Raw genomic sequence first — 278,110 nt, 5'->3', positions numbered from 1 at the left:
AGACGTTACAGTGCAATTTTGATGTCAATGTTAATAGCTGCGATTTTATGTGTTTGTAGTTGGCCCTAGTAATTTTGTTTTAGTTAAATATATTGACAAACGATTACAGGTTTTATTACCGTACCCTTTTCTTTAATAAAATATAAATATTGTTGGCTTGGTAACCTGATGTGACGTAATTTTAATTGAAGTGGTGACGTTTCGACGAAGAAGAAGAAAAGAGAATTTTAATACATTTTAGCTATAAAGTATGTAAGTACAATATTTTTAATACATCAAATAATCTAAACGACCGACCTATCGAATGAAATGATATGACTGCAATGACATTTTTACTCAACCCCAAAGACATATATAACTCCTTATAAACAGATAAAGTCTAAGAAAAAAACGTACCTCAGTACCATACAGAAAAAGGTACTGTGGCCTAGATGGCATTACACCTTTGGGATACGCTCAGCTAGATGGCACTAATATTAATATTTGACATTTTAACACATATGAGCCAAATTGTCAAAACTGAGGTTCAAAAGTTTTAAGCCTGTGTCAAGAGATGGCAGTCTATGCACTGTGATTACACATTTTACTTCGACAATAACTCTATAATACTCGATCCTCTTTGCTCAACCCACTAACAGGGTGGTCGCTTACGTTATTACGTCGAAGATTCAGCAAACGTGACCTTTAATCCCTGACGAGGGAGTATATTTTTTAAATCTAATAAATTGAAGAGCACGCACTTATTATTATTAGTAAGATATGTATACGTAAGGATGAGCCGTGGCAAATGCCGGGATAACGCAAAGAGGAAGAGGATGTATACGTAAGGATAAAAGCTCGGCTCGTTGGGTAGACGACATTCGAAAAACTGCGGGACACTTCTGGATGAGATAAGCCCAGGACCGGGATAAGTGGCGTACACGAAGGGAGGCCTATGCTCAGCAGTGGGCGATTAATGGCTGAAATGATGATGATGATGATGACGCAAGAACATTTATTATTTTTCCTCTTAAATACACTCCTTACGGGGGCCTTGTATAGCTTCTAGAAAATGGGTTCAAAGTTGATGTTGACAAGTTTAACGAAGCCGACATTCCATTTTGGTGGGAGTAGAATTAATTAAAGGTGCCCTGAAGGTACGCGGGCGTGCCCGCGCATAGTCGCCGATAAGGCTGTGGCTGAGAGCAAGCGGGCGCGATATGGCCTGTCTGCCAACGTCGTGCCACAAGACTACGACAGATGGCGTTAGTGACGCATTGAAATATTGCAAACTTTTATTGCGCGCCATACATCGTGCTGATAAACTTTAATTTTACTAATAACCTACTTACAACTTATAGTCATCGGTCCCTAGACACAATATTTGCCTGTAGACAATTGTACTCTGTTGCCGTCTATTGACCGCAAGGATGAGCCAGGATTGTCATGCTAATATGCGGGCTCCCCTAGTTGTGAAACTTGGTGCTATAATCCCTTTGGCTTAAAGCGCCAAGTGTAAGTTATCATTTACACGTTTCGTAAGAGTTAATTTTGTTTATAACTGCTAAGTAGAATTTACCCAAGATATACCCTAATCTCTTGGCTTGGCAAATGACGGGAACAAGGATGGAAGAAGGAGAAAAACTGATAGGGATAAATCCACCGGTGAACCGATTATATACTTACTTGGCTGGTGTGATAACACAAAATATATAATAGTACAAGTACAAAAGGCCCACTGCTTTGATTTTCACGACATGCCGCCTTTTTAAATGCCTACAAAATTCTTACAAAGAAACGAGCCGCACGTGCGCGGCGTCCGGTGATAGGGTTGCCTATGGATTAAAACGAATTAATACTCAGATAAAATTTTATACTATTATATTCAGCTTTTGGGTACTTTCTAGGTATATATATAGTATTTATACATTTTTGTTTAAGTTCCAACATCACAAGCCTTATTGAACCTTTCCGGGAGACTTAATCAATAGTAGATCTGTGTAAAAATGTCCTATGGTATTTATTTTATTCATGATATTTATTTAACTAAGCATTATTAGCCATTCCACACGCGGACAACGCATATGTACCTTTAAAAAAACTCGCGACGTAAAGTAACAAAAGAAAGTGCGAACGTGCGTTCTGTGAGAATGCGCGCCACCCCTGATTAGGCCGCGAAGTCGCGGCCGCCAGCATGTACTTGTAGCGCGGCGATAGAATCGCGGAGTGAGCCGCCCCTGGTGATAATCCAAAATTAGTTTGAATTGGCCTCCAAGACGTGCTCTTTATTGTATACCACTTTGCTCGGTTTAGATAAATTAAATAAATAAATAGGTGTTATAGGACATTCTCACACAGATTGTCTGTCCCGAGGTAAGCTCAAGAAGGCTTGTGTTGTGAGTACTCAGATAACGATATACATTATATAGAAAACATCCATGATTAGGGAACAAATATCTGTGCTCATTACTCAAATAAATGCCCTTACCGGCTTACGCGGCTTAGCAGGCAGGGTTACTATGAGCTAGGCCAGACCGGTCGTTAACCATGCCACGCCACGCCACGCCACGCCACGCCACGCCACGCCACGCCACGCCACGCCACGCCACGCCACGCCACGCCACGCCACGCCACGCCACGCCACGCCACGCCACGCCACGCCACGCCACGCCACGTGATCGGTATCACGCCAGTTTACGACGACGCCGAGCTCACGGAGGTCTACCTCCCCCAACCTTACTCCCAACCTTATACCGCCCAACAATATTTTGGGTTACCAGGCAGGACGACGTCCATTCGGTCTCTCCAAGTAGGCCCTCTTGACTGCCTGATTCGTGAATGACGGGTGAATATATAAGTCCCTTCAACAACTTTCTAGCGTTCCTAGCCACAGCCTTACTCAAAAGCTTTCTCGACCGCGCTACGCGTAGGGCATGTTTCACATTTTTAGGGTCCCCAAGTTTATGGGAACCCTGCATTCCCTGATTAAACGGGCCAAGATGCAAACATTTGTGGAAGGGAGCAAAAAGATGTTACATCTGACCTACGAGGAAAAACCTACGCAATATTATACATATTGGCTTTTTTGCAGGAAGGTCGCATTTAACTTCTGTGAAATGTGGCTCATAACTTCTGGAGCATGCATGTTATTTCCCGCGGATATTACTGCAAATTAATGGCATATCTGACTAAAGTTTTCAGAAACATTTTGTTTGTATATTTTACTTTGAATATTGGTTAAAGCTATATAAATAGCTGTAATACGTATGTAGTCTGTATCATGAACCAAATATCAGCTTTCAAGAATGCCACAGTGGCATTGAGGAACTATTGCAGGTAAACTAACGGGTCATTTTACCTTTAAAATAAATCTTTATATGATATTGATTTGACATTGCAGTTCCGGTGACCCAGGGAAACCATGGGCGAAGACGGGAAAAGAGATGTGCCGTTCCCGAGAACGTTCTCCCATTTGTATGGGAAATGACGACGACATCAATGACAATGAGCTAACGAATTTTCGACTTCATAGCCTGGAGCATCGTCGGCAGGTTGCCAGCCTATCGGTATTTTACAGGATACATTTCGGAGAGTGCGCTGAGGAACTGTACATTAGTGTACAACCTTGTTCCTCCGTCTCCATTTCACCAAAGGACCACCACAATCGTCAATGCGGCATCGCTTCACGGTTAGTATTCCGAAAATACGCATTAAGCGTTTCGCTTCAACATTTCTTTTGCGAACCACCAAGGAGTGGAATGCTCTGCCTGAGTCTGTGTTTCCGCATGAGTACAATCCAGGTGTCTTTAAATCAATCAGCAGGTATCTCAAAGGCAAGCGTGCTCCACCGTAGACCGCATCATCACTTACCATCAGGTGTGATCGTGGTCAAACGTCTACCTATTAAAACTAAAAAAAAACCGGCCAAGAGCGTGTCGGGCCACGCTCAGTGTAGGGTTCCGTAGTTTTCCGTATTTTTCTCAAAAACTGCTGAACCTATTAAGTTCAAAACAATTTTCCTAGAAAGTATTTATAAAGTTCTACTTTTGTGATTTTTTTCATATTTTTTAAACATATGGTTCAAAAGTTAGAGGGGGGGGACGCACTTTTTTTTCTTTTAGGAGCGATTATTTCCGAAAGTAATAATATTATCGAAAAACGATCTTAGTAAACCCTTATTCATTTTTTAATACCTATCCAACAATATATCACACGTTGGGGTTGGAATGAAAAAAAATATCAGCCCCCACTTTACATGTAGGGGGGTACCCTAATAAAACATTTTTTTCCATTTTTTATTTTTGCACTTTGTTAGCGTGACTGATATACATATTGGTACCAAATTTCAGCTTTCTAGTGCTAACGGTTACTGAGATTATCCGCGGACGGACGGACGGACGGACGGACGGACGGACGGACGGACGGACGGACGGACAGACAGACATGGCGAAACTATAAGGGTTCCTAGTTGACTACGGAACCCTAAAAAGTTCTCTCACGAGAATATTATCCATAGTAAAATGAGACCGTTCTCAAGAATAGACCCTAAGCCATGAAGGAAAATCCATGGTGTATCAAATCAGTGTTAAAATCAAGAGAAAATTGTTAAAGGTCGAATGCCACTCGTAGCATAGTTAACAAAACGTTGATTCATCGCTTCAGATTGTTGCTTCGGACTAGTCTAGGGTGGATATGAGTTTATTTATTTAAGGATATGTATATGAGAAATCTAAGACTTTTATTTAATGAATAACTGAATTACTGTGAATATATTTTAGAAGCTAAGTATCCAGGGTGTTTTTTATGTAAATTATCGTTAGGTATCAACCTATTGCTAATGTCCCGTCTTAATGACTTTCCCTAACAAAATCGGCTAAGCATTTCAACATAATTTCTCTTTGTAATAGAAGACTTTTTATAGACACAATGTTTTTATTTAAAATCTTAAAAAATGAAATTAATAGCCCAAATCTACTACAAAATATTATGTTTAATGTACCGCATCGTTCCTTACGTCCTCGAAATTTGTTTTATGTGAGTTTCGCACGTACTAATTATTCTAGGCATACTTTTTTCAAACGTGTATCTAAAAATTACAATGAGTATTTCTATGACATCGATCCATTTATGCATTCACTTCCAGCTTTAAAAGGACTTATTAGATCTAAACTTTTGTTGTTAAAGTAAATTTATCATATGTTTTTCTCCTCGCAAAGACGCATTTGCATGTTTTTGATGTATACCCTACTTTTTAAAACATTTATGAACCTCCAGGTCTTTTATCCCTTATACATGTTTGCTACCTATGTTATTTGATATATGACTGTATGTGTTCTGAACAATAAATAAAAAAAAAAAAAATAATAAATATACTAGTTACTTCCTATAAATCTTAAATATTATTATGAGTTTGTTTATAACCTTCATTGTGTGTCAATTATTTTGATTGTGCAATTCTAAAGTTTGTAAATAACCATAATTCTCAATTATCACTTCCATTTCTAAGTATTTAAGCAGTCAATTTGAAACAGAAACTCAAATGCATCAAGTTACATACTTACATTGTTGCTTTTGTAGACAATGCGTCTTTCTTAATTTTTTTTAATATTTTGATATAAAATAACAACTTTTTGAAATACTGTATTTTAGCGTAGCGTCAGTAGCGTGTCTTATTATCATCTCTTTATATTAAATATTAGTGATTCTTTGTTATTATTCTATATATAAGAAAAATACTACATTTATTGAACTTACATGATTTATTATGAGACCAATGCTGAAATATACAATTAGTACATTACGATACATTAAATAATTTGAAATTAGAAAAAAGTTCCGGAAAAAGTGTTAGCCAACGTGGGGGAGGGCAGCACCATCGTCGAAACCAAGCCATCTGGCAGCGGGCTTGAAGCGGTGGCGAGTGCCTCGAATGCACATACTTGTAGCGCGTATTACTGCGACATTAATTCTCGCTCGAAGCCAGAAATATAAACAAAAATAAGAAAAATACTACATAAATAACTACAATAAAAAAATTAAAATTTTGAAAAAAGGCCGACATAGTGGACCGATTTTCATCAAACATGGCTAAGAATACTTTTACAAAAGCTACAATGCCATAGACAGACAAACAGACACGTTAAACTTAAAACACACCGTCGTTTTTGCGACGGGGGTTACAAACACGTCATGCAAATGAAAGTCTCCTATTCAACTACATCGCTGGTCACCCCACGGGCATCAGAGCTATCCACATTCCTGAGCTAATCGAATGAGTTCAGCGCAAATTGCTCTCGAAACTGTTGAGTTTTTCCTCAGAAGGGTTAGTTTTTACAAGAGATTAGAAAAACTGGGGCACAGAACTTTACCACTTGTTGCGGTGAGGATAATATAACAAATAATATCAGGCTCATTCTACCTTACTCTGATATCATTAGAGCAGCGCGGGCAAAACGCAAGTTGACTTGAATGTAATCTTTCAGATTGTTACAATACATACATATATTCACGCCTGTATTCCCAAACGGGGTAGGCAAAGCACATGAAACTGTAAATTTTGCACGGTTTCGGAGCAATTTTTATCAAATTAAGGTTTTTTTTTATGGACTGATCGGCGATTGACCCTAGTCACACCTGATGGGAAGTGAAGACAGAGTCTAAGATGGAGCTCACCGATTCAGTAATAGCCTATTCACTCTTCGTTTAAAGAGACCGAGGTCGTATTTTTCTGGGAACACCGATGCTGGGAGCGCATTCCAATGGGGTTAAAAGAAAACAAAAATTGTATACTATTACGCATCAATCGCCTAGTGTAAAGCACGAACTCTGCAACTCCAACATTTAAGCGGTTTCAGGTGATGAGAGTATGGCCATAGAAGCCGTTTAGATCATTTGTGACTTAAGGTCCTGAAATAGCGGGCGAAATTATTTATTATTATTTATTTATTTAATATTTATATTTATTTATTTAATATTTATTATAATATTTATTATATATAAGAAGATCATACCATCCCATACATTAAAATGCGACCGCCTAAAAACGCGCATACACTACACCACACATAGATGGAGTCACAAAAAATGCCTTGTCGCCATTGATTATGAGCCATAAATATATGTCAAAAGTGACACTTAACGCCATGCAATTGACAGAGCCAGTGCGCAACAGATTCGCGAACAGTCACCATCGCCTTAGCCAGTCTCACTATTTCTCGCAGTAAATTATTTGAAAGCACCATCACCCGTAGTTTAACATCATTTCAATCAGTGTTGTGTATCGGAGAGCGCCAGGATCATCCGTGGAGAGAACGTCGAAGGTCTAAGTTGAAAGCTCGAAGGTAACGGTTTTACGCTTCCTCTAGCTTGCGACAAGGAGCTGAAACCACCGCCAGCGGGCCTACAGCGCGACTAACGACTCAGTCCTCACATTCCCGGACTGTAAGGTAAACTTCGCTTACACTCATTTCACACTAGTCGTCTAACATCACATTTATCATCTTCACTCCATACCAACTTCCTTGCTGACTCGGCCCTAAATTCCACTCTATCGTTTTCCCCTTTTCGCCCCCATACAGTCCATTAATTGTCGAACATTTTAACTGTTCACTTTTATTGAATAAATAATTTAAATTTTTTTTTTTTTTTTTATCTACAAGTATAATCGAAAGCTACAAGACATTTTTTTTGTGGCGCCATCTATGTGTGGTGTAGTGTATGCGCGTTCTTAGCCGGTTGCATTTTAATGTAGGTATGGGATAGTATGATCTTCTTATATTTAATCTATAATTCTACATAATCTGTGTGAGGCAGAAAATCTTAAGTAATCCTAATAAAATATGAACCAACATATTTGTTAATGTTATTGGTATCAAGTTCAAACCTAATCCATGTTTTCTTAGGGATTAATCACACGGACGGACAGGCCCTTTGCCGAGATTAAATTAATACGAATATTGTTGGCACACGGCCAAGGAATAAATTGGTTTTGGCACAAGCGGAGGATTATAGAGCAATTTCATTCCAATGTTTTTTTTCGTTGAAGTCATTTGTTTCAATATTTGAACGGCAAATACCTACAACACTTAAACACACGTGTTGCAATCTACAAGTTGTTGAACATTCTCAAAATTTCTGGAAATTATTTTAAAGAAAATTCTCCCGGAAGTTTCCTAACAGAAAGTTTAGGCTTAGAATAAATTTGAAAGCGAAAATTACTGCCTTGGGTGTGAGACTTGAACTCAATGCCTCTGGAGATTTCTGCTTGTCAAAAGTTTAATTCTGAAAGTTCACGTTTAGATTACTAAATAAAATAATTGAGCATTTCTTTTTTTTTTGCCACTTTTATGAAGTGTGATATTTTTGAAAAAAAAAATGCTATTTCTACTCAGCATCACTAGCTTTTTCAATCCTAGTAGTTAAAAAAACTGTCCCATACGATTTTTTCTTATTTTGTTACCATTTTCCGTACATGTTGTATGGGGTAACAAAAGAGGAAAGTAACAAAAATGTATGGAAAATCTGGGGCACTTTTTGTCTCCCAGTGCGATTGAAAGTACTCGTGATTCTGAGTACAATTGACCTAAAATTCCCTAAAACAATCAAAATTTTTTATTGGCAAAAAAAAAGAAATGCTCAATTATCTTTACCTTGAACTTTCACATGACTAGAACACTAGATTTTTTTAATGATATAGGTATGCAGCAAACGAGCAGATTAGCCGCCTGATGGAAAACAGTCATCGCTGCTTAGGGACATAAGCAACTACAGGAGAGCCACTTATGCGTTGCCGACCTTTGAGAACCCTATTTTAGTCGTACTTTTGATAGGTAATAGACAAACTACCATAAATCTCTGTAACAAATTACACCCATCCGAAAGTTATTTGTTAATTTTAGATTAAGGAATTAAAAACAAACAACAGTCTATCAAACAATTTGGCAGACATAATAGTAATTGGTGGGCATTCTTGTAATACCACCCACGCTTTCTTATTCATCAAACAATCCGAACTCCGATCCAAGTTCAGAAAGAAATCATTTGAATAATTCCAACTACAAAGGAACAAAGAGAATGAAAGTATACATAAACGAAAACGTTTACAGAGAAACGATAGAAATTTACTTATACTTGCCTAAAACCTATACCTACTGCGATACTTACATCAAATCTACATCTTACATCAAATCGAAGGACGAATAGAAAAAAATGACCGACAATGACATGGGAAGACCGAAGCGTGCGTTTTTGGACCAAGTTAAAGAGAAAATTAATGTAGTGACGTATCAGGAACTCAAAACAGCGGCAGAGACAAGAACGGAATGGTGATTACTCCACAGACAAGAGCCTGGCAGTTAAGAAAATGATGATGATGATGATAGACGTTTACTGTGTTTATGTCACAGTATATCATGAGTCATTTATTAACTTTAACATTGAAAGGGAAAAATGGCAACTATACAGTGCATGGGTTAAGGGACATATGCAAATCCGTCACAGTTGCAATGACAGGTACATAAGGCTTCAATTTTGCACATTTGGAAAGGTCTCTATACCTGCTCGAAGACTCCGGCGTGGCCATTGAGCAGACGAGACATGCCACCAAATCTCAAAGCATTGGATCCAGTGAATAAGGGCATAATCCAAATTGACTCGGTTTTCACTGGACACAGTGCTATACTGATAAATACATTTTATGCTTACATAATAGTTTTGAACAAAGTAACGCCTGATTTTTCTTAATAGCAATAACAAATTACAGATCTGTTATTTGTAAATCTGGGAGTAGGATGTTAAAATAATAACCCAGCTAATCCGTAGTTCACAAAATTTTAGATACCCCCGATATATTCATTATTCACGTCATAAACTGAATCGTTATTCATATTTAATACAGCGCATATGCGAAGTTTATTCCCAACAACCCGACGAAACTCTTTAATGTGAAATAATTGCCGCATGAAGCTTACGAACCGAAATCCATACTGTGGAAACGGAGTAAACGGCCCCACGTTGGGCGCCAATTACCTCCCTTGAGTTTGTATGTATAGACAACAACCAAATCTTGTCACATCATGCCTATAATAATCAACCCCAAGTTGTCACTAAAAAAGGCGGCAAATTTTAAAACTCGCGGGCTAGCAACCACTCGGTTTTAAATTGTTCGAAATCCACGTGTCATTTAGTATCTTTATTATCTGTGGAAGTCTTGGTTTACATTTAGCAGTGACCTATAATAATTTATAAAGTAATTTACTTACAAATTTGTGACATTTTGATTTTGCTTGAAAGTTTGGAATTGTGATTTTGACAGAGGTTGTGTTTCTTTGTTTAGTCAAGTTTCATTAAAAATTAATACCGTGGCAGGCAAATAATGTTTAAGCGGTGTTTAAATTTGAGGTTATAATTATTGCGTCAGCGGCTGTTCGATTTACATTGCTGCTTTTTGTATGTTTCATAGGGATACCATATTTTAAGTTTGTTGTACATAGCTATTGTCATAATCCTGTTGACAGGCTATTGGCTACGTGCACGACAATTACGCCCACTACCATGTGAACTTGAAGTGGAAAATGTCAAAAAATGACATGTAAACAAACATATATTTTAACGATTTTTCGTTAATTTTAAATAAATTGAATAACAAGAGCTACTTTTTCAAGTGTAATTTATGTAGATAGATTGTTAAGACATGGATATAATTATAAAAATCAGTTTCCAAAGCATTACTCACGGTATAAACTTCCAACCCCAGACCACAGAAAGAGGTAATAAATTGGTGCTGGCAGGGCATATAAGGAATCTTGAAGAACATAGGAGTAATGGTAGAAGTTCTACGAGTGAGTGATATGGTATTCGCTAAACCTCCATCCCGTTAATGTCATATAAAACAAAATCTAAACGTAAGTACCTAGTCATGTCCGCGGCCGCAGAAATATTCGACATGGGCCTATTCCCAGGCTAGGCCTGAATCTTTAATTAAGCATAATCTTTTACGGTAGGAAAAATACTAAGAGCGTATTGAACAATATTAGGTAAACAAAGCTTAAATATAATTTATTATAATGTTTTGTTTTGACATGTCACTTATGTTTTCTTTTCACGGTAGCTATCCATTTAGTTCTTTGATTCAATTTCCAGTGTGCTCTAAGAAACGCATAGAACGTGCAACGACTATTTATGCCATTATTTTTACAATTAACAACGAAACAACATTGGTGCCCCATATCAAACATTACAAATTGTATTATATTTTATGAGTTTTGATAGATGACAACCACAATCAGTGTCGATTTTGACCACCGCAAGCACTGCGATCGCTTTGCTTACCCCCTCCATGCACTTCGCACGAAGCCAATAGTAGTTACCTGAATACAATACATACCTCACTATTTTAATTACTAAATACTTATTTATTCTAAGAATCCCTCCCTCCCCTCTAACATTACACACCTACTAAGATATTGTAAAAAATCAGAAAGCAATTTCCAGCATCCTTTGCATAGCATTTGTACACATCGTAAAGTGCCATAAGTACATCCAACGCTTCATACAATTGTATCGCTTACTATCCTAACAATATGATACATTGTTTTATGAGGTTTTATGTGTGATTAATACTTTTATGGCAAGTAGAAAGGCGTAATATTACCTCAAATAGCCTGCGGATTATATTTATGTGCACAATAAAGTCGGCGTTCGTAAAATTGTCGCCCCTCGCTAAAACCACAGAGGAATAAGTAATGGAAGAGTTGTAACTCCATACAAATCAGTAAATGCGAGTTATTTGTATAGGCATGGTTAAGTGACATCTAACGACAATCACGCGTCAATCACGCGTCAAATAGCGTGAATTATCAGTACCACTACTCGATACTAGGTGGTAAAAATTGTCTCTTCTGCCAAAAATGTAATATTAGAACAGTTTACAACTTATATTACAAGCAGAAAGAATTGAAAACATAATACTGATTAATACTATTGTAACATTAGCTAAAAATTTGTGAGTATTAAACTCTCCGTTCGTCGCGACATCTATTGACAAGTAGCAGTACAGGGTGGCTAGCCGAATGGCACAATCGTTCACGAAACGCTCACGAAACGAAGCGCTAGTAGATATCTATCTCTATCGCGCTTGCGTATTGGCGCGACAGAGCCAGCGGCGTATCGCTTTCGTTTGGCGTCGGAGAAATGCCATTCGGCTACGGGGCCTGGTAATTTACGCTAGTTGACGCGTGATTGTCGCTAGATGTCACTTAACTATGCCTATAAAAATAACTCGCATTTACTGATCTATGGAGTTACCACTCTTTCCTTTTTTATTACTCTATCCTAAAACTCACATAACATATTTGGGACAGCCTTAATATCGACGGTATACTTTTGAAACCTCGTATCACTATTGGTATCTTCAATAGGTGAGGTTGAAGGGAATTACAGTTTAAGTTCAGTCATTATCCTCCTTGCCCTATCCCGGTATTTGCCACGGGTCATGGGAGCCTGGGGTCCGCTTTGACAACTAATCCCAAGATTTGGCGTAGGCACTAGTTTTACGAAAGCGACTGCCATCTGATCTTCCAACCCGAAGGGTAACTAGGCCTTATTGGGATTGTTCCGGTTTTCTCACGATGTTTTCCTTCACCGAAAAGCGACTGGCAAATATCAAATGACATTTCGCACATAAGTTCCGAAAAACTCATTGGTACGAGCCGGGGTTCGAACCTGCGACCTCCGGATTGAAAGTCGCAGGGTCTTACTGCTAGGCCACCAGCGCTCAAGTTCAGTTATATATAACGAGATATTTTAACTTGGCTTGTCGTACAAGACTTGACCCTTTTTCAAAGTATGTCTTATATTATTAATTACTGACTAATTAAACGAAAAAAAATAGTACCATATTTTATTACGACTTAAAAACCTGCAAAAAAATTATTTAAAGTTTACTTTTACGTGATCAGGCAAAAACAACATCAGCCATATTAATCTATAGAATATCTATGACATGACGTCAGTATATTTAGAAAAAATATTTGACACTGTCACAGCTGAGCAACGACTATGAATTTTAATACAATAGAGGTTGCTTCTATGGAGATTAGATTAGTACCTCTAATTTCCATAGTTGATTTGAATTATGTGACGTCGCTCCAATGGCCAACACCGTTTTCGGAGTCCATAATTTAAAAAAAAAACATACACTCATCTTTAATTAAAAATACGAAGTATTTAGCATTTTGTATATATAATGAAACGTTTTTATTTTTAGGTTTGTATGAAATATTAAAGATTTAATTATGCGACCGAGTATGTTAAAGGGGTATAATAAACAGCCTTTTTTTGTTCAAAATAATAATCAAGGTTTTTGACTTCAAGAAAGGTAACTAACTTCCAAGGAACAAATTACGTTTAGTCAAATGACATATGACCTGAAGTGACTACTAATATGACGAAATAACTAACTTCCAAAGAACAAATTATCTTTACTCAAATGTCATATCCCTTTACGACCGAGAAAATTATTTTCTAAAATCTCATAAAAAATGCATGTGAACAGTTTTCAATGGTCGTCAAATACTCGTAAAAAATAATATAAAAATTTTTATTGCCTTTAATCAATAAAAAAATCGCATGCAGGAAAGTGACGTTCAGGACCTATATGTAAATGCACAAAAGTGCAAATTCGGAAGGACACGTAAAAAGTGACTAAATATCTTATTTTAGATAATAAAACTTTTTTTTATAATCATCTATTATTCGTTTTTACATAATACAAGGATTAAAAAATTATAAAAAAAACAATTGACGAAAAAAATCTCATTCCAACTATCACTTACTTCGTATGTAAATCTTTCAAACATTTATTTTTGCGTGTAATGCAAAGGTACACGTTGTTGCAACGTTGATGCAACGTGTATTAGTTCGATTGAATCAGGATTCGAATGGGGAATGCAGGTTTTGGGGGATTTCATATCGTCAAATTTAGGCAAATGATTAATAACTATCAAATATGATAGATGCAAGGGGTTGGCGAGCTCTGACTCTTTCTGGGCCTCACAGGTGTTTTACCATGTGAAACGTCATTCGAACATGCTTCTCTATTCATTACGCCGTTTTCTTGGTGCTTTAATGAGCATTGCAAAGATTTCCAAGCGGAAATCTAGTATAAGTACTTTGCGTCTAGGGAGGCCCATGGCGTCGCAAACAATTTTGTACGTATGCCCTCCATGCATTCACCAAAGCTAAATCATTATCATTGCGTCTCAGAAACAATTGACAGATCGTGTATTTTTAAATCAGACGAAGGTTCAAAAAACAGCTGGTCAACCTCCAAACTTTCGTTGTCACGCCATTCAAAAAGGTAATAAGTTGATTCTTCAAGGCCCTCGTCAAAATTTTCAGTATCTGATATTTCACCATTGCACAAAATTTCAAGGATTTGTTCATCACTTAATGGACGCCCTATAGAATATAAATATTGAATTACAAACCGAAATTTGTAATAAACCGCGAAAATATTTGATTATTTGTCCGAAATTCATTTTACTCCCAAAGGCCGAATACACATAAACGTGCAGATATTTATGGCAAACGGATTACGGGCTACGACCGAACCTACAAATTCGTGCACTTCTTTTTTACGATCTTATTAATAACACGAAATCACTTAATTTTAGTCTTAATTCATAATTAATAAAACCACTAGCTATTTAACAGTAAAAATCATGCATTAAATAAAAGGTTTGTCACCAAAAATATACGAAATTATGAACTTACGTGGGTCACTACTCTCACCAAAATACCGCGCCATCTTCAAACATGTCTTGCGACCGACTGACCCGGCCAACCTAAGGTATTTACTATTATTACGTGTTGCTAGTGTCTGCAGATTCGATCGGTATAGGTTTGAGCCCGAAAATACAATTTACTTTCTGTCCAGATTTTTTTTAAATAATTTGCAGGATTATATCAAACCGGTCGGAAAGGGATATGACCTGAAGTGACTAATATGATAAAATAATTATAAACATATATTTGTTTTACAGTTTGGGCAATTCGCTGTTTAAGCAATCCTGATTTGTTTTTTTGGAATAAATTTAAATATGTAATTCAATTGGCAAATATGGGACATAATAAAACTGCGTTGGTTATAAAGCAATGACACAAATATATTTACTTGTTGGAAACACATCAAATATTCGACAAGGGAGTAAAATCATAAACAGGGTTACTATTAAGTTACGTATAATGAAATAGTAAAACATATCTACTAATTTTTAATTACAATTTCATTAGTCAATTTCATCAATTTATTCAGGTAGTTTTCATTGATTAATTTCATAGTTAAATTCAAATTATTATTATGAAATAATCAGACATAAACAGTGTTGTTGTCGAGTTATTACGAAACACTAAAACATATTAACTTTTTAAATACATTTTTATTAATCCATTTCATAAATTAATTCAGATAATTTTCATTGAATAATTTCGTAAATTATTTCAGGTATTTATATTTATTGAATAATCAGATTAAGGCACTTAAAATAATTACATAAATTAATTCAGGCAATTATTATTATTATATAATCAGATCAAGGTACTTATCTCTGTTCGTGGCGCTGGTAGAACTAAAAGTGACTGCTCGCCGACGAGCAGTCCCTTTTATAACCAGTCCAGGTAAACTTGCCAGACCGACCCGGTTTCTTTGTCTACCGACATTATTGCCATAAATTTAAATGTTTGAGAGAAACGTACCTTAAAATGTTACAATTATTAAACATTATAATGGCAAATCCAACACGGCCATACTGACAAGTACTTCGATCTCGAAGTACAAAAGTATTTACATATAGTTATACATCTTAATCTTACTCTTATACTAAGTAGCCACAAGCCTTGTCATGTAAGCCCCATCACCTGCTGCCCGTGAAGCCAGGCAAACATCAGACTTGTGACCGACCAGCATTTTTTTGTAGCTGTGGGCCCTGGCATGAAAGCTCCGTCACCTGTTGCGACATGACGTCGAGCAATCATCAGACACACAACCGACCAACAGTATTTTTGTAGCTGTGGGCCCTGGCATGAAAGCTCCGTCACCTGTTGCGACATGACGTCGAGCAATCATCAGACACACAACCGACCAACAGTATTTTTGTAGCTATGGGCCCTGGCATGAAAGCTCCGTCACCTGTTGCGACATGACGTCGAGCAATCATCAGACACACAACCGACCAACAGTATTTTTGTAGCTATGGGCCCTGGCATGAAAGCTCCGTCACCTGTTGCGACATGACGTCGAGCAATCATCAGACACACAACCGACCAACAGTATTTTTGTAGCTGTGGGCCTTGGCATGAAAGCTCCGTCACCTGTTGCGACATGACGTCGAGCAATCATCAGACACACAACCGACCAACAGTATTTTTGTAGCTGTGGGCCCTGGCATGAAAGCTCCGTCACCTGTTGCGACATGACGTCGAGCAATCATCAGACACACAACCGACCAACAGTATTTTTGTAGCTGTGGGCCCTGGCATGAAAGCTCCGTCACCTGTTGCGACATGACGTCGAGCAATCATCAGACACACAACCGACCAACAGTATATATACAATTGACAACATTTCATATTTTTGAGTACTACTTTTTATTGTTTGGTTTGAAAGAACTCAATACTAAAAGATACACGTATTTTTTTATTTTTCCAAAAACTGCTATTTTAATGAGAAAGTCCCTTATTACTACTTCGAGTAGAAAGAGCTTAAGAAGACACAGCTTTATGACTTCACATGTGTTGATTCATACACTTAAGAAAACGACAAAATAATTTCCAAAAAAAAAGTTTTAACATTCAGCTTAAACAGTCCGGTATGTCTGACTGTCAAGTGTCACTGTCAAACTCAAGTGACTTCCTAACTGGAAGTTTCTTTTGTTACAGTGACAGCTCTAAATCAGCTATTGAGGTCACATCCCCATTAAACTATTTTTTAAGATTTTTTTGTTATCATAAAAATACGGGAAAAAAAATTATATTAATATTATATCTCGAAATGGTTTTCGACTTAGGGACACTGAAAATTTTGAAACGTTGTCAATTATACATAGTATATAATATATATTACACATTTTATTACATATGTATATATCCAACACGGCTAATCCGGACTTAAAGCAATCGGCAAAAAAGCTACCTTTTTTTTTCAGTTATTTATTGTAACCTTAAATTAATGTAACAGTATAGCAAGTACACAATAAATATAGCCAGTTTTTTTTTTGCGGAATGCTTTAAGATAATCAGCACTTAATATGGCCATTTACCATTTTGTATACTATTTTACATTTTCTTTACAGATATAGCATCATCGATAGGTATATCTTTCATCAAGTTTTATCACAAAATGTTTTTATCTTTGTACTGTACTGTAAAAAGATACAATATCCTAGGACTTCAATTAATCGAGCTATATATTTATTTCTGATTACTTCACGATCAATCAACAAGTGTGAATATTATTATATCTTCCAAACAGCTCGGCCAGTCTGACCTAACGACATAATATTTTATGAAGGGCATGTCATGTAAGATGCAAATGCCGTACAAACTGAAAACTCATCTTCCCTTATTCGTAGCTTATTACATGGTAAATAACGCTTTATCAGCAATAGTTTTCAGTAAATAGTATACCTAATATATTTATTAAACATTACAGTATCACATATTAACTATGTAATGAGCTATCTTGAGAAGTAAAGCATAAACGTGACGAATAATCAGGAAAAGAAGCATATAGAATCGCCCACTTATTTATACAGTTATATTTTGAAAATGGTCCCTTTTCCCAAAGAATCTTATTTATTTGAATCTATTCACACTATTTTCCGTAGGTACTCTACTCAGCATGAAAGATGAATACCTACCTAGTGACCCTTTTTTTTTTTGCAGAATCTTGTTCTGTGAGATTTGTATTATTGTTCATAATTTAATTTATTAATCTTATTTTTTTTGCTTTCCTTTTTTTAATAATGACTTTCTTGTTGGGAGACCAAATTAATAATTGGTTCGTATAAACGAACCCGCTGATATGGAAACACTTTTTTTTTTGTTAAATTTGACAGTCGCCAGGATCCCTATCAGGAACTACCCGGCAAATTACTTATTAAATTCGAAAAAATTTTTTTTTTTCTTTATCGTTTTCATACATTATAAATTTGTCAATCATGTGAGATACCCGTAGAAATAGTGAAGTCAGTCTCAAGTAAATGACGTCACATGTCATAATAAATAATAATAAGGAATTACCAAAACGGCCTTTATTACTACGCTTACTGAGCCACTAAATTCATTCCCTGAATAACTCGATAACAGTAAGAGAAAAGACAACATTTTCTTACAGAAATCAATTGTAATTTACCTAAATAACCGTCCCCTAATATTAACGGAAATCAATAAAAATACGTAGTAGATTAATCTACCAAAACTCGAAAACCAGGCAAGCTCAGAGTAAACTCTCTTTTTTAAGCAAGCTGCGTAAGCAATTATTTGCAAAACATTCTAGATTAAATGTTTTATGAGTCTCGCACTAGGTCCATTTATTTATCTATGTATATGTTAATATGTATGTAGGTTCATTTATTGTATCTATTTATGTTTATTTTACAATAGAATCGACTTGTATTTAATCATTAAAATCTCATACTGGCTTTATAATGACGTCCACCAAACAATTGTTCTGCCCAATCGTTGACTGATAGAATCTGGCTTAAGGCGTTAAGTCCACCATTTGTACTTGTTATTGTTAATTTGTGCAATAAAAGTTTAAATAAATAAATCTTTATTCGTTTTGAGCCTAAGACATGCGATAACAGACGCGTAAACGTGGAAGTAAAATTAAAATCTCAGACACGTCCTTAATCGTTACTTCTCAACGAAAAGAAAAAAAAAATAATTAAACGTACTCGCAATGATGATAAATATGTAATGTAAAAAAATTAGGTATGTAAAGTCTACCAAATTTACTAAATAATTTGGTTTAAATTTCAATGCCTCAAACTGTACCTATATGGTGGGCAGGACGAGGTTAAAGTAAGCACAGCATTTTTAGCAGCAAGTTTTGAATCTATTTTTGTTTAATGATGTAGGTAAATATGTAACTAAACTACTGTATTTAACTTTCACTTTGAAGCCATGCCATTATATGAAGAAAACACTATAATATACTACTATTAAATTTATATTTTTGCGGGTAGGCAGGGTTAATTACTAATTTGTTTGTTTCTGGTACAGCATAGTTAAATAAACAACGAAAACCACCTTCTAAAGTAAATCACATATCGATTGCCAATTTTTTTGTATCGCATTATAATGGCAATCGCCTTAACGTTTAACGCGAAGTAATTTATAGCATAATTAGTCAGAGTCAATTCCTTGAACTGAGCTTTCAGTTTTAAACCATTTTGTAGGAAGAAGTGTTTTTAGAGGACCATAAAGAAAAACAATGGTCTCATTCTGGTCAATGTTGAGGAAAACCATTATAAAATGTAAGCGAAAACAAATACTGGATAATTGAAAAGCGAGTGTAAAAAAAATGAAAGCGATTTTTGAAATGTACATATTTGCTTGAAAACACCGATCTTGACACACTTATTAGTATCAAATTTTACTTATTATTTACTGTTACTAGCGACAAGAAAATCGATGAACGCTGACACGCTTAGATACCCGAAATATTTCATACGTTATTAAATACTGGCTAGTACCCATTAAGTGAACACTACCTCTTTGCTGAATACACAAACAAAAAATATATTAGTGATTTATAAATTATCTCAGTCTGTAAGAATTTCTCAAATGAAATACGTTGGTCAATACATAGATTTAGACCCCATACCAATACGAAAATCGAAATATTGTTTCGCAGTTATAGGATCCCTCGGGCTCAGTCGTGTCCTAATACAATCTTTACAGCAAGAACTTATTTACCGAATTATGTCATTAACCAAGTATAATTTATTCCCAAAGGAAGAAACTAAACCAGTGTTGATCTAAACCTGTATTGTTCAATTCTGACTTTTATACCCTAACTTCAGGATTTAACTTTTTTTTTTAAACAACTTGATCTAAGATGAGGTAATTTCTTTATTCAAGATGTCATAACACTGGCTCTTTCAATAACTAGCCCGATCAACTGCAGTTCCGTAATAAGTGAACAAAATACTTACAATAACTTAAATACTTCTTTAAATGTATAACATCACTTTTTTGTGTAAATAACTTTACTGTTGCTAACCAATGAAAAAAAAAAAAAATATATATATGTACAATAAAATCAGTTTAAAACACAGTGGGTACAAAAATATTTCTTCAAACAAAAATTTTCACATGATAATGCAGAGCCCTCAGGGCCTTACCGACTTAAATGATCATAACAACGCCAGTCCATTCAGGTTTGCAGAAGGTCCCTAAATCGGTGCACCATGCCTCGTCCGTGCAGTCCCATTATCGCTTCCTGTAGGACCAAATGTAGGAAGCACAATGTTGTGGTATCGGCAGCCCGAAGAAACTGCTCTTCGAATGGTGGTATGAAAGTTGGTCAGCAGACTTCAATCCATTCTCTCTGAAATATTTAATTCACAGCGTTAAAAGATGGCTAGGTAAAACGTATCCCACTTCTGAATTTAGCATTTTGTATATATAATGAAACGTTTTTATTTTTAGGTTTGTATGAAATATTAAAGATTTAATTATGCGACCGAGTATGTTAAAGGGGTATAATAAACAGCCTTTTTTTGTTCAAAATAATAAAGGTTTTTGACTTCAAGAAAGGTAACTAACTTCCAAGGAACAAATTACGTTTAGTCAAATGACATATGACCTGAAGTGACTACTAATATGACGAAATAACTAACTTCCAAAGAACAAATTATCTTTACTCAAATGTCATATGACCTGAAGTGACTAATATGATAAAATAATTATAAACATATATTTGTTTTACAGTTTGGGCAATTCGCTGTTTAAGCAATCCTGATTTGTTTTTTTGGAATAAATTTAAATATGTAATTCAATTGGCAAATATGGGACATAATAAAACTGCGTTGGTTATAAAGCAATGACACAAATATATTTACTTGTTGGAAACACATCAAATATTCGACAAGGGAGTAAAATCATAAACAGGGTTACTATTAAGTTACGTATAATGAAATAGTAAAACATATCTACTAATTTTTAATTACAATTTCATTAGTCAATTTCATCAATTTATTCAGGTAGTTTTCATTGATTAATTTCATAGTTAAATTCAAATTATTATTATGAAATAATCAGACATAAACAGTGTTGTTGTCGAGTTATTACGAAACACTAAAACATATTAACTTTTTAAATACATTTTTATTAATCCATTTCATAAATTAATTCAGATAATTTTCATTGAATAATTTCGTAAATTATTTCAGGTATTTATATTTATTGAATAATCAGATTAAGGCACTTAAAATAATTACATAAATTAATTCAGGCAATTATTATTATTATATAATCAGATCAAGGTACTTATCTCTGTTCGTGGCGCTGGTAGAACTAAAAGTGACTGCTCGCCGACGAGCAGTCCCTTTTATAACCAGTCCAGGTAAACTTGCCAGACCGACCCGGTTTCTTTGTCTACCGACATTATTGCCATAAATTTAAATGTTTGAGAGAAACGTACCTTAAAATGTTACAATTATTAAACATTATAATGGCAAATCCAACAAAGTCATCACGCACTTTTAATCCCCGCAAGCTATAAATATTTATTTCTTAATTCAAATACTACAGAAAACAATAACTTGATGTGCTAAATTCGATACGAGTCTAGTAGCCTATACTAGGGGAAGTACCTATAAGTGATTTTCATCTTTTAACAATCAATCGACTATTGCCACTCTGGTTAATTTAACGTTCCAGCCAGACTACGTGCTTGTTTTTGTAGTTGTCATTATTTTATATTTCATTTTATTCTTCATTAAAATTTTGCATGATAATTTCGGGGAAGTACCTATCTCTACTGCTAGTACCTATATCAGGCAGTGGTGAGGGTGAGTGAGGTTAACAACATACCACCGTGTAAAATTAATGACCTTTTAATTGTTTATGAGACTTGTGTGGTAAGAATTGATAACATAACACCCTATTATTTTTGTAGTTGATGAGGTAGAATGGAAATTAAACACATTTTGAACATAACATTTGTTTACATTGTCCGAACTCCTATTGACCCGACCGCTCCGACTTCCGAATGATTTCGCTATGCATAATGATCACTTGCACGTCTCCAATAATGAGTACTGTTATGACTGTTTTAATTTTATACTTCTTGTCTCTAACATAAAGACCAAACTAGAATGAAGTATTGTTTTCAACAAAGTGAAAATTATCGGCAATGCCATGTGAATCAATGATAAGATTGGATAATAGATTCGTTATCATATAAACAGTGGACATGAGCTGTTATCATTTTTAACGAAGCATTTTGCAAATAAAACGTAATGTTTACTTCAATAATTGTGAATCCATAAACTACATAATGATTATTACATTATTATTTTGTGTTCTGTTAATCGTTCTTTTGTGGTCACTGTGTCAAGAAAAATATAAATATTGGGCGAAATTGGGTATAAAGTACGAAGAAGGCGTCCTTGTTTTTGGCAGCATTGGGTATGTCTACTCCAAGAAAATATGTTTTTCCGAATACGTCAAGGAGTTATATCAGAAGTATCCTAATGAAAAATTTGTCGGGTTTTACCTCAGTCCCGGGACTAATGCTCTGGTAGTGAGAGACCCCGAGCTTGTTAAACATGTTCTTGGGGCCGATTTTCAGTACTTTCACTCAAGGGCTTTATACGCCGAGAGTACGGAGATCGAGGTGTTGATGAAGAATCTGTTTTTGGCAGACGGCGACTTATGGAAGTTTCTGCGACAGAGATTGACGCCCGCTTTCACGCTGGATAAGCTAAAAGCGATGTTTCCTTTGATCGTGGAGAGAACTCAGTGCCTGCAATGAGCCGCAGTTAACTTTGCAGAACGCGACTTGGAAGTGGACGTTCATGGACTGATGGCGCGCTACAGTACTGACGTCATCGGCGTCTCCGGTTTTGGAGTCGACTGCGATCACCTCAAGGATCCATCTTCCCAGTACATACAGCTGGCTAAACGCATGCTGTCTTCAACTGCAAGAGATGGTCTGGTTGCGTTTATGAAATGGACGTCTCCAATGCTTTATAATAGCACGAATTATTGGCACATAGAAGTCGAAAGAGAAATTGTTTCTTTAGTGAAAAGCTGCATGCAAGAAAGATGTTACAAACCCTCAAGCAGGAGAGACTTTATAGATTTACTTCTGGAGTTAAAAGAAGATGTTATGGCAGAAGCCGCAGATGAGTTACTAAAAGAGGAAAATGTAAATGAGATAACAGAAAGGGTGGAGTTAAAAATGGATGAGCTACTGATGGTAGCGCAGGCGTTCATGTTCTTTGCAGCGGGATTTGAGACGACAGCGTCGGTGACAGGGTTCGTTTTGTACCAGCTTGCACTACACCCCGAAAAGCAGACCAGGTGTCAGCAAGAAATTGACGAAGTGCTGGCTCGACATCAAGGACAACTTAGCTACAAGGCTGTCAAAGAGATGAAATATCTGCAAATGTGCTTTAAGTATGTTTTGCCACTTAGTTTATTTTAGAATACATATACCTACCTACCTAAAGTTTTAACATGTTTTTTACGCATAAATACATACATAGGTACTCACGCCTATATTTCCAAAATGTTTAGGTAGAGCACAAATGGATGCTGATAAGCAACAATGTGTCAACCCACACGCCAACCATTTTGAGAAAATGGCGTCTAAAGATTTTTTCTCATTTTTTTGTGTTTCTCTTAAAAAAAAATATTTTTATATATATTGTTTTGTTTTTCAGCTATAATACGTTCAGTAGTAGTGATTATTGTAGCTTAATTTCAAAACAAACTTCAATTTGACGAAATAATGCCCTTTTCTTTTATTGCGAATTGTTCGACGACGTCAAACTTTTTCAAGACTGTGTTATGATACTTAACCCACTTTTGCTAATTGTTTAAAAATATCTATGAGTCTTAAATAAACATGTTAAAGCACATAAATTGTTGTTGTAAAATACTCTACCTGTGCATATTTTTAACTTTATAAGTGTTAAGTAACATATCAGTCATGGTCACTTATGTTATTAGGTATGTAGGAATCAATACATTATTTATTAATCAAACCTTTTAATGATTTTTCTACTCCCGAACTGTTATTCGTCATTTACAGGATTGTGCGTATCGAAAAAACTGAAAACGCATTGTTTGGTTCTGTAATCATGGCAACGCATTGCATTAACGATACTCGTGTGTGCGCGGGAAGGCTTTGGGCAGCTGAGCTGACAGTGCAAACCTTTGCAATACAGGAAACAGTGTGAATTTCGCGAGAATTATTAAAAAAACTATTAAAAACTAAATGCATGGTCGTTGTAAAAGTATTGTATGCAATGGTGTTTAACTGACTCCAAAATACTCGTGGAAAGTACGCCACTGATATTTCTTGACCTCCTTTAAACGCCTGTTGAATAAAATACTATAAATTAACTATTAGAGTAATGATCATTTCTAGACACATATTTAAATTATCTGTGCTTTTTCAACAAAAAATCGTTACAAAAACCAAATAATCATCTTTAAAAAAAATAAACTACTTATCTTAAATATACAACAAAATATTTTTTTACGCTAAGAAATAGACTAAGTCATTTAAATTATGAATAACTCATGACTTGTACAAGAACAAAACATAAAATATCTTTAACAAAATAATAAACTACCATTCAGTAAGTATTCAAAAATCAAACAATATTTTTATGCATACATTAACACGTCTTAATGTAATTAGTAATTATAAAAAAATAGTAGCTTATATTAGATTTTTATATAAAAACATACTTGTAAAAAATGTTTGCAAATTATAATAACGAATATGTATATTCATGACTTAAAATGTTCAATTTCGTACTGAATTTACCATTCATGTGCAAAAATATACTAATGGACTAAGTCATAACTTATTCAAACATAAATTAATATGAACAGTTATATTTTACAATATAGTGTCATGGTACTTACACCAAAAACGAACAATTTATGACCCGAATATAATTTAACAATAATGACTTATGTTTTATAACACGGGTCGTAGCATAAAACAACGAATAAAATATCATTTTACAATAATCATTCAAGTCTCATAGTGGGTAACTATGTCATTTTTTGCGTTTTGCAAGAATGAGTCAAGTGTAAAAAAATCGTTGAGTCAACCCTCTTAACACATTATTGTAATTTAAATATGTCTTCTGCCAATTACTATAATAAGTTAAGGTTCTTGACACATTAATGCAAAACAGGCAACACACGATAAAGGATTTGTGTTAACCTATTTTTTTACTTTTGGGATAGTGAAAATTTTCAAAATGAAAAGGTCATTTTTGCAAATAGAAGTTTAAAAATCCAGCTATAACATGGCATTAAAATCTCATGTTTTTAGTTTTTGTGGGTTGACACATTATTGCTTATCAGCATCCAAATGAAACTGCTCGTGTCAATGCATCTCTTATCAAGTTCGAAAAAATTGGGTTTCAAAATTTCTTAAAGGACTTTTCTTTTCAGAGAAAGTTTACGATTACTCCCACCCACCGGTTTTCTAATCCGAAAATGCGTGAAGCCATACAAGTTTCCGGGGACCGAGGTGAGTATTCACCCTGGTGTGTATGTGTTGATCTCCGTACAAGGGATGCACAACGATGAACTGTATTTTGAGGCGCCGCGGCAATTTCGTCCAGAGAGGTTTGATGAAGGATGCCACATACCGAATGTGTAGGTACATTCCCTACGGCGACGGGCCTCGAGTTTGTATAGGTATTCATACAAATATTATAAATATGTAGCTTAGTCAATTCGATTTTAGAATAAAGACTTGTAGTAGGCAAAAATCGAACTCCTGGTCATCCTTCTACTTACTGACGTTATTTATTATGGAATGCCCCTTCTACTTAGATTGTTTTTCTTTAAGTAGGTATGCAATTATTTTACCTAGGCAGTGAAAGATAAGTAAACTTTAAACAGAAGCATAAAAGAACATATCAGTTATGTTATATATCACCTTTGTAAATAAAATACAATCACATTCCTAAACTCATATGCCTGTATTTAAAAAGAACTATAGAATCATTTCATTTGCAGGACAGCAGTTGGGACAGATGCAGTATTTAGCTGGCCTGGCGGCATTGCTCAGCCGGTGCTCCGTAGCGCCCGGCCCAAACACCCGCACGCCGGTCATCGATCCATCATCTTTCATTGCCCAGAAATTCCAAGGCGGACTCCCACTAGTACTGACACTTCGGACAATAAACCTTAGACACGTGTCTTAATGGAGAGAAAAAGGAAGAAAGAAAGGAACATTTACCTGAACAATCGGGTCTAAAGGGGGTGAACAAGAAGTCCGGCGTAAATCGTATCAGTCAACTATTCAGAAGAAAAAGTAGTCTAGAAAAAATACCTACTACACTTGGCAGTAAAAAATCTTCATAAAATAGTACTTTTTAATAGGAAGGCACACCTATAACAAGATTTGTGTTTGAGCGGGAAAACTTGAATTGTGAATGCTTGAAACACGCAAATACTCAAAGTTAACCAAAAATATTTAATACCGAAAAGTTCTAGCACTTACACTGTATGAGAATTTATCTGTAATTTTCGGTTGTACTGGCGTTTTTTCTGCCAGAAAAGCAATGCTCTGACGTTCTGTATGATCTCTATATCAAAAATACGGTCATTTACATTTAGAAGCATAATTACCCCATTGTTCTGTCCTCTGCTTGTTTATTCGTATTATACTAACAGACGTCACGATATTGTAATAACATTTTTTAATTAAAATAATTTCAATTATAAGAAAAATATTTTATTTATCGAATGATAGCATATGGTAAACTAGTTTTATAAGCACTTCTATTATAAATATTGTGTATGTGAACACGAACTATGCAGTCGTAATTTGGTGTTCAAGAATATTTCATCGATTAAATCATCGATAAAGGCATCTAAGCTTAACACCCTATTTTCTGTAAAAAAAAAACTGTAATACTGGGTTAATAATGACACTGGTGATTTTAATAACTGAGTGACTTTCTACCCTAGCACAAAAACACTTGCCTCGGGTTCTGAGAGTGGAGTTTTTGAAAAGTCAGAGCTTTTTGTAAAAAAAAAAAAAATCGCATAGGTAGTTCTGATTTTTTTCTCGAGGGACCATTTGTTTGAATTTCAGGCCCCGTATCCGAATGGCGTTTCTATTCTACGACGCGAAACGAAAACGAAACGCCGCGAAAGGTAGTCTGGCTCTGTCGCGCCAATAATCAAGAGCGATAGAGATATATTACGAGCGTTTCGTTTCGTGAGCGTTTCGTGAGAGTTTGTGCATTCGGCTACGCCCGCAGATTTTTAACTTTCTGATCATAAGAAAGTTTCAAACAAAACTCTAAAATGCACTTTAAATAATAATAACAAAATTCTACATACGTACCGACTAAGAATAAAGGCCCATTTAGACGGTTCGAGAACTCGCATACGAGTTTTATTACATTGCGGTATTTGATGGCTGTGCAAAATTGTATGTAACCTTAACAGCCCGCAATGTAACTAAAATCGCATGCGAGTTGGCACGCCGTCTAAACCAAGCCTTAGTGGAGGCCTTAAATAAATAATTATAAGGCTTGCGATTTATGATCTTTAGACAGGCAATTTAATAAGACCATCGTAACAGATAATTTAATTACAGTTGCATAATGGATGTTGCATTAGCCGTCCTTAGAATCAGAAAAATCCAAGCAGCCTTGAAGGTTCTGACCATCCTGGGACTCACCGCCATACATTGGCCTCAACAAAAAATATTAGGTGAGTATTTTTTCTTTCTACTTTTGCATTATATCAATATTTTTACAGCTTTTTTTTATGAGGCTGTACGTCTTTTTTATTAATTTTATTTAAGAATGTTTAAAACGCTGAACAACGCTCTTGGGCGTACATAAGATCAAAGAGGAAATGTTGGTAGTCACGCTCCTCAAAATTTAGGTAGGTACATCAAACATTTTGGTGGCCCCTTTTTGAATGCATTATTAAGGATGAACCCCGCCTAAAGAAATCTCTTGTGCATGTCACGCGTCATTTTTGTACCTACACAAGCCTTATTATAGTCAATTATAATAGTACATTACGATACAAGTGCGTAAAAAAGGAAGTTCGAAACGAGTGGCGATAAATTAAAACACGACCGAAGGAAGTGTTTCAAATCGACACGAGTTACGAATTTCCTTTTCGCACGAGTATCGCACGACGTTTTTCAGTACAGATGGCCATCCGAAGTTCTCGACCTGGCATATAATGAACCACTTCTCGCACTAGTGCGTAAAAAAAACACCATCTGTACTGAAAATACTTTTTTGCATAAGATAATAGTTTTTTACTTGCACCTTCAGGTGCCGGTCGCTACAGTTTCATTATAGTGGGCGGTGGCACAGCCGGTTGCGTGCTTGCTAATCGGCTGACGGAGCGATACCGTTTCAAAGTGCTTCTCATAGAAGCTGGAGACGATCCGCCTTTGGAGTCCATGGTAAAGTAACACAAACATAAATTAATCCTAATAAATATCATTAATAAATACGACTTTTAATTTTCTAAAACTTATTTAGGTAATTAATCACATATGAAGTTACATACAAAAATAAATCCACAGCGCAGGCTTCGTCATAGTATACAAATGTCAAGTGGGTCATTAATACAATATAATAAAAATAAATAAATAAATAATACAAAACACAACCAAACCTTAAAAAGCCCCCCCTGGATCGTAGCTGGCTCAAAAGTCCCCATTATTCCCGCTGCGTTTCCCTCGCAGCCCCCAAAATAATTGAGTAAATTAATTGAGTTTCAAGATATAAGTTGTGTTGTGCAAGAACAAAGGATAGTAAAGAACTTACTTTGATTATCAATACAATCATGAACTATTTATTGACTTAACTGTGCACGGTAAAATAAAAAAGACCGTTCAAACTTTGCATAGTGACTTTTGAGGGCATAATGAACTAAATTTACTATGGGACTAATAACATACTTTTCAACGCATGATACATACAGGTCAGCTCATTTCTATGGAACAGCCAATTTTTTTTTCGTGATTTCAGCAACGGTCTCATAATAAAAGTTGTTCATTATGACCTCAAAAGTCACTATGCAAACGTTGAACGGTCGTCTTTGTTTCATTCTGTATATAAAAAAACCGGCCAAGAGCGTGTCGGGCCACGCTCAGTGTAGGGTTCCGTAGTTTTCCGTATTTTTCTCAAAAACTACTGAACCTATCAAGTTCAAAACAATTTTCCTAGAAAGTCTTTGTAAAGTTCTACTTTTGTGATTTTTTTCATTTTTTTTAAACATATGGTTCAAAAGCTAGAGGGGGGGGGACGCACTTTTTTTTCCTTTAGGAGCGATTATTTCCGAAAATATTAATATTATCAAAAAACGATCTTAGTAAACCCTTATTCATTTTTAAATACCTATCCAACAATATATCACACGTTGGGGTTGGAATGAAAAAAAATATCAGCCCCCACTTTACATGTAGGGGGGGGTACCCTAATAAAACATTTTTTCCATTTTTTATTTTTGCACTTTGTTGGCGTGATTGATATACATATTGGTACCAAATTTCAGCTTACTAGTGCTAACGGTTACTGAGATTATCCGCGGACGGACGGACGGACAGACAGACATGGCGAAACTATAAGGGTTCCTAGTTGACTACGGAACCCTAAAAATAGACTCGGCTGCACATGTACATTTACTATCAGATATATCGGGGCGCCGTAGGTGCTCATAAATATTTGGATGCAATTGTATTGTGTAGTCGCTAGAGTGCTTGCTCTTGAGCACCAGGCGCTATTATTTATGCCTGATGGTGACTACAAAAATAATTTGTCATAGGAAATGTATTCATTTTATATACATAATGTATTATTTTGTTTACAGTTTCCAGGGTTAGTTGGTTACCTGCCTAAAACATCATTAGACTGGAACTACACGGAGCAATATGACAAACATAGAGATGATTACCAAAACAACATTGAATTACCATTAACGCAAGGCAAAATGCTGGGCGGATCCAGTAGCAATAACTTCATGATCTACTCAAGAGGACATCCCCACGACTATAACTCTTGGGCAAAAATAGTCGGGGACCAGTCCTGGAACTACGATAATGTATTACCATACTTTAAGAAGAGTGAGCGTTTAGATGATCCCGAAATCCTCTATTCAAAATACGCTAATTTTCACGGCACTTCGGGTTACATGCATATCATGAAAGAACCTCATCTTGAAACTAAACCTTATCTCAATATGTTTAAGGAGCTAAGACACAAAATTCGTATAGATTTTAACGGAGATGAATACTTAGGATATGGTGAGCCTACTTTTACTATAAGTCAAGGAGTAAGGCAGAGTACAGCGTTTAGCTTCTTGAGACCAGTGAAATACCGACATAATCTTCATGTTCTTAAAAATACCCTTGTTACAAGAATTTTATTCGACGACTTTAAGACTGCTATAGGAGTAGAAGCTTTAACTGAAGATCGAAAATTAATAAAAATAATGGCTGAAGAGGAAGTTATAGTAACAGCCGGCGCATTTAACTCCGCTAAATTACTAATGCTTTCTGGAATTGGACGTAAAATAGATTTACAATCATTAGGAATACAATTAGTTTCCGATCTGCCAGTTGGCCAGAATTTAAAAGATCACCCGGCAGCTTTAGTTGCGTATAAAATGAAAAGGTCAAATGATCCACCGAAACCTCCGAACTATGCAGAATTTCCAATGCCTTGTATAACCGGTTACATAGCATTAAATAAAACTCATACGTATCCAGATTCAGAAACTATATGTTATATTCTTCCCAGCGATTCGAAAACGGCATTGTCAGTGTGCTCCTTTAATTTGGGTCTTAATTATAATACATGTCAAGCTATTTATCTAGCTGGAAAAGGTAGGGAGGTACTCTTTTGTTTACAAGCTCTGTTACATCCCAAATCCAGCGGCATAGTTCAACTAGCTAGTGCAAATTCTGAGGAAGAACCACTGGTCTACCTAAATGCTTACTCAGAGGAGGAAGATTTAGAAGCAATGGTAAATGCCTGTGAAGAGTTAGATAAAATTAGAAGTACAAGTTACTTTAATAACGTTCAAGGAGAAGCTATAAATTTGAGATTGCCTAAATGTGAAGGGTTGCTGTATGGAACAAAGGAATATTGGAGGTGCCATGTTTTGAGTACGAGGATGACGCTGTGGCACTACACTGGAGCTTGTAGTATGGGTCGGGTGGTCGACTCAAGGTTGCGTGTGTTCGGTGTTCGAGGCCTTCGAGTCAGTGACAGCTGTGCTATCCCACACATCCCGCGTGCGCATATAGGAGCGGCCGTCATCATGGTCGCTGAAAAAGGAGCTGATATGATTAAAGCTGACCATGGCGGTTAACATTTTATTAGTGAGAGATTTGAATGATTTATTTATTAGTGATTATTATTAGTTATTTTCATTAGACTTATATTGACAGGGATATAGACCGTGATTACCTGAATATATCGCGCGTTGCCATCCACGCAACTTTGACATCCACCCGCCTTCGTCAGTTTTCCGTGATCATGATGTATGCAACTGCGTCGAAATATCGGGAGCTCGACAAAAATCAAAAAGGTCACGGTCTATATCCCGGTCAATATAAGACTAATTTTATTATTTTACTATTTAGTTCTACGGAATCGTATGGACGATGTTTAGTTATCTAGTATTAATTATTAACAACATTTTAAATGCAAATGAATTATTTATCTTTGAGTGTATGATTTTATTTACGTTCCTTATACCCTGTCGTACATGGTCCCACACTGTGCAGTTCAAGAGGAATTTCCTGCTTAATAAAACGGTATCCAATTCTATTTAATAATCTTGATATTCAATACAATTACCAGACCAGATACTCAGTATGAGTATTCTATTGCCCACACAAATAACCATTTCCTTATATGCTTTTGATCAAAAACCTAGTCTCCGTGTTCAAATCAGCCCCTCTCTTAAGCTTCATCTACAACATAACGTATTGTCCATATTGGTTATTTTTAGTGAATTTTAGATCAGTTCGATTCAAAATCAAGAACGCTTTTTATATCAAGAGGACAAAAAAGTGTCTTACAATTTATATACATTTTGTTACTTTCCTATTTTGTTTATTTATTTTATTTATTATTTATTTATTATTGTTCGGAGAACCAACAGCTATTAATACAGAAAGGTTAACTTAATTAGGTTACAAAAAGCCAATTACAGGTTCCCACCAATAGTAATTGTTACCACATAAAAACTGTAATATGAAATATGGTAACACAATAGGAAAAATCGTATGGGACACTTTATTACCTATTAGAATTGAATAAAACACTAATTTTTAATAGAAATAACATAAAAATTATCAAAAGGATGACGCGCTATGCGCGATTTCTGAAGAAAACGCCTGTATCTATGGCATTCAAAGCTTAAAGACCTTTTCACCACACCAACTGGTAATGGCTTACTTTATATTCGACAACAGATAGCAAAATTGCCTTTATTCACAAGAGTGCAAAGTAATTTCATACAAATATTAACTTGATGTCTTAAACGGGCTAGCGGAATTTATCTATGAACGATGATTTTGAATCATAAATATTGAATAAATTAATCTATTTGATTTAGTTTGATGTTTTACAGTCAGTATTTTGTTCGTGTTGGTGCGGTAAAAAAATGTGTTTCAGTGGCAAAGTTTGTTTAACCTTCGTGCCTTGAAACCCTCGCAGCGCTCAAGATTCCACTTTTTTTTTAATATTGGAAACTTTCGCTGCTCGGGTGTCAATATTGGCACGTGCGGTTAAACAACTTTGCCCCCTTGTAAAACAAATGACTATTCATTAATTAAAAGCCACAAAATACTTATAAAAAGCTCTTTCATTTGATATGTAACACAATATAGTTCTAGAAACTTTGATTTTTAATTTTCACTTTTACCCCCCAAAAGTGGCCCCTATAATTAAATTTTCTTAATTTAATTTACATGTCCGTCTTTGGGTCACAGGTTTACATATGTGTGCCAAATTTCAAGTTAATCGGTTTAGGAGTTTCGGAGAAAATTGGCTGTGACAGACGGACAGACAGACGCACGAAGTGATCCTGTAAGGGTTCCGTTTTTCGTTTTTGAGGTACGGAACCCTAAAAACAACCATCTTCGTTTAGTTTTACAATAGCAACAGGTGTTATTGTATTGACTACTTACTATGCCTTAAACAATATGAAAACATTTATTGTTGCAGTATTACATGAATTAAACGCTGATTGTGTCTCATCCATTTGGTATGGTTTTGATATTATTTTTTAATAGATCATGAATATACACAGAAAAGATATTTCCAAAATTGCGAACGGTTCTTGGTTTAATTCCAAGCTCAATTTCTACAGTATTTGATGACTTGATGAGATGACAAAAAACATCATTGTGTAACTTAAATATCCCATCAAAAACATAAATGTGAAATGAGAGCCAAGTTCAATAATATGATATAATATATGCCTTGGTTGTTCTCTTCAAAAAAAATTTGGCTGTTTCATAGAACTTGCGGTCGTGTCACCAATAGGCATAAATCACACAGATAAACGCAAGCAACATGCCTTCTGGACATTTTTTTTTTTTTAATACTACGTCGGTGGCAAACAAGTATACGGCCCGCCTGATGTAAAGCGGTCACCGTAACCTATGGACGCCTGCAACTCAAACAGTGTTACATGCGCGTTGCCACCCTATTAGAAACTTGTACATTCCCTTTTGCTGCGTTAAGTACACAGCAAAAAGGAGTGTACAAGCTCTAAGGAGGGTTCGGGTTGCCGACGACTCAAAGGACAATAAACGGAACAAGTTAGTTCCGTAAGTCCTCCCGTCATCAGCACACCGCACCCTCGTTGAGCTCTGGCAGCCTTACTCACCGACAGGAACACAACACTATGAGTAGGGTCTAGTGCTATTTGGCTGCGGTCTTCTGTAAGGCGGAGGTACTACCCCAGTTGGGCTCTGCTCTAGATTCGAGCGAGACGATATCCGCTGTGGTGTGCCCTACCACACAAAGCGGAATATCATTCGCTATGCCCTACCTCCTATAAATATATATCGCGATTGCAGTTTAGGTTTACATAATAATCATTCTGTGTATTACTTTGTATAAAGTAAATGACTACCAAACGTTACGAACGAAGTGTTAAAATTGTATTTTTCTACTCGTTGACTTTAATCTGTCAATTAGGACACCACAGACTAAACTATAAGTGCTGACTTTTCAGTGTTAGATAGTCTTTGACATTTAGTCAACTATAATATTTCATTACAATTCACTTTTAGTTAACTGTAATAATTTCAAAAATAGAACTCCATGCAAGTTCTTTATTAATTTGCGATAACTGGCAAATTTTTCTGCATCTCAAACACATTTTTTTTATCTATCGCGTTATCGACCAATCAGAGACGGTTATTGCAAACAATTGGTTGCCAGCCTGCCAGGTAATTCGATGTTGATACAACGGTGAACGACGCTATTAACATTAATTTTAACTTGAATGATGATATTTTTCGTCCATTGATGATGAAGATGATGACTCATAGAAAAAGTATTGTATACAATAGTGATATAATTAAGCTTTTCACTCTCGTACCGTACTTTTAGGCCACTCAGCAAGCTTCGTGGCCTAAACATGGTACTCAACTGAAAAGCTTTGTATTATATCACGATTGTATAAAATACTATTTTGACGTGACAACGTCTAATAACTCGTCACTACGGGCTGCATGCACGAAAAAGTTGACGTCATTGTCCCGTTCCGCAAGCGAGAGCGCGGCACGGTTGACGTTGTCAGGTTGTCACGTCAAACTACCGTCCGTAAACCGACTTTACAGACAACCGATTTTTTTTTACTTTAATGTAAATCATTCTCATTCCAAAAAGAGATACACATCAACAACATCACAAAGTATTTTTTCACCTCCAATAATTATAAGCTGCTTACATTGTTTGGTGCTCACGGTTAAAATCGTATCAAAATCTGATAAAACCACATCAAATTGTTAAAACACAATTGGCATCTAAATTACATCATTAATAAGGTATTTATGGACAAATAAAAGGTAAATGTAAGGTAATAAAGTTATCATTCTACTTGCACCTTTTAAGTATACATACGAGTTTGTGTTTGAAATTGCGAGGTAATTTTTCAGTCATTTGTATTATTCAGTGAACATACTTATGTTTGACTCGGTCCAGAGACGCGCTATGCGAATTGTCGACGATCCCAAACTTACAGGCGGTATTGAACCTTTAAGTCTAAGGAGAAACTTCGCCTCCTTATGTGTGTTCTATCGCCTGTACAATGGGTTGTGTTATGAGGATCTACTGTTTGACATGATGACAACGTCCACTTTTCATCATCGCATCGCTCGCCATTAACAGGACGCTCATCCACACGCCTTGCAACCTAAATGGTTGCGTACCGTGAGGTTTCAGAGGAATTTCCTCCCACGGACGCTCCGGCTGTGGAATGAGCTCCCTGCCGAGGTATTTCCGATGAACTTACAGTATGGGGTTCTTCAAAAAGGAGTGTACAAGTTTCTAATGGGTGGGCAACGCGCATGTGACACCCCTTGAGTTGCATGCGTGACCGCGTACGGTGACCGCTTTCCATCAGGCGGAACATATACCTGTTTGTCACCGACGTGGTATAAAAAATCTGTTTTTGCCCTGTTAACTATTATTTGAACTTCACACGCTATGAGACCCTTTAATTTAAGTCCCTACTCTTTTTTATTTCAAAGCAAAATAATTGAACAATCTTCATTCACGTTAAAGTAGCTTAGGTAAATAAGATTCTATGAAAAATAAGTTAAAACTTAGCTCTAAAGAGTAATTTTGAATTTATTGCTAAAAAACGGCTTTGCTCGTAACTATAGCTACTAGAATAATAATATATGTTCCTATCTTCTAGGTAATTGTAGTAACAAATTGAGGTATCAGTTACAACAATATGGATGGTTCGGCAGCCCAACTGGCAGTAGCGAAGATAAAAAGAATTCAAGCCGCTTTCCAAGTGCTGCTTGTCTTGCATCTAACTGCCATACATTTTCCCGATCAAGCTACTGTGTCAGGTAAGATTTTTACTCACAGCTTTGCACCATTACGTTGAGAAATAACTACGTACCAATATTCTGTTAAGATAGAAACTTATTTTCTTAATGCAGGCTTGATTCACACACACAGAAAATAGTGTGATACTTTTATAAAACCATTTTCAAAATTCTGACTTTTGTATTTTGCAAGAAAACACGTAAATACATAATAGGTCTTATAACTAGGGGAGTGTCAGTGTATTCGAACGAAAGGCATGCAAAAGATACTTAAACAGATTAATAGACCCAGAGCCCAGGCCCGCCAGACCTTCCTCAAATTCTCAAGGATGAAACTTTGGGACAATGTAGAGTTCATATCGGCGGTTAATGTGTGCATATTTTCTAGTTCGGCCCATCGGCCAATTTTTTGCTATCAAGTGATGAAGGTGAAAAAAAAAGTGCTTACTTTCCTTAAATTCTCAAGGCTGATTTTTATATATGTGTTAGAGCACGTTGTTAGAAATTGGTTATCATCAATGCCAGACCGTTTCCGCCGGCCATAACTTTTACCAGACGCGACAAAGTTGGCAAAAAACGACTCTAACTTACCTCATTTTCTCAAGTCTGATTTTGATATATGATACGCAGGGACCTGTAACTAGACCGTTTGTAAGCAGCCAGACCAATCGGATGGACTCAACCATCCGCCAGACCGACTTAAAGTTTCGATATGAGCATTAGTAGAATTGAAATATTCCGGGTCTATAAAAGCTAAAAACTTGAATTTTCTACATTAAGCTACGTGTATATTGTATACTTGACGTAATAAGCGACTTTCAAAAATTTTACTTCTAAGGAAATAAAAAAATGAAAGTTTATATATAGTGCAAGATTAATTTTAAGCTATGAATTTTATTTACACTTCGTAAGTACATGTGTATTTTATTATAAATATAACTTTTACCAGACGCGTCAAAGTTGGCAAAAAACGACTCTAACTTACCTCATTTTCTCAAGCCTGATTTTGGTATATGATACGCAGGGACCTGTAACCAGACCGTTTGTAAGCAGCCAGACCAATCGGATGGACCCAACCATCCGCTAGACCAATAATGTCAAATCCCTCGCATACTACAAAAGTTATTTAAGCATTTATATAAGTTCAGTTAAAATGAGGTGGAAAGTATAAGTGTAGGTATATGTTGTGTACACACGTAAAGTATTCTAAACTTTAAGTTAAGTTAAACTAAGTTATATTTATAATAAAATACACATGTACTTACGCAGTGTAAATAAAATTCATAGCTTAAAATTAATCTTGCACCACATATAAACTTTCATTTTTTTATTTCCTTAGAAGTAAAATTTTTGAAAGTCGCTTATTACGTCAAGTATACAATATACACGTAGCTTAATGTAGAAAATTCAAGTTTTTAGCTTTTATAGACCCGGAATATTTCAATTCTACTAATGCTCATATCGAAACTTTAAGTCGGTCTGGCGGATGGTTGGGTCCATCCGATTGGTCTGGCTGCTTACAAACGGTCTAGTTACAGGTCCCTGCGTATCATATATCAAAATCAGGCTTCAGAAAATGAGGTAAGTTAGAGTCGTTTTTTGCCAACTTTGTCGCGTCTGGTAAAAGTTATGGCCGGCGGAAACGGTCTGGCATTGATGATAACCAATTTCTAACAACGTGCCTAACACATATATAAAAATCAGCCTTGAGAATTTAAGGAAAGTAAGCACTTTTTTTTTCACCTTCATCACTTGATAGCAAAAAATTGGCCGATGGGCCGAACTAGAAAATATGCACACATTAAACGCCGATGTGAACTCTACATTGTCCCAAAGTTTCATCCTTGAGAATTTGAGGAAGGTCTGGCGGGCCTGGGCTCTTGATCTATAAGGGCCGGTTGCATCAAACCGTCTGTCACCGTCAAAGCGTTCATTAAATTTTATTGTATGGGAAGTTCCATAGACGTCTGCTGCGTGACAATGATGTGTCTGTCAAATGTGGTTGATGCTACTGGCTCTTACCTTCGGAAATGACAAAAACAATAAATTTTTAAATCATGTCAAAAAATAGGGTAGGTCAACATGGTGATAAAGATAAGCAGGACGGAACGGTTATACATTCAATGACAAAAATAAAACATACACAAAAACAATATGTAAATCAACATTTGAATTGAACACATGTGAAAAAAAAAACTAAATAGGGAAGTCAAATTTAAAATCTAATAATTAGATTTTAAATTTGACTTCCCTATTTAGTTTTTTTTTTATTATTGTCTGTGGTCACAACATAAATGCAGCTACATCCATTTATTAATATTACATCATAAGATGAGTAATTTCATTTCAGTGTGTAAAGTTAAGAAAATCTGTTACTGAGTAGAAACAGTGCTCATTTAAAAACTTAGTCAGTTTTTTTTAAACAACTTTGTTATCCTGTCTATCGTTCGATTCATAAATTTCACATTCATAATCTAATTGATTATGTACAGCTTCATTTCTAATTTCAGATGAAGACAGCTTTACTTATATAATAGTTGGGGGAGGGACTGCAGGATGTGTGATTGCTAACCGACTGTCAGAGTACAGTCAATTCAACGTGTTGCTCATCGAGGCTGGTGGTGACCCACCTTTGGAGTCCATGGTAAAAATAGACATCAACAAAGTATTTAAAAAATTATACTTACAATATTATACGAGTCTTGAAATATTGTTACTGTTAAAAACTTCAAATTATTCCGTAAGATTAAATTAATTTTTTAAATATTTTTAGTTTCCAGGATTATCGGGTCTACTGCTGGATACACAAAGTGACTGGAATTACACAGAGCAGTATGACTGTAATCGAAAACAATATCAAAATGATTATGCTTTGCCACTGACTCAAGGAAAAATGCTGGGTGGCTCCAGCGCCAACAATTATATGTCCTATGTCAGAGGTCATCCTCACGACTACAATTCTTGGGCAAAGAAACTCAAAGATCCTTGCTGGCGTTACGAAAATGTACTATCATACTTCAAGAAAAGTGAAAATTTAAAAGATCCCGGAATACTTGCGTCTAAAACTGGAAAATTCCATGGAACTGCAGGATATCTACATATAGCTAGATCTATGTATCCTGAAACTGAAGATTATGCATGCATGTTCTCTGAGCTAGGACATAATATACGAATAGATATTAATGGAAATGAAACATTAGGATTTGGTGAATGCACATTTGCTATATACAAACAAACTCGAGAGAGTACAGCATATAGTTTTCTTAAACCAGTCAAACATCGAAAGAACTTACATGTCCTCAAAAATACATTTGTTACTAAAATACTGTTTGATGATTTTAAAAATGCCATAGGAGTGGAAGCGTTGACTCAGGACCGAAAGCTGATTAAAATATTAGCAGATAAAGAGGTAATAGTAACTGCTGGAGTATTCAATTCGCCCAAGCTGCTAATGCTGTCTGGTATCGGTCCTAAAGAGGACTTAAGACGTTTAGGGATCAGAGCTATTGCGGATTTGCCCGTTGGTCAAAACTTTAAGGAACAACCAGCTGGTATAGTTGCATACAAGTTTAAAAAACTGACCAAGCCGTTTGTAAAAAAACCTGATTGCGGGAAATATCCCTTTCCTGCTTTAGTTGGTTTCATAGCTCTTAACAAGACTCAAAGCTATCCAGATACTGAGTCAATATGTTTAATATTTTCTGGTGATTCAAGTAAGGCTTTAGAAACATGTTCCTTCAGCTTTGGATTAAGTTACCAAACATGCCAAGCTATATACGAAGCTAGTAAAGAGAGAGAAATATTATTATGTATTCAAATACTGTTGCACCCTAAATCAAGCGGCACAATTAGGCTAAAAAGTAGAAAGCCTGAGGATAGTCCGATAATCTCTTTAAAGAGTTACTCAGAAGAAGATGATTTGGAAATAATGGTAGATAGTTATAGAGAAGTGGATAGAATTAGAAATTCCTCTTACTATAAGAGTGTTGGCGGAGAACCACTTGATCTTAAGCTTCCTAAATGTGCAGGGTTGCAGTATGGGAGTAGAGAATACTGGCGTTGTCAGACGTTTGGGACTAGGTGGTCGGTTTGGCATTTCGTCGGCTCATGCGGCATGGGGCGAGTGGTGGACCCTAGGCTCCGTGTGTACGGTGTGGGACGATTGCGTGTGGCGGACAGCTCCTCTTTGCCCGACCTCCCAAGTTCGAATATTATGGCACCCGTCATCATGGTTGCTGAAAAAGCTGCTGACATGATTAAAGAGGATAATTACGTCAAACCTCCATTAAAAGAGCATACTCATACCTTAAAAGCCAGCAACCCACTTTTAAAGCCTCTTAAAGTGTCCAGTAGCGGCAGCAACAGCTTACTATTACTTGATCTATCTCATTTACCAAATATATATTATAAAAAAGATAATGCACAGTAAATAAAGATAATAATAAACTGTTTTTTATAATATGTTTATATGTTTTTATATTGTTTTGTAAGTGTTTTTTTTTTATTTTACTTTTATACTCATATTGTAAAAAACCTAGCATAAGAGAAAAGATAAATAAAGGAAATAATAACTGTTAATAATTAAGTATATTTTTTTTGTATTAAGTTTAAGTAACTACTTATTTATTGGGTACTTAAATACTAAGGATTAAAAATAAAATATAAACAACATAATTTGGCAATGATTTTCAAATGATATTTTTTACTTTATTTTTATTAATTATGAATGACTGAACTATTACTTAGGGACTTACTTTCTAATATAAAGTACCTAATAGGCTACTTGACCCTTTTTAAAAGTTTGTCTTATACAGGGTGTAAACCTAATACGGGCGAACCTCTTAACGGTGGTGAGTATTATACTTTTAAGTAAAAGTTATCTAATTCCATTTTTTATGTCCTATAATAGGACATAAAAAATGGAATTAGATAACTTTTACTTAAAATTGATTTTTTTTTTATCCATAGAATTTAATTCGGCCTGCAACGTAATGCAAACACACTCGCGTTTAACGCTCGTTGACAGTTGTCATTGATTGTCATCGCAATCACGTTTACAGTACATTGCTGCTGGGAAATTTTTCAAAAATTCATTATGGGGTAAAAATTAAGAGTAAGTCAAAAACACCTATTAAATAATGATAACAACATTGAATTATATGCCTGGTTTCATTTATCGCCCTTATTACGTTTACGCGCTGTATTATTACTTACTGTCCAATTAACCGAAAAAAAATTCACTATATTTTATTAAGAATCGGGCAAAAACAACATCAGCCATGTATTGTCTATAGATTTTCTGTGAATGAAGTCATTCAGTGCAAAAACAAAATTTTCTGACACTTTAAGTACGAGGCATAAAGTGTCAGTGTCATTATTGATTTGACATGAACCCTATGACGTCACTACATGGCCGACAGCGTTTTCGGTCGCTAAAATTAAAAAAAAATATTACTCACATTTTTGAATTAAAAATACGTCGTCATCGTACACATTTAATACCCAAAATCATTAAATATTGGTTTCTTATGTCAAATATTACAGAAGATATAAATAGCCTCATGCGAAAGTATTTTTCTAGAATGGTGTTGAATCTCTATAAAAAAAAAACATTTGAAAGAAATTAATACTTAGTAGATTTAAAAAATAGTAACGAGTTTTTGTATCACTCTGATAAAAAAAAGCTTAAAATGCCGTTTTTTAAACATTCTGCAGTTTAAATTATGGCAGCTAAATAGTGATCCTAACGAGTGCTACCAAATTTTAAAAAGTTCTATGGAATGTGTGAGATGATATGCAATGAGAGCGTCAATGTTGAGAATGATGAGATTACGTCTGATAGAACCACATGGAAGAATTAACCTAACCACATAATTAAAATTTTGAAAAAAACCTTGACATAGTCGACTGCAATCGAATATCTGCAGTCTGACTTTTTAAACATTTAAAAGTAGAGAAACGATATATGCCATACGATAAATAAATATATAGTGGACCGATTTTCATGAAACATGGCCAAGTTTCCGACGAATTCAGCTTTCAAACAAAAAAAAACTAAATCTAAATCGGTTCATCCGTTCAGGAGCTACGATGCCACAGACAGACACACACACACACAGAGACAGACAAACAGATAGACAGACAGACAGATACACACGTCAAACAAACAGCCAGTCGTTTCTGTGTCGGGGGTTAAAAAAGACGTGCTGCTCCGACCGACCCCAACAAGTAAGTTTGGGGTAAGCAAATGACGTGGGTGGGTGGACGACATTCGAAAAACAGAACTGCGGGGCACTTCTGGATGAGATTAGCCCAGGACCGGGATAAGTGGCGTACACAAAGAAAGGCCTATGCTCAGCAGTGGGCGATTAATGGCTAGCGACCGGTCTGGCGTAGTTGGTAGTGACCCTGCCTGCTAAGCCGCGGTCCCGGGTTCGAATCCCGGTAAGGGCATTTATTTGTGTGATGAACACAGATATTTATTCCTGAGTCATGGATGTTTACTATGAATTTTACAAGCTTTGCTTAGTTTGGGGCTAGGTTGATCTGTGTAAGGTGTCCCCCAATATAAAAAAAAATAGCTGAAATGATGATGATGATGAAGCAAATGACAATGAATTCCGTTTAATTAACCTAGTGCACCGAAATAAATAATTATCCGCTTTTTTACCAAAACAACCTTTTTCCAATGTTTGTTATTAGTTTGCTCTCAAAACAATTGTAATAATGGGTAACGTAATATCAATGAAACGTTTGACAATAAAAGAAAATATTTTGCAAATCTAGCATAACAAAGAGAATTGAAAATTACAATAGCTGGTACTATTCATAATCATATGAATAAAGGAACTGTGCGTGAAGGTCTTTCTTATTCACCTGGTGGTATTTGATAAACCTACTTGAATCGGACACAAATTCAAAGGTAATTTTAATAATATTTTCTTTATTTACTTTACAGATTAATTAAGTTATAATTTTAGAACAAAACGGGACTTAATCGCTAAACACCCAAATATAAATGTAATGTCTCGGGCCAAATATAAATGTAAGTGTTTACGCAATTTAGTCCCGTTTTGTTCTAAAATTATGAGTGCAAATCGTGTTAGTTTAAATCAATAAATTAATTTAGTTATTTATAATACTTATGACTATAAAAGTTTATTACAAATCAATATAAAAAACAATAAATTATAAAAAAACCGGCCAAGAGCGTGTCGGGCCACGCTCAGTGTAGGGTTCCGTAGTTTTCCGTATTTTTCTCAAAAACTACTGAACCTATCAAGTTCAAAACAATTTTCCTAGAAAGTCTTTATAAAGTTCTACTTTTGTGATTTTTTTTATATTTTTTAAACATACGGTTCAAAAGTTAGAGGGGGGGGACGCACTTTTTTTTCCTTTAGGAGCGATTATTTCCGAAAATACTAATATTATCAAAAAACCATCTTAGTAAACCCTTATTCATTTTTAAATACCTATCGAACAATATATCACACGTTGGGGTTGGAATGAAAAAAAATATCAGCCCCCACTTTACATGTAGGGGGGGTACCCTAATAAAACATTTTTTTCCATTTTTTATTTTTGCACTTTTGTCGGCGTGATTGAAATACATATTGGTACCAAATTTCAGTTTTCTAGTGCTAACGGTTACTGAGATTATCCGCGGACGGACGGACGGACGGACGGACGGACAGATAGACATGGCGAAACTATAAGGGTTCTTAGTTGACTACGGAACCCTAAAAAGGTACAACTATTATTATAAATATTGGGCGCGGTGAATGATGTTGACTGAATTAAATAAAAAAGTTACATTTAATCCTATTACATAATAAATCAATGTGATTGTCTTATCTATTTATATTCTTGAGTACACAAGATAAGGTCAACATTATTGTGACTACTATTGTGTATTATTGTGTCAATATTAGTGTGTATTATAGTATAAAGCCGGGAATACACATGCCTTTGACTTGCACACTTGCATAACAGCTACTCGTGCGTGCCAGCTATTGTATTGTGTATACACTAACTGGCATGCCTGTATCTGGCAAACAAGTAGATCGCAAGCAATTTGATTTACTAGCATGCAATATGAGGGAGGGGCGCGGGGGGCTGCGAAACTGGCATGAGTGAACGCTTGCGATAACTACAGGCATGCCAGTAGCAAAATAGTACATTTCGTTATAAGTGCAAGAAGTATGTCATTACTTCACGAGTCCCAAGTCCCAAGACATTTTGCTACGAGCGGCACGCGAGTGAAAAAACTCGAGACGAGTGAAGAATGACATTCTCGCACGTGTGACGAACGACGTTTTTTAATACAGTTGCGAAAAAACACTACTACAACGAAATAAAACAATAAACAATCCGAACTCCCAGTTTTCGCATTGACATTGACGCATTTTTTGACGATTCAAGCTTTGAAGCTTTTAAACTTGCGTTCATATTTACGGGCACTTTTTGAGCAACTGTTAAAAAATTGTTTATGTGGTCCGCGTTTTTTTTTTCGGGCAGTTTAGTGTTCGTGTCAAGGTTGTATTATATAAAAGTTATTTTTCTTTCGTTTTCTTTTGAATTATTTTGTATTCAACATGTCACGATGGGGAGATGAGAAAACGAAACAGTTTATTCACTTGTATAGAGAATACGAATGTCTCTGGAACCCGAGTAGTTCTCTTTATAAAAATAAAATTACCTACACCAAAATTGAAGAGGAATTTAAAGTAACTGTAAAAACAATTTAATTAAAAATAAAATAAAAAGTTATTTAAGTACCTCTACCTACCATCAAGAATTGAATAAAGTGCAAAAAATCAAAAACATCCGGAGCCCGACTGGGTGACGTGCATAAACCCAGTTTAACATGGTTTATGGAGATGGAACATCAAACTAAATCAAATCAGTTCAATTTATTCAATATTTATGATTCAAAATCATCATTTATAGGTAAAATTTATCAGCCAGCTTAAGACATCTAGTTAAAATTTGTATGAAATTACTTTGCACTCTTGTGGATAAAATGCAATTTTGCCTTCTGTTTTGAATAAGGGTTTAGAAAAATGGTGAACTATTGGGTTGGTAAGAAAGTAATGAGCGATCGATTGAATTCCACATAAAATTTTTGAGAGAGTTCTAGAATCTTCTATGGTCGAAAGTATATAAAGGGCGAGTCGCACAGTTTCTCGTCAGTCATGCACTAGCTGTCGCCGAGCTAATATAAGGAAGAAAATGGACGAATTAAAAGTGCATGTAAGGCATTGCTTACTATATGAATTTCAGTCTGGCCATTCAGCCGCCGAAGCAGTGCGTAATATATGTCAGCGTGTTGCTCCTGAAGTTGTGTCTGAGGCCACGGCGAAACGATGGTTCCAGCGGTTTCGTAGTGGCGACTTTTCATTATCAGATCAACCTAAGTCTGGTCGACCGGTGAAGATTGATGTAGCCAAATTAAAAACCTTAATTGAAGGAGATCCGAGGCTAACGAGTCGTACTCTTGCTACCGAGTTAGGCTGCTCTCATGTCACCATAGAAACACATTTACACGAGTTGGGAAAAAACTACAAATACAGTGTTTGGATACCGCACGAACTTGATAGAGATCAACTAAACCGCCGTGCCGATATCTGCATACAACTTCTGTCTTTTCGCCGCACATTCAACTGGTTGGACCATCTTATCACTGGAGATGAAAAATGGGTCTTATATATTATAAATAACACACGCAAACGTCAGTGGCTAGCTCCAAACGAAAAAGGAATAGAGGCACCAAAAACAGAGCCTCACCCGAAAAAAGTTATGCTGTCCGTTTGGTGGGATATTCATGGTACTATTCACTGGGAACTCCTACCAAGTGGAATGACTGTTACCGCATCAGTATACTGTAATCAGCTCGAAAATTTAAACCAAAAAATCTCTCAGAATCGTCCACAGCATGCTAAAGTTTTTTTCTTACACGACAATGCTCGCCCACACATTGCAAAAGTGACTCGGCTAAAGCTATTGGAGCTAGGTTGGAAAGTGATACCTCATCCACCGTACTCTCCAGACTTGGCACCTACGGATTACGCATTGTTCAGATCGCTAAGCAATGCCTTGAATGAAAAAAAGTTCGATGATCAAGCCCATCTACGACAGTACATAGCTGAGTTTTTTGAATCTAAACCTAAGAACTTCTTCGCCGATGCTATTCATTCTTTACCAGAACGATGGAGACAAGTAGTAGATAACGAAGGCCGTTATATTTTTGATAAATGATTAAAATAATAAATTAAATAAAAATTACAATATTGGTTATGATTCGCTCATTACTTTCTTACCAACCCAATAGAATGCAAGTGTACTAGCTAGAGTCATGTGTATACAGATTAGTAATACAGACATGCAAAGACGCCAATTGCATGCAAGTTTAACTTGCCAATGTATGCACTGTGTGCCAGTTACTTCTACATGCCATTAACTAATATGCAGCCTACTGATCCGTTTTACAGGCATGTGTATTCCCGGCTTTATTGTCTGAGTGGCTGTACCTATTGGACAAGGAAATTGTAGCACATCGTTACTTAAACCATCTTACCTAACTAACATTTACACAAAAGAACAACAAGGTAAAATTAATAAAATAAACACTTGAATTTTTATTTTACTTCAGTTACATCATGGATGTTGTACTAACTTGGAAATTAATAAGAACAATTCAAGCGGCATTCTATGTCCTTCAAGGGTTACGACTTACCGCTGTACATTTTCCAGAATCAGCGATTGTGTCAGGTAAAGTCTTGCTATTCTCTTACAAAAGTCGGTTTTTGCTGGATTTTCTTACAATTGGTCACTACATTCTTACAATTGGATATTACATTGATCGGAATTGACGCGAAATATTGTATAGAAAAGTTTTAATATGATATTGTACAATATAAGAAACTATAACTTCACACCTTTAATTATTTACGAAGAAAGCGGCAAATAAATATTAAAAATTCGACACACAAGCTAATTTCAGTTAATTTTAAATAGCTTGTTCGACTCCTACATTTATCTTATATAATATTATTTGCAGATCTCGACCGCTTTAGTTTTATAATAGTCGGAGGAGGGACTGCAGGTTGCGTGCTTGCTAATAGACTGTCAGAGTTGCCGCGGGTCACCGTGCTACTCATCGAAGCCGGTGACGACCCTCCTTACGAGTCCATGGTAATTAAAAATCTAACCACAAATTTAAAATTTTGAAAAAAAAAAACCCAATGAATTGGAACAATTTCCATGAAAGAACACACCCGACAAATTCAGCTTTCAAAAATAAAAAAATCTAAATCTAAATCGGTCCATCCGTCCGGGAGCTACGGTGCCACAGACAGACAGACACGTCAAACTTATAACACCCCGTCGTTTTTGCGTCGGGGGTTTAAATTTTTTAAGTTAAATTAATATCTTACTTTATTTTCTAAATCATAAACTTGATTGTTAACAGCTTCCAGGATTAGTGGGCTACCTTCCAAAAACGTCATTTGACTGGAACTACACCGACCAATACAACAGTAACCGAGAAATGTTCCAAAACAGTTCAGAGCTACCACTTACACAAGGCAAAATGTTGGGTGGATCCAGTAGCAACAGTTTCATGTGTTATGCTAAAGGACATCCTACCGACTACGACTCTTGGGCGGAAGAACTCGGAGATCCAGTCTGGAACTACGATAATGTATTACCGTACTTCAAGAAAAGTGAACGTTTGATTGATCCTGTAATTCCTGTGACTAAATATGGAAAGTTCCATGGAACTGAGGGCTTCCTCCATGTTACCAGACTAAAGGATTCTAGAACTGCTGAATATGCTGAAATGTTTCACGAACTAGGCCATACAAGTCGTTTTGATTTCAATGGCAATGAAACTCTTGGTTTTGGTGAAGGCACTTTTGCTATTTATAATGGAGTTCGAGAGAGTACAGCATATAGTTTCCTTAGGCCAGTTAAACATCGGGAGAATTTGAAGGTGCTCAAGAATACACTAGTTACCAGAATCATATTTGATGACTTTAAACATGCTGTGGCAGTCGAAGCTGTAAATAAAGACGGAAATTTCATTAGAATAATGGCGGATAAGGAAATAATAATAACTGCTGGGGCATTTAACTCACCTAAGCTACTTATGCTCTCTGGCATCGGCCCCAAAAAAGACTTAAGATATTTAGATATAAAGCTAGTTTCTAATCTACCAGTTGGACAGTATTTGAAAGAACAACCAGCAGTTTTAGTTGCATATAAAATGAAAATGTCTAGTAAACCACAAACACCACACAATTACAGAAAGTTCCCCTTTCCCACTTTAATTGGTTATATAGCTCTGAACAAATCTCAAACTTATCCAGATACTGAGTCTATATGTTATATAATTCCTAATGATTCTGATGCTGCGTTATCATTATGCACTTTTAATTTTGGCCTTAATGATGAGACTTGCCAAGCACTTTACGAAGCTGGTAAAGGAAGAGAGATATTACTTTGTATTCAAGTTCTTCTGTATCCAAAATCAAGTGGTTTTGTTAAGCTCCGAAGTACAAGTCCTGGAGATTATCCCTTTATCTCTCTAGGAAGTTACTCAGAGAATGAAGACTTAGAAATGATGGTAGATGCTCTTAAAGAGTTGGATAGAATTAGGATTTCCAGTTATTTTAAGAGGGTTGATGGCGAGCCGGTTGACCTTAGACTGCCTAAATGTTCTGTGTACAGGTACGGGACTAGGTCACACTGGCGTTGCCAGGCCTTGAGCACGAGGATGTCTGTGTGGCACTACAGCGGTACATGCGGAATGGGGCGAGTCGTGGACTCGAGGCTGAACGTGTTTGGCGTGCGGCGCCTGCGCGTGGCAGACAGCTCTGTTATGCCAAGCATTCCCCGTTCCAATATTATGGGGCCCGTCATCATGGTCGCAGAGAAGGCTGCTGACATGATCAAAGATGATAATTGCTGTTGAATAGAAGAAAAATTAGCATTTGTGTAAATAAATAATTATTAAATAGAGTCAAACTAAGCTAATGCCCACTTGCACCAACTACTTAACTCAGGGTTAACCCTCCATTTTCGTCGGTGCAAGTGGTCCTAAGTTAGCTAAATCTCTATTTTGATATTGATCTTTTACGTGTTAACGTAACTTAAAAGAAGTTTGGCATTTGAAATGTCTAAAACTTTTGCAGTGAGATCAAAATCGTTTAAACTTAACTTTCATTGCCTTCATTCACCGCTGTAGTTACACAGGAAATAAAACAATGGAAACGGACTCTATTATATCGCATAGATTTATAAATACAGTCATCCTTACATTGTGGAAGGTGTTTTAGATGTGGAGAATGTTAGGACGTAATTATCAAAACAAAAAAAAAATCAAAGAAAATCGTCACTACTTTTAAAAAAACTTGTATCTTCGTCTGTCAATGAAAAAAAAATTGTATTAAATATGTATGGAATGCATATAGACTTACTGCGTTTTAACTTTGAGGAGAAGCACGAGATACGAGATTTTTTCAAAGTAGTGACGAAATTGGTGATGTAAAAACTATTACAAAGATAGGTACAATTTTAAATAAGTAAATATTTTTAAGTATCTAATTAAGACTGTAAACTTTATCCAAGTTTTGAACTATTGTATATTTTTTTAATAAAACGGATATTTTCTTTTTTTAATTTTTTTTCAGTCCATTCAGCTCCTTAATTCAAGTTTATGAAACTGTCATAATCCTATGCTTATTGCCAAATGAATACATCAAGCAATATTCTGCCTCACAGCAATACGTGCTGACATGTGTCAGCCATATTTCAACAGATATATGTACACAGAAGACGTGTCGTAGCTTGCATGCACAAACTTTCCTCGTAGGGTCGTTAACGTTGAGATCAACATTTTGTAACTATTATTAAAACAATGAGGAGGCACACTGACATTTCATATCGCCAGGCGGCGCATGTTCATGTGCCTAGGCATGTCACTGTCATTTATATGTGTGTGAGAGAAAAAATATATCAGCTTCTCGCTCTCACGTATGACATTTTTTATCTGTGCAATGTACTTATAAGGTGACGCCATCTGTCATAACCTTTGAGTGTGCCTCCTCATTATATTTGACCAATACTTTGACACTATCACTGACATCGTCATGATATGCCTAAACGCTTTTTGCAAGCAGAATTAATTAGATAAATTAAATCATATTTTTGATATTTATTTATTTATTTTTTATTGTAAACTGGCCAGTGATTGACCTGAATCGCACCCGATGGAAGGTTCCGACAATGCGGAAATTGTAGCTCTCTGGTTCAGTAATAGCCTCTTGACTTGAATACACCCAGATTGTATTCGGTCGGGAATACAGTTGAGGGGAGCACGTCCCATTCCTTAGCAGTTCGCATTAAGAAAGAAGAGGCAAACATCTTCGTGCGAATGAAAGGTAGATCGACAACGTAGGCCGTTTTCACATTATCCGATCCGATATCGGGTGTCGGACCGACATCCTACACCCGATAAACGCTTCCGATAGTGTCGGATGTCGGTCCGATAAAACGCATTGTTCCAAATCAATGAAGTATGATTTTGTATCAAAAAATATTTTTAAAAAGTTTTATATTTAATAATTATAAGCACTATATTTCAAATATTTTATTGTAAAATTAAAATAACGAGCATAAAAATACTCAAGTGTGTGCAGGTAAAATAAATAATTGTACATTTAACTATATCTACTAAAACTTGAAAAAATTAGTATCCGCAATTCGGACCGATGAATTACAATCTTTTTTTTCAACAGAAATTCATCATTAACAGCTGTTTAATAGACGCCATTTTTGTCACGCACACTACTACAAACGTATACCTACATTATATACAAATATTATCGGCCGACAGCTGGCGGAGGGTCCGGCATGCCAAAAATGTCGGAAGCGTCCTGTCGATATCGGCAGTTCGATGGTGCCTCGGACAAAAACTGTTGTAGGAAAGTGCCATCTGCATTAAATCCGCAATTTTTGCGTTTTATATCGTTTTTTAGTAATAATGATCTATCATATACATAAATAAAGACCTGGAAGCGCATAAATCTTACATTTTACATCCTTCCTACATCCGATATCGGATCGGATAATGTGAAAACGGCCTAAGGGTGAAACTGCTCCCCGCGCCTGGTTGTCCGGTGGAAAAGGGAAGGAGGAACCAGGTCGTACAGTTCCTGTTCACACTTTCCAGAATGTATTTGGTAGAAGACGGACAAGGACGAAACTCGACGGCGATGCTCCTGCATTGCCTGCCGGAACGTCGCCAATGAGTCTTATCTTTATTTGTATACTTACTATATGCTAAAATGTAAAAAAGTGTCTCATACGTTGTTTTCTTATTGTTTTACCACTCAAGACAGAACAACTCAGTTGAAAGATATTACGATTTTTTTTAAATCGATGTTCCGCTCTCGACTGTTTTCTCCTTCAAAACTTAATCAATCATAACGACATTTTGAGAATCTGAACAACAATGAAATAATCTGCGTCGGACCGTTTAGTTTTTTTGGCTAATTGTTACCAATCTTGAGTATCACACCTTTTTTGCGCCATAATGAAAAAGGCCGTTTTTGGACATTTTTGATTTGCTCTAGCGTCAATAAAAAAAAAATTAAAACGGTCCGAAAAAAATCACTGCTCTATCTTCAAAAACCAGGAAGGAAATAGTCGAGAGCGTTTGTATGGAGAATTGACCCCTCGTGTATCGTCTTAAAATAAATATCTAATGGACAAAAAACGAAACGCTCTCAAAATCTGCATTTAATTTTTGCCGTCGGTAGCCCTATTCATAGTAAAATTGGTTTTGCGCTGCTGTAAGTGGATCAGCCAAGTTTCCTTTTTTGTATTCCGCTGTCGTGTGCCAAGTGTTATTTTATTTTCTAACGATCAAACAGAAGATTATCGCGTCGATTGAAGTTCTGGCTGAATATTAAGTTTTGATCTTTGACCGAGAAAAAGTAAAAAAAAATTTAACAGGGTATAATGTTCGGTACGAAAAATGTGGTCTCATAGCATTACCCATATTTTATAGGGTTCAATTATGTAAAATATATACCTTGTTTATTCTCTGGTCGGAAAGCGACTTTCAGGCCACTGCGCTAAACGAAGTTACCGCTTCTTGATAGTAAATAAGAAAGCCTCAGATCATGTTTTCTGACCTCGGCTTCGCCTCGGCCGACAATTACATGTGACAATACATATGTTTTTCTGGTATCGTTACTTACAAATTCATTACCCACCTATGGTTATGTTATAGCCGTTTCGTATGAGAGGAAATGATAAAGACAAACAACGTGTCGTGAATAAAGCTGAAAGGGTTAGCAATGTCTGAAGAGTGTAGCAAGCCGGCAATTTATACATTACATCAATCAGCGGGGCCAGTCCGCAGAAACAGGGCGCTGGCGGCCGGCCAAGCCTTGCTTTACCTCACTTCGGCTGTAATAAACTTGCGGGAATACCTCTTCACTTCGCATTCAGTACTAAATAAGTTAAGGACGTCTGTCGTCTAAGCTCTGCCCAGACTTGAAAAAAAGTGACATGGCCGTCACAGTTTCCTGCCAGATTGTAAATTATAACGATTTATCTAAATGAACGAAATAAATACAAAACACTGAAATAATTGTAAAACATAAATAATATGCATTTTTCATATCGTAATAATATTTTTTTATAGCCTAATAGTCCAATTTTTGTTGTGCAACAAAAATCCTTGGCTGATTGAAACATCCTTTACCTGAAGTATTCTACGGATTGTATTAATTTTTAAAACTAAATCTATTACTCCCTTGGGAACAAAATAGTACATTATTCTTCAGTACACGTAGACGCAATGAGACCTTTAAATAGCAAATGTGATGAAAAATATATTTTTAGGTCAGGCAAATTGTGATAGATAGCGCTGATGGCAGTCCCAGTGGTATATTTGTACGGTATCAATCTGGAGGTCGCTGGTTCACTCCTCTACTTCTAACGCCGTGTCTTCCGTGAGCGACGTCGTGCGACCGTCGCCGTCGCGTCTCATCGCATCGTCTACTTCCATATCGATAAGGTTTGATTTCGTATGCGTCGCATCGCCGTCGCGCGACCGTCGCCCACGCAAGCCACGGCGTAACAATCCGGTTTTTTGAACTTTGTTCGTCATTTCCTTCGATAGGTAGGTACTTACTCTTATTTGCCAGTCGCTTTTTGATGCAGGCCAAGTTTATCCACGAACAAACTTTTTTTTGAAAAATCATCTTCGTAACACTTAAGACAGATCAATAGAAGATAAAAGCACAACGTTCTATACCAGGTGCTCTTCTTAATCCTGCCTTACAATGGAAAGCAGGATTTGTTTCAAGCCCGGATTATCGTTTATACTGAAGGATTAGGTGGGAATTATAAAATGGAATATGGTGTGAATTTAATACTTAATGCAATATGCTACTTGCAAGTTATACCCCCTTATTCATAAATGTACTCTTAAGTTATCAAGCCGGTAAAGATCGTTTGTCCCTTTCCGACGTATTGGTGTGATAGAAAAAGGACAAACGAACTTTGTTGGCTTGATAACTTTAGAGTACGTTTATGAAGAAGAGGGATAGACTGTAAGTAGACATGTAATATATAATACAGTACCTAAAAAAAATTATAAATCATTTATTCTACTGAGCAAGTTTTACTAGGGGATCAACTCTCAAATCACCAAAATAAGCTTATTTTGGTGATTTGAGAGAAGAAGAAGAAAGAAGTAGCTACTTCTGACAGTTTCATACGTAGAAAGGTTGATGTTTTCTATGGGAGAGTAAATTTTTATTCCGCGCATTTTATTGGGGGTTGGTACACTTGGTACATGTTTACTTTTACTATATTAAAAGTTGCTCAGTGTGACCTAAATATTAACCAATTTACAAACTGCTAGGAGCAAAATAATACATCTCCGGAGACTGAAAACGCCGACTAGGTAATAAAATAATGAAATAAGTATAAGTACTAGGTATTTAAGTCGTTGTCAAATACATATTATATTTTCTGGTGTTTTTATTGGCGCTCTTTTTCTCTCATTTGTTATTATTTATTTATATAGCATAAGGGTAATCATCACTGGCCACAGCATCTATAGTAGGGTAGACCGAGGCGAATCGGATCACTGGGTAAATCGGATCAAGTTAAGCATTTCTTGATAGTGGCTTGCCACGGGCAGCTAATGAACGTCCCGCGTTGGATTTGACCTTTCCGCAGGCCGCGGCAGAGGCCGCCACTAGCGGGCGCCATTAGTTAAGTCTCAGGGATGCTTCGCGTTACAATATTTGTGATAAAATCCAAGTAAGTTGGCTAAGGTCTAATGTTTATTATTAAATGTTGTTAGCAATGTGTTTTGTATTCGTTATTGGTGTGATTGATACTGTACTTTAAAGAATATTTACGCTAGGTAAACATATTGTAAACATATGATTTGAGGCTATTCGGATCACCTCTTTGGGGGCGAAGTGGATCACTACTTTGGATCAGTTTTATTATGTTTCTTCTAATTATTATTATTATTTGCACGTTTCAGATGGTTCGTACGTACAAAAGAAATACACATTAGGAAGAATGGAGTGTAGAAAATATGTCAGAAGCAGCTGACAAGGTGCTGAGTAAAGAGCTGATGATACGTCGGGCGGCCGAAATCTATAATGTGCCATTTACTTCCTTGTAAAGAAGAGTTTCACATTAGCTTTGTACATTGAATATTATTTTACATTTATAACGAATTGCTTTTGTTGAGGGGAGGTTGAAGAGAAGTCGAAATCTTACAAAAATACAACTTTAGCCATGGTACCTAATAGTAATTAATCTTAATAATAATTTATGATATTGTTTGTTCCAAATTTTATTCTAGCATGTGTTATTGAATAAAAACAATTATTTTATGAAGCATTTTATTTTGATCCGTTTCGCCTCGAAAGATGGGGCGAATCGGATATTTTTAATGCTTTTGTATTTTAATTGTTAAAATTTAATTAAAGGTCTGATATTTGTTTTGACTACTTGATTCAATAAATCGATAACCGTTGTATCTAAAAAACATTAATAAACGACATATCGCTTTGATATCTCGTTTTTATTTGACATTAACCTAAAATTGATCCGATTCGCCTCGGTCTACCCTAGATGTTTGTTGCGGCGCTTGTAGGTTTACGGGGTCCTGCATCTCTGTTGATGGCTATAGAAACCTACCTGGCACAACGGCCACACTCAAAGTGTGAGTCTGCAGGGGGTAGCGCTCGACGAGAGTAATATGTATCTCGGTACTTTACTTTTTTTTAAATAATCGATTGAAATGGAACTAGTTTAACCTTGTAAAAGTAAGCTCTAGCTAGATTCCCTAAGTAGTTCAAAACTTGAATTAAGAGAACACTTGATATTAAATAACTTTCAATAATTGAAATAAAATAATTTAGATTTCTGTAAGGCACAGACTTTCTGAAATTTGATTACGATCAAGTTCACTAATAACTGATTAGATCAGAGTGATTACAGTGCAAAATATACCAAGTTATTAGATTTCATTCATAGGTACAAAATTAGTAAAACTTAAGAAAAAAAAAATATATTTCAGATAAATTACCGACGTTTGATTTGATAGTTTGTTTGACAGTTTACGTAAACACTTTTTAAATTCTTACTTTGACCCAAACAACTAAAAAAGCTATCCAAGACCATATTCATAAGCAGGATAATAACAAAAATCCCACTCATTTCACTGAGTCAGTGGCTCAGTAGAAAAATGAAATAAATGCGGTTATAACGCTCTAAACCCGGGACATTACTCAGGCACACCCCGGGATTTACCGGGGCCGGGGAATCCCTTAACATCCCCGCAGAATTGTTTTTTATGAGAAAAAAAGTATGGACCGACGTCCGATCGCGCAGGGTTCTGCTTTTAATTAAATTTATTTTTAGAAGCTATTGGAGAATGGGTTTGATTTTAGACTGTTTGTTGATGAATACGGTTTAGTCGAAAATCGTGGAGCACGTTGAAAGTTAAAACTATGTTATAACAGAAAGTTATTTTATGAATCTAAAAGGCTTCCCAGGGGATCGATTTTTGGATTTCGAACGCACGAATTTGCCGTTTGAAAGTTCTATTTTTGAAAAAGGACGGTTAGTAATTTTGAAACTAGTGGTAATGACCACTTGTTTTCGATTCTGTTTGTAGAATTTAAATCACTAGTAGTGGAGATATTATTGAATTTCACGAAATTAAATGGCCGAGATTCCAAAATCGGCCCCCAGTATCCAAAATAGTGAGTCATATATTTTATGTATTTATACATAAATAGGTAAGAAGTAAGGTATTATCGTTTGTGATTCAACATTATTCAAATCTCTTGAAAAGTGGCCTGTCTTAAACCCTTTTTAGGGTTCCGTAGTCAACTAGGAACCCTTATAGTTTCGCCATGTCTGTCTGTCCGTCCGTCCGTCCGTCCGCGGATAATCTCAGTGACCGTTAGCACTAGAACGCTGAAATTTGGTACCAATATGTAGGTATATCAATCACGCCGACAAAGTGGTAAAATAAAAATTGGAAAAAAATGTTTTTTTTAGGTTCCCCCCTACATGTAAAGTGGGGACTGATTTTTTTTTTCATTCCAACCCCAACGTGTGATATATTGTTGGATAGGTATTTAAAAATTAATAACGGTTTACTACAACCGTTTTTTGGTAATATTAATATTTTCGGAAATAAAATGCCACATGAAAACCACATGAAAACCACATGAAAAAAATCACAAAAGTAGAACTTTTTAAATACTTTCTAGGAAAATTATTTTTAACTTGGTAGGTTCAGTAGTTTTTGATTAAAATACGGAAAACTACGGAACCCTACACTGAGCGTGGCCCGACGCGCTCTTGGCCGGTTTTTTTTTTACGTTGGGTAAAAAATGGTTTGACGCACATTTCAAACTAAACTTTTTGTTTTTTACACACAGCATTCAGCATAAACAATATTCAAGGCCTTATCAGACCAAACCTATAATCAACTTTTTAAAATTCGACTCAAGCTCTTATCTCAATCGTCGTGTAATTGCCTGACCTACCACCTTTTCTAATAAACGTTGAAACTTCGAAGGAACTCCAAAAACTGCATCATATTTATTCGGCGGTCACGCACGGAGCCGCTTTGTTCTGGTTTCAGTATGATCTGTGTGATTTGTTTTACTAGATGATCGTTTAGTTTGTTTTGGTGAGTTACCTTCATGTCAACAGTATTTGTGCTTTATCTATAAGTATAAACCTCTGTGCCTTATCTGTATACGTATGTATATAGGTTTATTTAGTCACTTGAAATTAGTTACAAAAAAAAAATATGTTGGGAATTGTGGGCGTACGGGCCTCTCTCTCTCTCTTTCTCTCTCTGACTCTCACCCTGAGCATCATTTACTATGGGGATAACCAAAATAACAAAAAAAGCTGCTTATCTACAAATAATTATATTCGACCTGATGGAAAAATCAGCCATACTCGCCAAATGTTTACCTATCTCATATATTTGTCTCGTTCTATTATTATCAGCGAATTAGACAAATCAGGTTCGAAAATAACATTGAAAAGGATCGTGAATAATCCAGGACTTTGTTTTCGAAACCTTATTAAAGTCGGTAAAAAAAACTTCAACTTGATAAAAATAACCAGAAATTTAATAACCTTGTGAATTCAGTCTAAATAAAAGTAGAAGACGCATATACCTACTTTGACCAAACCAGCAGTTGAAGCACGTAAGCTTGAAATTGCAATCAGCATCAAAGCTCGGACCCTGGCCGCCGTCCAAAAGACTCTGCCAATTCTAAAAGCTCACCTTTACTTTAAAAGTCTATGTAATTACTTAATGATAAAGCTTTGCTGGCCTAAAATTAACTAGGTCTGGGGTTTTGAGGTCGTGTTTGTTTATTTCACCAATTAGCTTTTAAAAGTGTGTGAAGAGAATACACATTTTATTTGAACTAAAAGTACAAACACGGACGGAAAAAACGACACGGATGAGCCAAAAATAAAAAACCGGCCAAGAGCGTGTCGGGCCACGTTCAGTGTAAGGGTTCCGTAGTTTTCCGTATTTTTCTCAAAAACTACTGAACCTATCAAGATCAAAACAATTTTCCTAGAAAGTATTTATAAAGTTCTATTTTTGTGATTTTTTTCATATTTTTGAAACATATGGTTCAGAAGTTAGAGGGGGGGGGACACATTTTTTTCCTTTAGGAGCGATTATTTCCGAAAATATTAATCCTCACTTTAGGTTTAGGGGGGTCTAACAAAACATTTTTTTCCACTTTTTATTTTACCGCTTTGTCGGCGTGATTGATATACATATTAGTACCAAATTTCAGCTTTCTGGTGCTGACGGTTACTGATATTATCCGCGGACGGACGGACACCTGGCAGGCAATTATGGTCGCGCGATAAATGATAAAACAGCAGGCCGTCCCTATCGCTATGATTTAATTTTAACTGACACAATTTTCATTCGTCATTTTAAATTTTAAACGTCGTTTAAATTTAAAAATACAACCGGTTTAATAAAAAAAAAACATTTAAATTCGATTTCTTTTGTTATTTCTTAAGTTTATACTTATCATTGTTTTACTTCATAAGACCTCGTACATCTTGACAGATGATTTAAACAACGTATGAATGCGAGAGACATTTTACTTAGGTTACTTTTATTTATAAGTAGGTAGGTATTATAACTTTTAGTATTTTGTTACTTAACCATTATATGTATGATGCATAATTTTCAGGATATTTCAAGCTACGGATTTTGTGTTTTCATAGTTTTAAATGGCTTTATTTGCCGTCGTTCAAAGTTGCCAACAAACTAAAACTCAACAAAATCCGGTGAAGAATCTCATGTAACGCTACCTCTGTTTTAAATTGCCATAATCATTGTCTTAAAAAGATGATAGATGTTCAATGGTCTTGGCACTTATTATCTTTATGTTTTTAGCGGCTGAATTCATCATAAGCATTCGTTGAAAAGGTCTTATATCTATCAGAGATTCTTGGCGTTTATGACCTTTGTCTTATAGAAGTTTGCACGTTGTGCTCACAATTTACGTCTCCCTTGGGATGTGTATTGCAGCTTTAGAGCTACATGGCACTTTCTTCTAAACGACTAATATAGTTACGGAATTTATATTTTTCATATATTTCATGTAAAATTGTCTAGACAAAATGACAGTGTATCATACTAAAATTATAATAAGAATAGGGAGCTTATTTAGCGACAGCTATTTAAGGCTGCTTTCAAAAAAAACGTCAAAATAATGTAAAATTGATAGTTTTAGTCGGTGAAATACTACACTTTCCGTTATCCAATAGATTTATTTAATTCAAGTTCCAGTTAGAGCATCTTATTATCTTGATTTTTATAAGACTGGATTTTTGAAAACTATCTCACTAAATTAATTATGAATTTTTCTCTAATGCACGTTTAGAAAAACGCACGTATAGAGCTGAATCAGTCGATCTTATTTGTAAAATTTGGACCATTTTGAATATTAAAACGGGTAAATTTATAATTCGTATATCCTGTACCACAATCATTTCAGACTAGATTTTTATTTTAGGTTTTTGAAAAAGAGTAAACTAGCCTAAGGCGAATTGAATTTTTTTCAGAAATTACCTAAAATTAAGTGACAATTTCTTTGAAAATCTACATCACATCGAAGTAAGTTTTGTACTAAATTAATCTGCAACGTTTACTTAAATTGCTGTTATGCCTTAGTGATTATAAATTGCTATTATTGATTTTTGGCAATTTTTTGAAAACGAGCCTTCACCGGTACAATTATTACCACTTTTGGACATTTTCTCATATTTTGTTAGACCAAGTAGAAACAGTCCTACAATGTGATATATATTTATAAACTACTCGCAAAGCCCTTTAATTTGATACCACACACGGTATGATCGAGCGCTCGGTTGCGATTTCACTATTTTTAACACGAAAGCCCTCTTAATACTGGTATAGTGCAGCTAAGTAAGTTGATGTCCAAATACTGCTTATCTTAAACATGAGCATGTCTTGTCTAGCCACAAATAAAATATTCTTATCGCCTGTACAATGGGTTGTGTTCTGAAGAACTGTTTGACATGATGCCAACGGCCACTTTTCATCATCGCACCGCTCGCCATCGACAGGACGCTCATCCACACACCTTACAACCTAAATGGTCGCGCACCGTACGGTTTCAGAGGAATTTCCTCCCACGAACGCTCCGGCTGTGGAATGAGCTCCCTGTCGAGGTATTCCCGATGAACTACAGTATGGGGTCCTTCAAAAAAGGAGTGTACAAGTTTCTAATGGTTCGGCAACGCGCACGTGACACCCCTTGAGTTGCGGGCGTCCATAGGTTGCGGTGACCGCTTTCCATCAGGCGGGCCGTATACCTGTTTGCCATCGACGTGGTATAAAAAAAATCTTATAAGGCACAGCCGAGCGGGTCCAATCTCGACGTGGGGGGGGGGGATGTAACTGGTCCATTTTTGCCATGTTTTACAATGTTTACATTATTAAATAGAGTGTCCACCGTGCACCGGTTATATACCTATGGTGGATACATGTATATAGAACTCAACATCGTATTTATCATAATTATTGCAATAATGGAAAAAATGGATCAGTGATAATTGACCCCCAGTCGAGACTTGCCCCGCTGTAATGTAAACAGTTTTTGTCATTTTCATTATTTTTCATAACTTTCCTTCAGGACAGGCGATTTTATTATGCGCTGGGCATCGTCAATTTACAGTTATTTCATCACGTACTCCATATGTACAGTCGAGTTCATAAATATGTGTACATTTTTCACCTTATCGCAATGAGTTACGGTGAAGAAATGTACAATTGTGCAGAAATTACATACAGAGTGGGGCCTGTAACAAAGGCGAAGAATTGAACTCTAGGCTATTCTCCTTATACTGATCAACATTTGTTCGGCGACTTTTAAAAATAACTTGTATTTTGATTTTTATCACCCTTGAAAGTTTTTTCTAAGAGGTAATGTATTGCGAATTTTGTTAAGTCTAAAGTGTGACAGACAACGTCAATGACAACAATAATGGCGTACATTGAAGCTAATATTTATTTTGTATGAAAAATTTAAAATTTAAAGACTTCATAATTTTTAAAAGTCACTGAACAAATGTTGATCAGTATAAGGAGAATAGCCTACAGTTCAATTCTTCGCCTTTGTTACAGGTGGGGCCTGTATATTTATACGACAAGGTAAACAGAAAATGGATCTCGTTTGCAAAAAAAATAGTTTATCTACTGGATTTCATCCATCATCCTCCTTGCGTTATCCCGGCATTTGCCTTGGCTCATGGGAACCTGGGGGACCCCAGACAACTAATCCCAAGATTTGGCGTAGGCACTAGTTTTTACAAAAGCGACTGCCATCTGACCTTCCAACCCGAAGGGTAAACTAGACCTTATTGGAATTAATCCGGTTTCCTCACGATGTTTTCCTTCACTGAAAAGCGACTGGCAAATATCAAATGACATCTCGCACAAAAACTCCGAAAAACTCATTGGTGCGAGCCGGGGTTCGAACCCGCGACTTCCTGAACGAAAGTCGCACGTACTTTCCGCTACACTACCAGCGCTTTTTATCTACTGGATTTATGAAAGTAAATAAAAACAATAAAAGAAGTTAGAGGAACGCTCTCTACTGACATATCAATTGTTAAAACTCAGTCCGTAAAAACTAGTGCCAATTTTTTTTCGTACTTTTGTATGTAAGTGAATACGACAGATTATGACTCTGAAAATATTACAGCATAAGAATAAAATTACAATGAATAAACTTTACATTCTTTTCAAATGAATTACCGAGATGGTAATCCATACTGATATTAATAGTGTATGTGTCTGTTTGTTTGTCCATCTTTCCCGGCAAAACGGAGCGACGAACTGACGTGTTTTTTTAATGGAGATAGTTGAAGGGATGGAGAGTGACATAGGCTGCTTTTTGTCTCTTTCTAACGCGAGCGAAGCCGCGGGCAAAAGCTAGTACAATATATTAATCCAAAGGTAAAGTATTCAAGTCAAGCAGATAGAAATATCTATGCATGCAATTTCTCGTTGTAATTAGTGTCGTTTTTACAGTTCCAGGATAATGTTGATAAATCTCTCTACTCTGGATTTGTAGCTTTATTTATACCTGAATTTGCATTTTCCTTTTTAAATATAACTCCACGTTACTTTAAAACTGAAACAAAGCGAACTGTAAAAGTACACGTATTAGATATGGACTATTATTAAATTTATTGAATCAAAGTAGCTCAGTTGCTCTGATTGGCTATTTAATATGTGATTTCTACACATTTTAAACTAGATGCGACTTGAACTCACATGGATCGCAATTCCAGCTCTTTGCCATCAATGCCACCAAGATCTCATACCGTAAGAAAAGGACAACACGATTCGACTTTGAACCACTGTCAAGGTTTGTAGGAAGCTTCTGTTTTGTACGGTAGCGTAATAGTATTTATTTTGTACTTTGGGCGCCCAACGTGGGGCGGCAGTCGAAGTAGCTTTAGGGTACACTTTCATTAACGATTTTAGTTACATTGCGGGTTGTTGAGGTTATATACAAGGGTCATTCTACGAGACAGCGATTTTTGTCTTATTCCTCTGTCCTTTTTTATTTTTGAAATTTGACCAATAAGGACATACTCTTGTGAAAATAGATTTATTTTTAGACATAACTATGGTTTTGGCCCATATTTTTGTGAACTCATTCATAAAATAAATTCATTTTAACTTTTTGGTCCAGAGGAATAAGAAATTTAGGCCCAGAGGAATAAGATAAGTCAGGATAGGTTAACAAAAATGTTAAAAAACCGTATATTTATAAATTATATATTGTACTTTTGTTCACAAAACTATCAAAAAAGTATTCTAGAATATTTTTATATTTATTTTTATTAATAACATTCAGACTGTAAATGCACTAGGTGCTAAAAAGATCTAAATTTTTTTTATTAATATTTTTAAAAAGATCTAAGTTTTTTTTATTAAGGTACTTTAAAATATAGGAAATCACTTGATAACTACTCTTCTTTTTGAAAGTCAGTTAAGAAAAACAAGAAAAATTTAGAAAATTCTTATTCCATTGTCCAAAATCCATAGGAATAAGGGACAGAGGAATAAGAAATTATCGAAAAAAAAACCAATGATTCATAATGTGTATATACAACGCGGCTGTCGTTAATAATATGAATAGATAGTACGTAAAGCAATTAATTAAGCAAAAAGTACATTTTTAAAAGTTACACAAATCCCAAAAAATCGAACAGAGTAATAAGAATGATACCTGAACCACGGACAGAGGAATAAGATATTTACCTTCGTAATTCCGGAGCCACGTGCAACAGCCGACACTTCCACCTCGTACCACGTTCCGAGCGCGACTGATTATTCCCCGCGGGGGGAAGTTTGTCTACAATCTTCAATACGTTTACGATACAGGCGAATAAAACCCGCACCAGAGAAATAAGAATTTTGTCGCGGACATCTCTTATTTCCTAAATTTTAAATACAAAATTATAGATAAAAAAATACTTGTTAAATTTTAGTAATGTAGTAACTAATAATGTATCCATGTACTCAATCAAAATATTCGTTAAGTTGACTGAATTGAAGTTATCATCACATGTTTAGAGAAAAATGGAGAACGGACACGACAGAGTAGTAAGAATAACGGATATATTTTTTTAATATAAAAAATTACAATGACCTTATACTAAAGCTAATCGATGTCCCAGTCGACTAGAGATATAAAGTATCTCTGAAAAAAAAAACAGGATTTTAAACTAAAGTTTTCAGTGAAATAAGCCTCCGGACATTGAAAATTAGGGTCTCGGAGAATCACCCAATTATAATATTATTCAAGAATATAACAGTTTAAGATGAAAGACAATTTAAAATATTCTCCTTACTTTTTAAGAAGAAAAAAAAACATTTTTAATACAAAAAGTTTCTAAATAAGTATTCTGAAGCCGTCCCCATAATACACACCAGATTTAATAACTTACTGTAATCAAAGTATTTTTTTTTCATTGTCATATCCTCATTTGTTACACATAAATCTTTGCTAAAGAATCAGCCAATTGGAAATCTACGATTTTAAGAGTGATACTGTCACTTGAAGTTTGGCGGAGCGCCATATCGGTGAAGTTCAAAATAGAGCTCTGTCGATTGATTAGATAGCTGGATTGTTTTAAGAGCTATTGGCCTTTTTAGTATTACCTTGTTTGTCTACAAAAGCACTGTCTACATTGATAACGTAAAGACGGGATAAGGATAGAAGAGTAGAACCAAAAGTCCTCCATAAAACCACTGACTGGTACAAAACTATGTTTTTGCAATGAATATATATATTTCTATAATAGGACAGATTTTAAAGTCCTAAAGAGAATCACGCAAAATAATGTTCGGTTCCTGCTAAGCTAGTAAATATGGATTTGTAACTTCTTCTCAGTATTATCGCGTCCACTTCTGAACAGGGCGTAGCCGAATGGCATTTCTGCGACATGAAACGCCACCGAAACGCCGCAGAAATGTAGTCTGGCTCTGTCGCGCCAATACGCAAGAGCGATAGAGATAGGTAGCTACGAAAGAGATATTATCGTGAGCGTTTGTGCATTCGGCTACGCAAACTGATGCCTGTTTTAATTATTTATGTTTGTTACTAAGGTAGGCGTCTATTTACAAACCTTTGCTAAAGAAACCTATTGAAAGTCCATCCGTTCGTTTCAGTATAGCCGGCAGCACACGTCGTCGCTACGGACTACGATACAAAGAGTACGATACTGTCACTTGTAGTTTGGCGGCGCGCCAAGCGCTGCCTGCCGGCGGTGGGTCGCGGCGAATTTACACGAAAATACAGGCTTTTTGATAGAATACTGAGAATCTAAAGCTCAGCATGCAAGTTTGAATACTTCTAAAACTATTCTTTAAAATAATGTATGTCTATACAAAAGTTTAATTAGCACAATATCCAGTTCAAATGATCTAAGGATGTTTCAAGTGCAATAAGCTTTCGATCTAAAATTTCGAGAAAAAAAATCGGATGAAAAGGTCTTGTTTGCATCTAAATTATAAGGATAAGGACCCTTCTGTCATGGATGCTACAACTAGTTTTTTTTATCCTTCCTGATATTCATGTCAGATCTTCTGTGAAAAACACTTACTTATATTTCTGTAAGTATTCTTAATAATCATAATTTATTACCTGCTTATGACCACTTTAATAACCGTTGCAACGAATACTTTTAAACACGATCTTACCTAATGTATGACGCTCTCATGTTTTTAGATTTGGTTAGAAAATTAAGTATGTGCAAAATAAACCCTTTGGAAACTCTAGAAAAGAAGTCCCTATGTATCATCTTTATTATAAGTTATAAAAAAACAACTACACCAAAGTCACTTAGCTGTTCGCTGAAGTTTCGCAATAAAGAGACGTATGTTCTAGCTCAGTGTCTTAGCGAACGATAAATCGGACGAGAACAACCTCCTAAACATTAGATAACGTAAACATGTTGTCTGACGATGTTTTAGACAAAAACGAGAAACTAGAAAACTAACTTGGTCTTGATGTATCTTGGTCTTAGTCTTGATGTGTCTTGGAGCGAATTCAGCGAATCACATGTTGGCATTAACCGTTTCGCTCTGACGTTAAAATGTAAGCTCAATTTAAATTATTAGAGCTTATCGCAGTGACAGACGTTCAGCAATGACAGCAATGTTTATCACCTACTTGAACATAGGCCTCTATTCGAGAATAAATAAATAAATATAAATAAATATTATATTAGGACATCTTTACACAAATTGACTGAGCCCCACGGTAAGCTCAAAAAGACATGTGCGACATGAAACGCCACCGAAACGCCGCAGAAATGTAGTCTGGCTCTGTCGCGCCAATACGCAAGAGCGATAGAGATAGATAGCTACGAAAGAGATATTATCGTGAGCGTTTGTGCATTCGGCTACGCAAACTGATGCCTGTTTTAATTATTTATGTTTGTTACTAAGGTAGGCGTCTATTTACAAACCTTTGCTAAAGAAACCTATTGAAAGTCCATCCGTTCGTTTCAGTATAGCCGGCAGCACACGTCGTCGCTACGGACTACGATACAAAGAGTACGATACTGTCACTTGTAGTTTGGCGGCGCGCCAAGCGCTGCCTGCCGGCGGTGGGTCGCGGCGAGTTTACACGAAAATACAGGCTTTTTGATAGAATACTGAGAATCTAAAGCTCAGCATGCAAGTTTGAATACTTCTAAAACTATTCTTTAAAATAATGTATGTCTATACAAAAGTTTAATTAGCACAATATCCAGTTCAAATGATCTAAGGATGTTTCAAGTGCAATAAGCTTTCGATCTAAAATTTCAAGAAAAAAAATCGGATGAAAAGGTCTTGTTTGCATCTAAATTATAAGGATAAGGACCCTTCTGTCATGGATGCTACAACTAGTTTTTTTTTATCCTTCCTGATATTCATGTCAGATCTTCTGTGAAAAACACTTACTTTCGTCGGCCTAAATCGCAAACCTCGTAACTCAATCTGGACAAATTTTACAGGAGGCACAAAAAACTTGATTACCAAAAATTTTGCATGAAGACTTGCTTAGTATTTTTTTTACATAATGTTAAGTTAAATTTAGCCGTCAGATTGCTAAAACCTATTTTTTTGTAATCACCTGAACCTGAAAAATTTGGAGTTACGAGTTTTTCTTGAAAATTTTAGAAAGCTAATCGGGAGTTAAGAGCTTCGCTATAAAAATCCGTATAAATAGAGGATAGTCTTTTGATCTAAAAAAGGTAATTGTGGATAAAAAAAATAAAAAAAACTTGCAAATAAAAAAAATATTTATTAAACTTTAAACAGAAAAGCCTCTTCTGGCTTCTAAAATGTGGGTAGCAAAATTATAATTATACATTTTTTTCAACTCTAAATAGGGCTAAAAATATTATAGACTACAACATTTCTCAAACAACAAAACAACGCTTCTATAATAATCAGACTCATAGTTTTTGCTAACATAAAAATACTAACCGCCTTATTCATAAACGTACACTAAAGTTATCAAGCCGATAAAGTTCGTTTGTCCCTTTCCGACGTATTGGTGTGATAGAAAGGGACAAACGAACTTTATCGGCTTGATAACTTTAGTGTACGTTTATGAATAAGGGGGTAAGTATATTTTTCATCAGTATCTCTTCTAACTAAACGAAAATTGTATAAATATAAGTCTAATGAAAATAACCGTGAATCATTCAAAACTTTTATGTAGTTTATTTACTTGTGGACATTATTTTGGTTTATTTCTGACCTTTATTGTACTTCTGTAAGTTTGTCTATCTTGCCTACTTTAATGTTCCTCTCATCTAATCTAAGGTTAGCTGGAAGAGATCCCTTATAGGGATAAGTTCGCCTTTGTACCTCTGTTCCTGTAAACTGTATATAAATCTGTTGTACACAATAAAGTGATTACTACTACTACTACTAAAATTGGTAGCAAAATTATCACAATTGTTTACCTACTTTAATTAAACATTTTATGAAGTAAATTATAACTAAACAATAACTATATTGCTTGTAAGTAACAAAATATAATAGGTATTAAATTTAAATTAAATCACAGCCTCTTCTGGTGTAAAATCTTTAGTAGCAAAACTGACAATACTTTTCATAAACGTCGTTATACTTAAATTAATGTCGGATCGTGGGCGTATCATACCAGAACCGTTGTCAGGGCCCGTTATAGTTGTTTATGAGAGCTTTCAATGAAATACCATGTCCATTTCAAAGAATTTACTGCACAAAACCGATTACACATTTAATTACATCAAATAATAAATTCCGCCTATTATTTCGAGCAAACTGCCGGATTAGACCGATGAATCTCCAACAACGCCAGCACTCCTCAACCATTTCCACTGCAGATCGATTGGCAGCCTCCAATCATCTGTTCATCATCTGTTTTTCGATTCTGTCCTTTTAGACAGTAGCGTCCTCTCTGACGTTTTGGCAGAACTCAGTCGAATACCAGCCAGGTTGTACAAAGTTGTAAAACCCTTGTTTGTTCTATTTGTCAAATATAGCGTCATAAAACGTATCTTAAACATTTTGGTCATTCTCCGACACGGCCAACCTGACATATTCGCGTCCCTTGCGAATACAATGTCCCAGAAGAAAGTTCTTTGCAGTTTTCGCATGTGGACTCCATCAGTTGCTAAAAGACTAACAGGTTACGTAGCCAAATGCACAAACGCTCACGATAATATCTGTTTCGTAGCTATCTATCTCTCTCGCTCTTGCGTATTGGCACGACAGAGCTGCATTTCTGTCGGCATCTGGCGTCGACGATTGCCAGGTAACTTCTACTTCTCCGAGTTCTCCGACACAGCATCCTTTTCTCCAACATCGTGTACGTCAGTGCATCGTACATCTGAGGACAGAATACAACAATCTGAGGTATCAAAGCTCATCGCTCGGCCTCCCTGACCTGAAGAAAATTCTTTCTTTTTTTTTACTGCCAAGCAAATACTTAGTTAAAACCAAACATTTAATATTGCACTAACAATCACAATACCATTATTTAGCATCAAATAAAATATTTAAGCAGTAAAATACAATCAGGCTAATTTTCGCCGCACAAGGGGTACATTCCAAAGAAAACAGCGTGAAAATAATGTTCCCAACAATATGCAAAACAGTCTTTGCAAGAACCTTGCCATAGAGCTCTCATCTCAATTAAACCCTTCATTCATTTCCCATAGTTTACTTCTTTACTACTTCTACTTCTTACTCACTAGGTACCTTTGTTTATCTCGACGACGACGACCTAACTCCGACATATTTACATTACGGACATAACTTCGTATTAGTAACGTCGGGATTTATAAACTAATTATTTAAACACGAGATAAAGTCTCGACCAAAGTCACAGAAGGATTAAATAATTTGCGCAGAAAACCACGTAACTAATCTGCATGCGTAAAGATCCACGCGAAGCAAACCTCGTATGTCCACGGCACGCAACCAAACGATATTTTCAATAGTCTAATCTGTTTAAATATGATAAATATCTATCAAGAATACACAATCAGAAAACCGTAGAACCTTATTACACATACCTGTTATCCAGCACTCGTTTTCTTCCTAAATATTTACGCAAAACTGACGTGCAGTAACAACGCCATCGCAAGCTGTACTGAAGGAAGTGGCGGGGAGGGAGATACGAGGTATTTCTTTTACAAAATGGCGGCCGGGAGTTGCGAGGTTTTCTATTTTGCTTTTTAAACATAAACGGTTTATTTTTGGTATTTAAGAGTTTTGCCGTTAGATGCGTTCAGAATAGTACTATCTAAAAGTGTCAAAACATGATTTTCAAAAAAATTGGAGTTACGAGGTATGCGATTTAGGCCGACGTTATATTTCTGTAAGTATTCTTAATAATCATAATTTATTACCTGCTTATGACCACTTTAATAACCGTTGCAACGAATACTTTTAAACACGATCTTACCTAATGTATGACGCTCTCATGTTTTTAGATTTGCTTAGAAAATTAGGTATGTGCAAAATAAACCCTTTGGAAACTCTAGAAAAGAAGTCCCTATGTATCATCTTTATTATAAGACATAAAAAAACAACTACACCAAAGTCACTTAGCTGTTCGCTGAAGTTTCGCAATAAAGAGACGTATGTTCTAGCTCAGTGTCTTAGCGAACGATAAATCGGACGAGAACAACTCCTAAACATTAGATAACGTAAACATGTTGTCTGACGATGTTTTAGACAAAAAAGAGAAACGAGAAAACTAACTTGGTCTTGATGTATCATGGTCTTAATCTTGATGTGTCTTGGAGCGAATTCAGCGAATCACATTTTGCCATTAACCGTTTCGCTCAGACGTTAAAATGTAATCTCAGTTTAAATTATTAGAGCTTATTGCAGTAAGAGACGTTCAGCAATGACAGCAATGTTCATCACCTACTTGAACATAGGCCTCTATTCGAGAATAAATAAATAGAGGTACCTAAATATTATATTAGGACATCTTTACACAAATTGACTGAGCCCCACGGTAAGCTTAAAAATGTAAGTGGGTACTCATACAACGTTGTACATAATATACAAATACATATATACATAGAAAACATCCATGACTCAGGAGCAAATGTGCTCATCACACAAACAAATGCCCTTACCGGGATTCGAAACCAGGACCGCGGCGTAGCAGGCAGGGTCACTACCGACTAGGCCAAACCGGTCGTCAGAACGCCAATTGTAGCGTTCATCAGTCAATATCATCCAGAAGTGACCAGTGTGCGTAGCCGAATGCACAAACGCTCACGATAATATCTCTTTCGTAGCTGTTTATCTCTATCGCTCTTGCGTATTTGCGCGACAGAGCCAGACTACATTTCTGCGGCGTTTCGGTGGCGTTTCGCGTCGCAGAAATCCCATTCAGCTACGCCCCACTAATCTTTCGAATATCGTCCACCCAACGTGCCAACGGTCACCAAGCACTCCTTTCGTCCGAAAGCGGTCACCATTGCGTTAAGATTTTCACCCCCCTGCCTGGCAAAATGTCCCAGCTCCATTTAAGTTCGGAAATGTCGTATCCGATGCACCTTGAAAATTAATAGCTGCGCTTTATTGTATAACTTGGCGCAAACGGGCTGTGGTTACCACTGAATCATCCCGAGAACCCAACTCTTCACCGTCGGCTAATAAATAAGGGGAAATAAGGCTGCAGCGTTGGCCGACGGCCATCCGATCTGCGAGATTAGAATGATAATGCAAGCAGTTTGTCCGGTGCCGTCGCTTTACAGTCGCAGATGTTGTCTGCGAGATAGATTATACAATAATACCTGATATCATGATCATGTGTTTGTCGCTTATCATAATCATATGTCATTTTTACACTTATTTTTGTTAGAATGGGACAAATGATGACTGAAAACCAGCGAAATGGATTGCGGTTTACGTTGAGTTGACTTGTCCTAATGGAAACTTCAGATTTTTTTTATGTTATTATTGAGTCCAAAGTTTAAAAAAAAAAATTGTACCTACGCCTAAATGTGTTGTTGTTGGCAAGATAATTTTTTTTTATTAAAAACCGTAATTTTACATATTTTGTAATGTCGACACTGCAATGTTCTTAGCGTAGCAGATATCGTAGCGCAGGGTCTTGTTAATCAATTTAGAAATACATGACTTTTCATAAGTAGTACAAAATAAAGACATCTCATGGCAGGTGATCTGTGCTTTCAGCCATTTGTCATACGTATAATTGGCTCCCGGTTGTGGAAAGAACTCTGTGTTACATGAGCCATGTCTCCGTTGCCATTGGCGTACTGAGATAAACGAGGACGCTATTGAGCGAGGTCTTGCTTACCAAGGAGACAAAACAAATGAGAGTGCGATGCAATATAGTTAAGGTAGCTATAACGTAAATCATCAGTCATAAGTGACATATTGAATAAGGTACAGCAGGGCAAATCTCGACTGAGTTGCAATTGTAACTAATAAATTTTTTCCAGCTTTAATTAGGTAGTTTTTAGTGGGGATCGAAAACCAACGTCATGGATTTTTAGCGTCCAACATTTTTTATTTATTTATATATGTTGGTCTCTTCCCAAATGTAAATGCTTTTGGCGACAGATATTTTATTCGAAATCATAACTTATCGCATCGTTCCTACGATGATAGCTGTCAAAGCGTTTTTATAACAAGCGACAAAGTGCGACTTTTTGCTTGGAAACGACACATATATAAAAAAGGTTGAAAATCACACATACGTATACATACATCTTCCTTCCTTAGATAGATATTTAACTTGTCACTTGCAGCGTGCGTGTGTCTATAGACCGGACCGTACCGCCCTCTATTATGACACCCCTGACCTTGTCCAGTAATGTACTTGCTTTCGGGGTCGGTATCCACAGAGAGCGTTTATTTGACTCGTGATATCTACACTTTGTAAGTCGTTAGATGTAAGTTAATAATTGCCACATAGCCTATTATAGGTATAATTGATAGGTGGTAGGTATGGGCCGAATCCGCTGAATCCATCCTATTCATCCACTTTCCTATTTATTTTATTTTTTAAGAAAAAAAAAGAACATATCGCCTCGAGAGTCGAGCAAGACTATCCATGGTTCCCAAGAACGTTAGTAATCATCATAAATAGTTGATTGTGGCACAAGAGAGCAAAATGAAATCAGTCGTTTATTGAATCCTGCCCTAAGCGAAGGATTCGATAATTGAATCTCGAGCATAGAGAGATTGTCAAGTGAAAATTAGTAGGTATAATATGCATGGCAAACTAAAAGTTAGAGCGGGAAGCCATTACAATACGCACATTAATGTCTCGCTCAAACTCCGAAACGACTTTCGTATCCGATCCAATGTGCTATGAACCACAGGCGTGAAGTATCGACGTAATCATTGGCTTTTCCTGCTCACATGCGGAATTAATCCGAAGCAATCCAAAATAATAGCCACCGCACATAGGGGTATTTCACTAAAAAAGCTGGCCATTACTCGATGCAAATAAGATAAAATACAAATAAACTAAAATAGCACATTTGGATTGACACAATGGAACTACTTATAAAAATGTATATAAATAATTTTGGCCACCTTTTTAGTCAAATACCCATATGTGCACCGTTTCCTTTTATTCCCAGTCTCGCGTGAAACGAGACCTCACCCAAAAGGGTCAGGGGACTTTGTGACTGTGCAAAAAAACTCCCCTACTTTATTATGTCGGACCGGACATAATGCTGCGGAAAGGTTTATAAATTCCCGTTCAATTGGGCAGTGACGTCATTAGCGGCTTAGTATGCTGACCGTGCGTTCCGCAATTTTCAGGCAACCAAGGTAAAGTTACCTTGAGATGCCTAAATATGCGTTTCAAAGGTTTTGTTTACTTTTTGATCAATTACAAGCGATTCAAGTGACAAAAAAAAACGCTTTGCAGGGGCTCGAAGCTACAGCCTACAAGTTACAATTTACAAAGTGGTAGTCAATGTCCAATATGACAAGTTGGAAAGAGACTTCCGCTTGTAACTTGTAACTTTCTGTTTTGAGAAATAGGCCCCAGGAATCTGCGATCTTTGTAGGTTTACACTTACTCTCATTACTAACGTCTTCCTGATTCTCCTTGCATTTTGTACGGCTTGTACCTAAGTTATTAATTCTTAACCAATAGAACTGTGTTACGAAACTTACCGAAGCACGCGATTTCTTCCTATATTTCCTTTGTGTAAATGTAATTTTACACGCCTCAGGATGGTACGGTCAGCTAAGAAAGTGGTTTACCACTTTTCGATTCTATGTTAAACACTCAAGGTCGAAAAGTGGTAAACAACTTTTTTGACTGACTGTACCTAGCGACATCTACCGAGATACTGCTCTATCCTAACATTGTCTTACTGTAGAAGAATATGTAGGTACTCACCAATCTTGAGCTGTTTATTGTTTCTCTGTAAGCCAAGTGAATTATACCCCTGACCCGACATGTCAAAGTTACCCATAGAACAGGGATAATTGGCGACATGCCCATATAAAGAAAGAGGGGAAAACCCCGTGTAAATGCTTTTCTGCCGCTACAGAAAAATATGCCTTCTCCGTTGGTTCATTGTGCTGTAAGTTTTTATACATAACATAACTAAGCGGAACTATGCTGTACAAATACAAATAACGTATGCGGAATGAAATCTGGACAAAGTTTTGATATTGTACAGAGTAAGTAAATAAATAAACTAAAATTATGTATAAATGCCAGATTAAAGTTTACATATCTGTCATTTAAACTGGTAAGTTTCATGAGTATTGGATTCCTTTTCTCGAAATGATGGTCAATCGAGAAGGACGACCTAGCGAAACTGTTTGTAATTTCTACATACCAATTTTCTGTGACCGAATGCAAAGCCCGAGGAAAGTTTTGTAGGAAGGGTTAGAAGCTAACAGTCAATTTATAATATTTTTGCGTCCTTTTTCTTTACAAAAAACTACCGCAACAAAGCGTGGTCCAAGAAAACATTACAGCATTGGCAAGTTTTCTGGGAGAGATTTGATTAAAAGAAATGTCGGCCCCCTAAGGCACAAAATCTCACAGAGAGCTCGAGACAGCATTCGAATGGGGCAGCGAAAGTGGTAAAAATTATCTTGAAGACATGAGTATCGATACACATTCAAAAAAAGTTAGGCCTATAGTCTTCAAAAATAAAAAAACAACTTTGAAAATGCTGCTACGCCGTTAAGTCAAAAAATGTAAAAAACAGCTGTTTTTTGCATTTCTGGGTTTATGAATGACTAATAATATGTCGAGTAAATGGAATTTCACGACAAGAAAACTATTATTTTGAGAACACTAATGATCCTTCGGACAAGAATGTGAAAAATGTCGAGCATACGAAGCTTCTTTAAAAAGTTATCACATGGAAGATAAATTTGGACCTTAAAAAATGCTAACATTGGTTTTGTCGACACCGATGGACATAAAGTATCACAAGTTCTGTTAGAAGCCTCACATTGGCGAAAACTAACTCTTTTATTTATCGATATTCAATACATAATTAAAATCACGAAAGATATCAAAAATAAACTACGTTATATTAATTTTATAAGACATTGAATTTTGTCCAGATTTCATTCCGCATACGTTAGAACATAACAATGTCTATACCTTTTGTCATTTTATCTACGGGTATGTACCTAAGCAAAGTATTGTAGAGGGTGGACCAAAGGGGAGGACAATTGAGTGACTTCAAACGGAGCACTGAACTATGCCAGAAAATGAAATGGGGCTTGCATGGAAATTGAGCGTTTTCTATTCACAAACTATGCGTACGTGCGGTCTAAAACGTGTTATGGGATGCTTTTGTAAAACATGGGGCTTTTGGTAGTTGTGGATGTTTGGAAATGGGATTAGGGGAAACGTTTTAAATCTTATATTATTTTATTATCTAAAAAAAGCATTGCTACTACGGTGAAGTAATTTTGAATAACACAGGTTTATTTATTTTATAACCTGCAATAATTATGGAGTCTAGGCTCCGGTGTTGTGTGTCAGTATTGGCAAATAATTAAGTTAGGTATATTTTTTATAATTATGAGAATTTAGTCGTCACTATACTAAAAACATATTTTAATACAAAATACAATAAGAACACAATAAGAATACAATAAGAAGTATTGGGTTGGTAAGAAAGTAATGAGCGAATCATAACCAATATTGTAATTTTTATTTAATTTATTATTTTAATCATTTATCAAAAATATAACGGCCTTCGTTATCTACTACTTGTCTCCATAGTTCTGGTAAAGAATGAATAGCATCGGCGAAGAAGTTCTTAGGTTTAGATTAAAAAAACTCAGCTATGTACTGTCGTAGATGGGCTTGATCATCGAACTTTTTTTCATTCAAGGCATTGCTTAGCGATCTGAACAATGCGTAATCCGTAGGTGCCAAGTCTGGAGAGTATGGTGGATGAGGTATCACTTTCCAACCTAGCTCCAATAGCTTTAGCCGAGTCACTTTTGCAATGTGTGGGCGAGCATTGTCGTGTAAGAAAAAAACTTTAGCATGCTGTGGACGATTCTGACAGATTTTTTGGTTTAAATTTTCAAGCTGATTACAGTATACTGATGCGGTAACAGTCATTCCACTTGGTAGGAGTTCCCAGTGAATAATACCATGAATATCCCACCAAACGGACAGCATAACTTTTTTCGGGTGAGGCTCTGTTTTTGGTGCCTCTATTCCTTTTTCGTTTGGAGCTAGCCACTGACGTTTGCGTGTGTGATTTATATATAAGACCCATTTTTCATCTCCAGTGATAAGATGGTCCAACCAGTTGAATGTGCGGCGAAAAGACAGAAGTTGTATGCAGATATCGGCACGGCGGTTTAGTTGATCTCTATCAAGTTCGTGCGGTATCCAAACACTGTATTTGTAGTTTTTTCCCAACTCGTGTAAATGTGTTTCTATGGTGACATGAGAGCAGCCTAACTCGGTAGCAAGAGTACGACTCGTTAGCCTCGGATCTCCTTCAATTAAGGTTTTTAATTTGGCTACATCAATCTTCACCGGTCGATAATGAAAAGTCGCCACTACGAAACCGCTGGAACCATCGTTTCGCCGTGGCCTCAGACACAACTTCAGGAGCAACACGCTGACATATATTACGCACTGCTTCGGCGGCTGAATGGCCAGACTTAAATTCATATAGTAAGCAATGCCTTACATGCACTTTTAATTCGTCCATTTTCTTCCTTATATTAGCTCGGCGACAGCTAGTGAATGACTGACGAGAAACTGTGCGACTCGCCCTTTATATACTTTCGACCATAGAAGATTCTAGAACTCTCTCAAAAATTTTATGTGGAATTCAATCGATCGCTCATTACTTTCTTACCAACCCAATATTTCCGTTTTATTAAGTAAATATATGTAGGCTTCTATGATCTATCATTTAAGCGGCTTCTAATACTTTTGAACAACCCGGTCTTATTTAAACGTAAGTACAGACCCAGTGAAAATAATTAATTTATTAATTATTCATAACTTTGTTTCGAGTTTGTGAATATTAATTTATTTAAGACTTATTCACTAATTCAAACAATTAGTTCAAATATTCATATTTCTTTATATGTATTATGCTGTATATTGTGCTGCCCTTCATTTTTCACGTTCTTACCGTTTCCGTGGTTATCTTTGACGAAGATTTCACCATCTCATCATCTCTCCATTTTCGCCTGGGCCTGACACGTCGACGCTTATTTTGTGACCGGCCTGTGGGCTATTTCACCAAAGTGATATTGACAATAGTTCCTTGTTGAACACTTTGAACAGGCAGGCAATGTCACTGTCGGAATTCTTACTATATGTGAAACAGGCCACTGGCCTAAGTGTGAGCGTGCCTTTCCGAAGCCGATGGTCCTGAGTTCGAATCCCGGTAAGCGCGTTTAACTGTGTGATGTATGTATGTTTCTGGGTCCTGGATGATGTATTTATATGTACTTAAGCATTTTTTTTTTGTTGTATTATTGTGTTACTATTTTTTCTTTATACTAAATGAAATCCCTTTTATCCTTTACTTAAGTATTTATATGTATTTACATAGTTTGGCCACAACCTAGCCAACATAATATATCTTCTTGGCTTACAACTATTGACCTGTTCTTGGGCAACAAATTTGTAAATGACTTGTTCTTTTAAAGTAAAAAAAAAATCACGAATAATTTTCTGCCTATACGACACAACTCAAATATAAAAAATAAAAAAGCATTAAATAAACACCAAATTAGGTTTCACCTAATTTGTAATAAGTAAAAAATTCGTTAGATAACCATCAATCAATCATCTTTTACTTTCGGGCGCTTTATAAAAAAGTTGTTTGACATTTTTAGCCAATTTCGTTTAAAACGTGACGCAACTGAACCATGAAAATTTTGAAATATGTTTCACACAATCAGAAACGTCTGCAAGCGATGCTAGGCTTTGAATAAATTTAAAAGTGGGAAAATACTGCTTTATTTTCTATACGGAGTTACATTTATATGTGTCTTTACTATGTCCAAGTATTTTCTTTCTATCATCATGCGTATAAGGAAACTGTCTCGTAAGATACTCGACTCGCACAAGTATAGCCACTTGAGTTGAATGTTGGTAGACTGCTACTTGTAACTGGGAAGCGAAGAGCGGTTGCTCAGTTACTTTCTAAAATGGTTTACTGATTTTGAACACTGTTTGTTTATTTAGAATTTTATTGCATAAGTACCAAAAAGGTATGGCGGGTTTGGTAAATTATTGCATTCCCTACCGTGCGGTTAAATTGACTCTTATCTCGTCACGTTGTCAAAGCGGACCCCGGGCTCCCATAACCAGGATAACGCAAGGAGGACGATGATGATGATCTCGTCACGTCCCGGTTTAGTATGTTACCTGTCACCGGCATAAATAAGTAATGATTTCTGTACCTTGTCGCGTTAATCGTTTGACAATTTCGTATGACATTTCAAATACGACGTTAAAGTGACAAGGTACAGAAATCCATGAATGCAATCAAATTATGCCGGTGACTGTACATTATGTGAGGTTATTAAGTTGAGACAAATCACACATGATCACAAAGTCATCTATTACATGTATGAAATTAGAAATTAACATATGGGTTAGTCCCTTTCCATTATAGTTCATGTGATCTCCCAGCTATCCCCTATAGAAAATGGAAAAATAGGTATCGGTGACCCGTTTTAATATGAATCCTCCTTTATTATACAAATCATATCTGCGAGAAATCTGAAAAGTTATTAACATAAACTTATTTACGGCCAATCGGCCAATGGGTCCATTTAGCTAATGCAACTGAATGAAAAGCAAAACCGTGTTTTGTTCGTCCAACCCTGGATGCACTAATGCGTTATCTGTGTCATCGTTATTTTTCATTTTTATTATTTTTCAGTGTTCTGATATGTAGTTTTTCCGCGTATTTAGAAGGTACGAGTAAACACAGTATTTGTCTAACTTTTTATGATTTTTCCTGCAACTAGCAGCATATTCTCTCTCGAAGTGTCAGTGTCCAAGCATCGCATCCGTAGGATCGGGCGTATTACGGTCTTGTAGATTCGGATCTTTGTGCTTCTACTTAAAAGCTCAGGAAGATCCTACGAAAAATATTGGGCCCCAAACGAAGACCGGATGGAAGCTGGAGAATCGAAAGCCTAGTGGCTGAACCTAACATCATAGGAGAGCACACAGACGCCGTTGGTTGGGCCATCTCGAGAGGATGGATAAGGATCGAAATGTGAAAAGAGCATACCTGGGTGCCGGGTGCCCGGGTAGCCGAATGGCATAAACGCTCACGAAACGCTTACGAAACGAGACGCTCGTAGATATCTATCTCTATCACTCGCGTATTGAGGCGACAGAGCGAGACTACCTTTCGTGGCGTTTCGTGTTAGTTTCGCGTCGTAGAAATGCCATTCGGCTACGGCACCTGGGTCGCCAACCAGGAGGACGACCTGCCGGATGCCCCAGGTATCGCTAGAGAAAAGTGGCGCTATTTTGTATCGGAGGCTAAGTCTCATTTTGGGGCACTGACGCCGTGTCTTGCGTGGGCGACGGTCGCGCAACCGTCGCGCGACCGTCGCCGTCGCGTCTCATACTTCCATGGCGATAAGGTTTGATTTCGTATGCGTCGCATACCCGTCGCGCGACCATCGCGCGACCGTCGCCCACGCAAGCCACGGCGTGAGCCAACGGAGTAAGTAAGTAAACTTTTTATGAAATCAAAATCCCAATACTCAGCAATCGGAGGAGGTGGGTAACTTTTTAAGTATTTTACCGTCTACTATGAAAGGTTTCCAATTTATTGAGGTTAAATGTTGGTAGTCGTCAAATGAGCGTTTGTTCAAAACTTCTTATCTAGCACATTTAATTTGTGAAATAAACTTTCGTGGACTTAGAAAACAGTGTACTCTCATTTTAGTTTACGAAAAAAAAAAAAAAGATATTTATTTACCAACACAGCACAAAATGGACATGTAAGGACTAATAAAAACTTAGTAAGTAAAATTACAGATTTGATGTGTGTGCAGTAAAATGGATGAGACTCAGCGAGACCGCTGATTTTCAGTCCCCAACCAATAAACTTAAATCTAATACTTAACTAAATAAACTAGCTTACTAGCTAACCCGGCGAATAGATCGCTGCCAAGGCGAAGTACTTAATAATTACAGGGCGAAAGGGATACAGCGATTTTTTTTTTTATATTTTGAATTTGAATAAAAGGTTTAAAGAGCAAAACAGAATAAATTAGCACTAAGGAAATATACATCTTAAACGAAATTAGATTGAAAATAAGCCTTAGCAATCTAGCTCTTCTATTTATTATATCTCCTGTCGTTAAGTTACTTTAAAATTGTACACACACATACACACACACACACACACACATACACACAGACACACACACCCACACTCGCACACAGTCACACACAACTATCTTATTGTAAACGCATAATTTTAATATTACTAGAATACCAAAATGTTATGTTCACCTTATTTTGGCTGCCACGTGACAGGCTTAGCCTAGTGTGGGGCCACGGGACAAATAATGTACGATTGTATTAATTTCTTTTAACAATAAACTATTCTTATTCTTCTTATTCTTATTCTAATATAACAGAAAAAGCTCAATAGCCACGTGTTGGATGCACGTGATCTGCTATTTGCGCGGTATGATCAAAATGTATAGAATCGAATGGATCCGTTCTGAACGACAGCGACAGTCAGCCGCTTGCCGCTCAGCGTGCGGAGCCGAATGCACAAACGCTCACGAAACGAAACGCTCGTAGATATCTATCTTTATCGCTCTTGCGTATTGGCGCGACAGAGCCAAACTACCTTTCGCGGCGTTTCGTTTCCGTTTCGCGTCGCAGAAATGCCATTCCGCTACGGGGCAGCTCTCCGAACCGCTCACCGCTCAACGCGCCGCGTATACTTTCATTCTGCAGTTTCAAGAAAAAGAGGGACTAGAGTGAAGAGTAGCCAGCTTATCCGAAGTGACGAGGGTTGCAAAAAAACGGTTTTTTTTCTGGCTTAAAAAAAACATGAAAAAACCCGTTTTTTTTTCTGGAGTATGTTTTTTTTTTCTAAAGTACGAAATCTCAAAATTTGCAAAGTAGTTAATACTTTTATACGGTTTTTTAGACTTAATGTTAACTATTAAACGATTTTAATCAAATAACTTTAATTTCTGGTCTTATAAAAGTAACATTTACAAAATCTGTAGTTGGTAGTTATCACTATTTACTGTTGGCAACACCGCCGCCTCTCCACGCTATACGCAGCATCGGGGATTCCCCAATAAACGTTTGTATACTGAATGTTAATTGAATTAAAATGCACGTTATTGTTATTAAAATACGTTACAACTCACGAAAAACTGTAATTGTCGTATTATTTGTTCATTTGAAAAAAAAAAACATATTTAGAAAAACAAACCACCATGGTTTTTTTTCATGTTTTTTTTTCATAATTCTAAAAAAAAAACATTTGTTTTTTTCTATTTACAACTAGGGTGTACAAACCGGTTAACCGGTTAACCGAAAAACCGGTTAACCGAGACTTTTTGGCCTCTGTTGAAAACCGGTTTTTATAGTCACTAACCGGTTAATAACCGAAACTGTATTTATTTCTCAAAATTTGGAAAATTAGGCATTATAAGGTTCAAAAATACGCAATTATTTAATGTTTTGTAATAATAAAGATTTATTCATTACTTTTCATTGACAACATTATTATCTGTAATGATTTTATTTTTAAAATTAGTCTCGAGTCTACTCAATTATACATTTTATACAATACAGTAGAGTCCGGTTAGTATATTACGACTCCGCATAGACCTAACGTCCAACCTCTTACAACGACATAAGCACAGGTATTTATTTGGTTTTCGTATGTGATAGTATTAAAGTACATAAATAGATAGATAGATAGATAAGTCATTTATTTGGCAGACTGCAAACACACACAATACAATACACAATTTAAAACACACAAATTGGGCGCAACATAAAAAGAGACAGAGCAGTAAAATACAATTGAGACAGTAAAAAAAAGAAAAAAACAACAACAGTAACAAAAAAGAGAAAAGAAAATACAAACTGTGTGCGTTACATCCGTTTATTACGACTCCGATTTTAACGACCAGCCGCTTTTTACGACACATTTTACACAGAATCCGTCCGTCAAGTCCGGTCGCAATTGCAACGACGAGCGACAACGTTTTTAGTTTTACTAGTAAATTGAGGCAACAAAGCTACTTCCACCCAAGCACGGCCCCTTGTCTTGCCTACAACAAGTAGCAAGATTACATTGTGGCCAGGTAACTTTTTGGAGTATTGCTTTTAAAATTTTAACAATTTGTTCGCCTCGGGTCTAATCTTATAAGCTAAATAGAACCCAATTTGTATTTTTCGATTACGTATAAACTAGCTACAAATGATGAGCAAGCACACATACTAAAAAGGACTTTTCTAACTAAACAAGTCACAATAAAATACGGTATTAATAAATACTATGATGATAATAATACCCTGTAAATAAACCTATTGATTGAAATGTTTTAGTAATAGAGATGTAGATATTATACTTTTAATTAAAAGAAATGAAATTCGTTTTGCATGACATCCGGTTAGTACGTCAGCGGTCCCTTGAGCGTCGTTGTAACCGGAGTCTACCGTATATTTCAAACTATATTTTTTAAAAGAAAGGTAAAATGGAGATCTTGGTTTTCTTACATCAATTGCTTGTATTACTAGGGGCTCTGGGAGCTGTAGACCTTCGCGACATGCCTAGAAAACGCAACTGACGAATCACATTCAAACCACACACGCCTTTTTTAGCAATTTCCGCATTTACCAAATTTCCAAAAACTGGATAAAAATGATCTTCATCGTGCAAGTAATACCTGCTACGATATCATCAACATCAGAATTCTTAAAGCTAATGGTAATTATTGCGTAGTACGGCCATTTACTAAAAATCCTCAAAACTCGGTTAATAACCGGTTAACCGGTTTTGAAGTAAAAGTTTAGGTTATTAACCGGTTTTTGAAGTTAACCGGTTTTTGCATACCCTAGAACCCTGAAAAATAATATTAGAACAGTTTTCAAATTACAAGCAGAAGGAATTGAAAACAGAATAGTGATTAATACAATTGTAATATTAGCTAAAAATTGATGAGAATTAGACTCTTTGTTCGTCGTGACATCTATTGACAGGTAGCAGCACTGATAATTTACGCGTCAAATAGCGTCGCTAGATGTCACTACAAGTAACCCGCATTTAAATACTGATGTATGGACACATTAGTTACATTTCTTCCCTTACTTCCTCTATGATATTGCCTATCTTTTTTTTTTAACTTCTGATTAGCAGAAACGTCTGCCATCGATGCCACTAGGCTTAGAATAAATTTAAAAGTGGAAAATGTCTGCCTTGGGTGAGACTTGAACTCACGGCCTCTGGATCGATACTCCAGCGCTCTGCCAACTGAGCCACCAAGACTTAAACCAAGCCAGCGAAATTTTCCACTACTAAGGTCAATGGGACCCGTAGCGACATCTACCGTAAGAGTGTTAAACTTCTTAAATGGCAACCGGAGTTCCAAGTCATATTGGAAATTCACCAGTTACGATGCGCTAACCATGCTAAATTTTTAACTTCTGATTAGCAGAAACGTCTGCAATCGATGCCAATAGGCTTAGAATAATTGCCTATCTTGACAATAAGCCCTAAAACTTTTTTTCACCGCTGTCTCCTCCTACTTGTCCCATTTGTTACGTACTCCGCTCCCCATTAATTAGTATGATGCTGTGTAAATTTGCTCGACTGACTCCAGGAAATAATTATACTTAGATTAACTTTGTGGAGTTCTTCGAGAAAAAGTAGCACTTCAGTTACGTTCTAATGTAATATAAAAATAACGCATAAACTTATAAGTTAGTTTAGTCTGCTTTACTAAGACATTATTTTGAATTATTTTTAAATCGGGACTTAATCGCGTATGTCTACATATTAAACTGACCTCCCACGTTATTAAGTCCCGATTTAAAAATAATTATGTGTAATAATTGTAAAAGTTCAAATCGACATTCTTTTTAACCCCCCACGGAACAACGACGGGGTGTTATGTTATAAGTTTGACGTGTCTGTCTGTGTGTGTGTCTGTCTGTCTGTTTGTCTGTCTGTCTGTGTGTGTGTCTGTTTGTGGCATCGTAGCTCCCGAACGGATGAACCGATTTAGATTTAGTTTTTTTTTCTGAAAGCTGAGTTAGTCGGGAGTGTTCTTAGCCATGTTTCATGAAAATCGGTCTACTTTGCGGTCGGGGGTTTTTCAAAATTTTAATTTTGTGGTTAGGTTAGGTTATTGTTTTAATTTAAATTGGTTGTAAATAATGAAATAAAAAACGGATAAATAAGGATAAGCACCATAACACGTACATTATGAACGTGACTGGGACGAGGCTTAGGGGGGAGGGGAGGCTTGCAAATAGCCGTCATTCGTACAATGTGATTAATAGAAAGCGAACAGAATTATTCACAAACGAATATGTCCAGGCCTAGTTACCCTTTGGGTTGGAAGGTCAGATGGCAGTCGCTTTCGTAAAACTAGTGCCTACGCCAAATCTTGGGATTAGTTGTCACAGCGGACCCCAGGCTACATTTATTTTTGTACGCAAGGAGGATGGTGATGAATATGTCCAGAATTTTAAGGCAGCAGTTTGCTACAGCAATTAAACTGAAGCTGTACTGGCCTTACGCTGTAAAAATACAACTAACAAACAAAGGTATAAACAAAGGTATAAACAAAGGTATAAACAAAGGTATAAAGGTATAAGGGTGGCTAGCCGAATGGCACAATCGCTCACGAAACGCTCACGAAACGAAGCGCTAGTAGATATCTATCTCTATCGCGCTTGCGTATTGGCGCGACAGAGCCAGCGGCGTATCGCTTTCGTTTGGCGTCGGAGAAATGCCATTCGGCTACGGGGCCTGGTTTTATTGTCATAAGACAATAAAACTATGGAAACGGATTAAATCGCGTATAATGAATTTAAAATACATCCCGACGTTACGAACTTTTTACAGCGTTCGTGGTCAACGGGTGACTGAGGAAAAATTAAAATGTGCAAAAGCTACCCACATACAAGACATATTAACGAACCATGACCACAAATAATATAGATTTCTAAGGCAGGTTCACACACTATTATAGTTACAGTTTTATTTTCATGAGTAACTATCGCGGTAACCGAAGACGATATTAAACAAAGGTTTACTTAGTCTATGAATATTTCCATTATTCTATAGTTAAATTTGGCTTGGTGTGGGCTTTGTGAACATTCTAAATATCTGCATAGTTTTTGTAAACTTTTATATCCCAAAAAGCATAATCCACTAAAAATCTTCTAAAAACAAAATCCTAACGAACAGCCTGCAATTTGCCTCTATTCATAGAGGCTTTGGATCAATCACGGGTTTTTGGAAACATTCGTTTCAGCATGAATTTTAGGCTTAGGCCGTTGGCAATGTACAGAGCCTTAGACAATTGGCTATACTGGCCTCCTAGTCAAATCATCTTCTTTAACTGTCAAAACGAATTTGAACGACTTGCTAATATGGAATTTATATGAAATCGAGTCAGTTACTTTATACACTTCTACCTGGGTGGCTAGCCGAATGGCACAATCGCTCACGAAACGAAGCGCTAGTAGATATCTATCTCTATCGCGCTTGCGTATTGGCGCGACAGAGCCAGCGGCGTATCGCTTTCGTTTGGCGTCGGAGAAATGCCATTCGGCTACGGGGCCTGACTTATTAAATAGAAATTGGATTTAAAAAATAACTTCTGTCCATGTTTTTCTTATAAATTATCTGCTTATAATTATGTTGGTGCTTATTATCTTATAATTATGCTTTATTTCGTGCATGGTATATTAATATTATTCTATTTTAACTACAGTCAAGTTCCCTATATATTATGGCTTGCCATTTATAACTCTTTTGCTTTTAGACATAATGACTACGGCTTAAACAAAACTTGGCTTACAGTAATCATAATCGATGGTTAAATAAATGTTTTTATTAGGAAGTCCAGGGTTTAGGTCACAGTATATTATATATTGACCATCAAATATAAACCATATTGAAAGGGTGATAAGATTGATATTTCAATTACAGCTGAGGTGACGGCTTCCTTCCTTATTATACCAATAACAAAGTTACTGATAACTTTGGGGGTGTTTTACTGTGGTACAAGATGTATGTAAATAGCGAGTGATATGTACAAATCTTATATGTGGGCCTTTTCAGAATTTGGGACCGCCAATTCGCGTAAGTTGTTAACAAAAATTAACTCGCTGTCAGTTTTGCGACAACAATTAAGCATAATATCTATCAAAAACCGGCCAAGAGCGTGTCGGGCCACGCTCAGTGTAGGGTTCCGTAGTTTTCCGTATTTTTCTCAAAAGCTACTGAACCTATCAAGTTCAAAACAATTTTCCTAGAAAGTCTTTATAAAGTTCTACTTTTGTGATTTTTTTCATATTTTTTAAACATATGGTTCAAAAGTTAGAGGGGGGGGGACGCACTTTTTTTTTCCTTTAGGAGCGATTATTTCCGAAAATATTAATATTATCAAAAAACGATCTTAGTAAACCCTTGTTCATTTTTAAATACCTATCCAACAATATATCACACGTTGGGGTTGGAATGAAAAAAAATATCAGCCCCCACTTTACATGTAGGGGGGTACCCTAATAAAACATTTTTTTCCATTTTTTATTTTTGCACTTTGTTGGCGTGATTGATATACATATTGGTACCAAATTTCAGCTTTCTAGTGCTAACGGTTACTGAGATTATCCGCGGACGGACGGACGGACGGACAGACAGACATGGCGAAACTATAAGGGTTCCTAGTTGACTACGGAACCCTAAAAAAGATTATCGCTTAAAGTTTATGTAATTAACGCAACAGCTATATTTTTATAGAAATTTAATGCTTACCTATCGTCACAAAACGGACAGTGAAGTTCTTTTAGCTAACAACTTACGCTTATTGGGGGGTTCCAAATTCTGAAAATGCCCATGTTCGTAATAATGATTATATTAATTGAACTTCTTAAGATAAATTATCGAATCCTTGAAATAATTAAATTTTTTGTGAAAATTGATTTCGTACTATCCTCTAAACATCATTGCCGGCAAAAAATACTACTTAAATAGAAACTTCTGGCGTAGCAAAGGCGACGATCGTTTGCGATTCCTTATTATTTAGTACGATAGGGGCAGTCGTTTATTAACAATTAAGATGTGGGATTCGCGCCATATAGATTATATCAGCATCCTCTTTACGTGGTCCCAGCATTTGGCTCATGCGAGCCTTGGGTCTACTTTGACAACTAATAGAGAAACTATCTCAGTTGAAAAACCATCCCAGACTTTCATCTGTTGGGTATATCAGTACAGGTAGCAAATCTTATACTTTTAAACGAGCAATTCTTGTATATTTATTTATTTATTTATTTATATATTTATTTACACTGACGATCTCGGAAACCGCTCTAACGATTTCGCTGAAATTTGTTATGTGGGGGTTTTTGGGGGTGAAAAATCGGTCTAACTTATCCTTAGGTCCCGGAAAACGCAAATTTTCGAGTTTTCATGCGTTTTTCTTCGCGCGCCATCTCGTGTGCAGTAGTTGTACTGTTAAGACAGAATTCTTTCGGTCGATGTAAGTACTATTTATTGCAAACACTAGATGGCGACACAGATCAAGGCTAAAACGAATAGAAAAATACACTATGAGTTTTTGTGGCGAAATGCGCGCCATCTCGTGTGCAGTAGTTGTGTTGTTAAGGCTGAGAATTCTTTCGCTCGATGTAGGTACTATTCATTTTTGAACTAGATGGCGACACATGTCAAGGATACGAAACAGAACCGAGCGAAGCTCGGTCGCCCAGATATTATTTCTTAAAGCCACGGACTTGGTGTTGAGCGATGTGAGGGGTTCTCGCGGCATGATCAAAATGGGCACTGGACAGGCAGTAGTCCAGGCAGAATCAAAATCAAAATCAAAATCAAAATAATTTATTCAGCAAATAGGCCACAGGGGCACTTTTACACGTCACATGTACATAGGTATTTAAAAAAATATTTAAAATTGAGTTGAAATTACAATTGATACTATTATATACTAATTCTAAGTTCTAACTAAAGTTAACTCTATACAATTAATTAGAGATGTAGAAGGTCTCTAAATGTCGAATTACAACCAAGAACTACACTAAATTTTAATATAAAAAGTACAAATACAAAAAAAAAAAAGTCTAAAATTACTTTAGAGGTGCAAATGACTCTAAATGTCACAACTAAAAATAAAATGTATATCTACTTAATCTAATTCTCCTTAGAGATGTATATGGTCTCCATGAGTCAAAATCATATATTTAAAATATTCACTAAAAGAAAGGAAACAAACGACAACCGAACAAAGTGTCCTAATTTAATAAAAATTAGAATTAAAGTTACTAAGTTATAACAGCCCCAGTAAGCTTAAACAGACCGGTCTTTACAGACGGCACCCGTTCACGAGTATGACGCGTATCTCAGCCATCGCCTCCCTCAACCTTTATTCGGGAAGGTGGCGACCCGATCAACGACGCCACCGCAGCAAAGACTTTTAAGTGTGCATGACATGTTCAAGCTGCCAGGCTAAATTAAATATTCAAATAATAAAACATAGCTGTAAGACACTATATTCTGTGCTCGTATGTTACAAAGGAAGGAAATATAGATTTATACAATAAAATTAAAGTAAGATAAACATTAAACATTAAACACATAATCTTGGAGATGTATAAGGTCTCCAAGTGTCCACAACTAAACTTAAATAAAAACAATATAATCAGACGAGAATATGTTCTCATACGTCAATTGAACACTAGTATGCTTAATTACACAATGCAGAGAAAATGAAAAAATATATACGACTTCATTCATCTATTGACAAGCAACCACCTTAAAGGCATCCCTATCATCTATAAAATCCTTCACAGTGTAGTACGCCTTACATAACAACAAACGCTTAATGCGTGCCTTAAATTTGTCAAATGGCAAATCCACTATATCGGTTGGTACTTTGTTATAAAAACGTGTACAGTTCCCGACGAAAGACGTACCAACCTTACGGAGACGGTGGGCGGTCACAGCAAGTTTATGTTTGTTCCTTGTGTTATAGTTATGGATGAAAAAATGAAAATGAAAATGAAATATTTATTTTTCAAGTAGGCATATTACAATGCGCATATGAACGTCAAATAAAGCTACGCCGGCTCTAACCCTACGCCTCAGCCTCGAGAAGATTTCAGTCCCCCCTCAGTTGGGAGGGGGGTATCCACTATGGGACCGGCAAGAAACTCGGCGGGCAACTTCTTTTCAAAACATTACATCTTATAATTAACATGCATTAAATAACAACATACAATTTAACATGCAAAAGTATTCATCAAAGAATATGAACAGACTAGGTACTCTATGGAAATCAATTTCAATAAATTATATTATTGCTTAATAATACGTCGTTCTTCTTCAGAGAAAACATATCAAATTGTCATAGAAGAAAAAGATAATATGAATCTCAATATCATTAAATATGTAATTTACCTACACAACATAAAATATAAAATATTTGATGTGCTTTTTCTTATCTGAACTGTGTCCTCTATACATGTCACTGTTAAGCTTGAATTCGTGGATATTTTTCCGAACATACATAATATTTTCGTATATGTATTGAGAGGCAACGGTAAGAATGTTCACCTCTTTGAATTTTTCTCTTAAAGATGCTCGACCGCCCAATCCGTAGATTGAACGGACTGCTCGTTTTTGCAGCACAAAAATAGCCTGAATGTCTGCAGCTTTTCCCCATAACAGGATCCCATATGACATAACACTGTGGAAGTAGCTAAAGTATACCAGCCTGGCCGTCTCTACGTTTGTTAGTTGTCTGATTCGCCTTACTGCGTAAGCTGCAGAACTAAGTTTGCCAGCTAAAGTGGCTATATGTGCATGCCATTGCAGTTTTGAATCCAAAGTGACTCCAAGGAAAACCGTTCGATCTTCAAATTCCAGCGTTTCACCTTTCATTTGGATCTTACTGTTATTTACCTGCTTAACGTTCGGAAGCGCAAATCTGATGCACTTGGTTTTCTTGGCGTTTAGAAGTAAGTTATTCGCCGTAAACCAGTCTGTTATGCTAGACAGTGCATCGTTGATGTTATCGAAGCTGCTTTCCTTTCTGTCAACTTTGAATATAAGAGAAGTGTCGTCAGCAAATAACACTATATCATGTTTATCTTGCACTAGTTTCGGTAGATCATTAATGTATACTAAGAACAGGAAGGGACCGAGAATTGAACCTTGAGGCACTCCAAGTGCTACCGGTGAACCTGCTGATTGAGTCCCATTGATAACAACTCGCTGAGTTCTGTCGGAAAGGTACGATGAAACAAGGTCAAGGGCAGCAGCTTTAACCCCATAGTGGCTCAATTTTCTCTTTAAATTCTCGTGATCAACGCAATCAAAGGCCTTTGATAGATCACAGAAAATTCCAACAGCATCTTGAGCTCTTTCCCAGGCGTCAAAGATGTGTTTTAGAAGTACCACACCGGCATCAGTAGTTGAACGACCTCTGGTAAAACCAAATTGATTATTGTCAAGCAATTTATTTCTGTTAAAGTGAGACAACAGTTGATTAAGAATAAGCTTCTCAAAGACCTTACTTAGCGCTGGTAATATTGAAATAGGTCTAAAGTTGGTCGGGTCTGATTTCGTTCCTGATTTAAACAGCGGGATAATTTTGCTGTGTTTCATAATATCAGGAAAAATGCCAGTTTCAATACATCTGTTGAAAATCTCAGCTAAATAGGGTGCGATTGATTCTACTATTGAGTGTAATACTTTAACTGACAAGCCCCATAGATCTTCAGTTTTCTTTAAATTTAAAGATCTGAACGTTTTAATAACTATGGTCGGAGTAACATAAGAAAATGTGAATATTTCTGAACATTCTTCTACATTAGCTTGCAGCATTTCTTCAGCGACAATTGGCGATGAGTTAAGAGACTTTGTTGTCTCTGCCGGTATATTCGAGAAAAATCGCTCGAAGTGATCTGCCACTTCACGGTCGGAACTTACTAAAGTATCAGCAACTCGTAGGTTGTAGTGCCGTTCTTTTATTTTACGCTTTCCTGTTTCACTGCTGATCACTTGCCATGTAGTTTTAACTTTATCGCTGGAATTTAAGATCTTTTTGGATAAATAATCAGCTTTAGCGGCGACACACATCCTTTTAAAAGATTTCGAGAAATTCTTTACGTACTCTATAAATTCCGGCCTTTTATCAGTTGTTCGCAGATCATACAAATCATAGAGCCGGCGTCTCTTATCGTGAATATCCGGCGTAGCCCAGTCGCTAAATTTAACCTTGACCTTGCCCTGCATCTTCTTGGGGATGAAGCAGGCATCAAATTCCTTTTTTATACAGTTAAACAACTCAGAACTCAAGACAGTCAGGGTTCTCTCGGTTACATGAAAGAAAAGGTAAGTTGTTCCTAATATTACGATTGAATGACTGTAAGCGCCTTTCGGAAATCAGTCTGCACACAGTATCTTGTGGAATATCCTCTATCTTCCCGCCAAAAGAGGCTTTTAGTCCACAGTGGTCAGAACTCAAGGTGTTTATTACAGATTTACTAATCGCAATATCGTTACTGAAGATGTTGTCTATACATGTTGCACTGGTTGCCGTGATTCTAGTTGGTTCACAAAATAAATTTACTAAATTAAAAGATTTAAAGGTATTTAGTAACCTTCCACACAAAGACGAATTTTCTAGCAAATTAATATTAAAATCGCCACATACAACTATAGTTTTCTGACTTCTAAAAACACGACTAAGGACTTCATCTATAACCGATTCAAATACATTATAGTCCGCCGATGGGGGCCTGTACACGCATACAACAATAAATCGTTCCAACTCGACACAAGAAAGTTCTATAACGCGTTCTACAGACAAGTCAACAATGTCTCTACGCTCTTTACTTTTTATACTATGTTTAACCATTATCAATGACCCGCCGCGAATGCAGGATCTTCTGAAGAAATAACTAACTATACTATGATTATTGTAATTAAACATAAATTCATGCCCTTTAAGCCAGTGCTCGGTTATACAGAGAATGTCAATATTCGAGGACTGTAAAAACAAATCTATTTCGAGTTCCTTGCTGGCAAAGCCTTGAATATTCTGGTGAACTAAATTTAATAACTCGGTTTCACTAAGCATACTAGCATCAATACGAGCAGAGCCGGCCGGTGCAGACGTTGTCGTAGCGGTTAGTTTAAATACAAATCACCAGGCGACTCCGTCTCGGAACCCACGCTACCGAGACATAAAGAGCTACGCGAAGTAAAACTACTAGACGCCGCCCTAGATACGACGGAGTCCTCAATATTATATGCTAACAGGTTAGCACAATCCACTAGACATCTTTTCGGTAGGTAGGTTCTGTTACAGGGCATTACAAAATCATATATAAATTTATTCGTATCAAAATACGAAATCGTACTACTATATACTGAGAGATTGTACAACAAAGAATTATAATGGTAAACTCTCTTATTCACCTTTCTCGACCTTCTGTATGGGAGCGCACACATAATTATTTTCCCTACCTCTCCCCGATCGAGCGCCGACAGAGTAGCGGACAAATTTAAAATATCGCGTTTAGTACAGTCTAAACTGTTCCCTACAAAAACTATAAGCGTCGAATCGCGGTCAAACTCGCCTGCAGAGATGCACTCGACCAAACGAGCGACGGTGGCCCCCGGGTGACAGTGGTTGATGACGCGCCGGTGGAGGCGCTCCGCCAGCAGCGCGCCCAGCCCGGCGCCCGCCTCGTCGCTGTACAGCACGGCGCGGGCGCGGGCGGCGCGCGGCGGCGGCGGGGAGCACGCCGCGGCGGCGGCCGGGGGCGGCGGGGAGGATGGCGGCGCGAGGCGGGGCGACGGCGGCGAGACGAGGGGTGGCGGCGCCGGAGCGGGCGAGACATAGGTCAGCAGCGCCAGAGCCAGCGTAGCTAGGCTGGGCGGCGACGAGGCCGGCTCGACGAGGGCCGGCGGCGATGGAGCCGGCCCGGTGATGGACGGTCGCGATGGAACCCGCTCGACGACGCCCGGCGGTGACGATGGCGGTTGAGCCGGTACTGGCGCAGGATCCCCGAAGCTCGAGACGGGGTGAAGGTCTCTGCTGGGCTCGAGCGCGGGGCTCGGGCGCGACGCGAACAGCGCTCGCAGCGCGGGCGATCCCGGCGCGGCTAGGACGGCACGCAGCGCGGGCGAACTCGGCGCGGCGGGGCGCGTCGGTGGCCGTGGTGACTCGAAGCTCAGGTTGTAGCCGCTGCCCGGTTCTAGAACATTATTCATAAAGGCTATGTACTCCTGTAAAGCTTTACTTGACAATTCATCCCTATTAGTTAAGTCTATCAACTTTAATTCTAATTTTTTTAATTCATCGGAGCGGAGATTCAGCTCCTCAGTTGTCCTGTCTAGTTGATATTGACAGTTTAAAAGTTCCTCGCTGAGGGAAACACTTTTACATTTAGATTGCACTGTCTTAAACAGTGAAGTATGACGTTTCAGCAAAAGCTTTGATTTCTTAATGAATCTGTTCAATTTCAAGTATTTTTTAATTTTATTGTTACCTTTCAATGTAACTCTAACATCACTGTGGTCCTCAAATTGCACAGAATTTTTAATATCTAAAGTTTCTATTATTGGAGAGGACACTGTACTATCAAGAACTAAATCTACATCAAAACTATTTAATTCAGCAAAAATACTCATATTATTGTCAGCGGGCACGGGGTTGCCGGAGCAATACTTGCAAATATGTTTTGATTCCGACTCCTCCAGTTGCTGTTGCAAGTCCCGGACGCGTTGTAACGCCAGCTCGTGTATATCCTGGCATTGCTGGAACCGGTTGACAATGGCCTGCAGTTCATCGCGCTGCCCTTGCAAATCTTCATACTCAACGTCTTGGTTGGCGAGTTGATTTTTTAGTGTTGTGTTTGTTCTTACAACACGCTCAATCTCCTGTTCACTCTCTTCTTGTTCTTGAAGGAGCTTTTTGTTCAGCTCGTTGGCTGTTTTGAGCTCCTTCTGTAATTGTTGCATTTTGGCAATCAGGACGTCCCTCCTTGTAGTCATCTTGGTAGGTTGTTCTGAAGACATATTTGTAATTTGAGACAATATAGCCAATAAAATATATGTATAGGCAGTGAGAATTTGTAATTATTAACTTAATACTTGCACTTGATACACTATTCAATAATAACAATATGACTTTAATGAGGAAATCAAAATTTACTAATCTTAATTCCTAGTGTATGATAACATGTAGTAGGTTTTATAATTCACTTTATTGAAAGTTTAACTGGTTTCCACTGTGTGTAGTCTTATTGTTTTTGAAGAGATTTAACAATGAACTAAGAAACACGGTAAGTTAAAACACTAAACAAGTTGTCATCAAAACATGTACAAACATAACCAAATACCTAATGACTACTAGCAATTTGAAAGATTACATGAAAACTGTATGTAAAGATTATGAAAACAATACTCATCTGTAAATATCTTCGCAGAAACACTTGTAAAACGGTGTATTTTTTAAATTTCGGACGTTACTTCGTTGACAGTTGACTTATTTTTTGTCGTCGATTTTTGGCTTCTTACAATGCATGGACACTTGAGATAACATTTTATCACTCGAATTGCAGCATGATAGTCCCATTTATCACAATATCTTCTTATATTTTATGAAGTAACTAATTATATTACATATTTAAATACGCAGACCACATTTGACGTCTGTCACTGGCTAGTGTTGCCAGACCACGTCACAACCACAATGTTAAAATTGAACCAAACCGCCAAGATTGAATACGCTCAAAGCTTGCACCTTACCCACTACTCTAGAAGGCTCTCCGACGCAGACCGGCCCATAAATTTTTGTTCCTTCTGTCATGGCACGATTTATGTATTCGAAGATACATGGTCAATGGATATTGAGATGTTATTTGGCACTTCGGTAACGTATGAGTTTGGTGATCTTATCTTGGGATTGATCACTTCGGTCAGTTTAGCAGTGGCTATTTTTGGGATAAACCTTTTACATAAAAGACCTATTTATAATGGAATCTATTTATTATAAGTGTGGTGTTTTGTGCGGAGTAAAGTGGTTTTCGTAACAAATTTATAATAAGTAACAAATTTGAAAATAACGCAGGTATTTTATGTACATAAGTAGGCACCCAGAATTATTTACGGAGAAAATACATGGGTCATAACCAGAGATCGGACGGATTTGCGATATTCTTAGTGACTTACGTCATTTTAATGACTTTTAGTATGAGATGACGCACAAAACTCCGATCCCTGGTCATAACTCATAAAATGGACTATTTCATAAATTAATTTGTGATTATGTGACCTTAACATTTTCTAAGGATAAGTATTTTTTTGTACCCTTTTCGAACTTTAAGATACTTTATATTGACTCTCGTTACAATAGGGATCTAAAAATCAATGTAGAAAGGAAAAATTGATAGAAGAAACGTCATTTTTAACCGCCGCCTCAAATCTCTCAAGGAAGGTGGTTTACAATTCGTCTGTATACATACGTACATACAATCACGCCTGTATCCCATAAAGGGGTAGGCAGAACACATGAAACTACTAAAGCTTCAGTGCCACTCTTGGCAAATAAGGGGTTGAAAGAAAACGAAACTGTGACATTGCAGTGACAGGTTGCCAGCCTCTCGCCTACGCCACAATTTAACCCATATCCCACAGTCGCCTTCTACGATACCCACGGGAAGAAAGGGGGTGGTGAAATTCTTAACCCGTCACCACACAGTATAGTAGTAATTCGTCTGTATGTTTTTTTTAATGTTTGTTCCACGATATCTCCGTCATTATTGCACCGATTTTGATTTATTTTTGTTGAATGTATATGCATACATATTGGTCCCATTTTTCTCAGAACCCAGTTCTGATGATGGGATCCTGGAGAAATCGAGGGAACTCCTCAAATCTGAAAGGCACACATATGGTGACTTTTGTGTTTTTTGAAACAGCATGCATTTACGTACGGAACAGTGACATTTGTTGCAGTGGAACTGCTGATGATGGTCAGAACGGAACTCCTCAAATCTGAACGGCACGCTTATAGTGACTTTGGTATTTTTATAAGAACAACATGCACTTACGTCCAGAATAGTGACATTTGGTGCAGTGGAATTGCTGATGATGGTCAGAACCGAACTCCTCAAATCTGAACGGCACACTTATAGTGACTTTGGTATTTTTATAAGAACAGCATGCACTTACGTCCAGAACAGTGACATTTGGTGCAGTGGAACTGCTGATAAAGATCAGAACGGAACTCCTTAAATCTGAACGGGACACTTATATTGACTTTAGTATTTTTATAAGAATAGCATGCATTTAAGTTCAGAACAGTGACATTTATTTAGTTTATGTTTGTTAAGAATATTGAGTATTCAAGTCAAATTTTGTCAAGCTCCGATTTCTTATAATCGGATTTATGAGGAATTGAGGAAACTCCTCAAACCTTAATGGTATGGTGTGTTGCCATCAAATAATTAAAGCATTAGAAGCAGTTTTAAAAGATACCTACACATTTCTACATAATCCAACATTCGCAAGTAGCTTTCACCAGAACCCCAAAGCGGCGGTTTTTTTTTTCTTTAAAATTATTGACAACCATATCAAATCTATATCTAATATTTGACATGCCGTCATCATGAGCTATCAGCATCGCTGTTGGTCGGGTAAGCAAAGTTAATTTGATGATACCTATATCGTACAATACAACCCAAGCCTAAAATATGACATGATAATTATGTGAGCTGATGACTGAGTTTTAATTGACTTCAATATTAGCTATCCTACAAATCCTACAATCCCGTTTTGATGACAGTGACGAAAGTAGGGGAGACCTAGGTGAGTTGTGACAGAGGCGAGTTGTGAGAACGTCGATTCTTGGGAACTTAATTACCTTCTTATAAATAAACTAAAAGATTGCTAATCGATAAAAAGAGTTCGAGTTTATAAATGGGAAAGTGTCTGTGTCTGTTTGTTTGTCCATCTTTCACGGCAAAACGGCGGGACGAATTGACGTGATTTTTTAAGTGGAGATAGTTGAAGGGATGGAGCGTGACATAGATTACTTTTTGTCTCTTTCTAACGCGAGCGAAGCCGTGGGCAAAAGCTAGTAGTTAATAATCGACGTTGTCACAACTCTCCTCGGTTTCTCCTTATGTTTTAAAGAAACATTCTATGAAAGGGAAGTAAGTAAAGGTAGCGGACTTCATTTAATGAACGTATAGACCTAAGCCTAAACACGATATGACCTGCTCTAAAGCCCCAATGGAAACCTGCCCTAATCCCCCCGGCCGTCGACCCGGCACGTCGTCGCTACATTATCCGGGAGTGTGAACCGGGACCTAACGTAAAGGGACAGCCACATAAATTGTGATAATCCGATCCCTTAGCTGTGTACACTGCGTACTATGGAGCTGTCTGTAGTTCACTTTCTTAGGATATAGGAAGTAAGACATAATGACAATCGGTTAACATTCGGCTAATAATAGACAATATCAGTCAGACTTTCAGTAGTATCTAAATCTATAACTACATAATATGGACTTTTTGTTCGCGTCTGTCATCCGAATTCAGTTTTATCCTTTAATTGGTTGAAAAGCGATCTTATTAGTCTCTTCAGATCCTGACTGCTGTTTTTTAACCGCCGCCTCAAATCTCTCAAAAGAAGGTGGTTCTCTATTCGTCAGTATTTTTTTTAATGTTTGTTCCTCGATATCTCCGTCGTTACTGGACCGATTTTGAAAAATTTTTTTTGATACAGATTGGTCTCATTTTTCTCAGAACCCAGTTCTGATGATGGGATCCTGGAGAAATCGAGGGAACTCTTCAAATCTGAAAGGCATACATATGGCGATTTTTGTGTTTTTAAAGGAACAGCATGCATTTACGTACGGAACAGTGACATTTGGTGCAGTGGAACTGCTGATGATGGTCAGAACGGAACTCCTCAAATCTGAACGGCACGCTTATAGTGACTTTAGTATTTTTATAAGAACAGCATGCACTTACGTCCAGAACAGTGACATTTGGTGCAGTGGAACTCCTGATGATGGTCAGAACGGAACTCCTCAAATCTCAACGGCACGCTTATAGTGACTTTGGTATTTTTATAAGAACAGCATGCACTTACGTCCAGAATAGTGACATTTGGTGCAGTGGAACTGCAGATGATGGTCAGAACCGAACTCCTCAAATCTGAACGGCACACTTATAGTGACTTTGGTATTTTTATAAGAACAGCATGCACTTACGTCCAGAATAGTGACATTTGGTGCAGTGGAACTGCAGATGATGGTCAGAACCGAACTCCTCAAATCTGAACGGCACACTTATAGTGACTTTGGTATTTTTATAAGAACAGCATGCACTTACGTCCAGAATAGTGACATTTGGTGCAGTGGAACTGCAGATGATGGTCAGAACCGAACTCCTCAAATCTGAACGGCACACTTATAGTGACTTTGGTATTTTTATAAGAACAGCATGCATTTAAGTTTAGAACAGTAACCATAAATAAAATAAATAAATATTATAGGACATTCCTACACAGATTGACTGAGGCCCACGGTAAGCTCAAGAAGGCTTGTGTTGTGGGTACTCAGATAACGATGTATATAATATACAAATACTTATATACATAGAAAACATCCATGACTCAGGAACAAATATCTGTGCTCATCACACAAATAAATGCCCTTACCGGGATTCGAACCCGGGACCGCGGCGTAGCAGGCAGGGTCACTACCGACTGCGCCAGACCGGTCGTCAAACAAAAACACATAACATATCAGTATTTAGTTATATTTGTTAAGCATATTGACTTTTCAAGTCAAATTTTGTCAAGCTTCGATTTCTTATAATCGGATTCATGAGGAATTGAGGGAACTCCTCAAACCTTAACCATATACGTATATTGATTTTTGTTGCCATCAAATAATTAAAGCATTAAAAGCAATTAAAAAAAACCTACGCATTTCTACATAATCCAACATTCGCAAGTAGCTTTCACCAGAACCCCAAGGGCAGCGGTTTTTTTTCTTAAAAATGATTCTAATTGTTTTTACTTTTTTGTTGGTGACGACAGATATGAAGGTACATCTATTACTCGTATAAGGATTTTATCTCTGGAATCTTCTTTAACGAGCCCACTGATGATTATTCCACTGGACGGCAAGATTTTGTCCGAGAAAAAACAACGTTAATGAAATGACAGACTGGCTGGCTGATCATCTAGTAGGTATAAGCGCTTTAACTTGTCATATCTAGGCAATACACAAAATATACCGATGTTCCAGTTATTTCGATGGGGCCACAAAATAATAAGATAGCAGATTAGTAAGTAGACGTCAGCAGTGTACTCAAACTAGGTTTCAGTGACCGAAATACTGCAGTGAAGGATCGAACCCTGTGCCCAGTTACTGACACTTAGAGATTTAGACGTAACCCACTACACGTGTCTTAGGCTAGCTTAGTAGAGCAATGTATTTGGGACTTTTTGCACGTTTAATTCCTGGACGCAATAAAGTTACAGGCTTTATTCCGGTTCAAACGCATTACGCAAGAAGTCGGTTAAAAAGCTAAATGTGTTCTAGAAGCGTGTAAGTATTTAAGATGATAAAATAGGGTTTCTACCAGCAGTAAAATAGGTATGTCAAGTAGCCATATTGTATGGTTCTACTCTATATGCCACTAGCTGTCATTTTTTTGAGCGTTTAAACCACTTTCATTTCAGTGACAGCATTTTAAGCCGAATTAGAAGTCACTGATCCTCTCGACTGTCTTATGGAATTTTGGGTAAAAAAATGTTGCCATCGAAATCAAACCGGTTAAAACACCTGCATGTTAAGTAACAATATCAAGTCAAAATAAAATAAAATAAATAAATATAGGACATTCTTACACAGATTGACTGAGGCCCACGGTAAGCTCAAGAAGGCTTGTGTTGTGGGTACCTACTCAGACAACGATATATATAATATACAAATACTTATATACATAGAAAACAAACAAATATCTGTGCTCATCACACAAATAAATGCCCTTACCAGGATTCGAACCCGGGACCGCGGCGCAGCAGGCAGGGTCACTACCTACTCTGCCAGACCGGTCGTCAAAAATTAAAACCGGTCGTTAAAATTTCTGTGCTCCACCTTTACGATGAAACAGGAAAAGGCAAACATGAAAATTACAACCTCAGGTTAACAAATTAGTAAAAAAAGCACTGAAATTATTTATAGCCGTCTCTGTGGCCTTTACCCAGCTCCCGGCCACAGATCCTGTTTGTTTTCCCAATAAATTTGCATACTGATCTAAAGGTTTACGAGGGACCGCTCCTTAACTGAATTATTTATTTAAACTGGATGTATTTGGTGTTAGTAGGCAATACTAATTCCGTCATTGATTGGTTGAAAACTTTCCTGGATAGAGGCATCTGTTACAGTTGCTGATTCGAATATTTCTAAGGTTTTTTTAACTGCATGAGTTCATTAATTTTACGATATAAAGATACAGGCAATTAGTAAAGACATATATAACTCCGTATAGACACACTGATTCAAACTTTCACGATTTTTACACATATTTAAAATTGCAAACGGGACTTACTTAAATACGCGATTAAGTCCCGTTTGCAATTTTAAATATCCGTAATATAGACAGATAACGTTTAAGAAAAAAAACGTATCTTAGTACCATACAGAAAAAGATACGGTGGCCTAGGTGGCATTACACCTTTGAGGTACGCTCAGCTAGATGGCGCTAATATAAATATTTGACATTTTAAAACATATCAAGCTTGTAAAACATATCATGTTGTCAAAACTGAGGTTCAAAAGTTTTAAGCCTGTGTCAAGAGATGGCAGTCTATGCACTGTGATTACGCATTTTACTTCGACAGTAACTCTCTATAATACTCGATCCTCTTTGGTAGCGCCTAACTTAGTATTTGTCGTATAACAGATATGGATTAATCATACAGGTGGTTCCTGTAACACAAACAAACAGTGCAGTCATAATTATATTTTGCTACACAAATGTATCAACATTAATGTTCAGAAACTTTGATAAATTAAAACCGGGTACTTATACTTGTTCTATATGTATGAAGTAGATAATGTTCTATACAGCGTGTGGATTCCATACCGGCGAATAATGGATCCAGTTATAGTATCTGATGATACGAATCGTGTAGGATAATCATTTTTAGGGTTCCGTAGTCAACTAGGAACCCTTATAGTTTCGCCATGTATGTCTGTCTGTCCGTCCGTCCGTCCGTCCGTCCGTCCGTCCGTCCGTCCGCGGATAATCTCAGTAACCGTTAGCACTAGAAAGCTGAAATTTGGTAACAATATTTATGTATATCAATCACGCCAACAAAGTGCAAAAATAAAAAATGGAAAAATTGTTTTATTAGGGTACCCCCCTTACATGTAAAGTGGGGGCTGATATTTTTTTTTCATTCCAACCCCAACGTGTGATATATTGTTGGATAGGTAAATGAATAAGATCGTTTTTTCATAATATTAATATTTTCGGAAATAATCGTTCCTAAAGGAAAAAAAGTGCGCCCCCCCCCCTCTAACTTTTGAACCACATGTTTAAAAAATATGAAAAAATTCACAAAAGTAGAACTTTATAAAGACTTTCTAGGAAAATTGTTTTGAACTTGATAGGTTTAGTAGTTTTTGAGAAAAATACGGAAAACTACGGAACCCTACATTGAGCGTGGCCCGACACGCTCTTGGCCGGTTTTTTATTAACTGTCGCCTCATATCTCTCAAGAAGAACGGTTATCAAGTCGTCTGTATGTTTTTTTTTTTATGTTTGTTCCTCGATATCTCCGTCGCTACTGGACCGATTTTGAAAAATTTTTTTTTGATTGAATGTGCATACAGATTGGTCCCATTTTTCTCAGAATCCAGTTCTGATGATGGAATCCTGGAGAAATCGAGAGAACTCCTCGAATCTGAAAAGCATACATATGGTGATTTTTGTGTTTTTAAAGGAAAAGCATGCATATAGGTACGGAACAGTGACATTTGGTGCAGTGGAACTGCTGATGATGGCCAGAACGGAACTCTTCAAATTAATCTGAACGGCACGCTTATAGTGACTTTGGTATTTTTATAAGAACAGCATGAACTTTCGTCCAAAACAGTGACATTTGGTGCAGTGGAATTGCTGATGATGGTCAGAACCGAACTCCTCAAATCTGAACGGCACGCTTATAGTGACTTTGGTATTTTTATAAGAACAGCATGCACTTTCGTCCAGAATAGTGACATTTGGTGCAGTGGAACTGCTGATGATGGCCAGAACCAAACTCCTCAAATCTGAATGGCACGCTTATAGTGACTTTGCCATTTTTATAAGAACAGCATGCGCTTACGTCTAGAACAGTGACATTTGGTACAGTGGAACTGCTGATGATGGTCAGAACTGAACTTCTCAAATCTGAACGGCACGCTTATAGTGACTTTGGTATTTTTATAAGAACAGCATGCACTTACGTCCAAAACAGTGACATTTGGTGCAGTGGAACTGCTGACGATAGTCAGAACCGAACTCCTCAAATCTGAACGGCACACTCATAGTGACTTTGTTATTTTTGTAAGAAAAGCATGCATTTAAGTTCAGAACAGTGACATTTATTTAGTTATGTTTGTTAAGCATATTGAGTTTTCAAGTCAAAGTTTGTCAAGCTTCGATTTCTTATAATATAATCGGATTCATGAGGAATTGAGGAAACTCCTCAAACCTTAACGTTATACGTATATTCATTTGTGTTGCCATCTAATAATTAAAGCATTAAAAGCAGTTTTAAAAAATACTTACACATTTCTACATAATCCAACATTCGCAAGTAGCTTTCACCAGAACCCGAAAGGCGACGGTTTTTTTTTTAAATTATGTTAAGAATTGTTATTAGTGAAGAGTATTTTTTTTTTAATCTGACCAAGCAGCAATGTACGCCGCGCCGTCAAACTTAATTTTACATGACATAAACATCGTTCGCTATTTGATGTGGACATAATACATTGCGTGCTGAATTATTATGTATAAAATAAAAATATCTCATCTATTAAAAAAACCCGCGACTATGGGATATGGGTTAAATTGTGGCGTAGGCGAAAGGCTGGCAACCTGTCACTGCAATGTCACAGTTTCGTTTTCTTTCAACCCTTTATCCCTTATTTGCCAAGAGTGGCACTGAAGCTTTAGTAGTTTCATGTGTTCTGCCTACCCCTTTATGGGATACAGGCGCGATGTATGTATGTATGTATGTAAAAAAAACATGTAGTTAGGCTCCTTAGCTCCGGCCTCCCTCCGATACTAATCGTTATATAGATATTCGCCCGTATGGAATACACACGCTGTATAAGAACAAAACTTATACCTATTTCAAAAGAGCACTCGAACAATACCAGTATTTTCAGCAAGAAAATTCATTTGAAAAAGGATTTAAAACTATAATAGTGGAGCTAACGTCCTCTTTACACGCAGAAATCTTTCATTTTACAATGGCCGAGATAACAAAACAATTTTCTGAGAATAGCATCGTGTAATAGGATTAGAGAGCTTAACAGGACCAGGCTAGCCTGGAGATTGTGAAGGGGGAGAGAAGACCGGAAAGATGCACTTTCAATTAATGTCATCATCATCCTCCTTTCGTTATCCCGGCATTTTCCGCGGCTCATGGGAGCCTGGGGTCCGCTGTGACAACTAATCCCAAGATTTGGCATAGGTACTAGTTTCACGAAAGCGACTGCCATCTGACCTTCCAACCCGAAGGGTAACTAGGCCTTATTGGACTTAGTCCGGTTTCCTCACGATGTTTTCCTTTACCGAAAAGCGACTGGCAAATATCAAATGACATTTCGCACATAAGTTCCGAAAAACTCATTGGTACGAGCCGGGGTTCGAACCTGCGACCTCCGGATTGAAAGTCGCACGCTCTTACCGCTAGGCCACCAGCATTTTCAATTAATGTCTGACCAAATAATTAAGTAGGTACAATTATTTAAGTTTCATCCAATTAGAACCAAAAGCGGACCTTTGATTCTAGTTTCCGTCTAAAGTATAGTATACTTTATACTTACTTACTTCACTGGCTCAGCTACCCAAAAAGGATCTTGGCCTCCGACACAAGAGAATGACTTTATAAAAAATTTCTAAATATATCAATTATTATAATTATTAACCAATGGCCCATGTGAAACATTTATAATAAACACCAATAATGATTTCCAGAGTATTATGATTATTATGATTATAATACTTTTGACATTTATTTTATTTTAAAATCCGCTTTCTTTATTAGTACTTCCTTCCCGTGGTTGTATCTGGGCGTAAGGATTTGCAAAGGAGGTAAGCAGCGCTCAAGGACAGAGGCTGCTGATCTACTTCTTATGTGCTAGATAAAAGGGAGACTAACTTGTAAATTATGTATAGAATTCAAAATAAATTACTGAACTAAAAGTAATGACTAGTGCACGAAAAATGTGTACATTTCACTTAGGTACATAATATAATCTTTGCGGAAAGAAAAAAGTTGTAAAATGTATTAGAGTGCTTACATTTTCCGATTCTTAATCTTCAGTGGCGTACACCGGTCCATATCTCGGGTGACAGGCTCATTTTGGGGGTTGCAAATCAGGTATTTTACTTTGATTCCATAATTATACTTTAACCTCACTTTATGGCCAGAAAAGTTGCCAAATCTTTGAAATATCTAATTTTCTTTCCGCGCAAACCCTAGGTGCTTACGTTCGGGATTTCCCAAATTCAGTAAGTTCACTTGTAATATACATCGCATTTATTTATTTTTGCAACCAAGCACTTGACAACTTAACCCATTTTAACCCAGAGAATTCCATTTACAATTCTATTTAAGGGACTGTCGAGAATCTAAATAGCGTGAAAAAGCAGACAGCGCCATCTACCGTGTAATTAACTCTAACATTTAACGCAACGATGCATTTTACATTTTATTTATTTAATACATTTCTGCAGGCGTAGCCTAAGGCGTAACCCGCGTAACTTTATCGCGTCAGTGCGTCCCTAACTCCCTAATCCCTATCGCATTTACAAATATAATTATAGTGCGAAAAGGACGGCCTGACGTGATAAGCTTTATCACGCGACCATGCGTGCAAGCCGGATATTTGTCATTTGAAGGAGCCTACCGAAGCCTATCCGTAGACAACAATACTCACCGCCCTCTTTTTTACTTTTAACTCACAGGTCGAAATTTCCCGAGGAACTGATAGTCAGGAGGCTCCTTAACATTTACTTAGTAGTCCTTATAGGACGTTAGAAAAAAAAAAATTATAACTACAAAGTATCCTATAAACAGCGACCTCTATCGCGTATTTATAAAACTAAACATGAATACATTTAATACCATTTGCGCAGGGGTTGTATTTCATTTAAAATTCGACCCTTAAACGTACATTTAGGTTGGGGAACAATAAACTATGTGTATAGCTCATAATAAATGGAATCGGTTTTCTTAAATCCCCGTTAAGGTTGACAGCTACATGAGTCGGATGTATAAAGGTTGTGGCAAAGGATCACGTGTATTTGCTGTTAGCTAAGTTTAAGAGGATACGGTAGCGAAAATGCTAAAATGGAAAGGAGCCCCCTTTTCAACTTGGGAATTTTAGTTAAATAGACAAGTGTTATTAACTAGATTTATCGAAAAAAAAATTGTCCATTATGAACAACTCAGTCAAAAATATTTCAAAAAAATCTTTAAAATCGAGGTTCCGCTCTCGACTCTTTCTTCCTTCAAAACTTAATCAATCTGAACGAAATTTGAGAATCTGAATAACATTGAATTAATCTATGTCGGACCGTTTAGTTTTTTTGGTTAGTTGTTACCAATCTTGAGTATCACACCTTTTTTTGCGCCACAATGAAAAAGGCCGTTTTTGGAATTTCTTGATTGGCTCTAGGTGGGCTCTAGAATATTTATTTAAAAAGCAGAATATGAAAAAAATCAAAACAGTTCCACACAAATAAAAATAGTAACAATCTGTGTTGAAAAAATCATTGCTCTATCTTCAAAAACCAGGGAGGAAATAGTCTAGAGCGTTTGTATGGAGTTTGACCCCTACCGTATCGTCTTAATTTTTGCAACGATTTGTGGTTCATTTTTTTGTATATTCTTGATTCTATGCAGGTGCAATACAAGTCGTTTAGATACGTACATACCAATGCAAAACACTAAATTATTCGAGAAAGTGCGTTTTCATATTATCCGAACCGATATCGAATGTAGGACCAATATCCCATACATTACATTACATCTTGGATTTTTTCCATTGAAATCCTTCCGACAACCAATATGGGACCGGATAAGGTGAAAACGGACAGGCGTTTTTCTCTCATTTATTTTATACCAAGAGCATCTTCTATAATTTCTATTTTTAACCCCCGACGTAAAAACGACTAAGTTTGATGTGTCTGTCTGTCGTCGACAGAAAAGAGAGTCAAAGGTTTTTTCAGAATTTAAATTTTGTATAAATAGTTAGGTAATAAATATTAAATAAATGTCTTATACAAAGAAAAAATGAAAGCCAAGTGTTCCAAGCTGAATTCGAACCAGCGTTAACCGGACGGATGCCTCAACCACTCGGCCATCGGTACACGAAAGCAAGGCTCGAAATTTTCAAGCATATGACACAATTACCGAGATCTTGGCGCCCCTCGCCCAGTTAGGTAATAACTTGGTGGTTATATATTATTCTATTTAAAAATGGTTCATCATTTGAACCACAAACTTTACCGTTTGTGCCATTAACGCACGCCGTGAACTTCCTCAGCTGATAAACTGTGAAGATAAGCTGGATTTAAGTTGCGATCTACACGCTGAACTAGGTACTTACCCATTTTACCCAACTCAGTGCCTTCGAAGATTAAAGATTTTACTTTATCTGACAGAATCTTGCTGTATTTTAGTTTTATAGTTAAAAATAGAGCGAAGAAAAGATGTTTAAAATGTACGTACACTAGGTAAATACTTACATAATAATATTCATCCTTGGTTTGATAACTAATAATAATCACAAGATAAAAGCGGGCGCAGCGGCAGAAAGTGCCGAAATTTTGAAACGTAATAAATACAAAAGTCTTGGTAAAGAACACCTTTTTGTACCTTTTGGCGTAGAAACTCTAGGTCCATGGGGTCCCAGCGCGAACAAGTTGTTCACAGAAATCGCGAAGCGTCTGGTTGAGGTAACTGGTGACCGAAGAGCTGGCGACTTCCTTGCACAACGTATGTTGATACAGCGAGGAAATGTCGTCAGTATCCTTGGTACAATGCCGCAAGTGCCTATTTTTGACATTAGCTAGCTTTCATGTTTAGTATTAGTTTATTATATAATTAGGTATGTAAATAAAGTCTTTTCATCAATAATAATCATATCTGATCAAAAATAAAAGCTAATATTATAATAATCGTGCTGTGGTATTTCCGGACGTGTTCCAGACCAATACGACCTTCAAACCTTCAAGAAAAGAGCATACACCATACCCATCTTAAAGGCCGGCAACTCACAACCCTTCTGGTGTTTCGCGTGTCCATGGACAGCAGTGATCGCTCACCATCAGACGGACCTGTCTGATCGTTTGCCTCCTACCGCATACAAAAGCGAGACATTTCTAATCGAATAGGTAGCTAAAATCTCTTTTTTTCTAGGCGCTGTTGGGAATCCCATAGAAAATGTGTCTTAGGGTTTCCCCAAATATGTCGCACGCGAAATCGACTTTAGCCGACCAAAATCGCTTGTTAGTATGAATGAAGACGCTTACGCGTCGTCGTCGCTGAACGCAGCCGTACGAATGTTCTTACTAACGAGCGATTTGGCGTCGATTTGGCGTCGATGTGTTTGGGAAGACTCTAATGGAAACTTCCGTCGCGTCACGTTTTCAGATGAAATTTACACTGGATGTATAGAATAGATGTCCGAATCTTCTCCATTCTTAACAAATCAGCTCGAAAAACTGTATGAATAATACAGCAGCGAGAAAGCGCGTGAAGTCAGTGTTTCTCGCTACATCTTTTAAGAAGCAAATTTTGCGAATGTGAATTTTTAAACAAAAAACAGAATTTGTTTATTATTCATGAAACTAAATGTAATCAGGTGGAGAAAATGCGTGTTCTTTCTGAATTTCAAGAGAGTATTTTAAAGATAAAGGATCTTTTTCAATCTGAAAATTTTAAGCTTGTTTAAATTCAGATTTTGGAAGCTGTCCAATCAGTACGAATAAGTCTGTGCAATTTTAGGCACGCTACAGACAGTCTGAAAAATTCATAATCTTAAAAAAGATTTGTATGCAACCTGTCAGTTCAAACTGACAGAATTTTCAGATTGAACTGACCGGTTGCATACAAATCTTTTTTAAGATTATGAATTTGTTAGACTGTCTGTGGCGTGCCTTAGTTGCAAAAGTGTAATTGAGATTAAGAAACTTAATTATATTCGTCTCGAATAGGGTAACATACTAATTACTTAATAATAGTGTGATAAATCGTCACTACTTTGAAAAAAACTTGTATCTTCTTCTGTCAATGAAAATAAAAATGTAATAAGTATGTATGCAATGCATATAGACTTACTGCGTTTTAACTTTGAGGAGCAGTGTGAGATACGAGATTTTTCAAAGTAGTGACGAAATGTGCATGTGTCATTTCATTTTGAAATTTTATTACTAGTAATTATATGCATAATTTTTTTATTTATTTCGGTAACGACTATTCACCTACTTATACCAATTGAAAGACCAGGGGGGTTACCATGACGTGCTAAAGCCGTTCAGCCGGCGTATCATGCTTCTAATTTTATCACTTATCCACGTGGATAAGACGGCTGTCACGCTTTAGCAAGTATGTCAGTGTGAGAATGACAGATGTCTTATCCACGTGGATAAGTGATAAAATTGGAAGCATGGTAGGCCGGCTGTTTAGGTTGAGAGAGAGGGACGGAGCTATGTAACTGCTATAGCTGTGTCCCTTTCTCTCAACCTAAACTGAACGTCTTTAGTATTCATTGTAACCCCCCCTAGGTTTCTTCCCGTGATGCTCTCTGCTGGCAACACTTAGGCGTAATAACCCCAAGGTATTTCTGACTCATCAATTACTCCTGCGTTCGATGTATTAGTGTATAAAACAGGGACCGATTTCCCCAGCGACCACACGCGGCACGGAGCCTCGCAAGCGTAATTCCATGAAATTATGGGCTTTAGTGGATTGCCAATATCCGTGTGACGTGTTCAGGCCCCGTAGCCGAACAGCACAAACGCTCACGAAACGAAACGCTCGTAGATCTATCTCTATCGCTCTTGCGTATTGGCGTGACAAAGCCAGACTACCTTTCGCGGCGTTTTGTTTTCGTTTCGCGTCGCAGAAACGCCATTCGGCTACGGCACCTGTTGTGGTTAGGCCTGAAATAGATTCTTTGTTCCTAAGATGATTGTTACCTAGGTACCTACTAAGTTATTACGTACGCGTGCATGTAATCGTTGCGGCATATGAAGGACTCTGGTAAATAGGTCATTGCAAATATCTGTTACAAATAAGTAGATTCAGATTTTTGAATAATACAACCATAACTGTGCCAGTAATGTAATGAAGTGTTGGGGATATTACCATGTTGATGATGAAAACTATTACTTGTAACACTTTTACTTTATTCGTTTTTTACAAACATAATAACAACCAATTTACAATAAGTATTTCAAGACCTCTTCACTACAACTCGTCTGTACTCGAACTGGCCAACCGTCACCACATTCCCGCTGTTTTTATAACAATCCAAGATGGCGGTAACCAGTGACTATTATTATAGTATGAGCACGAGTCAATTGATAATTATTCATAAATACTTTCATCATAAATCAAAATATAAGGCATTAATGAACAATTACTCTTACAGTAGTAAGGTAAGTTGTGAAAAAATTGAACGGCTTTTCTTGAGGGATAAGATGAAATATGTTGCGTATAATGAAGCATCATGGACGGTTTTCCATCTTACCCCGTAAGAGAATCCCTTCAATCTTCTCCCACCTCACCTTACGTATAATGTAAGTACCTCACGGCAACTGCACATGATGTTTTTCTTGGCCACGAGGCCAAGGTATGGTATCTTGTGACAATAGATGATATTTTAGTTATTAAGACCTCCTCCATTGAAGTTTTCTTTATTTTAGACATACTTACGCCGTGTCTTGCGTGGGCGACGGTCGCGCGACCGTCGCGCGACCGTCGCCGTCGCGTCTCATACTTCCATATCGATAAGGTTTGATTTCGTATGCGTCGCATCGCCGTCGCGCGACCATCGCGCGACCGTCGCTCACGCAAGCCACGGCGTTACACACATTATTTGAATGTTGTATCATTATTTGAGAAAATTCTACCAAGATGAGTAATTGAGTTTATCTTTGTGTTTTAATTTCTTCCCATGCTCGATTCGCAAATACCAATAGGTCCCAATTTTCATTCTCCACAAATTCTAAGTCCTTTCAACTGAATGCATTGTTTCTACAAAACGCATCCAATACACATGACCCCTTTATTGCAAACAAAGGGAAACTTCTCAAAGTGGGAATGTCATTGCAAAGTTTAACTTTGCCTCTCAACGTCCAACTACGGGGAAAAATGGAGTAACCAACTTATAACTTTTAAGCTCAGTAAAATAGTTTAGCTTTGTAAATTGAAGTCAGTACCTATTGTATTGACGTACCTTCTTCAGGGTCGACGTCAAAGCTTCGCATCTACATAATACACGTATAGCAAGGATCGCTTAGCATAGGGCTGGGAACACACATTGACCACGTAGTATTGTATCTTATTCAGTAGTATTAATAGGCATTAATGAGTCACAGGATGCACTGTTACAAAACATTTCTGACCCTTTGTTTATACTTACTTGTCCCTTATCAAATTACCTAAACCAAGACGAATTTATTACCCGATTTCCTCTGATATATGATATTTCTTAGTTAATAGTTCGCCCTGAAAACTGTCTATTACCTTCTCCAGTAGCGTGATATCCAACCGTTTACCTAAAACCGATAAGCCAATAACATATCCTTGTCTAAGTTACTTTGAACCTTACTTATTTAGGATCACGGTTTAAATTGGCTAAGGAAGCAAGTTGATTTAATTAAGGATTATTTTAACAATACAGGTTAGCTAGCCAACATCACGAAAGTTACGCTGCGTAAAAGCGTATTCTCGAGGCTGAGGCGTAGGTTAGCTTTATTTGACGTTCATATGCGCATTGTAATATGCCTACTTGAAAAATAAATATTTCATTTTTTTTTATCGCACTTCTGCAGTGGCGCGACAGAGTCCGCGATTCCTTCGCCGAGCTACAAGTATAATATGCCGGCGGCCGCGAATGCACGGTTCATTCGGTCGTCACGGTGCGAACTCAATGTCGGCTGCTCGCGTGTAGTCCGTTTGTTAATGTAGGTAAGAATTTAGAATGGCGGCATTTTGTGAACATCAGAGGAGTGAGCCTTCTGTACTTGTACTATTATAAATATTCTGTGGTTTCGATCGCACCGTAGCGTCAACGATTGTCACTTCGGCTAGACAGGCAGGCAATGTTCTAACGGTAATGAATATTGGTGTTTCAGCGGCCTTAAGTGTATGTGGGGGCTACTTATTGGTTTTATGCTTCTACATATTTAGAAGTCAAAACTTGGGAAAGTAAGCCTTTAGAAAACATGGTAACAGTAGGGATGTACCGACTAGTGACTACCGACTAGTCGGCGCTTGGGTGGCCGATTAGTCGGCCGACTAGTCGGCTAGTCGGCCACAACATAATTTTCGACTAAATTCACCAGATTTTTTGTCATTTTTCTGTTCTGTTATCTTTTCATAATTTTTTTACAGGCTCAAGGGTCTATGAGAACATTTATATACATACATACATACCTACATACATACATACAATCACGCCTGTATCCCATAAAGGGGTAGGCAGAGCACATGAAACTACTAAAGCTTCAGTGCCACTCTTGGCAAGTAAGGGGTTACATACATTTATATACATTTTCCATTTTTTGGCTTAGTAGGCAGTGATCCTGCCTATGAAACCGATAGTATTAGGGTAGGACATTTATTTCGGTGTGATGAGCACAGATATTTGTTGTTTTGACAAACAAATCCATAACGGATACGCGCGTACATAATACAACCATAAATCATCCGTTAATTTATTTTTGTACTGTTTTCCTATCACTTATGAAGTGCCTAATCGGCCTTTTTTGCCGACTAGACGCCGACTAATCGCCGACTACAAATATGGCCGGATAGTCGGCTTTCCCGGCTAGTCAGCGACTAGTCGGTACATCCCTAGGTAACAGCACTTTTTTGAGTGAGTTTTAAGTTCGGTTCCAACTAGTAGATAAATATACAAATTCGGTTGTTTTTTTTACCACTTTTGTTTTGACTTATTTTTTATAATGAGTTTGTATATTTATTGTTGATATTATAAGTGGCCTAACGGAGCCGACATACTCCCATGGACCAAGGCTCCTAAATATAAAAAAAAACAGAAAAAAAAACTAGTAGGTACTTAATTATTTAGTTTTTTTTTTCCTGTTTTTTTTTATATTTAGGAGCCTTGGTCCATGGGACTATGTCGGCTCCGTTAGGCCACTTATAATATCAACAATAAATATACAAACTCATTATAAAAAAAAAAAAAATAAGTCAAAACAAAAGTGGTAAAAAAAAACAACCGAATTTGTATATTTATCTACTAGTTGAAACCGAACTTAAAACTCACTCAAAAAAAGTGCTGTTACCTAGGGATGTACCGACTAGTCGCCGACTAGCCGGGAAAGCCGACTATCCGACCATATTTGTAGTCGGCGATTAGTCGGCGTCTAGTCGGCAAAAAAAGGCCGATTAGGCACTTCATAAGTGATAGGAAAACAGTACAAAAATAAATTAACGGATGATTTATGGTTGTATTATGTACGCGCGTATCCGTTATGGATTTGTTTGTCAAAAGAACAAATATCTGTGCTCATCACACCGAAATAAATGTCCTACCTAATACTATCGGTTTCATAGGCAGGATCACTGCCTACTAAGCCAAAAAATGCCTGGAGGACTGCCTGGTCGAGGGGACCTTCCCGGGACTCTGGAAGGAGGGACGACTATGCCTCCTCCGGAAGCAAGGACGCTCGCCGGACTCCCCAGCCGGCTACCGCCCCATCGTCCTGCTGGATGAGACCGGGAAGCTCTTCGAGCGTATCCTGGCCTCCCGCATCCAGCGGCACCTCGAAGGGACGGGCCCGAACTTAAGCGGCAATCAGTTCGGGTTCCGTGGGGGGAGGTCCACGCTGGACGCCGTGGGAACCCTCAGAGCATTTAGCGAGCTGGCGGAAGAACAGGGACAGGGAGTCGTGGCGGTGTCTCTCGATATCGCTAACGCGTTCGGCTCCCTCCCCTATGCGGTGATCGCAGAGGCACTCCGCTACCACGGGGTGCCTCTGTACCTAAGGAGGATAGTAGAGCACTACCTGACGGGGCGGGTGGTGCTCTACGAACAGGGGGGTGTACGGAGGGCGAGGGTCATGACTTGCGGGGTTCCACAGGGGTCCGTCTTGGGGCTCCTCCTGTGGAACCTCGGTTATGACTGGGTCCTCCGCGGGGCACAACTCCCTTACATGGTCACGCTGTGTTATGCGGATGACACACTGGTGGCTGTGCGAGGGCGGGAGTTGGAGGAGGTTCTCAGGAGGGCGGCGGTGGCGACGGAGCTCTCCGTCCACCGCATCGGGCTCCTCGGGCTGCGGGTCGCCATCGCAAAGACCGAAGCCATGGTCCTGGGGGGCGTGAGGCGGTGGAGGCTACAGGAAAACACGGCGCTGAGGGTGGAGGGCCAGTCTGTCCAGGTCAAGGCCAACATAAAATACTTGGGCCTTGTCCTGGACAGAAAGTGGACTTTTGAGGAGCACTTCGCAAGACTCGCTCCTCGTCTCGTGGGTGCTGCCTCGGCGCTGGGCAATCTGCTGCCCAACTTGGGAGGGCCGAACGCCCCCTGCAGGCGGCTGTTCGCGGGGGTCGTCCGGAGTATGGCGCTCTACGGAGCGCCAATCTGGGCCGAAAGGCTGCGAGAACGCACCAAGGCCTTACTCCGTCGGCCTCAGAGGGTCGTAGCCCAAAGGGCAGTCAGGGCCTACCGCACCACTTCCCATGCCGCAGCCTGCCTCCTCGCTGGCACGCCCCCATGGGAGCTGGACGCGGTGGTCCTAGCCGAAAGGTACCAGCGGAAGGTGGCAGCGAGGAGCCGGGGAGAGCCGCCGGACCTCTATGGAACGCGAACCATAGGAGCCATCCTTCCTGTCATGGAGGACTGACTAGGAAGAAGGAGGGGGGTCCTCACGTACCGGTTGACTCAGGTGGTGACCGGGCACGGGTGCTTTGGACACTACCTGCACCGGATAGGGAGAGAGCCGAGCACCCAGTGCCTGGACTGCGGTGTGGAGGACGATACGGCCCAGCACACCCTTGAGGAGTGTAGTCGCTGGGCCGTGGAAAGGGCTGCGCTGGTCGCAGCCACAGGACTGGTGGACCTCTCGCTGCACAGCGTCATAGGGGCGATGCTGAGCAGCGAGAGAAGATGGGATGCGGTGGCCTCCTTCTGTGAAGACGTCATGTCACAGAAAGAGGCGGCGGAGAGAGAGCGCGAAGCTGCGGCTGACGCGCTGCCTCTCCGTCGAAGACGGCAGGGTCGAAGGCGACGAGCATTCTTGCGCCACGACCCTTAGTGGGGCTAGCGGGTACGGGACCCGCATTGCACCGGCCCCACTAACCCCGTCGAGGGAGGGATCAAGCGTTTCTGATCCCTCTCTCCCTAACCTGTGCGGATGCCCTGTGACAATTCGGGGCTGCCGGAGGGCGCCATGGTGGACAGAGGAGACCCGATGATCCCATGACGCCCTCGCGAACGGCACAGAGGGCGAAACGCCGGAGTGGGGTTTAGTGGGTAAACCTCTTTCCCTGCCTCTCGACAAGAGAGGGGGCCGAAGGAGGGAGTCCCACACACCCCCCCTTCAAGGCCTTCCCGCGGCTGGGGGACGGTGCGTAACGCATTCCCCACTCCGACAAAAAAAAAAAAAAAAAAGGTACTTAATTATTTTCATTAAAATTCTTAGAAACGATGCAGGCGACTATTTATACTCTGTCAAACAAGTCTGTCAGTAAATAAGAACAAAGAAAACTATATGCATTCTTTTCTTTAGGGTGCTAGAGAAAAGGATACCTATAGTTTTCTTTGTTCTTATTTACTGACACACTTGTTTGACAGAGTTTATTTACGACTGTCAATATCGGTAGCATCCCACAGGAACTTGTTGTATCGTGTAAAACGATAACTTGGCAACTTTATACACCATCTCTTTACGAATTTTACGATACTTCGGCGGCGACGCGCTATCAGCATTGCAACATCAGCTTTTCACCTTCGAGTCAAGGTCGGTAATAGTTTATAGGGGTGATAAAGTACTAGACAGGCATTAGGTATGCATAGTCACTGATAGAACATCTCAGGAAAGTCACGGCGGGCCCTTCGGTGACGTCATCAAGGGGTTAATGAACTTGAGGTGTATGGTGGGAAAAAAGGGGGAAAGGCTAGACGCTTCGACATGAGGCTAAGTGCGTTTTCACATTATCCTATCCGATGTCGGAAGAATTTCAAAGGCAAAAATCAAAGATGGCGGCTTAAATGTATGGGACATCGGTCCTACATCCGATATCTAATCGGATAATGTGAAAACGCACTAATAGTTTACGCTACGCATCATGTACGTACATTTTTAATGTACGTACATGATGCTAATGGTAAATGTCAAATTACATTTCGGACATAAGGTCCGAAAACCTCAAGCCAGGATTTGAACCCACGACCTCCGGGATAGAAAGTCGGGCCGGGCGTCATATCCACTCAGCCACCACCGCTTCCTTTAGCCTAACTATACACCGTGTTTTTATTGAATTCCGTTAACTTTAAGGGAAGATTCTTTAGTTCAAATAGGTACAATCAATTTCTCTAAGAAACTAGCTCTTAACTCTTACTGTTATTGAGTTATTAACAAAATAAAAATAATTACTGAACACGTGTGTGACAGCCTTTACCATTTCCTAATGTTATTTGTTTTGACATGTGCCGTCAAACAATTGACAATAACTTTAATGTTATGATTAAGCTCCTCTCACACTAATAAAATTAATCCATTTATTATGTAGGTATGGAAACAAAAAAAAAAATTTGTTTTTCGAATTTAACAAAAAGCGATACAAGATGGTTCCTGATGATGAACCTAACTGCGTGTCGAATTTAACGGAATGCAAAAAAAAAACACGTTGCATAATTATGTGTAATTATTTTTAAAATCGGGACTTCATCGCTTATGACTACATCCGAACCCACGGGGACAACGCCGTCCCTGAAACGTGTAGTCATGCGCAATTAAGTCCCGATTTTAAAAATAATTGTGTAATAATCGTGAAAGTTTAAATCAGTGTTATATTTATGTGCCTTCCCTGCAGAAATATACTTTCAAATGAAACCATGTCAGCATCATCACGTAATATATTAACCCTTTGTTACACATAACTTTAATATGACGGGCTCATACAAGCTGCGACTGATTATTCTGCCGACGCTCCGCCTGGCGTCAATAGTCGCGTTGTGTGCTCATTTCGTGTGGCGTGTGTGGTTTTCTACAGTTTCTTTAACACTGTGTTACGCGTGGTGCAAGAATATGCTAAAATATTGTCAAAATAATCACACTGTGCGCATAGCATTTGTCATTGTATTTGACACACAACAACCTACCTACCTACTCAAAGATGAGGCTGAAATAGTTATTTGTTATACAAGGGGGCAAAGTTGTATTTTAACGCCGAGTGTGGAATTGAAAAACGAGCAAGTGAAAGGATTCTGTAGTTGAACCACGAGCGAAGCGAGTGGTTCGAGAATAGAATCCAGAACTTGCGAGTTTTTTAACACACGAGAAGTAAAAGACATTTTGCACCCGAGTGTAACACAAAACTTTTCCCCTCACTGTAGCGAGGAAACTACAACGCAAAAAATGCGTTTATCACTGCTTCCAGTAGTTCCACAGGTGGTAAATCAACTTTATTACTAGATTCACCTACTTTTATCAATTTAAATCAGTTAATTTGACTTTATTCAAGGTCAAATTACTTTACCCATTAGCGGATAAAATGCGTTTTTACCCGCTGGTATTAAAGGACATAAACCTAACCACAAAATTAAAATTTTGAAAAAATCCCCGACTGCGACATAGTAGACCGATTTTCATGAAACATGGCAAGAACACTCCCTACTAGGGTTTCTGATTTCTCGACCTATTAGAATTCTCGAGTTTCGAGAAATCTCGAGCCCAAAGTCTCGAGTCTTCTCGAGTCTCGAGTCTTTTTTAGGGTTCCGTAGTCAACTAGGAACCCTTATAATTTCGCCATGTCTGTCTGTCCGTCCGTCCGTCCGTCCGTCCGTCCGTCCGTCCGTCCGTCCGTCCGTCCGTCCGCGGATAATCTCAGTAACCGTAAGCACTAGAAAGCTGAAATTTGGTACCAATATGTATATCAATCACGCCAACAAAGTGCAAAAATAAAAAATGGAAAAAAAATGTTTTATTAGGGTACCCCCCATACATATAAAGTGGGGGCTGATATTTTTTTTCATTCCAACCCCAACGTGTGATATATTGTTGGATAGGTATTTAAAAATGAATAAGGGTTTACTAAGATCGTTTTTTGATAATATTAATATTTTCGGAAATAATCGCTCCTAAAGGAAAAAAAAGTGCGTCCCCCCCCTCTAACTTTTGAACCATATGTTTCAAAAATATGAAAAAAATCACAAAAGTAGAACTTTATAAAGACTTTCTAGGAAAATTATTTTGAACTTGATAGGTTCAGTAGTTTTTGAGAAAAATACGAAAAACTACGGAACCCTACACTGAGCGTGGCCCGACACGCTCTTGGCCGGTTTTTTTATAAATGGTAAAATTTTGATAAAATAATAAACAACAATATGATTAGTAGTTTTTATTGCACCACACTATTATAAAAAATGCGTAAGAGCAATAAAAATCTTCTCTGAAATAAACATAAATCAAATTTTAACAAGAAAACTACAATTATAGTCTTGAAAATAATACCTAATCCTTTAACTTCCCCGCCTGTGCACGGGTTAAGTATAAATTAAAATGTCATGTATTAAATCATAATGTCATTGAAATTAAACGTTTAAAATAACTTCTTCTTCTTCCTCGTTTCCTCATTTCCGAGGATCGCGACGCGATCAATTAGCGTGTCTCCATTGAACGCGGTCATAAGCCATGTGGACTTCACAGTATACGCTGTCGCCACACGATTTATTCACACAGTCAGACCATCTCTTACGAGCCCCACCCCAAGAATGTTTACCATTAATTCGCCATATTATGCATTGGTGCTCTCATAATGTGTCCGAAAAATCTGAGGGTCGCTCTTGGCATATTTTGGAGAGCTGTGTGGTGATATTCAGTTCTTGCAAAATAGAGATGTTTGTTAGTTCTTTTAGCTTTTCAAGTTATACTCGTAGCAGTCTTCGCCAGCACCACATCTCAATAGCGTCAATCTTAGCCACATCAAAACTTTTCAGGGTCCAAGTTTCGGCACCATATATAAATATCGAGATTATCGAGAAGACAAGAGATCGAAATAATCGCACTTTATTTTGACGTCGGATTCCTCTGTTCTTCCAAATCTTGTCGAAGTTAGCCATAGCACTCTTCGCAGGTTATCAATGACCCAAGATACATAAACGCGCTGACTTTTTCGTAATGACGAATTGCTTTTAAATAACACGAGGCTGTCAAAACTAGCCAAAGTCGCTGCCAGCTGACGTTGGAATGAGAGGTTAGATCGCTTTATCTCGTTATAATTTATGGCCGCCGTTCGACACCGTCCCCACCGCCTCGCGATGAGACCGGGCAGAAGGTATAAAGTTGCATTTCACTTCAGGTCGTACTTTATATTCGGGACTCGAGACGTCTCGAGTGCCTGTCATTTTTTTCTCGTCTCGAATGAAGCCGAAATTCTCGAGAAGTCTCGAGGTCGAGACTCTCGAGCAGAAACCCTATTCCCTACTAACTAGGCTTTCAGACAAAAAAAACTAAATCTAAATCGGTTCATCCGTTCGGGAGCTACGATGCCACAGACAGACACACACACAGACAGACAGACAAACAGACAGACAGACAGACAGACAGACAGACAGACAGACAGACGGACAGACGGACAGACAGACAGACAGACACGTCAAACTTATAACACCCCGTCGTTTTTGCGTCGGGGGTTAATAACACCCCGTCGTTTTTGTGTCGGGGGTTAAAAACACGTATTTCCGAGCTAGTGAGGGGAAAAAATTCTTCTCCTTAAAAAGCGTCTATATACGCGCCTTGTTGTGTCAAAGCCTCAAAGCCAAAGCTAATCCGTAGCCAAAGGATAGCCTGGCCATATGCCGGTGCTATCTAGTGCTAATGGGAGGCGAGGCAGTTGAAAAAGCTTTTCAAACTGACACCCGGTCGGTCAGTATAGGTCGAAAGGCGAATGTTATAGAAGCGTGGGTAACTGCGTGAGGTTCAAGTTGAAAAATTGCTAGTGACGTCACAAAACCAAGATACAGGGTGTGCCCGAAGAGTATGTAAAGGCTCATAATTATTAAAATGCGCTCAAATTCTGAATCAATTTTTAAATGAAGACTTTTGAGATTACATCCAACTCAGCCGATCGACCCAATAGCGCATTGTAATGAAACTAGCAACCATCATTAATGGATGCTAAGGCTTATAACCAGGCAGGCGAGCACGATCGCGTGATAAAAGATGAAACGTCAGGGACGTCCTTTTCACACTATTTGTAAGTGCGATACAAACGAATCAATGCAATAAAGTTTATAACACTAATGTACGACGCCCGCAGACTAAAAGTCAGAATTCGTCAATATAAATAGTTTTCATTCCGCTATTTCCTTCAACTTGCAGTACCGCCAGTGATCCTTTACCTGCTCGCGTCTCGCAACACGCTGAAATGAAGCCGCTGCATTTGTCTGATGACAGGAGCGACTGACAACACGGCTTAATAATAGCTTAAACTTGCTGATAGTGGAAATAGCGGAACAACAGTGGTTTAGGAGTGCGTTTAGGAAATGTATTTTTGGCTACACCCGTTTGAAGTCTTACTCGATTGCTTCATCAGCCTCCTCGAGTTATCCCGGCATTTGCCACGGCTCATGGGAACCTGGGGTCCGCTTTGACAATTAATCCCAAGATTTGGCGTAGGCACCAGTTTTTCGAAAGCGACTGCCATCTGACCTTCCAACCCGAAGGTTAAACTAGACCTTATTGGAATTAGTCCGGTTTCCTCACGATGTTTTCCTTTACCAAAAAGCGACTGGCAAATATCAAATGACATTTCGAACATAAATTCCGAAAAACTCATTAGTGCGAGCCGGGGTTCGATCCCGCGACCTCCGGAACGAAAGTCGCACGTACTTACCGCTAAGCTACCAGCGCTTCTTCTTATTTATCAATCGTGATATTCGTGATGTATGCAATGTTTCATATTGGCCTACTGAACAAAAGATTCCTTATGGGTTGAAGTGTTGGTATCTATAAGGAACCCCGAAATTATAAGATAAAATGTATGTGCTTCGGGTGTTCATCGCTTCGTCCGTTGAGTGCGTCAGGCAGCGGCGCCCTAAAAGCTTCTGTCACATTCTGTTGTCACCCTTATTATTTTCATAACAATATTATCGTAACTTGATGTTATCAAAGGTTCTTAAATATGATAGCAATAGGTGTGTATTTATTGTGAAACACTTAGTGAAAATTATAATTGGAACAATATTTTAATGTGATTTCTCAATCCGAAAATAAATAAAAAATAAAATATTTAGTAAAATTGAAATTCTAATCGTTAACGCTCGAGATCACAATAAACGTAAAGAGGAGGGACACTCAAAGGTTATGACAGATGGCGCCACTTTATTAGTCCATTGCACAGATAAAGAATTTAATACGTGAGAGCGAGAAAATGATAGTTTTTCCTCTCTCACAGTGACATGCCTAGGCACTTGCACAGGCGCCGCCTGGTGGGATAAAATGTCAATGGGCCTCCTCATTGGTTATGTTGCACCAATATGGAAGTGTGATAGAGAAAGAGAGAGATAAATATACGTGAACTAATTGGCATTTTTTCTACGCGCCCGAATCCACACAACCTTCAAAAATAGAGCATTGATTGCCTGGCCCCGTAGCCGAATGGCATTTCTCCGACGCCAAACGAAAGCGATACGCCGCTGGCTCTGTCGCGCCAATACGCAAGCGCGATAGAGATAGATATCTACTAGCGCTTCGTTTCGTGAGCGTTTCGTGAGCGATTGTGCCATTCGGCTAGCCACCCTGGCCCCGTAGCCGAATGGCATTTCTCCGACGCCAAACGAAAGCGATACGCCGCTGGCTCTGTCGCGCCAATACGCAAGCGCGATAGAGATAGATATCTACTAGCGCTTCGTTTCGTGAGCGTTTCGTGAGCGATTGTGCCATTCGGCTAGCCACCCTGTGCAGACAACTGTCTGGTACATACATCTTTTCTGCTTTGCGAAATTACTTAACGTGGATAGGAAACATAACAAGTGCTTACCAAGGATAAAATATACGATTTACAGTCTCCATACTAAGAATCGTACCTCATTTTTTTTAGCGCCACCTATTAAATACTATCATAACTTCAGTGATGAGGCGTACAATTTTTTTTTAATGTGTATTGACGTAACATCATGATATTAAAATAAAGTAGCATGTCATTTGTTCTTATAAAAAATAAATACACGCAAAAATATTTCGGGAAAATATGATTTTGGCCACTTCCAGGCTGCGAAACAGCGCCATCTAGTTTTAAGCCTAAAAGGCCCAAACATTTCAGGGGTACGCTTTTTTGTATGGGCTTTGTCTGTCCCGTAGGTATTACATGGTCCTTGGCCTTAGTGCTTACTATCAGCACTTGACTTTGAAATGATTCGATTTTGAAATGATGTGACTTGACTTTGAAATGATTAGATTTTGGAATGATTTGACTGACTTTTATAAAACGGTTGGAATAAGGGCCCTGATCCTTTACCATGAAAGTCCCCATGTTACGTCTACCACATAATGTATGGGCCTCAATTTGTTCGAAAGTAAATTTTCCATGAGAGGGTGCGTAAACCATCCGTCAATTTTAACATAATGTGAAACAAGTATTGACAGGTTGTTGGGAGAGAAAAATGATCTGCGTGCGTAGCCAACATGCCAATAACTTCGCTCTATAGCGAAATATGCTTTTTTTTTTCTATTTTAGTCATTGTTGAGAGTCAATCGGTCCTCGCTAGAGATACGGGCGGTCGGTTGCTCTTTCATTGGTAACGGCTGGTTTTATTGTGTTTTGTAGTGGTGCTTTATATAGGTTAGATCTGATAAGGTGGTTAAACGATTCTGCTTAACTGATAATGATGCTTGTCCATGTGACAACGCTACAAACCAAACTATCGACCACCTGATTAAATACTGCCCCAGATACACGTATGCCAGATGCGTCCACGAGACTATCTGTGGAAAATATCAAAATATTCAACCCTACAATATAAAACAGTTAACCGACAAAGAAGAAACACTAGCCTCATTTATTAGTTACACCAAATATATAATAGATACCCTAAAAACCTTTAACAAAACATAACCAAATCCCTTATTAGCGAAATATGCTGTCAGCTGTCGAAGCTGTCGAAATATGCTGTGTGTGTGATAATGGAAGAGTAATAGAGGGAAAAGCGTTTCGTTAGCGCATCGTAAGTTATTGTCAACTTGATAAGGCCGGTTGTAGAAGTGTTGTATTATTAAGAAGAAGAAGATATTGATTATGTTGAAGAAAGTGATGAAAAGTTTTTCTTTAATTGTTAACTAAAGGTTAAGTAGGGATCATTTCCATGGCGGATTTAGGTAACACAGCTGCGAATTATTAAGCAAACTTATAAGTTTGGTAGACAAATAATAGTGAGAGCAATCGCAAAATTAGTTTTTGCCCTTTTTGGAAATCAGAGAATTAACTTTAAAAGTGGAAAATTAATGCCTTGTTTGCGACTTGAACTCACTGCCACTGGATTGATACTCCAGCGCTCTGCCACCAGAGCCATCTACAACTTCAACCAAGCCTTCAAAATATTCACTAAAAGAAAGGAAACAAACGCGAACCGAAAAAAATGTCCCAATGTAATATAAATCAGAATTAAAACTAATTAGGTGTAATAGCGCCGGTAAGCGTAAACAGACCGGTCTTCACAGACAGCACTCGTTCACGAGTATGACGCGTATCTCAGCCATCGCCTCCCTCAACCGTCATTCGGGAAGGTGGCGACCCGATCAACAACGCCATCGTAGCAAAGACTTTTCCCCTCACTAGCTCGGAAATACGTGTTTTGTCCTTTAATACCAGCGGGTAAAAAACGTATTTTATCCACTTGTGGATAAAGTAATTTGACCTTGAATATAGTCAAATTTTCTGCTTTAAAACTGATAAAAGTGGATGTATTTAGTGATGAAGATGACTTAGCACCTGTGGAATTACTGGAAGCTGTGATTAACGCGTTTTTTTGCGTTGTAATTTCCTCGCTATAGAAAAGGGGAGTGAGGGGAAAAGTTTTGTGTTACACACGGGTGCAAATGTATTTTACTTCTCGTGTGTTGAAAAACTCGCCAACTTCAGGATTCTATTCTCAAACCACTCGCTTCGCTCGTGGTTCAACTATAGAATCCTTTCACTTGCTCGTTTTTCATTTCCACACTCGGCGTAAAATACAACTTTGCGGTTGTAAAACAAATAACTATTAATAACTATTAAGCGAGCATGACATGTTCTAGCTGCCATGTAGCATGTCAAAGTGTAAAAAGGCGTCGTCCACGCTACAGTCACTGTCAACTTACAAGGATCAAATCCTCCTGCAGAATTTTAACGCGCTCGCCATAAAAACTAACGGCTGAATAGTACGTCAGCGTTTCTTTTATAGGCCCTGCTATTATTTTAAAACACCAGTATAAAAAGATCTCCAGCTGCACGTATTTGGTACAGATCTTGAGGCCACATGCTATATTGGTTGTGGTAAGCGATGGAGTATTAATAGTTTTTCGTTAATCGTGTGTGAAGCCTCTTTATGATAACATTATCTTTAGTGAACGTCAGGTTTTTGGTGCTGGTATAATGTTTGTGAAGAATTATTCTCTTTTCTGGCACGGTTCTGGTGTTTTGGATAGCTATGGCCAGCAGTAAACGCTTACCAGGTAGACATTCTGTTTTCCCCTCACTAGCTCGGAAACACGTGTTTTGTCCTTTAATACCAGCGGGTAAAAACGCATTTTATCCACTAGTTGGTGAAGTAATTTGACCTTGAATAAAGTCAAATTAACTGCTTTAAAATTGATAAAAGTAGGTGAATCTAGTAATATAAGATGATTTGCCACCTGTTGAACTACTGGAAGCAGTGATAAACGCATTTTTCGCGTTGTAGTTTCCTCGCTATAGTGAGGGGAAAAGTTTTGTGTTACACTCGGGTGCAAATGTATTTTACTTCTCGTGTGTCAAAAAACTCGCAAGTTCAGGATTCTATTCTCGAACCACTCGCTTCGCTCGTGGTTCAACTATAGCATCCTTTCACTTGCTCGTTTTTCAATTCCACACTCGGCGTTAAAATACAACTTTGCCCCCTTGTATAACAAATAACTATTATCTGCAAAAATCTAAACTTTTCCGTTTTCTCTACTGGTACTGACATATAAATGATATAACGTCAGGCCGTCCCTTTCGCACATATTTGTAAGTAAGTAATGGATGTTTTAACGTTTATCGCGCGACCATGCGGTGCCAGGGATTTTGTAGGACTGATATGTTAATGGTGTTGTACCGAACTTCAGCACCCACTCACTTATTTACTTACTTACTTGACTAAACATTCTTACAACTAACCATCCCTTAAAAATACCCCGTAGATTTGGCCTTGTGATCGTCTAATGGTAGTAGAAGGACCCCTCGATATGAACCATAGCAACCCAAACTCTTTAATGCGAAGTAGATACGACTATTGGACTCATATGATTAATTATAACTTAACCCACTAATTAAAACTCAGCATAATTTTGTGAAAATTACATTAACTTGGACGAATAGGCAATAGACTGATATTATGTTAACAATAAATAACGCCTGTGAAAAATGTGCGAGCAAAGTAACATACGAACTTGAACAGGAAAAAACCTATAGGCGCCAGACATTTTATTCATAATTTTGGTTTATAAATGGTAAATAATATAAAAAATATTTTAGTAATCATCCACTACGCCCTATTAGTAGTTTCAATTGGGCTCGAAGCTTGCGTTGTGGTTTGAAACTCCTCATCTCAACCAAACTGCTCTGTTGAGAATCCTATGCCAAACCAGAAGGGCTATCTATCTATGAACTAACCCCCCTCTTATTCTGTTTCATTTTCCCTAGCTAAACCCCCCTTTTCCCCAATACTGCTAATAGACCATAACTTCTCGACCCTTTCACTGTTTCAACGATACATCGAGTAAGAAGCTTCCAATTGAAAACCCAAGAAAAGTAAGCTTAATCACTCCTCGGAGCTTTCGGCTTTCCATCAGTGGACGGCGCCCGCATGCCACTGGTCCCTAAACAAACCCCAGCTAACACTCAATGATCGCTGTCACATGAAGAATCAGAAATTGCTACCACAATTACAAATTACACTTAGATGAATTAAACAGTAATAACTCAAAGCTTTTTCACACTTTGATAATAAATATGATATTGAAGTTTCATTATACCAAGAATAAACACACGATATTATTTATAAAATACCTTCTAACACCCAGTAATTTTGTTCACAATGATTTTAGATCTTGAATTTAATTTATTTTTAGTTATTAGATAAGATAGGTTTTTATATTACAGAACTTTATTTATTTCCCTACCTATCGAAATGTGTGATTCTAACCCAGCTAACACTCAATGATCGCTGTCACATGAAGAATCAGAAATTGCTACCACAATTACAAATTACACTTAGATGAATTAAACAGTAATAACTCAAAGCTTTTTCACACTTCGATAATAAATATGATATTAAAGTTTCATTATACCAAGAATAAACACACGATATTAAGGGATATTATTAACCGCACAGCAAAAAAATAATCGCACATCAATTTATCGTCATCAATAATATACTTCTGTACATCAAATTAATTACTTCACTGCAAATAAACTAAATGATTAACAAAACTAGTACTGCAGATTATTCCAAAATACACATCAGCACAACATTACTTTTTTCCTCTATTGAAAGACAATTAAATTCCTTTACTAACAAAAATACAACAATCTTATCAAAAATACTAATTGCACAGCAAATTTACCCGTCTTCATGACAAACTATTTAATTCGATGACCATACATCCTAATAAGCACCTCTAACCATGCTCATCATTTTTGTCTTATTTTTTAAGTAGTCGCGTTCAGCAAATATAATAATTATTATGGCTACAATATCTTATTTCATTGCAATATTTTTAAGGAGCAGAACAAATTCACTGAAAATGTTTTTGCGCGTTTTTTTGACACAAGATCCCTGCAGATTAAAGCGAGCAAGGGAGATAGTACTAAACCGCACCGTGCCGGGAGTTAACCGTAGGCCTCGCGCGTAAGAGTGAAATAGAAATATTTTGTCGGTGTCTAGGTATCTGGGGGCACGGCAGTGCCCCCTTAAAGTCGAGCAAAAAGAGGCACGGCCGTACCATCCTTTTCTCGAAGCATTTCAGACCATTTTCAACCCCCTGTTACTCCGTTCTGGATAAAACTAGAAGCCTCAATTTTCAGCACCCAAGTAGTCATTGTATAAACACGGTATATTCCAAATTTCATTAAATTTGAACCAATAGTTTAGGAATAATTACTAGCCAAAGTTTCTTAGTTTTGTCACTCACTGGCTGACTGACACACGATCATCAATGATAATAAGACACTTCTAGTACACTTGGAAGCTTTAAATTTAGAATACAGTTAGTGTTTAGTGTATAAATCACACAAAAATTAAAAAATGTTGCAATTTCATTCCAGGTTTTCAGATACACCAACTGCATAAATAACTTTGTAATCTCATATCAATATGTGGGATTACCAAGTTATATTTGCAGTTGATTTACAGTAAATAAATCCGTGTACCTGTCTATGTAAATTTATACAGATACCCGATGTCGTGATGGGTTGAAAATCTCACTACCCCATTTCCTTACATGGTGGGAGTCGTATAATTCAACTATGGGATATGGGTTCCATTGTGGTCTGGACGAATAGGCTGACAACCCCTTCATAATTTTGCCAACAGTTGCACTGAAACGAGTTCGTGTGCTCTGCGTACCCTGTTGGAAAATACATGCGCGACTTTATGTATGTATATAGATATGAGGGCGAGCCCTCGCCAAGTACAGCAAAAATTTAAAACAAGTAAATTGCAATTCTACCTACATCACCAACTTCATATACCCATATAAATATATGAGTACCTATAAATCAATGTGTTGTAAAATGTAATTAAATATAAATACGCGTACTTAAATATTATGTTCAAATGTAATAAAAAAAACTTGTGCTTTGCAGTCGTCAGTAGGTACAGTCGAGATCATAAATATGTGTACGTTTTTTCAACTAATTTGCAATGGGTTAAGGTGAAAAAATGTATAGCTGGTTAAGGCTAGAGCAAGTGGTAGCGACCGCCTAGGCACCAAATCGTCATGTAGGTATTGAGGTAAAATCGTACCTTACATGTGAAAAAAAAACAATAAAAAATATTATATTGCGTGGGCGCGCACATATTCCAAAATAGCGAGAGGTCACCATCATCCTCCTTGCGTTATCCCGGCATTTGCCACGGCTCATGGGAGCCTGGGGTCCGCTTTGAAAACTAACCCCAAGATTTGGCGTTGGCACTAGTTTTTACGAAAGCGACTGCCATCCGACCTTCCAACCCGAAGGGTAAACTAGATCTTATTGGAATTAGTCCGGTTTCTTCACGATGTTTTCCTTCACCGAAAAGCGACTGGCAAATATCAAATGACATTTCGCACATAAATTCCGAAAAACTCATTGGTGCAAGCCGGGGTTCGAACCCGCGACCTTCGTATCGAAAGTCGCACGCTCTTACCGATAGGCCACCAGCTAGGTGTCAGGAATTAATTCAGATATTAAAATGATTGTGGAACGATGTATCAAAATGTCGCAGTGTACAACATTCATAAGGTGCAATTAAATGAAAGGAGGATTTTAGTAATTGACAAACCTTTGAAAGACAATAATCCATTGAAATTGTACCTATCAATTATGTGGTATTGTCTTGCATCAATTAAAGTTACGTAGTTACAAAGTTACGTCGTACCTAATCTAAATATCATGTGTCTAAAATACAGTCCGAAGTGGAGTTCTTCATAAAACTTATGCCAGCAGAATTGTCGCCTGCGGTATTTCCGGACCAATACAACCTTCAAACTTTCAAGAAAAGAGCGTACACCCATCTTAAAGGCCGGCAACGCACCTCCAACACTTCAGTTACAATTCTACAAGTTTCTGTTCAATAAAAATTACAAGTTACAAATTTGTCATAGTGGAAAATTTACATAATTGTACTAGTTAAGCTACAATTTTACATATTTCTGTTCAATAAACATTTTCACTTGACAGGTGATTTTTAACAATTTTGTAAGGAAATGTGCTTTATTGAACACATAATAAAATTGTAATTACAAGTTTACATATTATGTAAATTGTAGTACAATTCTGACAGGAGATTAATTCTCTGTCAAAACTCGATTTGAAGTGTGCTTTACGATCTGCATAATCAAAAAATATGGTTCTAACAACTAGTAGTGACAGTAATGGGACGATTATGAATATCGACGAATTTTTCGTAAAAGGATACATTTTACTTTGGATGTAACGGATTTTACGTTCAATGAAAAATTCCGGGTGAGCATAACTACCGTCGAATATTTACTTTTAAGAATAGGGCAATAGGCCAAATAGGGGGGTTATCTTCAAAGTGAGACTAATAGAAATGCAGCTCTTTCACACACTGAACAGATTTTGCGTGCGTTGCACTGGATGAGCTGTGGCTCTCAATATCATGTGGTAGCAGATGCATATGGAGTATTCTAGCCTTTTTTTTTAATACATATTCAAGGATTTCAGTAGATCGGCAATCTCTATCCACTTCTTTATTTTAATCTCGTGCGATTAATTTTTCACTAAACAGACCAAACAAAATATCCTTATTTACGTAAATGAGAGACAATTTTTTTTTTTGATTTCCATACTTAATATTAAACAGTTAAACGGTAAACCAAATGACTTGTTGAAAATTTACATTTCATGTAAATTGTAAGTTAACATTACAAATTTGTGAGTACAATGTTGTTATTGTAAACTACAGGCGTTTTTTACATATTTAAATGTTTATTAAACGGCTTTTACAATGGTTACAATTGTACGTTTTCTAATTGTAGGTTTCTTACTTATTTGTAGGTTTTATTAAACAGCACTTGTAGCAACCTGGTGTTTCGGGTGTCCATGGGCGGCAGTTATTGCTTACCATCAGGCGACCTGTCTGCTTGTGTGCCTCCTATCCCATAAAAAATACATCTCAGAGAGTCAAAGGAGCAAGCGTGATGATGTGCACTAGGAAACCGAAGGGCCCTACTGAAAAAAAACACCGAAATGGGCATCCCGATACAGTTATGGACCTGCAAGTACATTTGGCCTATGAAAGACAAGGGTTTTGATAGAATCCGACCTTCCTCTCCACTAGCGGGTTGAGTCTTTATAAATTGAGTCAATAATATGAAAAAAATTCGCGCTCGCTTCGCTCGCGCTTATTATTTCCATCAAATAAATATCTTTGAAATGGTAGACAGAATGCATTTTTTACTTTAATATTCTTAGTCAAAATTTCGCGTTTGCTACTCTCACGTGTAGGTACATGAACACGATATCCCCTATCAGCCCCAGGGCCATATACCTATTACCTAACTATTAATGCGTGTATGAGGAGGTTAAATAGGAAAGAAGAAAAAAACTATGGACCTACAGAGAGTCTCAAAAAAAGAAATGAGATCCCATCAAAAACAAAACTTGTAAAAACACCAAGTCTCGCAACTCAGTTCTTCTGGCGTAAAAAGAGTTGAGATCCCTTTAATACCAAGTCGGTTAATTTATTCAGTCCCTACTTAAAGGACCTTCTGCCGTAAGTTATTACGTAGTTTACCCATAGCTAACCTAATAATATCTTATAACGACCATATCAGTATTAAATATATTTCATGTTTTAAACAAAATGGACTGACTTGGCAATCGCATGACACAATTTTGTCAACGGTGTAAATTGCATTCCAAGTCCATTTTCTTTAAAACATGAAATATATTTAATATTGATATGGTCGTTATAAGATATTATTAGGTTAGCTATAGGTAAACTACGTAATAACTTACGGCAGAAGGTCCTTTAAGTAGGGACTGAATAAATTAACCGACTTGGTATTAAAGGGATCTCAACTCTTTTTACGCCAGAAGAACTGAGTTGCGAGACTTGGTGTTTTTACAAGTTTTGTTTTTGATGGGATATGAAAAACCTTTACTAAAAATTAAAATAGATGTACGCACGAATATATAATGAAGTGTATTTAGTAATATTTTGAGTTGAAATTTTGCTGTTCAATTAGTATTTTTGATATGAATTTGGACTATTTTTGCGTAAAAAAAGTTATTTTTTTGATTTTCGTTTAAATACCACCCTTTATAAAATACCTTCTAACACCCAATAATTTTGTTCACAGTAATTTTAGATCTTGAATTTAATTTACTTTTACATAATTTATTTTTAGTTATTAGATAAGATAGGATTTATACTGAACTTTATTTATTTCCCTACCTATCGATGTGTGTGATTCTACCCTACTAGACTGAAAGTTCCCTACTCTAAAAACGATAAAAACTCTGTTCGTACTCACCATGGAACCAGAGTTTTAGAACTTACGCGGTGTATATCTAATCTGACTACGCTAGAGTTCAGCAGACTAGACTGAAGAAAGCAAACCCTATAAGTCTGTGTATTTATCCCCCCCCGATGCAGGCGTCCGTGGACAGGGAGGCAATCGGGTAGGATAGTTCCCTATTGTGTATATGATATATACTTATGACAATAAATATACAAGGCCTTCAAATACTGCAACTTCGAGCGAGCTTGGATTACTCCAAATGACACATATAATGTCCTCGTTCTAGGCTAACAGCTGGGCATTGAAGAACCAGGGAGGGAGAGATTTTTTCATTTTTCTATGTTGGTAAAGAGAAAAATGCCAATTTAACCCTCTGTATTGGTAAAACTACGGACCTCCTTGCATCAATAGTTTAACAGCCGCTAGGTTAATCGATGCAAGGCTAAACAAACTGTCTGTCTGGGCAGCGATCTGGCTTTATAATTAAATATTCTTCACTTAATTTGAACTGATTAGGTATTATTTACTTTAACCATTAAATTTGATTATCACAATAACAATGAAACTTCTGACAAGAAGAACCGAATCGTTAGCGGCTCACTTCACTCATATAAACTCCAACTCAATAGCACAAGACAATAAACCTGCACCACCGAATCAGAATCTACCATCCAAAATCAAGCTCTGAAAAGAACATATGTTCCCCACAAAACCAAACGATAGACGGCATGAATAAAGTAAACACTCACTAACTTCCAATACTTCTAGTAAAACATAACTTAAACTTAGCAGAAATCACTACCCATTAGTACCAGAGTTAAACAACTCTAAGCACTTATCCCAAATGCTGACTTCACGAGAACAAAACATAGATTTTATTCACAATAAAATCAAACACTTAGAAATTTGGGCAGAGGTTCCTCACTATTTAAAACAATTTACACTTTAAACCAGAGTCGACTGTCGGTCCACGATGCTTGAAAAATAATCCCTCAAATAACGCTCCCGGAGCTATTTAAAGGGTCCAGCCAGTGCAGCTGCGGCATCACCTGTGGCGGTCACAGATGTCATACACATCATAGATCACGCAAACGCATCCACCCAGCGCGCCAAATGAACTCAGCGAAATCCACCGTGCCGTCCATCCCCACTCGCAGATTGCAGCCTTCGGGCGTCAACCCTTGTAAGTTAAAGTCAACCAAAACATAAAAAATGCCCCGTTACGTGACATTCAAGAGCCTGAGACACATTTAAAATTACAGGCAAGAATCAACCCCAGTACAAAATCCGACACGCCCGGCCCCCACAAATATATGAACTTGCCTCCTCTATCCAAACCAAGCTCTGTGGTGGCGGCTTTGTTTGTCGTCTCTTCCTGGTAATGGGCACGCACCTGACAGGTGCAGAATCTTTGTTTATACCTAAATTACATAGCGAATCGTTCGGTTATGAATCGTAATAAAACCACTTTAAAGTTTACATTTTGTAGTAACTGAGAAACAGTCGGATACAATTTTCTTCCTGGAAGTGGACAAGCCTCGAAGACGCACCTGCAGGCGCTTTTGTTTGATGTATCGGCTCCAAAGAGAAAGATCATAAGTGCTTTGTTTACACCCATACGCTCTACGAATTAAAGTTCACGTTTTCTCAGCAAAAGATGCCTTCCCCTCACACGTGTTTCCACATCTGATTTAGAGAGAGACAGATATATCATTGTTTATACCTAACTAAATTGCGCAATAGTTGAAATACACCGTGTACCACTTAACACTAAAAATATGAAAACCGCCTATTCAGAATCGAGAGTAGAATCGATTGAGCTATATCTTGACGGGAGTAATATTTCTATTCAAATCAACATGATTAATTATCTTTTTACAAGCCTATTCCACTGTACTTGCAACACAACAATGTACATATCGCATCACTAGAGGTTGTTTACCTTTTTCAATATTTAAGGGTATTAATACTTGCTGGCCACTTGGGCGAATATTCTCTTCCCGCTACGAGCTTGATGTTGTTTGTCATTTTAATTTCAATGTTTATCATAAGTCACTACAAACTAAACTCGCATCTAATCACAACCTTTGTCACTCTTAATATTGGCTCAAACCCGCCTACTACAATTGCGAAATCCACCGTGACAAAACCTCAAAGTGCTTTACAATGATATCTTAGCTGTCTATTGGTAATCCCTATGTCGCCGCAGTAACGCACATAAATAAATAGTTTTATAGTTTATGATGGTAATTAGCAATTATTTTACTAAGGTTTTGAGTATTAGCAGATACACGTTGTATAAGGTGTTTTGTTGAACAAGCGCCATCTAGCGGAGTTGTTTTACAATCGCTCGCCCGTTCAATAACTTCGTTAACTATTCGCCACCCATGTACGTCTCTTAGTAGTTCTTAATGTTTAGTATTTGCTGAAAGATGGCGCTAATTTCAATAGACGATAACACGCTGATTATTTTTGTGTAACCATTTAATTCATTCGAATTCTGACATACTTTTATATGAATAAATAGATACAAAGTTACATTTAATCCTCAATTTAAACCATTTGTTACTTGTAATGTTTCCTATTTATAGCTAGATGAAGTTGTTCAGTTACAGTGTCCCACCTGGACGTTATATGTAGTTATAGGTAATAAAGTAATTACCTATGGAAACGTTCAATATCATACTGGGCCCGTTTCTCGAAAGGTACAAGCCTTGTATTACAAGTGTGTTTCCATGACAACCCATACGATTTGACAGTTCGCGGACTTGTAATACAAGGCTTGTACCTTTCGAAAAACGGGCCCCAGACCCGCGGAAAACCTATCTGATGACCAGCGTGCGAAACGAAACGCTCGTAGATATCTATCTCTATCGCTCTTGCATATTGGCGCGACAGAGCCAGACTACCTTTCGCGGCGTTTCGTTTTCGTTTCACGTAGTAGAAATGCCATTCGGCTCTTCCGCTATTTTCTATATTTTTTTAAAAGTCCAATAAAATACTTATAAAACATTTACACCTTATATATGAATGCGATAAACACGACAGTCCGGTATCATAATCTCACTTTATAGCACCGCTAACTTGTGATAAAATCCATCAGGCAACAATATCGGGCTCCCGCGGCCGCAGATTTATTGCGTGTGCTCCGTCCTTGTTAAGGCCGTACGAGACTGTTGTATCTTGTAATATACGTACGTGTGTGCTTTTCCACAGCAAAATAAGGCCGTGCTGTACGTCCTCCGTGGCCCACAAAATGGTCTCGCCGGAAGACCAGCGCTGACCTTATGGTTAGCAATATGCTGAGGCGGGACCTTTTCGTGGTTAACATTATTTATACATACATACATACATACATATAATCACGCCTGTATCCCATAAAGGGGTAGGCAGAGCACATGAATTACTAAGTTTCAGTGCCACTCTTGGCAAAAAGGGGTTGAAAGAAATCCAAATTGTGACATTGCAGTGACAGGTTGCCAGCCTCTCGCCTACGCCACAATTTAACCCATACCCCACAGTCGACTTCTACGACACTCACACATTATACACACACATTATTTATACTGTATTTTTTATAACCATTTGTTTGTAACGTGGGGTCAAAGTCGAATATCGCTAAGGGCCACTTGCACCAACGAAAATGAAGGATTTTAAATTGAATTTGACAAATGACAGCCCTGAATTAAGTGGTTGGTGCAAGCGGGCCTAAAGAGAGTAAATTAAATACAGATCGCGACGGCTTGCCGGAGCGATTTAAAAACTCGAGTTTGCAATATTCTTATGCCCCGAGTTTCATCACACTTGCAAAAAAAAAACGAGTAAAAAAAGTTAAATACGGTGCTAGAAATGGTATAAGCTCCCTAGGGAAATTGTTTTTTTTAACACGTTTGAAACAAATGTTTTTATTTTGTTTTTGGAGTGTGATGAAAAGCACTTTTTAGGTATGTAGCACCATGAAATTTGATATTTCTAAAAGTAATTCAGTCGACAGCAGCCGAGCGGTGCTGTAGTGCGACACTACTGCTAATTGCTATCGCAAAATTAAGTCTTACGTATTAAACGTTTGTTTAAAGGAATAAGTTACAAATATTTGCGTCTTTGTTTATAATTTAGATGTTTAGATTATTGCAATCGGATAAGAAATCTGAATTCAAAGGTTTATTATTTTTGGCTTTTTAGATTCTCCTTGTTTTGTAACACGCTTATTTTTGAAGGCGGTTTTATTTTTTGTTAAAAAGTTTATTTATTTGTTGATTTTTAGTGGTTCCTAGTGATATTATATGTATCAGTCCGAATATATGTACAGTCGTGAAAGAATTATCCTTTAACTCCTAACCATTGAGGAGTTGACCTTCCATCATCAGCTCAGCCATATAAAATTATTACCATCAGGCGTAAATACTGGTGTACTTTTGAAAAATACACTAAAAACGTTACATGTGCCTGTAACATTTGAAGAGTTCCCTCGATTTCTCCAAGATCCCATCATCAGATCCCGCGACTTGGTGCCAATGGGACCATCTCGGGGTTATACCCGTTCGATCAAAAAAAAAAGTTTTTGAAAATCGGTCCACGATTCTCGGAGATATCGAGTAACATACACACAAAAAAAAAATCAGTCGAATTGAGAACCTCCTCCTTTTTTTGAAGTCGGTTAAAAAGTCAACCACGCGACACCGCGGTTTCATAATCACACATTATTGCACTTCTAACTCGTGCTAGAAAACCAAAATCTAAATGGCTTTATGTCTCTTTGTCTCTCCTACATGCAAGAGCGGTAGAGAGGCGTATTTTGAAATCGTTTTTCGTTGTAGGGCAGGGGCTACCAATATAGGCTCCTGCTGCTCTGAGGATTTATTGCGTGTGTCTTCCGCTTTATTGCGTTCGAGACCCGATATAGATATTAAAACGTTGTTTGTATTTTTTTTTGTAAATTGATGTAGGTAAGTAAATTGTGTACATAATGTGTTAAAGGAATAATTGGGAAAATTCACGCCTCCTAGTCTCCGGAGTACCTGAAGGTCGCAGGTTCGAATCCTGTCGAAAGGGATATTCTTTCGATTTTTCTTTTCATTCAAAATTATGTACCTAGTAAGCTCGCAGCTGTTTGAGCTGTTTCTGCATTAAAAACATGTTTCTTTGGCTATAGTGTTGAAAATACTTAGAACTGGAAAAATATTGCATGTGAGTAAATTTACTTCTCTATTTACTATGGAGCAGTAGATTCTTTCATCTATTTTTATGTCAGATTTTTTTTGTGGTACCAAAATTGTACCCCTAATGCTACAATACATCCCGTATTGTAAATTCTTTATACGCGCCGTAATCCGCTTCCATAGCTTTCTTTCATACAAGTACCAAGATATCAAGCAGTTTAAAAAATAACTTCGGAAAAGTAAGGTATTTATTTTGACGCCAAAAACGTAACATTTAAAACACTAAAAAACTTGCAGTAACAAACATCTGTCTGTTTTAACGAACACGACCGCATTCAAGCCCTGTAAGTCCTTAAGTAACTTGAACTAAACTACAAAAGTTCCCTTTCATTGCAAAAGCAAAGCCACTGTTCTCTTAATTTCGAATTTTAAATATTGAATGTACTTTACCGCTAGTTACCGTTCATTCTCCATTCTCTGAGGAAAACTTTTGCGTTGCAGTGCGGAGTTACATGTAATTCCGTGTAAAAGGACTTAAGGCTGTTAGCACGTAAGCCATCGTTAGTGATGTTTCGAAATAAAAGAGACTCTTTGGAATGTAAAACTCAGTTTACACGGCGCGAAAATGTACATGTAATATTCGATGTATTCTACCAGATTATGTACATGAGGGGCAGAAGATTTCTTCTTCGTTGAATTCAGTAATTTGCAAACGTAAGCGTGAAAAAACACCTAAGGATGAACGGACTGATATCGTGAGTGTTGTGTGTAGGCAAAGTGACAACCCTAGCGCAAAAGTGAATAATCAGAATAATAAGAACAAGTGCGGGTAGTTCGAAAAACTCGTGAGGCTAGAAGATATTGTTGCAATTTCTCGCCAGTGTACCCGTGACCGTGTTTAATGTAATGTGATGTTCAAACCGTCGGGCCAACTATAAATGTTTACGCGATTAAGTCCCGTTTAGTTCTAAAATTATGTACACGAAGTCCCACAGAATCAATGCGCCGGGTTTAGAATTTTACCACTCCTTTTCCTCTCGTTGGTGTTGTAGAAGTCGACTATACTAGGTCACTCCATTAACAATATCGTTCTCTTCCAACCCAGTAAGTGATAAGAGTGGTACTGAAACTGGAGGAGTTGAATGTGCTCTGCTTACCCCTTTTAGAAATAGCGTGACTTTATATACAGTCAACCAATTGGAACCCTACTCACTCTACAACCAGGGGGCCGATTTTTGAGTCTCACTTAGTGTTGTGAATTTAGGCTTTGAGGCGTAAACTATAAAACTCGAGTCGCGACTTCTGAGTCTTAAAGCCTCGAACCTTAAAGCCTCGTCCATATAAGCCTCAACTTAATAAGTTCGCGTTGCTGCTTACGAGCACAGAAGCCTCGAGCCTTTAGGCCTCAAGCTTTAAAGCCTCCTAAGATTTGAAGGTTTAAGTTTATAAGGTTTGGAGCATTAAAGTCTTAAAAGCTTTCAACAAATTAGATTAATCTATGCCATATTTGATAGTTATACCACGTTATACAAGGTGCCCGTGATGAACCCCAGAGATTTTAACAGCATAAACCTGAGGTCGATAGAAGTAAAAAAACCGGCAAAGTGCGAGTCGGACTCGCCCACTGAGGGTTCCGTACTTTTTAGTATTTGTTGTTGTATCTGAGAACAGTCCCCCGTCGCATGGCACTTTCAAGAAAGAACCCTCGAGTCATCGGCCCTACTTACTATGAGCACTTACCTGCCGATCTGAGAAATGAGCCATGTGACGAAGCATTTAAGCGCAAATTGAGAAACCTTTTGTTAGATAACCCCATGTACTCTGTAAATGAGTACATGGATTTGAATTTTTAATGACCGATGATATAATTATACCTATATTTCTCTGTTATATAATATTTTCTTGCTTCGTGATAATTTCATGATATTGTAACTTAATTTATTAATTTTATTTAGCTTGGCATGTGTATTTTCTTTCTTTGTAAATGACGATCCTCATATGGGAGATACAATTATTTTTATTTGGAATTTATTATGTAATTTTTGACGATCATGATGAGAAAATAAACATAATTTTGACATGTAGCAAATTTATAGTGTAATTTTTATCATGAAATAAAGAAATCTAAATCTAATCTAATCTAATCTATCGACAATAAAAATAAATAATTTGTGAAAATTTCAGCTGTCTAGCCCGTTTTTGGAAAATTTTGATGAGCTTTTGGACGCTAGGTCTTTAAAAATAAAGCTCTAGATCTAGCTTGCTCTAGCTTCAAAAACCAGGAAATAGTGGAGAGCGTTTGTATGGAGAATTAACCCCTCCTGTTGCGCCTTAAAAATAATTGCACAAAAATTCTTTATGCCTATAACGCTCGTTGTTTGAGCTCTTAACGCTTGACTCAGGCCTTTGAGGTTCGGGGGCTTGAGGTTTCAATAGGCCCGAGTTTTAAAGCTTGAGCTCTCTATGAAGCCCGAGTCTTAAAGACTTACACTTAAGAGCTCATAAAAAGCTTGAGTCGTTAAGGTTCTGAACCGTTTCTGAGCTCAAACCTTTAACGCTTGAGGCTTCAAAACTCTAACCTTTAAGGTTTGCAAGTCTTTAAGGTTCAAAAGTCTTCAAGACTAGTCTTTTAACAACACTAGTCTCACTGTCAGTAAAATACCGGTTGAAAACGGTGAATTGCCTATTATTTTCAGTGACAATTTTCTGAATTCGAACGCCGTGACACTCAAAAATCGGGCCCCAGGTCAAAATGACAAGCAGTAAGGATTTCTTACAATCTGATTTATAACGTCACTATGACACAGTTCTACAGTGGCTAAGGGTTCCAATTGGTTGACTGGTTGGTACCTATGCTTGTAGCAATGGGGTTGCATCGTGTGTTTTCGTTCAATTTTCGCAACAAAAGATAAAGTTTTGTGTTTCTATTGCACCAGCTAATACTTGTAGCATTGGAATGTCACTACAAACTGTCTAGATTGCTATTTGCAGTAATGGTGCATTGCAATACTAGAGTAATTCTGCAGTACCTATCTAAAAGTTTGGAAATTAGGTAGGTAGGTATCTATAAAGTCTTACTTGTTTCAGCAGTTTTCTGTTCTGAATGTTTTGATAATAAGAATTACCTGCATTTGTTTTACTTGTTTTGTTTTAAATGACACAATGCTTGATTTTGTTGTTTGCTTTATCAGTAATATATCCGAAACTAATTTTGCACCGTAAAATTGAAACAGTATTGTAACTTCGATATTAAATTTGTGGTTTCATTATTATATGTACATTATATTATTATGGTGTTTGGTAACCGGATACAAAGCTCAAAGTAGGTGATCGTCTAGAGTCTAGGCCATTAAGATAATTTGTAGCTATTTTATTTTTAGCTACTAACAGAAAAGAATTAATCATCATCGCTCATTTGAGCCTGGGGTCCGCTTTGACAACTGATCCCAAGATTTGTCGTAGGCACTAGTTTTTACGAAAGCGACTGCCATCTGACCTTCCAGAACGAAGGGTAAACTAGACCTTGTTGGAATTAGTCCGGTTTCCTCACGATGTTTTCCTTCACCGAAAAGTGACTGGCAAATATCGAATGACATTTTGCACATAAATTTCGAAAAACTCATTGGTGCGAGCCGGGGTTCGATCCGCGACCTCCGGAACGAAAGTAATTACCGCTAGGCTACCAGCGCTTCGAAAACAGAAAACCGGCCAAGAGCGTGTCGGGCCACGCTCAGTGTAGGGTTCCGTAGTTTTCCGTATTTTTCTCAAAAACTACTGAACCTATCAAGTTCAAAACAATTTTCCTAGAAAGTCTTTATAAAGTTCTACTTTTGTGATTTTTTTCATATTTTTCAAACATATGGTTCAAAAGTTAGAGGGGGGGGACGCACTTTTTTTTCCTTTAGGAGCGATTATTTACGAAAATATTAATATTATCAAAAAACGGTCTTAGAAAACCCTTATTCATTTTTTAATACCTATCCAACAATATATCACACGTTGGGGTTGGAATGAAAAAAAATATCAGCCCCCACTTTACATGTAGGGGGGGTACCCTAATAAAACATTTTTTTCCATTTTTTATTTTTGCACTTTGTTGGCGTGATTAATATACATCATATTGGTACCAAATTTCAGCTTTCTAGTGCTAACGGTTACTGAGATTATCCGCGGACGGACGGACGGACGGACGGACGGACGGACGGACGGACGGACGGACGGACGGACAGACAGACATGGCGAAACTATAAGGGTTCCTAGTTGACTACGGAACCCTAAAAAGTAGCGTTCAAAATTTACTGTAGGTAAGGCAAAATGTAGGAATGATAATGGGGTAATACTTACAAGGAGGGAACTCTATGTATTAACTTTAACTGACAATTTTCACATGTAGTTCCCGTAACTCGTACAAGCAACAGAACTGCTGAACATGATTAAGAAACTTCCAGTTCAGATTCGAACTTCCAGGCGCCATTTAAAGTGAACTCGTAAACTCGAAAAATCCCGAGTAGTTCACGTTAAATCTCAAATTGAATTCCAACGAGACGTGGATAACGAAAATTTTGAGATAAAAGTTGTTCATGTTGCGAATTATCATCTTAGGGTTAAGATTTATAGCGGCGCATGTATTCCATACGGGCGAATATCGTAATATCGATTAGTATCGGCCTATTTTTTTTTCATACATAATAATTCAGCACGCATTGTATTATGTCCACATCGATTACCGTACCCACCTTAACGCCATTACAACATGATGTTTATGTTATGTCAAGTTAAGTTGGACGGCGTAAATTGCTACTTGGTCAGATATAAAAATGTATTGATCTTATTTAATAACACTTTCTAACAAAATGATTATCCTATACGATTCGTATGATCAGATACTATAACTGGATACATTTTTCGCCCATATGGAATCCACACGCTGTATACCTACAGTCCGCATCTTTAGGTAGGTATTTAAATAAATGTAAACAAAAACCACCCACAAAAGGCAAATTTACATCAGTATTGGCTAAAAGAAACTACCAAATAAGGAGATCAAAAGCCAGGTCACAGGTGTTGTAACTACCCAAAACTGTACAAATTATTTATTTCCATTTTTAAATATCTAATACAGACAACGCGAGGACTATAGCTTGATAGTCACACAAATTCATTTTACTAAACCTACTTCCTAGCACGCCTAGCTAACCTAGCTTTCTTCTTATCAAGGTATTTAGCGTTAGCCTGGGGTCCGCTTTGGCTTAGAGAACATTTTTTACGAAAGCGACAGACACCACCCTTCTAACCAGAGGGTAAACTTGGTCCTATTGGGATTATTCCGATTTTCACACTGTTCTTGCATTTTTTAAGGTAATCTTTAAATTCACTTAATAGTTAAATTTACATTTTACTGCTCCTAGTAACACATGCACATTTAATTAAAAATTGATGATGTAACGATGCATAGCCAAACATATAAAAAAGACAAATGCAACTATACAGTAAGTACGTGGGTTGTCATAACTCATTTCAGATTCCACTACAAAGGTGTTCGTTCGTGCTTGGCCGAAATCCAAAAGGGTTTAGTCGCCGCAATGAAATGCGCGGTGCCAGTTGCAGTAGGTAATTATTATGCGGAATGCGTTTCAGCGCTCGAAAACACACTTTTTAAGCTTGAACTTTTTGTTTATGAAATTATTTTGGTAGCTACTGTTTTGTCAAAATCTGCAGCCATTGAAACTTAAAATATTCTTAGTAGCGCAGAGAAATTCTACAAGAGCGAGCGGATTGCATTGCGAAAATAGTGGACGAGACAGTAGTAGACCATCAGCTCAACTATGAAAAGGCGAAGGAGTAGAAGAATGCGGAAGAGGCTATATATCTCAGATCGAATTACTAAAATGTCATTAGGACGATGAAAAGAATGGGATTGGAATTGATGGTGGAAAGGAGGCCGCCTTAGTCTGTTTTCACATTATCCGATCCGATATCGGATGTCGGAAGGAATTCAATGAAAAACATCCAAGATGGCGCCTGTAATGTATGGAATATCGGTCCTACATTCGATATCGGATCGGATAATGTGAAAACGCACTTAGTGGGCCTCAGCTGGGCGCGCCTGGAGGAGGCTGCATAGGACCGGGAACAGTGGAAATTTTTCCTAAGAGCTCTATGCCCCTGATGAGGGTCAACAGGATCCAATCATCATGATTGGGTTAATGTACATATTGGGACGACTATAGTACCTATCCGCGAAAACTCCCACCCCACCCTAAACCTGACAACTGGTGCGGTGCTCTAGATTTATCTCCGCGAGGATTTTTGATATCATCTGAATAGTTGAATAGTGGCGATTGCGTCCCAGGGCACTCGAAGAATAAATCACAAGTCTGTACTCAAAGACTTCTTTAAAGCGATCGTTCGTCTTTAAATTGGTATTGGAAAGTGTGAATCTTTTGGGAACGTTCTGAAGTTTGCAGCCGGGCAATCAGTGTGGGAGGTTTTTTATTGGCGGATGTGCTTTTGTGAGTTTGAGTTCTCTTCTCGTATCATGTATGTTCCATTTTTACAGCAGATCTTCATATTTGAAACATTGTACGTAGTTATTATTGTAAAGATTTGTTTAGATTATGTTTTTTGTAAAGATTTTTGAGAGAAATACAATTGAACTAATTTAATTTGATAAGCTTCTGCTTAGCTTACAGAACAAATTATTTTTGATTTTACTAAATACCTACATATATTTAATTAGATATTATGTCTTCTTATTTTGAATAATTATGATAGCTTCTACTTAATTCAACCGCTTTTAATATATTTTAATTCTATATTTTGCAACGAAAATTCTTTGACATATCCACTGAATCAAAATAAACAAACATATATTATATGTACAGTCAACCAATTGGAACCCTAGGCCACTCTACAACCATGTCAAAATGACAAGCAGTAAGAGATTTCTTACAATCTGATTTATAACGTCACGGTGACATAGTTCTACAGTGGCCTAGAGTTCCAATTGGCTGACTGTACATATAAAAACACTCGAATATAAGTAAATAAAATGTTAAATTACAATCGGACTCCTTCAGAGCCTCCGAAAGACACACAAAACAAGATATTGAATCAGAAGCTAGTACTCAAATGTTACAGATTTTGTAATGAAATGAAATGAAATTAAATGAAATGAAATATTTATTTTTCCAAGTAGGCATATCACATTGCGCATAATATAAACGTCAAATAAAGCTACGCCGCCGGCTCTAACCCTACGTCTCAGCCTCGAGAAATGTCAGTCCCCCCTCAGTTGGAGGAGGGTATCCACTATGGGACCGGCAAGAAACTCGGCGGGCCACTTCTTTTCAAAACATTACATCTTATAATTAACATGCATTAAAAAACCGGCCAAGAGCGTGTCGGTCCACGCTCAGGGTAGGGTTCCGTAGTTTTCCGTATTTTTCTCAAAAACTACTGAACCTATCAAGTTCAAAACAATTTTCCTAGAAAGTCTTTATAAAGTTGTACTTTTGTGATTTTTTTCATATTTTTTAAACATGGTTCAAAAGTTAGAGGGGGGGACGCACTTTTTTTCCTTTAGGAGCGATTATTTCCGAAAATATTAGTATTATCAAAAAACGATGTTAATAAACCCTTATTCATTTTTAAATACCTATCCAACAATATATCACACGTTAGAGTTGGAATGAAAAAAAAAAATCAGCCCCCACTTTACATGTAGGGGGGATACACTAATAAAACATTTTTTTCCATTTTTTATTTTTGCACTTTGTTGGCGTGATTGATATACATATTGGTACCAAATTTCAGCTTTCTAGTACTTACAGTTACTGAGATTATCCGCGGACGGACGGACGGATGGACGGACGGACGGACGGACGGACGGACGGACAGACAGACATGGCGAAACTATAAGGGTTCCTAGTTGACTACGGAACCCTAAAAACAAGATAAAATTTAAAAAGCAAAAATATTCATCAAAAAAAATATTAACAGACTAGGTACCTACTCTATGGAAACTAATTTCAATAAATTATTTGTTTTCAGTAAATCTCATAACCAAGCGGAATATCAGTCCGTTATCCTGCAAAGCTAAGGGCCATGACGCAGTTATTTTATTCAACTGTCTCAGGCGCTCTTAGTTTGCAAGACCTGCATGAGCTATTGTTGCTCGACAAAAGGTGGAGTTTCATAAGGCAGTGGTTCCCTTGATAGCCGAAACGTGAATATTAAAGCAAATTCAAACATCATACAGGATGGGAAGTAAAACAACATACAAGAACAGATCCTAATTTATAGTTATTTGTTATACAAGGGGGCAAAGTTGTATTTTAACGCCGAGTGTGGAATTAAAAAACGAGCAAGTGAAAGGATTCTAGTTGAACCACGAGCGAAGCGAGTGGTTCGAGAATAGATTCCTGAACTTGCGAGTTTTTTAAGACACGAGAAGTAAAATACATTTGCACCCGAGTGTAACACAAAACTTTTCCCCTCACTATAGCGAGGAAACTACAACGCAAAAAATGCGTTTATCACTGCTTCCAGTAGTTCCACAGGTGGTAAATCATCTTTATTACTAGATTCACCTACTTTTATCAATTTTAAAGCAGTTATTTTGACTTTATTCAAGTCCAAATTACTTTACCCACTAGTAGATAAAATGCGTTTTTACCCGCTGGTATTAAACGACAAAACACGTGTTTCCGAGCTAGTGAGGGGAAAAATTATTTTCGACGCAGCACTAGCTACCCAAGAGTTAGTGGCAGAAATTTTAGTTGCTTATAGCTGTCATGCACTAAGAGCCGAGCGTGCGTACCCGAATGCACAAACGCTCACAAAACGAAACGCTCGCAGGTATCTATCTCTATCGCTCTTGCGTATTGGCGCGACAGAGCCAGACTACCTTTCGCGACGTTTTGTTTTCGTTTCGCATCGCAGAAATGCCATTCGGCTACGGCACCTGAGCAGCAAAAACCTTCTGATAAATCTTGTAGCAAAAAATGCCGTCGAGCCGAACTAACTAATATGCAGACATTAAACGTCGATACTAATTGTCTCCCTAAACCTATGGACGCAGAATTGGTTTTGGCCGACCAAAAGTCACTCGTTATTATCAGCATGCATACGCACGCGTTCAGCGACGATAACGCGTAAGCGTCTTCATACTAACGCCGTGGCTTGCGTGGGCGACGGTCGCGCGATGGTCGCGCGACGGCGATGCGACGCATACGAAATCAAACCTTATCGATGTGAAAATATGAGACGCGACGGCGACGGTCGCGCGACCGTTGCCCACGCAAAACACGGCGTAACGAGCGATTTTTGGTTGGTTACAGCCGATTCCGCGTCGATAGGTTTGGGGAAATCCGAAAAAAAGCCGAATGGCACAAACGCTCTCGAAACGCTCACGAAACGAAACGCTCGTAGATATCTATCTCTATATCACTCTTGCGTATTGGCGCGACAGAGCCAGACTACCTTTCGCGGCGTTTCGTTTTCGTTTCGCGTCGCAGAAATGCCGTTCGGCTACGGCACCAGTATTATAGAAAGCATCATCGTCGTCAGTATTACAGAAATTATTTATTTAAGTAAAATATTGCAATTTTTCTCCATTTTCCCATATACTTTCTAAGGTAGTAAAATAGGCCGAGGCATTGTATTCAAGATCGTCCCTTTATCGATATGCTGATACGTTGTGCAAGGAAGTTGCTAGCTCTTCGGTCTTCACTGTCATCAGTGACATCAGACTGGTAATGTAGAAATTGCAGAACATTCCCAAAAAGCGGAAACATTCTTGAGAATGTTCGCGGAACATTCCCGCAACATGCAATTTATTATTTAAACAAGAGAATATACAACTAGGGAACAAATCAAATTATTTTATTGAATATTTTTCGATTTGTTCTTTTTTCAAGTAGTCACACTACTATATATAAATTATAAATTTAAATAGATATCATACACGAAAGAAAAAACGACAGGGCCCACTGGTGGCCGAGCCGGGAATCGAACCCGGGTCTTCAGCTTACGCGGCTAACGTCCTCACCACTAGACCACCCGCCCGCCCGCGGCATTTAAATTTACAAGAGAATATACTTGAAATAATGTTTAAATGGGCATAATATAAAACTATATGTTATTATAGGTATAATATTGTCTATTACAGTTAGCTATTTTGTTGATAAGTGATAAGTTACCTAAATTCTCACTATAAGTTGCTTAAATTCTCACTATACTTCAGGGAACATTTCGACTTTCAGACTTCACAGTTTTAGTCCTGACTTTTTTAAATTAGGCACCGAACTATTATTTCTTGATGCCTGTTTTTGGTCATGCTAATATATGTATATACAAAAAAAACAAACAAAATAAAAACAAAAAGATCGCTGTCAGGATCGAACCTGAGAACATCGGCATATGAAGCCAGCGCACTACCACGGGACTACGTCTTGACTTGCTGAGTTCGACGAAATTATGGTATAAACTACGAAATTACTAAGTATTCTGATAAATTCTCGTTCTCGAGAACATTCTCAGAAGTTACCGAAAATTCTCATGAGGAATGTTCTGCAACTTTGGAAACTTGTCGACCGTGCATTGCTACATCAGACGCTAAGTTATTTGAATGAAAAACGTGAATTAAGTGGGTTATAATTAATAATCTTCAGTGAAAGTCACTTTGACCGCAGTCTGTCTATTGTGTAACGCTAAGGGTTGCCGCACTCCAAGACAAAAGCCTTCGAGTCATCTCACTAAAATTAGCCTTTGCTTTGATTTGACAACTATGCACCTTTTATGATAATAAAAGGCGAGGTTCTTATAGGTATAACGAGAAATGTTGATTGGAATGATAATGAAACTTTAGCGTACGATACTATACAAATCTATAGGTTTATCTATGTACAGAAGTTAGAGGTTTGTTTTATTTGCTCTTATTGCAACCCTATAAATACTCGTATCGATTTAGTCATAGGTACTATCTATTTGTGTAATACAACTTTTAATATCTATCTTAATTTAGTATCTACCTACTTAAAATTATATAGATAGGTAATAGGCTACTTGCCTTCTAGTCAAATCAGCTTCTTTTTAAGAACTGTCAAAATGAATTTGAACGACTTGTTAATATGGAATTTATATGAAATCGAATTGAGTGACGTCACAGTCAATTCAGTTACTTTATATATTTCTACCTGACTTATTAAATAGAAATTAACTTCTAGCCACGCTTTTCTTATAATTATCTGATGCTTTATTTCGTGCATGGTATAATAGTTATTTGTTATACAAGGGGGCAAAGTTGTATTTTAACGCCGAGTGTGGAATTGAAAAACGAGCAAGTGAGAGGATTCTATAGTTGATCCACGAACGTAGCGAGTGGTTCGAGAATAGAATCCTGAACTTGCGAGTTTTTTAACACACGAGAAGTAAAATACATTTGTACCCGAGTGTAACACAAAACTTTTCCCCTCACTATAGCGAGGAAACTACAACGCAAAAAATGCGTTTATCACTGCTTCCAGTAGTTCCACAGGTGGTAAATGGTTTTTATTACTAGATTCACCTGCTTTTATCAATTTTAAAGCAGTTAATTTGACTTTATTCAAGGTCAAATTACTTTACCCACTAGTGGATAAAATGCGTTTTTACCCGCTGGTATTAAAGGACAAAACACGTGTTTCTGAGCTAGTGAGGGGAAAAATATATTATTTGTACTACAGTCAAGTTCCCTATATGTATAATATTGATGTGTGCGTGACTAGCCCTCCTGCCCATGTATCCGTGCGAAGAAAAATGGGATAAATATTCCATATTTGGACCTTTGTAAGTAAGAATGGCCAAATAAATAACGTATAAGGCATATTATATTACTCATATTAGTGTACGGCATGTTTGTGTGTCAAGTCAGACTGTCAGCTATAATCGCATTTATTAAGACTCGGTAAGGCTACGTCTTGGATAAACTGTTAGCGGTTGGAAATGGAAGAAGACCAAGGATTTTTTTTGCATTTTCTTCCTATGGTTACAAACACCTAGATGTTTATATTTTTTTATACTACGTCGGTGGCAAACAAGCATACGGCCCGCCTGCGTCCATAGGTTACAGTGACCGCACTGTAACCTATGGACGCCTGCAACTCAGGGAGTGTCACATGCGCGTTGCTAACCCATTAGAAACTTGTACAGTCCCTTGTGCTGTGTTAAGTACACAGCAAAAAGGAGTGTAAAAGTTCCAAGGAGGGTTTGGGTTCCGACAACTCAAAGGACAATAGACGGAACAAATTAGTTCCGTAGATCCTTCCGTCACCAGCACGCCGCACACTTATTGAGCTCTGGCAGCCTTACTCACCGGCAGGAACACAACACTATGAGTGACTATAATATTTGACTTTTGTTCTTGCGCACATCAGACCTCTTAGGTCGCTTCGGGTCTTCGAGTCTACTCGGACCTCGGCCTTTTAGCCTTCCCATTAAGACACACCGAAGTGCCAGTAGACTTAAGACTATCGTGACTTGGCTGTGATAATTACTTCAAGAACTAAGTATTTTTTGCTTTTACGTTTTCTGAGCATGTCGCGAAGGTCTACCTCTACAGTACTTTTGTTTTGTGCTCTAACCTCCTATATGCGTTGAGTCGGGCCGTAAATAAATCAAACAAACACAAATCATTTATTCGTAGGTAAACACCAAACAGATTTAAATATCACACTAAATTATAATTTACAACGAAATAATCCCGCCTCAGCGTAATGTTAACCATAAAGTTAGCGCTGATTTTCCGGCAAGTCCATTTGTGGGCCAGGCAATCGTGCAACACGGCCTTAACAATAAACGTCCGTCGTCCCTTTGTAAAACGCTCCGCTGCATGAAGACGTGTCCTCCATAATCCGAAGCAATTAATCTCAGCACAACCGGCAACAATTAGACAAGATGATGGATGCTACAAATACGCCGTGATTGAGCGTCGTACATAACCCGGCCGGAGGAATTATTGTTTTGTTACTAATATCTTTATAAGAAAACCCTCAAAAATTAAAAGAAAAAGTCTTTTGTTTATGAACGCACCCATGTATACGTATAATTTAACAAAGTTTTACACTAGACCATTCATAGACTCACTCACTGTCTCCACCCAACAACTCCCGTGTACTAAAAATCTCTGTAAAATTCATTATTATTTGATCTGATAATACAGTTTTTATTCTTAAATCAATGATTTCATTTATCCACCAACATAAATGGTGCCGAAACCCGGGATCCACCAACACTCTTGTCACTATAACACTTTAATTTCTCGCGTTTTGTACCTACAGATAATTAAAGTCACTAACAATTACAATCCGGAGGTCACGGGTTCGAACCCCGGCTCGTACCAATGAGTTTTTCGTAAACTAATGTGCGAAATGTTTTTTTTTTATGATTTTTTTATGGAAGGTGAAATGGCAGTCGCTTTCGTAAAACTAGTGCCTACGCCAAATCTTGGGATTAGTTGTCAAAGTAGACCGCAGGCTCCCATGAGCCGTGGCAATATGTCGGGATGACGTAAGGATGATGATGATGATGGTTTAAAGTCACTAACAAACCGGTTAGTAACTCTTGTCAGTCTTGTCGCTATTGTCATGGTTTGGTGCGGTCTCATGGATCACGAGACACCTCTTTCCAGGGTATGTAGCTAAATGAAGAAACGCTTTCGATAATAAGAGTTTTGAATCATTCACGGTTAATTTTGAGTGTTCAACTTTATCGAGTGTGAATGCGACCAGTGGTAACGCTGAAAGTCAAGGCGGGTAGATCGCGCGCTGTCTACACAACTTTGACATCCACCCACCTTCGTCAGTTTTCCGTGATCATGAATATCATGATGAATGCAACTGCGTCGAAATATCGGGAGCTCGACAAAAATCAAAAAGGTAATCACGGTCTATATCCCGGTCAATATGAGTCACTAACGAAAATATCGTTATCATCTCTAGCGCTCTTCTGAATTGGCACGACAAAGCCAGACTGCGTTTCGATCGGCGTCTAACATCGACAATAGGTAAAGTCTGACCAGAAATGACTATGCGCCATGTTGCGGAATTTCAGTAGAACTATTTTTATTATACTAAACTGAACTGTCACCCCATACATCAAAGTAACAGCGCCCTCCTGATAATAGTCATATATTTCTGCAGGGCAACCATGGTCGCGCGATAAAATGATAAAACATCGGGCGGGCCGTCCCTATCGCCCTTACAAATAGTGCCATAGGGACGGTCTGATGTTTTATCATTTATCGCGCTACCATAATTGCCCGCCAGGTCAGGCTTTGGTAATATCGCCTAATATTGGTCATCGTTCCAAAGATTCTTTAATATTCTCTTTAGTATTATGATAATTTCAGTTTACAATTCACTGAAGAAGACAAAATAATGTAGTCACGTCCAAAAACTTCGTCATGATCATGAATTCCACAGACGTATGTCTATTGAACTCCGAACATGCTACTTTGAAGTACGACTTTAATGGAAAAACTTTCGACGGCTGACTCACCGGCGTTTGCCACCTTTTGCTCCTTGTACTTAAAAGGGCCAAAGTAATCAAGACTACGCAAAAACAATACTGGGGGATGAAAAGGAGAAAAGTTAGGCTTCTGTTCTGATCTACAAGCAGCCTTAACACTCATTGTTCTAGTGTAGAATGTTCCAAGTGTCTAAATTCATCATCACCATCCTCCTTGCGTTATCCCGGCATCTGCCACGGGTCATGGGAGCCTGGGGTCCGACAACTAATTCCAAGATTTGGCGTAGGCACTAGTTTCACGAAAGCGACTGTCATCTGACCTTCCAACCCGAAGGGTAACTATGTCTCGTTGGAATTAGTCCGGTTTCCTCACGATGTTTTCCTTCACCGAAAAGCGACTGGCCAATATCAAATGACATTTTGCACATAAGTTGCGAAAACTCATTGGTACGAGCCGGGGTTCGAACCCGCGACCTGATCAAAAGTGGCACGTTCTTACCGCTAGTCCACCACCGCTTCCTCGTGTCTAAATTATCTATCTTAAATACCTATCTGTGGTTATCAATTTTAGCTGCTCAGCCTGCTGATTACTTATAAATGTATGAATTCTATAAAAAAAAAATTGTTACTCTGAATGTCTTCGCACAGTAAATTCTCAAACACTCAGTTCAACGCAGTATCGGTGACCTGTTACAAATTCCTCCAACGCCGCAAACTTTACATTTGTTCCTATGTTCCTAAGTCTAGAATGTTCTAAAGCAAATCTATATTCAACGAGGATCGGCAGCCGGCATTGTTTGAGTCTGTTGAAACTAGATGGCATGCTACTCGGTTTAACTGTTTGTAGAACTCTTAAATCGACTTTCAAAATTTAATAAATGTGGTAAACGGTGGAAGATATAATCTATGGAGACATTCTTCTGAGTTTCATGTAAAAGATATATTGTCACTACTTTGAAAAAATCTCGTAGCTCACGCTGCTCCTCAAAGTTAAAACGCAGTAAGTCTATATGCATTCCATACATACTTACTACAATTTTATTTTCATTGACAGACGAAGATACAAGTTTTTTAGGGTTTTTTAAAGTAGTGACGATGTCATGGTAAGTTTTAACACTATTTAGAAATGATACTGTAATTGCAATGATACTGCAAAACCAAACGGAATCTTTTATAGCAAGACGTTTTTAAGAGGGCTTTCGTGTTAAAAATAGTGAAATCGCAGTCGAGCGCTCGATCATACCGTGTGTGGTATCAAATTAAAGGGCTTTGCGAGTAGTTTATAAATATATATCACATTATAGGACTTTTTCTACTTGGTCTAACAAAATATGAGAAAATGTCCAAAAGTGGTAATAATTGTACCGGTGAAGGCTCGTTTTCAAAAAATTGGCAAAAATCAATAATAGCAATTTATAATCACTAAGGTATAACAGAAATTTAAGTATACGTTGCAGATTAATTTAGTATAAAACTTACTTCGACGTGATGTAGATTTTCAAAGAAATTGTCACTTAATTTTAGGTAATTTCTGAAAAAAATTGAATTCGCCTTAGGCTAGTTTACTCTTTTTCAAAAACTTAAAATAAAAATCTAGTCTGAAATGATTGTGGTATACAAATTATAAATTTACCCGTTTTAATATTCAAAATTGTCCAAATTTTACAAATAAGATCGACTGATTCAGCTCTATACGTGCGTTTTTCTAAACGTCCATTAGAGAAAAATTCATTTTTAATTTAGTGAGTTAGTTTTCAAAAATCCAGTCTTATAAAAATCAAGATAATAAGATGCTCTAACTGGAACTTGAATTAAATAAATCTATTGGATAACGGAAAGTGTAGTATTTCACCGACTAAAACTATCATTTTTACATTCTTTTGACGTTTTTTTTGAAAGCAGCCTTAAGATACAAAGACTTTTATTCCAAAGCATCACTCGAACTGCTGACAAGTAACTATTTTACAGATCAAATTATTTATTAAATATGTATTTTTTTATTTGTTATCTTTCAAGTAGTACACTACTATTATATAAATTATAAACTGAAATATGTCGATATCGTGCATAAAACACTCACTAGAGAAATTTCATCATTTCTCATACACCAGTGTTTCGTCGTGTTCCACGGCGGGCGGATGGTCTAGTGGTAATGACGTTAGCCACGTAAGCTGAAAACCCGGGTTCGATTCCTGGCTCGGCCACCAGTGTGCTGACAAGCTCTTTAATTACACATACTGGGGAAATGGATTAAATTACCATGTTTAAATAGTTACTATTATTAATATTTTTAGTTTAGTTAGGTATTTGTTTTTAGATTAAGGTTTAAATTATGATTAGTATTATTGTTTTTATTTATAATTTTGTACCCAATAAATAACCATTAAAGAAAAATAGTTACTTTAGACTTCAATTTGATAACCGCTGGTTTCTCTAAGTAGGTACAACATGCACGACAATAACATAATTTTATTCTATGAGTAGAAGAAGTAGGTGATTTAGTGTAGGTATTAGTATATCAAACAAATATATTTTTGTCCTCAATAGATACCTAACTTGGCAAGAAACCTAGATATTCACAGGTTGGCTTAAGACTAACCCAGACCACTAGTGGAACTTTTAACTAATTCCAGGTCATTTGCATTATAAGCGAAATGATTCTCAATCCACGCCTGCAGGCACTGAGTTTCAATAATATTGTAATTTAGCTACAATCTGCCTAAAACTTTAGGGCTACCCCTTTATTAATGCCATGTTAATTATTTTAGGGGTCGCATACACCTGATAGACCTTTAGTATTTAGTGATGCATTTATAATACACGTTTTGGGACTGCTTTCAATACGACTTTGGAGTTATCTTCCGCTGATTCTTAGATAGTGAGCAAAGTGATTGTCAAGCGGCCTAATTTAAACAATGATTTCGAGAGGTAAAAGCGGTATCTACGATACTGATCTGTAAGTGTACAAAGACCAATTTCTTCAATCAAAGACATTACATTTGACATCTACACGGTCTCGTTTCACTATGATCACTTAGGACTGTACACGAGAGCACTGTTCAAATTCAAATTGACTGAATATATTTTCAAAAATTTTACCCACTCGTTGTGTTTGTTGTTTAGGTAATTATACTTAAAGGCAACAAATGACTATGAAAATATAATACCTGTTAAATTTATTTAAGTGTGGTTAACAGTTTAGAAAGCGTAATCAGAACAGATGCTATCAATTTTATGAATTTAATCACAGATTTACATAACAGTATAATTCATGATGGGTTATCTATTTTACTCGCAAACAAAATCAGAGGTATAATTTTGATAAACATACTATATCACGGACATATCTCATACATAATTTTACATTTTTAATACCAAATCTTCAATCAATCAAAGATAACTTATCTATTCTAAGTGTTACTTCCCCGATTATAAAAGTAAACAATTACCTTACGGGTTGAAAATAAAGTGGATTTTCCAATCATAGACACATTCCAATCATTAAAGATTGTCTGTAGCCTCCTGCTAATACAAAGTGATTTGATGATAACACGTCAGTTGGTCACAATGTGTCAAAGTTTGCTGGTGTTACCATTTTTACTAGCGGTGGTAACGGCCGGACGGTCACCACATGCTGATTTGGTGGACAAACTTGAACGGAGTCCGGAAGGTGGGAGATATTCTTCCAATATTTTTGAAGATGGGAGACTTGATCTGGTACGTATTGATGGTCATTTTAATATAATAAATATATTAAATAAAAAATATATGGGACATTCTTACAAAGATTGAGTCAGTACCACGGAAAGCATACCTAAGAAGCGTAAGTAGCGTAAGAATGTTCAAGTTGCAGTTGCAGGAATAGGTTTATTGCAATATTCTTTATTCTTTCTGAATTGCATTATACTGGTATTGGAGTTGTTCCATATTTTTGTTTTATAAACAAAGTTAAGCAGACAGTGAATATAATTCGTCAGGATCGTAAATCTTGAATCTACAGTTATTAAACATCGGTCATCTATGTTGGTCATACATCCATTACTCTGATCCGTGTCTTTCAAATAAATATTTGCCGTCCTAAATGACAGCAAGTTACCAATACAGTCAATATTTGAAATTTTAAAATGATGTGAAGCAACAACTAAGGAATTATTTTATATTTACCAAGGTTAAGGAAATGACATCATAATTCCATTAAACTTTGACGTTAAAAATTTTCACCGGAGAGACTTACAAAATGGCTGCCAACTTAGTTTGATAGTTGTGACTTTCACAGTATTCTTCTTCTTGTACATTTACTTCAGGAAAGTGTGATCAGAAAATACCAGTACCCCTACGAATCTCACCACGTAGTGACAGAAGATGGATATATCTTAGGAGCTGTCCGTATCCCACATGGAAGGGATCAGAATAACCAGCCAGGATCCAAGACAGTGGTCCTGATATTGCACGGTCTCCTCTCATCTTGTGCTGACTTCGTGCTATTAGGACCTGGTCAAGCGTTAGGTACGTATAATTATTGCTTAAAACATCTGCCTTACAATACACCATTTTATCACGGCTCATGGGAGCACAAAAATCGGTGCAGGTACCTACTAGATTTAAAAGATCTACGGCCATTGCCATCTGACGTTCCAACCCAGAGGATAAACTAAGTCTTAACTTAATGCAATATTTGCTTCACCAAAAAATGTCTGGCAAATGTAATCACATTTCTTACATAAATTTAACGAATATAATTTCTTTCTACGAGCCGGCTTTGACAGAAAGAGCGCTATAAAGTTTTAATAACTTTCTAGAAAGACTACACGTTTCTAATAGATCAACATATCATTTTCAGCTTACATGCTCGCCGAAGAAGGATACGACGTATGGCTCCTAAACTCCCGAGGCAACTTCCACTCCAGAAATCACACAACTTTGGACCCAAATAGACGAGGGGACATCTCATTCTGGAACTTCAGTTGGGACGAGATGGGCCGATATGACATCCCAGCATACCTCGATTATATCTTAGAGCTCACGGGCCAAGAGAAGGTCCACTACATCGGTCATTCTCAAGGGTCTACTTCGTTCTTAGTGGCCATGTCAATGAGACCTGAGTATAATGAGAAAATAATATCTTTCCAAGGACTCGCTCCGGCTGCGTTCTTTTACAATAATAGGAATCCGTTCTATCTGAACATTGCTCCGTTTGAACGGGTTTTAGAAGTAAGTGGATTTAGACTTTGCTGCTTACCTCTATTATAAGTATGTAAAGAAATTGTAATCTAGCAATGTTAGAAACGTATAATGAAAGGGACCCACAGACTATCAGTTTACGGAAGATATCGACAGGCCTTTATCGACCCAATTGATAGTACGTAGGCTCCACATCCAAATTCGTTATCGTCGCCATTGTTACCTTTTGCAACTGGCTAACAATCAGCACTGGTCCCACCGCGAGCTAGTAAACTAAGGGGTGCTTATAATTACGCAAAAAATTGTTTTTAGTTGGCACTTCTCAAATAATCCGATAACCTATAAACCTTAAATCTGTCGGTTTTCAGTCTCTCGCCAATCAGATAGGCATCTATGAAGTATTGGGCAGAAACGACGTGTTAACGCCAATCCTCATGCAAATCTGCCGAGACGGGATCGCCACACAAGCTTTGTGCAGGCTGCTTATCCAATATGACAAGAGTGAAGGTGTTTTCAATACGGTGAGTGTTCTTTCGTAACACCAGTTGTCAAAGCGGACTCCAGGCTCCCATGAGCCGCGGCGAATGCCGGGATGATAAAGTGTTCTAAACATGTGACCTTCTCAAGAAAAAAAAATTTTACTCGATGGGGATGACAACTACATAAAAAAATGGCATTCTGTTTAGTCCGTCAGTTAGATCATCCAAAAATACTGAACACATATTTTTCGCTTTCTTTAATTAATGAAAAAATACAAAGATATAGAGCATCAAAATTCCGGACTGGGGGCTTGTGACATCACTTCTAAGTAAAGTAAAAATTGTACCTAGGCGTGACGTCGTAAACTTCAACGCACTGTACCGGCGCCATTTTTCGTTTACGAGAAAAAAGAAAAAATACGTGTTTAATATTCTTTGATAATTGACGGACTAATTAGCTTTTTTTAGTCGTCTCGCCTATTGTCATACGATGCTCGAAGATGTTCATGTAAATTTAGCTTTGACGGTCATTGTATCTAGTTGCAGATCTTTGTCAACCTCCCGATATTTAGACGCAGTTACTTACATCATGATCACGGCTAAAAGTGATTGAAGATAGCGAGTGGACCAATTTCAAATCGTATACTTGCACAGTAAACCCGTGACCATTATGCATGTAAATAACGCGAACTCGATCAAAAAAACCAGTCCGTACCGTGGTCAATTCAAGTCTAATCTAACAACTCTGTAAAATAAACTACACTACTGCGATGGCTCAGCGACCCGAAGTGGATCTTGGCCTCCGACACAAGATTCCGCCATTCGCTCCTATTCTGTGCGATCTGATGCCACTGGGTCACATGAAGGTCACACAGGTCTTTCTGGACCTCATCGATCCATCGGTACCTGGGCGTTCCGACCGGCCGTTTTCAGTAGATCGGACACAGGAAAGCTCTTTTGGCCGTACGATCCTCTCCACATAGCAAAGCCATCGCAGACGAGAAACCTTGGTCTCGCCGATGACGAAACTAAACTATTTCAAACAAATTTCAGACAATGTTCCCAGTATTCCTCGGTCACGCCCCGTCTGGCGCATCTATCCGCCAGATCACCCACTATGGCCAAGGCATCAAATTCGGCACTTTCAGCCGCTATCACCACGGCCACCGCAAGAATCTAGTGACCTACGGCAGAGTAGACCCTCCCCCTACAACTTGGACCTGATAACCGCTAGATGTTACTTACACTATAGTTTGAGTGATCTGGAGGCAGACTATAGGGATGTGCAGCTGTTAGGAGAGCGGCTGCCGAATGCAAGGGCCATGCAAGTGCCGCGACCTGGCTTCAATCATATAGACTTCATTTGGAGTATGGACGCTAGGGAGCAGGTGTATGAGACGGTGCTAAGGATGATGAGGGAGGCTGAGAGACTACAATAAACGATTTTTCTAGTTACGTATAAAAGTTTTCATTTATTAACAAAAAAATATATATCAACGGATTATATCGTAGTTAATCGCGTAGGGGTCATCGTTCGCACATATAAAAGGTGTGAAAAGGATTTATTAGCATACTAGGCCTGCCGAAATGTAGGTATTATGATTTAAAAATGGTTGAAAGAGTCAAAGTTATTATGACAATGTAAAATTTTATTTCTCTTCCCAATTAAAACACACGTTGAGTATAAAATCAGGTACTAAACTAACCTATGAAATAATACATGGGCTACAAAGTCCGTCTAAACTAAGTTTACACAGACTTGAATGAAATAAGTAAGGTAGTATTATTGAATATGTCAGATTGTTAGTACATTGTGTATTAAGAGCGGAAAGTGAAGGATTACGAACGAGAGGCTGTTTGAAGCTCGACGCTGAAGGCGGAGGTCTTTAATAACTCGAGTTTGTAATCCTTCAGTCGCCCGTGATATACATACACAATGTTTTTCATCACACTCGCGAAGTAATAACGAAATTTTAAACTAAATGTATTGAAATACCTACGCTGACATTTCGAACATTTGTCCACCATCTTGTAATTCTTGACAGGTCGTGGAAGGCCCCACCCATTTATTCACTTTACCGCCCTAGGGCGGTAAAATAGCTTATTACGTAGCAGTATGCAGGCATGTAATAACACCGTTTACGAGCGAGTGTGATGAAAATTTATTTATGATATTGCAGCAAAATTGCCAATGCTATTTCAAGTTAGCTTAGTCCTAATCAGTATTCCATGGCTTAACTTACATTTCACTGCTTCCGGTTTACAACGACCATTATCTGAATTGTACAGTTTAGTATACAGGGTAACAAACGCAGAAAGCCCCGAAATGCCTTTATTTCCTTGCAAGGATGTTCCGGGTAACAAACGAGTGCCGCTAAGTTACAATCTCCGATTTATATCAGGAGCAGGGGGTATGGAAGGAGGGGAGAATACCTGAAGTCCTAATAGAAGTAGATATTCATTTGAGCAAAGAAAGGAAATTCAAAATGTTAAAATAGTTAGAACGATGTCTCTCCCATGCAGTATCAGTACCAACAAAAATAAATTATGATTACTAATTACTTCTTTTATATTTTACAGTATAAAATAGTAGGTTTAAAAGGGCTTTTGACCTTTAATAATTACATATTTTTGAACCCCGCTACGAAAACTGTGAGATAACAATCGTCAAGACAACTGCCAATGTTCTGTAAAAATTCAAGCATAACTTGCCTCCGATCGTAATAATTTGCCTTGTAAACATTTACTATGGAACTGCGTGTATTGGAGGAGTATCGAATAGAATCTACCGTTGATAGGAAATGGATATAGAAGGCAAATTACTGAGATTCGACTCGGTCAGCCCAGTGGATGCCAGAATTTATAATCAACATCCTATCTCCTGTCAAAACCATAGTAAATTGTTAAATTCTAATCGATATCCAAGTCTTCTCCGCACTTTTGCTTCCCCTCAAGCATCTCGAGGTAAACACTACTCTAATTCTAAAGATCGATTCGGTGACCGAGTTATCGGAATTGCTGTCATTTCTACGGCTTTGGACGATCTGCACAAGCAAAAAAAATCATCTCCGCTGCTTCCTTTCCCGTCAGATATCTCGAGGTAAACACTAGTTGCCCCAAACCTATTGACGCAGAATCGGCTCTAGCCGACCAAAAATCGCTCGTTAGTATAAAGACATCTCCGCCGCTTTCCTTCCCCCAAGCATTTCGAGGTAAACGCTACTCTAATTCTAAAGATCGATTCGGTGACCGAGTTATCGGAATTGCTGCCATTTCTGCGGCTTTGGACGATCTGTACAGGCAAAAAAAAAGTCATCTCCGCTGCTTCCTTTCCCGTCAGATATCTCGAGGTAAACAATAGTTGCCCCAAACCTATCGTGGAATCGGCTCTAGCCGACCAAAAATCGCTCGTTAGTATGAAGACATCTCCGCCAATTTCCTTCCCCCAAGCATCTCGAGGTAAACACTACTCTAATTCCAAAGATCGATTCGGTGACGAAGTAATCGGAATTGCTGCCATTTCTCCGGCTTCGGACGATCTGTACGGATTACGGGATATTGATTCTAGTTGAGGATGTGAGGTGTTTAATAGGGCTTAATTGTTTCTGTTACTACTGTTACTACTTATCTGGTACTTACTTGAAACTTTTGAAGCTCTTTTCGCGCAGCAGTACGCGTTTTCATCACTGTGTGCGTAGCCGAATGAACAAACGCTCACGAAACGCTCACGATAATATCTCTTCCGTAGCTATTACTCTTGCGTATTGGCACGAAGAAGGCAGACTACATTTCTTCGGCGTTTTGGTGACGTTTCGTGTCGCAGAAATGCTATTCGGCTACGAGGCTTTGTGTTCTTTCATATACATAGATCCGGTTCGAAGGACCACTTGTAGGTGATCGGGCCGCTAACGGTAAACAAAGTTGTAGACGATTCACAGGTTAGATCAGTTAGTTTCACTAGACTTAGCTGGACCGGAATTAGACAATACTTACCTTTACGTATGATGCATGTAACTGCGGCGAATTATCGATATACGACGCACACGACGCAAAACAAAAAGGTAATCGCGATCTATATTCCATTCAGTATATCCATCATTTACATTTGCCTTTTACAACCTTCCTATATCCGATATCGGATCGTATAATGTGAAAATGCTCTTAGGATCAGCAACACGTATGTAACTCGTCTAAAGATGTCGCGTTAGGTGACCCTTATGTTAGTTTTCCACCAACCTAGTAAAAATCCTATAAAACTAAACCTTAATAATACACTCAAGTGATAATTCCCATTACAAAAACTTTCGCCATCTGTTCAAAGGTTAACCAACAAAAAGTTAAAACGGCCGACATTGTTTAAACAACAAAAACTGCTCAGCTGGGAGCGTTTCTCAAACTCTGTACAAATGAAACAAATAACTAGCTTTATGGTTAAACAAGTAGAAACTGGGATTTGGAATATTTTAGTCGGCAGTTTATTAAGCAACGTTTGCTCAACTCACCGCTGAGGCTATTCTTTAATGAGTACTTAGCCAACGTCCAATAGCTTATGCTTCGTAAGAGTATTGTAGCCAGCTCTCCCTATCGTTCTACCAAAGAGGATCGAGTATTATAAAGAGTTACTGTCAAAGTAAAATATGTAACACATTGCATTATACTGCCATCTCTCGACTCTACACAGGCTCCGAACCTCCGTTTTGACAATTTGGCCCATATTCTTAGCTTGATATATATTAAAATGTCAAATATTACTAAACACTAAATAACAATTATACTAAATATTAATATTAGCGCTATCTAGCCGAGCGTCCCCCAAAGGTGTAACGCCATCTAGGCTACCGTACCTTTTTCTGTATGGTTCTGAGGTACGTTTTTTTTTAAACTTTTTCTGTCTATACGGAGTTACATAATTATGTCTTTGGTTCTACTGTTGCGGCGCGACAGAGGCAGACTGCGTCAAGGATCGTCAACGATTATCATTCGGATAGGCTGGCTGAGGACCAGCCTTTCAACTTAGACTGAACTTTTCCATCTTCAACTCTTTGTAAGTAGATGTTTTGCAGATTTCTGTATGTTTTTTCCGGACACCTCCTACCTCATACAACTAAACTGCGGTGTTTCCTGTAGTCTTACATGTTCAAGAAAGATCATACTCCCATATGCAGGCAACCCCTCTAGCATTGCGGGTGTCATAGGTAATTGCTGACCTTCAGGCGATTCGTGTGCAAGGCAAGGATGTGGTTGCATCTTTTGTAAATATATTTAACTATTTTTTTTAGAGTGCGGTACCTACTTCAAAAAGGAAAAACATAACCCTTATAGGATCACTCGTGCGCCTGTCTGTCCGTCTGTCATAGCCAGTTTTCTCCGAAACTACTGAACCGATTATTTAGAAATTTGGCACATATATGTAATTTAAATTAAGAAAATTTAATTAAAGGGGTCTCTTTTGTGGGGTAAAAGTGAAAATTATGAATCAAAGTTTTTTGAACTAAGTATAACTGTGTTACATATCAAATGAAAAAGCTTTTTGTATGTATTACAAAAAAAAAATATTTTTATGGCAGATAATTTTCAAGTAATTTAAGAAATTAGGCAAAAAATTACCATCGCCCCCCCTCCCCCTTATTTCCGAAACTACTGCTAAGCGTAAAATTTAAAAAGTTAAAGAAAAAAATAGATAAGAAGAAATCCTATTAGAATTCTACAGTCATGCGTAAGTCGGACTTAAAAAAAAAAACTCAAATTACGAATTTCACTCAATGCCGCTGTAAGGTGTTATTTTATGTATGCATGTATGTATCGAGCTCTCTAGTTAAAACAAACACAACAATATTTTTATTTGATACCACACTCTATTTCTAACATCAATCCTCGGGTGTCAGCCGTCACTCTAATTCAATTTCCATTACAAACTGAAATAGATACCATACACTAAAGAAAAACCCCACCACCAGTGCCACCAGTGGGCTTGATCGCTTTTTCTTTAGTGTATGGTATCTATTTCAGTTAGTAATTTATATATAGTAGTGTTACTACTTAAAAAAACAAATCAAAAAATATTTAATTAAATAATTTGATTTGTTCCCTACATCAATTTCCATTGACAAATTCCGTTTAAAGTTTATAATCTTTATTAATGTAAAAGCTGTCACTATCCAAGAGTAAATTATTATACGATAAACCTTCAATATCTCGAACTGAAGCGTTCTTGTCTCGAAGATACCGCGATGCCTCTTGTTATTTATATCAATTTTATTTGATCTTGTCGAGTTGGCCAATAATAGTTGAGTGAATCGCTTGATAAAATCCACAGAAAGCATTCGTTATTGTTATTTTATTACGTTATTGTATTATTGAGATGGTAAATATTATTTTTGTACTTATCTCATATATTTGAAGTTACTTTATCTTAGGCGGTTATCACACTTTGTAATTTTTGACGACAGGTCTACATGTGACCCTACATGTAAAGCCGATAGTCCTAGGTTGGAATTCAAGTAAGATAAAGCGGGGCAATTTAGACTGGGGGACAAATGTAACTGATACAATTTTTCCATGTTTTACAATGTTTGGATTATTAATTAGAATGTCTCCGCCCCCCATTTTATGTATGAGACCAGCATAAAATGCAATGAATGTGGGTAGGTATATTATAGATATATAATATGTAATCATTGTAAACAACACAATAAAAGTGTATTTGAGCTTTTACCATAGGTCTTAATTAGTCAGTATAAATATCCAAAGTACTGTTCATGAGGTCACTTGGTTTTACTAACAAAGTTTGTATTACTATAAACAAGAGAATCATTATGACCATTCCCACAAGCGTTTATAGCCACAATGTCTCTCTGTAACCTCAATTAAAACAGAACGCCTTACACCGGCATCCCCTCTCCATTATCCCCCAAAGCCACTCATATCCTCCGTGAACCGGTTGTATCCGCATTTAACCGGATTTACGATGTCCTGGCCATTCCAATAGCCTGGTGACCACTAAATAGTTAAGTGACTTAGTGAACCAGCATAAAATGTCTAGAAAATTTTACAAGTGGAAATAAGATGACGAAGCGCCTGTGCAAAAATACTGCTTTTGGATAACTTTGCTGTTCAATTCCATTAGGCACAACCAGATTTTTTTTATCATTGAATTTTCTGTGTTCCTAAGAAATTATATTAATAATATTGATTCCTTACAATCTAGACACTGAAAGGAGATATTTGGTACAATGAAATAAATTATAAAACTTTATGTGAATAAAATCCTAAAATATGAAAGGTACTTAAGTGTGTTGAACCAAGTGCCCTAAATGAAACATAATTACAGAAAGAGAATTGTAGTAGGTATAATTATATGAAGTAAATTGTCTTCGAGTTCTCAAATCATTGGTATTTATTGCTGGCGACCGATTTATTCGAACTCAAATAAGAAAATGGTATAGGTAAATTCTTTTCTTCCCGTTTATTTTACTCTCGCGAAATCCGCCAATGCCTCAGAAAATTACCAGTGAAATTATCGGGAAAAAGGGTTAAATATAATATTGATATCAAAATGTATGTTTGAATAGCTTCCTGGTCACACGAGAACCAGACTCGGCTGGTAAAGTAACTATTAGTTCCCGTTCGAATTTATGGGAAAAGGAGTTCGCAATTTTGTTGCGATTTTAACGCCTGCGAACTTTATCAGGTTTATTGACAGGGCAATATGTTATGATTTAAGTAAGCTATTAATGTTCACGGTTTTTCATATAATCTGAAAAATACTTTGGTTTTATGTGGACGTATTTTTTTGCAAGTTTTGTTTAGTTTGCTTTCTACATACTTCCTACTTTCTTGCGTCAGAAACGCTGGTAGCCTAGCAGGAGCGCTGGTAACGTAGCGGTAAGTACGTGCGACTTTCGTTTCGGAGGTCGCGGGCTCGAACACCGGCTCGCACCAATGAGTTTTTCGGAATTTATGTGCGAAATGTCATTTCAGTCATTTGATTTTTGCCAGCCGCTTTTCGGTGAAGGAAAACATCGTGAGGAAACCGAACTAATTCCAATAAGGTCTATAGTTACCCTTCGGGTTGAAAGGTCAGGTGGCAGTCGCTTTCGTAAAAACTAGTGCCTAAGCCAAATCTTGGGATTAGTTGTCAAAGCGGACCCCAGGCTCCCATGAGCCGTGGCAAATACCGGGATAAGGCAAGGAGGATGATCCCAGCATTCGCGGTTATTATACGGCTCATGAGTTCGCTATGGAAACCAGGGGCGGTTCACTCCGCGATTCTATCGCCGCGCTACAAGTACATGCTAACGGCCGCGAGTTCGCGGCCTAATCAGGGGTGGCGCGCGTTCTCACGGAACGCACGTATGCACTTTTTATTGTAACTTTACGTTGCGAGTTTTTTTTTAAGTTTTATATGCGATATCCGCGTGTGAATGGCTAATGCTTAGTTAAATAGACATCATGAATAAAATAGGAGAATCTTACACAGATCTACTATTGATTAAGTCCCACGGAAAAGTTCAATAAGGCTTGTGATGTTAGGACTTAAATAAAAAATATAAATACTGTTTAAATACCTAGAAAGTACCCAAGACTGGAATATAATAGTATAACATTTTATCTGAGTATTCATTCGTTTTAATCCATAGGCAACCCTATCGTCCGAAGCTGCGCACGTGCGGCTCGTTTCTTTGTTAGAATTTTGTAGGCATTTAAAAGGCGGCATTTCGTGAACATCAAAGCAGTGGGCCTTCTGTACTTGTACTATTATATTATATTCTGTGTGGAAACTAAGATTTGGAAACCTAAACGTCTTAATTAAATTGAATCGTTATAACACTGTTTCTTTTTTTACTAAACGCTTTTAATTGCCTATTCCATTCTCGTATTCTTTATGCCGTTACACACTTATCTTGAAAATTTAATTAAACAGAGCAATTTCTATGTTTTAATATACATCGTCGAGTTATCTGTGAGTGTGTAGGCGTTTTAAAGCGGCTTTAAATTCTGTTACAGCTGGATTATCGTTCACAGCAAGGCCAATGAGAGGATAAGGATTTGCAGAAGAGAAAAATAGTATCCATACTATACAGTATGTAAACTAACGAAAACCATTTACTGTAACCCGTAAATATCCAGATGATACTGAGAAACTTTTACTATGGGATCAACCCCGAAATCACGAAAATACCTTCTGACAGTTTCATAGGTAGTTTTATTTTATAGTAAGTATTTCCTATGGGAGAGTAAATTTTTATTTCGCGTTTTGGGTGTTGGTCCCATAGTAAAAGTTGCTCTGTGTAACTTAAATATTAACAGGCTTCAGTAAATGGTTTTCGTTGGTTTACATACTGTATAATATTATAAATGGAAAAGTGTGTATATGTCTATTATATTGATTTAGACTAACACGATTTGCACTCATAATTTTAGAACAAAACGGGACTTAATCGCGTGAACACTTACATTTATATTTGGCCCGACGTTTCGAACATCACATTATGTTCGTGGTCACGGGTAGACTCAACCCGGGTCTAGAAGCGCAGGTAGCCTAGCGGTAAGTACGTGCGACTTTCGTTCTGGAGGTCGCGGGTTCGAACCCCGGCTCGCACCAAAGAGTTTTTCGGAACTTATGTGCGAAATGTCATAAATTTGATATTTGCCAGTCGCTTTTCGGTGAAGGAAAACATCGTGAGGAAACCGGACTTGGGATTAGTTGTCAAAGCGGACCCCAGGATCCCATGAGCCGTGGCAAATGCCGGGATGACGCAAGGAGGATGATGATATAGTATGAATATAAGTATGGATTTGTACGGATTTCTACATGAATACCCTATACTTATACCGTACAATTTGCACGTCGGTCGTTACTGGATCATTCACGTCTCTCACAAGCAATCCTAATTTGGCCATTGAGTGTGATTGTTTATTTTTATAGCGCCATAAGGAAAATGGCGGAATGTCTATTGAATTTCATAGATCCGTGGAAGAAGGCGCTTTAGATACAAAAGGATTCTTCGAAGGTGTAATGGGCATGATTTTGTAGGGGAGGTATGATAGGGTAAGATTTCCTATTACAAAAACTTGAGTTTAAAATCTTGGATTGGTTATACTTCTAAGTGGTATGGTTCTAAGGGGTGGTCGTATTTCTTGTAAGTGGGTAGCTTTGGCACATTTTAATTTTTCCTCAGTCACCCGTTGACCACGAACGCTGTAAAGAGTTCGAAACGTCGGGATGTATTTTAAATTCATTATACGCGATTTAATCCGTTTCCATAGTTTTATTTCATGAGTAACTATCGCGGTAACCGAAGACAATATTATATACTTAGGTATTGATTGATTTGTCCGTTAAGGGTCACTTGCACCACCGAAAATGGAGGGTAAACCCAAAGTTAATGTACTATTTTATATGGAATTTGACAGTTGACAACTCACTAACCTTGGTGCAAATGCATGGTCCTTAACACGTTAAACGCCAGACCAAAATATTCAATTTTTCAAAAAAAATAAGTTGATATAAATTCATTCATTAGATTGATATGTACATAGATATATATTTTATTTCGTTATTGGAAGTGTAGTTAAAAAGTTATTTTAAAAAAACCTTCCGCGGCCACCGGTGGCCCCCATGGCGCTGTGAAGTCCATATTTCAAAAACCGTTACCGTGGCGCCACGCCGGTCCCCCCGCCGGCCACCTAACTAGCGCTGGAAGAAAGGTCCTTTGGCTGACAAGGAAATTTTAAGATTTAAATTAAAGACTAGAAGAGATCCAAACATGAAGTCAAGAAAAACCAGTCCTATGAAAGCAACCAGACGATTTTGTGTTCAATGTTGCGAAGATAGTGTGCAGAACATAGGCCGGAAAGCAGCAAAGAACAAAACAAAGAAGACTAATACTTGTTGTGTGGTGTGCAATGACCTCTATGGTCTACCTTGTTTCAATAAGGTACATCGTAATAAATAATACGCTCGTGGTACACAACGTACTCGTACTATTAGCGCCGGCCATCAGTGACCCCCACGGCGCACTAAAGTGAAAATGCCACCAATCCTTATTGCTACGCCACGCCGGTCCCTTTGCCGGTCATTATACTATCACAATATCAGCTGCTAAAACCGTGTACAATATAAAATTTTACAACTTGTGTCCTTGTGTGATAATAGTTTTGTGTGGCACTCCTGCTACTCGTTCAAGAAGATACGCTATTTTTGTTTTTTTGAGTTTAATGATACATTTTTTGTTAGAACTCATGTGCTAGGAGTATGTCTGCCTTGGGACATTTTATTTTTAACTTATTTTTGCTAATACTTGTATCTCTAAATAATGTTAAAATTAGTTTATATTATTTATATAATTATTTTAAGATGTAATTATATAAATTATTGAATTTAAGCTGTGATTCAAAAAAAATGTCTTGTTTTATTTTATTTTTTCAACAAATCTACTATGCCACTAACTGCACCCATGTCCCAAGCCACAATTTAACTAACGAGCGCCATGCCGGGCCCTTGCATACAGCGCATTGCTTATAACTGCTACACGCGGCGCAGCAAAGCGTCTTGAAAACAGGTCTAACACGAGGTCACTGGTGCCCCCCATGGCGTGTTGGAGTAGACTCTGCGAGGTCACCGGTGCCCACCATGGCGTTCAACGTGTTAAGTAAAAGTCCATAAACGGCTAACAAAATTTTGTAAACACCGGTTCTTTAGACATACCTAGACATAGACATTTTATTAATAAATATCTGGGCGACCGAGCTTCGCTCGGTTCTGTTTCGTATCCTTGACATGTGTCGCCATCTAGTTCAAAAATGAATAGTACCTACATCGAGCGAAAGAATTCTCAGCCTTAACAACACAACTACTCCACACGAGATGGCGCGCATTTCGCCACAAAAACTCAAATAGTGTATTTTCTATTCGTTTTAGCCTTGACCTGTGTCGCCATCTAGTGTTTGCAATAAATAGTACTTACATCGACCGAAAGAATTCTGTCTTAACAGTACAACAACTGCACACGAGATGGCGCGCGAAGAAAAACGCATGAAAACTCGAAAATTCGTGTTTTCCGGGACCTAAGGATAAGTTAGACCGATTTTTCACCCCCAAAAACCCCCACATAACAAATTTCAGCGAAATCGTTAGAGCGGTTTCCGAGATCGTCAGTGTAAATAAATATATAAATAAATAAATAAATAAATAAATATATAAGAATTGCTCGTTTAAAAGTATAAGATATTATAAATATTACACGATCATCAATAAAATTATTTAACAGCAATTAAATTAAGATTAATACAATTTCAGTCTAATTATAATTTCGAATGTTTAATTGAAAGATGCATTAATTGATTATATTACATATGATATTTCATTTTGATTTGTTAATTTGATTTTATACATAATTTTTTTTTCTAATATTAGTTATTTGGTAGGTCAAAGAAATATTTTATGTCATAGAAGGAGTATTTTTTATACCTACTCCCTCTCAGAAAATTGTACACTCCCTTTTGCGGTGTTAAGTACACAGCAAAAAGGAGTGTGCCTACAAGTTACAAGGAGGGTTCGTGTTGCCGACGACTCAAAAGACAAAATAGATGGAACAAATTTAGTCGATACTTCATTGTGTCACTTTTCTTTTATTAATGCTCAAATTCGGAATAAATGAAAGTTATTTCTTGGAAGTAGCTCATTATTAGTCAATTTCAATCGACAGGTACGAAAGTAAAGTAAAAAGCAGTAATAATGGTGCTAGCATTCGAACACCTCATTAATTCATCATAACGCGGGCTAAACTTTGAACACATTCGATATTAAGTACTTCACCAAAAGTACCTACTAACTTCACTAAACTTCTGCAGTAATTTGAATATCTTGTGTATAGACAGGTTGTTGGTGAAGAAGTATTAAAGTAACGTTTTAGATGCATACCGTATGATACTTACCTAACCATAATTTTATAAATGTATTCACTCATAAGTAACATTTTGCGGAGGTGTAAAAGACGAAGCTCTTTGCTGAAAAAATAAATAACAAGAGTGGTTTTTCAAAATTTATTTGACGCTATAAGTAGTGAATATTGCACCAGTTTCATAATTTTCAGTCAAATGTAGAGTTACATCTCAGAATGATTGAGAATTATTCTGGATTTAAAGTTTAGCACAAAATGTCAAATTCTCATTCATTCAGTTCGAGTTTGGTATTCAAGGTCATAAAATACTTTTTGATGTCTAACCTTTGACTTTGAATAACTTCCAATTTGTACACAAATTTGTAACTTTTGAGACAACTTTTAGAACGCCATAATGGATTGTTCTAAGGGCCACTTGCACCACCCGCTTAAATCACGGTTAGTGGGCTGTCAACTGTCCAATTCCATTTAAAATGATCGGTTAACCTCAGGTTTACCCTCCATTTTCGGTGGTGCAAGTGACCCTTACCTACAACTACATAGTTAATGCTGCGCCTGATAATTGATCTTAACGTGCGACCGAATGAATTAATTGCTATTCATTTTATCAAGGCGTTACAGAACTGAGCAAAGCTTGTACTATGGGTGCTAAGCGACGATATACATACTTAAATAGATAAATACATACTTATGTACATAGAAAACATCCATGACTCAGGAACAAATATCTGTGTTCATCACACAAATAAATGCCCTTACCGGGATTTGAACCCAGGACCGCGGCTTAGCAGGCAGGGTCACTACCCGCTAGGCCAGACCGGTTGTCAAATGTGTACTTTAATTTAATTTGTTTATAAATAAGATCAAGTGTAATAAGATTTAGTTCTTGCTTAAGCTCGTTTTATAAGCAAAAAGTCTCACGCCTTGGCAACTAATGAACTTTGCAGTCAACACAACTTCTCTTTAACGATGTAAAGTTACTCACAGCGTACGTGCTGAAGTGCTATCTTCAACGACTTTTCTTAAGCATTGTACACATTCGTTTTCATAATAAAGATGTGGCTATAATAGTGTGAAGGAGGCGATTCTTGGTGTAAGTTTAAAAATATACAGGTGTTTCAATGAACGTAATACAAAATAAGTGATTCCGGCTCTATTAACGAGGTCTTAAGATTCTTCGTAAATTTTGATGTTTTTTAAGAAAATAAATAAATACAATTCTCGAAATGTGGTTACTCATTGTGACGCCATGGAATTTAACTACGTTCTGACTGTTTTCGTTTCCTTTAGATAATATGTGTATTTAATATGTTTCCTTTTCGCACGACGTTTTTCAGTACAAATGGCCCTCCGAAGTTTCAACCTGACATATGATGAACCACTTCACAAACTAGTGCGTAAAAAATGCACCATCTGTACTAAAAAAAAAATGTTCGTATACTTTGGTTTGGTACATTATGCCAATCAAGTGGGTACCGAAATAATAAACGCCGATAGCGAGATTTTAAACCTTTACAAAATTTAATTTTCGGACCCCGCTAAATTTTCATGGCAAGTGCACAAGCAAGACAGGTTTTAGGTTAGAACTGAGACAGCAACGCGCTGATTTCCCACCTTCGTCACCTGGCATGATATTCTCCTGCCAGTTGTGCGGCCGCCGCTGCCGCTCTCGCATCGGACTTACATTTGCGTCAGTGCCGAAATCTTACGGACCGGACGCTGCTTAATACATCATTTAATTGATTTCAAAGGCCAATGATGATGATCATACGCGTCTAGTCCCTAAAGTGTTTTGTTAATTAGTAGGTAAAGTCAAGAACCTAATTGGGTTACTTACTTTTGTCCCATCCATTACAATAAAGCAACAAACTTATTTACGACCACACCTTTAAGTACTTCCGTTGCCTATGTAAGTTATGATTGGTACCTAACTCAGTCAGCTTTTAGATAAAATAATGAAACAACAAAATTACAGATTTTCATTTATTTCAGTGATTACTGTTTACATATTAATAATAACATACGATACCTTAACCTATTGATTCTAAAAAAATCATTTCCAATATCACCTTATCTAGTTATTAAATTTTGGATTGATCCATTAAAAATTACTGTTTAAGTTTATTCTTAGCTTAAAAAATGTGATATTGAAGATGCAATGAATTCCACTTTAAATCCGATGAAGTTATGAAAAATGTCATTGTATCTTCATGATCCCAAAACTCATTGAATCACACAAGGAAATCTTTGGTTTCACAAAACTTAGATTAAAATCAATAAATTAAAACAAACGATAACAACTTAGCGGAATATCGATATTTCGAGAATAGCTCCCATTTCACACAAACCATACAATAACTAGAAACTTTGCCAAAGAAAAGTAATCCCAAGTTCTTAATTTTAAATATGTAATTTATATAGACGATTACACTTCATTTTATTTAATTATGTCTAAGATTAATTCTCTGAATTGCATTTTTAGTATAATTAGATTAACAAACAACTCTCTTGTTTCTTATTTAAACCTAGGTCTACTAATTACTTACTAAGCCTAAGTTAAGACTATCGTAGCTAAGAGAGAACTAAGTGATGAGACAGAAGGAGAACAGAAGGGAGATGTGGCTAAGAACGAGATAGCGTACGTATGAGAAATTGACTTAGGTTACATTTGGTGGTGCGTATCTATTCCTGATAATCTTTGCTTCTAGTTAGCACAGTCTTAAAAAGATCATACATTTTCGTGTGTACATTTTTCTAGTAACATTAGGGATGATAGAAACCAAGTTACTGCAGATGTTATCAATTTCGTTAAGTTCATCTACGGGTATCAATTCTAGCTGTGTTCATTCGTCTTCACACTCAAAAATATTGACCTTCTTAAAGATTTGTAGAAGCCCTAAGACAAATGAATCATGAGCATGAATAATTATTGTCGGTGTTAGCATTTTCTTCGTATAAAAATTCCGTTGACTGACTGACAGATGAGTGAAGCATCTAAAAAAACTGGAATTACTCACAGCCAGAATGATTTCTCGTAATTCATTTCTAGATATGGTAAAGGGGTAAGAGATTTTAAAATTTATAGACTTTTTAGTGTAAGGTTAGATTTTTATTTTTATACTAGATTATCTACAGTGCATAAGTTTTTAAACTTTTCTATTTTAATCAAAGTAGGATTTAGTTAATCCTTTTAAATGGAATAGATTAGTGCTACGTAGGTCGAGGACTCTGAGACGGTTCCTCCACTAACACTCTAAATAAACCCAGAGATTTTCTTAAAGCATTAGTTTTAAAAACATTTCAGGGTCTTCATCCGAGAAATCTTAAGACATAATTTAGAAGAAGTTTATTTGGAAACTACGATAGTTTTCATTGATCGAATTAACTTTCAACGACTTAGGTAGATTATTTTGAATTTAATTTTGAATAACGCTATTCTAATCGAATGCTACGTTAAAATTGTAGACAAACCTAATGAAGGGAACGAAACAGAATATGACGGCGGTAACTGAAGAGGGGGTAAAGCCTAATCATATGGTATAGAAAGTAGAATAGAAGACAGATCGCTAAGTTTAGATAATGGCACTGCAGAATGTACCCGTGTTCATAAAAAAGTATCCTAATTCAGCTTAACAATACTTCGGTTTCGAACAAGATTATGTTGTTTTTATTCATCAAAGTTATCTTACATTTAGTTTTCTTTCACTAATCTATAGTTAAACACGATCTCATCATCTACACACCTTTTATTGCCAATTTTAACCATAACATCCCTAGCGTGTGATGCGCAAACATTTGTTAAGTTGTGACATGCGATGCCCTATAGATTTATCATTATATAATATCTTTTTAAATGCGAAAATTCATGAGCTCAGAGAATTATCACATTTAAATTTATTTTATGCTATGTTTCAATGGCAAAGTTTCGACCATCAGTTTAAAGTTAACTAAGACAATGTAGACATACCTACGTGAAATTGAGAATCCACAGCAATTCCATACAAATTAATGGAAGAGGAAGTTGCTTTGCTTTTGTATGGAACCGCTTGGGTTCTGTCATTAAAGTAACTGATTCAACTCAAATACCCATCGAAGCTATTCCCGATACCTTAGATTAAAATAAATTCTCAATTCTTAATATACGAAAACAGAACACGACGGCTGTAACACATTTAATTTTTGTTTATAATCTCATTACATTTTAACTTTCATTTATAAACCACCACTTTAGCTCTACCGATTGATCCGACCAAACATTCTATTACTAGAAATACAAAATTTAACGTATTTACAACCATTTTAAATTTCAACGAAACATTCATAAGTACATCCTTTGCAGTCAAAATGTACACTCTTCTGAACAGACTAGAAATGGTGAAAGGAAATTACGAACGAAATCGAATTCATCAAAAGGCTTTGGCCCGATGGTGCTTCGCGACATCCAAAACCTTGACTCTTGAGCAACTCCCTTGTGATATTACACTTCTCATCCTTTATGTGATTGTATATTTTAGAATCTGATGATATTTTAGTTCCTATTTATGATTACATGATGACACACTTGCCTTTTTCGGCCCAAGGGTTGTTTTTCTTGTCGGGCGCGTGTATGAGGGGGTCGTTTTTCTCATTTTCCTCAACATATTCCCTCATTCTGTAACAAAGAATAAACATTCATTAGGCAAGAATAATATATGGTGATACCGGAACGCATTATGAGTATTAAAACAAGATGGATGTTGGTTCACAGTTGAATGAAAACATCTTACTTATGAAAATACAGAAAAGCGAAAGTATTTTAGGTCTTTTCTATTCTTTATGTAGGCGATTTAGCATTAGGGAAAATTTTCGTGACGTCATATGTGATGAAAATAAAAATAGGGCTGATACTAGATTAAAAACTAAGATCTACATTCGATCCAGAGCATATTCAGATCTAATAATGAAGTGAATTAAAATTAGAATCGGTTAGAATGACGGTTAGGTTCAAAGCTCGTAAATGCGTGTTAAAATATTTCACAATATTTCTTTTTAGTAGATGTTGGTTAAATCCCAGGTAAACAAGAAAATACCAATCCTAATAACTCCCTAACTCTAAATTTCACCTTCAAAAGTTACTACGGCACTAAAGTCACAATGGAATTTGCCATTTGAACTTTCCTCGCTTATACGAAGTCAGTATGAATGAAATCAATTATATCGAAAGTTTAATTAAATTAGTAGGTACGCTTGAAAAGTTATTTTAGTCCAAAGAAAACAGCCTTTTCACTATTTGAGAATCGCGGCGTTTTTTAATTAATCTCCTTATTTTTAAGTCTAATTTAATAGGGTATAGTTTGGAGTTTGGATTGAAATGAAGTTTAATAAGGAATTGGCTTTGTTATTCTTGCAGAGAGATAAGACAATAGTTAACCCTGCCATAATACCGATTAATTAGAAATAAGGTGTACAGTCAGAGGCAGAGAAGTGATTCCCTGCTTAGAAATTTTTATGAAGGCAGGGTCTCTGCTCATTTTCTGCACATTTTCATTTGACATTCCAGGAATGCAACACCGAAATCTCTCGGAAAAGTTATCATAAAATTTTATTGATCGTTTTGAATTGTTTTTCTCTTCTTTCTCTTCTAAAATCTTTTGTTTTTACACCCCCGACGCAAAAACGAAGGGGTGTTATAAGTTTGACATGTCTGTGTGTTTGTCTGTCTGTCTGTTTGTCTGTCTGTCTGTGTGTCTGTCTGTGGCATCGTAGCTCCCGAACGGATGAACAGATTTATATTTAGTTTTTTTTGTCTGAAAGCTGAGTTAGTCGGGAGTGTTCTTAGCCATGTTTCATGAAGATCAATTTTTTCAAAATTTTTATTTCGTGGTTAGGTTATTAAATACACCATCGAAATCCGTTCGAGTAAAGAGGCTGTTTGCTCTCTCAAAATATCCGACGGTTTATACCCGAAGTAGAACTTTTATCGTAAATTACGTCTACGTATGACTTCCATTTTAAACTTCTCCATTCTTTAGGCAAAACGGACCATTTTTTGGCAAACTATGAGCAGTTAAAAGTGGTTTTATGCGTGAAAATAAAAATGTATGAACTGATTTTGCCTTTCGTTTTATAGCAAAACTTCATTTTAAACAACCCATTTTATCCAAAATAGAAATTATTTATATTATTTATAATTTCTTACATACAATCACGCATGTATCTCGTAAAAGGGTAGGCAGAACACATGACACTACTAAAGTGTCAGTGCCACTCTTGGCAATTAACGTGTTGAAAAAAAACGAAAATTGTGACATTGCAGTGACAGGTTGCCAGCCTCTCACCTACGCCACAATGTAACCCAAATCCCGAAGTCGACTTCTACGACACCCACGGGAAAACAGGGGGCGGTGAAATTAACCCGTCACCACACGGGCACACTTTCTTAGGAAACACAATGGGGCATTCCACGAGAACGTCGCTTGCATGCTTTTGGTGTATGGCTTTCTTAATGTCTTCAGAAGAGTATTAGAAGAATTGCATGTCGTAAGGGACATTCTCGTAGAATGCCCCCAATGAGCAGGGCAGAGCATGTGACATGATTGTCGCGAGAATCGAGATCATGTCGTCGCGAGATATACACTAGAAAAAGACGTGTGATGATGTGATCTAAATCGCGGCGAGATACTGTCGCGCCAATCATGTTAGCCCTGCAGGGCTCACTGAACGGACAAAGACTTCTAATTAAATTGTAATAACGAAGGCTACCTTCAATACTAGAAGGGAATTATTAAAAAAGTAATTGTACGTAGGCATATTATTCACGGTATTACATAAACTCCAAAATACATAGTATTACATAAATAAATCGTAATAACGAAGGCTACCTTCAATACTAGAAGGGAATTATTAAAAAAGTAATTGTACGTAAGCATATTATTCACGGTATTACTCGTACATAAACTCCAAAATACTCAAGAAAAGAAAAATCTTCAAATCTTCAAGAAAAGAGCGTACCTACACCCATCTTAAAGGCCGGCAACGCACCTCCAACACCTCTGGTGTTTCGGGTGTCCATGGGCGGCGGTGATCGCTTACCATCAGGCGACCTGTCTGCTCGTTTGCCTCCTATCCCATGAAAAAAAAAACTAACAAAATTTACATACAAAACCACAATATTAACAGTAACAATTTTACTATAAAAGTTTTTACGTAGTATGCGGATCCGCATTGCCGCTCCGGTGTGCGAGCGAGACGTCGATGTATACGTGTATTGGCGTCTCGCTTACTCACCGGGATAACCGAAGTGGTGCTTGGTAGCGTTTTATGAGCCGATAATTCTCGAACGATCGTAAATTTATTTTTGATGTAAACATTAATAAATGTTGAGTGTCTTGTTACTGAGCCGTCTACCACGAATTTTTCATTTTAAGGAGAAAATAAACAGATGCCAAGGGATTACTTATTAGAACTAGGTAAAAATTACATTTTTAACTTTTGATCAGCAGAAACTTCTGCAATCGATGCCACTATTAGCACAGCTCGAACACTGGCGATCAAATAGGTATATGAAAGAGGCGCGTTCTAAGCACACAGTCTAAGCTCGTGTAGGTGAACACGTACTATGCTTGTATGAGTGAAATATGACAGGTCGACATGTTCGCGTTTTTGACAGGCGGTAAGTGTGAGGTAACCGAGAGGGGGTGGGCGGCAATTTCAGCGGGGAGCAGGAGTGGCCATACTGAACAATAGTACTCTTTATTATACTGTGCTATTAGGCTGAGCTTAAATTAAAAAGTGGAAAATGTCTGGCTCGGATGAGACATGAACTCACCCCCTCTGGGTCGATAATGTAGCGCTCTGCCAACTGAACCATCAAAACTTTAACTAAGCAGGGTCTCATTGACCTAAGTGGTGGATAATTTCGCTGTCTTGGTCAAGTCTTGGTGGCTCCATTTTACTTTAAGTAGGTTAACTGTTATTCTTCTAAAAGTAATTAACCTTTCGTATGCGTCTGTCAAAAAATTGTCATTAATATATTAGTCATAATAACTACATGTTAAAGTTGAAACAATATGGAGCAGATCTGCTCCTAAGCATACGAGAGGTTAAGGCACAGCTGTTCAATTTCGTCTGGGGGACAAAAGCAACTATTCCATTTTTTTTTCATGTTTCACAATGTTTGCATTATTAATTAGAGTGCCTACTGGTTCAATATGGCGCGCGTGTTCAGTGGATACATGTGGAACTCAACTTAATAGTGTAATAATGAAAATAATTTTTAAGAAAAAAAAAACGCCGCCTTTGGGGTTCTGGTGAAAGCTACTTGCGAATGTTGGATAATGTAGAAATGTGTAGGTATCTGTTTAAACTGCTTTTAATGCTTTAATTATTTGACGGCAACAAAAATCAATATACGTATACCGTTAAGGTTTGAGGAGTTTCCTGAATTCCTCATGAAACCGATTATAAGAAATCGAAGCTTGACAAAATTTGACTAGAAAACTGTTGTTCTTATAAAAATACCAAAGTCACTATAAGCGTGCCGTTCAGATTTGAGGAGTTCCGTTCTGACCATCATCAGCAGTTCCACTGCACCAAATGTCACTGTTCCCTACGTAAATACATGCTGTTCCTTCAAAAACACAAAAATCACCATATGTATGCCTTTCAGATTTGAGGAGTTCCCTCGATTTCTCCAGGATCCCATCAGAACTGGGTTCATATACTATCAATAAAACAAATATATTTTCAAAATCGGTCCAGTAACGACGGAGATATCGAGGAACAAACATTAAAAAAAATAAAAAAATACAGACGAATTGAGAACCCATTCCTTTGAAATTTGAGGCGGCGGTTAAAAATGGATCAGTTGCAAATTGGCCCCCAGTAGAGATTTACGCCGCTGTACCTTATCTTTTAGAGAACGTTTGCGGATATTAAAGATATTCATTATGTTTACCTACTTGAAAAGAGACGCGAAAATGAAAAGGAAATACCTTAAATTGCAAAAACAAAGCGATAATAAAGGATGAATAATGTTTGGAAAATTGTGTGAAACCCCCCTTTGTTTTATGGACAAAACATGTGGTAGGAGTGTTAGCGATCTATAGCCCGGTTCGGACTTACACACCAACATTAAGAGGGTGCGCACACGGGCGAATTTTCGATGCGACTATTTTTAACCCCCGACGCAAAAACGACGGGGTGTTATAAGTTTGTCGTGTCTGTCTGTCTGTTTGTCTGTCTGTCTGTCTGCCTGTGTGTGTCTGTCTGTTGCATCGTAGCTCCCGAACGGATGAACCGATTTCGTTTTAATTTTTTTTTGTTTGAAAGCTGAGTTAGTCGGGAGTGTATTTATAGCCATGTTTAATAAAAATCAGTCTACTATGTCGCGGTCGGAAGTTTTTTTCAAAATTTTAATTTTGTGGTTAGGTTATGTCTATGAAAGGTTGCGTCGCGTCGTGGGCGCACTTTCGTACTAGCCCATAGACCGATGGGGTGAGCGACAAAAAAGTCGCATCGAAAAGTCGCCCGTGTGCGCACCCTCTAACTCACGCTTGTATCCCCAAACAGAGTAGGCTGAGCACATCAAACGGCTGAAGTGTCAGTTTTTCAAGTTTAAAGGAAATACAGAAAATTTCACACCTCCGGCAGGATTGCACCTGCGACTTTTTGGATCGATGTTTCAAAAGGTCGCAGGTTCGAATATCACATTTTGGAAGAAAAAAAAAATCGTACTTCCAGGAGGTACGATTGTCCTTCCTTCGAGATCCAAAACCGTGGATCCTTAGGACCAAGGTTCGAATGACGAAAAGGAAATGACACCATAAACCCCCCAAAAAATGTTGTCGGGTCATGTGTCAAACACCCTGTGTAGTTAAAGCTTTAGAATAAGTTACCGCTAAAATATATGGTATATTATATTAAAGTTCATGATTCATTAGGCAGTTAAGTGCTAAAAAGCAAAGAATTGTAATTCTATACTTCGCACCTTTTTATAACGACAATGAGTATGGCCGGCACCTTAATATTGTAAATAGTTAATTCAGCAGTTCTCAAAAAGTTTGTACATAGCCACGTCAGCAAATTTTAATTGATCCTATTTTGTTACCAACATTTAGTAATATAAGTCGACTTTCGTGAGATATATACAGGATAATTGTTATGATTAAGAAAATATAGATACTAGAGAAACTTAATGACGAAATAAAACTTACTAATATCTAAATTCATCAAAAAAATCTTGGTAACAAAATAGTAATTTAACTTTTTCCTTAATTTTTGTACAAACTTTTTGAGAACTGCTGAATTCGAATTATCTGAAATGTTCAAACCGATGACAAGTGTAGGTAAGGAAGGGCAGGAAATCCCTTAAATTGACGAAATCTACATTAAATCCGAAATAATGTTTAGCAAAGGGCATGATCCTTTGTTTGTGTGTAAAATTTGGGGCGATACTTTGAGCGATGTTAAAATTAGTAAAAGCACAAAAGTCTCGAGTCGAGAGAGACTCTCCACTAAACCTAGCTAAGAAGTTTTAAGAGACTTAATAGGTACCTAAGATTACTCGATTATTCCTTAGTAAGTAACTTCAAAAACTTTGTTGGAGATATTTCAAAAATTTTGCGCCAAGTGTTATTTATTTATTCGTATGGCATACATGTTAGAAAATAGAAACATAGAACGTGAAATTTTACTTAAATATCTAGACTAAGAGCAGTCAGCCATTTCGTGGCTTCGTCACACAGGGTGATCAGGTCTTCGGGAGGGCCGGCACAGCGTGTTATAGGGCAGTCTTGAACTATGTGCTGGATGGTTTGGGCTTCCGCACCGCAATCGCAGGCTGGAGAATCCACCCACCCACAGCGGTGTTTGTAATAGGCGCATCGACCGTGGTCAGTACGAAATCTGTTGAGTTTGCACCAGTCTCGTCTAGGAAGATCTGATCCCATTATTTTAGACCCAGGTGTAATGTCAGAGCCCAATTTTCCCGCCATTTTTAGGTCCCAAGAGTTATCCACCAAGTGCGCCAAGTGTTATCCACTACAAGTTCACAAACCAAGCGCGGATCCAGCTTCATGCCCAGGGGTGGGAGGGGGGGGGGTCAGTCTATTTGTATGGCCAACCTAGGCTCCAGGCCCGCTCCCCCCGCGCATGACACAAACATAATGCCAACGTGGGATACTAAAGTCTTGAAAGTATACATATTTTTGAAAAGACATAACGGAGCGATATCCTTGCAACAAAGTTGGTAGCATCAAGCAATGTATATGAACTTCAAAACTTCATCGAAGATCGTACAGTGTACCCTCCGCGATTCCTGAGCTTGTATAAGGAACTGGCTATTTGCCATAATAAATCATCAATCAATCATTAGCCTTAACGTCTATTGCAAACGGTTCATGGTGTAACATTCGAGAGGCACCTTTTTGGTGACTTGATACCGACATAGCCTACCGCAGGACTTACAAGAGAAGTTTGCGGAAATCGACGTTGAAACATCTTGGCATCATTAGACTTATATTGACCGGGATATAGACCGTGATTACCTTTTTGATTTTTATATCCACCCGCTGTCATCGGTTTTCCGTGATCATGATGCATGCAACTGCGTCGAAATATCGGGACCTCAATAAAAATCAAAAAGGTAATCACTGTCTATATCCCGGTCAATATAAGCCTAATGAAACTAACAGTGAATCCGATGTAAGACAGTTACCTTGGCGTCATTTCTGTCTGCCACAATACGGAGCAACAATAGAGAGAGTGACTCTTTGAGCCTGAGGAGGATATTTTTGAATGTTGGCTTCTACGTACAATTTGTGAGTAACAACCAATAACCTCCTACGAAGTCGTCCCGCCACAACTCACGCCGCACACTACTCCCCAGGCTTTGATAAATTATTCAACAAGGGATCGGAACCGAAACACCTTTCCTTAACAATAATACACAAATCTGGGATACCGCCCGAAATTATTTTGACACGGGTAATTTATTGTTTCTGCTACCACATTTGGCAGTGTGTGATGGTCAGAGATCTGAAATTTCCACTATCTTAGCTGTAAGAAAGCACTTACACAAATTGAGTATTGGACACTTGGTATGAAACTTTACGACACTTTAAAACAAAAATTGAATAATATTATTTAAAAGGCGTTTTAGTTTTTTTATACTGTTGTCTTTTTCAAACGTTGGGAAAATGCTTTTACGCATGCCACCCGGTCCGGGGGAAACAGGGGCGATGACGAACTAACCATTTAGGACTACCGTCTAAAACCACCAACGAATTTCGTCGCCGCCTTGCGTGGAATGTAGTCGGATTAAGTATAAATAATATGTTGTAAAACGTTGTTGAATTTCAAATTGGGTATAGCTTCCTGCAAAAGTCACCGACAATAGCAGCTCGGACACTGGCGATCAAATATGTATATGAAAGAGGCGCGTTCCTAGCACACAGTCTAAGCTCGTGTAGGTGAACACGTACTATGCTTGTATGAGTGAAATATGACAGGTCAACTGTTCGCGTTTTTGTCAGGCCGTAATTGTGAGGTAACCGAAAGCGCTGACAAAAATAAAACTGAATAAAATAATGACGACCGGTCTGGCTCAGTCGGTAGTGACCCTGCCTGCTGAGCCGCGGTCCTGGGTTCGAATCCCGGTAAGGGCATTTATTTGTGTGATGAGCACAGATATTTGTTCCTGAGTCATGGATGTTTTCTATGTATATATTAAGTATGTATTTATCTATTTAAGTAAGTATTGAAAAACTGGTAGCCGAGCCAAATATAATAGGTGAAACTTTGGTTTCTCCGTTGGCTAGGTCACCTTGAAAGAATGGGAGAAGTTCGGGCAGTCAAAAGGGCCTACTTGGGGAGACCGATTGGACGCCGTCCTGCTGGACACCCAAAATATCGTTGGGCGGATAGAGTGTAGGCTTGTGTCGTTCACGAACTATGAACTGTTAGGAATAAAATCCCATCAATGACCGAAATGAACTGAATCTGTCCGTGGTCTGAGAATCGGTCTTTGCTCATTTAGTTCAGTATAGGATCGGCGAGCGCGAGCGGTTTGGATCGAGAACGAATGTGTGACTGCGCCGACCGAGAGCGAGAGCTACTTAGCAGAGCAACAAAAAAAGTCAAGTTTTCATATTAAACTTCGGTTACTTACAACCTTTCGGCCCGGAATGTTACTATCTGTGGACTATTCGTATCATTTTGACACTATTCGGTCCCATTCGTTCTGATCTTTCCGACCGCAGTGGTCGCTGGTCTGGCTGAACTAAATGAGCAAAAGACCTAAAAGAGCGAACTAGTTCGTGGGAGCGATTGAACGAGATCGGAGCGCTCCGATCAACGAACGAAACTGCACAAGCCTAATAGAGTGGAGGTAGACCTCCGTGAGCTCGGCGTCGGCGAAAGCTAGCGCGATACCGCTCAAGACCGAGTCAAATGGCGTGCTCTTGTGTTGGAGGCCAAAACTCATTTTGGGTTATCGCGCTAGCCAAGTAGTAGTAGTAGTATGTATATCGTCGCTTAGCACCCATAGTACAAGCTTTGCTTAGTTTGGGCCTAACGCCGTGGCTTGCGTGGGCGACGGTCGCGCGATGGTCGCGCGACGGCGATGCGACGCATACGAAATCAAATCTTATCGATATGGAAGTATGAGACGCGATGCGACGACCGCGATTCAGTGTCACGGCAATAATTAATGACATATTATAATTTATCGATAAACTAAATATCTATCGGAAGGAGGTTCACTAGTGTCACTTCGTTAGTGCCAGAAAAATATCTATGTATAATCATCATATTTGCGGCATTTTTGTTGGGGGACTGTAGGTACCAGTGGCGGCTGGTGAAAATTTGAACGCCGAGCAAAAAGAAACCTACTTTTACATTAGGTACTTTACTAGTACCTAACCAATTTTAGGTAAGCCTGTGGGTAAGCTTGTATGGATCAGCCGCTGCTGATAGGTACATACAATGTTCATTTAGGCCAGGCCTTTTAGCTATTATGGATTCAATACATGTAAAAAACGATTTTTGATCACATATCTGTGGTTTTCACACATTGGCATTGCGTGATATTCGTCCAATACTGCCATTTTGTGAGTTGCCGGATTTAACCATCAATTTTATGGGTACGGAAATACCCAAATTGAAATAGAAAAAAGGTTTTATGGGAAAAAGTTAGGTTATTAATCTTAATTTGAAATCCATCACGTTTTAGGTCACTTTTGTGTTTGTTTTGCTTTGTTTTGTTTAACATTTGGAATTCCACACGTCATTTCCTTAATTTACGTCTATTATACAATTTTTTACAGAAATATGTATTTACCATTGTATAAACAATTGAATCTGAATCAGAATTGTTACCTGCTTTATTTGGACATGCTACTAAGATATGTTTGTAACCCATAAATAAATAAATAAATCTGTTAGTATTAAAAATGTTTTTTTTTTTAATACATTTTTATCATTTGTTGACTTACGTACTTTTTGCAGAAATATTATAGTTAGAGACTCAAATTTCTTCCAGGTTATAAGTACTATTTAGTTAACCAAAATTAAAAAAAATATTGTATGATAAAGTTAAATAATTTTAGAGAAAAGTCATATTTCATGAATTTGGTTTTTTTCTTTTGCTGGCTGAACCACTGGGAATTTTTCAACAAAACTTTGCTCAATCGTACTACAGTACTAAGTGTAAGTAACTATAGAAAAAAAACCAGCTCCTAATCATAAAGGGCACTTTTTGTTCCCTTATCCTGCTACGGCCAAATATAAGATTTAAGTCTGCGCTGCGGTGTTTCGTTAAGTTTGACGTCAGTTTAAGTTAAGCTTGAAGTCAAATCCGGTTGTTATAAATAAACCATTAAAAGTACATTATAAGAAGCGATGGAGCATCGCGTAAAAGCAATTAAGTATAGAAAATTTTCATTTCACTTTCAATTATCCTTCAGCCCGTAATCTTATTTTTAATTTAGCCACAGAACAAACCGTTTCGGAAGCCGCTTAAAATAAAAAGTTATTCGTTTATCTCGAAAAATATATTAATCCTAATATCCATTTGGAAAATGATTAATATCGCACAGAGCACTTACTCCGGAGGCATGTTCTGATTTTGAAATGTTATATGGATTTGATATCTGTGCCTCTTATATTCATGGATTATGCCAATCAAATGTCCTATGATGATCTGTATCCTCCAATTTGCTTTTGGGTATACAAAATGAAAAAAAAAAACTCTAAATGTATAATGTGTTGTAGTATGTATAATATAACTAAATTAGTTCGTAGCAGGGACCGGAAAACCCCTTTTTAGGCTTAACTTCATCAATTTGCTTACCCAATCAATTTTCTTACTAAATAAAACGGTAAGCTTTTTTAAAGGTAACCTTTTAAAACGGTAAGCTTATTGAATCTGTTACTATGAGGTTACCATAACTACTAACTAAGTTAACTCCGAAACCCTATCGCGATAGGGTTTTTAAAACCTGTTTTCATTGAGTTATGGTAAGCTTTATCCGTTCCGTGTTGTCTTTCTACATTTAAACTGGTTTGCTATAGATAGAGCTTGTCTCAGACGCATGCACTCGAATTTGCGTAGTTATTACCATTTGACATGTACGTCATTTAGTTTCTGTATTTGATAGTACAATTATTGACCTACTCGTACTCATCAGTATATTATAAGGGAATAAAATGAAGTAGGTTTTTACAGCAAGCAAGGTTTTGTACCTACTTTTAGGGTTCCGTAGTCAACTAGGAACCCTTATAGTTTCGCCATGTCTGTCTGTCTGTCTGTCTGTCCGTCCGTCCGTCCGTCTGTCCGTCCACGGATAATCTCAGTAACCGTTAGCACTAGACAGCTGAAATTTGGTACCAATATGTATATTAATCACGCCAACAAAGTTCAAAAATAAAAAAAATAAAAAATTTTTTTATTGGGGTACCCCCCCTACATGTAAAGTGGGGGCTGAATTTTTTTTTTATTCCAACCCCAACGTATGATATATTTTTGGATAGGTATTTAAAAATGAATAAGGGTTTACTAAGATCGTTTTTTGATAATATTAATATTTTTGGAAATAATCGATGAATAATTATAATATTATTATTCGAAATAATTGATCCATTGAAATCGTATCAATTAAGGGGTGTCGCCTTGCATCAAATGAGGTAGTTCTAATTTGTATTATATGTTATTAGAGATGAAATAGTAATGTCAAATCCAAGTTTTCCACCTCGAAAGCCCATGGGGTCATAATTAAATTCATGAAAATCCGTAAAATTTTATGACTTTTTCTGACTTTTGTTAAATTTTACCACCAAAAACTTTTTGAACGGCAAAAGTGGCTATGAACAATTTTATGTCTACTAAATTATCGTTATTATGAATATAATTTTGTCTTGGTAAGCCATATATTTACTAAGATACAGCCATTCAAAGTTTTGCACAATTTCGACAAAAGGGAAAAGTAGTTGGAGCTGTTCGGAGGTGTATAATCTTTTTTAATCCATACTAAAGATGAATTCTTACGGAGTCCACAAGGCTTCATTTCTCAACCGAAGCTAGAACCAACAACAACTCAGGTTCTGCTTAAAATGAACAATTCTCTGTACTTACAAAGAAGGTTGTACCAGCAGTTCTGGTTGCGAGAAAGTAAGTGTCAACAGCTCAGCTGTTTGCACCTACTGCAGTGGACAATTTTGCGGTAATGTACCAGGTCTGGTGTGTACCAATGTTGGTAAACTACTCGTTGATGATCCACCATCAGATGATGATTTTGACCTTCCTGATCAGTTGACAGAGACATACTACCTCGGTAAGCTTTCTCCTAAAGGAGTGCTGTGGATTCGAAGGTCCAGTCTAGTTCATTTATCGTTAACTACCTTATTTCTCTAACTAACCCTACTTCATATTGCGAACCTTTGAGAAGCCGAATCTTCGAAACTATTTGGCGTACCAAGACCAAATTAGTCTCATTTAATTACAAATTGTGTCTACTTTAAATTGTGTATAGTGACTTTTGCCGTACCGTGGGTACTTTGTTGAAAAGAATCACAAATGCTGAAATTTTTTAAGGTTTTCGTGTATTTAATAATGACCCCATTGGCTTTCGAGGTGGAAAACTTAGATGCCGCATCACTATTGCATATACAACAATATGAAACACCAATTAGAACTACCTCATTTGATGCAAGGCTGAATGTACGATTTCAATGGATCAGTAAGCTTTATCCGTTCCGTGTTGTCTTTCTACATTTAAACTGGTTTGCTATAGATAGAGCTTGTCTCAGACGCATGCACTCGAATTTGCGTAGTTATTACCATTTGACATGTACGTCATTTAGTTTCTGTATTTGATAGTACAATTATTGACCTACTCGTACTCATCAGTATATTATAAGGGAATAAAATGAAGTAGGTTTTTACAGCAAGCAAGGTTTTGTACCTACTTTTAGGGTTCCGTAGTCAACTAGGAACCCTTATAGTTTCGCCATGTCTGTCTGTCTGTCTGTCTGTCCGTCCGTCCGTCCGTCTGTCCGTCCACGGATAATCTCAGTAACCGTTAGCACTAGACAGCTGAAATTTGGTACCAATATGTATATTAATCACGCCAACAAAGTTCAAAAATAAAAAAAATAAAAAATTTTTTTATTGGGGTACCCCCTACATGTAAAGTGGGGGCTGAATTTTTTTTTATTCCAACCCCAACGTATGATATATTTTTGGATAGGTATTTAAAAATGAATAAGGGTTTACTAAGATCGTTTTTTGATAATATTAATATTTTTGGAAATAATCGCTCCTAAAGAAAAAAAAATGCGTCCCCCCTCTAACTTTTGAACCATGTGTTTAAAAAATATGAAAAAAGTCACAAATGTAGAACTTTATAAAGACTTTCTAGGAAAATTGTTTTGAACTTGATAGGTTCAGTAGTTTTTGAGAAAAATACGGAAAACTACGGAACCCTACACTGAGCGTGGCCCGACACGCTCTTGGCCGGTTTTTTACTTTTAATTTTTATTTATTTTGAACTTCACTATCAGTCTCATAAAAATAACTATAACAATGCATGTGCTCAAAAAGTGCGTTTACAATGCATGTGCTCGAAAAGTACGTTTTTTACGAAGCAAAATCGTGCAGCAAGTAGTAGGTACTTTTAAAGTACCTAGTACTTTCCCACACTAGTTCTTTTTACTTTAAATTTTGAACTTCACTATCACTCCCATAAAAATAGCTATAACAATGTATGTGCTCGAAAAGTGCGTTTTCTATAAAACAAAATCATGCGGAAAGTAGTACTTTTCCGCACTAGTGTTTTTTACATTCCAATTTTATTTAAATTTTGAAGGCCACCATCCGTCCCAGAAAAATCGTTCGGAAAGTTGTACATTTTCGCACTAGGGTTTTTTACTTTTTTTTTTTAATTATGAACTTCGCTATCAGTCCCGTAAAAATAGCTATTATAATGTATGTGCTCGGAAAGTGCGATTTCTATGTAGCAACATTGTGCGGAAAGTAGTACTTTTCCGCACTAGCGCTTTTTACTTTTTAAATGTTTTTAAATTTTGAACTTCACTATACGTCCCAGAAAAATCGTGTGGAAAGTAGTACTTTTTCAAACTAGTGCTTTTTACTTTAATTTTTTTTTATTATGAACTTCGCTATGAGTCTAATAAAAATAGCTATTATAATGTATGTGTGCTCGACAAGTGCGTTTCCTATGAAACAAAATCGTGCGGAAAGTAATACTTTTCCACACTAGTGCTTTTTACTTTTCTTTTTTTTAACATTTTGAACTTCACTATCCGTCCCCGGAAAATCGTGCGGAAAGTAGTACTTTACCGCACTAGTGTTTTTTACTTTTAATTTTGAACTTCACTATCAGTCCCATAAAAATAGCTATTACAAAAGTGCGTTTTCTATAAAGTAAGATCGTGCGGAAAGTAGAGTACTTTTCGGCACTGCACAGTGTGTGAAATTGCCTTAGTTGCGGACATCTCTAGTTTATTTTCTATTATGACGTGTTTTATTGTAATAAAGCCTAGTACGAAACTCCCGTTGCAATATTCGACTTAATTTCGTAATTATATTTTTTTTCTGAAAGGTCAATGACCTTTCTAAAATATAAAACACTACCGCTTCAAATGAAATACATAATGATTGTCAGTTTAAAATAGATACGTTATTAAAGTTTCAGCACTCTGACGACTTAAAAAAAAAGAATATAAATAAAATTTAAATTTTCAAGAAAGTTGAAATAAATAATAAACTATAAAATGGTCGCATATTTTTTTACTCGCAAAATTAACTAAATCTATGTACCTAAAACCTGTGAAAATTCTATTAATATATCTTGCAGGAACTCGGAGAAATCACGTTTCTAAATTTTTCTCTGATTTCTATGGAAATAGGGTGTCACAAAGAATTAATTTAACTTGAGTCCATAATTTCTCGATATAACTATTGAGTATTTAATTCATTGTTTATGAGGATATATGTTATGATTTCGTCTTTTGACTTAATTAAATGTACCAAATGTACCAAATGAAATGTAAATTATCTGAAGTTACTTTTAGAATGTGAACTACTTTGTTAGGTATAGGCAAATGTGTTCTTTATTGTTTCGTAAACTGGTGGAAGACAGGTAAGGGTCAAGCGATTCTAAGGCTCTGTGTAACAAATCTAAAATAACTTGGGTATAACGTTTAGTACAGTAAGGTTGCACAGAACATATTGTCGTTCGTCACTATCAAGATTGAGCTTTATCTACGAGAACTAAATTTCTAATTTTGTGGGCAATTTCTTTTGATCCATATTATTTGATCGTTTGTTGGAGTTGTCACTCGCTGAGTGAGGGTTGGTGCCCCTAACATTAAGTTCTCTGGTCGGGGCTGAGAAGGACATACAAAATACAAACATTTGTTTTGTAAGTTCCCGTAAATGTAAAAGGTTCCAGATATTTGAAGGTGTAAAGCATTTAGAAGCACTTATGTAGATGTAGGTGTCAAATTCAATCGCATCAAGGCTGTTACGGCCTTGCCACGACAATGGTCTAAGGCGACCAGCGGGGCGGCGCGCGGTGCGGGAAACGCGCGCGGGCGCTAGCTATGCCACGTACTTTTAGAAGCGGCGGCTGGGCATAGGAGCGGCCAGGACGTTTTTATATTTAAAAACATGTTTTTTACTGTCAAATATGACTCTAAAGAGCATAGAATCAATTACGTCTTGTACAAGAAAATATGTGTGATAACTAAGTACAGGACATTTATTTTATGGCTAGTTAAATGATACTTAGGGCCAGTTTTTCAGTCGCCAGATAAATATATCTACCAGATAAAGTTATCACTATCCTTTTCATCACACGTATAAATGAAAATGACAGCTAACATTTATCTGACAGATATTATTTATCTAGCGATTGAAAAACCTGAATTAGCCAAAAAATCGCTGTCAGCCCTTAATATAAACAAACATTCATAAAATAATGAAGAGTAAATACGAATAAATACTATACAAAAATATGTTTAAAAACATTATTACATTCTACATACGCGAAAGTACATTTAAATTTTCAGTAAATAACGGTTTTGGGTTTAAGACGCTCATAATAAATACAAAATCTTTTGTTCCGCACGGAATCGCTATTAGGCCCATCAAGCCGCCTAGGCCGGTCGCGCCGCTGTAATTTCGTGGCAGTGCCCGCGCGGCGCGCTACAGTTGTTTGAGTCGCGCGCCGCCCCGCGCGTCGCTGCCGCGTCGGCCCGTAAAACCCGCGTTTTTGAACGGCGGCAAGGTCGTGGCATGCCTGACGCGCTGCGTTGTTGTTTTTGTGACTTACCGCTTGCCGCTGCCGCAAGACGCCTTAGACTTAGGGCCAGTTGCTTAAACTCCATTTGACAGATACATCATCGTCACGCAGCAGACGTCTATGGAACTTTCCATACTATAAATTTGACGAATGCTTTAACGGTGACAGACAGTTTGATGCAACCGGCCCTTAGACCATTGTCGTGGCTAGGCCGTTAGGCTAACTGTTACAGCAGACGAAGAATCCCTAGCAGGCCGAGTCAGTGTCTATCTGCTAAGGCAAAGAAGTGCCATGGACCTTTAACGGCTCCATGATAACCTCCCGCTTCTCCAGATATTATGTGCGGTTGCCTTCCCAATTTCACACAATAACTATCATCGAATCGAAGATTGATTTTATTGAAACTCTATAGATGGTATCTAGAAAGGAGCTCAGTTGCACTCTGGTCCACAGTTGGACGAACTATTTTGATAAATCACTATACACGAATGTTGTGTCACACTTTAGCCAGTGCTGTTTTTATCGATGTTATAATTGTTAACAAGTAAAGCCCATGTTACACTATAATGTCACATTTAATTTTTCGGAAGTGACAACCCTAACCTAAAATTTCAAAAAATCATATCTCCTTATTCCTGCGTTTGTTGCGCTTGAATTTTTTTGTGGTAATAATCATAATTGTGCTTAACTTTTGTGTATCAAAAAAAATGCGACCGTGAAGAGAATCGACAGAAAAAAAAGATTTTCCATATCATAGAAATTCAATATTTGACAACTAAATGAGAGTATATCTTTATGTTTATATAGATAAATTGGTTCTTTTAAACTATGTTTAGTATACCAGATAACATTCATTGATTAATTTGCTTTGAATTAGTATAAAAAGCGTTTCTATGGTTTCTCAGGACTTTTCTCGATTTTTTTGATATCTCAAAAACTATGGAATTTAGAACCATGGGAGTTTCAAAATAAGATTTTTTTGGTCATCGTTCATCCAAAAACCGCATAAAATAGGCATGGCCGCAACTAAGGCAATTTTACACACTGTGCACTGGTACTTTTTACTTTTAATTTTTTATTTTATTTAGGACTTCACTATCAGTCCCATAAAAATAGCTATTACAATGTATGTGCTCGAAAAGTGCGTATTCTATGAAGCAAAATTGTGCGGATAGTAGTACCTACTTTTCCGCACTAGTAACTAGTGCTTTTTACTTTTAATTTTTTTTTAAATTTTGAACTTCACTGTCTATCCCAGAAAAATCGTGCGGAAAGTAGTACTTTTCCGTACTAGTGCTTTTTACTTTTTTTTTAATTTGTTACTTCTCTATCAGTCCCATAAAAATAGCACTGTATGTGCTCGAAAAGTGCGTTTTCTATGAAGCAAAATCGTGCGGAAAGTACTTTTCCGCACTAGTGCTTTTTACTTTTCATTTTTCTTTATATTTTGAACTTCACTATTAGTCCCATAAAAATAGCTATTAGAATGTATGTGCTCGAAAAGTGCGTTTTCTATGAAGCAAAATTGCGCGGAAAGAAGTAGGTACTTTTCCACAATATTCACTGGTGCTTTTAACATTTTTTTTTATTTTGCTTTTAACTTTAACTTAACTGATGACTGGGACTGATAGTGAAGTTAAACTTAACTTTAACTTCACTATCAGTCCCATAAAAATCGTGTGGAAAGTAATACTTTTCCGCACTAGTGCTTGTTAATTTTCAATTGTTTTATTTTATTTTGAACTTTACTATTATAAGTCCCATAAAACCAATGTCTTTCAAATTCGAAAATTGTACTAACATAACTTTTAATTTTAATAATTACTAAAGTATTTTGTCTTATTATGTTTTTTTATTTACTCGCACAATGCAAAGTAAAGCATTGTTTGAAAACTTTGAAACATGTGCGCAAAGATGATTTCCGAAATTCCGACTCGTATCGGCTTATATGACACTCATCAGAAATCACCTACTTTCCGCACTTGTTGCATAAATAGCTATTTTGACATTTTTAACAAAGCCCAATTGAGAAGATGTTTTCAATTATCTAATCGTAAGATATATTTTTTATTTTTTTTAGTTAGTTCTTTACTAAAATTTGCTCTCGAGTATGAGCGTCTTTGCTGAGATGGTCCGACGGCCAAACAAAAGGTTGATCTTTAAAAAGCTAAAACTAGAATTGTTCGGAAACGCACAGGTAAGATAAATAAACAATAGAACGACCCGGCGCGCGCTACGAATGCATTCAATGCCAAAACACACTATGATAATTCAGGTCAGTTATGTTTTAAATTTTAGTGTAAGGTTTTAAAGTCCAATATTGTTTGAATCGACATAAACTTGTTTAGAGACGATACGTATGAGCACAAACTCGCTATGGTTATTCAATAATAAGTTGAATTTCAATGTGCGCAGAGATTAAAGTTGCTTAAACGGTTTAATAATTAAAATGATAGGGTAACCTTTAAGACTGGGTTTTGGTTTTCGTTAGAGGTTATTTAAGTTAACTGTATCAGATAGGCTTACCCTATCAAACAGTCACCCTTACAAAAGGTTACCATTATGGTTGGGGTTTTTAAAACAACTTCTAAAATAAGCCTATGAAAAACCCCGGTTATGGTAAGCGGTTCCGGTCCCTGGTTCGTAGTTAAGACCAGGGACCGGAACCGCTTACCATAACCGGGGTTTTTCATAGGCTTATTTTAGAAGTTGTTTTAAAAACCCCAACCATAATGGTAACCTTTTGTAAGGGTGACTGTTTGATAGGGTAAGCCTATCTGATACAGTTAACTTAAATAACCTCTAACGAAAACCAAAACCCAGTCTTAAAGGTTACCCTATCATTTTAATTATTAAACCGTTTAAGCAACTTTAATCTCTGCGCACATTGAAATTCAACTTATTATTGAATAACCATAGCGAGTTTGTGCTCATACGTATCGTCTCTAAACAAGTTTATGTCGATTCAAACAATATTGGACTTTAAAACCTTACACTAAAATTTAAAACATAACTGACCTGAATTATCATAGTGTGTTTTGGCATTGAATGCATTCGTAGCGCGCGCCGGGTCGTTCTATTGTTTATTTATCTTACCTGTGCGTTTCCGAACAATTCTAGTTTTAGCTTTTTAAAGATCAACCTTTTGTTTGGCCGTCGGACCATCTCAGCAAAGACGCTCATACTCGAGAGCAAATTTTAGTAAAGAACTAACTAAAAAAAATAAAAAATATATCTTACGATTAGATAATTGAAAACATCTTCTCAATTGGGCTTTGTTAAAAATGTCAAAATAGCTATTTATGCAACAAGTGCGGAAAGTAGGTGATTTCTGATGAGTGTCATATAAGCCGATACGAGTCGGAATTTCGGAAATCATCTTTGCGCACATGTTTCAAAGTTTTCAAACAATGCTTTACTTTGCATTGTGCGAGTAAATAAAAAAACATAATAAGACAAAATACTTTAGTAATTATTAAAATTAAAAGTTATGTTAGTACAATTTTCGAATTTGAAAGACATTGGTTTTATGGGACTTATAATAGTAAAGTTCAAAATAAAATAAAACAATTGAAAATTAACAAGCACTAGTGCGGAAAAGTATTACTTTCCACACGATTTTTATGGGACTGATAGTGAAGTTAAAGTTAAGTTTAACTTCACTATCAGTCCCAGTCATCAGTTAAGTTAAAGTTAAAAGCAAAATAAAAAAAAATGTTAAAAGCACCAGTGAATATTGTGGAAAAGTACCTACTTCTTTCCGCGCAATTTTGCTTCATAGAAAACGCACTTTTCGAGCACATACATTCTAATAGCTATTTTTATGGGACTAATAGTGAAGTTCAAAATATAAAGAAAAATGAAAAGTAAAAAGCACTAGTGCGGAAAAGTACTTTCCGCACGATTTTGCTTCATAGAAAACGCACTTTTCGAGCACATACAGTGCTATTTTTATGGGACTGATAGAGAAGTAACAAATTAAAAAAAAAGTAAAAAGCACTAGTACGGAAAAGTACTACTTTCCGCACGATTTTTCTGGGATAGACAGTGAAGTTCAAAATTTAAAAAAAAATTAAAAGTAAAAAGCACTAGTTACTAGTGCGGAAAAGTAGGTACTACTATCCGCACAATTTTGCTTCATAGAATACGCACTTTTCGAGCACATACATTGTAATAGCTATTTTTATGGGACTGATAGTGAAGTCCTAAATAAAATAAAAAATTAAAAGTAAAAAGTACCAGTGCACAGTGTGTAAAATTGCCTTAGTTGCGGCCATGCCTATTTTATGCGGTTTTTGGATGAACGATGACCAAAAAATCTTATTTTGAAACTCCCATGGTTCTAAATTCCATAGTTTTTGAGATATCAAAAAAATCGAGAAAAGTCCTGAGAAACCATAGAAACGCTTTTTATACTAATTCAAAGCAAATTAATCAATGAATGTTATCTGGTATACTAAACATAGTTTAAAAGAACCAATTTATCTATATAAACATAAAGATATACTCTCATTTAGTTGTCAAATATTGAATTTCTATGATATGGAAAATCTTTTTTTCTGTCGATTCTCTTCACGGTCGCATTTTTTTTGATACACAAAAGTTAAGCACAATTATGATTATTACCACAAAAAAATTCAAGCGCAACAAACGCAGGAATAAGGAGATATGATTTTTTGAAATTTTAGGTTAGGGTTGTCACTTCCGAAAAATTAAATGTGACATTATAGTGTAACATGGGCTTTACTTGTTAACAATTATAACATCGATAAAAACAGCACTGGCTAAAGTGTGACACAACATTCGTGTATAGTGATTTATCAAAATAGTTCGTCCAACTGTGGACCAGAGTGCAACTGAGCTCCTTTCTAGATACCATCTATAGAGTTTCAATAAAATCAATCTTCGATTCGATGATAGTTATTGTGTGAAATTGGGAAGGCAACCGCACATAATATCTGGAGAAGCGGGAGGTTATCATGGAGCCGTTAAAGGTCCATGGCACTTCTTTGCCTTAGCAGATAGACACTGACTCGGCCTGCTAGGGATTCTTCGTCTGCTGTAACAGTTAGCCTAACGGCCTAGCCACGACAATGGTCTAAGGGCCGGTTGCATCAAACTGTCTGTCACCGTTAAAGCATTCGTCAAATTTTATAGTATGGAAAGTTCCATAGACGTCTGCTGCGTGACGATGATGTATCTGTCAAATGGAGTTTAAGCAACTGGCCCTAAGTCTAAGGCGTCTTGCGGCAGCGGCAAGCGGTAAGTCACAAAAACAACAACGCAGCGCGTCAGGCATGCCACGACCTTGCCGCCGTTCAAAAACGCGGGTTTTACGGGCCGACGCGGCAGCGACGCGCGGGGCGGCGCGCGACTCAAACAACTGTAGCGCGCCGCGCGGGCACTGCCACGAAATTACAGCGGCGCGACCGGCCTAGGCGGCTTGATGGGCCTAATAGCGATTCCGTGCGGAACAAAAGATTTTGTATTTATTATGAGCGTCTTAAACCCAAAACCGTTATTTACTGAAAATTTAAATGTACTTTCGCGTATGTAGAATGTAATAATGTTTTTAAACATATTTTTGTATAGTATTTATTCGTATTTACTCTTCATTATTTTATGAATGTTTGTTTATATTAAGGGCTGGTTTTTCAATCGCTAGATAAATAATATCTGTCAGATAAATGTTAGCTGTCATTTTCATTTATACGTGTGATGAAAAGGATAGTGATAACTTTATCTGGTAGATATATTTATCTGGCGACTGAAAAACTGGCCCTAAGTATCATTTAACTAGCCATAAAATAAATGTCCTGTACTTAGTTATCACACATATTTTCTTGTACAAGACGTAATTGATTCTATGCTCTTTAGAGTCATATTTGACAGTAAAAAACATGTTTTTAAATATAAAAACGTCCTGGCCGCTCCTATGCCCAGCCGCCGCTTCTAAAAGTACGTGGCATAGCTAGCGCCCGCGCGCGTTTCCCGCACCGCGCGCCGCCCCGCTGGTCGCCTTAGACCATTGTCGTGGCAAGGCCGTAACAGCCTTGATGCGATTGAATTTGACACCTACATCTACATAAGTGCTTCTAAATGCTTTACACCTCCAAATATCTGGAACCTTTTACATTTACGAGAACTTACAAAACAAATGTTTGTATTTTGGATGTCCTTCTCAGCCCCGACCAGAGAACTTAATGTTAGGGGCACCAACCCTCACTCAGCGAGTGACAACTCCAACAAACGATCAAATAATATGGATCAAAAGAAATTGCCCACAAAATTAGAAATTTAGTTCTCGTAGATAAAGCTCAATCTTGATAGTGACGAACGACAATATGTTCTGTGCAACCTTACTGTACTAAACGTTATACCCAAGTTATTTTAGATTTGTTACACAGAGCCTTAGAATCGCTTGACCCTTACCTGTCTTCCACCAGTTTACGAAACAATAAAGAACACATTTGCCTATACCTAACAAAGTAGTTCACATTCTAAAAGTAACTTCAGATAATTTACATTTCATTTGGTACATTTGGTACATTTAATTAAGTCAAAAGACGAAATCATAACATATATCCTCATAAACAATGAATTAAATACTCAATAGTTATATCGAGAAATTATGGACTCAAGTTAAATTAATTCTTTGTGACACCCCTATTTCCATAGAAATCAGAGAAAAATTTAGAAACGTGATTTCTCCGAGTTCCTGCAAGATATATTAATAGAATTTTCACAGGTTTTAGGTACATAGATTTAGTTAATTTTGCGAGTAAAAAAATATGCGACCATTTTATAGTTTATTATTTATTTCAACTTTCTTGAAAATTTAAATTTTATTTATATTCTTTTTTTTTAAGTCGTCAGAGTGCTGAAACTTTAATAACGTATCTATTTTAAACTGACAATCATTATGTATTTCATTTGAAGCGGTAGTGTTTTATATTTTAGAAAGGTCATTGACCTTTCAGAAAAAAATATAATTACGAAATTAAGTCGAATATTGCAACGGGAGTTTCGTACTAGGCTTTATTACAATAAAACACGTCATAATAGAAAATAAACTAGAGATGTCCGCAACTAAGGCAATTTCACACACTGTGCAGTGCCGAAAAGTACTCTACTTTCCGCACGATCTTACTTTATAGAAAACGCACTTTTGTAATAGCTATTTTTATGGGACTGATAGTGAAGTTCAAAATTAAAAGTAAAAAACACTAGTGCGGTAAAGTACTACTTTCCGCACGATTTTCCGGGGACGGATAGTGAAGTTCAAAATGTTAAAAAAAAGAAAAGTAAAAAGCACTAGTGTGGAAAAGTATTACTTTCCGCACGATTTTGTTTCATAGGAAACGCACTTGTCGAGCACACATACATTATAATAGCTATTTTTATTAGACTCATAGCGAAGTTCATAATAAAAAAAAATTAAAGTAAAAAGCACTAGTTTGAAAAAGTACTACTTTCCACACGATTTTTCTGGGACGTATAGTGAAGTTCAAAATTTAAAAACATTTAAAAAGTAAAAAGCGCTAGTGCGGAAAAGTACTACTTTCCGCACAATGTTGCTACATAGAAATCGCACTTTCCGAGCACATACATTATAATAGCTATTTTTACGGGACTGATAGCGAAGTTCATAATTAAAAAAAAAGTAAAAAACCCTAGTGCGAAAATGTACAACTTTCCGAACGATTTTTCTGGGACGGATGGTGGCCTTCAAAATTTAAATAAAATTGGAATGTAAAAAACACTAGTGCGGAAAAGTACTACTTTCCGCATGATTTTGTTTTATAGAAAACGCACTTTTCGAGCACATACATTGTTATAGCTATTTTTATGGGAGTGATAGTGAAGTTCAAAATTTAAAGTAAAAAGAACTAGTGTGGGAAAGTACTAGGTACTTTAAAAGTACCTACTACTTGCTGCACGATTTTGCTTCGTAAAAAACGTACTTTTCGAGCACATGCATTGTAAACGCACTTTTTGAGCACATGCATTGTTATAGTTATTTTTATGAGACTGATAGTGAAGTTCAAAATAAATAAAAATTAAAAGTAAAAAACCGGCCAAGAGCGTGTCGGGCCACGCTCAGTGTAGGGTTCCGTAGTTTTCCGTATTTTTCTCAAAAACTACTGAACCTATCAAGTTCAAAACAATTTTCCTAGAAAGTCTTTATAAAGTTCTACATTTGTGACTTTTTTCATATTTTTTAAACACATGGTTCAAAAGTTAGAGGGGGGGACGCATTTTTTTTTTCTTTAGGAGCGATTATTTCCAAAAATATTAATATTATCAAAAAACGATCTTAGTAAACCCTTATTCATTTTTAAATACCTATCCAAAAATATATCATACGTTGGGGTTGGAATAAAAAAAAAATTCAGCCCCCACTTTACATGTAGGGGGGGTACCCCAATAAAAAAATTTTTTATTTTTTTTATTTTTGAACTTTGTTGGCGTGATTAATATACATATTGGTACCAAATTTCAGCTGTCTAGTGCTAACGGTTACTGAGATTATCCGTGGACGGACAGACGGACGGACGGACGGACAGACAGACAGACAGACAGACATGGCGAAACTATAAGGGTTCCTAGTTGACTACGGAACCCTAAAAGTAGGTACAAAACCTTGCTTGCTGTAAAAACCTACTTCATTTTATTCCCTTATAATATACTGATGAGTACGAGTAGGTCAATAATTGTACTATCAAATACAGAAACTAAATGACGTACATGTCAAATGGTAATAACTACGCAAATTCGAGTGCATGCGTCTGAGACAAGCTCTATCTATAGCAAACCAGTTTAAATGTAGAAAGACAACACGGAACGGATAAAGCTTACCATAACTCAATGAAAACAGGTTTTAAAAACCCTATCGCGATAGGGTTTCGGAGTTAACTTAGTTAGTAGTTATGGTAACCTCATAGTAACAGATTCAATAAGCTTACCGTTTTAAAAGGTTACCTTTAAAAAAGCTTACCGTTTTATTTAGTAAGAAAATTGATTGGGTAAGCAAATTGATGAAGTTAAGCCTAAAAAGGGGTTTTCCGGTCCCTGGTTAAGACGCTACGATACCCCTCATTTCTCCATACAAACGCTCTCGCCTGTTTCCTCTCTGGTTTTTGAAGCTAGATCAATGGTTTTTTCAACACAGGTTTTTATTATCAATATCTGTGTCGGACCGTTTTGCTTTACTTTACTAGTACCTAACCAATTTTAGGTAAGCCTGTGGGTAAGCTTGTATGGATCAGCCGCTGCTGATAGGTACATACAATGTTCATTTAGGCCAGGCCTTTTAGCTATTATGGATTCAATACATGTAAAAAACGATTTTTGATCACATATCTGTGGTTTTCACACATTGGCATTGCGTGATATTCGTCCAATACCGCCATTTTGTGAGTTGCCGGATTTAACCATCAATTTTATGGGTACGGAAATACCCAAATTGAAATAGAAAAAAGGTTTTATGGGAAAAAGTTAGGTTATTAATCTTAATTTGAAATCCAACACGTTTTGGGTCACTTTTGTGTTTGTTTTGCTTTGTTTTGTTTAACATTTGGAATTCCACACGTCATTTTCTTAATTTACGTCTATTATACAATTTTTTACAGAAATATGTATTTACCATTGTATAAACAATTGAATCTGAATCAGAATTGTTACCTGCTTTATTTGGACATGCTACTAAGATATGTTTGTAACCCATAAATAAATAAATAAATCTGTTAGTATTAAAAATGTTTTTTTTTTTAATACATTTTTATCATTTGTTGACTTACGTACTTTTTGCAGAAATATTATAGTTAGAGACTCAAATTTCTTCCAGGTTATAAGTACTATTTAGTTAACCAAAATTAAAAAAAAATATTGTATGATAAAGTTAAATAATTTTAGAGAAAAGTCATATTTCATGAATTTGGTTTTTTTCTATTGCTGGCTGAACCACTGGGTATTTTTCAATAAAACTTTGCTCAATCGTACTACAGTACTAAGTGTAAGTAACTATAGAAAAAAAACCAGCTCCTAATCATAAAGGGCACTTTTTGTTCCCTTATCCTGCTACGGCCAAATATAAGATTTAAGTCTGCGCTGCGGTGTTTCGTTAAGTTTGACGTCAGTTTAAGTTAAGCTTGAAGTCAAATCCGGTTGTTATAAATAAACCATTAAAAGTACATTATAAGAAGCGATGGAGCATCGCGTAAAAGCAATTAAGTATAGAAGATTTTCATTTCACTTTCAATTATCCTTCAGCCCGTAATCTTATTTTTAATTTAGCCACAGAACAAACCGTTTCGGAAGCCGCTTAAAATAAAAAGTTATTCGTTTATCTCGAAAAATATATTAATCCTAATATCCATTTGGAAAATGATTAATATCGCACAGAGCACTTACTCCGGAGGCATGTTCTGATTTTGAAATTTTATATGGATTTGATATCTGTGCCTCTTATATTCATGGATTATGCCAATCAAATGTCCTATGATGATCTGTATCCTCCAATTTGCTTTTGGGTATACAAAATGAAAAAAAAAACTCTAAATGTATAATGTGTTGTAGTATGTATAATATAACTAAATTAGTTCGTAGTTAATTCTAGTAACCATAATTGAGCACTTTTCCATACAAAATAGCTACCAAATTACTTACTTTCTATACTTACAATACCTATATGTAACATTACCTATATGTGACATTTACGCTATTTCAGTAACTTATTTTGAAACGTATTTAATAAGTTTAATTACCTATTATTGTAGAGGGTCCGGCAGATTCTACTATAGGTAGCCACAGACTATTTAATGTAGTAAAATGTTATAAAGTGACCTAATCTGACCTAACACCAGTCTAATCTACGCTCAAGCCTGTATACACCAAAACGTGCTAATTACATCACAGCTAATTACTATGTAGTTCAATTAGGGGCTAATTTATATACGCTACTCGTTAACGAGCGTCCAACACGCAATTTGCCAAACGTGTGTTTTTAGACACGTTGGATAATGTGGTAATACTGACCAATGTTGCGATGAGAATATTGAGGGTACAGATTAAAAATATTAAAGCGAAATATCTTTTCAAACTGGTACATTTCAGAAAACATTATGGGTCATGAATGTAGTCTGTGTGCATCCCGCGTACAACATATAGCACACACCGACAGCAATGGTACCTTGTAAAATGACGACCGGTCTGGCTCAGTCGGTAGTGACCCTGCCTGTTAAGCCGCGGTCCTGGGTTCGAATTTCGGAAAGGGCATTTATTTGTGTGATGAGCACAGATATTTTGTTCCTGAGTCATGGATGTTTTCTATGTATATAAGTATGTATTTATCTATTTAAGTACGTATATTGTCGCTTAGCACCTATAGTACAAGCTTTGCTTAGTTTGGGGTTAAGTTGATTTGTGTAAGGTGTCCCCAATATTTATTTAAATGTGATGATGGGATTCAAAGTACATCAGGACTACTGCTACAATTTTTCAACGCGACATAGCTGCCAAATTACTTACAAATACTTATATTTAGACATACTTTTATTTATTATTTTTTTTTAATCTAAAACCTATAGGGATATCATTGAATTGAAGTACCTACATAAACTATTTCAATGCTGTAATACCAGAGAAAAGGAACAAGTAAAAAAAATCTATTCAATATTTCGTTGCAAATATTTATACAAAATAAAAATTCATAAGAAAAATTACCTACTACTTAAACGAATCTTACATACAGACCTACGTTATTCCATTATCCCTTAGGGACAACACAAGCGATAAAATTTGCATATTACTCGAAATTATTGTATAAAAACACAAGTTATGTAATAAAATTCCAAGGACAGGCTTACTCTTACATTATACCAAAGACCTATATAACTTCGTATAGACAGATAAAGTCTAAGAAAAAAACGTACCCCAAAACCATACAGAAAAAGGTACGGTGAGCTAGATGGCGATACACCTTTGGGGTACGCTCGGCTAGATGGCGCTAATATTAATATTTGTCATTTTAAAACATATCAAGCTAAGAATATGGGCCAAATTGTCAAAACTGAGGTTCAAAAGTTTTAAGCCTGTGTCGAGAGATGGCAGTCTACGCACTGTGATTACACATTTTACTTTGACAGTAACTCTCTTTAATACTCTATCCTCTTTGATTATACATTACAATGATATAGAGGCCGATTCAGATATAAGAACTTGTGACAGTTTTGATACGACGTGATTACAATGCTGACTGGCTCCTTATTAAATTAGGGTAATATCAACATGGCAAGTGGCATAATAAGAAAATAATATATATTAAAAATATACGTGACTAATTTGTTAACACCTTATAATAATATAGCTCACCCTATACACCGTGTTTCCGGTATCACTCAAAACCTCAGACACCCCAACTGATTTTTATTGTTTTAAACGTATCTAGAATATTCATTTTTTAATTTGATGATTTTTTTTTTAAATTGAATATTTAATTTTCTGTGCAGCTCTACTCGACTTTTAACTCTACACTCAATAAAATAATTGCTAGCTACCGTCGTAAACCTTAAAACTGATTAATTGTGTACGTTTCTGCAACGACATAAGGTTTACCAATAGGCAGCTATGTCACTGTAAAGCACGTTAAACTGTGTCACAGTAAACTTCAAATTGGACAGGTGACGCAGTAAGCAAATTTAAACCTAACATTCAAAATGACAAGGTTGTAATTAGGTAAGAGTTCAATTTGTTATGACTTATGATAAACTTTAAAATTAAAGTGACGCACAACGTCAAACTCGTAGCGGAAAAAATAATCGTCCAAGTAACCAGCCAGTATTAATACCCCTAAATACTGAAAAAGGTATACAACCTCTAGCAATATGATATGCACAATGTTGTATTACGAATTTGTAGAATGGGCACGTAAACAATAACTAATAATACAAATTAAAACAAAAAATATTACCCCCATCAAGATATAGCTCAATCGATTCTACTCTCGATTCTGAACAAACGGTTTTCAGGTTTTTAGTGTTAAGTGAAACACGGTGTACATATATCGCTCGACTATAGGTGGCGCGGCAGAGCCAGACTGCTTTCAATCGCTACGTAGCGTCAACACAACTACTAGCAAGTATAACTATGGCCAATGACCAATGGACAATGTATTTATAAATAACCTAACCACAAAAAAAAAACCCCTATAAAGTGGACCGATTTTCATGAAACGTGGCTAAGAACACTCCCGACTAATTCAGCTTTCAAACAAAAATAAGCTAAATTTAAATCGGTTCATCCGTTCGATAGACGACACAGACAGACACACACAAACAGACAGACACGTCAAACTTATAACGCCCGTCGTTTTTGCGTCGTAGGTTAAAAATATTTAATAAGAACCCTCGCCTGGCCTACAAAGTAAACAATAAAATTGTCCCTAAACTTTGCCCCAGAGGGCGCTTTCTACCGTAAACAGACATATATTTTATTAGGCAAGTTCGGGGACTTTAAGATGTTATTACGTAGAGCCATGCTTGGAATAATATGATGTTATTTTGTACATGAAATTGCTCTTTGGTTGTTGAGGGTATCGAAACCGATATTAAAAATAACTCGGGGTTTGCCAGAGAGCTATGGAGCGCCACATTAGGTGTGAAACTAAGGGATCGAATCCGAAACACCACGCTGCGCTCAAAAACTCGGATAACTGATGTAGCTCTAAATGCGGCCAAGTTAAAGTGGGACTGGGCTGGACATGTCTGCCGTATGCCGAATGACTTGTGGGCCAAGATAGCCACGGAATGGGAGCCCCATGAGTCGAACAGAGGATCCGGCAGACCTCGCTGGCGATAGCGGGATAACTTGGACTCCGACAGACTGGCCAGTTTTAGCTCAAGATCGAGAAGAATGGAGAAAGAAGGAGGCCTTTGCCCAGCAGTGGGACACAACGGGCTCATAATAAATAAATAAATTTAAAATAAATTCAAACGTCTCTCGGCATATTTTTCTAACATAAAGACAAAAACTTTCGTGATTTCTGTGGACAATCCATATCCATACTAATCCATACTAATATTATAAATGGGAAAGTGTGTGTGTCTGATTCTTTGTCCGTCCTTCATGGCAAAACGGAGCGGCGAATTGTCGTGGAGATAGTTGAAGGGATGGAAAGTGACATAGGCTACTTTTTGTCTCTTTCTAACACAAGCGAAGCCGCAGGCAAAAGCTAGTTCAAATATAAATTATCGTATGTTTTCACCACACCAACTGGTAAAAGGTTTGTTCTCTATTCTTAAAAAGAATAACATAGTTGGCACGATTAAGTTTGAATCTACAACCTCCATTCTGACCTCAAATCTCTCCACTACCATCGCTCAAAACTCTAAAATAAATTATAAACTAATAACATTAACCTAAATAGCTCACGTCGCTCAAACTTTCAAAACTTTGAACCAATTTCCTAAAAGCAATAGAAGCAAAATTAGCGCCATATTGACGTCACTAATAAGCCCACCCCCTTTCACTGGGACACTGATGAAATAATACCCAGATACACCACACAAGTATTGGGTTGGTAAGAAAGTAATGAGCGATCGATTGAATTCCACATAAAATTTTTGAGAGAGTTCTAGAATCTTCTATGGTCGAAAGTATATAAAGGGCGAGTCGCACAGTTTCTCGTCAGTCGTTCACTAGCTGTCGCCGAGCTAATATAAGGAAGAAAATGGACGAATTAAAAGTGCATGTAAGGCATTGCTTACTATATGAATTTCAGTCTGGCCATTCAGCCGCCGAAGCAGTGCGTAATATATTATGTCAGCGTGTTGCTCCTGAAGTTGTGTCTGAGGCCACAGCGAAACGATGGTTCCAGCGGTTTCGTAGTGGCGACTTTTCATTATCAGATCAACCTAAGTCTGGTCGACCGGTGAAGATTGATGTAGCCAAATTAAAAACCTTAATTGAAGGAGATCCGAGGCTAACGAGTCGTACTCTTGCTACCGAGTTAGGCTGCTCTCATGTCACCATAGAAACACATTTACACGAGTTGGGAAAAAACTACAAATACAGTGTTTGGATACCGCACGAACTTGATAGACATCAACTAAACCGCCGTGCCGATATCTGCATACAACTTCTGTCTTTTCGCCGCACATTCAACTGGTTGGACCATCTTATCACTGGAGATGAAAAATGGGTCTTATATATAAATCACACACGCAAACGTCAGTGGCTAGCTCCAAACGAAAAAGGAATAGAGGCACCAAAAACAGAGCCTCACCCGAAAAAAGTTATGCTGTCCGTTTGGTGGGATATTCATGGTATTATTCAATGGGAACTCCTACCAAGTGGAATGACTGTTACCGCATCAGTATACTGTAATCAGCTTGAAAATTTAAACCAAAAAATCTGTCAGAATCGTCCACAGCATGCTAAAGTTTTTTCTTACACGACAATGCTCGCCCACACATTGCAAAAGTGACTCGGCTAAAGCTATTGGAGCTAGGTTGGAAAGTGATACCTCATCCACCGTACTCTCCAGACTTGGCACCTACGGATTACGCATTGTTCAGATCGCTAAGCAATGCCTTGAATGAAAAAAAGTTCGATGATCAAGCCCATCTACGACAGTACATAGCTGAGTTTTTTGAATCTAAACCTAAGAACTTCTTCGCCGATGCTATTCATTCTTTACCAGAACGATGGAGACAAGTAGTAGATAACGAAGGCCGTTATATTTTTGATAAATGATTAAAATAATAAATTAAATAAAAATTACAATATTGGTTATGATTCGCTCATTACTTTCTTACCAACCCAATACATATTCTCTTAGACTGGAAACAGAACATTGTAACAAATAAACACAATGAGGCATTAAAGAGTATTGAAAACAGTGCTGGATTTCGTAGAGGAGCTGCCGGTCTAGCCGAAGTTACAATTGTTGATGCTACCTGGGGCCTATTTCTCAAAACTGTAAGTTACAAGTTACAAGCAGAAGTCTCTTTCCAACTTGTCATATTAGACATTGACAACCACTTGTAAATTGTAACTTGTAGCTTCGTGACATGGGCCCCTGATTGGAAGTTGAAGTTGGAAAGAGAGTTCCGCTTGTATCTTGTAACTTTCAGTTTTGAGAAATGGGCCCTTGACGATCGAAATGCAACTCGCAGTCTAGCTCTGACCCTCCACTACAGAAGAACTACAGCACAGTATAATAAAGAGTACTATCGTACAGTATGGCCACTCCCGCTCCCCTCTGAAAGTGCCGCCCACCCCCTCTCGGTTACCTGACAGTTACCGCCTGTCTAAAACGCGAACAATCGACCTGTCATATCTCACTCATACAAGCATGGTACGCGTTCACCTACACGAGCTTAGAATGTGTGCTTGGAACGCGCCTCTTTCATATATTTGATCGCCAGTGTCCGAGATGAGATGTGACTACAGGAAGAGCGAGCCATGAAACCTTTACGAAGCGTAACGCTAAATGATCGAATTATAGCTACCACGGTTTCAAGCAGAAAAGGCACAATCCACAATACTGTTTACACAATAATGTTTGCATATATCACTTAATTAAATATTTATGTTTCTTTTTACACGTTTACTATTTGTTTATTTCTTAGTTTAGATTAGTTTAGTTTACTTTATTTAATTTAAATAGTCACTCCCTCAGGCCTTGGCAGAATAACAGCGTTGCGATTCGCCTCGCCGGCGTCTTGCAACAACATGCTGAGTCAAAGCCTTTTTTTTCCCTACTGCACACATTGCTGGATACACAAGTGTAATTTTCTGTTTTGTGTGTATATAATTTTTCTTCGAATGTTTTTGTGTATTTGTTTTTACTATCTGTTTCTTTCTTTTTTAATTTCACCATTTTGTCCTGTGTATGTGTGCTGTACTGAATAAATGTCTTTTTCTTTCTTTTCTTTCTTTCTTTCTTTCAATACAACATAGATTTTGATTTCACAGACACTAACGTCACACCTCGGACACTGACGATCAAATATATGAAAGAGGCGCATTCCTAGCACACAGTCACACTCGTGTAGGTGAACGAGTACTATGTTTTTTATGAGTTCGCGTTTTTGACAGGCGCCAACTGTGAGGTAACCGATAGGGGGTGGGCGGCACTTTCAGCGGGGAGCGGGAGTGGCCATACTGTACGATAGTACTATTTATTATACTGTGCTATACACAAACGGCTGGATGGAGTTCTGGTAGGTTGGTTAGGTAATTAAAGAGGTTGAAAGGTTGATCGTTATTATGCCGTCTCAATGGAGAACAATCCTGTCTGTAACGATCGTTACACAGCCCTAATTTTCCCAAACTCTTTGCCAGATACTCTCCAGTTCTATCGAAATTCAATCACAAAATATAAAATCACATTATTTCCTTGTCTTGCTGACGTCGTCGATAGCTAAAATACTATCGTCTCTATCGAAGATTAACGTATGTAAATGACGACTTAAATGCAAGACTTCTCCTTGAAACCACGCACGAATATCTTTAGAAAAATTTTGACGCGTTAATCCCACTTTATTGTGAAGTGTCGTATCTAATGGAAATATTATGTAATCTGTGACAGGGGGGCGGTAGGAGGTTGTTTTTTGGGTCAGTTATTCCGAAGAAGTGCTCGCAATATGGTGATGACATGTTATTGCTGTATTATACAGGGTGGGTTCGGATACGCATAATTTTTGTTTTTCTTTGACAAAAACGCGTAACTCAGTGCGAGCGAGAGTTTGCAGTTATATAATAGAATACGGTTTTTAGGTAAATATAGAAGAATAAGCTAGTAAATAATGCATTAAGAGGAAAATTGTTTACGTTTACAATACCCATGTTAAGAGGTCCGTATATATACATAATAATAGTCTATTCATAGGTTAATGATCTTGCTCATAATACAAAGAAAGATCCAATGTCAAAAGAAAATAAGTTTTTTTGCAAAGATTCCATTTTTGGCACAATCTTTTATCGCCGACTGTACTTTCAACAGTCATCTACTGCTCTCCGAGACGTTTATAAAAACCCCTTACTCGATGGGGATACGACGTTTCATTACCTACAGAGTTCCTATGACCACCTTTCTACTCCATCATCAGATCAGCTCCATGATACCATAATATTGTATTGTCACGTAATTTACATATAGATGAGGCTCCAAGAGGATGTTCGTTTGCAAAAATAGCGCACCTCATTCTGACTTCTCATATAATTATATTGTATAGGTCCCAGACATCATATAAACAGATGTTGCCAAGCAGTTTTGTGGTCCCCCCCCACCCCGCCAATTAAAAATTGCATACAAACAAAAATTTTTTTTTTCATCAATTCATGCCGTGTAGGGTAACCAAAGAAAGGGCTTATTGAGTAGTTTACGAATATATAGCATACTATAACATTTCTTACACTTTTTCTAAGAATTTTTTAGAAAATGTACGAAAAGGCTTCATTTTGGAGTTCACTTTAAACCACTGTAGATTAAGAACTAATGAGTATATTTTTATAATTATTATTTTAACCAATAGTTCGTACAGTGAAAAAATTGCAGTTGGGAGCAGGGGGAGCAGTCAAAGATGGCGAATTTTGATAATTGAAATAGTAGTAAAGTAGTAGTAAAACACTTTTCCCCTCACTAGCTCGGAAACACGTGTTTTGTCCTTTAATACCAGCGGGTAAAAACGCATTTTATCCACTAGTGGGTAAAGTAATTTGACCTTGAATAAAGTCAATTTAACTGCTTTTAAGTTGATAAAAGTAGGTGAATCTAGTAATAATGATGATTTACCACCTGTGGAACTACTGGAAGCAGTATTAAACGGATTTTTAGCGTTGTAGTTTCCTCGCTGTAGTGAGGGGAAAAGTTTTGTGTTACACTCGGGTGCAAATGTATTTTACTTCTCGTGTGTAAAAAAACTCGCAAGTTCAGGATTCTATTCTCGAACCACTCGCTTCGCTCGTGGTTCAACTATAGAATCCTTTCACTTGCTCGTTTTTCAATTCCACACTCGGCGTTAAAATACAACTTTGCCCCCTTGTATAACAAATAACTATTATTGTACCTACCAGAAAATAATACAACACACAGGAAAAAGAGCTTATTACAAGTACAAAGGCGAAGTTATCCCTTTAAGGGATCTCTTCCAGATAACCTTTGAGCAATTGAGGGAGAATTGGAGAAATATATTTGTGAAGGAGGGGAGGGTGAGGGGGGGGGGGGTGTAAAACTGATTGACAATATCTGTCTATGTAATATATATATGCCAGATTGAGGTCCGCAAACGGAACTCCACTCAGAGACCGAAATGTTAAGATATTTCAATTATCGAAACTCGCCATCTTTGACTGAATTTTTTTTGTTTGTATGCAATTTTTAATTGGCGGGGGGGGGGGGGGGGGGGGCACAACACTTCTTGGAGCCTAGAGCAGGCTATGCGTGCAAAATTTCAGCTCAATCGGAAACCGGGAAGTGGGTCCAATTTAGCTTCTACGTTTTGACCCAAACTAACATTACTAACAAGGCAAGTTGAATAAAAGCTTGTACGTAATAAAAAACTAAGATTAATACAATATCGTCACTACTTTTAAAAAATCTCGTATCTCACGCTGTTCCTCAAACTTAAAACGCAGTAAGTCTACATACATTCCGTACATACTTACTACAATTCTCTTTTCATTGACAGACGAAGATACAAGTTTTTTTAAAAGTAGTGACGATATTTATGATTCAAGTTAGAGAGTACGAAAGGACAGTTCCTACAAAACCGAAATTTGACCGCTGTTCAGTATTAAATCGTGTTGTCTCTTTTTAATGCATGGTACTATCCCATTCGACTATAGAGTTGTCAAAAATCAATCAATTATCTGAGGAAGCACATGTACTTAACGCGACGTCAATATGTACCAATCTTAATAATTGCTACGTAGCAATGCGAGCCGAATAGAGCCGGAATATCCCGATCAGAAGAGTGTCCAACCACTAGCATACACTGACGTTACTGATGTATCAGTTAACCAACAATTATGCTATTTTATGGTCAGCTACAAACCAAATGTTTTGCAACACGTTATTAATGTTACAGGTTGCGGTGTTAAATGCACAATGTATTTCACATAGTTTGTATTTCGAGTATTGCGACCGAAGCGCAGTCTGTGGTCAAATATATGGATGGAAGCGAGTTTAAAATATTCTGAACTGAAATGCTTACGAATGTATTTCATAATGAAATTGCTATCGATGGGCTCTGGAATTATATTCTATGGTGCTCCAACACTGACTGTTATAGATCTATGTTGTATGGGACTATCCACAGGCGACGCACGTCGTCGTAAGACGCGGAACTGACGCCAGCGCCGCGCCGCCCCAGTGTAATTTAAAAAAATGTCTCCTCAGTACATTTTGTACAGGAAGGACGTAAGACTCGCCTGAAGCGACGGGCCCCAAGCGACGTCTGCCAAGCGACGTGCGTCGCCTGAGTGTGGGTTGCAGCTAACACTGTGTGACAAAATCAAGGTATTACCAATGCCATCGCACTGTTCTTGTCACACAGTGTTTTATAACTTTTATAACAGCCAGTGTGAAACAGCAGCAGTGTGGAAACGACATTGAGCTCTATTACGCCGCGCGAAGTCGTCACCACTGAATCGCGGCCGCTAGCATGTCCAGTGAGCTGCAAAACTGCATGGAAATTATGAATGGATTCATTGATAAATTCGACATGAACTTTTGCAGCTGATAGTACATACTTGTAGCTCGGTGAAAGAATCGCAGAGTGAGCAGCCCCTTAAGTATTTCTACTTCAAATTTTTAGGTACATATTTCGATTCGAACTTCACTAGTTAACTGCGGCAGTGCTGCGATGTGTTGCTGGCTGCATTATCGCCATATTTAGAAAATCCAGACATCAGTTCCATTCTAAACTGATACTGCTTAGATTTCCCGGCAGCTGAATAGTCAACACTGTCAACAGTAATGACGCTCCCACATGACACTGGCTATTAAACATAGTTATCATAACAATACTTCAATACCTAATACACGTGTTTACCGTTTGTTAGCACAAGGACAATAGTAAATCAGAATATTAAAACCGATTTTCCTTGCGACTTATACACATTATGATTAAGTATAATAATGATTTTCATTATTTATAAACCAGTGCTTGCGTTATGTAAAACCAAAGCACATCTTTTTATTATCTATGTAATGTTTTCTTGCTGATAACCCCGTATATGACCCATAGTATTTAGCTCCGATTTACATACACGCCTGCCCCAAAGGGGTAAGCAGAAATCACAGATTTCCATTTCCTATTATCCCGATTATCAAAGAATTTTAGACAAGTATTTTTTTTTTCTCGTAAACGAAAACTGATGACGGTACAGTGCGTTGAAGTTTCGCGTGACGTCACGCCTAGGTACAATTTTTACTTAGAAGTGACGTCACAAAGCCCCCACTCCGGAACTTTGATGTTCTATCCCGGCAAACCACTTTCATTTCACTCATTTTCATATTAGCTCCGATTTATCTAATAAAAACTTCGAGATGGTTTATTTGCAAATCATAATCATTTGTTCGAAAATCCTTTTATCTGAAGTAACCTAATTTAGCCATGGAAATTCAAGTTTATGATCTTTATTAGAACCATAAAGGAGTTAACTCTGTTTCAGTAATTAAATTTGAGGATAAATGAATCTTGCCATAAGCACTTCTGGGGCTGAGCAAAAGTTACGTCTAATTTGGCAGTTAACTTTAATATCCTTTACAGGGGTACAGATAATCCTGGGGAGCCAAGGGTTTTTCAGGTTTGTTAAAATGAACTGAAAAAAAAGAAAAATCAGTCAGCCGGCCCGATTTGAATTTATTGACTCAAGATACGATATGAATTGGATATGTCACTGTTAAAAACGATGTTTTTATTAAAGATGCGTCATTTTCGATACTGATATATTTCATATTATTTATATCAGAATCCATTTTATTAAAGTATCTAGAGCTAACAGCGAATGGATACCATACATGCGAATTATGTATCCAGTTATAGTATCCGATTATACGAATCGTATAGGATGATCATATTGTTAAAAAGTGTTATTATTATTAATTAAGAGGGTTTTTTTTTAATCTGGCCAAGCAGCAATGGCGTACATAATGTCGAACATAGTTTGACATGATATATTATACACGTCATATCGTAGTGACGTTTGGGTAGGTACTCTAATTGATGTGGACATAATACATTGCGTGATTTGCGTGCGAATTATTATGTATCTAATCTATTAAAAAGACATGTAGTTAGGTTTTTTAGGTCCGATAATACTAATCGTTTATTAGATATTAGCCCATATGGAATATAAGCACACGCTGTATAAGACGTCTATGAATATTATGTACGTAACGCAATTTAACCTGCAGGTGCAGACTAAGTATTTTCAAATAAGTTGACTATAAAGTTGTAACTATTCTACTACAAAAAAAAAGATGTAGTATGAAGTGACCCCTCACAAACTGCAGTGGCCATATCATGGTCGTGTTTGGCACTTGTCATATCATATGTCACTTTCGCACTTACATATTTGTTAGAACGTGACAGATATGGTGACAAATGCTGGTTACTTAACTAGTTAACTCTGCAGCTTCTAGGGCATTTATTTGTGTGATGAACACAGATATTTGTTCCTGAGTCATGGATGTTTTCTATGTATACACTTATACAGGCTGAAATCACACTTCGAACAGCTCCTGAAGTATGTTTAAGCTACGTGTTGTAATGTTTCTGACCGGTGATTGTTTTTTATTTAAACACTTGTGTAGTGTCCCGGTGATTGTTATTATTTTAATAAATCATTTAAATATTTTCGTACTTTCTAATTGATTTTAATACTAAACGTAAACTAAAAGATCAGTGTTTCAAAGTAAAAGATCACTTTTTATAAATCGTAGGTAATCTACCACTTCGTTCTTTCCTAGATGGTTGTCTTGTTAAGTGCGTAGGGTGACCATGATACTAAAGTAGAAAATTATGTTGTATTTTTTTTTGTACTAGCGGAAAATTTATTGATTTAGGCACTCTAATCTGCAGCGTTGCATTCCTAATTAAGTAGAAAGTCTTGTTTTAGTTTGGTGCTACACGACCCCGATGTCACCCTGTATAAGTATGTATTTATCTATTTAAGTATGTATATCGTCGCTTAGCACCCATAGTACAAGCTTTGCTTAGTTTGGGGCTAAGTTGATCTGTATAAGGTGTCCCCGATATTTATTTATTTATTTATTTATACCTAAAAATACGTGTTTATTTAGACCAAACATCAAAGTTTCCCTTGACAACGAGCTCGAAGTTCTAAAGGCCCATTTATTTCGGCCCACTGGGACCTTGTTGACATCTTAACTCTGGGCCCAAACGTGATATTTGTCGTTGTAGGGTGTTTCCGACAAGCCTGCTTTTCTTAGTGGAATTATTTCTTCTATCTAGACGTTTAATAACATTGCGTTTATTATACCTCATGATTTTACTCGTATTTATCAAAGGCTCCTGAAAGCATGACTTCTTTTTAAAATTCGCTGTATTGAAATTGACACTTTTGGTCGCTAATTTGCTCAGGGTAAGAGAAAAATTCTGATTACTTATACATATTTTATTGCGCAAAAACGCCTTAAACTAATATTGAAGTTTACTTGTTTGGAAAAAATCCTGCATAATATTTATTTATAAACCCTAAACATCAAAGTTTCCCTTGACAACGAGCTCGGAGTTCTAAAGGCCCATTTATTTCGGTCCACTGGGACTTTGTTGACATCTTAATTCTGGGCCAAACGTGATGTTTGTTGTTGTAGGGCGTTTCCGATAAGCGCCCGTCACGCCTGCTGTTCCTAGATAAAGGAATGATTTCTTCTATAGACGTTTAACGTAATGTTAATTGTATCTCATATTCATCAAAAATCTCCTAAAATAATGACTTCTTTTTAAAATTCGCTTTATTGAAATCGACACTTTTGGTCGCTAATTCGCTCAAAGCAAGAGAAAAAATCTGATTACTTATACATATTTTATTGCGCAAAAACGCCTTAAACTAATATTGAAGTTTACTTGTTTGGAAAAAATCCTGCATAATATTTATTTATAAACCCTAAACATCAAAGTTTCCCTTGACAACGAGCTCGGAGTTCTAAAGGCCCATTTATTTCGGTCCACTGGGACTTTGTTGACATCTTAATTCTGGGCCAAACGTGATGTTTGTTGTTGTAGGGCGTTTCCGATAAGCGCCCGTCACGCCTGCTGTTCCTAGATAAAGGAATGATTTCTTCTATAGACGTTTAACGTAATGTTAATTGTATCTCATATTCATCAAAAATCTCCTAAAATAATGACTTCTTTTTAAAATTCGCTTTATTGAAATCGACACTTTTGGTCGCTAATTCGCTCAAAGCAAGAGAAAAAATCTGATTACTTATACATATTTTATTGCGCAAAAACGCCTTAAACTAATATTGAAGTTTACTTGTTTGGAAAAAATCCTGCATAATATTTATTTATAAACCCTAAACATCAAAGTTTCCCTTGACAACGAGCTCGGAGTTGAAAGGCCCATTTATTTCGGTCCACTTGGACCTCGTTGACATCTTAATTCTGGGCCAAACGTGATATTTGTCGTTGTAGGGCGTTTCCGACAAGCGCCCGTCACGCCTGCTTTTCCTAGATAAGGAAAATAATTTCCGCGATATTTCATGGAAATGTATCTTTGACTTTTGTTTTTGACAGGCTTTATCACTATCAGTATATACATATACATACCTTGTATAAAACATTGTGTGTATGTTTGTTTGTATGTTCGTTCATATAAACTTAAATGACACTTAACTAATTTTCACGCGATATTCACTTATGAAATATGATTTAAAAAAACTATACAGCATAGGTCTACTGAAACATAAGATTGTTTGTTTCTAAAATTGTTTTTCCTTACGGTCTATTTTGCTTGTAGAAAAAAAAAATGTTATTCCTCTACAAGCAAAATAGACCGTAAGGAAAAACAACAAACATTATAATTAGTTTCCTGGTCCGACATCGTCTGAGTTTCAGCAGATAATGCAAAACAAATAAAACAGACTCGTATTTAAGGAAATAGGTATAATATAAAAATAGTGGTAACATAAGGGCAACCGTACACTTAGTGTCTAGTCAGCTTTAGGAAAACTTGCTCGTGAAATATTAGATCCAGATTTGGTTCGGGTCCAAAATTATGTAATACTAGCTTTTTCCCGCGGCTTCGCTCGCGTTAGAAAGAGACGAAAAGTAGACTATGTCACTCTCCTACCCTTCAACTATCTCCACTTAAAAAATCACGTCAATCGCTCCGTTTTGCCGTGAAAGACGGACAAACAAACAGACACACACACTTTCCCAATGTATTTATTTCCTGTAAGAAATGTCACTTGTGACACGGAAAAACTTTAGAAGCGGTACTTTAGCGGTAGTTAATTAAAAATATTATTAGTTATTACTTACAACCTTTAGATCGATAACTAGTTCTAAAATAAACGATTTACTATCATCATTTCTGTTAAATATTACTTGAAAGACATTTAGAGTCTCTTCCGAATAAGAAGTGTCGTGGAATGTAGGAGAACCTATTGGACCCCATACATTTCACGGCTCTTCGCTTTCCGAACATACTCTATCAATATCGTATTTTAATGTGTAGCTATGATCAATAATAACATTGATAACACACTGATTAAATCCTCCGGATTTCCTCTTCCCCAATAACACAAACATACTAAAGTAAACCAACAATCCTGCTTTTATTCCGATGAGTAATCGTCTGATAGGATAATCCCTATGCTTTATTATCTTGATGCAACTTGTAAAAGGGGATTCACGACGATAAAATACCCAATCGATCAACGTACTGACCTAGAATTAGTTAATCTTTCGACCCAGAGTGTATCATAAATATCATAATTGTATGAGAGGTTATTTATACATGGATTAGCAAACTTTGGAGTCAGATGCGCATATAAAATGACAATAGTTTGCCAATTTGCAGCAAAGTTTTACAGTAACCCTATCAATATTGCTATCAATAATGATTATACCCAGATATTTTTCTGGCACGAACGAAGTGACACTAGTGACTTCCTTCCGATATTTAGTTCATCAATAACATACATTATAATATGTCATTAATTATTAAAATTATGTCATTAATTATCGATCGATTTTTGGTCGCCGAAAGACAATTCTACGTCGATAGTTTTGGGGATACCCGTAGAAAGAGATTACTTCATAAATGTCACATTTGCTAGGCCCTCTAATCAGCGTGAAATCTGCAAGGTCATAATTATCAAAACCCTAAAGCCGGAATTACATTATGAAATTAGTGGCATGAAATTAATTTTGCGACATTAGTTTTACCATCATTTTCACGTGTAATTTAATACTTTCGTAATGCATGCATTAATTTCATGAATGTAAATGAGTTTCGTGCCCTGCGCGATTTTTTGGTGAAATTAGTGTCATGCAACTAATTTCATAGTGAAGATGCAACGTAACATGTTACTTATATACCAAATACTTATTTTTATGGTCCTCCAGAAATAGGTACTCAATTACTACTTTTTTATCTTGACATTCTCGACACGTATAAAAATCTCAGATTACGATAAATTTTATTACGCATTCAGAATTTATAACAGGTAAAATGTAATGTTAAAGCGAGCTCAGTAAATTTAACGAGATCATTAGGTCTTTTGTTAAGCTCATTGACGGCTTACACGTGAAAAAGTTAAAGATCAATTTTGGATTGGGATTTATGGACTACTAGCTTTTACCCGCGGCTTCGCTCGCGTTAGAAAGAGACAAAAAGTAGCCTATGTCACTCTCCATCCCTTCAACTATCTCCACCAAAAAATCACGTCAATTCGTAGCTCCATTTTGCCGTAAAAGACGGACGGACAAACAAACAGACACACACACTTTCCCATTTATAATATAAGTATGGATGTAAGTAGGTAATTATAGCTCTTATACGAGCATAATTTTGTTCAAAGATACTGTCAAGCTACTAAACATAGATGCGGACAAACTGACAAAAATATATTACGTTATGTAACTTATGTACAAGCCGCATTATTGCTTATGCGGTAGGGTTTAATATTGACCTCGACTGTGCTGGAATTTAAAAAAAATCCGGTCAAAAAGATGCTTTTGACAATGAAAGATCAGCACGGGAAGCATGGTCGCGCGATAGACGATAAAATAGCAGGCCGTCCCTATCGCACTATTTGTAAGTGCGATAGCGACGGCCTGATATTTTATCGTCTATCGCGCGACCATGCTTCGAGTGCAGAGCAAAACTTTGTCGTTTATCAAAACTTTAATAAGATTTTTGTGGAAAAATCTAAAAAATACTTATCTTCGTATTTACTATTAGGTATTTATAATATGGCTCTGATTCTATATTTTTTCATATCATTAGGTACAGTCGGCCAAGAAAGTGGTCTACCAGTTTTTACAAAAGTTTCTACATGTGAGCTCTAACGATCGCTAAGGTTGACTTGACACACGGCATGACGTAAACATCATTATATAGACAGAGCGATTGTCACTGACATAATATTATTGCAAGCGGAAATCGACCTTGTTGTCTCATGACGTTTAAACGAACCTCACCCGTAGGGTGGTAAACCACATTTTTGGTCGACTGTACATTAAATTAAACGCAAAATCGGGTCTGTCTAATAACCGAAAAGCCAACTTATAAATTATAAGTTATAATACGCGTATATTTATACAAAAGTAATACAAATATTTCACGGTAACACTATAACACAATGTATGTCAATAAAATTGAGTGTACGTGTTCGAACCCCGTGAACTTTAGGGGTCTTTCAGTATTTCCCCCAAGAGACACTACTGTGATTACTAAAAGGCATAAGCGTCGCACAAAATGTATGCACTTAAGCTGTTTCGTATAACGAGTTTGATACGCTTGGTTAAAAAGTCTTAAGCGCCGTGGGGAATAAAGTACTTTAGGCTCTTTTGTTCTATAGATATTGATGGGTAGTGAATTAGTGATTGATGGTAGTCCCACAGTCTGGTTAAAGTTGGATAAGAAAGTTGCAGGATGACGTTTGAAAAGCAAAACACTGTTTTTCTGGAAGGATATTTAGTTTACTGTGCGTACATTATAAGCTGGGATTTTATAGTGTTTATAAATTAGTGTGTTATCGTAGTATGTTTCATTTAATTTTATTTAACGTTTATGTAATAAAACAAATACTTATTAGTGTTTCACTACTTTTGACTTTAAATATTATGTTAAGTGCAGACTATTCATCTGGTATTTTATCAGTAATTGGCAGTTTAATACTGCCGTTGTTTTCATTATTCGATTGTGTGTCAATAATCAAATAATCAACATAGTCTTATTAATTCGTGAAATCAAGCCTAATTTTCCTAAAACTACATAGCTAGTATAAAAACAGTTTTAAAAATTTTCTCAATGGGCACAGGTTTACTTCAAAGTTAACACTGAGGCTACATAGTTAATAGAGAATAAGTAGGTCTTAATAAAAACCCTCATTTTAATGGTGACGTATTGCATAAACCCATCCTCAAAATCAAGGCCAAATTAATACAAGGAAGGAAAATGAGGTATAAAAGTTAATAAGGGTATACAACAAAGTTCAGCGAACGAGGGCGCAAGGCAGAGAGATTGCTAACAGGGGTGTTTAATGAGTTAATGGTAAACGGGCGTTTCCAAAAAAAAAGTAATTCTGACAAAACCTGGTATTTTGGGCTCATTCAATGTAGAATGGATGGCATTCTCAATACCTTTAAATAATGTGGCAGACAGACAGCCAGACGGACAGAGCGGCACCATAAGGGTTCCTTTTGTACCTTTTTGGCACGGAACCCTAAAAAGATGTCCAGAAATGTCTGTTGTACTTCACCATATAGGAAGGAAGATCGACAACATTCTAAAAAAAAACAATTGTTAAATATGTTCCAAGATGTCCGTAACACTGCGTCACGGTTTTGAGGACCATTATAATAATGTGTATGGGCTACGCTACGTTGACTTGAACCTTAAGATCTTTTCTCTTTTCCTATTTACACAAGAGTGGTTTGATGTAAATTTTAGGTTATTTTACTCGAGTTAGCTGGTAAAATTTACATTTCAATGACAAGTATGAAATATCTTTCATCTGAATTTGATTTGTTACTGTTAGATGTTTTTCTTGCTTTAAAGGCAAGATTCATAACTCGCTCTCCTTGCCTATCTATTGCGCGAAAATTCAAGGTGTTCACAAACTTACACAATATAAACTGAACGAGGGTAAGTATATAAGGCAGCGTGTTCAATGAACGAGGGTCGAAGGCAGTGGTTTGTTAACGTGCGCACTCCACTCAGTGTGTACTTGACTTAACTTAATTGATTTTTAAGGTTGGGTTGGAGTTTGGTTAAATTTTCCGTTTTCTTAAGGTATTCAGGGTGTTGGACACATGACTTGACACACATTTTTGGGAAGTTTGTGATGACATTTCATTCATTCATCATTGGTGGACGACATCCGGAAAATTGCGGGTCACAACTGGATGAGACTAGCTCAGAACCGGGACAAGTGGCGTACTAGAAGAGAGGCCTATGCTCAGCAGTGGGCGATAAAGGGCTGATATGATGATGATGATGATGATGGTCCTAGGAGCCACGGTTCTGGAGATACAATTTTTTTTCCTAAATTATCCAAAACCTGAAGATTTCATATTCGAAGCCCCATAACTGTTTTGTATGGTATTAAATGCATAGTTTGTTTAATGAAAATAAACTGAATTTAAATTTTATTCACCAGATTTTGGATAATTTAGGAAAAAAATCGTATCTCAAATTGCTTTCAAGTATAGTAAGTAAGTTTAAATAAAATAAAAAATAAATTAAAATAAAATATCGTGTTCTATGTATAAGGTCAATACGGATACGTGTGTCATAAGGAGAAGTATGTCTGGCCTCCACATTTGGCCTGTTTAACTAATGCTCAGTGTTTAGTTTAGAATTCAATACGTTTACTACTAATCGTGACTAGCAATTAGTATAACCTAACCTAACCACAAAATTAAAATTTTGAAAAAACCCTCGACTGCGACTTAGTAGACCGATTTTCATGAAACATGGCTAAGAACACTCCCGACTAACTCAGCTTTCAGACAAAAAAAAACTAAATCTAAATAATTTCATCCGTTCGGGAGCTACGATGCCACAGACAGACACACACACAGACAGACAGACAAACAGACAGACAGACATACAGACAGACAGACAGACAGACAGACGGATAGACAGACAAGTCAAACTTATAACACCCCTTCGATTTTGCGTCGGGGGTTAAAAATGGCCAAATGTGAAAGGCAGACACATTTCGCCTAAAGACACACTTATCCGTATTGACCTTGAACATATTTCATTACATAGGTATCGAGAATGGCAGATTCTTTTATCACATAGTCTGATCCATTATGCAAACTGTAAATTCAAGTAGCTGCTAGAAACTTCAAACATTTAATTTTGTATAATATATGTAACTGAGACATTTGCAGAACATAATAAGTTTTGGTTCTTTATTGCATATGCTCTCCAATTACATAAAAAACAATATGCCATGAGTCATAACATATACCAAGGAACATATTCCCCAAAAACAAATAACATTCATGCGAATATTAGCATAACATCTGCCTTCAAGCACAGGGGAATGAACCATGACCTATAAAATAAAGTAAGTGGGGCACAATATTTTGTGATGGCACAAAACGTAAGATATGACTAATATTACGTTATGTGCGAAATGTTTGGCGGTAAATTTATGATGGGGATAGTCAACAATCTAGAGCCTTTTTCAAATTTAGTGTTATGTCATGTCTTCAAAACATTAGAGTCACGTCTTTAAGCTATTGTCTTTGAAAATGAGCCCTCATTTTACTCAGAATTATCAACTAATACCTTCAATTTGAAGATGTTAACTACGTTGACAATAATTGAAAACGTCAAATCGATAGCATAAGTAGTTCTACAGATATTTAGAAACGTGAAAGACAGACGGACAGAGTCGCACCAGAAGGATTCCTTTTGTACCTTTTTGGTACGGAACCCTAAAAACATGAACCAACATTTTGTAAAGTACCGGCGCCTAAGATGGCCCATTGTTATTTTTCTTATTTATTTTTGTCATTTGTAATATGTATGTATAAACATGCAGTTTTTTTATGGTGCAAAGGAACATGGATGGACACAATTTAAGCTTATTCACACTTACAATATTACGTAGATACATTATGACTGACGATAAATTAAATCGAGTGAAGGGAGTGTTTTAAATCGATACGAGTTTCGAATTTCCCTTTCGCACGTGGGCCATTTTTTTTTTTTCAAAGTTGTCCCCCACTTTTTTTGGATTTGGAAATTTTTATGTGGTTTTCACTCAGAATCGCAACCTCTTTCAGTCCTAACAGGAGAAAAAAAGTGGCCCAAGGTTTTTCCCATTCCGTTACCATTGGAATGGAAGTTTGAAAAAAGTATGGAAATCTTGGGACATTTTTTTTCCTATCAGGATCGAAAGAGCCCGCGATTCTGAGTATGAATAGCGCAAAAAATACCCATGTTGCACAAAAATTGGGGTGGACAACTTAAAAAAAATGGCCTACGTGTATCAAACAACGTTTTTCAGTACAGATGGCCCTCTAAAGTTTCGACCTGACTAGAAATGAACCATTTCGCACACTAGTGCGGATAAAAAGCACCGTCTCCTACTGAAAAATAATGTATTTTTATTATTATTTGGACAGCTTAAGAAATGGGCTATCTTGGGCGCCAGTACTTATGGTGGGAATGGTTGGCGGAAAATTTATGATGGGGAATAGATGATATAATCGGTATAGATGACATATGATTTAGTACATTACCATACAAGTGTCAAAAGTAGGAAGTTTGCAACGAGTGGTCATATTGATGGGCCATTTTTTTAAAAGTTGTCCACCCCACTTTTTTGGATTTGGATTTTTTTATGTGGTTTCCAGTTTCCACTCAGAATCGCGAGCTCTTTCAATCCTAGTAGGAGAAAAAAAGTGTTTCAAGGTTTTTTCCCATTCCGTTACCATTTTTTCATACATTTTGTATGGCGGTAATGGAATGGAAGGTTTGAAAAATATATGGAAATCTTGAGACATTTTTTTTCTCCTATCAGGATCGAAAGACCTCGCGATTCTGAGTCTGAATCGCGTAAAAAATACCCATTTTACAAAAAAAGTGGGGTGGACAACTTTGAAAAAAAAATGCCTTGATATAATTATTAAGATTTGACCGAAGTGTTTTAAATTAACTCGTGAGTATGGTATATTATGTACGATACTTATATTACTTATAGTACATAATTATGTACTTATAATATACACCATATAGAGGTAGTTATATTACGTGTAATTATCATTCTATAGGACAAATATAGCTTATTATGTAAAAACATGTGTTTTACAAATAGATATTGAACCCATCGAGGAAAAACGTATCTTACCTATGGCCTAAGACATTTTACAATAATGAAGATGTAAATTAAGAAGCTATATTATGAGTAAATAATTCGTATTTGAGACATTTTGTGTGTCAGTGTTTTTAAAGCACATAATGTGTACATATTTTAATTTCTTATTAAAGGAACTTTCTACAATAATTATAAAAAATATCTCTTTAAGACTGAAATATTAAAGATACAAGAGGTAGCGGATTTAATTATTTCATGTTCCACAAAGGTAAACCAGAAAATAGTCAGTAACAAAAATGTTATTTAGATGGATAAATATTATAAAGAAACACTGATTATGACACCAAAAATGTTCTGCATGTTATCAGGTTAATTTGGGTAAGTCAAAATTGCATAAAGTTCTTAAATATTTAAGAATTTTCACATATTTTTTTTAAAGTTTTAGTGATAAGAAGCATGACGAAAAAAAATTGTTTACTTCAGTGGTACCTATTGGTATCATGAAATTTGGCATGAAATATCAGTTACGTTTAATGAATTTAAATAAGGAAATCACAGATAAGAACTTCACTGAAAGAAAATGTGTTTAAACATACTATAGAAATTGCAACAGGCACCTCCACCTTAGCAACATAACCTTAAAAACAATCGCGAATAATTTCCACAGAAAAAACCCTCTCTTGTTTTCATGCGACAGTAAAAACCACAAAAAGCTGCCTGGCATGGCAGACGCCTACCCATCTCATGCGATTATAATCCCATGTAACGTTGAAAAAAGCACCATATTTGTATGCACAATTCACAGGGCACTCCCGGGCGAAGCGTCGCCCTAATTTTTACACTCACATATGACGTCACGCGTTCGATTTTTTAAATTAAGAATGGAATGTTCTACTCACGCAGCAATGCTTTTCGATAACGGCCAGCGCTCCATGGAGGCTTGGTATTTCATGTTTTCGATCTGCTTTTTCAGTGCCTCTTTGTCCATGGCTGCGAGAATACTGGGGTCCATCGCGCAGAATCTGTGGTATAAAGCACGCACACATAAACACGTGTAATGTATTAGAGTGAATGAGTAATGTTAGACAGGGACGGGGGAGCGTACATTCGATAACATAAACGGCTGAAACGGAACGCGGTGTTCCGAATAGCGTTTGAAATTGGAATTCGTAAATGGAATGCGTTATTTTCGGCCAGGATTTTAACAAAAATAAAGTAGTGTTATTTTTGAAAATAGAATGGTTTATTGAAATGTGTCATTTAATTGATAGTAGTAGCGTTTGTAGTTGACTGTACGTAATCTTTTATCTTCCTCGCACAACAAGGGGAGCGTTTGGTTCGCGTTTGTGTGAGTTATGCGCGCGCAGTACATTTAAGTTTCTATGACAACCCCTTTATACACACAAAAGTTAGCTTGCGCGAACTTGGTATGGGCTGTAACTGCAAGTAATTTTGGACTATATTCTTCGGTTTTAGAGTTTATCGCTGCAGTATTTTTGTGGTGTAAAATTAATGAATTAAGGCAAATGCCCGGTAGTTGTTGATGTTTTGTGTCCCATTATTCTTTGGTTCCCTGCGACATATCGGGAAATATGGACGAAATATATAAGCTTGAGAACAAGTCAACTATTGAGGATAATGAGTGTATTTATCTAATGTATTCTAACAAATGTAATAAATAGTTATTGGGCAATGCTGCAGATTGCTTTGCACATAAAGCAAATAAAGGTGTAGTTATATTAGTGTAACTGTATAGAGTATGATATAAAATTTTATAGGTATGTTTTCTTCGTAACTGTCACATTTTTGACGTAAAAAGCTTCATTTTACGTATGAATATAAATTTTTGGGTAAAAGTGTTTTAGAAAATGAGCGACTTTCACATAACTATGTAACGTAACTAGGTACCTACTTTGATAAAAACTCATATCTTTCTTCTGTCAATGACAAATGTAGTTACAATCATTGAGGTATAATGTACTAGAGAGGACACGGCGAACAAAAAGTTTGCGCCACGAACATATTTAAGTCCAGTGGACTTATGTTGCCTCAGTCAGTCTCTGCGCGTGGTGGGAGGAGGTTGTCTCTGACTGCACACAAATAAAATGAAAAAATGCCTTCCTGTGCTATAAGATACTGTTGAAGCCATACGATAAAATCTAATAAAAGTGACGGTGTCACATTTCATCGGTTAGTAGACAAGCTATTTTGATCTAACTTAATTTAACTAATTATTATTATGAAGGGACGGGCTCCTTAAACGCGATGCTATGGCCGCCATTTTGACAACTGGAATCATAGATGAATCGCACAGACATGACATGTAGGTAATAAGGTATAATAATTGTGATCATATTCTGTTTTCAATATATAATATAAAAATATTTATTTCAATTTATAGTTTTGAATATTACACGGTTCTAATACGAATTTTAGTCGATAATATTATACAATAAGCATGATTTTGAATAATTTCTGAATTATAGGTAATTCTCATTATTGACGAAAAATAGTGGCACCAAAACTGAAATAGTATTATAGAATTTAATGCAACCGGTGTTTAAGGGAGGTAAAACAAGGTGAATGGCGCGATTATTATTCTGAGCGACAGAAACTTACAAAACTAATTTTATTCAAAGGAAATTAAAATGAATATGAAAAAAACAATTACTTATTTTTATTTCACTGAGTAGAAATTAAATATAACACAATGTATAATAGTGCTAAAAGTAAACTACTTAGTATTTCACACACAAAGTATAAAACAAAGGTCTACACTAAAAGTGTCACGTCTAGGTGGTCAAGTCTTACTCTATGACACGGTTCGCTTCACGCGCATGCGCCTCGCGCTGCCGCCGCTGCCGGTCGGCGCACAGAATATGTTCGAGTTGTCATTTCTAGTACGTAGTACATAGTAGTTCAATGGTTACAATGAATGAGATGCATAATATATTATGCATAATAATTAATAATTAGTGCGGTTTCAGAGGAATTTCCTCCCACGAACGCTCCGGCTATGGAATGAGCTCCCTGCCGAGGTATTCCCGATGAACTACAGTATGGGGTTCTTCAAAAAAGGAGTGTACAAGTTTCTAATGGGTCGGCAACGCGCATGTGACACCCCTCGAGTTGCAGGCGTCCATAGGTTACGGTGACCGCTTTCCAGGCGGGCCGTGTACCTGTTTGCCACCGACGTGGTATAAAAAAAATAGAGTGGTTACGTTTCAACTTTGAGTGGCAGTGTGAGATAGGAGGTTTTTGCATAGTACGTAGTGACGACCAGGGGCCCGTTTCTCGAAAGGTACAAGCCTTGTATTACAAGTGCGCGAACTGTCAAATCGTATGGGTTGTCATGGAAACACACTTGTAATACAAGGCTTGTACCTTTCGAGAAACGGGCCCCAGGGGGCCGATTTTTGAGTCTCACGCGTTCGAATTCAGAAAATTGTCACTGAAAATAATAGGCAATTCACCGTTTTCAACCGGTATTTTAGTGACAATGAGACTCACAAATCAGCCCCCAGGGCTCGGATACCGGTTAAATTTTCAAACCGTTATCATGTACTTGCGGCAAAACCTTTAAGTTTCGTTTTCGCTCGAAAAACCACTATTTTTAAACCGGTTTTTAGGGGAACGCTTTCATAAAGGTTTCGTTCGATTAACCGGTTTATTTCGCATTATGATAGGTAATACTGTTCTAACCAAACTAAAAAGTTTGTTGTTTTTAACTAGTTTAGTTATAGATACTATATATAAATATATATTTATTTACTATATATATTATTATATATTCTTTATATTTGATGTACCTTTTATTCCAATTTTATTTTATTATTTTTGTTTTAGTCTCTTTTATATTTTTATGGGCTTCCCTATAAACTGTTGTACTAAGTGCTATATTTGTCTACCATTCTTCATCACATTTCACCTACTCAAAGGTTAGCTGGAAGAAATCCCTTACAGGGATAAGTTCGCCTTTGTACTGTCTATCCTGTGTCATATTTGTGTTTTGTGTTTTGTACAATAAAGAGTTTATACATACATACATACATAAAAGTCGATGCGTGAACGTAGGTATTTATGCGGCGCCGGTGCGTCTTGCCGCTCGTCGAATAAACCGGTTTATTTCGGTTAAAATAAAGTTCTCATAACTTTCGCGTTATTTAGAAAGTTAGGAGTAAAATTGAAAAAAAAAACCGGTTTTAACCGGTAAAAAACAAACCGGTTCCGAGCCTTGGTGACGACATATTTAACCTCTGAACCTGTAAATTATTGCATGTTCCTAATTAAACACCCTGTATAGAAAGAAACAAAAGGAAGGGAAGTATTTCGGCGACATTTAAGGACAATAGGGCAAAAGACGCTTGACTTTATCTTTCGTGAACAATAAGAAGAGGATATTCAAAAATGTGAGAAAGGCTGGCTTTTAGGCAAAAATGTGTAATAAAAATTAAAATTTTGAAAAAACCCCCGACCGCGACATAGTAGACCGATTTTCATGAAACATGGCTAAGAACACTCCCGACTAACACAGCTTTCAAATAAAAAAAAACTAAATCGAAATCGGTTCATCCGTTCGGGAGCTACGATGCCACAGACAGACACACACACAGACAGACAAACAGACAGACAGACAGACAGACACGTCAAACTTATAACACCCCGTCGTTTTTATTGCGTCGGGGGTTAATAAACAGTGAATTATCTTGGGTACAAGTAAATGAGAGCACTATAAACCCACACGCATTCTACATAACCTAACCACAAAAATAAATAACCTAACCACAAAAATAAATAACCTAACCACAAAAATAAATAACCTAACCACAAAAATAAATAACCTAACCACAAAATTAAAATTTTGAAAAAACCCCCGACCGCGACCTGGTGGACCGATTTTCATGAAACATGGCTAAGAACACTCCCGACTAACACAGCTTTCAAATAAAAAAAAACTAAATCGAAATCGGTTCATCCGTTCGGGAGCTACGATGCCACAGACAGACACACACACAGACAGACAAACAGACAGACAGACAGACAGACAGACAGACAGACAGACGGACAGACAGACAGACACGTCAAACTTATAACACCCCTTCGTTTTTGCGTCGGGGGTTAAAAAATAAAAAAAATTGAAAAATCCCTCGGGGGTTACTATGTCGGCATAGTGGACCGATTTTCATGAAACATGGCTAAGAACACTCCAGATTAATTCAGCTTTCAAAGAAAAAAAACTAAATCAAAATTGGTTCATCCGTTCGGGAGCTACGATTCCACAGACAGACACACACACAGACAGACAGAGAGAAAGATAAACAGATAGACAGATACGTGAAACGTATAACACCCCGTTGTTAATTAATAAACTTTTTAACAATAAATAAAACCGCCTTCAAAAATAAGCGCGTTACAAAACACGGAGAAACTAAAAAGCAAAAAATAATAAACCTTTGAATTAAGGTTTCTTATCAGATTGCAATAATCTAAACATCCAAATTATAAACAAATCAATTATTTTTGTACGGGGTGTTATAAGTTTGACGTGTCTGTCTGTCTGTTTGTCTGTCTGTCTGTCTGTCTGTCTCTGTGTGTGTTTGTCTGTGGCATTGTAGCTCCCGAACGGATGAACCGATTTAGATTTAGTTTTTTTTGTTTGAAAGCTGAGTTAGTCGGGAGTGTTCTTAGCCATGTTTCATGAAAATCGGTCCACTGTGTCAGGGTTTCTTTTTTCAAAATTTAAATTTTGTGGTTTTTTCCATTCTGTCCTTGTTGATATTATTATGAACATACCTACTTAGATATACTTACACATTTATAGTACTAGGTACAGTTTTAATGGCTACACAGATGATAATTACGCCAATACAGGCCTTACCAATACAATAGACCACTTACAAACAATACGTGATTCATACAAATCGTCCATACAAACCCAGATACGTGTGCCGACTAAAGACACGATACAGTTAGCAACACACGTTGATTGAAGCGTTCTAACCGGGCTATACTGAGGTTTATCGTGCAAAGAATAAGCGCTTATTATATTAGTATTTCTTTTTCTGAGCTACTTGAGTTGCTGACTGTATCTAATGGAAAAGTGTTTTAATGATTTATATTCAAAACCCTAATAGGTTTTCCTTTCGGGTAAAGAATGAGCGCTGCTGTGAGTGCGCCGCTCTGATATGGAAAATGAAATCAAATATATTGACGACCGCTCTGGCTCAGTCGGTAGTGACCCTGCCTGCTAAGCCGCGGTCCTGGGTTCGAATCCCGGTAAGGGCATTTATTTGTGTGATGAGCACAGATATTTATTTCGTCACTACTTTGAAAAAAACTTGTATCTTCGTCTGTCAAGGAAAAGAAAATTGTAGTAAGTATGTATGGAATGCATACAGACTTACTGCGTTTTAACTTTGCGGAGCAGCGTGAGATACGAGATTTTTTCAAAGTAGTGACGATTTGTTCCTGAGGCATTGATGTTTTCTATGTATATAAGTATGTATTTATCTATTTAAGTATGTACATGTATCGTCGCTTAGCACCAATAGTTACAAGCTTTGCTTAGTTTGGGGCTAAGTTGATCTGTGTAAGGTGTTCCCAATATTTATTTATTTAATTTATATTTTCTCAGCGTATATAATCTAGAAGCATAAATTATTTATTTTTTTAAACTTCATTGCACAGTAAAAATGTCCAATTACAAAAGGCGGACTTAATGCTACATGCCATTCTCTACCAGTCAACCTTTAGGCCAAACGTATGAGACCAAAAAAGGTGCGGAATATGTAAAGAACACTAAGGACTTGATTTCATTGGACTAAGTCATAGAAAAAAATTGGGACTGATATAAATAATATTATATTTACCTACTTAACTTACATATTATTAGATTTGTTTTAATAGCTTGCCATGACAATCTTGTAATTAATGTAATTAAGCACTTAAAGTTATTTTGGGGATAAATACACCCTGTTTTTATTGAATTCCTTTAACTTTAAGGGAAGGTTCTTTAGATCAAATACAATTAATTTCCCTAAGAAACTAGCGTCTTAACTCTTACGGTTATCGATTAAAAAAATTAAGATAATTACTGAACACGTGAGGACAGCCTTTACCAATTCCTAATGTTATTTGTTTTGACATGTTCCGTCAATCACTTGCCACTAACATGAATGTTATTCTAAGGGTCTCTCACACTAATAAATTCATTTATTAATTACTAGCTTTTGCCCGCGGCTTCGCCCGCGTTAGAAAGAGACAAAAAGTAGCCTATGTCACTCTTAATCCCTTCAACTATCTCCACTTAAAAAATCACGTCAACTCATCGCCCCGTTTTGCCGTGAAAGACGGACAAACAAACAGACACACACACTTTCCCATTTATAATATTAGTATGGATTATGTATGAAAATAAAAATATTTTTTTTTTTTGCGAATTTAACTAAAAGTTACATACAGGCTGGTTCCTGATAATGAACCTAGCAACGTGTCGAATTTAACGGAAAAAAACACGGTGTATACATACCTAATTCAGATTGACAGACAAAAACCTAAATACCTATTTAAAAACTAAAACTTTTGCTATAAAATACGTGGAAAACTTAATAAAGGCACATAAAGGTAAGAAAACGTCATTTGAAAGTTAATACATGCTTTCCGCACTTGCATCAAAATGTAGATATACCTCTAGTTTGCACCTGTTACGGAACCTTAACAAACTTGTAAAAAAGTTTGAAGAGCTCGCCCAACAAGCATATCTACACAATTTAAGGAGAGAATACAGTAATCTATCTCCGATCATTTTCAGATTTACATTCAACAGTTGAATATTGAACTTCGAGATACTTGTCATCTTGTCAAATTGAACATAAATTCATTCAAAAATAAGGCATCAACCACAATTTATCAATCTAGACACGGCTCTGATTTATGTTATCCCTATCACTCTAAGACAGCTTTTTTTTCAAATAACATACTATGCATGACAATTAAAATATTTAATCATCTACCCCTAGATATAAGGAACTCTGACATGCCCGAATTTAAATGTAAATTGTATAAATTTTGTTTAGAAAAATGTTTTTATAGAATAGACGAATATTTGGCATCTGTAAATGAATGAATGAATAATAATAATAGGATTTTAATAATAATATGAATTTCATATATGAATTAACAATAATCAGAATTTTAATATGAATAATTGAATTAATAATGTCTAATATGTGTAGACTAGGCTTGTATAACATACTTTTGTATATAATGTTTAGATTTAGTACCTAGCTTATAAGAATATTTTGCATGCTTCTTCAAGCAAAATGTACGCACATTATTAATTCTGTCCACCTATGGTAAACACTACATTTTCGCAAATAAATATCTCTTTATCTTTATCTTTATCTTGACTAGTCCAAGCCAGACAAATACATCGGTCTTTACATTGCATGCAGATTGCAGGTCTGAATGTGACTTCGGAGTGGGCGACATAAATTATGGCATTTTTTTTTAATGAAATAGGCAGCAAACGAGCAGACGATCCGCCTGGTACGATGGTAAGCAGTCATCGCCGCCCATGGACATAAGCAACACCACTTATGCAATTAACATGTTCGCCTTGTATAGCCATGTTGCCGCCGTTGCCGGACTTGTCGGGCTACGTCCATCATCGTCGCGCCACTTTACCTGGGTACGTATAACCTGGGTAGTGGATACGGATAACCTGGATACCTAGCCAAATATCGTTTTCGTAGATATCTAAGATCTCTATAGTGCTTTCTGTATTGGCGCGACAGACCCAGACTGCGTGTCGATCGGTGTCTAGCGTCAAAGATTGTCATTTTGGCTAGGCCGGCTGACCTCGGCGTCGCTTGACACATGGCGTGACGATATTTATCACCTAGTTAGTATTTGGAGCTGTTTTGTCTAGCTCTCAAATTTCATATGTGAAGACCGTGTCGATAGGTAGTCGATATTGTTGCGTAGTTGATATAAGTGATATATATCGAGCGTTCCCTGAATCATTTTATTAAGAGATACACTACTGTATAAGTATATTATTTAGCTCTGACACCACGTAAAAGCCGGTAGAAACTCAAGGAACAATTTCTATAACATCTCATAATTAAATTTTTATTGTTTTTCTCATCACAAGCCGTCGAGATAAAACCACAATGGCCCATAAACGACTTTTTACACGGCTTTTGTGTTCTTAATTGAATTTATCGAAGATTTCGTGAGCGTATAATTTTCATGCTGTTTTCTCAAGATTTAATTACTCGTTTATCATATCTTGGATAAGGTAATGAAAGGTTTTTCTTAGACGATTATGACTTAATGATACTGTTATTTTATTTTAAGTTACACTATCTTACACTTAAATGGATATATTTATGGCGATATCGAAAATATATTAGCAATATTATTTGCCTCGAGTTCTGAACGATTGAATGTGATAAATGATAATCTATACAAACTCGCCTAAGTATTTAACAACACATTTGAAATCCTGTTTCAAGTTTTCCGAACTACATATTTATACTCGTCTTCCTGGGTCCTAAAAACAATTGATTAGTTTTTAATTTAAAACCTTTTGTTACTCTGGAATATGTATAACTTTTTTGTACAAGAGGACTTAGAGGAACACTTTTAGCCAAACAATAACATCCAAAAACAAGTCAAAATAATCTTTCTTTCAACTATTCAGAGTTCCATTTCCATCACAAGTCAACACAGCAGCTTGATTAGATCACGTCAGTCATTTCGCAGCAAAATGGCGGAATTGCAGTAATATTTAGTTGGATGGCGACAAATCGAGTTATATTGTCATCTTTCAGCCGTGGACGGGGAAAACGGGTGAGGGCTAAATTAGGAAGGGAAAATATAACTATTATACAGTCACCGGAATAAGTAAGTGATGATTTCTGTACCTTGTCACATTAACATCTTGTTTGAAATGTTATACGAAGTTCTCAAATGATTAAATGCGACAAGGTACAGAAATCAATAAACTATATGGTATTGGGGTGCGCGGAATAAGTTACAAATGGTTCCAATCTTATTTAAATAACCGGAAGCAATACGTGGACATTGTGTATGCAAGTGAAAGCTCAAGAGAGATGACGATTATCAGATCAGATGTTCAACCTGTAGTAGACTCAATCCCCCAGGGAAGTGTCATCGGATGCTTACTATTTATAATTTATATTAATGACCTCCCTAAATCCATAAACGAAAAATGTGTCATGTTCGCGGACGACTTCTCCCTTCTACTTCCGTGTGAAAATGTTACAAAACTTGACGAAAAAATTTACGTAATTATCAAAAAAATTATAGATTGGTTAAAAGATCACAATTTAGAAATTAATTTCACTAAGACTAAATTAATGCAATTCAGGCCTCACCAGAAAATAGAACTTGACATAAACATTATTTACAATGGAATCAAATTAGAATGTGTTTCATCTTTTCCACTCCTTGGCATAACTATTGACACCCACATAAACTGGAAAGACCACGTACAAAAAATCAAAACAAAACTTAGCCAATTCATTTTTGCTTTCAGACAACTTAAAAAAACAACTAATTTACAAACCGCATTATCGGCGTATTACGCCTTCGCACACGCGTGGCTAAGTTACGGTGTGATCCTATGGGGCAATAGCACCGATGCATCGGATCTATTTATCCTGCAGAAGGATTGCGTCAGGATACTGTCAAATATCAGATGTCCAGAGGGTTGCCAAATGCATTTTAGAAACCTTAGTATCCTTACATTGCCTTGCATATATATCCTAGAATCATGTAAATTTATTAAAGACCACCCTGAACTGTACACCAGAACCGGAGATGTGCCCCGCCGCTTTGAATCACGTCATAATAATAATCTTATACAAGTAACATCAAAGTTAGCAATACACAAAAACGGACCTTATCCCTCGTCGATAAGGATCTATAATAAACTGCCAGACCATATAAAAAACGAACAAAATCAAAATAAATTTCTAAAAGTCTTAAAGCAATATCTCGCAGAAAAAGCCTACTACTCGGTCGACGAATACTTAAAGAATAAGGATTAAAATCATGCATCTCTCTATCTTTCCTTTCTACTCTGTAAATGTAATGTCTAAATTTCCTTTTATTCGTGTTAAATTTAGTAGACGTAAATTGGACAAACAAGAATTATAATATTGAAATGAAGTAATTAAGTAGTTGATAAGTGACATATTATTATATATTTGTAAATGCATGATAAATGGTATATAGAGGTATAATTGTAAGTAAATTGCAGTGCCCTTTACAGGGTTGTGTTGAAACATTATTTAGTAATAACACCTACTGTACACACAAGCAATTAAATAAATGAAAAATGAAAATCATCACTTATTTATGCTACAATGTTTATAAGCCTAAGTCCGTTTTCACATTATCCGATGCGATATCGGATGTCGGACGGATTTCAATGGAAAAATCCAAGATGGCGTCTGTTATGTATGGGATATCAGTCCGACATCCGATATCGGATCAGATAATCTGAAAACGCACTAACGGACGATAAATCAAATCAGACATGGAATTCATAATTAGACGCAAAAATCTTGCAATAAAATTGTAACTTTAAGTATGTGAAAAGGAAAAACCATTCATGTATGACAATTTTAGAGAATTTGCCTAACTACGTCGAATTGTTATCATTAATGTGTGTGTCTGTTTCTTTGTCCGTCTTTCACGGCAAAACGGAGCGACGAATTGACGTGATTTTTTAGGTGGAGATAGTTGAAGGGATGGAGAGTGACATAGGCTTCTTTTTGTCTCTTTCTAACGTGAGCGAAGCTGCGGGAAAGAGCTAGTGTATACATATTTTTGACACTTTGTATTCACAGCTGTGTTCTTGACTGTAGGTACGTTGTCTAGGCCCCCAGTCTTAAAAGACGTATACCAATTCGTTCAATTAAATTACCTATTAATCGTATTAAGTGGGTAATTCTGGACGGCCTTTCGGCCCCAATGCCCCATCTCGATCGAGGACAATGGGGTCAAGTGGACTACTTAAAATATTGATTGTATTCAATTTTGGCGCGATCGCGATGGCGGCTTGTAAGGAGGGATTAGAACGTTGAAAATGTAGAAAGTTACATATTCTGACATATTTACGGCTGGCCTGGGTGCGTAGCCGAATGGCACAAACGGTCACGAAACGCTCACGAAACGAAACGCTAGTAGATCTATCTCTATCGCTCGTGCGTATTGGCGCGACAGAGCCAGTCTAACTGGCGCGGCGTTTCGTTTTCGTTTGGCGTCGGAGAAATGCCATTCGGCTACGCACCCTGGGCTGCTCTAATGTAGCTTGGTACAATATCTTATTAATTAACAGTAAGATTAATAAAATAAAATGCGTGGATAGGTAGTAAAATTTTCTCTGCTGAAAACTTTTTGGGTGGTTTAGGTATATATTACTAAAAGTTTACCCTATTATCAAAACTCCCCAGTCTCCCCTATATTTGCACATTTTTACACATCCCGTAACAAGCTTACGATTTCATGCACGATTGTGCACCCGCGTTGAAAGTGCACGCCCAATTGCACACGCCGCACGCGGGCATTTGCACAAGTGCTGAGTCACGGCGCGGCGTGTGCACTAGTGTGCAGTGCACACATCATAGACTACACACCATTATAAAGCGCTTACAAACTCTCATTATACTCATAATATTCTTGATAAAATAAAAATTTAATCGGTTCTGCTCAATATTAATATTTAGTAGGTTAAAATCGTTATACAAAATTAAGTATCTTGATATTATTAAGTAACTTAAAATAAAGGCTAACACAAGTATTGTGTATCTGTTTCCGTAACTATAGACGTCTGTTTAGTTTACATTGAGGCACTTTGTTCGGTCCTTGTTTGTTTATTTTGTTTCTGACTATTGGAGATCATAGATCAAGTCAAGTATAATTATTTATTATCTTTAGTTGTGACATCGAGAGTCTTTACAACTCTAAAGTTATTTTTTATTTGTATCAGTTTGTATTTTTTTTTCACAATGTTCATAATTGTTCATAAATTTGTTGACATGTAAAAGTGCCCCTGTGGCCTACTTGTTCAAATAGTTATTTGTTATACAAGGGGGCAAAGTTGTTTTTTAACACACGAGAAGTAAAATACATTTTCACCCGAGTGTAACACAAAACTTTTCCCCTCACCATAGCGAGGAAACTACAACGCAAAAAATGCGTTTATCACTGCTTCCAGTAGTTCCACAGGTGGTAAATCATCTTTATTACTAGATTCACCTACTTTTTTCAATTTTAAAGCAGTTAATTTGACTTAATTCAAGGTCAAATTACTTTACCCACTAGTGGATAAAATGCGTTTTTACCCGCTGGTATTAAAGGACAAAACACGTGTTTCCGAGTTAGTGAGGGGAAAAAATGTTTTTGATTTTGATGTATTTCTTTAAGCGATCCATATAATGTTAGCTTTCAACTAAACTATTATTAGGCGACTATTACTCAAAAACACTAAAAACAAGACATTTGAACTTTTTCGTCATAGAAACCCACATATTTATGTATTTTACACCTGAGCGGTTAAAGGTGGCTTTGAAAACCTTGCCATGCAATACTCATTGAAGGCCATAATTAGCATTGCGTAAAACTAGCAAAACAAAATGGGTACGTAAAAGTATCTAAAAAAATCTGAAAATATGGTATACTGCTTATGTACAGCATGATACAAAATACAAAATACAAAATCATTTATTCAGCAAATAGGCCACGGGGGCACTTTTACATGTCAACATTACAGAGTATTCATTAAAGTTAAACAAATGAAATTAATAGAAATATTAACTAAAAATATTAATCATAAGCAAAGTAGCTATACACTGATATAGAATTAGAGATGTATAAAGTCTCTAAATGTCATATTATTACTAACTATAATCAATACATAAAGAAAGTGCAAACAGATACAAAGATAAAAGAAATCTATAATACTTCAATAGTTGTAAAAGACTGAATATTACAAGTAAAAATATTATACTTAATCAAATAATCCATGGAGATGTATAGCGTCTCCAAGAGTCAAATTTTATAAAATTAAAATATTTAAAAGTAAAAACCTTTGTCAAATAATACAAAAAAAATACAGAAAATGAACAGCTAAATTACACATTTCAAGAGATGTACAAGTCTCTAGTTGTCAATCATTAAAGAACAAATCAAGTTTACAAATAAGGGCCAATCAAGGTTACAAATTAAGTTTAAAAATATAATCAAAATCTCAGAGATGTATAAGGTCTCTAAGTGTCCAAAAAACTAACATTAACTTAATCAAACGACAACAAGGTCATTAAAGTAAGGAATCTATTTTAAAATAAAATATAATCAAAATCTCAGAGATGTATAAAGTCTCTAAGTGTCCAAAAGCTAAAATTAACTAAATTAAACGACAACGTGACGGTCTCTAGTGTCATCCTTAAGACATTACTTACTTAAGTTTAATTCTTACAAGAACCGAATGTAGTGTCTCGCAATCCGCTCAAAAGTAAAGTTAAATAATCTAACAAAACATGTGGCCCAGGTAAGCTTGAACAGACCAGTCTCCACAAACAGCACCCGTTCACGAGTATGACGCGTATCTCAGCCATCGCCTCCCTCAACCTCCATTCGGGAAGGTGGCGACCCGATCAACACGCCACCGTAAGCAAAGACTTTTAAGCGAGCATGACATGTTCAAGCTAACAGCAAATTGACAAAAGAAAAATCGACACAGTGAGACACGACATTAAGCTTGTAGGTGACATTAAAGAGGGCAACAATGCCTAGTATAGCTATACATAACTAATTACATGCTCAACGTGACTTAGAGATGTAAAGGTCTCTAAGGGTCAGTGTACTATCATACTTTAAATAAATTTTATATAACTACGCTATAAAATGAAAACAAAAATCTTAGAGGTGTATAAGGTCTCTAAGCGTCCTACTAACATAACTAATGATACAATACAATCACATGAGAAAAAATATGCTGTGTCATTTTTACTGGATACTAGTACGGTTGTATTACAAACTTCTGCTACCATAATCAAGCTACTGGCTTAAAGGCATTTTTATCTATATAATATAAAGCTACAGCCCGACTGACATTTTTCAAAAAATAGGCAGAAGGGGGATTTGAAGGTGGCAGTGTTTGGTGTGGTCGTATAGAGTTTGGTCCTGCGACCCCGGATAGATCAGACCGTCGGTCTACCGGTTCCGGGTAAAAAAATGTTGGACGGCCTGGCCAAACGACTGGAGTTAGCCGGGGAGTGTTCGACCAAATGTCATAGAGGACCCTGGGCAGTTTTTGACGCCTCCATTTTTTTTTCAAAATGGCCGACTTTTTTTTTTGACGATTTTTCAAGTTTGTCGTGGAGAGCTCAAATTTTGGCCATAGAATCTCCAAGCGGCCTTGATTCGAATGAAATAAAAAAAAATTGAAAAGTGCTACAAATGTGGGAAAACTGGCCACTTTTATTTTGTATGGCAACTTTTAAACCGTAAGAGATAGCCGGGGGGTGCTCGACCAAATGTCATACAGGTATCCGAGTAGAAAAAAGTTGCATTAAAAAAAATTCAAAATGGCCGACTTTTTTTTTTGAAAATTTTCAAAATGGTCCTAGCGCGCTGAGATTTGGCACACGGGTGGACGGTCGCGCTAAGATTAGTATTCAAAAAGAAAATTTTGAAAAATTCAAAATGGCGGCCTTTGAGGGCCAATTGAAATTTGAATGGAGGTTTTTCTTTTAATTACCATATCTCCGTAACGGTACAAAGAAGTGAAAAGTGCTTAAACAAATGTTATACAGTCACCCGAGGTCCATCGAATGGCATTAAAAAAAAATCAAAATGGCCGACTTTTTTTTTTGAAAAATTTCAAAATGGTCCGAGCGCGCTGAAATTTTTCACACAAGTAGACAGCCACCCCAAGATTAGTATACAAAAAGAAAATTTTGAAAAATTCAAAATGGCGCCCTTTGAAGGCCAATTGAAATTTGTATGGAGGTCCTTTTTTTAAATCCCCATAGCTCCGTAACGGTAGGAAAAAGGTTAATAGTGCTTGAACTAATATTGTACAGTTATCTGAGGTCCATCGAATGGCATTTACAAAATTTCAAAATGGCCGACTTTGAAAAATTTTTTTTTTTATTTTCGGTCCGAGCGCGTTCAAATTTGGCACGTGGTAAGAACGGGGGCCAAAAATAGAAATGAGAAAAAAAAATTCGGAAAAGTCAAAAACGGTGGCGAGAGGGGACAAAGTCAAATTTCCCTACCAGTTTGTATGGAGGTTTTTTTTTTAAATCCCCATAGCTCCGTAACGGTAGGAAAAAGGTTAATAGTGCTTAAACTAATGTTGTACAGTTATCTGAGGTACATCGAATGGCATTTACAAAATTTCAAAATGGCCGACTTTGAAATTTTTTTTTATTTTCGGTCCGAGCGCGTTCAAATTTGGCACGTGGTAAGAGCGGGGGCCAAAAATAGAAATGAGAAAAAAAATTTTTGGAAAAGTCAAAAACGGCGGCGAGAGGGGACAAAGTCAAATTTCCCTACCAGCCTGAGGGAGCGTTCTACAGCCCGACGGTCATTGCTCCGGTCCAAGTTCCGAGCTGCGTACAGACAGTGCTCCCAAGCAAGAAAATATAAGTAAAAGTGTCTAAAAAGCGACGCGGCGGGCCGGAGGCCGCAGGCCGGAGGTCCAACTTCCCTACAAATCCTGCAATCCCCACAGTAACTACGCGGAGGGCCGAAGGCCCGGAGCGTGTCTGACAGGCTCCCAAGTACGCGAAGGCCGCAGGCCAAGCTGCGGGCAGAGTGCTCCCAAGCACGCGAAGGCCGCAGGCCGAGCTGCGTGCAGACTGTGCTCCCAAGAAAACAATAACAAAAATTATCTAAATAAGCGAAGCGGCGGGCCAAAGGCCCGACGCGGAGCTTCGAAACCCAGCGAAGGCCGAAGGCCGAGCTCCGCGTAGGGCCGAAGGCCCGGAGCGTCCCTGATCGGCTCGCCGGCGGACCGGGAAGTTGGAGTTTAAACACGACCCAATAATAAGAGAGAAGTACTTAGAGAAGCGAAACTTCTCAAGACACTTTTACTATTGGGTCGTGTTTAAGCTCCAACTTCCCCACAAATCCCACAGTAACTACGCGGAGGGCCGAAGGCCCGGAGCGTGTCTGAGAGGCTCCCAAGCACGCGAAGGCCGCAGGCCGAGCTGCGGGCAGAGTGCTCCCAAGCATGCGAAGGCCGCAGGCCGAGCTGCGTACAGACTGTGCTCCCAAGCAAAACAATAACAAAAAGTATCTTAACAAGCGAAGCGGCGGGCCGAAGGCCCGACGCGGAGCTTCGAAACCCAGCGAAGGCCGAAGGCCGAGCTCCGCGTAGGGCCGAAGGCCCGGAGCGTCCCTGATCGGCTCGCCGGCGGACCGGGAAGTTGGAGCTTAAACACGACCCAATAGTAAAAGTGTCTTAGAGAAGCGAAACGACGGGCCGGAGGCCGCAGGCCGCAGGCCCGTCGTGAGCTTCTCAAGACACTTTTACTATTGGGGCGTGTTTAAGCTCCAACTTCCCCACAACCCCCACAGTATCTACGCGGAGGGCCGAAGGCCCGGAGCGTGTCTGAAAGACTCCCAAGCACGCGAAGGCCGCAGGCCGAGCTGCGGGCAGAGAGTGCTCCCAAGCACGCGAAGGCCGCAGACCGAGCTGCGTACAGACTGTGATCCCAAGCGAAACAATAACAAAAAGTATCTTAACAAGCGAAGCGGCGGGCCGAAGGCCCGACGCGGAGCTTCGAAACCCAGCGAAGGCCGAAGGCCGAGCTCCGCGTAGGGCCGAAGGCCCGGAGCGTCCCTGATCGGCTCGCCGGCGGACCGGGAAGTTGGAGCTTAAACACGACCCAATAGTAAAAGTGTCTTAGAGAAGCGAAACGACGGGCCGGAGGCCGCAGGCCGCAGGCCCGTCGTGAGCTTCTCAAGACACTTTTACTATTGGGTCGTGTTTAAGCTCCAACTTCCCTACAACCCCCACAGTAACTACGCGGAGGGCCGAAGGCCCGGAGCGTGTCTGACAGGCTCCCAAGCACGCGAGGCCGCAGGCCGAGCTGCGGGCAGAGAGTGCTCCCAAGCACGCAAAGGCTAAAGCAAAAAAGCAAACAAGCATAGCTCAAAAACAAAAAGCATAAGCATAACTCAAAAACAAAAAGCAAAAGCAAAAGCAAAAAACAAAAAGCAAAAGCAAAAAAACAATAAAGCAAAACAAAAAAAGAACACCGCGGGGCCCTCGGGCCCCGCGCACCTTTAAAAAACTAGTTTATCATCTATAAAATCATTTACCGTATAGTAAGCTTTACCTAGCAAACAGCGCTTAACATGTGACTTAAATTTGCCGAGTGGCAAGTTCACTACATCAATGGGGATTTTGTTATAAAAACGTGTACAGTTCCCAACGAAAGACGTACTAACCTTACGGAGACGGTGGAAGGGCACGGCAAGTTTATGTTTGTTTCTAGTGTTATAGTTATGGATATCACTGTTAAGCTTGTATTCATGGATGTTTTTCCTAGCATACATAATATTCTCAAGTATGTACTGAGAGGCAACGGTAAGAATGTTATAGTTATGGATATCACTGTTAAGCTTGTATTCATGGATGTTTTTCCTAGCATACATAATATTCTCAAGTATGTACTGAGAGGCAACGGTAAGAATGTTCACCTCTTTGAATTTCTCTCTTAGGGAAGCTCGAGCGCCCAGTCCATATATGGAACGTACAGCTCGCTTTTGCAGCACAAATATCGTCTGAATATCTGCGGCTTTACCCCATAACAGAATTCCATACGACATAACACTATGGAAGTAACCAAAGTATACCAGCCTGGCCGTCTCTACGTTTGTTAGCTGTCGGATTCTCCTTACTGCGTAGGCAGCTGAACTAAGTTTGTTAGCTAAAGTAGCAATATGTGCGTGCCATTGCAGTTTTGAGTCTAAAGTGACTCCCAGGAAAACAGTTTGGTCTTCAAACTCCAGCGTATCACCTTTTATTTGGATTTTGCTGTTATTTATCTGCTTGACGTTAGGTAACGCAAACTTGATGCATTTGGTTTTCTTGGCGTTCAAAAGTAGATTGTTTGCCGTAAACCAGTTAACTATAGTTGATTAAAATGTTTTCCAATATTTCATCCATACTAATATTATAAATGCGAAAGTAACTCTGTCTGTCTGTCTGTCTGTTACGCTTTCCCGCTTAAACCACGCAACCGATTTTGATGAAATTTGGAACAGACAATCTTTAGACTCTGAGACAGAACATAGGCTACTTTTTATTTCGAAAAAAAGGGATGAAGGGGTTGAAAAAGAGGTTGAAAGTTTGTATGGGATTTCTTAATTTTAAAAGATAAAACCATGAAACTTTATATTTTAGCACTTGATAAGAAATCATTGAACATCTTGATAACGGATAGGGATAGGGATAGGGATAGGGATAGGGATAGGGATAGGGATAGGGATAGGGATAGGGATAGGGATAGGGATAGGGATAGGGATAGGGTTAGGGATTGGGATAGGGACAGGGACAGGGACAGGGCAGCGGCAGCGGCAGCGGCAGCGGCAGCGGCAGCGGCAGCGGCAGCGGCAGCGGCAGCGGCAGCGGCAGCGGCAGCGGCAGCGGCAGCGGCAGCGGCAGCGGCAGCGGCAGCGGCAGCGGCAGCGGCAGCGGCAGCGGCAGCGGCAGCGGCAGCGGCAGCGGCAGCGGCAGCGATAGCGATAGCGATAGCGATAGCGATAGCGATACGGATACGGATACGGATAATATGGGTATCGTTAGAGGGATACGGATAATCGGTCGGCGGTCTCTTACAATCAATGTGCTCTAAGACGATCGTTGTTTGCTTGCTTGAAGATTACGTTTGCGATAAGTATAAGCAAAATGTAAAAAATTTTAAGGGATAATAGAAAAAAGTACTTTTTACCCACCGATCATAGTGTCGAAATACGGGCTATGTGGGATGTTTATAAATGTTTCCCCAGCGTATATAGAATTACCTACGCTGTGGTCGATGTGTAATATTTCTACAATCATTGCAAGCAAAAGTATTATGTGCAATCGAAATAATCGCAGATAAATATACCTACAGAGAAACCTAAGGATCCAAATGAAAATCTTAATGAATACTTTTATTACGCGGGCGAAGCCGCGGGTAAAAGCTACCTATAAACTTTTTGGTACATACTCGTATTTTTAACCGTCGCCTCATCGCAACGAGGAGTTTTCGACGGTCTCAACTCAGGTCGAGGCTTTGCTGAACTCAAGGCCACTCACTCCTCTCAGCTCCGACCCTAATGACTTTTCAGCCTTGACTCCGGGTCATTTCTTGACCACAGAACCCCTGTCGGTCGTGCCTGAGGAGGATCTGGCAGACGTCCGGGTTGGCCCTCTCCAACGCTGGAAGCTGCTGCAGAAAATGCACCAAGACTTCTGGAGCAAATGGTCTAAGGAGTACATGCATACTCTCCAACATAGGATGAAGTGGCACGACAAAGAGTTTAACATCCAGGTCGGAGCACTCGTGCTCGTCATAAACGAGCAGACGAGCCCAATGAAATGGCCCCTGGGTCGCATCGTCGAGACACACCCCGGATCCGATGGAATCTGTCGTGTGGTTTCCGTGCGCACTGCCACAGGGTTGTACAAACGGCCTGTGGTCAAGCTGTGCCCATTGCCGGCGTAGCTGCTGCTCTAAAGCGGTTCAATTGTGTCGTCTATTTTCTCGTTCAATTTTAATCTTTTTGTATCCGTATCGTTTTCGCTATTTATTTTTTTATTTTTTTTTCTTTCTTGCACTACGTCAAAATACTAGTGTATTTTGGTGGGCGGAATGTTCAGTTTTGCCCATCATTTTTCGGATATTTTTTCATGTTAACTGTGGCAACACTTTGTCACAGTTGAAATTCGAATACTAAAAAAAACGGTTGCTTTGTCATGCAATTGACAGAGCCAGTGCGCAACAGATTCTCGGACAGTCACTATCACCTCATAGCTAGTCTCGCTATTTTTCGCATTAAGTTATTGAAAGCACCATCACCCGTAGTTTAACATCATTTTAATCAGTGTTGTGTATCGGAGAGCGCCAGGATCATCCGTGGAGAGAACGTCGAAGGTCTAAGTTGAAAGCTCGAAGGTAACGGTTTTACGCTTCCTCTAGCTTCCGACAAGGAGCTGAAATCACCGCCAGCGGGCCTACAGCGCGACCAACGACTCAGTCCTCACATTCCCGGACTGTAAGGTAAACTTCGCTTACACTTATTTCACACTAGTCGTCTAACATCACATTTATCATCTTTCATCCCATACCAACTTCCTTGCTGACTCGGCCCTAAATTTCACTCTATCGTTTTCCCCTTTTCGCCCCCATACAGTCCATTAATTGTCGAACATTTTGGTGCAAAAGAGAAAAGAAGGCCAAGAAAGCAGTTGCAATCGCGAGGGCCAAGGTCCAAGATAAGCTGTACAACCGTTTGGAAAGCCCACGAGGCCAAAAAGACCTTTACAGAATAGCAAGAGAGCGGGAGAGGAATGCAAGAGATATCAATCACATGAAATGTATGAAAGGTGAAGCAGGAAAGATTTTGACGGATGACAAGAGCATAAGAGAACGCTGGAAGAACTATTTCAATAAACTTATGAATGAAGAGAATGACTGGACAGGTGTGCTAGATAATGCTAAAAGTAACATAGGTATGGTGAAAGAGATTACTGTAGAAGAAGTAAAAATGGCAGTGGCAATGAAGAATGGCAAAGCGGTAGAGCCAGATGATATACCAGTGGAAGTATGGAAGGTTCTGAAAGCGGATGGTTGGAAGTGGCTGACTTTATTCTTTAATAAGTTGTTGAACTGCTGATGATGGTCAGAACCGAACTCCTCAAATCTGAACGGCACACTTATAGTGACTTTGGTATTCTTATAAGAACAGCACGCTCTTACGTCCAGAACAGTGATATTTGGTGCAGTGGAACTGCTGATGATGGTCAGAACCAAACTCCTCAAATCTGAACGGCACACTCATAGTGACTTTGGTATTTTTGTAAGAAAAGCATGCATTTAAGTTCAGAACAGTGACATTTATTTAGTTATGTTTGTTAAGCATATTGAGTTTTCAAGTCAAAGTTTGTCAAACTTCGATTTCTTATAATCGGATTCATGAGGAATTGAGGAAACTCCTCAAACCTTAACGTTATACGTATATTCATTTGTGTTGCCATCTAACAATTAAAGCATTAAAAGCAGTTTTAAAAAATACCTACACATTTCTACATAATCTAACATTCGCAAGTAGCTTTCACCAGAACCCAAAAGGCGACGGTTTTTTTTTCTTAAAAGTTATTTTTTTTACGTTTGGGTGGCTGCCATGGGGTGATAATTATATATCTTTATTTTTTAATACATGTAATGCCATTACATAGCTGACACTGACAAAATAAACAACTTGCACGGGTAGCATGGTCGCCCGATAGACGATAAAATATCAGGCCGTCCCTATCGCACTATTAGTAAGTGCGATAGGGACGGCCAGATGTTTTATCATTTATCACGCGACCATGCTTGCCTGCTTGGTTTGGTTTCACACTACATCTCAAACCACCATGAAAGCCTTGTGAAAATTAATATTAACAGTGTGTATTTTTGATATTACCGCATATTTAAAGAGTTAATAGCATAAGCCCCAAGGAACATATTACATTAATTTAATTTTTTTATTCTTCAAACAATAGAATCATTGTGTCAGAAATTCCATTATATACAATTTATAGATAACAATTCAATAAACCATTTGGATTAATACTAAATAACAATCACATTTTATCGACTTAAATCCTATCAAATATTAATTAAACCTAATAATCCTACTAATTAAAACGTGCTACTTTAATGACGTCATGCTCCACGGCAGCGCCACCTTAGCTTTGATGAACATAAACATATGGGAAAATATCTATATAAAGTCTATAAAATTATAGACTAGTTAAAAAAATATCTATGTTTCTAGTTTCGGCGTGAGCTCTTATACATTGTGGCGCTGCTGTAGAGCATACTCCACAGCAGCGCCACCATAAAATATCAATTACTGCATATGGTACAGGCACGTATATGGCTTCAAATAATTCTATAACAATTCTATATTGGCCTAGCTTACAAAATCCCTACTTTTATTTTGCTTGTAGGAAAATACGATGCCACAAATCTTTTATAACAAATAATTATCGCAGCGCCTTAATAAAATATCAAGGCAAACACACTAACAATTTTGCCGAGATTTTCAATAAGGCGCTGCGATAATTATTTCTTACAAAAGGTTTGTGGCATCGTATTTTCCTAAATGCAAAATAAAAGTAGGGATTTCGTAAGCAAGGTCAATATAGAATTGTTATAGAATTATTTGAAGCCATATACGTGCCTGTACCATATGCAGTAATTGATATTTTATGGTGGCGCTGCTGTGGAGTATGCTCTACAGCAGCGCCACAATGTATAAGAGCTCACGACGAAACTAGAAACATAGATATTTTTTTAACTAGTCTAGAATTTTATAGACTTTATATAGATATTTTCCCATATGTTTATGTTCATCAAAGCTAAGGTGGCGCTGCCGTGGAGCATGACGTCTTTAATGTTCTCATATAAATAATTCAGCACGCAGTGTATTGCTACTTTATTTTTGTTCAAGCTGACTTGACGTAAGAAATAACTGTCAATTAGTTCTGCGTCTTCCAGATGTCAAATAGGCCCCCGCAATTGACGCAATACATTGCTGCTCAATATTTTTAGGGTTCCGTAGTCAACTAGGAACCCTTATAGTTTCGCCATGTCTGTCTGTCCGTCCGTCCGTCCGTCCGTCCGTCCGTCCGTCCGTCCGTCCGTCCGTCCGTCCGTCCGTCCGTCCGTCCGTCCGTCCGCGGATAATCTCAGTAACCGTTAGCACTAGAAAGCTGAAATTTGGTACCAATATGTATTTCAATCACGCCGACAAAGTGCAAAAATAAAAAATGGAAAAAAATGTTTTATTAGGGTACCCCCCCTACATGTAAAGTGGGGGCTGATATTTTTTTCATTCCAACCCCAACGTGTGATATATTGTTGGATAGGTATTTAAAAATGAATAAAGGTTTACTAAGATCGTTTTTTGATAATATGAATATTTTCGGAAATAATCGCTCCTAAAGGAAAAAAAAGTGCGCCCCCCCCCTCTAACTTTTGAACCATATGTTTAAAAAATATGAAAAAAATCACAAAGTAAGAACTTTATAAAGACTTTCTAGGAAAATTGTTTTGAACTTGCTAGGTTCAGTAGTTTTTGAGAAAAATACGGAAAACTACGGAACCCTACACTGAGCGTGGCCCGACACGCTCTTGGCCGGTTTTTTATAATTAAATGACCACTCCCGCAATGTGATTTTTTTGTCAACAGAATTGATATTCTTTATTTTCCCGTAACAATACACAAAACTATTAAAATATTAAATATATATAAAACTTTTCATTGTATTGATTTTATTTTTACAGTTGGGAATTCTGATCTTATAGGAGAAAAGAAATGTTTTGAAGATGCCTCTTTAAAGCCTTTTAATCGCTTTAAAGAGACATCTTCAGAACATGCAGATAAGATTTGTTTCTCGTGCTAGAGGTTGAGGTGTGCAATAAAGATTATATTGTATTAAATGAATTGAAATTATTTCGTAAACATGAGAATTCATCCCATATGAAGCATCAAATAATACAGTATAACACGATTATCGAAGAAATTGTTATGTGATGATTATAAGTATTTATTGTATAGGTATTAAACAGATTCTTTTACTTTGATTCATGTAGAGATAGCTAAGCTGTTCAAAAATTTACTTATAATCATCTGTTAAATAATTAAAACATTAAAAAAAAGAACTTCCTGTGCGTAAAAATTCAGATGTGTACCTACTTAAATACGTCAACAATATGAAATAAGCGGTATCCTAGTACACATTTTGTCATAAGTCAAATGTCGTACGTGCGACCGTGTTGTCTTCCAATTAGGTAAGAAAATGTGTACAATTTTCTTGTCTCTAATTTTAAATCTCTGTCTTAACTTTCTAGACTATAATAGCTGTAGCTTACAACTTTGTTCGCGTGTATTAATTTCATATCTGAGCATTTCTTTTTTTTTTCGCCACTTTTATGAAATGTGATATTTTTGAAAAAAAAAATGGTATTTCTACTCAGAATCACTAGTTTTTTCAATCCTAGTAGTTAAAAAAATTGTCCCTTACGATTTTTTCTTATTTTGTTACCATTTTTCGTACATGTAAATAATTTCTTTACAAATTCCTTTTTTCACCCCGTAGGGATTAAACGTTCGATAACGATGCAAAAACTTACCTTTGATATAACTACGAAAGTTTTAAATTCTTAGTTGAAAAAATAATTAATTTGTTATAATACAAATTTCATTCCTTTTAGGGGATAAAAATCAAAAACTATTAAAACTGTTTCCCTTCCATTATAATGTAGGTAGTATTATTTACGAAGTTGCAAGTTTCTAATTTTATTTTAAATTGCTAAATTAAAAATGAACCCCATAAAACATTCACCCCCTTTTAAATCCCGTTACGGATTTCTAAAAACTTAAAATTCAATTTTCCGGTATTTGTTTAATTTATTAGCTTTACGAAAATGTTAAAACAGGATAAATGAATGTGTTGGTTTAATTTTTTTTTTCAGTTTTGAAATGACGCCAAACGTGTTCCAGGACGAATCCAATGACGAGAAAGAGCCAAGGGGCCTTCCGAAATTGGTCGCACCTCAGGCGGACTCTCATCGGTTCGACATTTCTTACTTTACCGTTGTGCTATTTTTATACTGGCACACAGCTGCTGTCTATGGACTCTACCTCTGTTGCACATCAGCTCGTTGGTCTACTGTCTTTTACGGTAACTGTTTCGCTCCAAGTAATTTCAAACAAAAAATACATTTTCATAACTGATTTCACAAATGAATCCATTTTTTAACCGTCGCCTCATATCTCTCAAGAAGGACGGTTATCAAGTCGTCTGTATGTTTTTTTTTTTTTTTAATGTTTGTTCCTCGATATCTCCGTCGTTACTGGACCGATTTTGAAAATTTTTTTTTGATTGAATGTATATGCATACAGATTGGTCCCATTTTTCTCAGAACCCAGTTGTGATGATGGGATCCTGGAGAAATCGAGGGAACTCCTCGAATCTGAAAGGCATACATGTGGTGATTTTTGTGTTTTTAAAGGAACAGCATGCATTTAGGTACGGAACAGTGACATTTGGTGCAGTGGAACTGCTGATGATGGCCAGAACGGAACTCTTCAAATCTGAACGGCACGCTTATAGTGACTTTGGTATTTTTATAAGAACAGCATGCACTTTCGTCCAGAACAGTGACATTTGGTGCAGTGGAATTGCTGATGATGGTCAGAACCGAACTCCTCAAATCTGAACGGCACGCTTATAGTGACTTTGGTATTTTTATAAGAACAGCATGCACTTTCGTCCAGAACAGTGACATTTGGTGCAGTGGAACTGCTGATGATGGCCAGAACCAAACTCCTCAAATCTGAACGGCACGCTTATAGTGACTTTGGTATTTTTATAAGAACAGCATGCACTTTCGTCCAGAACAGTGACATTTGGTGCAGTGGAATTGCTGATGATGGTCAGAACCGAACTCCTCAAATCTGAACGGCACGCTTATAGTGACTTTGCCATTTTTATAAGAACAGCATGCGCTTACGTCTAGAACAGTGACATTTGGTACAGTGGAACTGCTGATGATGGTCAGAACCGAACTCCTCAAATCTGAACGGCACGCTTATAGTTTCATCCTCCTTGCGTTATCCCGGCATTTGCCACGGCTCATGGGAGCCTGGGGTCCGCTTTGACAACTAATCCCAAGATTTGGCGTAGGCACTAGTTTTTACGAAAGCGACTGCCATCTGACCTTCCAACCCGAAGGGTAACTAGGCCTTATTGGAATTAGTCCGGTTTCCTCACGATGTTTTCCTTCACCGAAAAGCGACTGGCAAATATCAAATGACATTTCGTATATAAGTTCAGAAAAACTCATTGGTACGAGCCGGGTTCGAACCCTTGACCTCCGGATCGAAAGTCGCACGCTCTTACCGCTAGGCCGCCAGCGCTTATAGTGACTTTGGTATTTTTGTAAGAAAAGCATGCATTTAAGTTCAGAACAGTGACATTTATTTAGTTATGTTTGTTAAGCATATTGAGTTTTCAAGTCAAAGTTTGTCAAGCTTCGATTTCTTATAATATAATCGGATTCATGAGGAATTGAGGAAACTCCTCAAACCTTAACGTTATACGTATATTCATTTGTGTTGCCATCTAATAATTAAAGCATTAAAAGCAGTTTTAAAAAAATACTTACACATTTCTACGTAATCCAACATTCGCAAGTAAAGCTACAAAAGTGTGAAAGCTCACCAGAACCCGAAAGGCGACGGTTTTTTTTTTCTTAAAAATTATTCTCATAACATTGCTCGTCAATTCTTTTCAGCTGCTATTATGACCGAGCTGTCAACCCTAGGCAACTTTTGCGGAGCTCATCGTCTCTGGTCCCACAAGAGTTTCAAGGCTAAGGTACCGCTGGAAATAATCCTGGTGATCCTTCAAACGCTGGGTGGTCAGAACTCCGTTTATACTTGGGTTCGGGACCATCGAATACACCACCGCTATAGTGACACCGATGCCGATCCGCATAATGCTACCAGGGGATTTTTTTACTCACACATCGGCCACGCATTCGTCCATAAACATCCTGAAGTCAAAAGGCGAGGAAAAGATATAGACATGTCTGATATATTGGGCAACCCTTTGTTAGCGTTTCAAAAAAGGTAAGTAAAGTGTCGCAAGAGAAATTTCGAATTTCGCTTTATTACTGACGCAAAACGGCTACTTAAGTACAGTCAAATAAATTACTTTAAAGACCTTAAATTAGGTACTCAATGCCCAAGATTTTAACTTATTTCGTTAATTATAACTTTTTTAATTCCAGATACGCGTTACCAGTATTTGTTCTAATAGGCTACATAATACCCACCGCCATCCCCATGTATTTTTGGAATGAAACCTTCAAAGTCGCCTTCCATGTAAATATTTTGCGGTTCATTCTTAGCTTGAACTATACTTGTTTGATAAACAGCGCATCACACATGTTTGGATATAGACCTTATGACAAAAAGGTTATGGCCACGGAGAACCTGTCTGTAATGTTGATGACTCTTGGCGAAGGTTCTCACAACTACCACCACGTTTTCCCCTGGGATTATAGAGCTGCGGAGTTTGGTAGTTGGCTTAATTTCTCAAAGGCCTTCATTGACTTTTTCGCTTGGATTGGCTGGGCATATGATTTGAAGATTGTTGATCAGAAATCTGTCGCTGATAGAATGAAGCGGACTGGAGATGGAATATTTAGAAACGTGATATTTTGAATGATAAAACCACCACTCGACGACAACACCAGAAATCGGTGACGGTAAATGGAATGGATTTTAACTAAATTCACAGGTATAGTAGGAAGGTATAGTAGGAATAGTAGGAAGCGAATAATGTTCTGGGTGGCTAGCCGAATGGCACAATCGCTCACGAAACGCTCACGAAACGAAGCGCTAGTAGATATCTATCTCTATCGCGCTTGCGTATTGGCGCGACAGAGCCAGCGGCGTATCGCTTTCGTTTGGCGTCGGAGAAATGCCATTCGGCTACGGGGCCCTGGGTGGCTAGCCGAATGGCACAAACGCTCACGAAACGCTCACGAAACGAAGCGCTAGTAGATATCTATCTCTATCGCGCTTGCGTATTGGCGCGACAGAGCCAGCGGCGTATCGCTTTCGTTTGGCGTCGGAGAAATGCCATTCGGCTACGGGGCCCTGGGTGGCTAGCCGAATGGCACAAACGCTCACGAAACGCTCACGAAACGAAGCGCTAGTAGATATCTATCTCTATCGCGCTTGCGTATTGGCGCGACAGAGCCAGCGGCGTATCGCTTTCGTTTGGCGTCGGAGAAATGCCATTCGGCTACGGGGCCTGTTCTCTGTTTTTTTTTGTTCTATTCTTGTGTGTACAAGTACATGTACGTGCGTGTTTATGAGCGTCATGAAAAATAGTTACCTATTTGTTTCACAAGGGCGCAAAGTCGTTGTTTAACCGCACGTACCAATATTGATACCCGAGCTAGTGAAAGATTCCAATATTGAACCGCGAGCGTAGCGAGTGTTCAAAAAGTGGAATCTTGAGCGTTGCGAGGGTTTCAAGGCACGAAGGTTAAACAAACTTTGCCACCGAGTGAAACACAATTTTTTTTACCACACCAATGAACAAAATATTGATTATAAAACATCAAACTAAATCAAATCCGTCAATTTATTCAATATTTATTATTCAAAATCATGATTTATACATAAAATCTGCCAGCCAGCTTAAGACATATAATAGTAGAAATTTGTATGAAATTACTTTGCTCTCTTGTGGGTAAAATGCAGTTTTGCTATCTGTTTTCGAATAGCAAAGTAAGCCTTTACCCGTTGGTGTGGTGAAAACGTATTTTTCCCCTTACTAGCTCGGAAACACGTGTTTTGTCCTTTAATACCAGCCGGTAAAAACGCATTTTATACACTAGTGGATAAAGTAATTTGACCTTGAATGGAGGCAAATTTTCTGCTTTAAAATTGATAAAAATGGGTTAATATAGTGATGATGATGTTTTACCACCTGTGGAACTACTGGAAGCAGTGATAAACGCGTTTTATGCGTTGTACTTTCCTCGCTATAGTGAGAGGAAAAGTTTTGTGTTACAATCGAGTGCAAATGTATTTTACTTCTCGTGTATTGAAAAACTCGCAAGCTCAGGATTCTATTCTAGAACCACTCGCTTCGCTCGTGGTTCAACTATAGAATCCTTTCGCTTCCTCGTTTTTCAATTCCACACTCGGCGTTAAAATACAACTTTGCACTCTTGTATAACAAATAACTATTTATCTTTAAAAAATAATCTCGTCAAAGTTTACAACAACGATGACAAATCTATATTCTATAATTAAAATGTAATCGTTAAATTTAGAATGTGTATTATTTTCTTATCTACGCCATCGGCGACAGGCAAGTTTACTGGGTGGCTAGCCGAATGGCACAATCGCTCACGAAACGCTCACGAAACGAAGCGCTAGTAGATATCTATCTCTATCGCGCTTGCGTATTGGCGCGACAGAGCCAGCGGCGTATCGCTTTCGTTTGGCGTCGGAGAAATGCCATTCGGCTACGGGGCCAGGTGCCGTAGCTGAATGGCATTTCTGCGACGCGAAACGAAAACGAAACGCCGTGACAGGTAGTCTGGCTTTGTCGCGCCAATACGACGCTCGTAGATATCTATGTCTATCGCTCTTGCGTATTGGCGCGCAAGAGCCAGAGTACCTTTCGCGGCATTTCGTTTTCGTTTCGCGTAGTAGAAATGCTATTCGGCTATGGCACCAGTTCCGACATTGAATTCAAATTAGTTTATTATCAAATGATCAGTTTATTATAAATTTTATATTTATAATGAATATTAACATATAGTAATATTTGCAGAAAACTACACCTTACAATATTATTATTATCTACCGGTAAGGTTGACAGAGCTCAACGAGAGTGTCGTGTTAGGGGTCGGCAACGCGCATGCAGAGTTGCAGGCGTCCATTGACTACGGATACTGCTTACCATCAGGCGAGTCATCTGCTCGCTTGCCATTTCGGTTGTAGAAAATGATAATGTACCGTGCAGCCGTGCAAAATATGGTATTATGTACTTATTAAGTACGAGTCCAGGATTGTGTTTTCTTGAGAACAGTTGGGTAGTGTGTGAGTACGAGTATTGAGTATGCCTAAAGTTTGTTTGCATATATGTCTTTCTATATTATGTAACTGTGATTTACTCACTTGTGGTTCCTTCGTAGAGAGAAATATCTTCCAGTCAACTAGTGTGAGTCCGTAGCCTCTTGTTGCGAGAATGACCTGAAAGCATGCAGTTATGAAACGATCGAAGCTTCTAGAAATATTTAATGAATCGGTGCCTGTTCTCATTGCACGTTTGGTGCATTTATTGCAATGTCGGATGCCAATATACCTACATATAGGTACCTACTCACGCCCTTATTCCCAAAAACGGTTAGGCACAGAAAACTGCTCAAGCTTCAGAACCCATTCAGGACTTGAAAGAAAACAAAATTGTGATATTGCATTTGCTAGCCTATCGCCCGATTCATATTCAGTTCTTTAAAAAGATTTCGTTAAGGAATACCTATTTGAGGAGATAGAATATAAATCACAGATATTTTAAATAAATACAAACTTTAAGTAAATAATAAAATAAATATTACAGGAACTTTTTACACAGATTGACTGAGTCCCACATGACAATAAGCTCAAGAAGGCTTGTATATACATGACAGGAACAAATATCTGTGCCCATCACACAAATAAATGTTCTTAACGGGATTCGAACCCAGGACCCCGGCTTAGCTAGCAGGCAACGTCACTACCCGGTACGCCAAACCGGATGTTACGTTTAGTGTGCCAAGCAACAAAATCCGTCGTAGTAGGTACTAACACCGTATCTTTACCGCCGACGAGTCCCACCGAATACCATCTTTATAGTCTATGCCAAGCATTTGCACAATGTAAAATATTCACACCTAAGGACCAGTACAACTTCCACCCAGAAATGTTCATAGTTGCTTGAAATCTAAGGTTTAGTTATTCTGGAGATTAGGTTAAGTTAGACCTACTAGAACTTGAGTAGACATCTAGTTCGGAAAGGAAGGATTTAGCTCAAGGCTGTTGTATCCTGATTTATAGGTGCTGTTTTAGCCAGTCTATTTAAATAAATTTAGGTACTTTGGGTATTGTACATACCTATAGGATGCATTAGGATAATTTCGAAGCTCAGAAATGGTGGCCTAATTTCGAAAGGGGAATCTTGATATCATGGAAATAATGGCGATTTTTATGACTTTCGAAATTACCCCAATGTACCCTTGTGTATTTTTGATGTGAAAATGCCAGTCTCGGGTAGTAAATATTACCAAAGAGGAGGAGGAAAGAGGAAAGGTATGTGCCATTTTAAAGCAAAATATACCTAATTTTCTTTCAATTAAGGTCAAGTCAAATACGGCATCATTCAAAATATTTTCTTTAGTAATTTTTTTAAACTAAGAGAATACTCAGACGCGCCTTATTTCCGACCTAGACAGTAATCAAAAGCGTGTAGTGGAAACATAGTGGCCGTCTTTATCGATGTGCAGCTATCTAAAGGCAGGTTTCCACTGTAACTGTACCTACAAATGTCTTCATAGCGATTTTTTGTCCAGAAAAGACTCAAGCTGTAGGCAAAGAAGAGGCACGTCTTTTTCTCGTCTCTGATTAAACCCAAGTTTTTTAATTCTAACCGAATTAATTAATTTAAAAAGGTAGTCTATTGCACACGCGATAAGATATTTAAGTTCCACTTTCGCTTATGCCAGATGGGCCATTTTTTTTTTTCAAAGTTGTCCACCCCACTTTTTTGTAACATGGGTATTTTTTACGCGATTATTACTCAGAATCGCGAGGTCTTTCGATCCTGATAGGAGAAAAAAAATGTTCCAAGATTCCCATACCTACATTTTTTCGAACCTTCCATTCCGTTACCGCCAAAAACCTTGGGACACTTTTTTTTCCTATTAGAAATTAGAATTGAAAGAGCTCGCGATTCTGAGTGGAAACCACCTAAAAATATCCAAATCCAAAAAAAAGTGGGGTGGACAACTTTAAAAAAAATGGCCCAGATTAAGCTAAAGATGTCGCAATTGTTGCTAAATGTGGAGATGTGGTCATCCACCAACCCGCTGGGTGGACAACGCTAAGGAGGCCTGCCAGGGATTAACACAGGCGCATATTATTAGGACTGTAGAAGACCGTGATCAACGGAGAGCTTTGGTGCGCAAAATAACAACCTCATGTGGTCGCGACCCTCAGCCATGAGGAACTGAGGAAGAAGAAGTTGCTAAATTATACAAAATTGTCAATTACCCCCTTATTATTATAACATTCACTAAAGTTATCAAGCTGATACAGTTCGTTTGTCCCTTTCTATCACACCAATAAATCGGAAAGGGACATACGATAACCATGAATAAGGGGGTTAAAATTTAGTCGGCTTCTGCAGTGAAAACTACGCTTAACCAGTTTATACTCGTAATTAGGGCAAGCTTCGGTAGGGGCATTGCAATTTAACGGATAAGTTAGATAATGTATGTTAGGTCAGGTTAGGTTAATTCCATACATTTAATAGGTAAGCCGTTTTAAAAATAAGTGTTAGATTAATTATTTCATAAACGGTAGTTTTATAATTTTAATACAATGTATTCTTACAAATAACAAATCTCAAACAGTTTTATCTCTTTCGACACCCGACATTCTTTGACGCTGTAAGTCGTCATATTAAATGTGTGGGAGTGTTTTATCTTATTATTTATAATATTACTGCTTTTATTTAAAAAAAAAAGTTTTTTATGTAATTTTACTCTTTGGGTAACGCACGTTCGATGTCCAGTGGAATATTTCTGATATCTGTTATATTTACGGAATTATGGCCTGGCCACACTTAATTAACGATTACACCCTGTATAGTCTGTATCTTTAGTATTTAAATAAATATAAACAAAGTCTACCTTCAAAAGACTCCTTAAGCCACTTGAGGGTAAATTAAAACATTAGGTACTCGACCAAATAAAGAAGGTTAAAAGGTCGCTCAGTGACAGATCTACTTGATTTTTGTATTTGGTTAGTTAACCTACAAAATATGTTGTAACTACCCGAAAATTATTTGTTAACCTGTTTTACGTACCTAAAAGAAGGCCTACGTCACTCGCTCGCGGTCGCGCTTTAAATACCTAGCCGCTAGCAGTTGCCTCGGGGCAACAAGGCCACTTAGTGGCCGATACGAGAGGCGCCACGCGCCCGCCTGTGTACTTATAATCCCGTAGCACGGCACGTACCTACTATCTATTTTTCTGAATTTTACCACAGAATATATATTAGTACTAGTACAGAAGGCCCACTGCTTTGATGTTCACGAAATGCCGCCTTTTAAATGCCTACAAAATTCTAACAAAGAAACGAGCCGCACGTGCGCAGCTTCGGACGATAGCGTTGCCTATGGATTAAAACGAATTAATACTCAGATAAAATGTTATACTATTATATTCCAGTCTTGGGTACTTTCTAGGTATATATACAGTATTTTATATTTATTTAAGTCCTAACATCACAAGCCTTATTGAACGTTTCCGTGGGACTTAATCAATAGTAGATCTGTGTAAGATTCTCCTATTTTATTCATGATGTCTATTTAACTAAGCATTAGCCATTCACACGCGGATTTCGCATATAAAACTTAAAAAAAACTCGCAACGTAAAGTAACAATAGAAAGTGCATACGTGCGTTCCGTGAGAACGCGCGCCACCCCTGATTAGGCCGCGAACTCGCGGCCGCCAGCATGTACTTGTAGCGCGGCGATAGAATCGCGGAGTGAACCGCCCATACGTAGTAACTTAATAGTACTAGTTAAATAAAGCGTAAGTATTTGTCGTTTTGCGGGCAAGTGAAGGATCTGTTACGTAACTTATTAATAGTAGATATTTTATTAATAATAAATAGATAAATAATCTGTGTTAAAAGTACAGAGTGTACGTACACGCGTCTAACTACAAATGTTTAGCATGATAGTATAAGTGTATCTAATTAGTCTATCGCTACTCGTCTGGCCTTCCAAGCCACTTGTATTGTTTCATACACGACCGATGGAGTCAGTGACAGTTTAACAGGTGATTCGTCACGGGTATGTGTTCATGTTTTGGTAAGCAACTTGGTGTGATTTCGGTGGTGATTTTGAAGACTACTTTTTTGTTTTTCTTATTTTTATTACCTTTTATATCGACTACCTATTTTAAATGTGGCTCAAATCAAAGGATTTAAGTAGTTAAGAAAATATTTCATTTATTTTTCGGAATAAATAAAATGTTACTTACTACTCGTACTTTATAAAGTTGTCATAATGCTTAAGACGTCCAAAGCTAGAAACCGTATTGCACAAATTAAAGTATTGATTATAAAGTAATGACACTACACCGAAATCTAATTCATGCACGAAAATCCAGTGGTCCACTAAAAAAATATTTTACCTACACTACAAAACATATCATTTTGAAAAATATGAATAAGTACATAGGTATCATTTTAGCCGGAGTATCACAAGAATCCTTCACTACAATCTACGCTAAAGATTCCATGATACTAAACTTAATTAGGTACAAGACTAAAATATACCTAATTTAGGAAAAAAAATCACTTTATATTCAACAGGCGTTTCAAGGCAGACCAAAAGACGAAAAAACTTTGGGAGCCCACTTTAGCCATCCATTATAACAGTGTCGAAGTTAATGATGTGTAAAAGTAATCAACGTGAAACGCTCGCGTAACGTGACTGATTACAATCGTAATCGGTTCGAGAATCGATTGTCTGCCATCGATATTACAATCATTGTTTTATAGTTTTATGCCATTTATCACTAGATGCGATCAGACTGTGGCAGACGTCGTCAGAAGTGGCAAAAAAACTTTTGATACACTTTGTTTTGGTGTGCCGTGCGTCCTTAAAGTAGACCTTTGCATTATTATCATAAGATAATTTTTAAGAAAAAAAAAACCGCCTTCCTTTGGGGTTCTGGTGATAAATACTTTCAAATGTTGGATTATGTTATCAATTCGTCTGTATATTTTTTAATGTTTGTTATTCGATATCTCCGTCATTTCTGAACCAATTTTGAAATCTGGATGATTCTGAAGTACTTACCTACAGATGAGAATGATTATCAGAACGGAACTCTAACCAGGGGCGGCTCACTCTTCATCAGCAGTTCCACTGCACCAAATGTCACTGTTCTGGACGTAAGTGCATGCTGTTCTTATAAAAATACCAAAGTCACTATAAGTGTGCCGTTCAGATTTGAGGAGTTCCGTTCTGACCATCATCAGCAATTCCACTGCACCAAATATCACTGTTCTGGACGTAAGTGCATGCTGTTCTTATAAAAATACCAAAGTCACTATAAGTGTGCCGTTCAGATTTGAGGAGTTCCATTCTGACCATCATCAGGAGTTCCACTGCACCAAATGTCACTGTTCCGTACGTAAATGCATGCTGTTCCTTTAAAAACACAAAAATCACCATATGTATGCCTTTCAGATTTGAGGAGTTCCCTCGATTTCTCCAGGACCCATCATCAGAACTGGGTTCTGAGAAAAATGGGACCAATCTGTATGCATATACATTCAATCGAAAAACAATTTTTCAAAATCGGTCTAGTAACGACGGAGATATCGAGGAACATTAAAAAAAAAAACACAGACGACTTGATAACCCCTTCCTTTGAGATTTGGAAGGCGGTTAAAAATCCAGTGATCATAATATACAGTGTAATACTTAAGTAGATGCATAAGACAAATAAACCGCGCAGGCGTGTTTAATTAGTACATCGTGTATTCATCATCCACAGCTCATGGGAGCCTGGGGTCCGCTTTGACAACTAATCCCAAGATTTGGCGTAGGCACTAGTTTTACGAAAGCGACTGCCATCTGACCTTCCAACTCGAAGGGTAACTAGGCCTTGCTGGAATTAGTCCGTTTTCCTCACGATGTTTTCCTTCACCGAAAAGCGACTGGCAAATATAAAATGACATTTCGCACATAAGTTCCGAAAACCTCATTGGTGAGCGCCGGGGTTCGAACCCGCGACCTCCGGATCGAAAGTCGCACGCTCTTACCGCTAGGCCACCAGCGCTTCAATAGTACATTGTGTATTGAGGGCGGAAAGTGAAGGATCACGAACGTGAGGCTGTTTGAGGCCCGACGCTGAAGGCAAAGGGCTTTAACAACTCGAGTTTGTAATCCTTCAGCCGCCCGTGATAATATAATCAAAACCGCGAAATATTAACCAAATTTCAAACGAAATGTATTGAAATACCTACGCTGACATTTCGATCCTTCGTCCGTCATCTTGTCATTTTTGACAGGTGGTTGAAGGCCCCACCCAGGTTTCACGTTACCGCCCTAAGGCGGTAAAATAGCTCATTACGTATCAGTATGCAGGCACGTAATAACACCGTTTAAGAGCGAGTGTGATGAAAAAAATGTAATATTATTTGCAACTCACTTTACATCGATAATACCACTTAAGTCTTTTAGCCTACCAATTTGTAGCCGAGTCAAAGTGTCGCGCAGCTAACCTCAAATTCTAAATTAGTTAATGAGTTTAATTTAAATTAGTGTCTAGAGAATTCCGCAAGATGGCAACTGTGCATTGCAATACTCGTTAACAACCAGTATAATTTTGATCTCTGTGTAGATATATTTTATAGGGATGCTGAGGATTTATTTACGTTGGTTTTTATGAATGTTAGTCGTCAGCAAATGAGATAATAGTCCGTTTAAGCCGCTGCCTGACAACAGGATAATTGGATTATTTTACCGCATCATGGCGAAGTACGTGAAGGGAAAAACGATTGCTGGACAGTTTTCCTTGTGCGTGAGGTAATATGGTTTTTTAATGATATAATAATGTTAGTTAGGTACGTGGTCATTATAATATTTTTTGAAAAACATTAATTTGTTCAAAATACTCATTTACGTAATGAATAATACGAATTAATTAAATAAATAGTGTGTGTGGACAGTTACAAAATTGTATGGAATTCCCTGCATAATGATTTTTCAGATTATGAATTTTAAGACTGTCTGTTGCCGGCCTAAGTCGATATAATGAATAATAAATAAATATGTAATTATTACCGTGTTGTGACGGGTTAAGAATTTCACCACCCCCTTTCTTCCCGTGGGTGTCGTTGAGTCGACTGTGGGATATGGGTTAAATTGTGGCGTAGGCGAGAGGCTGGCAACCTGTCACTGCAATGTCACAATTTCGTTTTCTTTCAACCCCTTCTTGTCAAGAGTGGCACTGAAACTTGAGTAGTCCATGTGCTCTGCCTACCCCTCTACGGGATACAGACGTGATTGTATGTATGTAATTATTATTATAGACCCAGAGCCCAGGCCCGCCAGACCTTCCTCAAATTCTCAAGGATGAAACTTTGGGACAATGTAGAGTTCATATCGGCGGTTAATGTGTGCATATTTTGTAGTTCGGCCCATCGGCCAATTTTTTGCTATCAAGTGATGAAGGTGAAAAAAAAAAGTGCTTACTTTCCTTAAATTCTCAAGGCTGATTTTTATATATGTGTTAGAGCACGTTGTTAGAAATTGGTTATCATCAATGCCAGACCGTTTCCGCCGGCCATAACTTTTACCAGACGCGACAAAGTTGGCAAAAAACGACTCTAACTTACCTCATTTTCTCAAGCCTGATTTTGATATATGATACGCAAGGACCTGTAACTAGACCGTTTGTAAGCAGCCAGACCAATCGGATGGACCCAACCATCCGCCAGACCGACTTAAAGTTTCGATATGAGCATTAGTAGAATTGAAACATTCCGGGTCTATAAAAGCTAAAAACTTGAATTTTCTACATTAAGCTACGTGTATATTGTATACTTGACGTAATAAGCGACTTTCAAAAATTTTACTTCTAAGGAAATAAAAAAATTAAAGTTTATATGTGGTGCAAGATTAATTTTAAGCTATGAATTTTATTTACACTGCGTAAGTACATGTGTATTTTATTATAAATATAACTTTTACCAGACGCGACAAAGTTGGCAAGAAACGACTCTAACTTACCTCATTTTCTCAAGCCTGATTTTGATATATGATACGCAGGGACCTGTAACTAGACCGTTTGTAAGCAGCCAGACCAATCGGATGGACCCAACCATCCGCCAGACCGACTTAAAGTTTCGATATGAGCATTAGTAGAATTGAAATATTCTGGGTCTATAAAAGCTAAAAACTTGAATTTTCTACATTAAGCTACGTGTATATTGTATACTTGACGTAATAAGCGACTTTCAAAAATTTTACTTCTAAGGAAATAAAAAAATGAAAGTTTATATGTGGTGCAAGACTAATTTTAAGCTATGAATTTTATATACACTGCGTAACTACATGTGTATTTTATTATAAATATAACTTTTACCAGACGCGACAAAGTTGGCAAAAAACGACTCTAACTTACCTCATTTTCTCAAGCCTGATTTTAGTATGTGATATGCAGGGACCTGTAACCAGACCGTTTGTAAGCAGCCAGACCAATCGGATGGACCCAACCATCCGCCAGACCGACTTAAAGTTTCGATATGAGCATTAGTAGAATGGGGGATGTCTGAAAATTTTAAAATCGCCTGATATTTTTTCTGGTGATAGGAATAAGCATTTCTATTTACAGAAAAAAGTTACAGATTTTTTGGTAGCACCATACATTTTATAAAAATAAAAACGTGTTGCTCGACTGCGCGTACGACCCACTTCGGCAGTTATGAGATTTGTCTTAGTCTTTAAAAAAATTCCATTTTGAATCTGTGCTGGCCATAGACACTGACAGTTGATTGTCAGCTTGACATTTTTCTCGGAGAATTCATAACCATATCTGGTGAACTATTTATTACTGTTTTCGACTCATTTTCTCTCCCTGGCCTCTGATTTTGCCTCCTTCTACGACTACCTTCGCTCTCGAACCCCGGACGTTGATTTTACTGGCTTAAAACGACGACCTTTGATATTAACCTCTGGACCTGATTCTGCTTGCATTAACGAAGACGTTTGCTTTTAAACACTGGACCTGATCCTGCTGAACTGGTTACGATCCGTTTTGCCTCCCTGACTTCTGATTTTGCTTGATATAAGGACGATCATCGCTTTTAAGTTCGGACACTATTTGTTATAATGAATACAAGTACATAAACACGATATAAGGATCTCAAAACATGCTTTATACCAACTTGTTCTAAAACCAACCAGAAAAACCCAGATTTAAAATTGTTCATATTAAGAAAGGAGCTGAAGGAAAGTTGGTGTCAATAGGTTGGCAGGAACTGCCCAACCAGAGTGCGATTTTGTTGTGAAGACCACCTGAGTGTAAGATACCGTGTCTTGTTTACCAACCTTAAAATGCAGTTACATGCTGGCAATAATATCATAAAAAAGAAAGCCATAAATATCTGACACGGTGGTATTTTATAAAATGTGTATTTTTTGGATAGACCAATAGGAAAAATATGGTAAAATACATTTTTTTTTGTAATTTGCAATGTCCTATAATAAAATATAATTGATTTATTTTATTGTGTTGTTTTATTTTACTTCTGAGTTGTAGGTGTGTGGAGTTACTGTCAAGTTACTATCCAATTCAGTCGGCTATGGCTTTCCATATTCTTCTATGGCCCTCCATACTGTTAAAGCATGATTAACAGCACTATAGTAGATTGTGTTACGAGGGAGCAAAATTGCATATTTATAGCGAGGATATAAATTGAATCGTGAACAAAGTGAAGTATTCTATATGTAATTGAATACTGAGTGTAGTGACTGGGATTCGAAAAGAAAGGGTTATTTTCTTCCCTGCACTGCGAGGAGGGTGCAAAGAGGCACTTTTCCTCTTTGCTATTAGGGACCAAAGTGATACTTTTCCCTTCAAGGACACATTTTTTTTACATGGTGTTAAACCAATTGATACAAAAATACTTTTGAATGATGAATGCTTAGAGATGGTAGATACAACACTGTTTCTTGGTTTAACATTGGACAAAAATCTACAATGGAGTCCTCATATAAAGAAACTAGCAAGCAAATTAAGTTCAGCCGCATACGCCGTTAGGAGAATCAGGCAACTGACTAATGTTGAGACAGCTCGCCTAGTGTATCATAGTTATTTTCACAGTGTAATGTCATACGGTATTCTGGTTTGGGGCAAAGCAGCTGACATACAGACTATCTTTGTATTACAAAAGAGAGCCATTCGTTCTATTTACAACTTAGGAACACGTGAATCAGTAAGAGAACTCTTCAAAGAAATTAATATCTTAACTGTAGCTTCCCAATACATTTATGATAGTATAATTTATGTTGTTAAGAATTTAGACTGTTTCACTAAGAATTCTGATATCCATAATTATAACACTAGAAACAAAAATAAGCTTGCCATAAAGAAGTTTCGTGTCCGTAAAGTACAGAAGTCATTTGTTGGGCAATGCATTCATTTTTATAATAAGTTACCTGACACTGCTTTGAGATTACCCCTCCCAGCTCTTAAGAACTACTTAAAAAAATCATTGATGTTAAAGGCTTATTACAGAGTCGAGGACTATTTGACAGACAAACATGCATGGCCCGAACCAGAAACTACAAAAAACGAATAGCAATTAAAATAATTGTATTATGTATAGAGGACACAGTTCAGATAAGAAAGCACATCAAATATTTTATATTTTATGTTGTGTAGGTAAATTACATATTTAATGATATTGAGATTCATATTATCTTTTTCTTCTATGACAATTTGATATGTTTTCTCTGAAGAAGAACGACGTATTATTAAGCAATAATATAATTTATTGAAATTGATTTCCATAGAGTACCTAGTCTGTTCATATTCCTTGATGAATACTTTTGCATGTTAAATTGTATGTTGTTATTTAATGCATGTTAATTATAAGATGTAATGTTTTGAAAAGAAGTTGCCCGCCGAGTTTCTTGCCGGTCCCATAGTGGATACCCCCCTCCCAACTGAGGGGGGACTGAAATCTTCTCGAGGCTGAGGCGTAGGGTTAGAGCCGGCGTAGCTTTATTTGACGTTCATATGCGCATTGTAATATGCCTACTTGAAAAAATAAATATTTCATTTCATTTCATTTCATTTCATTTGGTTACATAACATACCATTTTTTATGTTCATATAACATATCATTATATATAAATTTCCTAAAAGTTGATGTTAATATGTGTAGCAAATTTAATTCCACCTTGTGTCTTAACACTTGAATCCCTCACTACGCTCAGGATTAAATTTAAGAATACCTTGCTACACTCAAGATATATATCTCATTTTTCTCCCTTGTTGCACAATCTACTATTGCTACCATTTGACACTTTTTTTTCATATCATATAAGCAAAATACTAAAATATGAATCAGGTCTGTTGTAAAAATATTATGCACTTAATCGACACAATTTTTTTATACATAATATTAAAATATGTTACAACATAAAAATGTTCTCATAGCAATATAGGTATTAAGATTTATAAGATTATAAGTATTAAGATTTTTAGTTATTAAGAACTATATTTGCAGTGCCCTTACAGGGTTCATAGCTGTGCTATACCTACTGAAATGTACCAACTTATGTACCTATGATAGCAATAAAGAATTACTGATTACTGATTATTACTGTGCAAACACTTTCCGTGGCGTTAATATTTTATACAGGCCAGACAAAGTTATTGAACAGAAAAGTGTCACTTAATTCCCTCCTAACAGGGCCGAAAAGTACCCTTTCTGAATGGATGATGTGAAAAGCAGTAGGCGTCACATCGCAAACTCATTTCCTTTTTGAGCACTAACTACTTAAAGCAGACAATAAACCAACAATCTAAAGTTATTTGTTTAGGGCACAGGTCCTTCTCTAGTTCTCATCTGTAGGCAGGTGCGCTTATGAATCACTACTAGGAGTTAGCCTGTTTTCACATTACCCGATCCAATATTGGATGTCGGAAGGATTTCAATGGAAAAAATCCAAGACGACGCCTGTAATGTATGGGATATCGGTCCAACATCTGGTATTAGATCGAATAATGTGAAAACGTACTTATGGGTGCTAAAATGAGTAATAATGTTAATATAGATCAAGACAAATTTATGTTTATTACACTCTAATAACATGTAGTTGCACTTTTCAAAATTAATGGGATACACATTCTCTGTCCAAAATATCTCTGCATCTTTCATCAATTTCTTCTTCACAGGCATTGTGTTTGTCGCTGTTCCACATTTTGGCAAATTAGATGAACTAGCTCTTACAAAATCGCTAGTACCTATCCACGTTTTCCCAATTCAATGGGCTTAAAAATTGTAATCAGGTCCGGGGTTCAACGCAAAGGCCGTCGGCAGCAAGCAGGGCAAGCACACGTCTTCGTTAATGCAAGTAGAATCAGGTCCAGGGTTTAAAATCAAAGGTCGTCGTTTTAAGCCAGTAAAATCACGGTCCGGGGTTCGAGAGCGAAGGTAGTCGTAGAAGGAGGCAAAATCAGAGGCCAGGGAGAGAAAATGAGTCGAAAACAGTAATAAATAGTCCACCAGATATGGTTATGAATTCTCCGAGAAAAATGTCAAGCTGACAATCAACTGTCAGTGTCTGTGGCCAGCACAGATTCAAAATGGAATTTTTTTAAAGACTAAGACAAAACTCATAACTGCCGAAGTGAGTCGTACGCGCAGTCGAGCAACACGTTTTTATTTTTATAAAATGTATGGTGCTACCAAAAAATCTGTAATTTTTTTCTGTAAATAGAAATGCTTATTCCTATCACCAGAAAAAATATCAGGCGATTTTAAAATTTTCAGACATCCCCCATTGAAATATTCTGGGTATATAAAAGCTAAAAACTTGAATTTTCTACATTAAGCTACGTGTATATTGTATACTTGACGTAATAAGCGACTTTCAAAAAATTTACTTCTAAGGAAATAAAAAAATGAAAGTTTATATGTGGTGCAAGACTAATTTTAAGCTATGAATTTTATTTACACTGCGTAACTACATGTGTATTTAATTATAAATAAAAGAAGAAAAGTAAATATTTCAATTCTACTAATGCTCATATCGAAACTTTAAGTCGGTCTGGCGGATGGTTGGGTCCATCCGATTGGTCTGGCTGCTTACAAACTGTCTGGTTACAGGTCCCTGCGTATCATAATACCAAAATCAGGCTTGAGAAAATGAGGTAAGTTAGAGTCGTTTTTTGCCAACTTTGTCGCGTCTGGTAAAAGTTATATTTATAATAAAATACACATGTACTTACGTAGTGTAAATAAAATTCATAGCTTTAAATTAATCTTGCACCACATATAAACTTTAATTTTTTTATTTCCTTAGAAGTAAAATTTTTGAAAGTCGCTTATTACGTCAAGTATACAATATACACGTAGCTTAATGTAGAAAATTCAAGTTTTTAGCTTTTATAGACCCGGAATATTTCAATTCTACTAATGCTCATATCGAAACTTTAAATCGGTCTGGCGGATGGTTGGGTCCATCCGATTGGTCTGGCTGCTTACAAACGGTCTAGTTACAGGTCCCTGCGTATCATATATCAAAATCAGGCTTGAGAAAATGAGGTAAGTTAGAGTCGTTTCTTGCCAACTTTGTCGCGTCTGGTAAAAGTTATATTTATAATAAAATACACATGTACTTACGCAGTGTAAATAAAATTAATAGCTTAAAATTAATCTTGCACCACATATATATAAACTTTCATTTTTTTATTTCCTTAGAAGTAACATTTTTGAAAGTCGCTAATTACGTCAAGTATACAATATATGTACACGTAGCTTAATGTAGAAAATTCAAGTTTTTAGCTTTTATAGACCCGGAATATTTCAATTCTACTAATGCTCATATCGAAACTTTAAGTCGGTCTGGCGGATGGTTGGGTCCATCCGATTGGTCTGGCTGCTTACAAACGGTCTAGTTATAGGTCCCTGCGTATCATATATCAAAACCAGGCTTGAGAAAATGAGGTAAGTTAGAGTCGTTTTTTGCCAACTTTGTCGCATCTGGTAAAAGTTATGGCCGGCGGAAACGGTCTGGCATTGATGATAACCAATTTCTAACAACGTGCTCTAACACATATATAAAAATCAGCCTTGAGAATTTAAGGAAAGTAAGCACTTTTTTTTTTCACCTTCATCACTTGATAGCAAAAAATTGGCCGATGGGCCGAACTAGAAAATATGCACACATTAAACGCCGATGTGAACTCTACATTGTCCCAAAGTTAAATTTTATTATAAATATAACTTTTACCAGACGCGACAAAGTTGGCAAGAAACGACTCTAACTTACCTCATTTTCTCAAGCCTGATTTTGATATATGATACGCAGGGACCTGTAACTAGACCGTTTGTAAGCAGCCAGACCAATCGGATGGACGCAACCATCCGCCAGACCGACTTAAAGTTTCGATATGAGCATTAGTAGAATTGAAATATTCTGGGTATATAAAAGCTAAAAACTTGAATTTTCTACATTAAGCTACGTGTATATTGTATACTTGACGTAATAAGCGACTTTCAAAAAATTTACTTCTAAGGAAATAAAAAAATGAAAGTTTATATTTATGTGGTGCAAGACTAATTTTAAGCTATGAATTTTATTTACACTGCGTAACTACATGTGTATTTTATTATAAATAAAAGAAGAAAAGTAAATATTTCAATTCTACTAATGCTCATATCGAAACTTTAAGTCGGTCTGGCGGATGGTTGGGTCCATCCGATTGGTCTGGCTGCTTACAAACTGTCTGGTTACAGGTCCCTGCGTATCATATACCAAAATCAGGCTTGAGAAAATGAGGTAAGTTAGAGTCGTTTTTTGCCAACTTTGTCGCGTCTGGTAATAGTTATATTTATAATAAAATACACATGTACTTACGTAGTGTAAATAAAATTCATAGCTTTAAATTAATCTTGCACCACATATAAACTTTAATTTTTTTATTTCCTTAGAAGTAAAATTTTTGAAAGTCGCTTATTACGTCAAGTATACAATATACACGTAGCTTAATGTAGAAAATTCAAGTTTTTAGCTTTTATAGACCCGGAATATTTCAATTCTACTAATGCTCATATCGAAACTTTAAATCGGTCTGGCGGATGGTTGGGTCCATCCGATTGGTCTGGCTGCTTACAAACGGTCTAGTTATAGGTCCCTGCGTATCATATATCAAAATCAGGCTTGAGAAAATGAGGTAAGTTAGAGTCGTTTCTTGCCAACTTTGTCGCGTCTGGTAAAAGTTATATTTATAATAAAATACACATGTACTTACGCAGTGTAAATAAAATTCATAGCTTAAAATTAGTCTTGCACCACATATATATAAACTTTCATTTTTTTATTTCCTTAGAAGTAATATTTTTGAAAGTCGCTAATTACGTCAAGTATACAATATATGTACACGTAGCTTAATGTAGAAAATTCAAGTTTTTAGCTTTTATAGACCCGGAATATTTCAATTCTACTAATGCTCATATCGAAACTTTAAGTCGGTCTGGCGGATGGTTGGGTCCATCCGATTGGTCTGGCTGCTTACAAACGGTCTAGTTATAGGTCCCTGCGTATCATATATCAAAATCAGGCTTGAGAAAATGAGGTAAGTTAGAGTCGTTTTTTGCCAACTTTGTCGCGTCTGGTAAAAGTTATGGCCGGCGGAAACGGTCTGGCATTGATGATAACCAATTTCTAACAACGTGCTCTAACACATATATAAAAATCAGCCTTGAGAATTTAAGGAAAGTAAGCACTTTTTTTTTTCACCTTCATCACTTGATAGCAAAAAATTGGCCGATGGGCCGAACTAGAAAATATGCACACATTAAACGCCGATGTGAACTCTACATTGTCCCAAAGTTTCATCCTTGAGAATTTGAGGAAGGTCTGGCGGGCCTGGGCTCTTGATCTATTAGGAGCTATCTTAGCAAAACCAAAGCCCCAAGTTAAACAATAGTTTGTCTTACGAGTACTAGACGACAATATAGGTACGTATTTCTGTAGATAATCCATATTTATATAGATAGAAAACAATTACCTCAGGGTTTAGACCACCCAGTATAATAAAATAATATTTTTTACGCAAATACGCAATAAATTAAAATAAATTAAACACGACAACAATAGAATTCGTTAACAAAAACGCGCGCTTATAATTTAAACTCGATTCAAAACATGATTTTCTGTTATTGTCTATTAGTCTGTTCATAATATTATTTATATATATACAGAAAACTTAACATGTTGTAACTGCTTGCTATTATAATTTAGCAGGTGCAATTATTGTTTACATAATATTGAGTTTTGCAACCTAGTTTATAATACCTACAGCTAGTGTTATTTAAACAACTGGAAACTAATCTAAACGCTGTATGAAAAAAAGCAATCATTTGAGTAAATATTTACGTACAATAACGCACATACACGCACGCATATGTTTCTTTTTTTATTGTGTCGGAATTGTACAAGGTTAAGTATTAAAATAATTATTTATATTACACTATACCTACTTACTAAGCACAAAATAAAAATATTTACACGGTATTTTGAGGTTAGCCTTTTTCTTTCTGTTTTCTAACAAATATCCACAACTTTGAACTACATATTGGCACGTTAATTAAACCAAGCAAAACTAATTAAAATATAACAAAATATACAAACTTTTCACAATCCAATCGCACACAACACCAAAAACAAGCGCAAATGTAGTTATTTCAACAAAAATATTGGCCTACTCCCGACGTTCACCGCCAACGAGACACTAACTCAATTAGAGTTAATTTGATTACTCCAATAATCCTCGCTTGACACGACACTGCCACGAATTTACCTCAAAAACACGTCACTTTTACCTCAAAAACGCCGAAATTAATAAAAACAACCAATTTTTTATCAAATGACAACACTGGCCACTTAGAAACAGAAAAATAAAAAAAGTGTTCTAAATTTAAATTCGTACCGTTTTAGATCGCGTGTGAAAAAACAACCGCCGATCTTGAGTGCCAGTGGGACTGTAATACAAACCTAGTATGGGCTCGTTGGAGCCACGCTCTGATTGGGAAAGCATGTATCATGCAACGGAGAATTAAAATATCTTTTGCTGTGAATATTAAAGCGGATGTGCCATTGATTTACCTATTTGCGTGTAGCGGCCGACAATGGTTAATGAGCGTATTTAAATTTCGATAAATTAGATCACTGATTTGCATAGTTATTTGCGTTTTCGTGATTCATTAACGAGGAAATCAATTAGTCGTAGAATTTATAACATAAGGATTTTCTTTTAAATAAACAGTACAATCTCACTAACAATTTCAAGATTTTTCAGCCTCTCCTCCATTTTTTTTTACAAAATAATATATTCAATATTAATAATTTAAATTCATCTGAAAAGTAAGGTTATTTTAGGACTTAAATTTCTGAAACACCCACTTATATGAATAAAAGTGTATCTAATTATAGATACTTGACATGTCTGTCCCCTTGAGAAAACATTATTCTGAACGGTCGTAAAACTAAGATACATATTTTATGAGTCCACTTAACATCAAAAGGGTTGAGATGAAGATTGTTTTGATATGTCTTAAAAGTTTTGTATTTAAACATAGCAAATTTTATAAAATTTTACTATAGGACAGAAAAAAAACCGTTACGGATGTAATACGATTTTGACAACCATTTAGGTGGTAAGGTAAATGTAACAGTTCTCGACAGTGTACCAGAAGATGCCAGTTTCAATCTTGAGTCATTGTCAATGTGACATAAGGTTGTCATCTATTGGACTTATCGTAGTGTAGTACTTTTAGGTGACTACTTTCATTTTATTTCTGGTCTACAACTTTTATAGTATTATCAAAATCACATTTACACTTGACGTTTTGTTTTTAATCTTAATCGGACTGCAATGCGCCTTTTAAATCGTTCGTGCGTAGGGAACAAAACTTCAATGTCTTTGTACCGAATGAATAGGGAAATGATTTATTGAATAACATAAAACAAATAAAGTAATAAAAATAATTATGTTATTATTCGCTATGGAGTGAAAGATGTAGCATTTACGACGCAGGCTAAAATAAGCCGTAACAAAAGCTCACTGATCGTTAAATACTGTCAAAATGACTCTCAGTAAGTTGAATATAACTTTTTTTTAATAATGAAAATTTTCAGTTACCACGTTGTGCCGTTGTATCGACTAGCTAATAGCCGCACACAGGTGCCTACGCGTGTGTGGGTGGATGCATATTGACCGTTTAATGCTATGAGCTAGGTATGGCGTGTGTCCATTGTCATACGACAGTATGTGTGTGACACAGATCTAGGATGACGTATAAGTGGAAACGGGACCAGTTCCATTCACATGTGATCCTCATTTTATTTTCTTTGAAATATTTGTATTTGCCACAGGAAAGTAGGTTTCCATAGATATGTTTTGTTTGCAAAATTCTCAGCTGTTTTGCGATAAAACTAGACATATCCTGACGAGACTTAGTTTCTCTTCTGGACTTAATGGAAAAATAATAAGTGGTGCTTTCGTCAAAACTAGAGCCTAAAGGAATTCTTTGGATTAGTTGCACGTAAGGCAATAAAGACGAATGAGAGGAAGCAGATATCGATGATCTGAAAGTAATTTAAGTTTGCAGTGGATTGACTTGTAAGTATGATTATGTGTAAAGTTCATAAGGCTCATGAGGTCAACTCTCATGAGATATATTAATATTCCTTATCAGTCTACGTACCTGAGTTGTGTCACATTAGTTCCAGATCCTTATAGTATGAATTTTCTGAGATGGTTTTTTGGCATTTGCCGTAATCTTTTAAGCAAAACACTTTGTTTCTATTATTCACAGTGGCTAGCTCCCGTCTCCACGGCACGCGTTATAGTCTCAGTATAGTTAAAAAACAACTATTTATCATGGTAGTAATAAGGTTCAAATCCGTAAAAAGCCCTTCCGGAGATAGCACGTTTTGTCATCTTCAAAAAAAGTTACCTGCATACTGCAAACTGTTTCATAAATTTGAATCTTATTGTTATCATGATAGTTGCTTTTTAACTACACGGAGACTTTAGCGCGTGCCGTGGAGACGGGAGACGGGACACAAAGGCAAATTTAAATGAAATAAAATAAATTGGCAATTGACAATAAATAAATAAAATAAATATTGGGGACACCTTACACAGATCGACTTACAAACTTTATTGGTAAATATAAAATATACATATTACACGACGATATACAGACTTTATTGGTAAATATAAAATATACATATTACACGTCATAGCCTTAAAACTATTACACTTAGCCCCAAACTAAGCAAAGCTTGTACTATGGGTGTTAAGCGACGATATACATACTTAAATAGATAAATACATACTTATATACGTAGAAAACATCCATGACTCGGGAACAAATATCTGTGCTCATCACACAAATAAATGCCCTTACCGGGATTCGAACCCAGGAGCGCGGCATAGTAGGCAGAGGGTCACTACCGACTGAGCCAGACCGGTCGTCAAAATCATCACGTTTTCAACTTTTCGTCTGAGTAAAAGCAATATTATGTGACTTTCTTAAATTAGGAGGTAGGCAAAAATGGGCGCACCTACCCTATTTTTAGTCAACAATTAAAACGTAAAATGTCAAAACCCTTTCATACTTTAATTGCCATAAAACAAAACGACTAATATTAAGTCATAATAATATTATAATCATGTCTACTTTGCACACAAAGTACCCGATTTGCATAATGTAACCGAATTTACATAATTAAGTAGGTAAATGTATAATTTTATGAAAATGATCTAAAGTTCACGCATTTATGACTAGGTAAAATTAGGTAGGGTTACGCCTACGAAGTATTTTTTTTTCTTTTTTACGCGCATGCCCCTCCCATACAATCGAAGTTTAGCCCTGATTTTAAAATGATAATATATGCGTACAAAGTTGATGAAAGATATGAAGTTTCTAAGAGTGCAAAGTACTGGTTCAATAACTCAAAACTTAGTAATGGAAACGCGCACAATCCTATGGCGGCAGCGTCTGACATAGCAACGAAGCATACATATAATGAATGCTGGACTCATAGATCACCACCAATGGAATCCCATATATTTTAATAGCGATTATGAAATCATGGTCAACGATCAAGTAGCCCATTCATATGATCAGATGTTGTACTGCACTATCGCCCGGCCCTGGCCTCACGGAAGACCAGCGCTGTGGACTCATCTGTGCCAGATTATATAACCTATACTTTATGCTAAAATCGCTGTCAATAGAAATTGTCAACAATGTAAACAAACCATTATATAAAATATCAAAATTTGAGCACAATTTTATTATTTTAAAGATTGAGGATCATAATGTGATATGAATTGATTAAATAACACATGGATTTAGCCAGTATTTGATGAATTAGAATGGAAATAAAAGACATTTTGACTACAACAGACAGACAGACAAACAGTTTTGTTCACTTGTGGTTGCGATAGTGCGCAACTTTAGTACCTATTTTATACAAATTGTCACTACCAGTGAGTTCCTGTAATTGGCTTCCTGTGTCTACTGTGTTTTATATACTTATGTCATAGCTGTTGGATCTCCAAATAAATAAATATAAAATATAAATATAAATATAATACAAGGTTTGTTTACATTGTTCACAAATTCTATTGACGGCGACTTTCAAGTGCTGTCCCTTTGCAACCACTGAAAAAAAACCTACTAACTTATTTTATATATCAAGTGATTTTGTACTGCTTATTGTGTAAGTCTTACATTTTTTTGGTTGCTAGAAATCTCTATTCTTTCTCTCTTTCAAATTAGCTTTAGAATCGGTATGGATAGAATATTTTGTCCATCCTTGCGTTATTCCGGCATTTTTAGATTGGAATTACGCTAGATACTGTCACATGAAGTTTTCATGTTTCATGAAAGCGACTAAGTGCCATCTGACCTTTCAATCCAGAGGACAAACAAGGTTCGAATGAGATTTTCTAGTTCGGTTTTTTTGTATTCCTTTTTCGATAATTGCGTATCCTTACAATGGCCAAAAAAAAGTTTTATGTTAATTTGTTTGCACGCTGACATGATTTTAAAGAGAGCAAAGTTTTCGTATATAACACCTTGCTTAAGCAAAAACTTGATTTTTTAAACAAAAATTAATGACCTGGGTCCTATTTCTCAAAACTGAAAGTTACAAGTTACAAGCGGAAGTCTCTTTCCAACTTGTCATATTAGACATTGACTAACTTGTAAATTCTAACTTGTAGCTTCGAGAAATGGGCCCCTGCTATTACAAGTATTGTATTGCCCTGCTAAATAGGAACCTAATTCACGAGTCTCACGCTTCATCTGACAGACAAGTGATCTGTGTCTGTACTATCAACACACGTACAGTTGCCGTCAAAAATATCTACACACCTTTCCCTTATTACAATGGGGTAAAGTGCAAAATTGAAAGGTTTATCTTTATCGTAAACTGTTATATGTACGTGACAAAACATAGTGCTAAATCAGTGTTTAGAGTTAGACTAATCGATTTGAGTTAGGGTCCCCCCACATCTAGCGTCTTGCGAGCGTCGCGTCGGGCCAACTGTATGGGCAAAGCCTGACGCCGCGTCGACGTCGCGTCGACGCGGCGTCTTTTTCCATACAGTTGGCCCGACGCGACGCTCGCGAGACGCTAGATGTGGGGGGACCCTTAGTTTGAAGTAAACATGTAACAAGTTGGTAATTGAATGGAAGTTGTCCATTGAGTTTATCAAACATGGGTATTTCAGAATTGTTTAATATTTTCTAATAAAAATATTTTTCTGGTGATTCATAATGTTTTCAAATCGGTATAGTAAACGATTGTTATGTTATGATTATGACTATCCCGTTTCACTTGAAATACTTCATCACCCTCATCATCATCATATCACTTTTCTTAGCTTACTTCCAGTACGCGACTTAATGCTCCAGACGTAATAAATAATAATAAATAAATAAATAAATATTATAGGACATTCTTACACAGATTGACTGAGGCCCACGGTAAGCTCAAGAAGGCTTGTGCTGTGGGTACTCAGACAACGATATATATAATATATAAATACTTATATACATAGAAAACATCCATGACTCAGGAACAAATATCTGTGCTCACCACACTAATAAATGCCCTTACCGGGATTCGAACCCGGGACCGCGGCCATGCCATCTAGGTCTTAAGCTTCACCTTTATTCTGTACAGATGTAGTGCCATAGATTAAATATAAGAAGATCATACCATCCCATACATTAAAATGCGACCGCCTAAGAACGCGCATACACCACACATAGATGGCGCCACAAAAAAATGTCTTGTAGCTTTCGATTATACTTGTAGATGGCGTTAAGTGTCACTTTTGACATAGATTTATGGCTCGAAAGTGACACTTAACGCCAATCTATAAATAATCGATGGCAACAAGGCATTTTTTTTGTGCCGCCATCTATGTGTGGTGTAGTGTATGCGCGTTCTTAGGCGGTCGCATTTTAATGTATGGGATGGTATGATCTTCCTATATGTATTCTATGGTAATGTGAAAAGATTTGCCTTCGCATTGTTACGGAAATGTACGAACGTGAGTGGCGATTAAATTACATAAAACGCGACCGAAAACTGTGTTTTTAATCGACACTATCATCATCCTCCTTGCGTTATCCCGGCATTTGCCACGGCTCATGGGAACCTGGGGTCCGCTATAACAACTAATCCCAAGATTTGTCGTAGGCACTAGTTTTTACGAAAGCGACTGCCATCTGACCTTCCAACCAACCCGAAGGGTAAACTAGACCTTATTGGAATTAGTCCGGTTTCCTGACGATGTTTTCCTTCATCGAAAAGCGACTGGCAATCATCAAATAACATTTCGCTCATAAATTCCGAAAAACTCATTGGTGCGAGCCGGGGTTCGAACCCGCGACCTCCGGAACGAAAGTCGCACGTACTTACCGCTCTACACTACTTAGTTACTAATTCCCTCTTCGCGGCACGTGTATTTGTACGACGTTTTACAGTACACATCGCCACTCGTATTGAATTGCCTCTTTTCCGCAGTTGTATCATAATGTTCTATAACTTGCCTATTTCATACGAGAGATTTTTTATAATAGCGTTTTTTCTCTTTATTACATAACACAACACATCTTTTTGGAATTTACTTACCATAAGAATTTAGTGCACTTTTTATAACATTTAACATTTTCACACATAATTTCACTAAAACAAAATACAATCGCGTAAATAAAGATTAATTTAATTTACACAAGATTTTCTATGCGTTGATCACGACAATGATTTGAAGAATACTAAATATGTGGGTAGATACATTTTCTTGACAGTTAACTTCATTTTTGTCGGCTGCCTGCCCATTTAAAATTCAAAAATATTAAGTATAAGATTTGACTTTAGAAAAGGCATTCTGAATAAAAGATAATTAATTAATTTGCTTTTACATAATTTTTGGGGCCTTCAAGATCACTGCTCACAGTCACTGTCCGATTCAAGCTGCTGTATTACGTCAAATATTAGATCTAGATACATTATGGGTTGGATCTGTCAATGTAAAATGTGACGTAACTTATGACACTGCATTGTAACAGAAAGTACATACTTCAATACAGTTCATTTCGTTAGGCGATCTTGTTGTGGTGGCCGTATATCGTCACTACTTTAAAAAAAACTTGTATCTTCGTCTGTCAATGAAAGGAAAATTGTAGTAAGTATGTATGGAATGCATATAGACTTACTGCGTTTTAACTTTGAGGAACAGCGTGAGATACGAGATTTTTTTAAAGTAGTTACGATATGCCCTTATGGACGCCGTAGGACTAGCAACAATAATAGTTCATTTCGTTATAATTATAAGTGTGGGAAGTATGTAATCACTTTACGAGACGAGAAATGTACTATTATCCGTGTGGATTGTTCTATATTCTAATACCTGTACTGACATGCTCATATACCTACAGCTTCACAAAATATAATTTAAAGCGTACATTTTGAACACAATCGCCCGGAGAATAATAGTAAGCTGTCAGGCGTCACGACAAGGGTACAATAGTACGTTTCACACAGAACCGTCTTGTTTGTATCGACTTACGTGAATAGTACGCGTACAGTCGACTTCAAAAGCAATGTAACAGTATGCGTCAAAAGTATCAACTGTACTCTAAGTTTCATACAAGGA

At 37.2% G+C, this 278,110-nt stretch overlaps 7 protein-coding genes and 1 non-coding gene across 15 annotated transcripts; 5 read left to right on the top strand and 3 right to left on the bottom strand.

The window, feature by feature from the left end:
* The first annotated feature begins 22,503 nt into the window (after positions 1–22,503).
* On the top strand, positions 22,504–23,020 carry LOC125233631 (cytochrome P450 6d3-like). The gene has a single exon (XM_048139698.1). It carries the CDS (start codon positions 22,544–22,546, stop codon positions 23,018–23,020), a length of 477 nt encoding a protein of 158 aa, XP_047995655.1. The 5' UTR covers positions 22,504–22,543.
* Positions 23,021–23,071: 51 nt separating this feature from the next.
* Positions 23,072–41,026, top strand: LOC125233630 (ecdysone oxidase-like). Of its 6 annotated transcripts, none has more exons than XM_048139695.1 (4): positions 25,710–25,768; positions 27,857–27,972; positions 28,554–28,687; positions 30,100–31,914. In XM_048139695.1, the coding sequence occupies exons 2-4, from the start codon at positions 27,864–27,866 to the stop codon at positions 31,600–31,602; spliced, it is 1,746 nt and encodes a 581-aa protein (XP_047995652.1). In that variant the 5' UTR covers positions 25,710–25,768; positions 27,857–27,863; the 3' UTR covers positions 31,603–31,914. The 6 variants fall into 6 exon arrangements, with proteins under 6 accessions (XP_047995654.1, XP_047995653.1, XP_047995652.1 ...); XM_048139694.1 differs by lacking the exon at positions 25,710–25,768 and adding an exon at positions 27,088–27,301; XM_048139692.1 differs by lacking the exons at positions 25,710–25,768; positions 27,857–27,972; positions 28,554–28,687; positions 30,100–31,914 and adding exons at positions 35,363–35,401; positions 36,178–36,337; positions 38,827–38,960; positions 39,090–41,026.
* Positions 41,027–46,972: 5,946 nt separating this feature from the next.
* On the top strand, positions 46,973–49,722 carry LOC125233629 (ecdysone oxidase-like). The gene is made up of 3 exons (XM_048139690.1): positions 46,973–47,086; positions 47,376–47,509; positions 47,787–49,722. Exons 1-3 carry the CDS (start codon positions 46,975–46,977, stop codon positions 49,287–49,289), a joined length of 1,749 nt encoding a protein of 582 aa, XP_047995647.1. The 5' UTR covers positions 46,973–46,974; the 3' UTR covers positions 49,290–49,722.
* A 42,393-nt stretch (positions 49,723–92,115) lies between these two features.
* On the bottom strand, positions 92,116–94,291 carry LOC125233579 (protein diaphanous homolog 1-like). The gene is made up of 2 exons (XM_048139635.1): positions 92,735–94,291; positions 92,116–92,154 (listed from the first exon to the last, which is right to left on the bottom strand). Exons 1-2 carry the CDS (start codon positions 94,289–94,291, stop codon positions 92,116–92,118), a joined length of 1,596 nt encoding a protein of 531 aa, XP_047995592.1.
* A 52,277-nt stretch (positions 94,292–146,568) lies between these two features.
* On the bottom strand, positions 146,569–146,640 carry Trnat-cgu. Its single transcript has one exon. It is a non-coding gene; the product is annotated as a tRNA-Thr (tRNA).
* Positions 146,641–154,624: 7,984 nt separating this feature from the next.
* LOC125233382 (lipase 1-like) lies at positions 154,625–158,195 on the top strand. The gene is made up of 5 exons (XM_048139375.1): positions 154,625–154,797; positions 155,385–155,586; positions 155,921–156,291; positions 156,630–156,782; positions 157,794–158,195. The coding sequence occupies exons 1-5, from the start codon at positions 154,648–154,650 to the stop codon at positions 157,962–157,964; spliced, it is 1,047 nt and encodes a 348-aa protein (XP_047995332.1). The 5' UTR covers positions 154,625–154,647; the 3' UTR covers positions 157,965–158,195.
* A 13,419-nt stretch (positions 158,196–171,614) lies between these two features.
* Positions 171,615–277,211, bottom strand: LOC125233083 (guanine nucleotide-binding protein subunit gamma-e). Of its 3 annotated transcripts, none has more exons than XM_048138945.1 (4): positions 277,087–277,211; positions 254,018–254,092; positions 223,894–224,016; positions 171,615–174,296 (listed from the first exon to the last, which is right to left on the bottom strand). In XM_048138945.1, the coding sequence occupies exons 3-4, from the start codon at positions 224,004–224,006 to the stop codon at positions 174,191–174,193; spliced, it is 219 nt and encodes a 72-aa protein (XP_047994902.1). In that variant the 5' UTR covers positions 224,007–224,016; positions 254,018–254,092; positions 277,087–277,211; the 3' UTR covers positions 171,615–174,190. The 3 variants fall into 3 exon arrangements, with proteins under 3 accessions (XP_047994902.1, XP_047994901.1, XP_047994900.1); XM_048138944.1 differs by lacking the exon at positions 277,087–277,211 and adding an exon at positions 270,854–270,900; XM_048138943.1 differs by lacking the exon at positions 277,087–277,211 and adding an exon at positions 270,556–270,806.
* On the top strand, positions 248,048–251,746 carry LOC125233081 (acyl-CoA Delta(11) desaturase-like). Its single transcript, XM_048138941.1, has 4 exons — positions 248,048–248,094; positions 248,779–248,987; positions 250,603–250,939; positions 251,101–251,746. The coding sequence occupies exons 1-4, from the start codon at positions 248,060–248,062 to the stop codon at positions 251,534–251,536; spliced, it is 1,017 nt and encodes a 338-aa protein (XP_047994898.1). The 5' UTR covers positions 248,048–248,059; the 3' UTR covers positions 251,537–251,746.
* Positions 277,212–278,110: the final 899 nt, after the last annotated feature.

This window comes from Leguminivora glycinivorella, chromosome 14, assembly GCF_023078275.1.
Source record: "Leguminivora glycinivorella isolate SPB_JAAS2020 chromosome 14, LegGlyc_1.1, whole genome shotgun sequence".
NCBI lineage: Eukaryota > Metazoa > Arthropoda > Insecta > Lepidoptera > Tortricidae > Leguminivora > Leguminivora glycinivorella.
This window is presented reverse-complemented; position numbering and strand designations above follow the sequence as displayed.

What these genes read in the sequence shown, in the direction of transcription:
- LOC125233631 (XM_048139698.1), top strand. Translation starts at nt 22,544, where the DNA reads ATGATTATTACATTATTATTTTGTGTTCTGTTAATCGTTCTTTTGTGG.
- LOC125233630 (XM_048139692.1), top strand. Translation starts at nt 36,217, where the DNA reads ATGGATGGTTCGGCAGCCCAACTGGCAGTAGCGAAGATAAAAAGAATT. An exon ending in CGATCAAGCTACTGTGTCAG is followed by an intron (nt 36,338 to 38,826) that starts GTAAGATTTTTA and finishes TTCTAATTTCAG; the next exon opens with ATGAAGACAGCTTTACTTAT. An exon ending in ACCCACCTTTGGAGTCCATG is followed by an intron (nt 38,961 to 39,089) that starts GTAAAAATAGAC and finishes AAATATTTTTAG; the next exon opens with TTTCCAGGATTATCGGGTCT.
- LOC125233629 (XM_048139690.1), top strand. Translation starts at nt 46,975, where the DNA reads ATGGATGTTGTACTAACTTGGAAATTAATAAGAACAATTCAAGCGGCA. An exon ending in AGAATCAGCGATTGTGTCAG is followed by an intron (nt 47,087 to 47,375) that starts GTAAAGTCTTGC and finishes TATTATTTGCAG; the next exon opens with ATCTCGACCGCTTTAGTTTT. An exon ending in ACCCTCCTTACGAGTCCATG is followed by an intron (nt 47,510 to 47,786) that starts GTAATTAAAAAT and finishes GATTGTTAACAG; the next exon opens with CTTCCAGGATTAGTGGGCTA.
- LOC125233579 (XM_048139635.1), bottom strand. Translation starts at nt 94,291, where the DNA reads ATGTCTTCAGAACAACCTACCAAGATGACTACAAGGAGGGACGTCCTG. An exon ending in CGGCGCTCGATCGGGGAGAG is followed by an intron (nt 92,155 to 92,734) that starts GTAGGGAAAATA and finishes TTATTTCTTCAG; the next exon opens with AAGATCCTGCATTCGCGGCG.
- LOC125233382 (XM_048139375.1), top strand. Translation starts at nt 154,648, where the DNA reads ATGTGTCAAAGTTTGCTGGTGTTACCATTTTTACTAGCGGTGGTAACG. An exon ending in AAGATGGGAGACTTGATCTG is followed by an intron (nt 154,798 to 155,384) that starts GTACGTATTGAT and finishes CATTTACTTCAG; the next exon opens with GAAAGTGTGATCAGAAAATA. An exon ending in CGTTTGAACGGGTTTTAGAA is followed by an intron (nt 156,292 to 156,629) that starts GTAAGTGGATTT and finishes GTCGGTTTTCAG; the next exon opens with TCTCTCGCCAATCAGATAGG.
- LOC125233083 (XM_048138945.1), bottom strand. Translation starts at nt 224,006, where the DNA reads ATGGACCCCAGTATTCTCGCAGCCATGGACAAAGAGGCACTGAAAAAG. An exon ending in TTATCGAAAAGCATTGCTGC is followed by an intron (nt 174,297 to 223,893) that starts GTGAGTAGAACA and finishes TCTTTGTTACAG; the next exon opens with AATGAGGGAATATGTTGAGG.
- LOC125233081 (XM_048138941.1), top strand. Translation starts at nt 248,060, where the DNA reads ATGTCGTACGTGCGACCGTGTTGTCTTCCAATTAG. An exon ending in TTGGTCTACTGTCTTTTACG is followed by an intron (nt 248,988 to 250,602) that starts GTAACTGTTTCG and finishes AATTCTTTTCAG; the next exon opens with CTGCTATTATGACCGAGCTG. An exon ending in TTGTTAGCGTTTCAAAAAAG is followed by an intron (nt 250,940 to 251,100) that starts GTAAGTAAAGTG and finishes TTTTAATTCCAG; the next exon opens with ATACGCGTTACCAGTATTTG.